Below are 288,358 nucleotides of genomic sequence, written 5' to 3'. Positions count from 1 at the left end.
GTTATATCTAACAACTGTGATAAGTGCGGTCCACATCGGTACATAACCTGATATAGTTGTCAGATAAACCAATCTGGGGACTTGACTTCTTGAGCTTCTAGAGGGCCCAATTCCTACCCGATTTGGCTGAAATTTTGTATGACGTATAATATTCTTACTTTCAACAACTGTGCCAAATAAGGTTCAAATCGGTTCATAACTTGATATAGCTGCCATATAAACCGATCTGGGATCTTGACTTCTTGAGCCTCTAGAGGTCGCAATTATTATCCGATTTGCCTGAAATTTACGGACGGATCCTCTTATGACCATCAATATACGTGTTTATTATGGTCTGAGTCGGTCTATAGCCCGATACAGCTCCCATATAAATCGATCTCTTTATTTTACTTCTTGAGCCCCCAAAGGGCGCAATTCTTTTTCGAATTGGCTGACATTTTACACAGGTCTCCAACATATAATTTAATTGTGGTCCGAACCGAACCATATCTTGACATCGCTCTAATAGCAGAGCAAATCTTTTCTTTTATCCTTTTTTGCCTAAGAAGAGATGCCGGGAAAAGAACTCGACAAATGCGATTCATGGTGGAGGGCACGGCCGAACTTTTACTTTTTTTATTTAATAAATCTCTTGATTTAATAAATCTCATATTGAAAGGCCATCTTCGTCCATGTCTTCCATAAGAATTTGCGATTTAGTTAGTGGGCGACTGAATAACAATAAAATTGTTTACAACTGTTATAAAATCAAAACTATAACATAAACTGAACACGAACGCGCAATTTCCTTAAATTTTATCCCTCTCGTTGGACCATTTGCCATTTTGCTAAATAAATAACCGCACAAATCTCTCATATCCTCAAATAAATTGTCATATTCATATTTATGGCTTTTATACTTCATTGGCCACTGGTACTTGTTCCTCATAGCTGAGGTCATATGATTGTGCTAGGACTTATGAATAAATTTGCCTCATTATATGGTGTCAAATGCAATTTATGCTTCAAGCTTTTTTTTATTCTCTTTCTTTATTTAGGATGTGTTGGATGTTCGTAGTATTAGGGAGTGGTAATAACTTCAACCCATTCCCCTAATAGAAAATCCCCCATTTGGCTTAATAAGGCATTATTTCCAATGTGCAGATGTTTTTCTTGGGGATTGTTCGGGGGGAAGATGCAAATGCCAAGATTGCACCGGCATAAGCCAAAACACCGTGTATACATTCGATTCCAAACATAAGATTTTAAAAATAGCTTTGTGTCTTTTTCCACTTTGAGTCTTACGCATCATGATGATGATGATGACGAAGTCATTAGGCAGCAATGCAGAGGTACTGTGCATTTTTGAAACAAATTTGGTTTGGCTGTTGCATTGCAATTGTTGCACCAGTAGAGCATAGCATGGACTGCCCTTATAAGCTGATATTCCGCTTTGAATTTTTTGAGCACATGGAGGGCACGATTCCTATCTCTGACATGGTATTCTGCTCCGACTTTCACTATCCTTTCTGGTAGGATTCCACCAAATCATCGGTCCCAAGTGTAGGATCTGTTTAACGAGCGGATTTTCGAATATGTGTGGAACTCTGTTGAGGTTCCACTCATACAAATGATGAGCTGCGAGTATAGAGGGGACATCTTCACGCTGCGTTTTGTGTCATCGAAATATAGTGATACCCTCAAGAAGCTCGTCGGAGGTATCCACGCTCCCTGGAAGGGCGCAAAGCTCGACATGGTGAGAACAATGGACATCCCCCAGCTCACAAAGGCGACAGTCTTTATCAAGAAATGGAGCATTTAATTTGCGAAGGAACGCATGTTGGGATTCTTGGGCAAGCAAAACCAAGGTTTGGTCGCAGAGAAGTGGGAGGTCTTCCACAGGAAGGAGAAAGAGGAAGGAACTCTCCTTGTGGTTGGCATTGAGCAAACCTCCGTGACAAATTTGGCTAAGACTAAAGGCATGGCGCACTACAGGAGCCAGACTGTCTTTTTCAAGATTGGGAAGACTAGGATAGGCAGAAATCCTAATATTGAGTCATCAGGCCGTGCAGTGACAGGTGACTCAATTCCGCCCAACAAACAAGAAGCTGACGACGAGACAATCCCCATCTCTCACAATATTGGCAAGACTAGGATAAGCAAAGATTCTAATACTAAAACAACAGGCAATGCAGGGGCGATAGATCTTACAAAGCCCAACAAACAGGGATCCGACGACACACCCATCACACACATCAGCGACACACCATCAGCGACTTCAAGATTCGGAAGACTAGGGCAGGTAAAGATCTTAATATTGAAACATCAGGCAGCGAAGGGGCGAGAGACTCAACACAGTCTAACAAACAGGGATCCGACGACTCACCCATCAGCGACTTCAAGATTCGGAAGACTAGGGCAGGTAAAGATCCTAATATTGAAACATCAGGCAGCGCAGCGACAGGAGTCTTAATGTAGCCTAACCAACAGGGAGCCCAGAAGCCCATTTACTTAAGATTTGGAAGTCTAGGATAGGCAAAGATCTTAGTAATGAAACATCATGCAGTACAGATACTGGAAACTCAATACAGCATAACGAACAGGGACCTGACGACTTATCCCATCGCCTGCTTTAAGATTCGGAAGACTAGGATAGGTGAAGATCCTAATATTGAAACATCAGGTAGCGCAGCAACAGGAGTCTTTATGCAGCCTAACAAAGAGGGAGCCCACGATGATATCATCACCTACTCCCAAGAAGCCGATTTACTTAAGATTTGGAAGATTAAGATAGACAAAGATCCTTGTATTGAAACATCAGCCAGTTCAAAGACTGAAAACTCAATACAGCCTAACGAACAGGGACCCGACGACTCATCCCATCACCGACTTCAAGATTCGGAAGACTAGAACAGGTATAGATCCTAATATTGAAACATCAGGTAGCGCAGCGGTTGGAGTCCCTATGCAGCCTTACGAATAGGGAGCCGACGATGGTACCATCACCTACTCCCAAGAAGCCCATTTACTTGAGATTTGGAAGTCTAAGATAGGCAAAGATCCTAGTATTGAAACATCAGGTAGTACAAAGACTGGAAACTCAATACAGCCTAACGGGCAGGGACCCGACAACTCATCCCATCACCGACTTCAAAATTCGGGAGACTAGGATAGGTGAAGATCCTAATATTGAAATAGCAGGCAGCGCAGCGACAGCAGTCTTAATGCAGACTAACGAACAGGGAGCCGATGATGGTACCATCACCTACTCCGAAGAAGCCGATTTACTTAAGATTTGGAAAACTAAGACAGTAAAAAAACCTAGTATTGAAACATCAGACAGTACAGGGAATGCAAACTCAATACAGCCTAACGAACAGGGACCCGACGACTCATCCCATCGCCTACTTCAAAATTCGGAAGACTAGGATAGGTGAAGATCCTAATATTGAAACAGCAGGCAGCGCAGCAACAAGAGTCTTTATGCAGCCTAACAAACAGGGAGCCGACGATGGTACCATCACCTACTCTCAAGAAACCTATTTACTCAAGATTTGGAAGACAAGGGTAGGAAAAGATCCTAGTATTGAAACATCAGGCAGTACAGAGACTGGAAACTCAATACAGCCTAACGAACAGGGACCCCACAATGGAACCATTACCGACTTTATAAAGATTCGGGAGACTAGGATAGGCAAAGGACATAATAGGATAACATAAGGCAGTGCAGTGAGAGGAAAGTCAATGCAGTCTATGAAAGACGATGAAATCATCACTTGCTCCCAAGAAGCCCACTGGAGGACCAATGATTAAGGTCATCCAAATAAACCTCCACCGGGGCGAAACTGCTACACACGCTCTAATGGAGAAAATCAGCAAGGGCAAGATTCATATTGCCTTTACTAAGGAGCCATGGACGACTCGGAACAAAGTTTCTGGACTGAGCCATATCAACTACCGATTATTCTAGTCTAACACTGGTTCTCGGCCAGGGGCCTGCGTTAATTGTCATAAAAATTTAAATAAAATATTTTTCCCAGAATTGTCAACGTCGGATGCAACAGTGGTGAGGCAGGAAGACGGTGGAGCATACCTGACATCGCCTTAACTACCTTTCGACTCTCCGACACCGCCAACCACGTCGGAGCTGCAACGGCTGGTGAGAAAAGCAAAACAGACAGGAAACGAGGCACTAATAGAGTGCGATGCAAAGTCTCACCACATTTCGTGGGGTAGTACCAACACTAATAAAAGAGGCCCAGGGCCGACAGAGTTCTTGAATACTAACGACCTAATAACACTTAATATTGGTAACACCCTTACCTTTGTTATAAGGATTTGGGAGGAGGTTTTAGATGTGACGATATGTTCGGAAAATCTAATCGATGAGGTTCAAGATTGTTGGGTCTCCATGGAACACTCTTTCTCTGACCATAGCTTTATTAGGTTTAGAATAGCACGGCCAGCGCCGCATCTCATAAGTTTCCCTAATAAGTTAAAAACCAACTGACCAATATTCGGAAGACTTCTCAGAAGAAGACTTGGGCAAAATAATTTAGATTGTCCAAGTATATATGACTGGCATATGGACATACAGATTAAGTGTGAGGCAGCCACTTCGGCTGTGAGGCTTCAGCTGATGGGAGAATGCATTGACGATTGGAGCAGATCATAACAACGAGTTATAATCAAGTCGACTATTGGAAACCTGGAAGGAATGGAAGAGGTTTGCGATCAAATACCTGAGATGAACCTTAATGTCGAGAGCGAGGCACTGCTTTCAGCGGCGAAGTCTTGGATTGACGGAACCCTAGCATTGCCATCTGGAAGATCATGTTACACGGAAGGATCAAAGCTAGAGAACGGAGTGGGCCGGGGGGTCTTCATTAAGAACCCAGCGACTGAGATCTGTTTTAGACTGCCTGACCATAATACGGTCCTGCAGGAGGAGATCCGGGCGATCACGGAATGCGTGAGGTAGTATGATGGTAATGAGAGGACGTACGAAAATCTTTACGAACAGTAAAATTGCCATAAGGGCAATAACAAGAAGGAGATTTAAGACTTCTCTGAGGATGGCACAATCCGCATCGTTTGGGTGCCGGGCCATAGCGGAGGAACTGGGAATGAGAAGGCAGACGGTTTGGCTGTGAAGGCCAGAGAAATGCTGTCAATGAACTTGGCTAACCCGAAGCCTTTCGGGTCGACGCAATGCGAATTAAGGGAGTGGGCTACGAATGCGCATGCAACCCTGGGGAACAGCGAAACGGTTGGTAGGACGGTGAAAATCCAGATCATGAGAAGACCAGGCTATTAGTGAAAGGAAGTAAAATTGCATGTGTAGGGCATGCGGAGATAATGATGAGACATTGGAGCATTTCCTTTATCATTGCCCCGCGTTCGTGTCTAACAGATACCGGCACTTAGGTGGGGACACAATACCAGACATGAACTAACTTAGGGGTGTGGCATGGAAAACGATTAAGGATTTTTGTAAGTAGCACGGAATTCCTAACTAAGATTTTTTTTCGAGGTTACTTTTTTATACCCACCACCATAGGATGAGGGTGATTAGCATTCTAGGCATTCCGTTTGTAACATCGCGAAATATTGATCTAGGACCCCATAAAGTATATATTCTTGATCGTCTCGACATTCTGAGTCGAACTAGCCATGTCCGTCCGTCCGTCTGTAGAAATCTCGATTGCGGTCGATCGCGTAGAGCTAGCCGCTTGAATATTTGCACAGATACTTTGTATTGATGTAGGTCGTTGGGGATTACAAATGGGCCATATCGGTTCAGATTTGGATATAGCTCCCGATTTGACTTCTTGAGCTCCTGGAAGCCGCAATTTTCATCCGATTTGGCTGAAATTTTGCACAAAGTGTTCCGTTATAACTTCAAACATTGAATATTTGCACAGATACTTTGTATTGATGTAGGTCGTTGGGGATTACAAATGGACCATATCGGTTCAGATTTGAATGCAGCTCCCGATTTGACTTCTTGAGCTCCTGGAAGCCGCAATTTTCATCCGATTTGGCTGAAATTTTGCAAAAAGTGTTCCGTTATAACTTCAAACATTTGTATCAAGTACGGTCTAAATTGCTCTATAACCTGATACAGCTCCCATATAAACGGATCTACCGATTTGACTTCTTGAGCCCCTGGCAACCGCAATTTTTGCCCGATTTAGCTGAAATTTTGCACAAAGTGTTCTGTTATGACTTCCAACAACTGGGAAAAGTACGGCTTAAATCGGTCCATAACCTGATATAGCTCCCATATAAACCGATCCCCCGATTTGACTTCTTGAGTCCCTGGAAGCCACAATTTTTGTACGATTTAGCTGAAATTGTGCACATAGTGTTCTGTTATTACTTCCAATAACTCTGCTTAGTGCGATCTAAATCGGTCAATAACCTGATATAGCTCCCATATAAACGGATCTACCGATTTGACTTCTTGAGCCCCTGGCAACCGCAATTTTTGCCCGATTTAGCTGAAATTTTGCACAAAGTGTTCTGTTATGACTTCCAACAACTGGGAAAAGTACGGTTTAAATCGGTCTATAACCTGATATAGCTCCCATATAAACCGATCCCCCGATTTGACTTCTTGAGTCCCTGGAAGCCACAATTTTTGTCCTATTAAGCTGAAATTGTGCACATAGTGTTCTGTTATGACTCCCAACAACTGTGCTAAGTACGGTCCAAATCGGTCAAGAGCATGATATAGGTCCCATATAAATCGATCTCCCGATTTGACTTCTTGGGTCCGTGGAAGACACAATTTTTATCCGATTTGGCTGAAATTTTGCATAAAGTGTTCCGTTATGATTTCCAACGACTGTGCTTAGTGCGGTCTAAATTGGTCAATAACCTGATATAGCTCCCATATAAACGGATCTACCGATTTGACTTCTTGAGCCGCTGGAAGACACAATTTTCATCCGATTTGGCTGAAATTTTGCATAAAGTGTTCCGTTGTGACTTTCAACGACTGTGCCCAGTACGGCTCAAATCGGTATATAACCTGATATAGCTCCCATATAAACTCATAATCCGATTTGACTTCTTGAGCCCCTAAAAGCCTCAATTTTTATCCGATTTGACTGAAATTTTGCACGCGGTCTTCTGCTATCACTCCCAGCAACTGTGCTAAGTATGGAGCAAATCGGTCAAGAACATGATATAGCTCCCATATAAACTGATCTCCCGATCTGATTTCTTGATCTCTTACAAGATTTTTATCCGATTTGGCTGAAATCCCTGTTCCTTAATAGATTGTTCTGGGAAATTTTGTTAGTAACTTGGCAGCCACAACTGGTTGTGAATTAGAATAAAAAATGAAAAACCGGTCACGTCTGTGATTTATTTTCATCTCATCGTCCTTATAAATATGAATATTTCACATCTTTCTGCTTTGTCTATTCTTACAGCTTACCTCTAAATTGTCTTACTTAAACACTTGAAAGGGACAATTCTGAGTTGTTTGAAAATAATGTTTACAAGCCCAAGAAGTTGTTGAACCACTGTGCCTTCTCTTCCAATTTAAAACTTTAATGCATTACTAATTCAGTTTAATGCTGGTTATTTGCCTGGTGGATCGGTGCTGGGTATTGGCTGAGTGTTTGTGTTTTAAGATATTTTACAAAAAAGAAAAAAATGCCTAAGATTTGTCATTTATGTGTTTTTATTTAGATTGTCGAATTAAGATTTTGGTGGCATGTTATTATGGTTAAGCATTACTCAGACTGGCTTTGGCTAGACGCTTCACCAAAGCAATCTTCTGCTTGGGGGGAATTCAATTTGTCTAGGTAGGTGGATCAAGAGAACGACATCATCTGCTTTCCGAGTGCTAAACGAAATGAAGTGAATGTGATTTTTATTGGCCGCAACATTAATGGCTACATTTTGTTTTCATTTTTAGTTTTTTTATGCATCTTTCCCCCGCCTCTCAACTGAAAAGTAATGCTGCCAGCAAATGATCACTTCTCCTTAGGAGTTCCATAGGAAACAAAACTAAAAAACTTAGAAAAAATTTTATCATAATTGAAAGCCATAAAACTGAACTTTCGCCTTTTTACAAAAATTTCTCTACTTCAAGGCCCCTCTTTTGCAGAAGAGGAACATTCGAACTAATAATGCCATTGGATTAAAATCCATTTAAAGTTGGGAAATTTTTTGATAGAAGAAACATTGCTTTTCTTGTGGCATGATATGAGTATGGTATGTTTTTTTTTATAGGCTTACTTTGTGTTTTCATATTTGTTAATCGTGAATTAAAACATCATGAAAATAGCCCATAAAACTGCCCTCATTTCCACGATAGCCTGTGCATTTCTTTGAGTTATGGCCAATATCAAATAATAAATGACCATGTCATTGGTTTTATGGAAAAAGAAACAAACATTCCAACCGGTATCTGTTTTCTTGGCATATAAACTCCAAAACTTTTTTTAAGATCTGGGAATTTATGCCGGCTTCAAAATGCCATTTCGGCATCAAACGCGCATGTGGTCACTTGAATTCAAAAAAAAAAATTTGCTGTAACCATAACTTTACTCGCTGTGAAACTGATAATATTTATGCAAATCCAATAAAACTAATTAATAATTATTAGCCATAAAAATGATTTTTATACCCAACTAGCTGAACCGGGCCCGCCCCGCTGCGTCGTTGTGATCTCCCTAATGTCATTTTAGGGTGGGAACACTTCGCCCTGAATGTGGATTTCGAATTCGTGCCACTGTAGCCCATATCCGCCCTGGACCCTGAACGCAGGTAGCCTGGCGAGAACATCAAAACAAAATTTAAAGCGGTGGCTACCCCCTCTTAATGCTAGCGAAATTTACGAGGTACCATGTAAAAAATTATCCCCAAAGAGATGTCGCACTGCGGCACCCCGTTCGGACTTGGCTATAAAAAAGAGGCCCTTATCATTGAGTTTAGACTTGATTCGGAAAGCACTCATTGATGTGTGAGAAGTTTGCCCCTGCTCGGCAAAATTTTACTCTACTCCCAAATGTCTTTGTTTTGAGACGTTGCCCAAAAAGTAATTGCGGATTTTTTAAAAGAAATTAAATGTATTTTTAATAAAACTTAGAATGAACTTTAATCAAATATACTTTTTTTTACACTTTTTTACTAAAGCAAGCTAAAAGTAACAGCTGATAACTGACAGAAGAAAGAATGCAATTACAGAGTCACAAGCTGTGAAATAATTTGTCAACGCCGACTATATAAAAAATCCGCAATTACTTTTTGGGCAACCCAATATATTACCACTTTGGGTAGTATTTCCTTTTTACGGGGTATTTCGGGGGTGGGGTGGCCACTCACACACTTGGCCCTTAAAGTTAATATAAGCTTCGTGCTCCACTTTCAATGTCATTTTATGTGAGCCTCATATTGGTATGATCGATAAATAAGTTCTGTTTGAGGGTGGCTTGGACCCCAGGTTCTTTGTCCCAAAAATAAGTATCAATTTTTTACTTTATTGCCAAATAAAGGGTGATTTTTTTGAGGTTAGGATTTTCATGCATTAGTATTTGACAGATCACGTGGGATTTCAGACATGGTGTCAAAGAGAAAGATGCTCAGTATGCTTTGACATTTCATCATGAATAGACTTACTAACGAGCAACGCTTGCAAATCATTGAATTTTATTACCAAAATCAGTGTTCGGTTCGAAATGTGTTCATTCACCGTAACGTTGCGTCCAACAGCATCTTTGAAAAAATACGGTCCAATGATTCCACCAGCGTACAAACCACACCAAACAGTGCATTTTTCGGGATGCATGGGCAGTTCTTGAACGGCTTCTGGTTGCTCTTCACTCCAAATGCGGCAATTTTGCTTATTTACGTAGCCATTCAACCAGAAATGAGCCTCATCGCTGAACGGTGAATGAACACATTTCGAACCGAACACTGATTTTGGTAATAAAATTCAATGATTTGCAAGCGTTGCTCGTTAGTAAGTCTATTCATGATGAAATGTCAAAGCATACTGAGCATCTTTCTCTTTGACACCATGTCTGAAATCCCACGTGATCTGTCAAATACTAATGCATGAAAATCCTAACCTCAAAAAAATCACCCTTTACCTTGCCAATATAAGTCCCATATTGCAATGGTCGGTAAATACGTCCGTTTGGGAAGGTATTTTGGGGTGGGGCGCACCCCCAACACACGGCTCTTCAATTGGATATCAATTTCGTTTTTATACCCACCACCATAGGATAAAGGTATACTAATCTAGTCATTCCATTTGTAACACCTCGAAATATTGATCTAGGACCCCGTAAATTGTATTGGGTTGCCCAAAAAGTAATTGCGGATTTTTCATATAGTCGGCGTTGACAAATTTTTTCACAGCTTATGACTCTGTAATTGCATTATTTCTTCTGTCAGTTATCAGCTGCTACTTTTAGCTTGCTTTAGAAAAAAAGTGTAAAAAAAGTATATTTGATTAAAGTTCATTCTAAGTTTTATTAAAAATGCATTTACTTTCTTTCAAAAAATCCGCAATTACTAATTGGGCAACCCAATATATATTCTTGATCGTCTCGACATTCTGAGTCGAACTAGCCATGTCCGTCCGTCTGTCGAAATCACGATAGCGGTCGAAAGCGTAAAGCTAGCCGTTCCCATATAAACCGATCTCCCGGTTTGACTTCTTGAGCCCCTGGAAGCCACAATTTTTGTTCGATTTGGCTGAAATTTTCCAATAACTGTGCAAAGTACGCTCCGAATCGGTTACTGACCTGATATAGCTCCCATATAAACCGATCACCCGATTTGACTTCTTGCGCCCCTGGAAGCCAAAATTTTGCACATGGTGTTCTGTTATGACTTTCAAGAACTGTGCCAAGTACGGTCCTAATCGGTCTATAGCAAGATAAAGCTCCCATATTTAAGCAGAATCCATGGTGGTGGGTTCCCAAGATTAGGGCCGGCCGAACTTAAGTCGATCTAGCCATGTCCTTGCGTCTGTCCATCTGTCTGTGGAAAGCTCGATAACTTTGGAAGGATTAAAGCTAGGTGCTTGAAATCGTGCACAACTACTTCTTACTTAGGTTAGTTGGTAATGTGATTGAGCAATATCGGTCTATATTTAATATAGCCCCCATATAAACCGATATCCCTATATAACTTCTTGAGTCTCTAGGGAGAACAAATTTTATCTACTTTGGCTTAAATTTAATATTATGACGTTTTCTATAACATTAAGTAGATGTGCTAAGAAGTATGGTCCAAAACGGTCCAAAACTTGATATATTAGCTCCCGTGTATACCGATCACCCGATTTTACTTTGTGAGCCTCTGTAGCTCGTAATTCTTACCCGATTTGGCTGAAATTTTGAACAGTCACTATTTCTATGACCTCTAACATTCGCGTCAAATATGGTCTGAATCAATCCATAATCTGATATATGTAGCTCTCATAAAAACCGATCTCCCGATGAGCCTCCATAGGGCTAAATCTTATCCGATTCGGCTAAAATTTCGCAAAATGACTTTTTTTATGACCTTAAACATACGTGATAAATAGGATATGAATTGGTCTAGAACCTAATATAGCTCCCATATAAACCGATCTCCCGATTTTATTTCTTGAGCCTCTAGAGGGCTAACTCTGTCCGATTTGGCTGAAACTTTGTACAGTCACTGTTCATAACTTCCATAACTTGATATAACCCCCATATTAACCAATCTCCCGATTATACCTCTTAAACCGCTAGAGGGCGCAATTCTTATTCGATTTGGTTGGAATTTTGCTCAATGGCATCTTCTATGGTCTCCAACACCCAAGCTAAGTATAGCGGCTTCGCCATGCTCCACCAGCTCAGGCAGTGTAGATTAGACATTGCTTGAGCCGTTTTTGAACAAAAAATCGTACTGTACCACTATTCCTGATAGAACCGATTGGAACTACATATTGTAGTTGGTAATAAAAGTTACATAGAGTTCTATACAGAAGGTTCCAAACTAGACGACCAGTTTGGCTTTGGGATATACTCTGGAGAATTTGGACTGGAGGAGGTTACCAGACCACTGTAATGTGTATAAAGCAGAAATCCTTGCAATTAAAGAACTGGTGGAATGGCTAAGGTGTAATGTCATAACGACGATTGACATAAATAGCTTTTCAGACCAAAATATGTACATAGCGCCAGAAACTCTTATTTCCATGACATGTACCCTGCAGTGCAATACGACATTGGTCCATACTTTAGCGATAATTACTCGGCAAATTTTGTACGCTTTGTTATGAAGGCCAAGGGTGGCCTACTTTATATGAACAACCACCATTTTTCCGGAAATATGGATAATAGATGTATCAACTATAATGAAATTGAAGTACTTATCATTTACCTGCCAGATATCCTCAAATTCAAATATTCTAGGTTTCGGACCATGAATATATAGCAGAGCAGAAGAGCTAGCGAGACTAGGAACATTCCAGAGGAACTGCAATCTGTGGATATGTCTCTAGTGACATGTAAGCTAAGTCTTCAGGAGCAGGCCCGACGGGCAACGAATGTCAGATATTCAAGAGGGAGGTTATGAACACTCTTATCGAGACTTGAAGAGGCCTACCGCTATGCTATCGATGGCTGGAAAAGACGTTTCTGTCATTGTGTCTATCATGACAGGTCACTGTCTGATTAGAGAGGCGGCGTAAAATAAGGCCCCAATGCACAAAGGCCCAAACGGAAAATGAATTAAGGCCCCAAATTTTTTGAATGAAACGAAAACAACGACAATTGGGGATTTATTTCGTGTTTTGGGTCTTTATTTCATTTCAAAAATTGGGATTTAATTTCACATGAAATAAGACCCCAAATTTGGATATGAAACATAACCTTATTTTTGGGGCATTAATTCGTTTTATTTACTTGCTTTCTTTAATTGGCTATGACAAAACATTTGTTCCACTAGCCGAACGTAGAAAAGCGTTCCAAGCGCCTAGATCTTCTGCGCTCATTATAAACTCTCTGGCACTAAGTTTCGAGGTGTATCCCATCTTTCCATCAGGCTTTTGTGTACCACCGTGTTTGCATTCAAAAGACTTCTTTGCTAGAGCTTCTTCATCCATTCTGACAACATGACCTAGCCAACGCTGCCGTTGTATTTTGATACGTGTAACTATGCTGTCGTCATCATACAGCTGATACAGCTCGTGGTTCATACAACGCCTAAATTCTCCATTAACGCAAACTGGACCATATATTCCACGAAGAATCTCTCTCTCTCTCTTTCACAAGTACCCATGCTTCAGAACCATATAACAGCACGGTTAGTATCAGTGTCTTGTATAGTGTAATCTTCGTCTGTCGAGAGGTGGCCTTGTTTCTAAACTGCTTACTTAGTCCAATGTAGCATCTTTTTGCCAGTATTATTCTTCGCTTAATCTCAAAACTGGTGTCATTCGTTTCGGTTACGGTGGTGCCGAGGTAGATAAAGTTACTGACTATCTCAAAGTTATGATTCCCAACTTTCTCCATTTTCTTTATCTGCTCGGTTGTACAAGGCGTTTTGGGAGTTGAAACCATCCATTTCGTCTTATCTCCATTTACTGCCAGACCCATTTTCATTGACTCTCTTTCGATTCTTTCAAAGGCTGCAGTTACTTCTTCCGGTGACCGACCTATGATGTCATAGGCGAGTAGCATGTGTTCTCTTGTGATAAGTGTGCCATATCTATTCACATCTGCATCTTGTATAATCTTCTCCAGCAGGATAATACGGAGATCACACAATAGGCTGTCTCCTTGTCTGAAACCTCGTTTGGTATTAAATGATTCTGAGAGATTCTTTCCTATACTTACTGAGGAACGCGTATCAGCAAGTGTCATCCTGTAGAGTCGTATAAATTTTACAGGGAATCCAAAGTCAGACATGGCTTGAAATACCTTTGAACGTAAAGGGGTATCGAAAGCGGCTTTGTAGTCAAAAAAGTGATGGTAGTTGTTGATTTGTCCGGTCTTTTCCAGGATTTGGCGTGGTGTGAATATCTGGTCCAGCATGGATTTACTAAGCCGTATTGAGAGGACCCAATTATCTCATTGACTTGTGGTTTTAATCTTGCACACAGTACGCTTGAGAGTATCTTGTATGCGATGGGGAGGAGACTTATTCCTCTGTAGTTGGCACATTCCGTCTTGCCTCCTTTCTTGTGTACGAGACATAGTATGATGAGGTTCCAATCATCGGATATGCGTTCTTCTAGTCAGATAGCGCAGACAAGCCGATGCATACGCCTTATCAGCGTGTCGCCTCCGGTCTTAAATAGTTCAGCGGGTAACCCGTCGGCTCCTGCTGCCTTGGCCCTAACCCCCAAGACAAAATCGAGCTCTTATAAAGTTCTTTAACCCTTCGAGCGAATTCATACGCCAATAAAGATCATTTGGGATTCACATAAAGATATTTATGTTGTTATACTTTAAGTCAAGCGACATACATATAACACTTTCGTAGCATGGTATTTCACTAAAAGCTCTTTTATTGTCGAAAATAAATATTCAATATTGTAAGAGAAGGCGCAGCGGAGCGGGCCCTGTCCAGCTAGTATTGTATATAACACACAATTTCTTGGAGTTAAGGAACAGGTAGTTGGTTTACCCCTTATGCTACTCATGCATTTAACGTTCACCTTTGTTTAAAGTGCGCCTATAGATAGAATATGGACATACCAAAGAAAAAGGTCCATGACCTTTAGTAGATCTGAAAACTATTAAGTGTGAATCCTTATGTCTTTCCCTAGCCCTAAATTACGACAATTTCTTTAGATCTCTACCAATTTATTTGAGACATTTCATGCATGATTTCACTTTTTTTTTTTAAATTATCTAAGTTCATAACTTTAAGCGATCATTTATTTGAACATTCGAAAAACGAAAGCTAACTCAAATGTCTTAGGTGAAACGCCCAAGTCATTTTGAAACCCTAAAGTTGTAATAAATTTTTCTAAAAATATTTCTCTTATTCTCTTCGTTATCATTTCAGCATGTGGGGGAAGTTCTGAAAATAAAATAAACAAATTTTAAAAATAGTCACCCCCTTTATGTGAAAAGGAAGGAGTAGCATGCAAAGCGGAAATTAAATGTCTTTTCATGAGCAGCAACGAAAATTCAAACGAAGGAAATGTGAAATCAGTTTAAGAAAACAAAACAAAAATATTAAAGAGCATAACATAATTAAAAAGGAAAAAATATGATATAAGAAAATTTTCTAAATTATTTAGAAAAATATGAAAATTCTTTGTGAAGTGCCTTATCGACTCAAGAATGCTTGGACGAGTTTTTGTGTCACAAGATGTTGATGTTACACAGCTGTTCCTTGCTGGAGTTGAATGTAATAGAAAGAGTAACGCCAGAGTTCAAAGTGATATATTCAACAGTTTTACGAAGTGATTTAAAGAATTTAAAAAGAAAAAACTAAACCAGTTAAGGTTTTTATGTGGAAAAGTTTTTATCTGCAAAAGATTTTATGTGCATAATTTTGAGCTGCTCTATTAAGTGTCCCCCAATTTGTGATAGCTGACGCCATAATACAACTTTACACAATGGCTACTTCAAATGGATATATGAGTATATTTCTTTATTCTATACTGCTGCTGGCCACATGCAGTCTACCGGCAGCCAGTGCAATGAAAGGTAAGTAAGAGATATATTTTTCAGTTTATACCAGTGATAGGTACATGAACACTCTTGAAAAGACCAAACTGCGTTTGTGTGAGTATCATCAAACATCAACTAAATGACAAAGTATTGAAATAGAGGCAGCCGAACGAAGGCACACGAAGTTTTTTACACTGTCCGTGTGCTTCTATTCGGGTATTCTACGCTCGCGGGTAGAGGAATTAATGGGCGTATGAGTATGGTGCCCATCTATGAGTTATAGAGTAGGTAAAATGGATAAGCCAAAATTGTAATCTTTTTCTTCTATTATAAAACAAGTAAAAAGGAGGTAAGTTCGGCCGGACCGAACTTCGGATACCCACCACCTCGGAAATATATGTAAACCACTCTTCATCATAATCCGGTACAAAATGCATCATGTATTCCCCCATAGCAGCTACATCGAAATATGGTCCGATTTGTACCAAATTCGGCACGGACATTGAGTGGTCTCATAAGTACATTGTTCAATTTTTTAGAACAAAATATTGATCTTTTTGGTAGCTATATCCAAATATAGGCTGATCTGAACCATAGAAGACACGGATGTCAAATTTCACTGTGTCAAATTTCAGCAAAATCGAATTTAAAATACACCTTTTTTGGGCCCAAAATCTTAAATCGAGAGATCGGTCTATATGGCAGAACCTAACACAACTCTCTGTCCCAAGTTTCGGTGAAATCGGCCTTTTATGAGCCCAATACCTTAAATCGAGAGATCGGTCTAGATGGCAGCAATATTCAAATCTGGACCGATGTGGGCCAAATTGGAAAAGGATGTCGAAGGCCCTAACACAACCCACTGTCCGTAATTTCTGCGACATCGGACAATAAATGCGCACAAACAATGGGCCCAAAATCTTAAATCGATAGATCGGTCTATGTGGCAGAGCCTAACACAACTCATTGTCCCAAATTTAGGCGAAATCGGACAATAAATGCGCCTTTTATGGACCCAAAACCTTTAATCCAAAAATCGGTTTAAATGAACCTATCTGAGTCAATTTGAAGAAAAATGTTAAAGGGCCTAACTCAACTCACTGTCCCAAATTTAGGCCAAATCGGACAATAAATGCTCCTTTTATAGGCCCAAGACCATAAATCGAGATATCGGCCTATATGGCAGCTATATCCAAATCTGGGGCGATCTTGGCCAAATTGAAGAAGAATGTCGAAGGCTTTAATACAACTCACTGTGCCAAATTTCAGCGATTTTAGGCAATAAATGGGTCTAACACCTTAAATCGAGTAATCGGTCTATATAGCAGCTATATCAATGTCTCGACCGATGGGAGCCAAATTGAAGAAGGATGTCGACTGGACTAACATCGGTCTATATAGCAGAGCCTAACACAACTCATTGTCCCAAATTTAGGCGAAATCGGACAATAAATGCGCCTTTTATGGACCCTAAACCTTAAATCGAGAAATCGGTCTATATGACAGCTAAATTTAAATCTGAACCGATCTGAGTCAATTTGAAAAAGAATGTTAAAGGGGCCTAACTCAACTCACTGTCCCAAATTTAGGCGAAATCGGACAATAACTACTCCTTTTATCGGCCCAAGACCATAAATCGAGAGATCGGTCTATATGGCAGCTATATCCAAATCTGGACCGGTCTTGGCCAAATTAATGAGGAGTGTCAAATGTTTTAACTCAACTCACTATCCCAAAATTTCGGCGACATTAGACCATAAATGCGCCTTTTATGGGCCCAAGACCTTAAATGGATATGGCAGCTATATCCAAATCTGGGGCGATCTTGGCCAAATTGAAGAAGGCTGTCGAAGGCTTTAACACAACTCACTGTGCCAAATTTCGGCGACTTCAGGCAATAAATGGGTCCAACACCTTAAATGGAGAGATCGTTCTTTATGGCAGCTATATCCAAATCTCGACCGATGGGAGCCAAATTGAAGAAGGATGTCGACTGGACTAACATAAGTCAAGTAAATGTGGCTTTTATGGGCCTTAGACCCTAAATCGGCAGATCGGTCTATATGGGGGGCTATGTCAAGATATAGTCCGATATAGGCCATCTTCGAACTTAAGCCGCTTATGGACAAAAAAAGAATCTGTGCAAAGTTTCGGCTCAATATCTCTATTTTTAAAGACTGTAGCGTGATTTCAACAGACAGACGGACATGGCTAAATCATCTTAGATTGATACGACGATCAGGAATATATTGGGTTGCCCAAAAAGTAATTGCGGATTTTTTAAAAGAAAGTAAATGCATTTTTAATAAAACTTGGAATGAACTTTAATCAAATATAATTTTTTTACACTTTTTTTTCTAAAGCAAGCTAAAAACAACAGCTGATAACTCACAGAAGAAAGAATGCAATTACAGAGTCACAAGCTGTGAAAAAATTTGTCAACGCCGACTATATGAAAAATCCGCAATTACCTTTTGGGCAACCCAATATATATACTTCATAGGGTCGGTAATGGATATTTCGATGTGGTAGATGGTAGATGGTGAACACCCGGTGAAAATAGGGTACTACATTTTTTGATATCCGAAGCAGAAACTTTGAGCAAGGAGGAGGGGGCGGACCCTCCCCCTTGCTCTAAGTTTCAAAAACGCCAGTTCTCTTAAATGGGTGCCCTGATTTAAGCGAAATTTTGTGTGCCACCTTATGGTTCCCCAAAACACGATATTGGTATAAAACTATGGGGTCAAATACAAATAACCAAGGGGGACGCACCATCCCCATCCGAACGGACATGTTTACCGACTTGGACAACATGGGTATCAAATAAAAGGTTTTTAAGAGTCGAGTACGAACATGGTATACAAATTTCACCCAAAGTGTTCGGGGATCCCCCAACCCGCACAAAACCCCCCAACAGGATACTTTCACTGCTTTGGACAATATGGGTATCAAATGAAAGGTATTTGAAAGAAGTGTACAAATCTGACATGCAAAATGCATTCCATAGTATCTGAGGAGCCTGCCCACCCCCAAAAGCACCCCGCAGCTGGGCATATTTACCAATTGGGGCAATTTGGATATCAAATGAAAGCTATTGGGTTGCCCAAAAAGTAATTGCGGATTTTTCATATAGTCGGCGTTGACAAATTTTTTCACAGCTTGTGACTCTGTAATTGCATTCTTTCTTCTGTCTGTTATCAGCTGTTACTTTTAGCTTGCTTTAGAAAAAAAGTGTAAAAAGAGTATATTTGATTAAAGTTCATTCTAAGTTTTATTAAAAAGGCATTTACTTTCCTTTAAAAAATCCGCAATTACTTTTTGGGCAATCCAATATTTAAAAGTAGAGTAAGAATCTGACATACAAATTTATTCCTTGGTGTCTGAGGGGTTTCCTCACCCCACAAAATGCATTTGGGAATATAATTCGAATCTAAAATGTGGGACAAAGTGTTTGGGGGATGCTTCTTCCCATAAACCAATGGCAATATGGGGTTTAAATAATGGTATTTGAGAATGGACCACGATGCTGATAATTTTACAGGGTTAGTATCTGGGGGACCATCCCACCCCCCAAAACACCCTTAAATCAGACATACATATTTACCCAATTGCAATATGGGGTTCAAATAAAAGTTTTTTTGGGAGAAGAGCACGAAATTGTTACCCACTTTTGGGACCAAGTTTCTGGGGGTCAATACCACCCCCTATCCCACAAACCACCATCATGGGGGCCTTCCTACTTCCAAAAACCCCATGCGATTATCTGGATCAAATAAAGTATTTTTTTTAAAAGCAGAGTACATCTCATGTCCAAACTTCGATGACCCTTAACCCTCCAACCGAATTCATAGACCAACGAAGATCATATGGAATGCAAATAAAGATATTTATGTTGATACTGCGATATACCATTTTCGTAGCATGGTATTTCACTAAAAGCTCTTTTATTGTCCAAAATAAATATTCAAAGGATAATTTTGTTCCATTTAATGTAAAAGAAGGCTCAGCGGGGTTGGCCTGGTTCGTCTAGTTCTCTACGCAAAAATCTAGAAATTTGACTTATAAAACTACAGGCCTTAAATCCAAGTCGACCAATCTTCCAAGTTGGTCGTTAAATATCGAAAACTCAATATTGATTGTGGAATCTTGGTTTCTGGGGGCAACATTTCTTTGAATTTGTAATACATTACGATTTTGACAACCACAAAAATTAATTCACTTCAAAGGACATGGCTATATGGCCTTGGAATTTCAAGACCTTTCGTTCAGTTACTTATCCTATTGATCTAACATAACTTTGTTAACTAAATACTCCCCAGCCTTATTAAGAAAACCGCAAGACAGTCATGTGAACAGACTCCTAACGTAAGGCATAGATTTTCCTTCTCAACAAATGATGAATCATTATGGGTATTTTTTCACAAAACGAGATCATCTGTTTTCCAATATTTTTTTTTTTGGTTTTTGGCTTTCGTTTTTCTTGGCTAATGTTAACCAACAAATAATAATGTGTCGCCACACGTCCAATAGATGAATGTGTTGCTGAAAATTTACAAACCCACACATAGGCGGATCACCACATTCGAGGTAATCTTTCTTCCTAGAAATTGTATATGAGGAAGCATGTCGTCACTCATTGAAACACACAAATATTTATTAGAATGTTTGGACCGAATTTTATATACCCTCCAGATAGAATTTACAACAAATCGGAAATTTATAGAAGAAAATTCTTTGAAAACTGAATATTTCAAGGAAAAAATTCTATAAAACTTTAGAATTTTGACAATAAAATTTTTTGAAATGTTTGTGTATGAAAATTTTATAGAAAATTAGCATGAAAATCGCTTTTTTGGTTCACACAAATTTTGAATATTATTTCGCAAAATACTTGACAATGTTTTCTGAGAAATAAAATTTAGACAAAAATGTTTACCAAAATGAAATTATGGAGGAGATGTTCTAAGCAATCAAACTGTTAATACTTCTAATGGCAAGAGATCCATATGTTCTATGTAGGAGGAATGAAAGGGCCTTGGGAGTAGCATATCACTAGGCCAGACTACGGGGTCTCAACGATATACCAGAGAAAACAGAGATCTGATTTTTCACAAGGATGAAGAAGATGAGGCACTATTCCTAGATCTCAGTTATAAAAAAATGGTAGAAAGAAACGTTGCAAAATCATGAATCAATATTATCATTGTTGGAAATGCTGTTAACAAACGTGGATGATTTTAGGAACACCGACCGCTATGAACATCATCCCTACAAAATATTTGTGAATACCAATGCCCATGAACATTCCACTTGGCAACAGGGGCAAACTTCTCACATATCAATGAGTGAAGTCCGATTCAAGTTTAAGCTTAATGATATAGGGGCCTCCTTTTTATAGCCGAGTCCGAACGGCGTGCCACAGTGCGCCACATAGTACCTCACAAATGTTGCCAAAATTAAGAGTGGAAAACCTACCTCAGGTTACGTTGGGCTTAATTGTCATCCTGCCATCAGACTCACTTAAATGTTTTCGTCCATTGTGATACCAAAAGAACATAATAAGGAAGAACCATTCTAGTTCCTACCGTTGAACTTTCCAGATCACTTTAAAAAGCCCAAGAACTTGCGAATGTTCACATCCGCCAAATCAGATAAATCCTCAAAGATATAAATACCCAAAGAGGAACTCATTCTGACTGCCAGTAGGGGCAACACATACAGCAGATTTTCTTTACTCTCTTTTTCGTCGATGTCCTCACAGCTTCTACAAAAGTCGTTGCTTGCAACCTTCAGTCACAACCCCCCCTCTATGACCATTTATCATTCGTTGGCCTTTAGGCCTGGTCCGGAAGACTTAGCTTACATGTCGCTAGAGGCAAACTCACAGCTCACAGCTTCCATTTCTCCTGGTATGTGTAAGGCAGTTCCTAGTCTCGCAAGATCTACATCTCCCTGGGATATCTCTGTGGCCCGGCACCCAGAATAGGTTCAGCCATCACATTGAGAGATCTGCGACAGTAAGGGTCGGTTTTATAATGCATTAATATGTTCTCCAGAGATTGGCGGCCACCATAGCGCTGAAGTTAGCAGTTCCGCCTATGACGCTGAACACCTGGGTTCAAATTCTGGCAGGACCATCAGAAAATTCTTCAGTGGTGGTTATCCCCTCCTAATGCTGGCGACATTTGAGAGGTACTTTGCCATGTAAAACTTGTCTCCAAAGAGGTGTCGCTCTGCGGCACGCCGTTCGCACACGGCTATAAAAAGGAGGTCACTTACCATTGAACTTAAAATTGAATCGGATAGCACTCAATGATTTGTGAGAACTTTGCCCCAGTTCCCTAATGGAATGTTCATGGACAAATTTGCATTTACCTTATATATTATGTAAGTCGATGGGGATTGCAAATGGGCCATATCTGTTCAGATTTGGATATAACTCTCCCGATTTGACTTCTTGAGCCCCTAGAAGCCGCATTTTTTGTCCGATTCGACTCAAATTTTGCACGCGGTGTTTTGTTATAACTTCCAACAACAGTTTTTAGTACGATTCAAATCTTTCTATAACTTGATATAGGTCCCATATAAACCGATCTCCCTAATTGACTTCTTGAGCCCCTGGAAGCCGCACTTTTCATCAGATTTAGCTGAAATTTTGTATGCGGTGTTCTGTTACGGCTTCCAACTACTGTGCCAAGTACGGTTCAAATCGGTCTATAACCAGATATAACTGCCATATTTTAGCGGAATCCATGGTGGTGGGTTCCCAAGATTCGGGCCAGCCGAACTTGGCACGTTTTTACCACTTTAAATATATTATGCCCATTTAGCGAAAAAAAATTGATATTAATGTCTTAGACATTAAACCGCACCTGTTGTCAATAGTAGTAGGCTTTTCGCCATCAATTAATTATACCCTCCGCCATAGGATAGGGATATACAAACTTCGTCATTCCGTTTGTAGCACCTCGAAATATTCGTCTAAGACCCCATAAAGTATATATATTATTGATCCTCATGACATTTTAAGTCGATCTAGCCATGTCCGTCCGTCCGTATGTCGAAAGCACGCCAACTTTCGAAGGAGTAACGCTAGGCGCTTGAAATTTTGCACAACTAGTTTTTATTAGTGTGGGATTGTAAATGGGCCATATCGGTCCATGTTTTGATATAGTTGCCATATAAACCGATCTTGGGTCTTGACATCGTGAGCCACCGGAGGGCGCAATTCTTATCTGAATTTGGCTGAAACTTTGAATGAGGTGTTTTGTTATGACTTTCAACAACTGTGCTAAGTATGGTCCAAATTGGTCCGTAACCTGATATAGCTCCCATATAAGCCGATCTCGGATCTTGCCTTCTTGAGCCGCTAGAGGTCGCATTGTCATCCGATTGGCTGAAATTCAGCATGACGTGGTTTGTTATGACTTTCAACAACTGTGCTAAATATGGTCCAAAAAGGTCTATAACCTGTTATAGCTCCCATATAAACCGATCTCCCGATTTGACTTCCTGAGCCTTTACAAGCCGCAATTTTTGTCCGATTTGGCTGGCAATCGAATGATTTCCAACAACTATGCCAAGTAAAGTTCAAATCGGTCGATAACCTGATATAGGTCCCATTTCAACCGATCTCGGATTTTGACTTCTTAATCCGTTAAAGGGCGCAATTATTACCCGGTTAAGCTGAAATTTTGCATGTCGTGTTTTGTTAGGAATTTCAACAAATCCGAGGCGTAAATCCGAGGATAGGTTTCTGGCTCTTCAGGAGTGTGATTAGGCCAGTATTTATTTACGCTCAGTAGTTTGGTTGACTGCGATCGAGGAAAAGTGCAACATAAGGATAATACAACAGGTTTGGAGAACATGTTGTCCTGACTGTTGAAGATATCCAACCCATTGTAGACATCAACCCATTGAGGCTGCTAGACTTAAGTTGATGGAAGGACGGAGCAAAGGTGAATGATAGGTCAGACGATTCGGCAATGAAGGCCAGAGAACTGCCGTCGATAAACTTGGTTAACCCGAAGCCTTTCGGGTCGACGCAGCCTGATTTAAGAGCGTGGGCGACAAACGTGGGCATGTAACACTGTAGAACAGCGAAACAGTCGGTAGGATGGCGAAAATCTTATGGGGTGATCCGGATCGCGAGAGGACGAGGCTATTACTGAAAGGAAGTAAGAAGAAAGTCAGTATAGCTTTTGGTGTCAAAACGGGATACGTAGGACTACGAGCTCACTTATGCAGAATAGGTGCGGCAAGTTATAACATGTGTAGGGCATGTGGAGAAGGTGATGGGGCGTTGGAGCATTTCCTATGTCGTTGTCTGGCTTTCGCGGCTAACAGACACCGGTACTTCCGTAGGGACACGATACCAGGCATGAACCAACTTGGGGGAGTCGTATGGAAAGCAATTAAGGATTTTGTAAGTAGCGCGGAAAACCTGACCTCGATTTTCTTTTTCTAGGTTACTTTTTATACCCTCCACCATAGGATGGGGGTATACCAAATTCGTCATTCTGTTTGTAACTCCTCGAAATGATCGTCTAAGACCCCATAAAGTATTGGGTTGCCCAAAAAGTAATTGTCAGTAATATAGTAGTAATATAGTCGGCGTTGACAATTTTTTCAACGGCATGTGACTCTGTAATTGCTTTCTTTCTTTTGTCAGTTATCAGCTGTTACTTTTAGCTTGCTTTTGAAAAAAAGTGCGCGAAATTTTGTTTACATTTGTGTGTTTGGCGTCAATTTTAATACGGGTACCACATGTATTGGAAGAAATTCATTTAACAAACCGAATCAACGCTTGTGATATGCACCTGGAGATGAAAAATGGATTGTTTACAACAACGTTAGTCGAAAACGATCATGGTCCAAGCATGGTGAACCAGCTCAAACCACTGATATCCAAAGGCTGATATCCACCAAAAGAAGGTTATGTTGTCTGTTTGGTGGGATTGGAAGGGTGTGGTATATTTTGAGCTGCTTCCAAGGAACCAAACGATTAATTCCAATGTTTACTGTCAACAATTGGACAAATTGAATACAGCCATCTAGGAGAAGCGACCAGAATTGGTCAATCGTAAAGGTGTCATATTCCACCAGGACAACGCTAGACCGCACACACCTTTGGTCACTCGCAAAAAAACTGAGTGAGCTTGGCTGGGAACTTTTGATACATCCACCATATAGCCCTGACCTTGCACCATCAGACTACCATTTATTTCGATCTTTGCGGAACTCCTTAAATGGTAAAACTTTCGGCAATGATGAGGCTATAAAATCGCACTTGGTTCAGTTTTTTGCAGATAAAGGCCAGAAGTTCTATGAGCGTGGAATACTAAATTTGCCAGGAAATGGCAAAAGGTTATCGAACAAAATGGCAATTATATATTTGATTAAAGTTCATTCTAAGTTTTATTAAAAATGCATTTACTTTCTTTTAAAAAATCCGCAATTACTTTTTAGGCAACCCAATAATATAACCTAGGGGTTTAAAATAGGGATCTTATTTCTCCCTATACCCATGGTATCACAACTGCTCTAGAACCTAATCTAACCAACTGATATTTTAAAAATTAATACATATTTAAAGATCTATCATCCAGAAAAAAACAACAAAGAAATGTCCATATTTATAATAATTTTATCATTGATCGTTCCCCGAAGCAATTGGAACCCACTGTGCCAAGTAAATCATACATAGTCTTAGTTTATACCAAAAAAAAAATCTGATTTTTGTCAACAGTCTGTGGTCTTCGGTGAAGAAAAAAAAAACAAATTTAGGCGAAGAGCAAACATATCAACACTAGCCTAGCCGGCTAGAGTTTGACAATATTTTATTTAAAATATTGAACAATGGCCAAGAAAAATAAAAACAAGTAAGAGCGTGCTAAGTTCGGCCAGGCCGATTCTTATATACCCTCCACCATGGATCGCATTTGTCGAGTTCTATGCGCGGTATCTCTTTTTAGACAAACATAGAATATTGAATAAGAACTGTTGTGCTATTGAAGCTATATCAAGTTATAGTCCGATTCAGAACATAAATGAATGCTGAACATTGTAGAAGTCATTGTGTAGCACTTCAGTTCATTCAGATAAGAATTGCGCCTTGTAGGGGCTCAAGAAGCAAAATCGGGAAATAGGTTTATATGGGAGCTGTATCAAGCTATAGATCGATTCAGACTATATTACACACGTATGTTGAAGGTCATGAGAGAAGCTGTTGTACAAAATTTCAGCCAAATCGGATGAGAATTGCGCCCTCTAGAGGATCAAGAAGTCAAGATCCCAGATTGGTTTATATTGCAGCTAAATCAGATTCTATACCGATTTGAGCCATACTTAGCACAGTTATTAGAAGTCATAACAAAACACCTCATGCAAAATTTCAGCCAAATCGGATGAGAATTGCGTCCTCTAGAGGCTCAAGATCTAAGATCGGTTTATATGACAGCTATACCAGATTATGAACCGATTTGAATCATATTTAGCACAGTTGTTGGAAGTGCTACCAAAACACTACGTGCAAAATGTCAGTTAAATTGGATGATAATTGCGCCCTCTAGAGGCTAAAGAAGTCAAGACCCATGATGGGTTTATATGGCAGCTATATCAAAACATGAACCGATTAAACCCATACTTAGCGTAGTTGTTGGAAGTGCTACCAAAACACTACGTGCAAAATGTCAGTTAAATCGGACGAGAATTACGCCCTCTAGAGGCTCAAGAAGTCAAGACCCACGATCGGTTTATATGGCAGCTATATCAAAACATGAACCGATTAAAATCATACTTAGCGTAGATGTTGAAAGTGATACCAAAACACTACATACAAAATTTCAGTTAAATCGGATGAGAATTGCGCCCTCTAGAGGCTAAAGAAGTCAAGACCCATGATGGGTTTATATGGCAGCTATATCAAAACATGAACCGATTAAAACCATACTTAGCGTAGTTGTTGGAAGTGCTACCAAAACACTACCTTCAAAATTTCAATAAAATCGGACAAGAATTGGGCCCTCTAGAGGCTCAAGAAGTCAAGACCCAAGATCGGTTTATATGGCAGCTATATCAAAACATGGACCGATTAAAACCATACTTAGCGTAGTTGTTGGAAGTGCTACCAAAACACTACGTACAAAATTTCAATAAAATCGGACAAGAATTGCGCCCTCTAGAGGCTCAAGAAGTCAAGGCCCAAGATCGGTTTATAATACAGCCCAAGATCGGTTTATATACCAGATTATGAACCGATTTGAATCATATTTAGCACAGTTGTTGGAAGTGCTACCAAAACACTACGTACAAAATTTCAATAAAATCGGACAAGAATTGCGCCCTCTAGAGGCTCAAGAAGTCAAGGCCCAAGATCGGTTTATATGACAGCTATACCAGATTATGAACCGATTTGAATCATATTTAGCACAGTTGTTGAAAGTGATACAAAAACACTACGTGCAAAATTTCAGTTAAATCGGACCAGAACTGCGCCCTCTAGAGGCTCACGAAGTCAAGACCCAAGATCGGTTCATATTGCAGCTATATCAAAACATGGACCGATTTAAACTATACTTAACGTAGTTGTTGGAAGTGCTACCAAAATACAACGTGCAAAATTTCAATAAAATCAGACGAGAATTGCGCCCTCTAGAGGCTCACGAAGTCAAGACCCAAGATCGGTTTATATGGCAGCTATGTCAAAACATGGACCGATTTGGCCCATTTACAATACCAACCGACCTACACTAATAAAAAGTATTTATACTAAATTTCAAGCGGCTAGCTTTACTCCTTCGAAAGTTAGTGTGCTTTCGACAGACAGACGGACGGACGGACGGACAGACGGACGGACGGATGGGGTCTTAGACGCATATTTCGAGGTGTTACAAATAGAATGACGAAATTAGTATACCCCCATCCTATGGTGGAGGGTAAAAAAACCCATACACAAAATAACAATTGCAAGACATTTCACTTTTCGCTGAGTAAAAAAAAAATTCTATTTAAAATTAATGCAAATGTGGCAAAAAAGTGAAAATGCTACACGAGGTTCAACATCACATGTGTCTGAAAAAAAATTGTCTGAGCTTGTCGAAAAAAAAAAACAACCAAAGAAGACCGAAATGAATCATCTTTTGCCAAAAAAAAAAGAATAAAATTGTGCAAAAATCAGCGAAACACAAGGCGAACGCATATTTAGGCACAGCAAAAAAGTGACGTCACGCCACTATATACGCCAATAGCGAAAAATAGAATAAAGACGAGAAGTGTGAAAAATATCATGAAAATAAAACACTATGGCAATAGTTTAGCATACACAAACTATACTAAAATTAAAACAACAACATTACGTATTTGTACTAAATTAAATTGCAAAACAAGTGATTAAAATGAGACAGTGGCGGGGTAGATGAAAGGGAAATGGAAGATCAGTGGGATAAATGAGGAGAATTTCAGGAAAATTTCGCCTCTAGAGAAAATTTTATGAAAATTTTGTCTTAAGAGAACATTTCATGGAAGTTTAGTCTTTAGAGAAATTTGCATGAAAATTTTGTCTTTTGAGAAATTTTCCCGGAAATTTTTATTTTTAGAGCATATTTCTTGCTCCACCACTGCTGGCCTATCGTCACACACACACTCCACAGTCACAGCCAGCATTCAATTACATTTGACAGGGACAGACCTTTGGTGCGGCATGTGATCCACAGCAAATGCATTCCTGTTGCACGTTTGCGGGCATAACGACATAAAGGCAAATCGAGTATTGAACAAAAAACAAATCGCCTAGAAAAACTATTAGCGCAATAAAAGAAGGGACTATGAGCCGTATGCGCCTTTTTTTTCCCCAAGTCAAATGTCAAGCGTGAAAAATGCGTCGAGTGTTTAGTTGCGGTGATGCATTTCGCGCAACGTTTCTTTATCTCTTGTTATGTTATTGTCGATTATGGTTGTGGCTGCCACTGTCGCTGTTGTCGGTGTTGATGGTGCATTTGGCGAACTTTAGTTGAAGAAAGAGCAAATCCTAGCGTTTATGGCAGACAGTGATGGGTGTTGCGATCTTTCTCGGAGTGAAGGAGATATTTTAAGATATTCATATCTGCTTTTTAACACTTCTCTTTTTGCCTTTTATTGTACGCTGGCTGGCATTTTGTTGCTCATATTGATGAGTGAGAAAGAACAGAGGTGGGAAAGCAAAATAAATGAAGGCTATTGAAGTTAGGCCGTGCCGAATCTTATATACCCTCCACCATGGATCGCATTTGTCGAGTTCACTGACCCGCTTGATAAGGCTAATCTAATGGATGAAATGTTTGCAGGAAATTCTTCCTTGCCGTTTAGCAATCAACCACTCGCCTTGATTGATAGTGTACCCAGTTCGATGCCTCAGATATTCTTTCGAACACGTGGAGTTAAAAGGGTCCTTGCGCATCTCGACGTTAATAAATCTCCGGGACCGGACGGTATATCAACACTTGTCCTTTGTAAGTGTTTCTCGACGCTTGCTCGTCCACTACGCAACCATTTCAACCTTGCTTACCGTGTTTTCCCAGCGCGTTGTAAGGTTGCGAACGTTCAGCCCATCCCAAGAAAGGTGGGGCGAACAACCCTGCGAATTACCGGCCAATGGCGATATGCTCCGCGCTCTTCAAGGTTATGGAGAGTATGGTTAACCATCATCTTGTCAGATACTTAGAGTCCAATGGGCTTCTTAGTGACAGACAGTATGGGTTATGCAGAAATACGGGAGGCCTAATGGCATTTTTGTCGTAACAATAGAGTTGCTCTATTCACCAGTTTGGTGAGAGTAAGGTCATGACTCTGGATATCTCCAAGGCATTTGATAGGGTCTGGCACGGTGCACTTTTATCAAAGCTTGTCGCTTTTGGTGTCGGTAATAACTTCGTTCGATTTACATCGAGCTTTCTCAGCGATCACACTTTACGAGTTGTTGTATTGGTTGCCCAAAAAGTAATTGCGGATTTTTCATATAGTCGGCGTTGACAAATTTTTTCACAGCTTGTGACTCTGTAATTGCATTCTTTCTTCTGTCAGTTATCAGCTGTTACTTTTAGCTTGCTTTAGAAAAAAAGCGTAAAAAAAGTATATTTGATTAAAGTTTATTATTAAAATTTTATTAAAAATGCATTTACTTTCTTTTAAAAAATCCGCAATTACTTTTTGGGCAACCCAATAGATGGGTTCTCATCAGATGAGTATACATTGACCGCAGGTGTGCGACAAGGCTCTGTCCTTTCCCCTGTCCCTTTTTCTTATTTTCATTGACGATCTATTGGGTCAGACTTCGAATCCAGTCCACTTATTTGCCGATGACAGTAGTCGGTGTCATTCATATTCATTCGACCATAGGCCCAGTCCTCAAGCAATTGTGGACAGGAGGCGCATTATGGATGAGACGCTCTCCCAGGATTTGTTGGCCATTTCCGAGTGGGGTAGAATGAATAGAGTAGACTTTAACGCACAGAAGACGCAGTGTTGTTTCTTGTCTCACAAGCAATTCACTGACCCATTTCAATCGTCGATATCTATCGAGCAGTCAGATGTTATTGATGTTCTGGGCATGAAGATGCAATGTGGTCAAAAGTGAAAGAAGCATTCAAATGTTTGAGCTTTCTTAAGCGGTGCAAGAAATATTTCACCTGTTCTGATCTTCTCAATATCTATACTACCTACATCAGGCCGAGGATGGAATATAACTCTCATATATGGGCAGGAGCTCCCAAAACATCCTTGGAGCTACTTGACCGGGTTCAACGGTGAGCGATGGTGTTGATTGGGGACAGTAGGGTATCCAACTCTATTGCTTCCCTTGAACATCGTCGGAATGTGGGTAGCGTTGTATTGCTCTATCGTTATTTTCATGGCGTGTGTTCCAGGGATATTCGTCTTCTTATCCCTGACGTTAGGATGTTCACCAGGAATACAAGACTTGCCAGGAACTCACACCCGTTTGTAATTGATTGGTCAGTTGACCGAACCATGCATTACCGAGAAAAAATAATTTTTCGCCCGAACCATTCGTATGTGGAATCGACTTTCGGCTAATGTCTTTCCCACCGACATTGACGTTCAGAAATTTAAGACGAATGTCAATAAGCACTACTTCCTCTTTTCCCCCTCCAACCCTTAACTTTCCTAATTGCCAACGCAATGCACTGCATATATAGGGGACATCCACTGTTGGTTGCATTAAAAAAAAAGATCCCTGATCGGTTTATATGGCACCTATATCAGGTTATGTACCGATTTGAAACATACCTAGCACAGTTTTTGGAAGTCATAACACAACATCATTTCATGCATAATTTCAGCCAAATCGGATGAGAATTGCGCCCTCTAGTGGCTCAAGAAGACCCAAGATTGGTTTATATGGTAGCTATATTAGGTTATAGACCGATTTGGACCATATTTGGCGCAGTTGATGGAAGTCATAACAATATACTTAATGGGAAATTTCAGCCAAATCGGATAAGAATTGCGCCCTCTAGTGGCTCAAGAAGTCAAGGTCCAAGATCGGTTTATATGGCAGCTATATCAAACCATGGACCGATTTGGCCCATTTACAATCCCAACTGACCTACACTAATAAGATATATATGTGCGAAATTTTAAGCGTCTAGCTTTACTCCTGCGACGGACGGACGTCCATCTATCGAAACGTGTCTGAGCTGTTTAAACCAGTGTTGCCAAAAGGATAATAGCTAAAAAACCCATTACCTCCGGTGACCGACCTATTTTATCGATGCTGGCGGCATAGGCGAGTAGCATGTGTTCTCTTGTGATAAGTGTGCAATATGTATTAACATCTACATCTCGTTGTAATCTTCTCCAGCAAGATATTCACACGATAAGCTGTTTCCTTGTTTGAAACCTTGTTTAGCATTAAATGTATCAGCCAGTGCCATCCTGCAGAGTCTTATTAATTTTGCAAGGATACCAAACTCAGACGTGCCTTGAAATACCTTTGAACATATACGGGTATCGAAAGCCGCTTTGTAGTCAACAAAGAGAGAGTAGGTCTAACGCCGCATTGATAGGGTCCAATTATCTCATCGACTATAGGTTTTAATCTTTCACACAGTACGCTTGAGAGTACGTATCTTGTATGCTTTGGGAAGGAGACTTTTTCCTCTGTAATTGGCACATACCGTCTTGTCACCTTTCTTGTGTACGGGACATATTGTAGTATGCTGGAGCTCCAATCATCGGGTATACGTTCTTCTAGCCAGATTGCGCAGACAAGCTGAGGCATACGCCTTATCAGCGTGTCGCCTACGATCTTAAATAGTTCAGCGGGCAACCCGTCGGCCCCTGCTGCCTTGTTGTTCTTCAGTCGGATCACTGCTACTTGGACCTCATTCTGACTAGGAGGAAAACATTCTATATCATCATCAGGGATTAGTTCTGCAGTATCCTTTTCGTCGCCATCATCGGACACTAGCAGTTGGGTAAAATGTTCCTTCCATATCCCCAGCACGCTATCTGTGTCACTTACCAGATTTCCTTCTTTGTCACTGATAGAGGATGTGCCTGGACCAAAACCATCTGTCTGATGGTAGAATTTCCAGACTTCATTCTGACTCCTCATCTCAATTCGCTCAAACCACGTCTTTCCCTTTACTTTTCTTTCTGCGGAATAGACGTTTCTCCTATCTTCTTTTCTGCCAATACCTCTCCTTCCTCTGGCGTGTTTCTACTGATTGCAGGGGTGCTCTGTATGCCGCATTCTTGGCTTCAGTTGCATCTCGACACTCTTGGTAATACCATGAGATTCTTGGGGGAGACTTCCGTTACCTAAGTATGAATTTCGCGGTATTTTCCATGGAGTAGGCAATGGTTTGCCATTGCGCTGCTATCTAATGGGACAGAGAGTGTTTTCTTCATGCAATTGGTTCAGCCGAGTGGTGTATGTCACCTGTTGCGTTTGCAGCTTTCCGATGTCCAGCTTCAGTGCAGTGTCAGAACGTACTCGTCTCGCCATTCTTAGACGGGTGTGAACTTTTACTGCAAAAAAGTCATGATCCGAATCTATGTTTGCTCCTCGACAAAGAGGTTAAGTTGTGCGCTTACACGTATGACGTTGTTATTCTTACAACGGACAAATTTGTATTTACTGAAGTGCTGGACAGAGCTCCTGGATGTACGTTTAATAGGCTGGGGAGTGTGGATTTAGCATGAACACCATGACGACGTACATTCAAGAGCTCTGTCTAGCACTTCCGACACAGTAAATACAAATTTGCCATATATAAGAATATCTACGTCATACGTGTAAGCGCACAACTTAACCTCTTTGCCCCAAGCTCTATAAGAATCCGGTCTACCACCATGATACATAAGAGCGGTAATATAATACCACCTTGAGGTGTCCCCCTGGTGTCAGCCATACCCACCGACGTGTCTCCTATGCTCGCGGTGATCGTTCTATTCAGAAGCATGTTCACTATCCAATTTAACACTCCCTCCTCTATTGCTGCATTCCTCAAGCCGCATCTATGGCAAACGAATGAATATTATGGAAGTCCCCCTCAATGTCTAAGACAGCGGCCAAGATAAAAATTCTTGTACTCGAGAGACCTCTCCAGGTGATGAATAACGCTATATAAACCAGAGTCGACTGATCTTCTCTTGATGTAAGCAAGCTGACATCCGGATGAGTATGACACACCCAGCTTGTTCCTAATATGCAAATCCAAAATCCTCCAGTGTCTCAACGAAAAAGGAAGAAATACTTAGCGGGCTGAAATCCTGGCCTCACTATATTGCAGCCTCCTACCTTTTTGATGATAAATAATTGCATTTCTATAACTAGGGGAGAAACTTATATAGTAGCCCCCGTACATATTAATCGATCGTTGGACAATGTCATACATGAAACTCAACCTTCATTTTATCTCACATTACTAGTTCGTTCATTTAGTTCAGTGAACTAGTTAATGCAGCTGGTACAGTGAACTAGTTCATTCAGCTAAATCAGCAAGTTGTTTTAGTTTCTTTTTCAGTGACACCGATTATGTTCCCTCACAATCTATAAGTGTACCTCTTCTTCTCTTTGGCAGTCTATATCACTGCAATCTGCAATAAGGTCTAAAGCACTTGAGACATGTAAACCCAATGAACCTTATAATAATCTATTGTGGGAGAAAGTTATTCATTAATGGGACTGTTCACTTAAGCTCAATGAACTAGTTCGTTTAGTAAACTAGTTCGTTTAGCTTGTTCCGTGAGCTGATTTTGCTTCTTTTTGGTGACCCCGAAACACTGTAAACTACATCAAAAGTGATTCTTGGACAATATCCGCTCACTGAACTAGTTGTACATAGAACTAGTTCTTTCAGCTAGTACATTGAGCTATTATTATCTCTTTTCGATGACACCAGTGATTCTTTTTTTACCATTTCACCTGACAATTTTATAAGTGAACCCCTAAGGCCTCTTCTCTTCGTTTTCCTTTATCACTCTTCAAGTCGTAGGGTGCCATTACTAGAAAGTGGTATCGCTATTCGGCATGCCTCCTTATATCGGACAACGCACATTTATACACTGAAGTGTCAAACACTATTCCTTAATGGAGTTTTTATTTGCCAATTTGCAATGTTGCAAACAGATCACTGGCAATCCGAGCACGCCACCAGATCTAATATCCACGGTGAGTTGACAAAGGTTGCCCACACCGGCACCTCTATCCCCATTGCACTTAAAGACCTATCTGTGTGTGCCTATACCTCTGAGTAAGTGTGCATTTATTTGTCTGTCTCTGCTGCGAACATCGGACAGTCATTTCTTGGAGTCAGTTTGTAATTAATTTATTTTTTGGCATAAATGTTCACTTTGTCTGTGTTGCTCATGTCTTCGATTGTTTTTTGTTTTTTTGTTCTTCTGCCTTCAGTACAAATTGAGGACATGAACATGCTTCATTTTAGCTGCTGTTTTATTTATTTTTTGCTCCTTTTCTTCTCAAGAAAAAAAAAATTGCCGACAAACACCAGAAAAAAAAAAACGACTAAAATAACATTTACATTTGCGGCAACAGAAGCTTTAAATAATAAACACCACCAATACTGACGTTGAAGGAAAAACCATAGATTTTACGCTGTGGAAAACTTTTGGAGACCCCCAAAAGTAGAATGAAAGAGTAGCGACGTTTGATGGCGATTTTATGTCGTGTTGCAACCATTTTTGGCATTTTCATATGAAAACCCCTAACCAAATGTAGCGAATGCACAAAATGCAAATCGTGCTTCGATCTTTGTCAAGAGATAAGAGATGGATTTGTTTTGAATACTCGCTAGCAGCTCACAATATCGCTAATAGAGATTTTAAGTTTGGCTATGGGGGTCTTGGGCAAAGACTAACCAATGCATATTTGCAGCAGATACTTATCAAAATCTGTAGGCGAGACTCTGACAAGGATATTTTTTGTTTCTTTAATTGAAATTGTGTTGAGACATATTTGGAAAATTCAAGGCAAAACATATATTGACGGAAAAACCGTTGCCAAAATTTTATTCAAAAAAAAATTCAGCAAAATTTTTTATAAAATTAAATTGCAACAATATTTTTTTATAATAATAAAATCTTAAAAAAAAACTTCTTCATCTTCTTATAAGAAGTAAAAAAGGTTTATGATCGGCCGGATACACTTATACTCTGTACCAAATTCATCGGTTAAAAAATCCAATTATAGACCGATCTGAAACAACGAAGAGCCGAACACAGCCCACTGTTTCAAATTTCAGGGAAATCGTGTTATAAACGTGCTTTTCTTGTTCCAAGAAACTAAATCCGGAGATTGGTATATATTGGGTTGCCCAAAAAGTAATTGCGGGTTTTTCCTATAGTCGGCGTTGACAAATTTTTTCACAGCTTGTGACTCTGTAATTGCATTCTTTCTTCTGTCAGTTATCAGCTGTTACTTTTAGCTTGCTTTAGAAAAAAAGTGTAAAAAAGTACATTTGATTAAAGTTCATTCTAAGTTTTATTAAAAATGCATTTTCTTTCTTTTAAAAAATCCGCAATTACTTTTTGGGCAACCCAATATATGACAGATAAACCAATCGGGGTCATATTGAACAGGGAAATTGAGGAGCCTAACATTACTCGCCATACAAAATTTCATTAAAATCTGACATGGCAGTTATATCGAAATATAGACCATCTTAACCATACTCAGTACGAATGTTGCGGTACTCGGTACAAATGTTCCGATTACATTCGTACCGAGTACCGAGTACAGTCCGATTACAGTTTTAAGTTTAACAATGAGCGGCCTCCTTTGGCCTTCTTAACTCTTAGCAAGTGAACAGTGTTGTACATTAGGGTGTGCCTTCTTCCCACTCTCCTGCCACCGCGCCCGCAACCCCACTTTTATAAACGGAGTACCCTCTTTCACATCTTTGTGCCGTCAGCTAGTGAACTCGAAGAGTGTCATGTACTTAGGAGTGCCTCTCAGCCACCAACCCGCGTATTGTACCGTATAATAGGGTGGGCCTCCTTGCCATCGCGACTGAAACCCCATTTTTTTCAACGAAGTTCCCTCTCGCCTCCTCTTGCCGTCAGCTAGTGAACCCGAACAGTGCCGTGTACTAGGATATGCCTCATAGCAACCAAGCCACGAAGGTGCCTCCTTGCCACTCTCTTGCCACCGCAACCGAAACCCTATATTTATCAACGAAGTGTCCATTCTCTCCTATCCGTTTCGTTCCCCTGTGAACCCGAACAGTGCCGTATATTAAGGTGTGCCCCTGACACCAAAACCCGCATATTAGGGTGCGACTTCCTTCGCCTACCGTGCACGAATATCTCACAACGGTGTGACATTCCTCATCTTTGTGCCGTGAACGCCGATTAACCCGAGTGGTGACGTGTATTAGAGTGTGCCTCCTACCCACCCATTAGTGCCCAACCGAGTATTTGGGTGTGCCTCGTGTCACATACCGGCTACCGAAACCCCTCACCTTTTAGCTTGAAGACTCCTTCCAACATATAAAACCAAATTTACAAGCGTTTCACTCTCTCAATCACAGATCAAATAAATTTCTGTGATGAACCTTGCCCCCGGTGAGATGAACCCCTGCACCCAGAGATAACTTGTCGTTTCAATTCCAAGGGGCCTTAAGCAACTCATTGAGCCTTATTTCAGAAAAAAGGGCATAATGAATTCACCATTTATGAGCCTAAAACCTTAAATCAGGAGATCGGTATATATGGCAGCTATATTCAAATCTTGCGTCTATTATGGACCCAAGACTTTAAATCAAGAGATCGGTCTATATGACCGATCCCAATCTGGGCCAAATTAAACAAGGATGTCGAGGGACCTCACATAACGTACTTTCTCAAATTTTAACAAAATCTGACAATAAATTCGCTTTTTATGGCCCCAAGACCTTTAATCGAAGGATCGGTCTATGTGGCAGATATATCCAACTCTGGAACGATCTGGGCCAAATTGAAGAAGGATGTCGAAATGCCTAACACAACTCACGGTCCCAAATTTCGACAAAATCAGACAATAAATGCGCCTTACATGAGCACAAGACCTTACATCGAGAGATCGGTCTATGAGGCAGCTATATCCAAATCTAGACCGATCTGATCCAAATGGAAAAAGAATATCGAGTGGCCTGAAAAAATCGGCAGTAAGATCGTATAGTAAATGTGGCTTTAATGGACCTAAGACTCAAAAACAATTAAACTGATTTTCTTGAAATTTTCGTATATGGTGCAGAATACCTCCGTGGTGAAAAAAGGGTACTTTATTGTTTGATATATGAAAGGGGGCGGACCCTGCCCCGTGCCCTAATTTTCAGAAACTCCAGATCTCGGAGATGGGTGGTGTGAGTTAAGCGAAATTTGATTGTTAATTGGTATCCAAATTTTGGGTATGGTGTCTAGGGCGGCCGCCCAACCCCAAAACCCACCAATTGTTTGGAGGGCTGCCCCTCCACCAAACCACCTCCCAAAAAGGAAAAATTTTCCAGCCATAGCAATATGGGGTTCAAATGAAAGGTATTTAGTAGTAGGGCACTAATTTGATATTAATATTCGGGAAAAGATGTCTATGGAGCATGATGTTGGACATATTGCTGACTGATTTGTGCTTAGAAAACGAATTCGATATCCAATTTTGGGGCCAAGTGTTTGGCCCCCATAAACCAATGGCAAAACGGTGTTTAAATAATATTTGAAAGTAGAATTCGATGATGATCAGGGATAAGTGTTTGGGGGACCACCTCACTCCCAAAAAATCGCCTAAATTGGACATATTTACCGACCACGGCAATGTGGAGGTCAAATGAAAGTTATTGGCGAGTAGAGAAATTGCTAACCAATTTCAAGACCAAGCTTCAGCGGGTCCACCCCTTCTGCAAAACATCACCCAAAACCGGACTTATTTACTGGCCAAGGCAATATGGGTCTCATATAAAATGTATTTGGAAGAAGAATACGAATCTGATACCAGGGTTGTGTTTGGTTGAAATGAAAAATTAATACCTACTTTCGGGACCACGTTTCTGGGGGTCCACTCCAACCCCTAAACCGCACCAACCCCCACCCTATGGGTCCTCCCATTCCCAAAATCCCCTTGAGAATATCGGGCTTAAATCCTCCGCACTGCACTCATTGCACGGAGAGACCCCTCAATGACGAGCTCGAGGCAGTGTACACCATATCCAGTGCTGTTCTCCATCTTCTATTCATCTGTAAATCAATTATTGTCCAAGTCCTTCCTTTCTGCCACTCCTCTATAGTAGGCACCTGAACTACCAAGTCTTCCATCGACAATAATCTTCTTCACCTAGAAATCTGTCCGACGGTCCATCATATCACTTTCTAGTATACGAGTATGTCTCGACGGTAGCCCCCTTAGTAGGCTTAGCAGCGGTAGACTGGACGATGTCAATTTTAACTTATTGGGTTGCCCAAAAAGTAATTGCGGTAATTTTTCATAAAGTCGGTGTTGACAAATTTTTTCACAGCTTGTGACTCTGTAATTGCATTCTTTCTTCTGTCAGTTATCAGCTGCTACTTTTAGCTTGCTTTAGAAAAAAAGTGTAAAAAAAGTATATTTGATTAAAGTTCATTCTAAGTTTTATTAAAAATTCTTTTAAAAAAATCCGCAATTACTTTTTGGGCAACCTAATAGTAAATAGTCATATGACCATCAGCCATCCCCACCGACTGAAAAATAAAACTAAGAAAAAAAGTCAAAATTTTTTCCTTAACCAAATAGGCATTAGAATATCACTTTAAACTAATCTCTTAAGACTTTCCATAGATTGTTGTTCCATGATTTGTTGTCTATGTTTTTGGTTTCCTGCAGCAGAGAAACAAAAAGAAAACAATGTCAGTGGTCTCGCATATCGTAAATATGGGTCATCAGCATATGCGGTACCATGGAAGACGGAAGTGTCTGTTTTTCATCGAACCCCGAAATAGCTATGCCCTTCGCTGAGGACTGCACCCTGCACAGACAATACAAATCAATGTTGAATATGTTTCATAATAATGTTTATTTTGTTGCCTTCTGTTCCAAAATGAGCATATGTTTGTTGGTACTCATATGTATTTGCTGAGGATTTGATTTATTGGCCTAGCTGGAAAAAGTCCACTTGATGGACAACACGTTTGTTATGTTGCTTGGATTAGGACACTCCTTGAAGCACGCATGGAAGTCTTGTGTGAAATGTTTTGTACAGACATACAGACATACAGACAGTCTTGATGACATGCTACAAATAATATTTCCACCTGGCACGTGCTGCTCCTAAAAAAGGATTAGTTATGGGTATAGGGCAAAATGGGAGTGTCGTTATAAATTAGTTTTATTAAAACACATTTATAGGATCATATATATTTGTCATTTGTTTTATAAAAAAGTCACAAAACTTATGTCTAAGTAAAAAATAAGGTAAACCAAGGAAAAACTGTCAAAACCAACCAAGGAATTAAGATATGATGTATATTAGACTGCCCCATACTATGTTTAAAATATTCTTTTCGCAAATATAGAAACGCATACCCTCAATTTTTTCGTTTAGATTCCAATGACCAAAATACGAAATATTATGGCGATCAGTTAACATAAACCTGTGCCGATATTATGTCCAGAGTTGGATGTTGTACTTTATATGAAATCCAGTTAAGGATTCTAGGTCCCAGCATAAAATTTGTCAACAAAGTACACATTGAACTGCATCATGCGCCACTACTGTGGATGTGATAAAATGTACGGTTCGAGGTAGAAACTCTTTCTAATTTGGCTAAGCCATGTTCGGCTGCCCACGTTTGTCCGTCCGTCGTTTTTATACCCACCACCGTTTTGTCATTCCGTTTGCAACACATCGAAATATCCATTTCCGACCCTATAAAGTATAAATATTCCTGATCGTCCTAAAAATCTAAGACGATCTAATCTGTCTGTTGAAATCACATTACAGTCTTCAAAAATAGAGATATTGAGCCCAAACTTTATACAGATTATTTATTTTGTCCATAGGCAGGTTAAGTTTGAAGATGGACTATATCTGGATATAGCCCCCATATAGACCGATCGGCTGATTTTAGGTCTTAGGCCCATTTAAGCCACTATTATTAAACGATTTTGTTGAAATTTAGGAAATTGTGTTTTGTTAGGACTATCGACAACCTTTTTCAAGATCGGTTCAGGTTAAGATATAGCCGCCATATAGAACGATGCATTTTTCGTCCGACTTCGCTAAAATTTGGGACAACAAGTTCTCAATCCCATGGCAGACGGTTGTACGCACCGTATTGCACGATGGAATCCTCATTGGCAAGGGCTGCCACCTCAGTGTACGTGTTAGTCCTTTTTTTTGTCATGGGAGAGGCACATCCCGGAGTGCTTTCTCCGCAAGCTTCTGATCCGTGCCGGAATTGAAAAAAACCCGCACCCTGGTTCTGTTCGGTTTGCCAGAACCGCCTGCATTATCGGTCGGTGTCGGTGAGGTGGGAGTGCATGGAGTGGGTACATTTCCGATCTTGTTCTTGCCTTACACCACTACGGGAGTATAGTCATACTGAATATGTTGCAAGGAGCTGTGCGAACATAGACAGCATTGGGTCACAAGTGTTGTCGTCGTCGCCTTCTGCGTTCTCGTCATCGGACTATACGAAACAGCAGCATCCCAGCCCCAATATTACCAGTTCTGGGAAGTGTATCATTTGTGCAATTGAATTGCAACGGTTTCCATGGCAAGATCGTCTAGGTTGTGGATTTGAGAACATATTGGTTGCAGCGATCCAGAAGACAAAGCTGACCAATGCCTGCAGCCTATACAGTTGTCACGGATTCAATGTATGTTGCATCGTTTCACAGGGCATTTTAAGATCTTTGGCTATTTGATTGCACTAGTGTGGATTTCGTTAAATTCGAACCTTCACTCGTCGAATCATTTCAGGTTTTGTAGTAGAATTTTCTTTGGACCACCACAATGGCGTTTGGCAACGCTACCAATATCATTATAACGATTCATAGTGAGATACACAAACATTTTGTTCACTTTGAGGTGCTTGAGTTCGCCAACAATAGCCGTTACGCTGAAAGTCTATTACGAATAACTTTCTCCTAAAATAAAACCAGAAGCAATTGCTTTTGATGGATACGCAGACGATGTTCAAATACTTCTAAGGGTAAGGATCCGAACCACCGATACAGAAGGGCCGAAGGGTCTTGCAGATGGCATACGATTGGGCTAGACCCAGGGGTACCAATGTTAACACAGAAAAGACCGAAATCTACTTTGTCACGAGGAAGACAAAGGTTGGCCAATTTAATCCACCACGTTTCCTCAATAAGACGATTTCGTTATATGACAAGGCCAAGTACTTTGTGATCTTGGACAGTAAACGGAATTGGAAGTGTCATATTCAGGTGCGTATCGAGAAGGCTCACAGATGTTGGGCACTATGTAGACGGTCCGAAGATAGTCCACTGGCCCTACAGAAGCGTGATTAGACCAATACTTACTTACGCCTCAGTAGTTTGGTGGACTGCGATGGAGAAAAGGTGCAACGTTAGGATAATACAACAGGTTCAGAGAATATGTTTTCTTGGCATAGGCAGAGCGATGAGGACCACTCCTGCTAGGGCACTGGAGACTATTCTAGATGTCCGACCCATAGACATACAGAATAAGGGTAAGGCAGCCATTGCGGCTATGAGACTTAAGGCGATGGGAAGAATGGATAGAGAATAGGAGCAGGTCATACCATCGCGGTATAATCGAGGCGGAATGCGTGAGGTAGTGTGGTGCTTACGCAAGGATCTCGAGAGTGAACATCTTCACGGACAGCAAACTGTTTATAAAGGCAATAACAACAAGGACGGTAAAGTCACGAACAGACTTGGTGTGTAAGAAGAAGATAAATGCCTTTTCTGAGAATGGCACGATCCGCATCGTTTGAGTGCCGCCCCATAGAGGAGTAAGAGGGAACATTCAACATTCATCACACCCATACCACAACCCTTTTAAAACCACACACTTCGAAAACACTTGCCAAGAACAAAATCCAGAAACACACACGAAGTTTTACAAGGGTCGATGAAACAGCCGGCTAAATGCCAAAATTAAGAAATCAAGTATGTTTTTTTTTTCTAGCATACAGTAGTTTTTATACCCTCCACAATAGGATGGGGGTATACTAATTTCGTCATTCTGTTTGTAACTACTCGAAATATTCGTCTAAGACTCCATGTATATATATTCTTGATCGTTGTAACATTTTATGTCGATCTAGCCATGTCCGTCCGTCTGTCCGTCCGACTGTCTGTCGAAAGCACGCTAACTTTCGAAGGAGTAAAGCTAGCCGCTTGAAATTTTGCACAAATACTTCTTATTGGTGTAGGTCAGTTGGGATTGTAAATGGGCCATATCGGTCCTTATTTTGATATAGCTGCCATATTAACCGATCTTGGGTCCTGACTTCTAGAGCCTTTAGAGGGCGCAATTCATGGCAAGATCGTCTTATCCGATTGGAATGAAATTTTGCACGACGTGTTTTGTTATGATATGCAACAACTGTACTAAGAAAGGTTCAAATCGGTCCATAACCAGATAGAGCTGTCATAAAAACCGATCTTGGGTTTTGACTTCTTGAGCCTCTAGAGGGCGCAATTCTTATCCGATTGGAATGAAATTTGGCACGACTTGTTTCACTATGACTTCCAACAACTTTGCTGCGAATGGTTCAAATCGGTCAATAACCTGATATAACTGCCATATAAACCGATCTTGAATCTTGACTTCTTGGTCGGTTGGGATTTTAAATGGGCCATATCGGTCCATGTTTCGATATAGCTGACATATAAACTGATCTTGATTTCTTGACCCTCTAGAGGGCGAAATTCTTATCCGATTTGGCTGAAATTTTGCACGACGTGTTTTGTTATGATATCCAACAACTATACCAAGTATGGTCCATAACCTAATATAGCTGTCATATAAACCGATCTTGGGTCTTGACTTCTTGAGCCTCTAGAGTGCGCAATTCTTATCCGATTGGAATGAAATTTTGCACGACGTGTTTTGTTATGATATGCAACAACTATGCAAAGTATGGCTTAAATCGGTCCATAACCTGATAGAGCTTTCATATAAACCGATCTTGGGTTTTGACTACTTGAGCCTCTAGAGGGCGCAATTCCTATCCGATTTGGATGAAATTTTGCATGACGTATTTTATTATGACTTTCAACAACTTTGCCAAATAAATTTCAAAACGGTTCATAACCTGATATAGCTGTCATATAAACCGATCTGGAATCTTGACTTCTTGAGCCTCTAGGGATCGCAATTATAATCCGATTTGCCTGAAATTTTGTACGACGAATCCTCTCATGACCATAAACATACGTGTTTATTATGGTCTGAATCGGTCTATAGCCTGATACAGCTCCCATATAAATAGATATCTCTATTTTACTTCTTGAGCCCCCAAAGGGCGCAATTCTTATTCCAATTGGCTGAAATTTTACACAGGTCTCCAACATATAATTTAATTGTGTTCCGAACCGGACCTTATCTTGATATCGTTCTAATAGCAGAGCAAATCTTTTCATTTATCCTTTTTTTGCCTAAGCAGAGATGCCGGGAAAAGAACTCGACAAATGCGATCCATGGTGGAGGGTATATAAGATTCGGCCCTGCCGAACATAGCACGCTTTTACTTGTTATGTTCTCAAAGGGAAATCCAGAAGAAAGAACAGCCATAAAAATTATTGCAGCATCTTGTGGTCTAAAGTTGTTCTTCTAGATGAGAGATAATTGCAAACAAGTTTGAAAAAAATTCCAAATATTTCTATTCCAAACATGTTTGTTAGGAATTTACCATTAAAACCTTTCAAAACATTTGCACAAACAAATACTCAATGGACCAATTTTATGGTTGCCCTGGATGTGTTTGTTTTCTTTAGGTGTTTTGATGGTTTTCTTTCTTCATTTCCAATCAAATTCAAATCAACTACTCAATCTTTTAAAATTTTGCATTTAAGGTAATGATGGCTATCTGAGATCTTTAGGATTACTATGTTGATTTGAAATGTTTAGAAAATCCATATGCTCAAATTTTTCTATATTCTCCATATTCTAGTGGTTCTAGTCATTGCCTACATAGTAGCCAAATTTCAGCGGTAGCAGGGAAATCTTTTGTCTGTCTCTATGATTGCGGTGGCACACAGTGCTGCAACCACATTTCATTTTGTTTTTTATTTATGGCGCCTGTTAGAAACAACATGGGAGCGAGCGCGTGGACAGACGAACATCTTGTGTTTTTCGGAGGTTTTTTTTAATTAATCCGTTTGTTTGTCATTTTTTTCTTGGACTATGATTTTCGTGTTCCTTGTTTTTCCACCGTTTTTTTTTGAGAAGATTTTAATTGGGTGATACAATCTTTTGGCTACAAGTTTGTTTACAAGCCTCTGGTCTTTGTCTGTGGTACATGATATTGTATCGAAATAGAATTATGAAATATTATGTGGGAGCAATAAACTTTAACATTATCCCTTAGGGGTGGTTATGGGGATAATAAATTTCAAAGATATGGTATCAGAAAGTTTCGAAAGAAGAGACAACAAGGAAACCCGGCTTCGCTTTTATGAACTTAAGTCAAGAGGTCGGTCAACCTGTAAGAAATATAAACTGATGTAAATCATACCAGGCAAGGGACTCATACAATCTATTGTCAAAATTTCGCTACAAGACCTTAACTCGGAAAATTGGTGTATTGGTCTATATGGCCAAGCTTGATCATTGTCGATACGTATGTCAAAGGGTTAAATGGTCTTATTTCGGTCCATAAGAAAACTAAGAACTTAACAAGTAAAAGCGTGCTAAGTTCGGCCGGGCCGAATCTTATATACCCTCCACCATGGATCGCATTTGTCGAGATTTGCTCTGCTATTAGAGCGATATCAAGATATGGTCCGGTTTGGATCACAATTAAATTATATGTTGAAGACCTCTGCACAATGTCAGCCAATTCGAAAATGAATTGCGCTCTTTGGGGGCTCAAGAAGTAAAATAGAGAGATGGATTTATTGGGTTGCCCAAAAAGTAATTGCGGATTTTTAAAAGAAAGTAAATGCATTTTTAATAAAACTTAGAATTAACTTTAATCAAATATACTTTTTTTACACTTTTTTTCTAAAGCAAGCTAAAAGTAACAGCTGATATCTGACAGAAGAAAGAATGCAATTACAGAGTCACAAGCTGTGAAAAAATTTGTCAACGCCGACTATATGAAAAATCCGCAATTACTTTTTGGGCAACCCAATATATGGGAGCTGTATCAGGCTATAGACCGATTAAGACTATAATAAACTCGTATGTTGATGGTCATGAGAGGATCCGTCGTACAAAATTTCATGCAAATCGTATAATAATGCGACCTCCAGAGGCTCAAGAAGTCAAGATCCGAGATCGGTTTATATGGCAGCAATATCAGGTTATGAACTAATTTAAACCTGATTTGGTACAGTTGTTGAAAGTTATAATAAAATACCTCTTGCAAAATTTCATCCAAATCGGATAAGAATTGCGCCCTCTAGAAGCTCAAGAAATCAAGTCCCCAGATCTGTTTATATGACAGCTATATCAGGTTATGGCCCGATTTTATCCATACTTGGCACAGTTGTTGGATTTGCAAAATTTCATTCCAATCGGATAAGAATTGCGCCCTCTAGAGGCTCAAGAAGTTAAGATCCCAGATCGGTTCATATGGCAGCTATATCAGGCTATGAACCGTTTTGAACCTTATTTGACACAGTTGTTGAAAGTAAGAATAAAATACGTTATGCAAAATTTCAGCCAAATCGGATAGAAATTGAGCCCTCTAGAAGCTCAAGAAGTCAAGTCCCCAGATCTGTTTATATGGCAGCTCTATCAGGTTATGGGCCGATTTGAGCCATACTTGGCACAGTTGTTGGATATCATAACAAAATACTTCGTGCAAAAATTCATTCCAATCGGATAAGAATTTTGCACTCTAGAGGCTCAAGAAGTCAAGACCCAAGATCGGTTTATGTGGCAGCTATATCAGGTTATTGACCGATTTGAATCATGCTTACCACAGTTGTTGGAAGTCATAGCGAAAAACGTCGTGCAAAATTTCATTCCAATCGGACAGGAATTGCGCCTTCTAGAGGCTGAAGAAGTAAAGACCCAAAATCGGTTTATATGGCAGCTATATCAAAACATGGACCGATATGGCCCATTTACAATCCCAACTGACCTACACTAATAAGAAGTATTTGTTCAAAATTCCAAGCGGTTAGCCTTACTCCTTCGAAAGTTAGCGTGCTTTCGACAGACAAACGGACGGATGGACGGAAGGACAGACAGACGGACATGGCTAGATCGACATAAAATGTCACGACGGATGGACGGACGGACATACAGACGTACATAGCTAGATGGACATAAAATGTCACGACGGATGGACGGACGGACAGACAGACGGACATGGCTAGATCGACATAAAATGTCACGACGATCAAGAATATATATACTTTATGGGGTCTCAGACGAATATTTCGAGTAGTTACAAACAGAATGACGAAATTAGTATACCCCCAACCTACTCAAACTCCATTCCTAGTGAAAGGTCCAAATATGTAAATAAAACGGCCAAGCCGACCCTAACTTACATAACGTACTTTTTTTGTTACTAGCTGGACCGGGCCCGCTCCGCTGCGCCTTCTTCTACTTTATATGGAACAAAATTTTCCTTGGAATATTTATTTTCGACAATTAAGGAGCTTTTAGTGAAATACCATTCTACGAAAATAATATATCGCTTGACAAACAGTTTAACAATATAAGTGACTTTATCTGAATCCCATATGACTTCTATTGATCAACGAATTTAAGTTTGGATGTAAGGTGTACTCCATTCTTAAAATACTTTATTTCAGCCCGATATTCTCATGATGTCCGATTTAGGGGTGTTTTCGGGGGTGAGACGGTCCCCCAGTATCAGCATCGTGCTCTTCTCTCAATTACCTTTTATTTAAACCCCATATTGCCATTGGGTTTGAGGGGGAGTTTACGGAATGAGGCGTCCCCCAAACACTTGGTCGAAAAATGGGTTATCAAATTGGTTTTCTAATCTCAAATACCTTTCATTTGAGCCACATATTGGGAAGGTCGAAAAATTGTTACCCTTTGGGGGGTGTTTTGGGGATGGGGTGATACCTTAAATACATGGTCCTACATTTGAATGTCAAATTAGTATTCTACTCCCAAATGCCTTTATTTGAGCCCCATATTGCGATGGTCGCCTCCTAATACTGGCAACGTTTGTGAGGTAAAATGCCATGTAAAACTTCTCTCCAAAGAGGTGTCGCACTGCGGCACACCGTTCGGACTCGGCTATAAAAAGGAGGCCCCTTCTCATTGGGCTTAAACTTGAATCGGACTGCACTCATTGATAGGTGAGAAGTTTGCCCTGTTCCTTAGTGGAATGTTCATGGATAAAATTTGCATTTTGCCTTGCGATGGTCAGTAAAAAATTGCTCTTTGTGTGGTATTTTGGGAAAGGGGTAGACCCCCAGAAACTTGGTCCCGGAAGTGGGTATCAATTCTTGTTCTACTCCCCCAATTCCTTTCATTTTAGCCCCACATTGCCATGGTCAGTAAATATGCCCGATTTAGCGGTGTTCTGGGCAGTGGGGTGGTCCCCCAACCACTAAGCCCTGATAATAAAGGGTGATTTTTTTGAGGTTAGGATTTTCATGCATTAGTATTTGACAGATCACGTGGGATTTCAGACATGGTGTCAAAGAGAAAGATGCTCAGTATGCTTTGACATTTCATCATGAATAGACTTACTAACGAGCAACGCTTGCAAATCATTGAATTTTATTACCAAAATCAGTGTTCGGTTCCTCTAGTGCCGCCAAAGTGGCCTTACAATGGTGGAGATTTGTCTGTAGAAACCGGATAATAGTCAGGATTCAGAACTTCCACCACTGTTGTGTTAGCATCGTCTTTTGATTCCACCAGGAGTTCATCCTCACTAGATTCGCCGGGTTTTTATTAGGCCAATCACTATGCCAAATTTCCGCAAAATATAAATGCGCCAGTTATAGGCTTAAGACCCTAAATCGCCAGATTGGTCTATATGGCAGCTATGTCGAAATACTGTTCGATTTGACCCATTTAAGAACTTAACCTGTGAATAGAATAAATACGAGACTGTGCAAAATTTCAACTCAATATCGAAATTTTTAAAGACTGTAGCGTGATTTCAACTGACGAACACACGGACATCGTCAAATGGTCTAAGAATTTTACAACCATCCAAATTATATATACTTTGTAGGGTCGGAAATGAATATTTCCATGTGCTACAAACGGAATGACTAAATAAATATACTCCCTATCCCATGGTGGGGGATATAAAAACATCTTAAAATTTAACATTTCAATTAGACCCCCTAGCTCTATTACTACTAGACACTGGTCATCCAAAACATTCTGCATCACTGTGACTCTACGTTTACGGTTTAAGTCATTTTACACCTCATTAAGCCGTAATGACTATGACCAATGTTGTAGTCTGCAGAACAACATAACCTCACTAAGACATCAATTATACTCGTATTCTGTATCATCAGTGACTCTGCAACCAAGGTTGAAGTTAGCAAGACTTTTTATGTTTCAGCTGGTGGGAGAAACCACAATTGAATCACAATGACCAGATTTTTTAGAGCTATATACAACTTTTGGTTCTGTTTTAGGACAACATAGTATTCTTCTCTTTGAGGGAGTTTTAATTCATGTATACCCCCCTTAAGTCTACACTCAAAAAGCGCAGTGACAAAGTTGCTGCCGTAAACTCTTACGTATAGTGGAGGTCATTAAAATGATTAACATCTCTTTTTGACCTCGTTAATAAAACTACAGCTCATATAAATTGAATAAACATCTCTTGACTAGTGCTGTTTCAAATACAATATAAGAATTATTCTTTTCTTTTGTTTCTTAACATTTCCGCCATAAATTATTTCAAGATTTATATGAGCGCATGTTTAAATGTTTGTTTAGAAAAAGAACCCATAAAACTTCAAATAAATAGAACAGAGAACTATAAAGTCGTATATATTGCCTTGTAAAATGATTTCGAAAACAATTTCAATGTTGTTCAATAAATTTCAAATGCTTTGAAAGATAAAAAAAAAATCTCATAAATAGGAGGTAGTACGTCAAGGGTAAAAATTCCAAGGTGTAGAATTTAGAAGAGTAAGAGTTTAGTCAATTAATCTTAGTGTAGGTAGGAATAGGTATATGCTAGTGACAGTCTTAAATGTTTAGTCCATTGTGACACCACAGTTAGCGGTAGAACAAATCGTGTTGTGAAATGGAATCCACGAAACATTGAGTTGATAGCCAGCTCGGTTTATCCGCACTGTAAAACGGAGCTCGCTGCCAAACCAGCATCCATATTGTTCTGTTAGTCATATGAACAGGTGAGTTGTCTTTAATCATCCCTAGTTACACACGGAACACACATTTAGCAATTAGCCATCAATCCTTGCCCGGCAGGGATTAAGGCGACTGTTGGAATGTAATTGAGCCGGAACTACATTGGTTTGCCCGGAAAGGCTTAGTTTTCCAGATGCCATGGGCGGCGGATGGTCTCCAGTTATAGCATTCACTCAGTACACCCTTTCGTCTCCTTATCCTCATATGCGAGTATGCTATTTAGACCCACCGATGCATACAATGCTTAATACATACGCACCCTTTTCATGACAATCCAACCTGATGCCCCTGAGCTGAGTGTTTGTCTATTCACGTGACAATGATTTGGTTGGCTGCTGTAATAACACCCTAGTAGATATTGCTTAGACATCATATGATGTTGTCTTCGCATAGAAAGGAATTTTGTCTCCTGGTGGAAGTGATTCACATGAGAACTGAAAAGACAGTCTGTCGCATATCTAGCTGGTCTGTAGCTTTTTTCATTGAGTGTCGCTCAGCTAGCGACTCCACAGTAGCGCCGCATAGTTCACCACTGACAGGCGATTAGTCTTATATGTGATCAACAAGGCTTTCTTCTTCTTCAGGTGCTACCGGAAAGTAAGTTGAGGTCCTTGGGATAGTTAGTGGGGCCGCATAGTTAGTCTTATATGTGGTCAACAAGGTCAACAACATGTCCGCCTATGACGCTGAACGCCTGGGTTCGAATCCCGACGAGACCATCAGAAAAAAAATTTCAGCGGTGGGTTTCCCCTCCTAATGTTGGCAACATTTGTGATGTACTATGCCATGTAAAACTTCTCTCCAAAGAGGTGTCCCACTGCGGCACGCCGTTCGGACTCGGCTATAAAAGGGAGGCCCCTTATCATTGAGCTTAACCGTGAATCGGACTGCACTCATTGATGTGTGAGAAGTTTGCCCCTGTTCCTTAGTGGAAGGTTCATGGGCAAGATTTGCATTTGCAACAAGGCTTCCTTCTTCTCCAGTACTCCAAGTGCTACCGGAAACTGAGTTGAGGTCCTTGTTGGTCCATAGTTGGTGGTCGGATTAGGCTTTTATTTTCATACCCTCCACCATAGGATAGGGGTAGACTAACATCGTCATTCCGTTTGTAACATATTGGTCTAAGACTCCTTAAAGTATATATAGTCTTGATCACCATGACATTTCGATGACACATCGATCTAGCCATGCCCGTCCGTCCGTACGTCTGTCCATCCTTCTGTCGAAAGTACGCAAACTTTCAAAGAAGTGAAATTTTGCACAAATACTTCTCATAAGTGTAGGTCGGTTGAGATTGTAAATGGGCCAAATCGGTCCATATTTTGATATAGCTGCCATATAAACCGATCTTGGGTCTTGACTTCTTGAGGCTCTTGGGCGCGTAATTCTTATCCGATATGTCTGGAATTTTGTACTACGACGTTTTCTACAACATTCAACATATGTGCCAAATTGGGTTCGAATCTGCGCAAGATCTGATTATCTCCCATATAAACCGATCTCCCGTATATACTTCGTGAGCATCTAGAGGCCGCATTTCTTATCCGATTTTGATGAAATGTTGTACTATGATGTCTTCTATGAGATTCAACATATGTGTCAAGTATGGTCCAAATCACTTCAAAACCTGATATAGCTCCCATATAAATCGATCTCCGGATTATACTTTTTGAGCCTCTACAGGCCGCAATTCTAATCCGATAGGCTGAAATTTTGAACTTCAAAGTTTTCTATGACATTCAACATATGTGCCAAGTATGGTTTGAAGCGGGCCAAAACCTGATATAGCTCCCACTCAAATCAATCTCCCGTTTATATTTTTGAGCATCTCGCGAGAGCAATCCGATTGACATATATGCCAAGTACATCGGACAAAAATTGTGGCTTTTAGGGGCTCAAGATGTCAAATCGGGAGATCGGTTTATATGAGAGCTATACCAGGTTATAGACCGATTTGAACAGTTGTTAGAAGTCGTAAAAGAACACCGCATGCAAAATTCCAGCCAAATCCGACAAAAATTGTGCCTTACAGGGGCTCAAGAAGTCTTGTTGGAAATTCGGTTCATATGGAAGCTATATCTAAATCTGACCATTTGCAATCCACAATGACCTACATCAATGGCAGCGGGTTGTACCCACCGGAATGATCCGATGAAATCCTTCATCGGCACGTGCTGCCTACTCAGTGTACGTGTTCGTCCCTTTTTCGTCATGGCAGAGGCACATCACGGAGTGCCTTCTCCGTACGATTCTGATCCGCGCCGGGCTTGAAAAGAACCCCGGACCCTGTTTTCTTCAGTTTACCAGAACCGCCTCCACCATCGATCGGTGTCGGTGAGTTGTAATCGGTGTATGAAGTGGGTACATTTCCGATCTTGCTCTGGCTTTACATCACTACGGGACTATAGTCATACTGAATATATTGCAAGGTGCTGTGTGCGAACATAGACGGCAGTGGGTCACAACCGTCGTCGTCTTCGCCTTCTGCGTCCTAGTCGTGGGACTATGTGACCCCCCGACCTCACCCGTGCGGCATTATACGCAACAGCAGCATCCCAGCCCCAATATTGCCAAGTCAATGCCAGGAAGTGTATCATTTTTGCAGCTGAATTACAACGTTCTCCGTGGGAAGATCGACGAGACAAAGCTGACCAACACCTGCAGCCTGTACAGTTGTACAATGTGCTACGTAAGGATCGTTCAAGGAATGGAGGTGGGTGATTGGCCTTCGTGATACACCATTCCGTGCAGTATAGACCCATCTCGCCTACGCCTGACGCTAGTGACCCCTACTTGGAGTGCATGGGGAAGTAGTCAAATCCGGTACGACCCCGACATAGGAGGGTTACCATCTAGCCATAATCGTCCGGTTCTAGGGGACTTTAATGAGCATCACATTTCATGGCATTCTTCCCTAGATAACGATTAACGTGGCATAGCGTCCATGTTTTGCACGGTGAATGAGAATACCCCCTACTATGATTACGAGGAGGTGTAGCAGCTCGCCATACATTTTCAATGCATTCCCTGATCTCCTAAGTGACGTATCCTAGCAAGCCGTCATCTCTTTGGGGTCAGACCTTCTCTCCATAATTCTCACCACCGACCGACCACCCGACTTCATAACCTCTGAGCGCCGGACGTTAATAAATCAGTAGAAGGCCGATTGAGCTGGCTTCAGAGAGTACACCAATCGCCGCTTCAGTTAACTGGTAACCCCCCTCAAATATGCTAGTTGCCGAGAGGAAATCCCAAGACATCATTAACGCAGCAGCCGCTCGCTTAATACCAGCCGGTCGAATACCTCAAGTGCGGCCCAAGTTCCCACTTGGAGCAATGTAACTTAGGCACCGGTTTAGGCAAGATGTGGTCTACTGTTAAGTCAATTTCGAATCCCGGTAGACGCGATGACAGGACCTCAGTAACTTTTGGCAACGTGACTGATCCGAAGAGATGCGCCAGGTTGTTCATCCATCAATTTATTGTGCATCCGGAAAGTGACAGGGCAAGGAGGAGCGCCATTCGCCGTATTTGTGGTCTCCGAGCCGATGGGCAGCCATCACAATTCACCGTGGGCGAAGTTAAAAATGTCATTCGTGCCGCCAAGTTATTCAAGGCGCTGGTCCCCGACGGAATCTCTACATTAATGTTGAAGAATCTGGATTTACCTTGAGTATAATACCTTACTACTGTTCTCAACCTGTCTTTGAACACTCCTATAGTTCTCGATGTCCGAGTGATCCCCTACTGAAGCCAGGAAAAGAACCGAGTTTGGGGAGTTGTACCGACCTATCTCCCTTCTCTCACCAGTAGCAAAGACGCTTGAAACATTACTCCTCCCGAGCCTTGTAAGAGAATATGGATTTCGAAGACTGCATAGCACAACAACTGTTTGGCATGCCATCACCGCACTTCAATCAGCTTCATGCCATGTGATAGGACGGTCCTCGTGGCACTGCACCTCGAAGTCATTCGACACTGCCAGCCATGCCAAACTATTTGAAGACATCGCCAACATGTCCCTCCAGCCAAGGCTGAAACGCTGGGTCACGAATTATCTGTGTAGTCGCCAGTCATTTGTGGAATTTAGGGATAAGAAGTCGAAGCACCTTAGAGTGAAATAAGGAGTTCCCCAAGGTGGGGTTATATCTCCGAAAATGTTCAACCTCTATCTAGCCTCGATTCCACCTCCTCCAGACGTCATAGAGCTCGTATCATATGCGGACGATTGTACGATCATGGCAACAGGCCCTCCACCCTTTGCTGACATCTGCGATAGGTTGAACGTCTACCTCAACGAACTTGCAACATATTTCGCAGCATGAAATTTAAAGATATCTGCCATCAAATCTTCAGCCACACTATTCACTACAAATACGCGTGGGATGAATCCCAAGCTGACTGTGATGGTCGATGGAGAAATGATTCCAACCATCAAGTGTCCCAAAATACTTGGCGTCACATTTGATTACACATTCTCCCACATGTCGCAGCAATTTGCGTAATGTCAAATGTAGAAACAAGGTCCTCAAGTCCCTTGCCGGCACCACTTCGGGGTGCTAACAAAGAAACCTTGTTGACCACGTACAAAGCAATTGGCCGGTCTGTGGTAAGTTATGCAGCGCCAGTGTGGTTTCGTCATCTCTGTGACACGCAGTGGAATAATATTCAGATCTGTCCATCAGGAAACAAAGATCCTACCAGTGCGAAGACATAACTACATGCTGTCTAAGCAATACCTTTTGGCCTGTTATCGCAGAGGCCATGCAAATCATCACCTTGTGGATAGGTATCCACGGCCCAGAAGCCTTAAGGTAAATCTACATGATTTAGAGCGAGAGGTTCAGCACTACAAGGGAAAACCTCTAGATCAAGCGGCTTATAAAACGGGTCTAGTAGTCCTTGTCTAGTATGGGTAGTAGTCCTTGGAGACCGACCATCTTCAGTCGCACCTGAAGAAATTGACCATCACCGGCAAACCAGAGTAGTTCTGGCTCAATTACTTTTCGGCAGATGCAGCCGCCTCCACTCCTACAGAGCAAGGATTGATGCCGACGTGCAAGATGTATGTCCCGATTGTGACCAGGGACCACACGATACACGTCACCTGTTTAACTGACTCAGGCCAGGATCCCTCTGGATGCACCACATCTTAGTCGCAGAGTTCCTGGATCTGGACACTCAACAGAATCAAGCAGACGAAAGATAGAACACAACAAACTGCAACAACAACAACAACAACAACCTACATCAATTGCAAGTATATGTTCGACCGCTATCGTGATGTCGACAGACGGACGGAAGGATATGGCTAGATCAATTCAGAATATCGAGACGATCAAGAAAATATATATACTTAATGGGGTCTTAGATCAATATTTCGAGGTGTTACAAACGGAATGACTAGATTAGTATACCTCCATCCTATGGTGGTAGGTATAAAAATCTGATGTTTATATTGGGGACAAAATAATTCGGGTACCGTCTAACTTCCATAAACCTCTCCAATAGCTTATGTAGGCCCATTGGGAGGCCCATTTAGAGTGTAACGAAGCACACCGAAGCAGTTTGTCTTCAATAAAACGACCATCAAGGATAGCCCCCCTTTGCTATTCGATGCTATTTCCTATAAATAATTTTTACCAAAGATTTCCGTCATGATCAAAGCATTTATTTTGATTCGTATTATGGTTGAATCCGCAGCAATTTTGTTAAATCTTTTCTTTCTCTTTGCATTTTCTAATTTTACCTCTTTAATCTTTCTCCCATTTCAGTCTCATTCTTTGGCGATGGTTACATATCTATGCCACTGCAGGAGGCAAAAATGTCTACAAATATTCGCGTTAAATTTCGCACGCACCAGGAAAATGCATTTCTCTTTATGGCTGCCGGTCGGACGGACTATTGTCTTATGCGTTTGGAAGCAGCAGCCATTAGTTTTACCTATAAAATTGAACGAAATGTTGTGCAGGTGAGTGAGTGTAAGGCAGAAGACAAATGGTTGGCAAGATTACAAGCTAAGAAAGGTTGCTGCCAAGCATGAGTGCAGTCATTGATATGTGGCTTGCTGGGGAAACATAAAAATTCCAAACTGCTTAAATTACTTAAAATATGTTTTTCTAGCACTATGAGGATTTTAAAATTGGACTTGCTTTTATGATGCTCATTTTTTCTACTTTTTCAGCTGCGGTCCCCCAAAAAACAGAAGCTCAACGATCTGGAATGGCATGATGTTGCTGTGCAACGCTATGAGAACAACATCACCTTACAAGTTGATGGCCATATCATAAGAAAGACTTTGCCCGCCGAAATGGGGGCTCTTAATGTGCATTTTGGCACCTCCTTAGGTGGCCCTGGAGAATATTCGCCGGATTTTTTAAATGACTTGGCTAGCTTTAGAGGTTGTATATCAGATGTAAGCATTCGATTACACTAACAGCCATTTTTTTTCTTTGATTTTAATTGGATTTTTTCCATTGCATTTGAAGGTGTTCTACAACAATATCAATATCATAAAAAGAGCCAAGGAAGGCACCGGTCATACAGACAGCAAACAGGTGTCATGGACCTGCAGCACGGAATTCGAAGGAACCACTAGAGATAGCATAAGTTTTCTTAATACAGACTCATATGCTTTGATGTCCAAGGAATCGCATGTGGCGGGAGAAACGTAAGTGATAGAGGAATCTAAAAAAATTAAAAAAAAAATCGGAAAGTGGAATAAAGACAATTTGAAGGATGAAACTTGAACAGAAACTTGAAAATTAGTTACCAAAAATTAAAAAAAAAACTGCTTGAATATTTTTTAAAAATTTTTCCTTATAGGCGTTCTAAGCCCAATTTTGTCTTAAAAAAACTTTAAAATTTTTGCTAATTTTTATACCCACCACCAAAGGATGGGGGTATATTCATTTTGTCATTCGGTTTGCAACACATCGAAATATCCATTTCCGACCCTATATAGTATATATATTCTTGATCAGCGTAAAAATCTAAGACGATCTAGACATGTCCGTCCGTCTGTCTGTTGAAATCACGCTACAGCCTTAAAAATAGAGATATTGAGCTGAAACTTTGCACAGATTCATTTTTTGTTCATAAGCAGGCTAAGTTCGAAGATGGGCTATATCGGACTATATCTTGATATAGCCCCCATATAGACCGATCGGCCGATTTAGGGTCTTAGGCCCATAAAAGCCACATTTATTATCCGATTTTGCTGAAATTTGGGACAGTGAGTTGTCTTAAGCCCTTCGACATCCTCCGTCAATTTGGCTCAGATCGGTTCAGATTTAGATATAGCTGCCATATAGACCGATCTCTCGATTTAAGGTCTTAGGCTCATAAAAGCCACATTTATTATCCGATTTTGCTGAAATTTGGGACAATGAGTTGTCTTAGGCCCTTCGACATCCTCCGTTAATATGGCTCAGATCGGTTCAGATTTGGATATAGCTGCCATATAGACCGATCTTCAAATTTAGGGTCTCAGGCCCATAAAAACCACATTTATTATCCGATTTTGCTATAATTTGAGACAGTGAGTTGTGTTAGGCCCTACAACGTCCTTCTTCAATTTGGCTCAGATCGGTTTACATTTGGATATAGCTGCCATATAGACCGATCCTCCGATTTAGGGTTATAGGCCCATAAAAGCCACATTTATTATCCGATTTTGCTGAAATTTGAGACATTGCGTTGTCTTAGGCCCTCCGACTTCCTCCGTGAATTTGGCTCAGATCGGTTCAGATTTGGATATAGCTGCCATATAGACCGATCCTCCGATTTGGGGTCTTAGCCCATAAAACACGCATTTATAGTCCGATGTCGCCGAAATTTGGGACAGTGAGTTAAGTTAAGCCCCTTGACATACTTCTGCATTATCGCACTGATCGGTCTAGATTTGGATATAGCTGCCATATAGACCGATCTCTCGGTTTTAGGTTTTGGGGCCATAAAAAGCGCATTTATTGTCCGATGTTGCCGAAATTTGGGACAAAGAGTTAAGTTAAGCCCCTCCACATATTTCTGCTATGGGACATAAGGTATGAGTTTTGCACCGGATTTTGACGAAAGGTGGTTTACATATATACCCGAGGTGGTGGGTATCCAAAGTTCGGCCCGGCCGAACTTAACGGCTTTTTACTTGTTTTATAAAATTTTCCCTTTTATATTTCCAGTGTCTCCTTACAGTTTCGCACCATGGAGGAGTCCGGCGTTCTCTTCTACAATGGCGGCTTTGACTTTGCCTTGGCTGAAATCGAAAACAAGCTGCTCTCGTTCACCTTCAACAAGGAGGGCAGTCAAATTAAGTTAACCTCCAATGATTCTGTAGCCGATGGCAAGTGGCACAAGCTGATGTTGCGCTACAATGCCGAAATGGCTGAAATGACTCTGGATGAACTCACCTATAGAGGTCAACATGATAATGACACTAAGCTGGTAATAAATTTGGAGAAAAGCGTCTTTGTGGGTGGCGTTCAAGAGGATTTGAGGCGTCGCCTTTGGCACAAGGGCCTTAGGATCAATGATAACAGTTTCATGGGTTGCATTAAGGATATACGCATTAACAACATGGAATTGGGTTTACCGCAGGTGAATAAATCTCAGCATTTGGCTTTGAATTGTGTTTGGAAATATCCTTGTGTGGAGTACGAACCCTGCTTGAAGAGTGGCTATTGCAATCAATATGGTGTGGATGAATTTATATGCTATTGTGATCAGTCGTATTGCATAAAGGCGGATTTTGAGGGACCCTATAAGGTGAGTGTTGAAAATTTCATAGGAAATTCAAATGTTTACGCATGTCAGAGCGACTGGAGACGGTGCCTTGAGTACCGATTTGTCGGTGCTCCGTGCTGGACGAGAGACTGGTGGGTAGGTGAGTAGAAGGCCAGTGGAGTCGAAGGAGTTGCTGGCGAGTGGCAGTGGTGGTGAAGGTGGGTAGCGCCTTAATGCGGGTGTAACAAACGTGCCAGTGCGCTAGACGTGATCGGTGGTCGCGAAGGGGGAAGCAGTGTTGAATTCAGCGGAAGTCGTCAAAAAGGTGGTTAAGGAGGTGGGCCGCTCTTTCGGTGTAAGGATTCATGGTCATTCGCACTTCCTCTGTTGCGGAAGAGGGACCGCATTAAGGGGAATGGGGAGTTTGCTGAGGTCAGGTTGGAGGTGGGGGTCCACGACAAGTTGGTCCTAAAGTTGTTGTCCATGGGGTGTCGACTTACGCGGTAGTCATCAAAAAGGTGGTTAGTGGGGTGCGCCCCTCGCTCGGTGTGAGGGTTCATGGTCATTCGCACTCCCTCTGTTGCGGAGAGGGACCGCATTAAGGGGAATGGGTAGTTTGTTGAGGTCAGGTTGAAGGTGGAACTCCCTGACAAGTTGGTCCTAAAGTTGTTGTCCATGGGGTGTCGACTTCCGCGGAAGTCATCAAAAAGGTGGTTAAAGGGCTGGGCCCCTCGCTCGGTGTGAGGGTTTATGGTCATTCGCACTTCCTCTGTTGCGGAGAGGGACCGCATTAAGGCGAATGGGTAGTTTGTTGAGGTCAGGTTGGAGGTGGAACTCCGCGACAAAGTTGTTGTCCATGGGGTGTCGACTTCCGTGGTAGTCATCAAAAGGTGGTTAATGGGGTGGGCCCCTCGCTCGGTGTGAGGGTTCATGGTCATTCGCACTCCCTCCGTTGCGGAGAGGGACCGCATTAAGGGGAATGGGTAGTTGGTTGAGGTCAGGTTGGAGGTGGAACTCCGGGACAAGTTGGTCCTAAAGTTATTGGCCGTAGGGCACATGTCGTCAAAACTCCTGACGAGAAAGGAATTACCTGAAGCAGCTTATGAATGAGAAGGTCTTTCGTCGGTCCGTCCATATGGCTTTGAATGACGTCGGAGTGTTGAATATGTCGAGCGAGATGTATACCTTTGATGGGTCGGCAGGCGTTAGGGACATTGACGTTACGGTTGCAAATGGGGCAGCATTTACTGCTTACCAATTTAGGTGTAGGGTTAGTGACGATGACAAGTGACCATAATTCACTTGCAGGAATCGACGGACTCATGTTACGACTGAACCCTCTAGGTGCTTGAAAGATCGGGACGTAAACTGGTACATTTATGTGGAAAGTTTTAGGTAAACTGCATCATCAGGCTTCAGGGCCCGGCACGGTATAGCTGCGAGCACCACACAAGCTGGAACATTGAGGTCCGATTTGTATGGTGTTCATTGCTGTAACGAGAAACTTAGCTGCGAGCTACCAGGCACGTCCACAGGTTGCGGATATTAAAATGCTCCATACAGAGTAGCTGCAACGGCCGTCGCGGACAATCACCGGTATCGAGCGGAGAGTCCCAGTGAGAGGTCGGGTGGCAACGGCTCTTGCCCAAATACTGAGTGCTTATGATGCTCGATATGACAAGGCAAGTTATTGGAGCCTTTAAATAACCAACAGCCATCCGGCTCCAGCGGCGATCGGTCCTTTGGACCGAAACGAGCTTGCTCACCTACAGGAGCTCAACGAGGATTGCCACTTCCACATAAAAATGTGGTTACAACAACAACATAGCTTCAGGGTACTGACTATAGAAGAACAAATTGCTAAAATAGACTAATGGATGAGCACGGTAAATGTGATGGGCAGACCACGAAAGGCTAAACCTAGTAAGGTCAAGTGATGAAACCATGAGTTTGAAACGATTTGGTGGAACGTCAGGCATCTAAGGAACCGACGATTCCAAAGAACCAGAAGATCCAGTGCTGAGGATTTTGTCTCACGACGAAACGACTACCTTAGCAATTTGAGAACATACAAGCAACTATTGATCAGGAGCAAGGAAGATCACTTTAAAAGATTCGTACATGACAACAGTGATTATCCATGGGGCAAAGTATACCGCAGGGTGACCTGGGCGTTTTTAGGATCGGGGACAATGTATTGACTTCTTGGAACGAGTGTGCTAGGGTGTTCATGGGAACGTTCTTTCCTAATGAGGATGAGCACGAACAGGTTTTCAGTGTGAAGATGATCGTTCCTCCACCAAGTCGTGCCTTCACTGTCCGCCGGCTAAGAGGCGGGAGGTCATCTGGCGTTGATGGTATGACTGGACAGATGTGTAAAAGCATCTGGAAGGTCATACCTGATCATGTCGAGTTGATTCTCACACGATATGTCAAAGTAGGTTAATTTCCTCGTACGTGAAAATGTGTCCGAATCTAAATCCTTCTGAAATCGCTTGATCGATTGGGGAGCACACCAAGATTGTATCGGGGCATCAGTCTCCTCCCTGTGCTTGCAAAAGTATTGGGGAGGGTAATGGTGGCAAGATTTAGGGAGAGCTACAAGGAGGGTACTTCTCCGTACCAGTTCGGCTTTCGGTAGGAGAAGAGCACTGTGCATGCCTGAATCCATGTGCAGATCCGTGTGAGCGGATTGAACTTCAAATATGTTCTTGGCATATTTCTCGATTTTAAAGGCTCGTTTGATTGCCTTTCATGGCCTGGCAGAGTCCTTTCGAATCAGTACATATGCGGATGACCTGCTCATCCTGATTGAAGGAGATTCCAGACTTGCGCTGGAAACTCAGGGTGAGCTGGCCATGGGCATAGTGCGCAAATGGAGCGATTCTATTTGTGTTGACGTCGCGGAGGACAAAACCGTGACAATGTTGCTCAAGGGCATCTTGTCGCGGAATCGTCCACTCACGATTCGATCGGGTGCAGCTAGCATTAGGAACGTAGCGCTCGTAAAATATCTGGAAGTGACTGTTTCAGAGAGAATGGGTTTCCTGGTCGATTTGGATCGGGTGAAGGAGAAGATGACTGAAGTGGCCGGAATGGTTATGGGTATTCTGTGAAGTGGTTGTGGCCTTAGTCGGCACGCTGTTCGTTGCTTGCGCAACTTATGAAGCATCTGTGTGGCATGAAACTATCTGCAACTATCCTTGGACGAAAGAATACCCTCTTCTTTTTGTCCTGTGTGTAGGACTGTTTCGACAGATGTTCTATAGGAATTGCTTGGGCTGCCTCCGCTTGATTTACTCGTGAGTAACATTGCTGATCTGATGATGAGAATAGGTGGAGAACTAGATGGGCGAACAGTGATAAATGTCAGGTGAAGAATTTATTCGTGACGCGACGTTCGTACTGGACCGCCCAGGTTTTGGCATCGGCTTCAGTCTTAGTTTCATACTGACGGGACATGGATCTTTTAATCCTTTTCTTCAGCAGGGGAACTTGTCCACGGCTGATTTGTGCGACGGTGGGAGACCGGAGGACTTGAGGCATGTGCTGCCAGAATGCCCGTACTATACAGTCATTAGAGATTTTGGCGAGATGGGTATTAGCGAGGCGGTGTGGGATGTCAGTAGGGCGTGAATAAGAGACGACGGAGGCAATGTGGACCACCTTTTCTCGAGAAATATTTATAAGGAGACGAACGCGACTTAGTGGCGACAACGACTTGCTGTACTGGCGCGACCGAGTCATATTGAGCTGCGCATGACATGGCCTGGCACCTGCCTTGCCCATGTTGATGCTGCGACGTTTGCCCATTGTTGATGCACGATGCCATTGTGGTTGTGTTCGGTAATCTATGAGGAAAATTTTTGAAAAAAAATTTTGGTAAAAGATCTTAAAAAAAAATTGGTAAAAATTAAAAAAAAAAAATCATCTAAATGTTGTTCATAAAAAATGGTCATCAAAATTTCGTTTTTCAAATTTTTTTCCAAAATTTTGTTATTAAAAAATGTTCATCATAATTTTGATTTGAAAAAATTTGTATCAAAATTTTATTTTTAAAAACTTTTCATCAAAATTTTGTTTTTAAAAATTTATTACCAATTTTTTTTACATTTTTAAAAAAATTTTGCCTAAAATTTTGTTTTAAAAAATTTTTAATCAGAAATGACTTTTGTGACAAATTTGACTTACTTTAATGTTTTTTTTTGAAAATTTCCTGTTTTAATTTATTTTCATATATTTTGCAGATTTTCACCGAAACCAGTCCCACCACTGAACTACTTTATGTCTCGCCCATGGAGCTATTGGAAGGTGGTACCGTCTTTCTGTCACCCCATTTCCTCGATGTGCTGCTGGATATGCGAAAAACAGCCGGCATTACAGAGTCTTCGATAATTTTTCATGTGGTGCAACAACCACGCTATGGCCAGTTACTACATTTTTCACCTGAAAAAAATAATTTTGTCATTTGTCGCACCTTCAACATGGTGGATTTGTCCACGGATAAGGTGAAATATGTTCACAATGGCATGGAGAATTTCAATGACCATGCCATGTTGGATATACAAATCTATGGGGATATACACAAAGTACCGGAGAATATATTGGGCAAGCATCGTTTTATGTTGCATGCCAACATAACGCCCATTAATGATCCGCCTCAATTGCAAATACCTCCCAATAAGATTTTAAGGGTCATAGAGGGTATTGAAAAAATTCTAGATATGGATCTCTTCAACATTCAGGATCCCGATAGTCCTCCAAATGTTTTGGTCTACACCATATTGCCCACCACCAATCAACAGGAGACCTATGGCAGATTTATGGTTAATGGTCATGCCACTATGACCTTCTCCCAGGCTGATGTCAATTTGGGCAAGGTAACATTCCTCTACAATACCACCACTTCAGAGTCCTTCAGTTATCAGCTGTTAATGCATGTCTCCGATGGCATAGAGACTAGTGATACGGTATTCCTATCCGTGTCAGTACATCCTTTGGAGTTGCGTTTAGTCAACAACACTGGACTGATAATGATACACAAATCTTCTCTGTTGATAACACCTTCGAATCTATCGATTGGCACCAATGCGGCAGATGAAAACATCGACATACGTTATGAGATTGTAAAACCTCCCCAATATGGTTCCATACAACGTTTGCGCCAAGTCGATTCCACCTGGGTTAATGTGGATTGGTTTAGCGACAGTCAATTGCTGTTGGGTCACATACGTTATGTGCATAATCTGGATTTTCCTTGGCAAGATGAATTTAAGGTAAGCTCACTGGGGTTTTAAGGATTTTTTTTTTGAGATATTGAATTTTTTTAATTTTTGCTTTGCAGTTTATTGCCTCCTTTGGCTTTGTGACTACGCAGACATTTGACTTTCGGATTACCTTTACAAGGCTGCGCATCAATTCACGCAAACCTTCCATGATTGCCATTAATGGCACCAGAGAATTCATACTTACCAATGAGGTATTGTCCTATGAAACGGTGCCCATTGAGACCTTTCCCCGCAATATTATCTACAAAATTATGAGTCCCACCAAATATGGCAACATTTTTGTGGAGGGCTCAAGGAAATTTGCTAAGGTAAGTGAGAAAAGCGAAAATTAAATACCAAAAGGAATTTCAATACCACTTATGACGGATGAAATTTTTCCAAATTCCCGAAAATGAGTAGTTCCCAAGCTCAAGGGGATAGCGTCTAAAAAATCGCTATGTAATAAAATTAGGTTTAAAAAAAGTAGTCACACGTTTAAATTGTGCAAATTGAAAATGATGTCAAATTCAATTTGATGTTGTAACATAAGTCAAACTCAAATTTTTACGAATCATAAGCTGATCCCAGTTGGTAATTCAAACTAGTTCAGAATATATTTGGATTTATTTCGATGTTATGATACACAATTACATTAAAGGCCTTCCGTTTTCGCACAACCTATTATGGTTTTGTATTATGATATACTGTATTCGCTATGCTATAAATATTGGGTTGCCCAAAAAGTAATTGCGGATTTTTTAAAAGAAAGTAAATGCATTTTTAATAAAACTTAGAATGAACTTTAATCAAATATACTTTTTTTACACTATTTTTCTAAAGCAAGCTAAAAGTAACAGCTGAAAACTGACAGAAGAAAGAATGCAATTACAGAGTCACAAGCTGTGAAAAAATTTGTCAACGCCGACTATATGAAAAATCCGCAATTACTTTTTGGGCGACCTATAAAACAAAAAAATGTTGTTGTTTTCGCACCTTTAAATACCTGCCTTGTGTTGGATATTTTTTATCGCGTAATTGTTATCAAACAATGTATGTGCCTTAGAAATTCCTGTACCTGCCAGCCATTTGTGTGTTGCTCTAATGATTTTTGTCATACAAAGCTACTCAATACACTGACTGTTCTGTGTTGTATGTGAGAATTGCAATTATTTGCAAGCCTATGGATCTGCTTGGGATTATTTTCTTGTGTACGTACCAAGTAATGAACAATAGAGTGAGTATTTTTGCCAACCACGGGTCTGTACGCTCAAATATTCAGCCTTCCTCTCTGCTAGGAGAGACACACGAGAATAATTATTGCTCCGGTACACGAATAATCGTTTGTGGCTATCGAATCACTTTTGCAATTAAAGAGTTTTTGGTTTTACTACAACAGGAATGTCCTTTTACCATAGACGAACCTGCTAAAGGGTTTACAATAAACAAAGTTAGTTATGTTCAATAATACTACGTTTATGGCAAACGTTTTATTTGTTGAAGCAAAACGTTACACGGTTACAATAAAAGCAAAACTTCGTGACAAAAGAATTTTGTTTGTTGTAAAAATTTCCCAAACGTTTTATTTTTTTTGTGTGCACGAAATAAATCGCTTATGCGGACGGTATCATCCTATTTGCTCCGTGGATAATTATTTCAAAGATTAGCGAAAAATAAATTGACGAGATCGTTGACGAAGATTGTTCAGGACGAACTCATAAAAGTTGCTGATGATTTTCACTCGAAGGTACAGCCGAGTTCGCTTAATTGAAAACACCAAAACACTGAAAATTTCTTTCAGTTAACCGTAGTTTTCAATTAATTGAAATTCGAAATTGAAGCTGGTTAATTGAAATTCGTTTCTATTAACCGAAGTTTGTAAAATAAATATTTTTTCTATTAGCAGAAGTTCAGATTAGTTAATGTGTAATTATAACAAGTAAAAACAAATCGGATAAGAATTGCGCCCTAGAGGGACTTAGAATGAGGAGATCGGTTTGCATGGAAGCTATGTCATGTTATGGACCGATTCAGACCATATTAAGCACGTATATTAGAGGGTGTAAAAAAATTGTGCATTGAAGAAGTCAAGGTTTCAGATAAATGGGGATAAGAATTACGCCCTCTAGAGGCTCAAGAAGTAAAATCGAGAGATCGGTTTATATGGGAGCTATATTAGGTTTTAGACCGATTCAAACCATACTTAGTACATCCATTAAATGTCATAGAAGACGTCATAGAACAAAATTTTAGCCCAATCGGATAAGAATTGCGACTTCTAGAGGCTCAAGAAGTAAAATCGAGAGATTGGTTAATGCGGGATATATATCAGGTTTTGGGCCGATACAGACCATATTGCAAATTGCAAATTTGCCCATGAACATTCCATTAAGGAACAGGGGCAAACTTCTCACATATCAATGAGTGCAGTCCGATTCAAGTTTTTAAGCTCAATGATAAGGGGCCTCATTTTTATAACCGAGTCCGAACGGCGTGCCGCAGTGCGACATCTCTTTTGAGGACAAGTTTTAACATGGCATAGTACCTCACAAATGTTGCCAGCATTAGGAGGGGATAACCACCGCTGAAAATTTTATGATGGTCTCGCCAGGATTCGAACCCAGGCGTTCAGCGTCATAGGCAGACATGCTAACCTCTCCGCTACAGTGGACCATAATAGGCATGTATATTAGAGGGCATGGAAGAAGTCACTGTGCAAAATTTTAGCTAAATCAGTGGAGAATTACGCCCTATAGAGGCTCAAGAAGTAAAATCGGGAGATCGCTTTATATGGGAGCTATATCAGGTTTTAGACCGATTCAAACCATGCTTAGTACATCCATTAAATGTCATAGAAGACGTCAACGACGTTAAGTGGACTGAAATGTGTGAAAAAGTCTTTAAAATCTGAAATTAGTCCGATTTTTTTACCCTCCACCATAGGATGGGGGTATGCTAATTTCATCATTCCATTTGTAACACATCCAAATATTGATCTGACACCCAACAACGTATATATCGTCATGACATTCTTAGTTGATTGAGCCATGTCCGTCCGTCCGTCTGTCTGTCGAAAGCACTCCAAATTTGGAAGGAGTAAAGCTAGTGAAAGTTAGTGCAGATGGGTTTTGATTGTAAATGGGCCGAATCGCTCCATGCTTTGATATAGCTGCTATATAAACCGATATCGCATTTTGACTTCTTGAGCCTCTAAAGGGAATTCTTATGCGATTTGGGTAAATTTTGCACCAACTGTTTTATTTTGACTTCCAACATCTGTGCCAAGTATGGTCCAAAATGGTTCATTACCTGATATATTGGGTTGCCCAAAAAGTAATTGCGGATTTTTCATATAGTCGGCGTTGACAAATTTTTTCACAGCTTGTGACTCTGTAATTGCATTCTTTCTTCTGTCAGTTATCAGCTGTTACTTTTAGCTTGCTTTAGAAAAAAAGTGTAAAAAAAGTATATTTGATTAAAATTCATTCTAAGTTTTATTAAAAATGCATTTACTTTCTTTTAAAAAATCCGCAATTACTTTTCGGGCAACCCAATAGTTCCCATATAAACCGAGTTCGGATCCTGACTTCTTGAGCCGCTAGAGTGCGCAATTATTGTTTTGGTATGACCATTAACAACTGAGCCAAGTATGGCTCAAATGGGTCTATAACCCGATATAGCTCCCATATAAACCGATTTCAGATCTTGACTTCTTGAGCCGATGAAGTGCGCAAATATTTTTCGATTTGGCTGAAATTTTTCATGAAGCATTTCAACCAACAATTGTGCCAAATCGTTTTCATAAACTGATTTTGGATTTTGAATCCTTGAGCCGATAGAGGGCGCTATTATTATCCGGTTTGGCTGACAATTTTCATCAAGTGTTTCAATTTGAACATGAAAAACAGTGCCAAGTTTGGTCCAAATCGGTTCATAGCTTGATATAGCTCCCATATCTACCGACTTCGGATCTTGACTTCGTGAGCCTCTAGAGGGCGCTATTATTATACGATTTGGCTGAAGTTTTGCATGAAATGTTTTGTTCAAACTGAAGGGTATACAAGATTCGGTGGAGGGTATATAAGCTTCGGTCCTGCTGAGCTTAGCACGATTTTACTTCTTTTGTCTACATATTATTGCTGATTTTAAATTTTTTCTTTTAAACGTTTTTTTTAGGAAATGGATTCTTTCACCCAACAGGACATAGATAAAAATCGCATTCGCTATAAAACCCATCATGCTTCATATTCCAGTTTCTTCGATAGCCTTGAATTTATTGTCTCAGTGGCTGAATGTGATGATGTAGTGGGGAAGGTGCAAATAATGTTTACCCCCTTGGATGAGCTGGTGCACAAATTGTCCTATCAAACGCGAGAAATACTCAAAGTGCAAGAGGGTGAAAGGGCTTTGATAACAAAAAATCATTTCGAAATACGCTTCAACATTTACGAAAGTCTACGCTTTGTGGTAACTCATAAACCTGAGTATGGCACTCTATGCCGCTATGATGATCATGATCGCAGGGTTACAGTGATCCAAGAGTTTACCTTAGAGCAATTGTTTCTCAATGAGATCTATTATTGCCATGATGATAGTGAATCCACTGAGGATTCCTTTGATCTTCTTATCCTGTCAAGTGATGAGACAGATTTGCAATTTGTTTCGAAAATTGATGTACGCATTACCCTGCACAATGACAATGCTCCTTATCGTACTTTGGATCGCATTTTCCATGTCATGCGTGGTGGCATACGCACCCTGAACACAGATGTTCTGCAGTATTTGGATGTTGATGTGGATACGAATACTTCCAATATTCATTATCTGCATATATCGTGTAATAATGGAGCCTTCTACAAGTCCGGACACTATGTGGATAGTTTTACCCAAGATGACATAGTCAATAGGCGTATAATGTTCCAGCACACAGGAACCGATGTGGGCACAGCCTCTTTTATAGTCAGCGATCAGTTGCACGATGTCAATGGCTTGTTGGAAATACATGCCTCTGATGCCTTTGTTTCGATATTACCCACCAATGCCACCATAGTGCAAGAGGGCAAGTTTGTCATACTACGCAACAAGGATTTTGTTTTGGAAACCAATTTGGATATGAAATTGGATGAGATCTACTATGAAGTTATAAAGCCGCCAGCCTATGGTATTTTGATGTATTTGGGTAGACCTAGAGCCAGTGAGGATGCCGCATCGTCGTCATCCTCCTCTTCAGTGCATTATAAATCCTCGAATCTAACCTCGTTGAATAATTTCACTCATTTGGACATAGAACGTGATCGCTTGGTTTACTGGAATACTGAGATAGCTTCTATGGATAAATTGAGGTAAGTCTTAACAAATATTGAGAATAATTTTAGTGAAATTTGGTTTCTCTTGGTTTTAGGTATCGTGTTCATATCAAGAATATTAGTGCCGAAGGTGAAGTCATATTCCGCATTTACCCCTCGGCCTATTGGGAACCGCTACAAGTGAAGAAAAATCAAACATTGTATGTTGAAGAATCAACGAGTGTGCTGATTTCGCGGGATATTCTAGAGGTAAGTTTTAAAGGTGACGCTGACATTCTTGCGATGGTTTGGAAACACTTTTTTTAGAATGTCACCCATTACGTTCAAAAAAGTTCATTAACATTGGATTCAAAAGAACTTTTGACAATCTATGGACCGGCATCCATTGTCTAATCTTTAGACCGGGCCCTAAGATACTAGGTAAGCCGTATGTGAGTCTCATGGCATAAAAATAAGAGATAGATGGACTCAATGTAGGCCGGGCGCATATTGCCTCTCCCATCGACATTGGTGCCCATAAATAGTACTAAGGAACTTAACGAAAGATGTATTTGAACCCAATATACAGAATGTGAGGTTATCTATCAGTTCTGCCAGTGCTGGGAATCTCTAGTATCTATGCGGCAGGAATTCGGATCAGCGGATCCTGAAATCCGGATCTTGGCGATAGCATATAACTGGGATAGACCTAAGTGTCTTAATGTTATTCCGGAGAGGATTAAAATCTGCCAGATTACGAGAAATAGAAGGACTGTCCAATATGAGGCGCCACAAGATCAAATTATCTTGGATAGAAAACTGAAGTGGAAGTGACACAGCTCCCATATACTCACAATGTAGGCGGGCTGTAGATCTGAATCTGAAGATAGTCCACTGGCCCTACAGGAACATGATTGGAATAACATTTAACGTACGCCTCAACAGCATGGTGGACAGACAGGCATTGGCAAAAGCATAGCTTCAGAGAATCTGCTGTCTTGGCGTAGGCGGGCGATGAGGTTCATGTCTATTAGCGAAAGGGAGACATTATTGTCCGACCTACATACATCTATTATATAAAAAAGAAATTGTTGCGCTTTGTTTGTTAGTAAAGTTTGAGCCTCCGGTGAAAATAGGGTAATTGGTTTTTTGATATCTGAAGGGGGGACGGACCCTCCCCCTTACCCCTATTTTCAAAAACGCCAGATCTCGGAGATGCATGCACCGATTTAAGCGATATTTTGGTATGCCACCATCATGGTCCCCAAAAACTTGAAATTGGTATAAAATTTTGGGGTCAACTAACCTGGGGGGACGCCCTATCTCAAAACCCACCCGAAAGGACATATTCACCGACTTGGACTATTTGGGTGTCAAATAAAAGGTTTTTAAAAGTAGATGGCGAACTTGGTTTAAAAATGTAACCTTTAGTGTCGAGGGTCCCCCACCCCCAAAAACACCACCCAACAGGACACTTTTATTGCTTTGGGCAATATGGGTACCAAATGAAAGGTATTTAAAAGTAGAGTACAAATCTGAAATAAAAATTTATTCCTTGGTGTCTGAGGGACTTCCCCACCCCCAAAACCCCCAAAAGCATGTATATACCGATTGGGACAATATGGGTATCAAATAAAAGGTATTTAAAAGTAGAGTACAAATCTGGTGTCTGAGGGGCCTCCCCACCCCCCCAAAAACCCTCAGCAGTACATATATACCGATTGGGACAATATGGGTATCAAACGAAAGGTATTTAAATCTAAAGTACAAATCTGGTGTCTGAGGGGCCTCCCCACCCCGCAAAACCCCCCAGCAGGACATATATACCGATTGGGACAATATGGACATCAAATGAAAGGTATTTAAAAGTGAAGTAAAAAGTTGATATAAAAATGTATTCATTGGTGTCTGAGGAGCCCCCTACCACACAAAAACCCCTCAGGACATATTTACCGATTGGGACAGTATGGGTATGAAATGAAAGGTGTTTTGGAAGTTGAGTACATATCTGCTATAAGATGTCTACTCATATCTTATAACAACGCCACAAATGAGTATAAAATTAAAGGTCTTTGAGAGTTGACTACGAATCTGATAAACACATATGGGACAGAGTCTGGGGCCGGCCCACCCACCTAATACGCTTCAATAAGACATTTAGTTCGATTGAGATAGTATTGGAATTAAACGAAAGGTCTATGACAGTTGAGTTCGAATCTAATGTTGATATAACGATTCAACTCACTGGGCCGCGCCCTGTTGTCCTCCCGTTCAGTCGGACATGTAGATCTCGATGTTAAGGGACTCAAATAAATTGTCTTTTGGGATTTGGGTCGCTCCCCCCGACGCTAAGTCTGATATGTGTTTTATGGCCAAGTTTTTCTGGGACGTCTTACCACATAAACTCCCCCTAAAACCACACAAATATACCGACTATAGCAATATTTAGCTCAAATGTGGATTTTGGGAGTAGAGTATGAACCTCACCCCAAAAAACACCACCGTACCGGACATATCTACTGACCAGAACAATATAAAGCTCAAATGAAAGAAATTTGGTAGTGGAACACCAATATGATATCCACATTGGGGCAAAATATTTGAAAGGCCGTACCAGCACCCCCAAACATGACTTTTTTCCAGACCGTGCCAGTATAGGGCTTAGATAAAATAAGAGAGTGAATAGAGGCGCAGCGGAGCGGGCCCTGTCCAGCTGGTACAGGATAAGTATGAGAAATGGCGGGCCGTTGAGTTTAAAATCCGACCTGACCAGAGTTCACAGTATGACTACTTTGAGCCACAGATCATAGCTGTCACCGAGATCTAACTGTTCAACTTACAAATTCCATAAATCTGTGTCCGTATATTTGAGCATTACTCATTAGCGAGAACTGCATAGAGAGCTACCACAGGTTGCGGATAGTGGAATTCTTCGTATGGGTAGCTTCAACTGCAGTCGCGGACAATCAACAACATTGAATAGAGTCTCAGCAAGAGATTGGCTCTTACTTAAATACTAAGTGTCCATAATACACGATAAGACAAGGCGAATTGGTGGTGCCTTTAAATAACCAATAGCCATAACGTTCCTGCGAAAATCGGTCCTATGCACCAACTCACTTATGGAGCTGGACGAGAATCGTTACCTCCACATACAAAGTGGGAAACAACAACAACTGCATAGTCATAGGAGACTTTAACGCTCGCCATTAACACTGGCACTCAAACCAAATGGATAACCAGGGATGCGTGTCACTGACCGAACAGATAGATGAGTGCCCGTTATGCAACATTAACGACAATACCCCGCCCAGGATTATGGGAACTTGTTCAAATTCGCTAGACATTACAATAGTGGGCGCAGCACTGATAAATTTCACGACAGGGAGAACGATTGTCACAATCGCCTCAGGTCGACTTGACGTCAAATGTACGGCAGACTTCAGGAACCATGTCGAAGATGATAAGGGGCCTCCTTTGTTATGCCAACTACGAAAGGTGTGCCGCATAGCTGCACCACTTAGTAGAGAAGTTTTAGCATGGCAGGATGCAGACACAATAATCAACCTACGGTATCTATATCTCGGCAGTACCGGACTTGACTGCTATCCCCATGCATTCCATTTAGGCGTCACTAGCGCCAGGCGCAATGGTCTACACTGCACGGAATGGTGTATCACGAAGGCCATTCCCCCACCTTCACTGCTTAAGCGATCCTTACGTAACTTTGTCTCTTGGATCGCTACAACCATCGGTTGATGTTTAGATATGGCTCCCTCATAAATCTATCTCCCGATTATACTTTTTGAGCCTCTATAGGACGGAATTGTTATCCGATGTGGTTGCAATGTGACATAAAGGTTTTTGTTTCAACTTCCAATATCCCTGCCAAGTATATTCCGAATAGGTGCATAACCAGTTACACCTCCCATACCATCCAATCTCCGAAGTTATTTTTTGAGCCTCTATAGGTAGCAAGTCTTGTCCGATTAGGCTGAAATTTTGGGCGATCAATTCTCTCATGCTTTCCAAAAGATGTGCACAACCTGATATAGCTCCAACATAAACCGATATCCTTATTTTACTTCTTGAGCTTTTAGAGGTCGCATTTCTTGTCCAAATTGGCTAAAATTTTGCACGAAGACTTTTGCTATAGTCCCCAACATCTATACTACGTATGATCCGACAGAGTGTATTCCAAAGGGAGCTATAGGAAAGTTTTTTTAAAAATATAGTACGGTCCATATAATTTAATTTTTGAAGATATTATAGGCAAATGTTGACCCTGACTGTGCCTCAAATAGTCCATCCGCTTAGTCCAATTTTGGCATACTCTTTCCAACATTTCGGCCGGTATCTCACCAATAAATGTTTCAATGGTCTTCCTATGCGTCAATTGAAGGGGCATAGACATGAGCTTTAACATAGCTCCACAAAAATAGCCTAAAGGCGTTAAATCGCACGATCTAGACGGCCATTTGACCGGTTCCGAACGTTAAATAAAATGTTCACCGAACTCCCCTCTCAATAACTCCATTGTTACGCGTGCTGTGTGGCACCATCTTGCATTTTGGACGAAAAAAGTTGGATATCATCTCACGAGAGCGCTCACCATTCACAGTTACGATACGATTCGCATCATCTTTGAAGAAGTACAGTCCAATGACGCCACCACCCCATAAACCGTACCAAACTGTGACCTTTTTAATTAAATTATTGACCAAACTGAAGATGTTTGACAGTGAAACTGGACACGAAACATGCATGAGCTGTTTAAACCCGTGTTGCCAAAAAGATAATAATAAAAAGATATCATCCCACGAGAGCGCTCACCATTCACAGTTACGTTACGATTCGCATCATCTTTGAAGAAGTACGGTCCAATGATGCCACCAGCCCATAAATCGCACCATACTGTGACTTTTTAAATTAAATTATAGACCAAACTAAACATGTTTGACAGTGAAACCGGACACGAAACATGCGTGAGCTGTTTAAACCAGTGTTGCCAAAAAGATAATAGCTAAAAATCACCCTATGTAACCAGATATCACTCGTTTACAGGCAGATCTCTTGATTTTACTTGAGAATCTACTAGAAACAATTCTTACCCAAAATATACAACAACAAATTATCCATTGGCAGCAAAATGACTTTAATACTACAGACATTAGTATTGTATACCTTGCACATCACCCTCTCTTTTTCCTCTCTTATTGCAGGTTGTCCACCCTAATATATCCCCCGGTGATATAACATTCCTTGTTACTGCTTCACCTTTACATGGATATCTAGAAATGCAGTCTATGTCCTTCGATGATGAGTACAATTGCAAAGTTTTCGATCAATCAGCCATTAATACAGAGAAAATGTTCTACATTCAGGCCGGTGTCAATCAGTCTAGTGATTATTTTGTATTCGATGTCACCAATGGCATAACATGGCTGAAGAACCTAATGCTGCGCATTATCATTATACCCGAGAAGCTGTACATGCACACCAACACCATATCGGTGGTGGAGGGAAAGACGGTGCAACTTACCTCGGCCGATATACAACCATTCTCGGAATATTATCGTGGCAAAATTTTGGAGTATATCATCACCACCAGTCCCAGTGGGGGCTATATAATGGCCTCCAATTCCAAGGTGAAGAGATTTACCCAAAAACAATTGGATCTGGGAGCCATACAATACATACACAATGGCAGTGAAAATTCCACCGACAGCATGACCATGATAGCCACAGCCCGGAATAAGGAAAGTGTGCCATTCGAATTGGAGTTCTCAATAGTACCAGTGAATGATGAGCAGCCGGTGGTGGTGACCAACACAGGATTGCAGGTGTGGAATGGAGGACGTTATGTTATACGCTACACTGATTTAAGTAAGTGAATCCTTTTTTTTAATGGAAAGCAATTAAAGTTTTATTGCCATGTTTTTTCTTGTAGTGGCTCGTGATTATGATACCCCTGCTGAGAATCTTACCTTCCTGGTCAATCACATCAATGGCGGCTATTTGGCTTTTAGAACGGATTTGGATATGAAAATCGATAGCTTCACCCAGAATGATATCAACAATGAGCAAGTCCTCTTCATACATGATCCCAAATCGCGTCATAACGACATGTCCTTCATGGTAACCGATGGCCTATTCAATACCAGCGAGCAAGTGCTAAATATTGCCATTAAGCCCACAGAGATTATTGAAGAACGCAATGAAAATCTTCATGTCTTCCCCCTCACGAAGAAACAGATACTTAGAGATCATTTGTATTTCAAGTGTTCCGATGAGGAGCGAGAAATTCGCTACAACATAACAGTTCCTCCCAATTTGGGCCGTATTGTTAATGAATATCTGGAAACTGGTGGCGGCCAAGCCCGAGAAGTAACCGAATTTACCCAAGATGATGTGGATAATGGTCGTATCTTCTATGAGCATACCGCAGTGATTATAGAATTTCGCATTAATGACTCCTTTTATTTTGATGTCATTGCCCAGCGTAGCGATAAATTGAGGGATCAAAGATTTAACATTGAAATTTCTGTTTCCTCTGGAGGACTTTTGAGATTTTTACCCGTCTCCAAGCTTAATGTGGAAGAAGGTGGTTCTGTGCCCATCAATTTGGATTTCTCCAAAATGTTGGAATATCTTAAGACCAGAGCTGGTATCAACAATCCTGAGCTGTATATAGAAGCTTTAAAAAAGCCCAGTCATGGTACAATTGGATTGGGTCATGAATTCCGACCCATGCAAAAATTCCATCCCAGTGATTTCTTTACCAAGAAGGTGTATTATATACATGATCATAGTGATACGCTGGAGGATACGATATTGATGTCGGCTTATTTGGAGCAAGGGTGAGTATTTAGTTTCGGTTTTCTTTATTTGACTTCCTCACTTCCTATTTGACTTCCTGAGCTCTTCAAGGGAACTCTACAATTTATCTGAATTTTCATATCCTCCACCATAGGAGTATACCATCAACTTACTTCATCAACACATCGAAATATTGATCTTAGGCCCCATAAAGTATTTAAATTCTTGATCGCGATTACATTTTAAATCAAAATAGCCGTCCGTCTGTCTGTATGTCGAAAGAATGCTAACTTTAGATGTGGTAAAGCTATGTCCTTGAAATTATCAGTTTAAGTCGGTTGGGATTGTAAATGGGCCGATCGGTCCAGGTTTTTATATAGCTGTCATATAAACCGATCCTGGATCTTGACATGACTGTCAAGTCTCCATGATAGTTAAGAATCCAAGATTACGCCCAAATATTGGGTTGCCCAAAAAGTAATTGCGGATTTTTTAAAAGAAAGTAAATGCATTTTTAATAGAACTTAGAATGAACTTTAATCAAATATACTTTTTTTACACTTTTTTTCTAAAGCAAGCTAAAAGTAACAGCTGATAACTGACAGAAGAAAGAATGCAATTACAGAGTCACAAGCTGTGAAAAAATTTGTCAACGCCGACTGTATGAAAAATCCGCAGTTATTTTTTGGGCAACCCAATACTTCGCGTAATCTGATAAGAATATCTCTTGACCCCGTAGGCATAGTAAACAAAGATGATACGTGGCGTACGACGATGTTGGCTTGCATATGCGCAACAACAACAAATCTTACACAGAGTCGATCTAGGCATGTCCGTCCGTTAGTCTGTAGAAAGCACGCTAACTTTCGTAGGAGTAAAGCTGGGCGCTTGAAATTTTGCACAAATACTTCTCATTAGTCTAGTTCGGTTTGCAATATAAATGGGCCAAATCCGTCCATGTTTTGATATATCTGCCATGTAAACCGATCTTGGCTCTTGACTTTTTGAGCTTCTAGAGGGCGCAATTCTTATCCGAGTTGTCTGAAACTTGAGGGCGGAATTATTATCTGATTTGGCATGAAATGTTTTTGTTTTAACTTCTAACAACTATGCCAAGTATGATCCAAACCGGTTCATAATCTGATATATTGGGTTACCCAAAAAGTAATTGCGGATTTTTTAAAAGGAAGTAAATGCATTTTTAATAAAGCTTAGAATGAACTATAATCAAATATACTTTTTTTACACTTTTTTTCTAAAGCAAGCTAAAAGTAACAGCTGATAACTGACAGACGAAAGAATGCAATTACAGAGTCACAAGCTGTGAAAAAATTTGTCAACGCCGACTATATGAAAAATCCGCAACTACTTTTGGGCAACCCTATAGCTCCCATATATACCGATCTCCGATCTTGACTGGTTGTCTGAAATTTGAGGGCGCAATTATTATCCGATTTGGCATGAAATGTTTTTGTTTTAACTTCTAACAACTATGCCAAGTATGATCCAAACCGGTTCATAATCTGATATAGCTCCCATATAAACCGATCTCCGATCTTGACTTCTTGAGCCTCTAGAGGGAGCAAATCTTAACCGATTTGGCTGAAATTTTGCATGACATGTTTTAGTTTGATCATCAACAACTGTGCCAGGTATGGTTGGTACAAATCGGTTCATAACCTGATATAGCTTCCAAATAAACCGATTTCGGATCTTGACTTCTTGAGCCGATAGAGGGCGCAATTACTATCCAATTTGGTTGAAATTTTGCATGAAATGTTTGGGTTTGACCATCAACAACTATTCCAAGTATGGCTGAAATCGGTTCATAACCTGATATAAGCCGATTTCGTATCTTGACTTCTGGAGCCGATAAAGGGCGTAATTATCACCCAATTTGGCTGAAACTTAACATGACGAGTTTTGGTTTGACCACCAACAACTGCGCCAAGTATGGCACCGAAATCAGTTCACAACCTGATATAGTTTCAATATAAACCGATTTCGGATCTTGACTTTTTTATCCGATAGAGGGCGCAAATATTATCCGATTTGGCTGAAATTTTGCATGAAGCTCTAACTTCTAAAAACTGCACCAAGTATGGTCTAAATCGGTTCATAATCTGATATAGCTCCCATACAATCCGATCTCAGATCTTGACTTCTTGAGCCTCTAGAGGGAGTAATTCTTATCCGATTTGGCTGACATTTTACGAAATGAACTCCGCTTTAGTCTTCAACAACCAAACCAAGTATGCCCCCAATCGGTTCACAACTTGGTATAGCTGAAACAGCATAGGTTAGGTTAGGTTGAAAAGAGGGTCAGATATTAATCCGGCCCATGTCCCGGCCCTAAGCCAGTAATCGGCTTGTTGTGCGCTCTAAATAGCAAAAAAAAAGGAACTTCGAAAAAGAATTCCGTGCTGCTTACAAAAGCCTTAATTGTTTTCCATACCACTCCCCTAAGTTGGATCATGTCTGATATTGTGTCCCCCCTCCCTTAGTGCCGGTGTCTGTTAGACGCAAAAGCCGGGTAATGACAAAGGAATGCTTCAACTTCTCATCATCTTCCCCTCATGCCCTACACATGCTATCACTTGCCTCACCGATTTTACATAAGTGAGCTCGTAGTCCTATGTCTCCCGTTATGATACCAATAGCTATACTGACCTCATTCTTACTTCCTTTCAGTAATAGCCTCGTCTTCTCACGATCTGGATCCTATAGACCGTTTCGCTGTTCCACAGCGAATATGTCGCCCACTCCCTCAACTCGGACTGCGTCGACCCGAAAGGCTTCGGGTTAATGGCCCTTATGGCCCGGCACCCAGAGAAGGCGTTAATCTCCTTCTTACACTGCAAGACTGTTCGCGACCTAACCATCCTGGTTGTTATTGCCCTTATGGCAATTTTACTGTCGGTAAAGATGTTCATACTTGACGTCCTCCTCACCGATTTTACATAAGTGAGCTCGTAGTCCTATGTCTCCCATTATGATACCAATAGCTCCTCCTTCTCACATCCTTTCAGTAATAGCCTCGTCTTCTCACGATCTGGATAGGATTTTCGCTGTCCTATGGACCGTTTCGCTGTTCCACAGCGCATTCGTCGCCCATGCAATTAACTCAGACTGCGTTTACCCGAAAGGCTTCGGGTTAACCAAGTTTATTGCCGGCATTCCTCTGGCCTTCACCGCCAAATCGTCTGCCCTTTCATTCCCCCTTACTCCGTTACGGACCGGCATCCAGAGAAGGCGTTAATCTCCTTCTTACACTGCAAGACTGTTCGTGACCTAACCATTCTGGTTGTTATTGCACTTATGGCAATTTTGCTGTCAGTAAAGATGTTCACACTCGATGTCCTCGCGTTAGCACCACACCACTTCACGAATTCCGCGATCGCCCGGGTCTCCACCTGCAAGACCGCATTATGGTCAGGCAGTCTAAAACAGATCTCAGTAACTGGGTTCTCAATGTAGACCCCCAGGCCCACTCTGTCCTCTAGCTTTGATCCATCAGTGTAACATGATCTTCCTGTCAATCCAAGACTGTGACGATGGCCGCAGTGCCTCGCACGCGACTTCAAGGTTCATCTGAGGTATCCGATTGGAAACCTCTTCCCTTCCTCCTAGGTTTCCTATCGTCGCCTCGATTATACCGCGATAGTATGAGCTGCTCCCATCCTCAATCCATTCTCCCATCGCCTTAAGTCTGATAGCCTCAGACTTAATCTGTATGTCAATGGGTCGAATATCTAGAATAGTCTCCAGTGCCCTAGTGGGCGTGTTCCTCATCGCTCCGCCTATGCCAAGACAACATGTTCTCTGAACCTGTTGTATGGTCCGTATGTTACACTTTTTCTCCATACCAGTCCACCAAACTACTAAAGCGTACGTAAATATGGGTCTAATCACCCTCCTGTAGAGCCAGTGGACTATCCTCGGATGCAGGCCCCATTTCGAGCCTACGGCCCGTCTACATAGTGCCCAACATCCGTGAGCCTTCTCAGTACGCCCCTGAATGCCACACTTCAGCACGATAATGCTTATATACATACTTTAAACTGTCCTACAGCAATATTTAGAGGCATCACAAAAGGAATGACGACTTACCGTACCCTTTATCGTATGATGGAGGGTATTATTAAAAATTAGAATTTTTATATTTCCAAAATATTAATTTTACCTGTGACTTTTTCCAACTTACAGCCACATTTTCCTCTGCAATCTCACCATACCGGTTTCCATAAATCCCATCAACGACCAACCTTTCAAACTGATAACCCATCAACCGCAAATGACTGTGGTGGAGGGGGAGAATCGAACCATTACCCGCAATATACTGGTGACCGAAGATAAGGATACACCTCCAGAGGAAATCATCTATGACATCATGAGTGGTCCCACTTTGGGAGTGCTTAAGAAAATCTCCAAAGATGGGGTGGCTGAAGAGCTGCTGGCCTATTCGAATCAATTTACCCAGGCCGATATAAATAACGATCGCATAGTTTATGTGCACTTTGGAACACCACAATCGACGACTTTTTGTTTTACCGTCTCCGATGGCAAATTCAATCCAGCCTACGAAGTGTTTACCATCAAAATAGCACCCATATCCATGGTGCCATCGGCCTCTCAATATCCTGTGGAGGTACAACAAGGGGCCACCACGGCGGTAATGAAATTGGAGAATATTGGCATTAAAACCAATGTGCAGCCGCAGAGGTTGTCCTATAACATCACCAATTCGCCTTTGTTTGGCATAATTGTGCTGAAGCATCAACCGACTTTGAGGTTCAATCACTATCTGCTGGAAATGGGGCAAATTAATTACATGCAGACTGATTTAAATCGCTCCAATGATACCTTTCAGGTGAGTGCCTATGTGCCAGGCACCAACTATGCAACCACTGTGGATGTTTTGGTGCAAGTGGAGCCAGTTATAAAGATTACCGATCTGGCCATGAAGGGAGTGCCGGCGGGAGAGAAGGTAAGACTTATGTCCCTGCTGGTGCCCGATAATCCCTTATCGTTGAAGCTGAACAAATTCAATCCCAAGTTCTTGATAACACGCACACCTTCCACCGGGCAGATAAGGAAAATTATACGCAGCTCTGGTTTATCCAATGATGCACAAAATGAAAGAACCACCACTTCGTTTTCGTTCAAGGAGTTGAGAAGTGGAGTGGTCTACTTTATACCCCATGAGTCGGCTGATAATACCGCCCTCGACATGGATAGCTTTGATTATCAGCTGCACATCAAAACAGTACAACCGGCACAGGCCACAGTGCATATTATCTATAGAGCGGCAGTGGATGAAACCACCACCATTACCAGAGCCTCACCTGGCTTCTCTTTGAATTATGTGGCCATTATATGTGCGGTCATAATCTTACTAATGCTGGTCTTGATTATAATGCTGATATTGAAATTCCGCCATTTGAAACGCCACAAGGCCAACATATCCAAAGATCAGCCTCCCGCATTGCCTTGTCCTCCTGACCTAACCTCGGTGAGTCCGCAACATCATCTCAATCATCATCATCATCACTATGCAAACTCTGAGGCCGACTCCATGCCGGTGACAGGCAATTCCACACCACTACCCGGTTTTAGCAACATACCCCATTGCAAAATCATACCAGTGGAATCGTACAAACACGATTTCCCCGACTACGATCCCGATGAGGATGAAACAGATGATCAATGTGATCCCCAGCAAATGATGTTGCCACAGCGCTACAATCCCTATCAGCTGGAGAATGATACGTGGAGTTCTTCTTGCGATATGGCCAATGATTTTGGAGGCTATTCAAGTGTGCCACAGAGTAGTGGGCAACCCAACTCGAACTCACCGCCTTCAGCGCCACCTAGCAATCCTTTGCTAAGGCGTAATCAGTATTGGGTATAAAATCCAGGGGGACCCACACAAGGGAGGGTAGCTATTAACACACACACAAACAGAACACAAGTGCTTTAAAAGTGCCTTTATAACTTAAACCATTAATTTATTACACTCTTGCCATAAGTTTTTTTTAGATATAAAAAATTTTACTATTAGTTCCATACCTTGACGGTATGGAACCATACCATTTAAGCCAAATTGTTCTTAGCCATAAGAGACGACTTGTATACTTAAGTAATGAGGCGAAATCGAAACGTTTTATGTTTAGCCATAGATTAACTCTGTAGTGGTAATTGTGCAAACTCACTCTTATTGTTGTCTCTCTTATCCATGTATGTACTTGCAGCAGTAGTTTAAGTTGAGAAAAAAGTACCGCCGAATTTTGTTTTGCCACCATACGAATTTTAACTCCGTAGCCATTTCTTGTCGTTGCCATCATCGTTTTTAATATATGTACTGACTTAGTTCTAAGATTGTCATTTATTTGTCGTTAGAATTTTGTGGCCATTTTTATACCCACCACCGTAGGATAGGGGGTATATCCAGTTAGTCATTCCGTTTGCAACAAATCGAAATATCAATTTCCGACCCTACAAAATATATATATTTTCGGTTGTGGTAAAATTCTAAGACGATTTAATGATGTCCGTGTTTTTGTCCGTCTATCCGTCTGTCCGTCCGTCTGTTGTAATCACTCTACAGGCTTTAAAAATTGAGATATTGAGCTGAAACTTGGCATAGATACGTCTTTTTGATGCACTCTGGTTAAGTTCTTGAACTGACCAAATCGGACCATATTTGGATATAGCTGCTATATGGACCGATTTTGCGATAAAGGGTCTAATGCCCATAAATGCTTTATTTTTCATCCGATTTTGCTGAAATTTTAAACAGTGAATGGTTCTGATTGCACTATATTTAGATATAGCTGTCATATAGACTGATCTCCCGATAAAGGGTCTGAAGACCCTAATAGCTTTATTTATTACCCGATTTCACTGATATTTGAAACAGTGGGTTATTTTAAACCTCCCGACATCTGACCCAAATATGGATTAGATCGGTCTATATTTCGATATAGCTGCCTTATAGACCGATCTGCCGATAAAAGGTCTGAAGCCCATAATTAGTACTCAATTTTGGCTGAAATTTAAAACAGTGGGTTATTTTAGGCCTCCCAACATATGACCGAAATATGGTTCAGATCGGACTATATTTAGATATAGCTGTCATATAGACCGATCTGCCGATAAAGGGTCTGAAGCCGATAAACGTTTTATTTATTACCCGATTTCACTGAAATTTAAAACGGTGTAATATTTTAATCCTCCAGACATCTTACCTAAGTATGGAGTAGATCGGACAATATTTAGATATAGCTGCCATATTGACCTATCTGCCGATAAAGGGTCTAAAGCCCATAAAAGTTTTATTTTTTATCCGATATCGCTGAAATTTAAAACAGTGAGTAGTTTTAGGCCGCCCTACATCTGATCCAAATATGGTAAAGATCGGATTATATTTAGATATAGTTGCCATATAGACCGATCTGCCGATAAAGGGTGTGCAGCCGATAAAAGCTTTATTTATTACCCGATTTCGCTGAAATTTAAAACGGTGTGATATTTTAATCCTCCAGACATCTTACCTAAGTATGGAGTAGATCGGACAACATTTAGATATAGCTGCCATATAGACCTATCTGCCGATAAAGGGTCTAGAGCCCATAAAAGTTTTATTTTTTATCCGATATCGCTGAAATTTAAAACAGTGAGTAGTTTTAGGCCGCCCTACATCTGATCCAAATATGGTAAAGATGGGATTATATTTAGATATAGTTGCCATATAGACCGATCTGCCGATAAAGGGTGTGCAGCCGATAAAAGCTTTATTTATTATCCGATTTCGCTGAAATTTAAAACGGTGTGATATTTTAATCCTTCAGACATCTTAGCTAAGTATGGAGTAGATCGGACAACATTTAGATATAGTTGCCATATAGACCTATCTGCCGATAAAGGGTCTAAAGCCCATAAAAGTTTTATTTTTTTAGCCGATATCGCTGAAATTTAAAACAGTGAGTAGTTTTAGGCCTCCCTACATCTGATCCAAATATGGTTAAGATCGGATTATACTTAGATATAGCTGCCATATAGACCGATCTGCCGATAAAGGATTTGCAGCCGATAAAAGCTTTATTTATTACCCGATTTCGCTGAAATTTAAAAAGGTGTAATATTTTAATCCTTCAGACATCTTACCTAAGTATGGAGTAGATCGGACAATATTTAGATATAGCCGCCATATAGACCTATCTGCCGATAAAGGGTCTGAAGCCGATAAACGCTTTATTTATTACCCGATTTCGCTGAAATTTAAAACGGTGGGATATTTTAATCCTCCAGACATCTTACCTAAGTATGGAGTAGATCGGACAATATTTAGATATAGCTGCCATATTGACCTATCTGCCGATAAAGGGTTGGAAGCCCATTAAGGTTTTTTTTATCCGATATCGCTGAAATTTTAAACAGTGAGTAGTTTTAGGCCGCCCTACATCTGATCCAAATATGGTTAAGATGGGATTATATTTAGATATAGCTGCCATATAGACCGATCTGTCGATAAAGGGTCTGAAGCCGATAAAAGCTTTATTTATTACCCGATTTCGCTGAAATTTAAAACGGTGGGATATTTTAATCCTTCAGACATCTTACCTAAGTATGGAGTAGATCGGACAATATTTAGATATAGCCGCCATATACACCTATCTGCCGATAAAGGGTCTGAAGCCCATAAAAATTTTATTTTTTATTCGATATCGCTGAAATTTAAAACAGTGAGTAGTTTTAGGCCTCCCTACATCTGATCCAAATATGGTTAAGATCGGATTATACTTAGATATAGCTGCCATATAGACCGATCTGCCGATAAAGGGTGTGCAGCCGATAAAAGCTTTATTTATTATCCGATTTCGCTGAAATTTAAAACGGTGGGATATTTTAATCCTTCAGACATCTTACCTAAGTATGGAGTAGATCGGACAATATTTAGATATAGCCGCCATATACACCTATCTGCCGATAAAGGGTCTGAAGCCCATAAAAGTTTTATTTTTTATCCGATATCGCTGAAATTTAAAACAGTGAGTAGTTTTAGGCCGCCCTACATCTGATCCAAATATGGTTAAGATGGGATTATATTTAGATATAGCTGTCATATAGACCGATCTGCCGATAAAGGGTCTGAAGCCGATAAACGTTTTATTTATTACCCGATTTCACTGAAATTTAAAACGGTGTAATATTTTAATCCTCCAGACATCTTACCTAAGTATGGAGTAGATCGGACAATATTTAGATATAGCTGCCATATTGACCTATCTGCCGATAAAGGGTCTAAAGCCCATAAAAGTTTTATTTTTTATCCGATATCGCTGAAATTTTAAACAGTGAGTAGTTTTAGGCCTCCCTACATCTGATCCAAATATGGTTAAGATCGGATTATATTTAGATATAGCTGTCATATAGACCGATCTGCCGATAAAGGGTCTGAAGCCGATAAACGCTTTATTTATTACCCGATTTCGCTGAAATTTAAAACGGTGTAATATTTTAATCCTCCAGACATCTTACCTAAGTATGGTGTAGATCGGACAATATTTCGATATAGCCGCCATATAGACCTTTCTGCCGATAAAGGGTCTAAAGCCCATAAAAGTTTTATTTTTTATTCGATATCGCTGATATTTGAAACAGTGGGTTATTTGAAACCTTCCGACATCTGACCCAAATATGGTTCAGATCGGACTATATTTAGATATAGCTGCCATATAGACCGATCTGCCGATAAAGGGTGTGCAGCCGATAAAAGCTTTATTTATTACCCGATTTCGCTGAAATTTAAAACGGTGGGATATTTTAATCTTCCAGACATCTTACCTAAGAATGGAGTAGATCGGAAAATATTTAGATATAGCTGCCATATAGACCTATCTGCCGAAAAAGGGTCGGAAGCCCATAAAAGTTTTATTTTTTATCCGATATCGCTGAAATTTAAAACAGTGAGTAGTTTTAGACCTCTTAACATCCGCCCAAATATGGTTTGGATTGGACTATATTTACATATAGCTGCCATATAGACCAATCTCCCGATAAAGGGCCTGAAGCCCACAAAAGCTTTATTTAGCACTGAAATTTAAAGCAGTGAGTAGTTTTGGGCCACCCGCCATCCGACCCAAATATGGTAAAAAAGGACTGTATTTAGATAAAGCTGCCATATAGACCGATATGCCGGTTAAGGGTCTGAAACTTTATTAACCGATTTCATTGAAATTTGAAATACAAAATTCAACAATGACTTATATTTATTAGACCACTCAATGTCCGTGCCGAATTTGGACACATAAATTGTCCAATTTACACCGGATTGCGACGAAAGGGGGTTTACATATATATCCGAGGTGGTGGGTATCCAAAGTTCGGGCCGGCCGAACTTAATGCCTTTTTACTTGTTTTTATTATCGTTCAGAACTCATTTCTTCACATACACACACACACACACATATATATATTTCTACTTATCGTACTTATAGAGTTTAGTTTACATGTTCATAGTTGTAATTGTGGATTTATATGTTGACTCGAATAACATATTAATAAATGACAATAACGATTTTGATTAAACCCAATGTTTTTCTTTCAGTGAAACAAGTGTGCCGCTGAGCGCCACCTCTTTGTAGAGAAGAAAATAAGCTACTAAAGCTACGAAAAAATAGCGGAAAACTTACAACGCAAGTTGCCAAAGCGGATTCTGATAGCTATACGAAGGTAAGCTTAATAAGTATAAGAAAATCGCTACGCAATGTGCAAGCCTCTACGAATTTATTGGGTCGGCTTCAGAGAGTACACCAATCGCAGTGTACTGACACCCCCCTCAATCTGCTAGTTGCCGAGAGAAAATAGCAGCCGCTCGCTTCACACCAGCCCATCGAATAGCCCAAGTGCCGCCCAATTTCCCGGCGCAGGCAGTGGTACTTCCAGACGTGCATGATGGGATTCGTTGCATGGACCCCACTAACCTCAGAATCAGCGAGCTGGAAATCAACAGGGTAGTCAACGAAAATAAGCGGAATTTGTGCCTGGAACACTTGGAGCAATGTAACTTAGGTAACGGTTTAGGCAAATTGTGGTCTACTCTTAAGTCACTCTCGAACCGCGGTAAACGGGACGACAGGACCTAAGTCACGACTGTACGATCATGGCATCAGGCCCTCCACCCATTAAAGACACCTGCGATAGGTAAAACGTCTACCTCAAATATCTTTCCGCTTATTTTTCTTCAAAAGATTTTAATATCTTTCACCAACTCTTGAGCCACATGGTTCACTACAAATTAGAGCTGGAAAAATATCGATGGCACTATCGATATTATCGATATTTATTTTTTGGCTGAATATCGTTTGAAATTTTTCCGATGGATACTATCGCAAAAGTTAAATTTATTTGCAAAACTAAACAAAAATAATCAATCCGACACTGAATGTACCTTTAAGATACATTGCGTCTATAGACGGCGCAATTTTCATCCTTTTAGACTAACATTTTGTGCAATGATTTCTCTCATGACTTCCAATTGACCTATTAACTTTGATTTTATTTGGTCTGTGCATTGATATTGCTTCTATATTAAATCGATTTCGGATTTTTACGTCTCCTTTTTGTTTGAAATATAGGTGATGGGAAATTAACCATAGTATCGATACTATCTATATTTATTATTAAAACTATCGAAAATATCGATATTGCTATTATCGATAGTTTGCCAGCTCTACTACAAACACGCGTGAGGTGAATAATAAGCTGCATGTGAAAGTCGAAGGAGTAACGATTCCGACCATCAAGTGCCCCAAAATACTTAGTGTCACAGTTGACAGCTCTTATACATTCTGCTAACATGGCATAGCAAGTGCAAATTTTTCCCATGAACATTCCATTAAGGCCTAAACCACACCCATACAACACTCATTGTATTATCCGATTCAAGTTGAAGCTCAATGAGGAGCCTTTTTTTATAGCCAAGTCTGAGCGGCGTGCCGCAGTGCAACACCTACTTGCGGAGAAGTTTTCACATAACAAAGTACCTCACAAATATCGCCAGTATTAATTTTTTTCTGATGTTCTTGACAGATTTCGAACCCAAGCATTCAACGTCATAGTCGGAAATGCTAACCTCTGCGCTACGGTGGCCTCCATGCCACAGCAATTTGCCCAAAAATCAAAGATCCTCAAGGAACTTGGAGTGCTGACAACGTACAAAGCAATTGCAGTGCCAGTGTGCATAACAGCTATGCGACGTGCTGTCACGTCGACCACCTCCGTCGGGAGATGGAGGCATGTTTTCTTGTCTTTCTAAACCACTCCAAGGCCTTTGATACTGTCGATCACTGCAATCTTGGCATTAATCTTCGCCGTGTTCGCCCTCTCCCTTACCCTAATTTTATCCGATTCAAGTCGATTTAAGCGAACTTTTGTGTGCTCTCTTAAAATAACCTAAAAACAAAAATTTGATATCCAAATTTCGTATGGGGTACCTAGGGGGCCGCCCCACCCCCAAAACCTACCGAATATATATATATAGTCCAATCACGACAATATGGGACTCAAATGAAAGGTATTTAAGAGTAGAAAACGTAGCTGATATCCAATTGTCGCATCAAGTGTTTGGGGGACCACCCCCACACCCAAAAAAACCCCAAATCGGGCATATTTACGGGGTCCAACCCTTCCCCAAAACTCCCCAAATAGGACTTATTTACTGATCATGGCCATATGAGACTCTCATAAAAGGCATTTGAGTGTAGAATACGAATCTGACATCTAAATGTTGCACCAAGTCGGGGAGGGGGCTGCCCCTCCGCAAAAACACTCCCCAAAGGGGACAAATTTACGACCATGGTAATATGGGGCTCAAATGAAAAGTCTTTGGGAGTAAAGCACGAATCTGATATCAATGTTCGGAAGAAAGTGTTTAGAGGCCACCCCACCCCCATAAAACCACCCAAATATGACCAATTTGTTGACCATTCCACTATGGGGCACAAATAATGGGTATTTTTGAGTAGAACAAGAATCCGATATATATTTTCAGCGCCAAGTCACTGAGTGGCAGCCCCATACCTCAAAAAACATCCCCAAAACGGTCATGCTTGTAGACTTTAGAAATATGGGGCTCAAATGAAAGGAATTTTGGAGTAGACTATGAATGTGATATCAACATTCGGCACCAACTGTCTAAGCGACGTCCCACCCGTAATAGGACGTATCTGCTCTACATGACAATTCGGGTCTTAAAGAGAGTGGAGCTCGATATTGACAGTTTTAAGGGCCCATAACCCAAACCGGACATATTTGCTGACTTTTCCAATAGGGGGTTTTAATGAAAGGTATTTGAGATTAGCAAACGTATTTGATATCCAATTTTGAGGCCTATGGCAATATGGGGTTCAAATATATGATATTTGAGAGTAGAGCAAGATGCTGATATATTTTCAGGGCTTAGAGTTTGGGCGACCTCCTCACTCCTCAAAACACCCCTAAATCGGACATATTTACCAACCATGTCAATGTGGGGCTCAAATGAAAGGTATTGGGGAGTAGAGCACGAAATTGGTATCCACTTTCGGGGCCAATTTGTCTTTCCCCAAAACACCCCTCAAACAGCAATTATTTACTGAGCATCGCAATGTGGGGCTTAAATAAAGGTATTTGGGAGTATAATACGAATCTGATATCCAAATGTGGGACCTCCCAAATAGCAAAAATATTCCGACCATGGTAATATGTGGCTCAAATGAAAGGTATTTGAGATTAGAAAACAAATTTGATAAACAATTTTGAGTTTTTGGGGGACGCCTCATCCCATACGCTAATATTTTTTCAGGGCCAAGTGTCTGGGGGACCACCTCACTCCAGAAAACTTTCCTAATTTGGACATACATATTTACCGATCTTGGCAATGTAGGGCTCAAATGAAAGGTATTTGGAAGTAGGGCACGGAATTCTGGACCATCTTTCTGGGGGTCCACACCACACCCTTAACCCACTAACCACTAACTCATGGGCTAAAAACCTAGGTGCAGTATTCAACTCATCACTTAGTTGGTCAAACCACATTAATCAGGTAGTTGGACAAACTTATACAAAGTTGTGTGCTTTATGGTTTACACACTCCTTTACCCTCCATAATATACAACAACTCTTGGCTAAAACTTATCTGGTAGCGGGCTTGATCTATGGCTCTGAACTTCACGCAAATTATGATTCCCTGAGTAGACGAAAATTAAATGTGGCATATAACAGCATCATACGTTACGTCTTTGGACTGAGTAAAACCCGCATACCTCTCAATATACAAGCTCCTTTTGTGGCATTGGTATTAATTCGGTTCTCCATACGAAGGCCTTATTATATCACCATAAGGTTATCTATTCAATAGAGTGAAATTCGCTAGGTCTAATAGAGGTAAGAGGATTATTCCTTTAAGACGAATAAGTAGGCTATCGGACTGGCATTTCTTTATTGGGTCCATTCGTGCCGAGGATACCCTACCAACTGATCTACAAAGCATCAGCAGAGTGTATACTTTTTAGAAAAGGCATAAAATATTGTTTTGAAAATTTGGTCCCCTGGGACCACAGGACACACTTCACCTGTTTAACTGTCCAGCCAGATCCACTCGACTTAGATCCAGACCCTGGATCTGTATGTTCCAATGAACCCAGCAGATGAAAGATAGTACATAATACACTGCTACAACAACAGCAACGATAAATAGCCCATAAAAAAATATTTAAATTCTTGTTCTATATATTTTTACAATATAATATACATGTATATTTGAGTCTCTAACATAATATAAAATAATATCATAAGAACTTAATTAAATTACACAAAAATAAACTTACAGTACTAAAGCGTACAAACTATCACTAGTTGATGCGGATGGTGATGAATGGATGGAGTATGTTTTGACAATACTTTTAATATCATTACAATTCTATATTTAATACTAAATCTAAAAGTCCATTACGGGACTTCCCTCCCATTCAAATTTGCCATAAATATTGCATTCACTAGAATTACAGGAAGACTATATAAAGTTTAGAGGTCGAAAAATCAAACTCCTCAACATTGCGAGCCGACTGACCATTAAGTATTAAATGCCGCAGGCATGGATGATCATCATCGACCAACAATCGTTCATTATGCAACAGTATGTTTTCAACATTTGTTGTTAAATGAAAGTTGATGGTGATGACATTGAATATCTTCTGCAGTGCTGTAACACACTTAGAATACTGCCGAACCTCCGGGTTTCTCAGAAACAGGCGTCACTGCCAGTGCTTGATTATCATACGAATACTCATTGGGCTGTGGCGAGGGAGTTGAATTTTCCGCCGGATGTCTTGAGCTAATTGGTGTAGTCACCGTCATCACCGAACCCTCAGCACCTGTGAATGAGGAAAATACACAAATTAAATTAGTCTGGACTATTATCACTTGCTGCACAAACACTCAGCTCAAGGTTAAAAGTCATAAATCTTCTTGAACACTGAGATAAATATCTTAGACTATTTAAAAAGTCAAATGCCTTTTCGCAGCATCCTTGTGCCTACCTGTCATACTGTAGATTTGTGATGGTGCCCTCTCAATGTCATTTATCACACACATATTCTGTATGGTGGTGCCGCCCAGATCCTTGCCATTCACATGAGTTGTCGGTGGCAGAGGATCTTTTCTTCTCAGTTTCAACTTCTTAATCGCCTGTTGCACACAGCGTTTGTGTCGCAACCATTTGAGACATTTCCAGGTATAATGAAGGCAAGTGATAATAAGCAGCAAGATCAAGAGGTAGAGTATGACACTCTGTTGCATTTGAATTTGATGGATTTCATTTTTTAGCGGTTGCAGCTTAAGATAATCTGAAAGAGAGAATTGAGAAAGTGATTAACATGGGAAGGAGATGAGAGAAGAAGAATTTATTATACCCTCCACCATAGGATGGGGGTGTACTAATTTCGTCATTCTGTTTGTAACTCCTCGAAATATGCGTCGAAGACCCCATATGGTATATATATTCTTGATCTTCGTAACATTTCAAGTCGAATCAGACATGTCCGTCCGTCTGTCCAAGTAAAGCTAGCCGCTTGAAGTTTTGCACAAATATTTCTTATTAGTGTAGGTTGGTTGGGATTGTAAATGGGCCATATCGGTCCATGTTTTGATATAGCTGCCATATAAAGCGATCTTGGGTCTTGACTTCTTGAGTCTGTAGAGGGCGCAATTCTTGTCCGATTTTTGCACGTGGTGTTTTGGTATCACTTCCAACATTTGTGCGAAGTATGGTCCAAATCGGTTCGTAACCTGGTATAGGTGCCATATGAACCGATCTTGGGTCTTGACTTCTTGAGCTTTTATAAGGCGCAATTCTTATCCGATTTGGCTAAAATTTTGCATGAGGTGTTTTGATATGACTTCCAAAAACTGTGATAAGTATGGCGCACATCGGTACATAACCTAATTTAGCTGCCATATAAACTGATCTGGGATCTTGTCTTCTTAAGCCTCTAGAGAGCACAATTCTCATACGATTTGGCACAAATTTCGTACAACGGCTTCTCCCATGGCCTTCAACATACGTGTGCAATATGGTCGGAATCGATCTATAGCTTGGTACAGCTCCCATATAAACCGATCTCCCGATTTTGCTTCTTGATCCCTGAATCGGACTATAACTTGTTTTGCCTAAGAAGAGATGCCGGGAAAAGAACTCGACAATTGCGATCCATGGTGGAGGGTATATAAGATTCGGCCCGGCCGAACTTAGCACTCTTTTACTAGTTTATATATACCACCACTGAGGTACAGTGTATTAACATTTTGTGCATTTTTTGCAACTCTAAGAACGAGAAGAGCTAGACACATTGATAAGTATACCGATCGGCTTAGAATCACTTCCTGATTCGATTTATCTATGTCCGTCTGTCTGTTCATGTATTCTTGAGATGAAGCTGCAAGTCGCTTGACTAAAACCAATGTAGAAGAATTATTAATGGTGATTTCGATTTTAAAAAATTTTGCAAAAGTGCAAATGTCTCCCCAACCCTCTCATAGTGTTACACTTTTTGCATTTTCAATCGAACATGTTAATCTTTATATATAAAAGAGTTGCGTGGCTGATTGCTTATTGACTGACTGACTCACTGACTGACTCACTGACTGACTGTTCATCGCCGAGCCGAAATGGTCTTGGGTCATAGTCACGAGATAAGGCTGGATTTGATGATATTTATGTTTAGGTACTAAGAAGTACCAAAAAGTACGTAATGGTACATATTTTCCCAGCGCGAACGATAGATGTTCTTGGGCTCAAATTAAAGCACGTCTCGAATAAATGAGGTTTGGTAATAAAATATTGGTAAATTGTACCGGAAGTGGGAGAAATAGAACGTTTAGTACCGCAATTGGTACTATTTGGTACTTTCTTTGTAAATTGACATAGAACTAGAATTTTGGAACTTAAGTACACTACGACAACCTTAATTGGGTGACTAAAGAGTATTTAGAAATTGGTACATTTAGGTACTAAAAATAAGTACCAAAAAGGAACGTAATGGGTGAACTTTGTACAGGGCAGATGTATAGAGATAGATTTTGAAATTTGACTTAAAAGACATCTGGTGCATGAGGTGAAAAGAGAAAATGGGAAAACAGAACTGGTAATGGGAGTAAACGTACGTTTAGTATCGCAATCGGTACCTTTTGGTACTTTCTATGATGGGTAACTATGATCTTTTTATAGTTCGTACATTTAGGTACCAATATTGGTACGTTCTGTGCAGATGAATCTAGAGGGCTGAAATTTGGCACGTAGGTAAAACTTAGAAATATATGATGGTCGATTTGGTACCAAATTTGGTACTTTTTGGTACTTTCTTTATAAATGGGGCAAGAAGTCCGAAATTGGGCTACAAAGAAAGTACCAAAAAGTAACAATTGTGGCACTAAAGTAACAAATTTGGCACGTAGGTAAAACTTAGAAATATATGATGGGCGATTTGGTACCAAAATTGGTGCTATTTGGTACTTTCTTTATAAATGGAACAAGAGTTCCGAAATTTGGCTACAAATAAAGTACCAAAAAGTAACAATTGTGGCACTAAAGAAACTATTTCTCCCACTTCCGGTACGATTTTTTTTACCAAACCGTATTTTTTCGGGACGTTCTTTAATTTGAGTCCTCGAATATAATTCTTGCAATTTCCGTTAGCGGAGGGCAAATATATACCATAACGTACTTTTTAGTACTTTAAGGTACGAATAGCACCAAATCCAGCTTTATCCGGTGTCTATGACCCCAAGACCAACAAACGTGCAAAATATCACAATTCTAGCTTCAGACGTTTGGGCTGGGCGATGATTATTCATCATTATTATTCGGTCAGTCAGCAATCAGTCACTTAACCCTTTTAAATATATAGATAGGCATACAAAATGAAAGTCTTACTAGATTTCGACGTTCGACGATCTTTTACTAGGTCCTCGTGAGCTTAAACATAAAATCCTTCAGGTGGACTCAATGTCTTCTGGTGGAATTTCGCAACACGGCCTTTTCTCACATATGATTCAACATGTCTCTTCTGAGCTTTCTAGCTACTCGATATAAAAAAGTGACTTCTGTCATCTTTTTCGAGAGGGTAGCATGTCCGCCTTTGAAGCTGAACGCCTGGGTTCAAATCCCGGCGAGATCATTAGGACAAATTTTCAGCGGTGGTTTCCCCCCCTGCAACATTTGTGAGGTACTATACCATGTAAAAACTTCTCTCCAAAGAGGTGTCGCACAGCGGCACGCCGTTCGGACTCGGCTATAAAAAGGAGGCCCCTTATCATTGAGCTTAAACTTGAATCGGACTGCACTCATTTATATGTGAGAAGTTTGCCCCTGTTCCTTAGTGGAATGTTCATGGGCAAAATTTACATTTGTATACGGTCAAGCTTTCTCTAATCAATGCAACTCCAATGTAAGAAATTTGTTTTCAGCCCTGCTAACAGCGGGAGAACCCTTTCTTGTTTGACTGTATCGCAATACCCCGCCTATGGCAGATCTAATCCGAGCATTTTCTCTTATCTAAACCGCCCCACGATTGAGGCCACCAGCACTGCAGCATTTACATACTTTCCATTTTGCAGTTGCTTGTCAATGTAAGACCGCGGGAATTACAATAATGGGTTTTTTTTAGTTTTCTAAAACATGAACTCTACCTCTTAAATCGACTTCTTATACTAACAAAGTTTTGTATCCATGCTCAATGTTTGCATGTGACCTTTGCAGCCATAATTCTCTGAGGTTTATGGTATTCCCAATATAGTGGTTTCAAGATTGTATACGAAGCCTAGACATTGGGGTTTCCTTGCTCTTTTTATAGATCATTGAAAGTGTGCCTACGAAAATGGTGAGATAATTATATGTACATGGAGAAATGCTCTTTAACCACAAAGGGATTGAATACATGTTAGTATGTGTATTTTATTCTTGTTTTTAGGCCCTTTCACTTCAGACATTTTTAAACAGCCTCAATATTTAACCGCAATTTTTCTTTTCTTCTTATTGGGATAAAAATTATAGCTAAAAATTGCTTTTGTTCGGCAACAAGTGCTGCACAATCTTATCGTGCTAAGTGCTGATTGTCATCCTAGAAAATGTTTTGTTTAAAATTAGTCACTTTATTATGGTAGATTTTTTGTTGATACTGATAATTAAATCACCCGCTGAAGGTATCTTTAGGTAAATATTTTTGTTGATTGATGCTTATTTTCATATGAGATAATAATAAATCATATTGAATCATCATTTGATATTCTAAGAAAAAGTTATAAAAGGTAATAGCAGATCGGCATGCATGATAAGAGCCCTAAAAATAAGAAACTAGTTTCACAATGGTTTTCTTATTTATTGGGAAAAAAAATCTTTGGTCATTATGCTCAACTCGTATGAGAAATGAAAGCATCATGTAATGTTTATCTTTTCATTAATTAGGCGTCTTGTAATTATTTTCTTTATTTTCTCCCTAGCCAGCGAAACCTCTCATTACCAAATAACCAGAAAGGTAAACTCATTCAAAAACTACAATAATAACCAATAACTACTTATGTCCTAGGAGGAAAGTCCTTCCGCACAAGCATACCAATAGTTCAAAAATAAGTACTTATGCCTAAGCATACAAGTTGTCAAAAAATAATGACATATTATCTTAGTGGAACGTTGCTAAAAATAACTACTTAGACTCAAACATGTTCGCGCCTTTCCCCACCACCACGTTCTCAATGCTCAGTTTCTTTATATGGCAGTCTAAATAACATGTTTTCGCCCATTGTGATACCACTGGAACAGGAGAAGGAAGATGCCTTCTAGTTTTTACCGTTGATTCATCCAGATCGCTTTAAAAAGCCCAACAAATTGCGAATGTTCACATCCCCTAAATTAGATAAGTTATCAAAGAAATGAAAACCTGAAGTTTAACTCCGTCTGACTGCCAGTGCGGAAAAGACACACATCAGATGTTCTATGGTATCTTCTTCTTCGTTGTCCTCACAGCTTCTGTAAAAGTCGTTACTGACAACTTTCAGTTTGTCAGCATGTTTTCCGATCAGACAGTGACCTTTCATGACGGACACAATGACTGAGACGTCTGTTCTAGCCAATGATAGCAAAGTAGTAGGCCTCTTCAAGTCTAGATTAGGCCACAAAGTTTTGGAATGCTCACAGCCCCCTCTTCGTGACCATTAATCATTCGTTGCCCTTTGGGCCTTATACTGAAAACTTAGTTTAAATGTCGCTAGAGGCATACCCACAGATTCCCGTTTCTCTGGAATGTGTAAGGTCTCGCAAGCTCGAGATATCTCTGTGGCCCTACAACCAGAACAGGTGAATTTAGAACTGTTCTGCCAACTCGTCGAGAGATCTGCGACAGTCGAGGGCAGTTTTTGAGTTCAGAAATACGTTATTGAGGGATTTAAGGTCTGCCTGGCTGTCTGAGAAGATATTTATGCCAATCGTCGTTGTGACATTATACCTAAGCCATTCCAACACTTCCTTAATTGCAAGGATCTCCGCTTGATACACACTGCAGTAGTCCGGTAACCTTTTCGATATGGTTAGTTCTATATCTTTAGAGTACACCCCAAAGCCCACCTGGTCGTCTAGTTTGGATCCATTCGTATAGAAGTCCATGTAACTTGTATTACCAGGAATATCGTAGTTCCAATCGGTTCCATCAGGAATAGTGGTACAGTACTTTTTGTAAAAAAGCGGCTCAAGCAGGGTGTAATCTACACTGCCTCGAACATCGGACATTGTATGAAGGATAATACAGTGTCCGTAGCCGCCTCGGCAGTAGTCGCAGCAACTTGTCTAGTCACAATGCCCAGAGGCATTAGATTTAGCTTTAAATTCAGTGCATCAGATGGTGTCATCCCCAGTGTGGCTGTGATGCACTAACAAGTCATCCTTTGGATCCGGTTGACTATTGAACAGTATGTGGACTTTTGATGCGCCGTCCACCAGACCAAAACACCATATAGCATCGCAGCACGGAATATTTGTGAGCACCACACTAGCTGGAATATTGAGGTCCGATCTGTATGGTGTTCATTGCTGTTACGAGAAGATTAGCCGTGCGCTACCCGGCGTGTCTAAAGGTTGTGGATAGTGAAATGCTCTATACGGTGTACTTGCAACGGCAGTCGCAGCTAATCAGCGGTATTGAGCGAAGAGTCTCAGTTAGAGGTCGCATGGCACCGACTCTTGCACAAATACTGAGTGCCTGTAAAGCTCGATACGACAAGGCGGGTTATTGGAGCCTTTAAATAACCAATGGCCACCCTGTTCCCATGGTCATCGGTCCTTTGGACCGGAACGAGCTTACTCACCTACAAGAGCTCGACGATGATCACCACTTCCACATGAAAATGTGGTTACAACAACAACCATATACAATAGCATTATAGGTCTGACATCTGACGCATGGTCTAAACCCCCAAATTTGGCAATAGCTCTCTTGCAGGTGTATAGGACTAGAGTGGCCTTTCTTGCCCTTTCCAAATTGTTGGATTCGAAGATCAATTTCCTGTCCAGCAGAACACCCAGGTATTTTGCGTTTTCTGTAAATGGAACATTCTCTCCTCCCAAGGAGACAGGTGCCGCCGTAGGTAACTTGTATCTTCTGCTAAAAAGAACTAATTTTGTCTTGCACGGATTTACGCCTAGACCTGTTTCGGTAGCCCACTAAGCTATTGCACATAGAGCTTCCTGTAGTATATCTCTTAGAGTGCTGGGAAACTTTCCTCTAACCTCGTCTTCAGCATACGCGACCACTTTTACATATTTTTCTTCCAGAGACAATAATTTATTATTAATGGCTATATTCCAAAGTAGAGGAGACAGTACACCACCTTGAAGTGTTCCTCTGCTCACCCATCTTTTTAGATCTACAGATCCCAAGCCTGCCATGATGTATCTTTTAGTAAGTAAGTTATTAATAAAATTTCTTACAGTAGAGTTGATGCCTAGAAACTCCAACTTCTTCATGATTTGACGTAGGTTATACATTATTGAAAGCAACTTTAACGTCAAGAAATGCTACCATTGTATATTCTTTGACAGCGAGAGAATCCTCTATATAGGCGACTAGGTCGAGAAGGGCTGATTCAGTGGACTTGCCTTTACTACAATATATGCATTTTGCTTCCGCGACAGGCGATCTCCAGGGATCTTTGCCCTAAGATATGTTTCTATAAACCTTTCAAGAGTCTTCAGCATAAAGGATGACAGACTAATAGGAGGAAAATCTTTCGCCTTCGTGTGGTAAGATGTTCCTGCATTTGGAATGAAAATGACCTTCGTGTCCCACCATTCCACAGTATATATGACATGCTGATGCAAGCAGAGTATGTCTCCCTAAGTCAGGGCCGAATTTTTGCATGAAGTGTTTTATTTTGATCTCCAACAACAAATATAATCTAAATAGCCGCAATATAAAACGATATCCCGATTAGACTTCTTGGGCGCAATTCTTATCCAATATGATTGAAATTTTACATATGTCGTTTTGGTATGACTTCCAACAGCTGTTTCAAGTATGGTCTAAATCGGTAAATAACCTAATATAGCTGCCATATAAACAGATCTCCTAGTTTGACTTTTTGAGCCTCTAGAGGGGGCAATGATTACTCGATTTGCCTGAAATTTTGGAGATGGTGTTTTTCTATTTGAAAAAGTCATTCAAAGAACTTGTCATATGCGATCTATGGTATAGGGTATATAGAATTCCACCCGGCCGAATTTAGCACACTTTTACTTGTTCGTAATAAGTACGGTCCTTGAAGCCTTCACATCTGAAATTATTTAAATACTTCTGCCAACGATTGAAACGCCTGATACAATGTGGTATATTCTGGCTTTCCTTTTCCATTACAAAAAAAAATCCTCAACCATTAAACTCAATTTGAAAGAAAACAAGTAAAAGCGTGCTAAGTTCGGCCGGGCCGAATCTTATATACCCTCCACCATAGATCGCATTTGTCGAGTTCTTTTCCCGGCATCTCTTCTTAGGCAAAAAAATGGATATAAGAAAAGATTTGCTCTGCTATTAGAGCGATATCAAGATATGGTCCGGTTTGTACCACAATTAAATTATATGTTGGAGACCTGTGTAAAATTGCACCCCCTGGGAGCTCAATTGCACCCTTTGGAGGCTCAAGAAGTAAAATAGAGAAATCGATTTATATGGGAGCTGTATCGGGCTATAGACCGATTCAGACCATAATAAACACGTATGTTGATGGTCATGAGAGGATCAGTCGTACAAAATTTCAGGCAAATCGGATAATAATTGCGACCTCTAGAGGCTCAAGAAGTCAAGATCCCAGATCGGTTTATATGGCAGCTTTATCAAAACATGAACCGATTTGAACTATACTTAGTGCAGTTATTGGAAGTGATACCAAAACACCACGTGCAAAATTTGTGTCAAATCTGATACAAATTGGGACCTCTAGAGCCTCCAGAAGTCAAGACCCAAGATCGGTTTATATGGCAGCTATATCAGGTTAAAGACCGATTTGAGCTATACTTAGCACAGTTGTTGGAAGTGATATCAAAACACTATGTGCGAAATTTCAGTTAAATCGGACGAGAATTGCGCCCTCTAGAGGCTCAAGAATTCAAGACCCAACATCGGTTTATATGGCAGCTATATCAAAATATGGACCGATTTGGCCCATTTACAATCCCAACCGACCTACACTAATAAGAAGTATTTGTGCAAAATTTCAAGTGGCTAGCTCTACTCTACTTCAAAAGTTAGCGTGCTTTCGACGGACTTAAAATGTCACAAAAATCAAGAATATATTGTATATGGTTGCCCAAAAAGTAATTGCGGATTTTTTAAAAGAAAGTAAATGCATTTTTAATAAAACTTAGAATGAACTTTAATCAAATATACTTTTTTACACTTTTTTTCTAAAGCAAGCTAAAAGTTACAGCTGATAACTGACAGAAGAAAGAATGCAATTACAGAGTCACAAGCTGTGAAAAAATTTGTCAACGCCGACTTTATGAAAAATCCGCAATTACTTTTTGGGCAACCCAATATATACTTTATGGGGTCTTAGACGCATGTTTCGAGGTGTTACAAACAGAATAATGAAATTAGTATACCCCCTACCTATGGTGGAGGGTATATCAAAACAAAACATTCTTGTTTATCCTGCTCGGTTTAAAAATAAAAAAACTGCAACTCTTCCATTGCATCACCTATACTTTTTCAATCAACAAAATCCAAAGGTAGCAAACAGTGCATGAAACTGAATTTTAGAAAATTACAACTCATTGGAATAACTTGAATACTCAAGTTGATGACGTAATTATTTAAATATTTGTAGCTGCATAAATAGAAAAAATAATTTTTTCCTTGATTAACTATTCATTGGTGAAGTGTTAGGTAAAAACCTAACCGTTTGAGACGAGATGAATAAGAACCTATGTGCAATGGGATATTAACTTTAATTACCAGCCTCAAGAAGGCCGACAGGTTTAGCTTTAGTCAATTTAGCAGCAATTTGAAATGCATTTTAGTTGCTTATAAAATCTCCTTTTTTGTTTGTTGAACTTTTATATGCATGATTTATGGTAATTGTGAGTTAGCTCATATAATCCTTAGCTCTATTCAATAATAGAAATTCTATTTGTATGGAAATTATTTCCAAAATTTTGTCACTTCGGAACTAATAATAATTTAAACAAACTAGAGAACTACAAGGTCATCATACATTTGGCTTTGGATTCTTAGTCAACGAGAGCCTCGAAACCATTGCCCATAATTTTTCTTCGCCGAATAAGAGACTGGCTACACCACATCAAAAGGCAAGAAACCAAGTCGGTCTTCCTGTTGTTTATGGTATTATAAGGAAAGCGCTACAAAATCTATATTTTATACCAATGATAATCTCACGATATTGACCAGAAGTCTGATACAATCCCTAAAATGAGGTCAACGTAGCAAAGCAATAAGCCGGCACCGTAGAATAACAAGGCAGTAGAAGCCGATGGACATACACCTAAGCCAATAATCGACATGTTGTGTGCTCTAACTACTAAAAATAACCTAAAAAAAAAACTAGACGTCAGAAATTCTATGCTATCACAACCGTTGCTGGGTTTAAACATGGCAAAATCCAGTCTTATCTTAGTATTCCCTCATCTCAAATTTGGATACAAACCTCCCCGCGGTGTCACTTCGGTAGTTATTTGTAACATCTGTTAAAGGTAGTGGGTCAAAATTTGCCACGAGTATAAATGGGGGCTTCGGGTTATTAGCACATCACCCGGAAAACTTGGAGAGATTACTTAAAAAAAAAAACGAAGAAATTTAAAAACGCATCCCCTCTATGTTAAAGGCCCCCGCAAAAGTTTTAAGGTCCATGATTTGTGTATCTGCATCTGCTATGTCCGAACTCTTTATAGAGAGAGTACAGTATACGCACTGGCGGATGTATTAGAGAAATACAGGGCGGACATTACCCCCATACAGAAAGTGCGATGGCTCGGGAAGGGCTCCACAAAAACACCGAAAGATGAAACATTATATTGGGTTGCCCAAAAAGTAATTGCGGATTTTTTGCTTTAAAAAAAAAGAGTAAAAAAGTATATTTGATTAAAGTTCATTCTAAGTTTTATTAAAAATGCATTTACTTTCTTTTAAAAAATCCGCAATTACTTTTTGGGAAACCCAATTGTATAGCTTCCAAGAAAAGAGGCATGAATTTGGCTGCGGATTTGTGGATATTCAAAGAATGAAGTACCTTGTCCCAAGGTTTACTCCGGTGAATGAGAGACTAGTCATAATCCGCCTTAAAGACCAAATTCTTGCAACATCAGCCTCATTTGCGCCCATGCCCCGAATGAAGATAAAGACAAACAGGCCAAGGATATTTTCTACGAGCGCCTAGAAAGAGAATATAACCGATGTCCCCCCCCATGAAATTAAAATTGTTCTGGGAGATTTCAGTGCGAAAGTAGGGAGGGCAAATATGTTTGGTCCAACAGTGGGAAACAAACAGACCAAGGATATTTTCTACGAGCGCCTAGAAAGAGAATATAACCGATGTCCCCCCCCCCCCATGATATTAAAATTGTTCTGGGAGATTTCAGTGCGAAAGTAGGGAGGGCAAATATGTTTGGTCCAACAGTGGGAAAATTTTGCCACCACTAGATAATGGCCAATAAGGGATTGAGGCTTATAGACTTCGCCGCGGCAAAGAATATAGTAGTTAGCAGCACCAGATTCCAATATCGAAGGATTCACAAGGCCACATGGCTGTCACCCAATCAAAAAACGAGGATAGGATATAGTAGATGGAAGACATTCAACCGGGGCGTGTTAGATGTACGATCGAACCGAGGGGCAATCATTGATTTGGTTCATTAACTTGTTGCAGCAAAGATTCTCAACCGTCTTAGTATGGCGAGAAACGTATGATCTGACTATGAACGGAAGCTGTATGTCGCAAAGCTGCAAACACAACAGGTGGCAACGACATACTCCACCTGGCTGATTCAAATGCTTAATGAAATCACTTCCTGTCCAGATAGTATAGAAACGCAATGGCAAACCAATGTCCACTCCATGGAAAGAGCCGCAACATCCATACTTGGGTACCAAAAACATCTCCAAAGGAATCCATGATATGGCCAGTAGTTTTAAAGAGCTACTCAGGCCAAGAATGCGGCACACAAGACAATTTTACTATCAGTAGCAACGCGACAGACAAAGGAGAGGTATCGGGAAAAAAGGAGAGAGGAGAAACGCCTGTTCAGCATAAAGAAGGGAATGAAAAGACGTGAGCGTAAGCGAATATCAATTCGCTCGCACTCACGTCTTTCAAAGCCAGAAAGAAAACCGAAAATTCTACAAAAAAAAAAAATAAACATCAAATTGATGGTTTTGGTAGAGGCACATTCCTCTGCAGAGACAAAGAAGGAAATCTGGTAACCGATACAGACTGTGTGCTAAGAATATGGAAGTAACATATTTCCCCGATGCTGGTATCTGATTATGATGGCGAACCTAGATGATAGTATAGAATGTGTGCCATCTGGTCAGAACGAGGTCCACTTAGCAGTTACCCGGCTGAAAAACAATAAAGCAGCAGGAGCCGATGGGTTACAGGCTGGACTGTTTAAGCCCGAAGGCTACACGCTGATAAGGCGTATGCATCAGCTCATCTGTGCAATCTGGAAGAATGCATATCCGATGTCTGGAACCTCACCATAACATGCATTCTGAACGCATCAACCGCTTCTTTAGGTGTCGAAAATCGTTGACCTCTCATTTTACGTTGCGTATGGGAACAAACAGAAGTCATTCGGTGCCAAGTCAGGACTATACGGCGGATGACTCTTCAAGTCGATGTTTTGAGTGCTCAAAAATACATCGGCTGAAACCGATGTGTGAGAGCTCGTATTGTCGTGGTGAAGAGTGAACCGTCTTCGATGGTTGGTTTTCCTGATTTCTTGAAAGAGAACTGGCAAACAAATGGTTGTGTACCACTAACAATTGACCATTCTGCGTTGTTCTATTGTTACGATTGCAACATGTCCAGGTATTCCGAAAAGAACAGGAGATAATTTGCTTGGAAGTTCTTCGTGCGACAGAAACTTTTGTTGGATTTGACTCATCTTGAAACACCCCTACAGTCGACTGCTGTTTACTTTCGGTCTCATAAGCGTAAATCCACGTTTTATAACCTGTCACGTTGTCATAGACGTGTTTCGAAGCACCGCGATCGTATTTTTGGAGCATTTCTTTCGAATCCAACGCGAACAAATTTTCATGACCGTCAAATGTTCATGCTATATTGAATGTATGCCTAAGGTTGTCTCATTCTCACGATAGGTCACATGACAATCTTGTAATATCAGTTGGCGAAAAGCATCAATGGTTTGTGGACCAACAACTGATTTTGGACGACCTTCACGAAATTCGTCTTGGAGTGAACTACGACCTCGGTTGAATTCCCCATACCATCGATAAACACTGGTCCTTGAGGGAGCTTCATCACCAAAAATTGATGTAAGTTTATGCATTGTTGATGAGTTAATCCACGTCGAAAGTTTAATTTCGATTTAATTCCATTTTTTTTTTGGGGGGGGGGGTGATTTTTTAATGACCGTTAACAATACAAATAGCGCACGTATGTCAAAATGTTCTAAGTACGTATAACCTCAAAAATGTCAAGCTTTACGATAGAGCTATCAGTTGGCAGATTGCAACACAAGGGTTGGCCAATCCCGAAATATAAAGGATAGAGCTGTCAGTTGGCAGATTGCAACACAAGTTTTGGCCAATCCCGAAATATAAAAAGCAACCCTCGTATATAGATCTACCTCTCGATAGAACTTCTTGGGCTAATATTGGGGCTTAATTTTTTACAATTTTCCCCGAAATTTGGATAATTGGGGCAGTATTGACTTGTCTACATCCTTTGCTAATACGGTCCACACCGAATCTTAGTTGAATATAGCTTTTATGTCTACCGATCTCCAGATGAGAAATATATCTATGGCTGTGGGTATATAATTTTTGGCTCGGGCGAGCTTAAGATTTTTATACGCACCACCATAGGATGAGAGTATACTAATCTAGTTATTCAGTTTGTAACACCACGAAATATTCGTCTAAAACCCCATAAAGTATTGGGTTGCCCAAAAAGTAATTGCGGATTTTTTAAAAGAAAGTAAATGCATTTTTAATAAAACTTAGAATCAAATATACTTTTTTTACACTTTTTTTCTAAAGCAAGCTAAAAGTAACAGCTGATAACTGACAGAAGAAAGAATGCAATTACAGAGTCACAAGCTGTGAAAAAATTTGTCAACGCCGACTATATGAAAAATCCGCAATTACTTTTTGGGCAACCCAACATATCGAATTATAGTCTGATCTAGGCCAAACCCAGCTCGAATGTCGAGGGTCTAATGCAGCTCACTGTTCCAAAATTCAGCGAAATTGAATAACGACGTTCTGAGTCGATCTAGCCATGTCCATCCGTCTGTCGAAATCAAGATAGCGGTGGAACGCGTAAAACTAGCCGCTTGAAATTTTGCACAGATACTAGGTATGGATGTGGGTCGTTGGGGATTGCAAATGGGTCATATCGGTTCAGATTTAGATTTAGATCCCATATAAACCGATCTCCCTATTAGACTTCTTGAGCCCCTGGAAGCCGCAATTTTTCTCCGATTTGGCTGAAATTTGGCACATGGTGTTATGTTTCCAACAACTGTGCCAAGTACGGTTCAAATCGGTCTATAACCTGAAATAGTTCCCATGTAAACCGATCTCCGGATTTTACTTCTTGAGTCCATACAAGCCGCAATTTTTGTCCGATTTGGCTGAAATTTAGCATATGGTGTTCTGTTATGACTTCCAATAACAGTGCCAAGTATGGTCCAATTCGGTCTTTAACCTGATATAGCTCCCATATAAACCGATCTCCCTATTAGACTTCTTGAGTCCCTAGAAGCCACAATATTCATCCAATTTGGCTGAAATTTGGCACATAGTGTTCTGTTATGACTTCCAAGAACTGTGCTAAGTACGGTTCAAATCGGTCTATAACCTGATATAGCTCCCATATAAACCGATCTCCCGATTTGACTTCTTGAGCTCTTACAAGCCGCATTTTTTGTCCGATTTGGCTGAAATTCTGCGCGTAGTGTTCTGTTATGACTTTCAACAACTGTGCCAAGTACGGTCAAAATCGGTCAAGAACCTTATATAGCTCCCATATAAACCGATCTCCCGATTTGACTTCTTGAGCCCCTACAAGCCGCAATTTTTGTCCGAATTGGCTGAAATTTCCCACGTGGTGTTCTTTTATGACTTTTAACAAGTGTGCCAAGTAAGGTCTAAATTGGTCTTTATCCTGATATAGCTCCCATGTAAACCGATTCTTCGATCAACCTTGTTCGGTTCCTAGAAGCTTTAATTTTTGGTATGTAGTATTAAAGTATGCCCTACAATTTATTTATTTTGTATAAATTTTTAGCAGAATCCATGGTGGCGGGTTCCCAAGATTCGGTCTGGCCGAACTTAGCACGCTTTTACTTGTTTTTATATAACAAATAAAATCGTGCTAAGCGGATAGCTTTTCGCTTTCGACCGTTATCGTGATTTCAACAGACGGACGGACGGACTGGCTAGATCGACTCAGAATGTCGAGCTGATGAAGATTATGTATACTTTATGGGGTCTTAGACGAATATTTCGAGATGTTCAAACGGAATGACTAGATTAGTATACCCCCATCCTATGCTGGTGGGTATAAAAATATGCTACGGGTTTTTTAAAATAGTTCATTTTACTAATAATTCGAAACTGGGTTTCATTTTCAAAATAATTCAAAGATGAGTTTCAGGATACTACAAATCATATGTCATGCGTGTGTGTATAGGGTTGCCCCAAAAGTAATTGCGGATTTTTCATATAGTCGGCATTGGCAAATTTTTTCACAGCTTGCGACTCTGTAATTGCATTCTTTCTTCTGTCAGTTATCAGCTGTTACTTTTAGCTTGCTTTAGAAAAAAGTGTAAAAAAAGTATATTTGATTAAAGTTCATTCTAAGTTTTATTAAAAATGCATTTACTTTCTTTTAGAAAATCCGCAATTACTTTTTGGGCAACCCAATATTATGTCAATTTGTATGCTACTTACCACCACATTCTCGAGTACATTCATTCGGCTCATATTTGGCATCTTTGGAGTTGCAGACGTTGGAACAATTTGCACAGGCTGCTTCAAATTGATAGCAAAATTGTTCCACAGGATGACAAATGTGGCCATGGCAATCTGTCCCTCGCGACATCTCCGAGGCAGCATTTAAGGCGCCAACTGAGGTACGAAGAGCCGCAGCAGGTATTGCCAATAGAGTGGCGGTGGATTTCAAGGCATTGATGTCAAGCATGTTGGTGGGGGGTTTGCTGCTACAAAATTATATCCCACAAATATTTCCGTTATAGCTAGTTTTGTTTTGATATTTACTTTTCTAATCACCAATTGTTGCAAATAACTTTTGTTGTTGTTATTATAGCAATGCCAAGCTTGATCAGGTTTCAGTTAGGGTTTACTTTGCACGTAGCTATTTTTATTATAGAAATGTATGTACAAATAGATGTACATGTGTGTGTGCGATAATAGGTGTTGTTTATTGTTTATTTTTGTGTATTGTTGTGATTTTTTTTATTTGGGTTTGTTATTAACAATTGTTGTTGTTTTATTTCTCATAGAGAAAATGATCAACTGTCATTGCAGTTTCCTCTGGAATTTCGACCTCTCTCTCTCTCTCTCTCACTCCCTGTTTGCTCATAAATTGCAATATTATTTGTTTAGTGTTGTTGTATATTAATTGTTAACTTGTTTTTTGTTACTTTTTAACTCTTTCTTATTGTTATACATATGTAAGTCAACAACAATAACCAAAAGGTAGGTAATGACGTTGGTCGCTGCTTTACAATGATGTATGATGACTCATTACCGCATCAGCAGTTGTGTTTGTCTGTCTGTTGGGTTAACTCTTCTTTAAAGTGTGACTGTTTATGGCTTGCTGGCGAAGACGTTGTTGTTGGCCAAGTCCAAAGAGTGTGTCTTTTGTGTGTGGTATGATCTTAACTGGTAGCCGTGGATGTCGCCATCATATCCCCTTTCGTGTGTGTGTGTGTCGAAAGTTGGCTGTGTGTATTTGTGAACTGCCCAGAAACTGGTTTTTCGATATGGGTTTTACGCATTTAAGCCACAGAAAAATTACTTTGCAACACTGTTACCAAACTATTTGACTTTTCTTACAACAAGATGTGTATGTAAGTATTTTTTTTTTTCTTTTTAATTTATTTATTTTTAAATTTAAACAACACTTTTCTTAATGCTCCATCATGGCCTAACCACAATTTGTGTTGGTTATTTGAAACAACATTTCACTTAACATTTCTATTTTAGACAAAAGAAAAAAATCTGGAGAGCACAATTAACCAACACCACCGCCGCCACAAAGAACCGCTATTCCAAGCAAACCAAACTCAACCGCTTAACGTTCGTTTTAATAATGAATTTTGGCCGCAACTCACATCTCTCACTCTGCCAAGATTAGGCCACCTTATACATGTTGTGCTGCGAACTGCGAGCTGCGATCAACAACCGAACAAATGCTTAACTTAAAAAAATACACTTTTGAGTTAAATAGAAGTTGGTTCGTTTGTATCTTTTTTTTTTGTTATTCGTTAGGTTTGCTGTTGAGATACATCTTCTCTTTATCTTCTTCCTCCTTCGTTAGGGTTTGTATGGAGAGTAACACTCAGTTATAAATGAGTTGCCTAAAGTTTAAACTTCTCTCTCTCTCTCTCTCTCTGGTTTAGTCATCTTGTTACCTGTATGCGTCAAGATATTCTCGAATGCTCAGATAGGTTTATCAGGCTGTATTACAATGGAAGGCGTTTCTTTGTCGTATCCGCTCATTGGCGTAAATATTTATATGCGTAACAAGTAAAAGCGTGCTAAGTTCGACCGGGCCAAATCTTATGTACCCTCCACCATGGATCGCATTTGTCGAGTTCTTTTCCCGGTTTCTCTTTTAAGGCAAGCAAAGGATAAAAAAATAAGAATTGCTATGCTATTTGAAGCTGTATCAAAATATGGTCCGACTCGGAATATTAAACATTGGAGACCATAGTGAATTGAATATTGGAGACCATAGTAGAAGTCATTGTGTAACATTTCAGCCAATTGGAATAAGAATTGCACCCTTTATGGCTCAAGAAGTAAAATAGGGAGATCGGTTTATATGGATGCTGTTTTAGGCCGCAGACCGATTCAGACCATATTTGGCACGTATATTGAAGGGCATGGGAGAAACCGTTGAATAATAAATGCGCCCTCTAGAGGTCCAAAAAGTCAATATCCCAAATCGGTTTATATGACAGCTATATCAGGATATGGACCAATTTGAACCACACTCAGTACAGTTGTTGGAAGTCATAACGAAACACGTCATGCCAAATTTCATCCAAATCGGATAGGAATTGCGCCCTCCAGAGGCTCAAGAAGTAAAATAGGGAGATCGGTTTATATGGGAGCTGTATCAGGATATAGACTGATTCGGAACATATTTGACACGCAAGTTGAAGGTGATGAAAAAAGCCGTTGCTCAAAAATTGGATAAAAATTATGCCCTCTAGAGACACAAAAATCAAGATCCCAGATAGGTTTATATGACAGCTATATCAGGTTATGAACCGATTTCCACCATACTTAGCACAGTTGTTGGAAGTCATAACGAAACACGTCGTCCAAAATTTCAGCCAAATCGGATAAGAATTGTGCCCTTTAGTAGCTCAAGAAGTCAAGATCCAAGTTCGGTTTATATGGTAGCTATATCAAAACATGGACCAATTTGAACCATACTTGGCACAGTTGTTGGCAGCCATAACGAAACATATATTGCAAAATTCCAGCAAAGTCGGACAACAATTGCACCCTCTAGAGGCTCAAGTTTTTATGGCAGCTATATCAGCCGGTTGTATATAACGGATTGACCCGATGTAGTTCTTCATCGGCAAGGGCTGCCACCTCAGTGTATAACACACTGCTATAACAACAACAACAACTATCTGCTTTTCTTCCTCAGACGAACATAATGATCCTTAGGTCTCCAGAGGAAGAAACTTGCAACTATGACATGATTACCACGAAGTGTACCGTAAAGAACTGAGTACAATTTTGTCTCGCGAAGTGCACTATCTGTCAACGAGTTTTGGTTTTGTGTGTGTGTGTGTTATAGTTAAGAACCGTAACACACATAAAGGAAAAATTACGCGAACCAGTAAAATAAACAAAATCAGAGTTGCACTAATCACTGATTTTGACAGATAGTGCCCTCAAAATTTTGTTGTTGAGCTGCCACTGCCACTACCTGTAAATGAATATATCTTGCTTGCAACTGAGCTTGCTAGTCACATAGTCTCCAACGTAACATATCTATGGAAAGACATTTGCCTCCTTCAGTTTTCCTCTGTTTAATTCTTTCATGACCGACGAGAAGTTACTACAATTATGCCCTCAATCGTTATGTCCTTTAAAAGTGCTTTAAAAAAAGTCCTTTTAAGAAGTCCCCGGTTCTTAATATATATACGCCACAATATATTCTGCTTGTACTTTCCCAGCAAACTTATGTCGACACCTATCGGTAGCCGGTAAATGATGTGCACATTTTCTGGGGTTTATGTCTATGATTTAACAGCTACAAATGTGATTGAGCATCACTTTATTCCCAATATATGGGCATCACTGACAACGTTGTTTGTTTTAAAGCCACTGCGTTTGGCCCATAATTTTGGAATTTCAGTGCTTCTTAAGTCAGTTTTTTCTAAAGAGAGACCTAGATAAATTATACCATATATTATAATTATATAAATTATCATAATATGAATTGTATTCCTTGTCTCTGGTTTTGTTAAAAGCCAATGTGTTTGATCCATAATTTTGGAATTCCATTGCTCTTAAGTCATTCTTTTTCTAAAGAAAACTAGGATTGCCACCATAGCATAACTATCAGGTAGTGTACCGTAAACAGCTGAGTACAATTTTTTCAGTCCCGGTTGATTTTTCGATAGTTGTTAGCAACTGATTTACCGCGTAAATATAATCATTTTTTTTTTAATAACAGCTATAACAATATCTGAAATATAGTAAAAAAGAAGAAAAAAAAAAAAAAAAACAAAAAACAACACGTCACATGATGATGTAATGATGTACCATGTAAATTTGTAAATGTTCATGTGAATGTCCGCACAAAATGTAAAATGCAGTACCATTTTGATGAGTATTTGACATTGTCAACCACAAGGAATTGGTAGCTCTACTGGTGTAGGGTATTAATAGTCATCTCCGCTTGATTTTTACCTTTCCTTACTGGTTTCATTTTGTTTTGATTTTGCAATAACTCTAATTGTAAAATGCGTGTTAACGCTATTACAAACGAACACTATACCCGGTGGCGAGGTTAAATTTTTTGGACAAACGAACACAAAATTTCGATTTCAGTGCAACATGTCGAACAAATGCTACACTTTATTGCACAATTGAAATCACTTTTAATTGTATCATGAGTAATATACAATGCCGAAGTGGGGAAGAGCAACCATCCCTCGCCCGCCATACTATTGCAGCTATAGCTAAAAAGTCGAAGCAGTCGGTAGCAAAAATCGACATTTTTGACTTTTCGATTTTTTTTTACTTCAAAGTCGATTATTCGATTTTTTTATTCATTGAAAGTCGACTTCGACTTTTTTACACAAGAAGTCGACTAATCGATTAGTCGAATGTCGGCTTTGGGACCCCTAGGAGAAACCAGCAAAGAGTAAACAAGCAAAAGTAGAAACAATTGTTTCGTCTCGTTCATCGGTTCACCGCTAAACTCGCGCGTGTCTGAAAGCAAAGCCTTCCATTGTAACGTAACGTAAGCCAAGTAATGAAATTAAATTTAAAAATTTATTAACTAAATTGGCCCAGTCTTGTCTGAAGGCATCAAATTTTCATGCGCTAGTGAAATAAAAGAAAGAAATATTTGAATCAAACCAAAAGAAAGCGAGTATATTTTTCATAATACGAAATAGTGTGAAAAGTGCTTTTTACAGTTGAATTACACGAGAAAAAAGTGAGAGGTGATAGGGTGTTTCAGTTATGTGCAGCAATTTTCGTTATTCTCTATTTCTATTTTAACTTAAAACACGGACTTAAAGTTCCCAAATTTTATAACATAGGAGGGGGAAATGTTGTAAAATCGTTTTTAACATTTTTTTACTACGCTTGATAAATGAAGCATGAAAGTGCAGGCGGCGGCGACAGCATACATCCATCTACACAACCCATGCATATGTTTGGAGGAATGAGTGAGTGAATACATCAACGAAAAGGACCGACCATCAAACGGCTATTTTTCTTCTACGGATCTGGACAATATTTTTTTAATGGTCTTTTGAAACTAGAACAAATATTGAGTGTGTGCGTGTGTGTGTATGGTTGTTTGTTTAAATGGCCGTAAAATTGTGAAAACAATTCAGTGAAGTTCATCTCGTGTATTTGATAGGCTTTTAATTGTTTGGCGTGCCACAACCGAGAAACATTAATTGTGAATATTTATTAACCACCCATCGCTACAAGACTACGCTTGCACGAACACCAGAAAAATAAGCAAAATTGTTGAAATTGTTGCGGGCAGCAGAAGAATGTTGATGTGAAATACCTTTGTCCACATCAAAAGGGGGCATGAGAACGAACACAACACCAACAAACTAAATAGTGGAGTTGATGTGTATACATTTTTTCATTTCTCCCCCTTGTGGAATTTATAAAGAAACCAGACCTTAGTAAATGAAAAAAGTCTGTTTTATACTACTTACCTATACAGAAAACTTGTCTAATCTTGAGTCTGGCTGATTGCATTAAATAAAGTCCTCAGCTCCCCCCGCAACCATAAATAATAACCATTGAGAAGTTTACAATAACTCGCCAAGCATACATATCTACCCTACCAACCAACAAAAAAAAATAATCACCAGTTTACGGTACATTTTCAACAAGTTGAAATAGGTATCCGTCAAAGGCAGCCACACCAATGAAACAAAATACCAAAATAAAAAAAAAACAATAACAAACAAATAAAAGTGTCGATATTATTGGATATTTTACTCTCTCTTTCTCTCTCCCTCTGCTTAACTGCCTTTTTTCTTTCCACCCAAAAGACCTCAAAGGGGCTAAACAGCCAGCAAAAATCAAAACAAACTTAAAAATACAGGTTTGGCAAGTACAAGAACAAGTACTCGCAAAAACAGCAAGAACAACCACAGCATCGATTAACCGCATAGCGTTGGCAAATATTTGGGAATAACAAAAACAAGAACAATATATTCAGACAACTACACACATACATCATAATCGTTATCAACACAACTCCAGTTTTCATTCTTAAGTTGTCGTCTCGTATAACATCGTCAAAACATTGTGTTCGTCGGCATCCATCTACAAAAACAAAGACAAACATCTGAAAGACGACAGCTGCATTTTGCATCGTCCTTGAGCCGCACACCTCATCACCCTCTAGCCCCATAAAAAGAGTTCGCTGACTGTTCGCGTTTCTAACTCTTTGGCATTGTTATTGTTCATTTGTCGGCAGCAGCATAAATAAACTACAATCAAAAAGCCGTATGTACTATTTTTTTTGTTGGATTGGTCGGTCTTTTGAGAAACCTGGCTTTTGCTGCCTCAGCGCTGCTGCGTTTGCTGTCACTTGGGCGCTTAACCTGTTTTAATCTCATTGTGCCTGGTGCATATTTTGAGAATTGCATTGTTTCCGTCGCTTTGTTTTGTTGTTGTTATTTTTATTTCTTTATACGGTGCGACAACGGATTTTCATGAGTGCAAAAATGAATAATTTTTCATCAGCAGCAACAACAACTGAAACATTGCCCAAGAGTGGCCATGTTAATGAAGGTAAGTCGTACATATTTGTAAATTACACTAAATACACAAAGTTAGGCATGTCGTTCGTTTGCAATCGTTTAATACAGTGGGTAGGTAAACAGTAAAAGTCAATATACAAAAGAAAAAGCGTTGCTGTATAGAAGAAAAAATTAAAAAAAATCTATAAAGGAAACTCTTCTAAGATTTTTTTTTTTCAAAAGAAAAAAAAAACTCAAGGAATTTTTTACAAAAATCCTCTAAAGACAAAATTTCTAAAAATTTTTCTGAAGAATAAATTTCTAAGAAATTTTCTGCAAAGACAAAATTTATAATTTTTTTCACTAACGACAGAATGTCTAATTAGTTTCAAAATTTGTAAGAAATTATTTTTGGAGGAAAGAAATTTTATGTAAGGGTAAAATCTAAAAAAGGATCTATGAAAAACCAGGATTTCAGGGTAATTTTTTTAAAAGGAAAAATTCTAAAAACTTTATTGGGAAATTTTTAGGAAATTTTCTGTAAAACAAATATTTAAGAAATTTTCTATAAAAATAGAATATTTCTTCAGACAAAATTGCTATGAAATTTTCTATGAATACAAAATTTTCAAATTTTCCGAATTTCTGAGAAATTTACTCTATGGAAAAAATTTAATGATTTTTTGAATTTTTTATTGAAAATTTCTGTAAAAACTTAATTTCTAAGAAAAATTCGGTTGAATTGGTGGCCCTCTATAGTGTTGAGATTATTCGGAGATCAGTTTTGGTCTGTTGTGATACCCCAATGTAGATGAATAGAGGAGGGTGAATCCATAGATCACATCTAGAGAGTAGAGGTTAGGGAGCAAACGTATAGGCAATTACGACTTCGGATGATCAATGGACAACATGCAACTCTGTATCTTCGCCATGTGTGTGCCACCTGCGCGGCTGCGAACATGTTCCTCGTGGAGGATCGAATCGGGCATCAAGTTGTTTAATCGATGCATTGAAGGGAAGATTCGTTTGCAAGATCGTCTTGATCGAAGGAAAACTGCTTCCCCAAGGTCCAGAGCCTGGGTCTTCCGTCAAGAAGGATGCTTAAACAAGGTTCTCATGCGAACTTGCATAAGTTCTATTGCACCTTGCCAAATTATGATCCCTGTCAGTGTACTCAGTGCCCTACTGATGAAAGTGAGTTATTCGTAAGTTCGTTTCCGGTCGTTGTTAGGTCCGAGTGTCCTGGTAAACCGAATCAATCCTAGATTTCACTTATTTTACATTGGTTATTCATCATTTAAAAGGCCTACTGTAATCACCCATATTTGTACAAAATTTTCTGCAAGGACAAAAATCTTATGAAACTTATTTTAGATTTGCAAAATTTCCAAATTGGTCCATGAACGTTCCATTAAGGAACAGCGGGGATACTTTTTTCGTATCGATGAATGCTGTCCGATACAAGTTTAGGCTCAACAATTAACCAGTAAGGAAGGGCAATCCGTATCAAATTTCGAGCAAATATGTTAAAACTGTAATAACTACGGTTGACAAATTACTAAATTATTACAAATTACCCAACATCTGATGAATATATATATGGGAGCTATATCTAATTCTGAGTCGATTTCGAGCAAACTTTTCAGATAATGTGGTAGACGCCGAGGAAAGCTTGGCAATTGGCAATAAATGCGCAATCAGTGATCCTAGAAGTGAAAAGCGGGCGATATACATTTATGACAGCAATATCTAAATCTGGGCCGAATTCTATGAAATTCGCCAGTAATGTTGAGAGTCATAAGAAAATTCTTCCTGCTAATGTTCGAGAGAATCGTTTAGAAAATGAGCACTTTAGTGCAATATTTCTTAAAATCGGACGAACGTATACATGGGAATTATACCAATCTGAACCGATGACGAGCAAACTTCTCAGATACTGTGACAGGCGTCGAGGAAAGCGCTAGCAAATTTGTTGGTCATATAGATCAATAAATGCGCTTGGTGGGAATCTAGAAGTTAAAATCGGGGGATATATATAAATGAGAGCTATATCAAAATCTAAACCAATTTCTATGAAATTCACAAGTAGTCATGAGAAAATCCTTCTTGACAAATTTCGAAAGAATCTGTTAACAAATGACCATTTTATTGCAATATTACTGCAAATCGGACGAACATATGTATATATGGGAGCAAGATCTAAATCTGAACCGACTTCGAGCAAAATTTCAGACATTGAGGAAGTTACCAAGGAATGCGTTGTACGAAGTTTTGGGAGGATTGGCCAATAAATGCGCTTGCAGTGGCTCAAGGAGTGAAAATCAGACGATATATATAAATGAGAGCTATATCTAAATCTGCACCGATTTCTATAAAACTCACTAGAAATATCGAGAGTCATAAGAAAATCCTTCTTGCCAAATTTCGGGAGAATCGGTTAACAAATGACCATTTTATTGCAATATTACTGCAAATCGGAAGAACATATATATGGGAGCTATTTCTAAACCTGAACCATTTTTTTCCAATTTCAGTAATCTTCGTCTCTAGGCCGAAAAACATGCCTGTACAAAATTTTAAGACGATCGGATGAAAATAAGCTAATTAGAATTAGAAAGTGATTCAGAGTCGATAGGTATACTTATCAATGGGTCTATCTCCTTCTGGGTGTTACAAACTAATTTTTAAGTTATAATACCCTGTACCATAGTAGTGGTGTAAGGTATAATGAGCGATCTCACACTGAATGTATTCCATGGGATAATATTGCGCCTATAGAGGTCGCAATTTTCATTCGAATAGGCTAAAATGTTGTACAATGATGCCATGGGCGTAGTGAAGTTGTGTAGACAAAAAAGGTATCACATACCAACTAACGGCCCTTGAAGCCTTCAAACCTAATATGGCCGATGAGTTATTCTAACCAAATGACGAAACGCGTCCTATAGTGGTTGGTATGTGTTGCAATCTCTGGCTTTCCTTTTCCATTTCGAAAGAGAATCTTCGATCATTGTGCTTGTCTCGAAAGAGAAAGAGACAAAAATTGTAAAATTAAATGATGGGAGGAGCCTGGCCGGGATTCGAACCTATTTATATCATACAGGCGTTTTCGCAATAAATTCGGTACAAGTATCACATGCCGACGAACGGCGCTTGAAGCCTTCAAACCTAATATGGCCAATGAATTATACCAACCAAATGATGAAACTCGTCCCATAGTGGTTAGTATGTGTTGCAATCTTGGGCTTTCCTTTTCCATTTGGAAAGAAAATCTCCGATCATTGAGCTCGTCTCGAAAGAGAAACAAGCAAAAATTGTAAAATTAAATGATCTTCGCCCTAACAGGCAAAAAAATTGAAGATGAAAAAATTCGGAGCATCCCGGTAGGGATTCAATCCTGGGCACAGGGAGCAACAGCTAGAGCCGTTGACGTTGTCTGGCGTTCGTTGTCTGGCGTTACACAAAAACACATGCAATGGCAAAAATACAGCGAACAGACAGAGTTATAGAGCGTGGTCAAAGTAGTATTTATATCATAGAGGCGTTTTGTGCAATGATTTCTCTCATAGCTCCCAACTGTATGCCAAGGGAGTAGTGTAATTGTGTAGGCAAAAAATCTGCCATTACACAAAAACACATGCATTGGGAAAAGTACAGCTAACAGACAGGGTTGTCGAGGGTGGTTAATGTGGTATTTACATCATAGAGGCGTTTTCGCGAAATTATAGATACTGAAAAATAATTTCTGATTACAGCATTTGAATGTAATGGCGTCAACAGATGAAACCAAAGATTGATAAGTGTCTATCAACGTTTATGACGTACTATAATTTCCATTTCAAATTTCTCAAATATTTTGAACGAAGACATTTCATATGGATCTTCTTGGAATTTTTGATCCAATATTTCATTCTCGGCGTGAACAGATAAAACAAATCATTATAACCATATCATTGAGGTTTGACTTCCCGTTTCTAATGGATCTACATTGACTTTGGCTCAAAACCTTCATTTTTGCCTAATAGAAGCACAAATTTGATTCAGAACAATTTTTTCATATTTTATTTTTTGTAAACTCTGTGGTTTAACTTAGTTTTAGATTGCCCTCAATAAAGTCAAAGCAATCTTCTACTTCTTCATTTCATTTTGTAAGAGTGAAAATTCAATTTGCACAAACTACCAACCCCCTTAAAATAATCTAATGCTTCATTTCTACTCAACTGCTGTTGAGTGTGAGTGTGTCCCAAAAGGGGTCATCCTTAGAAGGATGCTTGCTCCTTGACAAAAAGAAGGAAGAAGACAACAATTTATGCACGACTGGTTCAAGCATTGTTGTCTGTTCAACATCAGCAGCAGCAGCATACATACTTGCACATCTTTCTGCATCTTTGTTGCTATGTCTTGCAGAGGGAGAATAAAAAGATAGCAAAACAAAGGCGTCTAAGTTCCTGTGGTCCATTTTAAACGTAGTCCTCCCCTAGTAGTTTGTGTGCGTTTTATTTTGCTGCAATTTTCGAAATGAATCATCATCGCCTCCCATCATCAGCAACTTAATAATGAAAATGTAGTCCCTGTATTTTTCTCCTTGCTGCTGCAGCAAAATGAACTCAAACTGTCAGTCAAACATCAGTGTATTTCTGGCTTCATCAATTCTTCGCTTCCTTTTTTCTGGCCTCACAAACTTGTTTCGTTGCAAATGTGTACAAGTTGGGTCCTGGTCCTGCTTCCAATGTGTTTTCGTTGCTGCTGCAGTATTTTCTGGCATGTCCGCAGTCCGTCCAGCCTTGTATGCTGCATACATCCAACCATCCATCTGTGGAGCTGTGACAAAAATAAAAAAAGGGCACGGGATATGCTTCAAGTACTGAATAGAGGTGAACTCTTACAAATCGTGGCAACAACGCGCCTTCTTTTGTGATGAATGAATTGTGCAAAAAACACCAGAGTACATACTTTAACCAAATGGTTTAGGGGGGTTTCTGGCAACGGAAGAGGAATTATGGAACAGCAAATGCTGCCACAGCCCAATTCTGCAATTCTGTGGCAAAATGGTGGTTCGTTCAACCAGCAGAAACAGTAGCAAATTTTTTGCACTTTGTTGCTGCTGTATGTTTTATTATTGTTGTTGTTGTTTTTATATTGCTTTGCTGGCACAAAAGGTATAAAATGTGATCAAGATGAGTACGCTGCCAATTGTGCACTGAGAAAAAAAATAGTTATGCAGCAAAAAATTAAAAAACAATTGTTTGAGAATAATGTAGTTGGCAAGGATGTAAGTGGACTAAGACAATCAGACAGAGAAAGGGCAAAAGAGCAGAAAATAATACCTACACATAGAACTTCAGTCGACTGCATAGGGAAACGCTTACAAATTTACTTCCGGGTAAGCTTGTGTGTAAGTGCTTTCTGCAAATGGACTAGCTCTGGCCTAAGCAAATGCCATATTGATTAGAAAGTTGATACGATGGTATCTATAGGTAACTAACTAATAGGAGTTGAAAGCCTGGCACAAAAGGTGTGAGTGCTGCCCGTTTCAATCTCCTGCACTTACTAACATCCCCTTACAGAAGTAGAAAGCCCACATTGCAAATTTGCCCATGAAAGTTCCATTAAGGATCAGGGGCTAACTTCTCATATAAGAATGAGTGCTGTCCGTTTCAATGTCCTGTTTGCTGTAAGCGTAAGTCATTTCCTTCCGTCCTCAAGGACAAGGTGTCTGACCTCTCCGTTCCCTTGCTATATATGGGAGCATGTCAGATTTGCCCGCCCGTCCTTCGAGGAATTCCTTGCTGCAATAGTATCGAGATGATTCATTCCAGTCCAGTCGATTCAATTGACTGAAAATTGGGAATAGTCGATGCTACTTTTCTTCGACGACAAAGTCACCAATGAAATCGTCCATAAAGCCAGCTTCAAAGGGTTATTGCAAAATTGTTCAGTTCCCACTTAAAATTTTAAATATAATGATATGGAACTTTTTTGATTGCCGAGTGCGAGCGGTGAGCAGCAGAGCAACACCGCTTAGTTGAGAAGTTTTTCGCTGCTGAGGAGATAACTTTCACCGAAAATTTGGTGGAAATTTTGGTGGCTGACGTTCTCGCAAAGATTCGAATCCAGGCGTTCGAATCCTATCGCCTATCCCTCACGCAAGTACGTATGTATGTACCTTCGCCTGAACTTATCGCACCCTCCATCGGAACCATCCAAGAGACCAGAGGCATGTTTACAAGATCGCCTGCGTTCCCGCAGACCCAGACATGAACAGGGCAAGTGCTCGATAGTCTCCCCCTTGTCCTCATTAAGACATCTCCTGCAGAAGTCTTTGTGTGGTATCTCTATGCGTGCCGGCATGCGACCTATGGCACAGTGTTCGGTTATAACCCTTGTAAATGGGCTCATCGACCGCCAGTTAAACCTTTGTCTTCCTCTTGTCGACGACAGGCCAGAGCGCCTTAGCGGTCCGTCAATCATCCGCTGAGTACCATCTCCCCACCGTTCTATTGGTTCGCCCGGCGCAGACGAAACCCTTCTGGGGCATTCGTCCGCCCCTTCATTCCCCGCAATCCCTTCATGTCTCTGGCCATCTCCTCCACAATTTTAAGTTGTATTGGTTCGCACGGCGTATACGAAACCCTTCTGGCGCATTCGTCCGCCCTTTCATTTCCCGGAATCCCTTCTTGTCCGCAAACTTATATCGGCATCACATCGTGGCCCGGAAGTCTATTCAGGGACTCTATACAATCCGCCACACACCTCGACCTCAACACCTGAGTTTTGAGGACAGTAGATCCCTTATCAGAAATTTTCTTGCGGCTACTGCAAATGCACAGACCTCTGCCTGAAAGACCGTACAATGGTCCGGTAGTATCAGAGACATATCATTGTGAGTGTGTCGGAGTAGATTCCCAATCCAGTCCCTGACTTCATCTTGGAGCCTTCAGTGAAGATCGAGTTCTCATCCTCCTCAAACACAGCATTCGCCCTCCATTCATTCCTCCATGGAAAATGAATTCTGAATGTGCTAATCAGTCTACCCTCCGCATCAATAGCATTCTGGATTGAACTGTGGCCGCACATGTCCCACTTCAAATTGCCGAGCTCCCTCAGCCTAAGCGCTACCTTGGCTGCCCCAATGGGCAGCATCGCTTCCAGACCTGACTGCGGTGCTGATCTCAGTGGCCCTGTCACCCCGACGCAGACCAGTCTCTGGGCCTTCTCCAATTCCCTCGTACGAGTCCTCTTATCCACGGATGACCACAATATCAGTGTCCCAAAATTCAGTACTGATCTCAGAATGGCTGTATATATCCGATAAATCATCCCCCACATCCTACCCAATATCTTCCTGCAGGAGTAAGAAGCGCACAATGTCTTACTGTCTCTGTCTTCGGTATTCCTCTTCCAGGACAGCTTAGTATTGAAGACTATGCCTATGTACTTCGCCTCCTTCGACAGCTGCAGAGTAATTTCGTACAAGGACGGAGGCCTGAATTCCTGAATCTTGTATCTGCGAGTGAAGAGCACCAGCTTCGTCTTCCTTGGGTTGGTCCCCAACCCATTTCTGGTAGGTCATCGCGACAACTTCCTCAGAGACCATTCCATGATCTCGCTAATCGTTGACAGAAACCTGCCTCGGACCAGCAACATGACGTCGTCCGCTTAAGCGATTATCTTCGTGCCATCTCCGACGAGATCCAACAGGATTTCATTCATCAGGAGTCTCCACATAATCGGCGAGAACGGGCGTTCCTCTTGGCACCGCCTTTTGATCTCCCAGGTTCGCATTAATAATCCTGCCACAAAGTATATTGTTAGTCCACTGGGAGATAATAGGGTGGATTCCCGTGCGGTCCAGTGTGGTGACTATTGATGCTATATGCACGTTATTGAAGGCTCCCTCAATATCCAAAAAGATCGCCATAGCATATTTCTTCTTGCGGAAGAACGTCTTGGCCTCTTGTACCACTTCGCGAAAGGCTATCTCTGATCATGAAATTGTTCCACAAAGTATCCTTGCATAACCGGTTCTCGAATATGCTTCTGTCCAGAAAAACCAATTGCAGTTTGGGCGCTAAAGTCTAACTGGTGGATTTAGGAACCCATTTGTACACAGCCGCCTAAGTTAAGATCACTTCGACGTTTTTGTTTATTGTGATGCCATAGAACAGAATAAGGAAGACGCCTTCTAGTTCCTACTATTGAACGATCCAGATAGCTTTAATAAGCCCAACAACTTGCGAATGTTCATATCCGCTAAATCAGACAGGTTCTCAAAGAAATGAGAACCTAAAGTGGAACTTCTTTTGACTGCTAGTGCGGGACACACATAAAGAAGGTGTTTTATAGTCTCTTCTTCTTCGATATCCTCACAGCTCTGCAAAAGACGTTGCTGGCAACCTTTAGTCTGTCAGCATGTTTTCCGATTAGACAGTGACCTGTCAAAACAAACACAATGACTGAGACGATTGTTCTAGCCGGTGACAGCAAAGCAGTAGATCTCTTCAAGTCTAAATTAGGCCATATAGTTTTGGAATGTTCACAGCCCCCTTTTTGTTACAATCTATGGTTCGTTGTCCATCTGGCCTGGTTCGGAAAACTTAGCTTACATGTCGCTAGAGGCATGGCCACAGATTCCAGTTTCCCTGGAATATATAAGGTAGCCCCTAGTCTCGCACAGCCGCCTAATCATCGCTTGATCGCAGCCGCTTATACTTAGGATTGATCTTGTCATTGGAGAGGGGTACCCTTTCCGCGGGTACATTCTTGGGAGTTGAAAACTCGACGTTCTGAGTCAATCTAGCCAAGTCCGTCCGACCGTCTGTCGATATCACGATAGCGGTCGAACGAGTAATGCTAGCCGCTTGAAATTTTGCACAGATACTTAATATTAATGTAGGTTGCAAATGGCCCATATCGGTTCAGATTTAGATATAGCTCCCATATAAACCGATCCTCCGATTTGACTTCTTCATCCACTGGAAGCCGCAATTTTTATCTGATTTGGCTGAATTTTCGCACGTAATGTTCTGTTAAGATTTTCAACAGCTATGCTTAATACAGTCCAAATCGGTCTATAACCCATCTCCCGATTTGACTTCCTGAGCTCATACAAGCCGCAAATTTCGTCCGATTTGGCTGAAATATTGCATGTAGTTTTCTGTAACGACTTTCAATAACTGTGTCAAATACGGTCAAAATCAGACTATAACCTGATAATGCTCCCATGTAAACTGGTCTCTCGATCATCCTTGTTCGGTTCCTAGAAGCGTTAATGTTTGCTGGTTTGATAGAAGTTTGGTGTGTAGAATATTATAATGACCTTCAACTAAATTTATTTTGTATACAGGCATGCTTTTCCTTGTTTTATGTTGGTCTCGCCAGGATTTAAACCCAGGCGTTCAGCGTCATAGGCGGACATGCTCACCTCTGCGCTAGGTTGCCTCCCCCCATCCTAAGGTAGTGGGTATAAAATGTTCAGGGTTGATTATTTCATTACTTACCCTGCCTACATTTCTGAGTAATTATGTTAGTTTCTCTTTTATGTCTGTCTCTCTCTCCTTCTCTTGCATATGTTGTCTACTCGGCGGCACATCTCACACTACCAATCATCTCTCACTTTCACACAAGAATTTTGCTCACCGCTACATCGCAAGCCCAAGAATTTAAATCCATCGGTAGATTAGGTTGAAAAGAGTGATATTAATCCGCCCCATGCCACTATGGATATACACCTAAGCCAGTAATAGGCTTGTTGTGCGCTCTAAAAACTTTAACCTCTAAAAAGAAAATTTTAAGTTAGGAATTCCGTGCTACTTATAAAATCATTAATTGTTTTCAATACCTCTCCCCTAAGTAGGTTCATGTCTGGTATTGTGTCTCCACTTAAGTGACGGTATCTGTTAAACGCAAAAGCTGGGCAATGACAAAGGAAATGCTCCAACATCTCATCATCTTCCCGGCATGTCCTACACATGCTATCACTTGCCGCATCGATTTTACATACATAAGTGAGCTTGTAGTCCTATGTGTCCCGTTATGATACCAATAGCTATACTGACCTCCTTCTTACTTCCTTCCAGTAATAGCCTCGTCTTCTCACGATCTGGTTCCCCCCTATAGGATTTTCGTTGTCCTACCGACCTTTCCACAATGTTGCTTGCGCATTCGTCGCCCACTCCGTTAACTCGGACTGCGTCGATCCATCCTTAGGTAAAAGTCTAAAAAAAAAGTATTTACAGTTAGTTATTTCCTTACTTATGCTGACTTCAGTTGTGAGTAATTATTCATCTCTCTCACAAGAGTTTTTCTCGAAAGCATGTCGCAAATCCAATATGAAAATACAATGGCCAACGGTTTGTTTGTTTGTTTCCTTAATAATTTTGACTATATTTGTAAGTAATTCGGCATTGTTAAACTCCTCTCTAGTTCTAGCTCTCTCTTTCTCTCTCTCTCTCTCTCAAGAGTTTTGCTCAACGGCACATCAGAGTACCAAAACCTGTCGGCCAAAAGACCATAACCCCAGTTGCAGTAGAAATATTGTAGAGTAATAACTGGAATGTAAATAGGGATCAAAACTTTTATTGCCTGACAACTTTCTCTTTAAACCCAAATTGTATGTATTAAACCCGAAAACCTATCCTCACTACGTTTGCTTTGTTGAATTTGCAATCGTTTTAATTTGTTCAAGTGTATGCACTGTTTTGAGCTCGAATGTTTTGGCATGCCTGCCAAATCGAGCGGCTGATGGACTGAATGCCAAACAAACAGCCAACCAGGCATCCCACAATTCCAGGCAGGCAAGAAGAATGTATACCCAGAGGATAGCAAACAAAAAAAAAAAAAAAGAAAAAGGCAGCATCATCGTTATTCCCTGCTTGAATTTTTTGCTGTGCTCTAAACCAACACCGGGCATCTTCATCATGATCACAGTCATCATCATCATCATTATCATCACTATTATCGCATGCACATTTTGCAACAAATCAAGCATCTGTTGTATGTTAAAACCAAAGTTTAGCTGTTGGTCTTGCGTTTCATTGCTTAAACAAAATAAATGAAACGATGTAGTATGCAAAAGAAAAAAAAAATGGTTTAAGAAACTTTTTGCCAAAGAGTATCCAGAAACAATGAGGGAAGTATGGAAAGATATGCCCTCAAAAGCAAAAACTGTTTTTGAAAGATGAGCGAAATAAAAAGAAAATCTTAAGAATTTTGTCGTGACCCAAATGACTCAATTCTAAGAAAGTGAATGGTTTGGGCACTCTGGTGTCCCTTTGCAAGACTTGAACGAAAAACAAACAAAAGATTCAAAAATCTGGGACACTTTCCTTTCTCCCAAGCTGCGAAGCAGGGAAACCAAATGATTCATTTAACTTAAATGCGTCAGATAATTACTTGGTGTTGGTGGTGTTCAGTCTTTAAGGGGGCCTAAACAATTACAAAGGAATTGATTGATGTGTGATACCCACAGATATTACATGGAAAATGTTTTATAGTTTCCCCACTTTTATTATATGACCATCGTAATATGTTTTACATATTTTTTTTTTCTATTCCGTTTGAGCTTTTTTTGCGTCTTTCTGTTTTAATGTAATGAGCACGTACCATATGCACAATTGTTGTTCGAGCAATGCAAATGGAGGTTTGGACTTGAGTACCTTACTAAAAGGTATTGAAAATAAGGAGTACCAAACTTAATGGCAGAAATAGTACAATGTTGAGACTGATCGAATTGCTGTAAGTTCAAGCATGAAATTGTGAATTACACCTTTGACAGTGAAGTGGATTTTCTAATATTGGGAAAAGGTTTTCAATGCGGTCAAAGAAAAAAAAAAAACAAGGCTGCTCGTAACAGCTCATACTGTCTGCTACAGTTTAAGCAATATTTCTGTTGTTATAGCAAAATGTTTGCATTATTAGAAGAGCAATTTGGCTGCTGAAATATCTCTTGTTTGCTTATAATATCTTCTGCTTCAATTATTATGGGATTGTTGTGAGTCATTTTTAAATTTTATGTCGACAATTTATTGCGAATCATAACCTAACCATAGGTGAAAAGAGGGCGCGGCCGGGCCGAACTTTGGATACACACCACCTCGGGTATATATGTAAACCACCTTTCATCAAAATTCGCTGAAAATTTCGTACCTTATGTCCCATATCAGTTATATCCAAATATGTTCCGATTTGGACCAAATACTAATAAGTACACTATCTATATCTAAAAATAAACCGATCTGAACTATATACGACACTGATGTCCAAAAGCCCAACATAAGTCAATGTGTCAAATTTCAGTGAAATCGGATTATAAATGCGCCTTTTATGGGGCCAAGACTTTAAATCGAGATATCGGTCTACATGGCAGCTATATCCAAATCTGGACTGATTTGGGCCAAGTTGCATAAAAATTTCGAAGAGCTTGGCACAAAGCACTGTCCCAAATTTCGGTGAAATCGGACAATAAATGCCTCTTTTATGGGCCCAAAACCTTAAATCGAGAGATCGGTCTATATGGCAGCTATATTCAAATCTTGACCGATCTGGGCAAAATTGAAGAAGGACGTCGAAGAGCCTAACCAAACTCACTGTCTCAAATTTCAGCGACATCGGACAATAAATGCGTCTTTTATGGCCCCACAACCTAAAACCTAGATATCGGTCTAAATGGCAGCTATATCCAAATCTATACCGATCTGTGCGATATTGCAGAAGTATGTCAAGGGGCTTAACTTAACTCACTGTCCCAAATTTCGGCGACATCGGACAATAAATTAGCATTTTATGGGCCCAAAACCATAAATCAAGAAATCGGTCTATATGGCAGCTATATCTAAATCTGAGCCAAAGAAAGATGTCGAGGGGCCTAACACAACTCACTGTCCCAAATTTCAGCAAAATCGGACAATAAATGTGGCTTTTATGGGCCTAACACCATAAATCGGAGGATCGGTCTATTTGGCAGCTATATCCAAATCTGGACCTATCTGAGCTAAATTAACGAAGGATTTCGATGGGCCTAGCACAACTCACTGTCCCAAGTTTCAGCGAAATCGGATAATAAATGTCGCTTTTTGGGCCTAAGACCCTAAATCGAAGGATCGGTCTATATGGCAGCTATATCCAAATCTGGACCGATCTGAGCCAAATTAACGAAGGATGTCTAAGGGCCTAACAGAACTCACTGCCCCAAATTTCAGCAAAATCGGATAATAAATGTGGGTTTTATGGGCCTAAGACCCTAAATCGGCGGATCGGTCTATATGGGGGCTATATCAAGATATAGTCCGATATAGCCCATCTTCGAACTTAACCTGCTTATGGACAAAAAAAGAATCTGTGCAAAATTTCAGCTCAATATCTCTAAAGACTGTAGCGTGATTTCAACAGACAGACGGACAGACGGACGGACATGTCTAGATCGTCTTAGATTTTTACGCTGATCAAGAATGTATATACTTTATAGGGTCGGAAATGGATATATCGATGTGTTGCAAACGGAATGACAAAATGAATACACCCCCATCCTTCGGTGGTGGGTATAAAAAGAGAATCTAAGTTAAAAATTCCGCGCCACTTACAAATCCACAATTTTTTTTCCATACCACTCCCCTAAGATGGTTTATGTCTGGTATTGTGTCCCCACCTAAGTACCGGTGTCTGTTAGCCGCAAAATCCGGGCAAAGACATAGGAAGTGCTCTAACGTCTCATCATCTTCCCCACATGCCCTGCACATGCTATCACCGATCTTGCATAAGTGAGCTCGTAGTCCCTTGTGTGCCGTTACGATTGCAAAAGCTATACTGATCTTCTTAAAGTTATACTGATCTCCTTCTTACATCCTTTCAGTAATAGCCGCTTCTTCTCACAATCCGGATCTCCCCATAGGATTTTCGTCGACCTACCAACCGTTTCGCTGTTCCACAGTGTTACTTGCACATTCGTCGATCACACGCGCTTAACTCGGACTTCTTCGACCCGAAAGGCTTCAGGTGAACCAAGTTTGTCGAAGGCAGCCATCTGGCCTTTACTGCCAAATCGTCTGCTCTTTTATTCCCCCTTACCCCGCTACGGCCCGGCTCCCAAGCGATGTGGATCGTGCCTTCCTCAGAGAAGGTGTTAATCTCCTTCTCAAACTCTAAGACTGCTCGTGACCTTACAGTTCTGGGTGTTATTACTCTGATGGCCAGTTTACTTTCCGTAAAGATGTTCACCATCGACATTCGCGAGTTAACACCATACCACTTTACGCATTCCGTGATCGCAAGGATTTCCGCTTGCAGGACCATATTATGGTCAGGCAGTCAAAAACAGATCTCAGTTCCTGGGTTCTTAATGTAGATCCCCAGGCCCACTCTGTCCACTAGCTTTGATCCATCCGTGTAGCATGACCCATCCAGATGGCAATACCAGAGTTCCGTCAATCCAAGACTGTGCCTATGGTAGCAGTGTCTCAAACTCGACCTCAAGGTTCATCTCAGGTATTGGATCGGAAACCTCTTCCCTTTCTTCCAGGTATGAGCTGCTCCCATCTTCAATCCATTCTCCTATCGCCTTAAGTCTCATAGCCGCAGTGACTGCCTAACATTTAAACTGTATGTCATTGAGGGGAGATATCTAGAATAGTCTCCAGTTACCTATTGGGCGTGGTCCTCATCGCTCCGCATATGCCAAGACAACATGTTTTCTGAACCTTTTGTATGGTCCTAACGTTGCACTTTTTCTCCATAGCAGTCCATCAACCTACTAAGGCGTAAGTAAGTATTAGTCTAATAACCCTCGGATTCAGGGCCCATTTCGAGCCTACTGCCCGTCTATATAGTGCGCAATATCTGTGAGCCATCTCAGTATGCTCCTGAATCTACCATCTCCAATTAAGTTTCCTGTCCAAGATCACTTCTATGTATTTGACCTTGTCAGATATCGAAATTGTCTTATTGAGAAAGCGTGATGCGTTAAATTGGCCCACCTTCGTCTTCCTCGAGAACAGGCAGATTTCCGTCTTCTCTGGGTTAACATTGAGACCCTTGGATCTAGACCAGTCGTATGCCATCTGTAAGACCCTTCCGGCCCTTCTGCATAGCTGATTCGGATCATTACCTCTTAGAAGTGTTACATAACATCGTCAAAATCCCTCCTGAGTCAGAATCCGTAATAGGTCATTTATAGTAGTCACCCAAAGGAGTGACGATAAAATGCCCCCTGTGGCGTGCCCTGTGCCACTTTCTCCCTTATATTTATGTCATGGGTTCAACAATTTATCCATCTGTTTCTTAGCATATTGTTTATCCAGTCCCTAAGGACTCGGTCAACCCGGTACTGCTCTAAGGATTGGATCAGTGTGTCGGTCCGCACATTGCTTAAAGCCCCTCGTTTCCAATGCATACGAAAATTGGCAACGAAGATTTCTTCTATTTTATGCACATCCTCGGGCAGGGATGTCTCCATCGTCCTTCGCTTGAAATGGGCAAACTGTTTTTTTTCTGAGCAGTTCGCTGGATGTCCTACTCTTTATCATGGCATCCATAATACGTTCCATGGTTTTGAGAAGAAAGAATGTAAGGCTTATGGGTATGTAGGCCTTTGGTGTCGCATAGCTTGGGCATAAATGCCACCCTTGCCTCCTGCCAAGCTTTCGAAGTATAAGCAATTGCTAGGCACGCTGTCAAAATAGTGGCCAAATGGGTCACAAGATAGTCCGGCTCCTTCAGTAGTAACGTCGGAAATATTCCCTCAGATCCGGGTGACTTAAATGGTTTGAAGCCCCTCAAGGCTTCCTTGACCATAAATTCAGCAATGGTAATAAGCCTTCGGTCAACCTCATTATTTCAAGATTCCGGTGTCTCCGTGAGTCCCGTCGTATCCTGTGGGAAAGCGTTTTCATCAAAGGCCTCAAAATGTCCTCCGTTGTCTCTGCTCCCACTCCCATGTCGTCTACTAACGTTTCAGTTTAGACATGGGGTTTGAGAGAAACTTTTTCATCTTGGCGGCGTCATTTACGCTATCGACCTGTTCGCGGATAAGCTTTCAGGAGGCACGTTTTGCCGCTCTGATAATCTTATTGTATTCCTTGAGCAACATGGCCTCCGTTGTCTCTGCTCTCACTCCCATGTCGTCTACTAATATTTCAGTATGGACATGGGGTTTGAGAGAAACTTTTTCATCTTGGCGGTGTCATTAACACTATCGACCTGTTCGCGGATAAGATTTCAGGAGGCACGTTTTGCCGCTCTGATAATCTTATTGTATTCCTTGAGCCCTGTGTAATACACATCCCAATAAACTTCCGCTTTTTAACGATGTGCCCTGTTATAAAGTCTGCGGACTTCTTTCCCAATATCTCCGGTCATTCAAGGTATTTCTTAGGCTGATTTCCGATCTCGCAGAGGACAACTATCTTTGTAAGACCCCACTAGTATAGTCATAATCCTGTTGACATTGTCGGCAATGTCTTCTACCCTTGGCCAATCTAAATTATCTTGTCCAAGCCTTCTTCTGAGCAGTCTTCCGTACTTTGTCCAGTTGATTTTCAACTTATCATATGACGATCTTAATTGAAATTTGCGCACATTTTTCCGGTTTGAGAACATATGTGATCTATTATTTTGATTTGAGCACCCATTTTTATGCGTTATGTACCGAATTTAAGTTAAAAGACAAACAATTTATTTGTTGAATCTATGTATGCCATAAAAACAAAACAATTTGTTTGCTATTGCAGCAAGTTTGATGTTTCGACTCACCAACGCTAAGAGCAGATTTTGTTAGTCAAAATAGCATAGCGAAAAGTTTGGTAAAACAACAGTCATATGTTTGCTAATACACCATTCGGCAAGCACTCAGAACATTTTTTTGGTATTCAACTTTCCCAACGTCACCCTCTTATAGTTGCGCATAAAATATTCCATTTTTACCATAATGTGTGAACTTCCTCTATTTTTTACCCCTTTTTGTGGTCAACTCAGCCCAACCCAAGTGAACATAGCTCAACCTGAGTGCTTGAATGGCATGCAACGTGTGCACACAGCCTATTATTATCATCATCATGGCTTGTTGTAATAATTTGATGGTGTTTTCGCATTGGACTACGTTATTTAAAACCAATTTGCTCTCCAATGCGAGTAGTAAAAAAAAAAAATGAGCACCACAAATTGCATTTGCAAATTATACTTGCCGCTGAGCCAGAAAATGACTTAAATTCATATACAATACACATATGACAAGAGGGAAGTAAGTAAAACTCAATCGAACCAATAAAAAACTCGTAAATGGGGTTAAATTTTGCTTTTCCAAATAAAAGAATTATGTATTCGAAAAGTTAAGGACAAAATACATGTCCAAATTGCAAATTTGTCCATGAAGAGCAGGAGTAATCTTCTTGCATATCAATGAATGCTGCCCGATTCAAATTTAAGTTGAATGATAAAGGACCTCCTTTCCATAGACAAGTCCGAACGACGTGCCGCAGTGCGACACCTGTTTGGGGAGATGTTTTTTCATGGCATAGTACCTCATAATTGTCGCCAGCATTAAGAGGAGATAACGATTCCTGAAAATTTTTCTGACGTTCTCGCCAGGATTCGAACCACTGCGTTCCGGGCCATAGGCGGATATAGGGTTGCCTAAAAAGTGATTGCGGATTTTTCAAAAGAAAGTAAATGCATTTTTAAAAAAACTTAGAATGAACTTTAATCAAATATATAATTGCCATTTTGTTCGATAACCTTTTGCCATCTTCCTGGCAAATTTAGTATTCCAAGCTCATAGAACTTCTGGCCTTTATCTGCAAAAAACTGAACCAAGTGCGATTTTATAGCCTCATCATTGCCGAAAGTTTTACCATTTAAGGAGTTCTGCAAAGATCGAAAAAAATGGTAGCCTGATGGTGCAAGGTCAGGGCTATATGGTGGATGCATCAAAAATTCCCAGCCAAGCTCACTCAGTTTTTGGCGAGTGACCAAAGATGTGTGCGGTCTAGCGTTGTCCTGGTGGAATATGACACCTTTACGATTGACCAATTCTGGTCGCTTCTCCTTGATGGCTGTATTCAATTTGTCCAATTGTTGACAGTAAACATCCGAATTAATCGTTTGGTTCCTTGGAAGCAGCTCAAAATATATCACACCCTTCCAATCCCACCAAACAGACAGCATAACCTTCTTTTGGTGGATATCAGCCTTTGAAGTGGTTTGAGCTGGTTCACCATGCTTGGACCATGATCGTTTTCGACTAACGTTGTTGTAAACAATCCATTTTCCATCTCCAGTTATGATTCGTTTTAAAAACGGATCGAATTCATTGCGTTTAAGGTGCATATCACAAGCGTTGATTCGGTTTGTTAAATGAATTTCTTTCAATACATGTGGTACCCATATTAAAATTGACGCCAAACAAACAAATGTAAACAAAATTTCGCGCATTTTTTTTCTAAAGCAAGCTAAAAGTAACAGCTGATAACTGACAGAAGAAAGAATGCAATTACAGAGTCACAAGCCGTTGAAAAAATTTGTCAACGCCGACTATATTACTACTATATTACCGACAATTACTTTTTGGGCAACCCAATACTAACCTACGGTGGCCTCCGGAAGAGCCTGGTTCACCTAGTATGTTATATTTTTTTATGGGGTCTTAGACCACTATTTCGAGGTGTTACAGACGGAATAACGAAGTTAATATACCCCATCCTATGGTGGAGGGTTCACATATCTTGAGTATTTTCGATTGCATGGCAAGCGCATAGGCCTATATTTTTTTCACAAATTCTATTTTAAATATTTTTAGCTTTAATTTATCTCAAAAAATTCAGCTGTTCTCCAGCTGTTTGAAATGTTGCATGCGTTTTGTTGTCATCTCTTTGTTATTGTTTTTTTTTTTTTTTGTTTTTCTTCTCGTTTGTTTATATATTTTGTAATGCTTTCTTTTATTGCATTTAGTGATGATGGTTGGTGTTGATGTCTGGCACCAAGTCTTAAAAGCAGCAGCTTTTGTGAAATACAGTCTGCAGTCTAAAAGCAGCTGCTACTGATCTTATGTCTGTTTAAATAGAATTGGCCTTTTTGAATTTATGAATAATTCGAACGCTCCATTCACATTATATTGATTTTTGCCATGCAAAGTGATGTACATGCATATATTGGGTTGCCCAAAAAGTAATTGCGGATTTTTTAAAAGAAAGTAAATGCATTTTTGATTAAACTTAGAATGAACTTTAATCAAATATACTTTTTTTACACTTTTTTTTCTAAAGCAAGCTAAAAGTAACAGCTGATAACTGACAGAAGAAAGAATGCAATTACAGAGTCACAAGCTGTGAAAAAATTTGTCAACGCCGACTATATGAAAAATCCGCAATTACTTTTTGGGCAACCCAATACATATATTATGCCCACAACCATAGGTACACAACCATGGAATGGGGGGTATAATACATTTGTCATTCCGTTTGTAACACCTCTATATATTGATATTTGAGCCAAGATAGTAAAGGGTTTTCTAATGGGGACTCGGCATATTCTAATCATCGACTGTTAATTTATTCCCGAAACTCAACATTTTTATCATGGTAAAATATACGAGGCCTTACAAGCTGCAATTTTTGTCCGATTTGGCTGAAATTTTTCATGTAGTGTTTTGTTATGACTTCCAACATCCGTGCCAAGTATGGTTCAAATCGGTCTATAACCTGATATAGCTCCCATATAAACCGATCACCCGCTTTGACTTCTTGAGCCCCTGGAAGCCGACATTTTGTTCGATTTGGCAGAAATTTTGCCTGTAGTCTTAAGTTATGACTTCCATCAACTGTGTCAAATACGGCCACTAGAAAATGAACATTTTTTCCGATTTGGCTGAAATTGAGCATGTAGTGTTTTGTTATGATTTCCAACAACTGTGCCAAGTAGGGTCCAAATCGGTACTTAACCTAATTTAGCTCCAATATAAACCGATCCCCCGATTTGACTACGATTTTGCTGAAATTCTGCACAATCACTTCTCCAATGACCTCCAACTTACGTGTGGTTAAAAAAAGTAAGTGTGGTTCAAATCGGCCCAAAACATTATATAGCTCCCATATAAACGGCCCTACCGTTTTGAATTTGTAAGCCTCTAGAGGGTGTAATTCTTATCGGATTTGCAAGAAACCTTGTACTATGACATCTTGTATGACATTTAATAGTTGTATTAAGTATGGTTCGAATCGGTCTAAAGTCTAATATAGCTCTCATATAAACCGATCTCTCGATTTCACTTCTTGAGCCTCTAGAGGGCGCAATTCTCATCGGCTTTTGGTCAAATTTGGCACAGTCATTGTAATTTTAGCACTATGACGTCTTATCTATGACTTTAAATAGATGTACCAAGTACGGTTTGAATCGGTCTATAACGTGATATAGCTCCCATATAAACCGATCTCTCGATGTTACTTCTTGAGCCTCTAGAGGGTGTAATTCTCATCTGATTTACATGAAACTTTGCACAATGACTGCTTCTATGCCCTCTTTTTTTTAAGCCTCTAGAGGGTGTAATTCTTATCGGATTTGCAAGAAATTTTGTACTATGACGTCTTGTATGACATTTAATAGCTGTATTAAGTATGGTTCGAATCGGTCTAAAACCTGATATAGCTCCCATATAAACCGATCTCTCGATGTTACTTCTTGAACCTCTAGAGGGTGTAATTCTCATCCGATTTACGTGAAACTTTGCACATTGACTTCTTCTATTCCCTCTTTTATACGTGCCAAATAGGGTCTGAATCTCCCCATTTAACTTTGATTGAAATTTTTGAACAATGGGATCTACTATTGTCATTAACATCCAAGCCAAGTATGGCCCGAACCGGTTTAAAACCTGAAATATTGGGTTGCCCAAAAAGTAATTGCGGATTTTTTAAAAGAAAGTAAATACATTTTTAATAAAACTTAGAATGAACTTTAATCAAATATACTTTTTTTACACTTTTTTCTAAAGCAAGCTAAAAGTAACAGCTGATATCTGACAAAAGAAAGAATGCAATTACAGAGTCACAAGCTGTGAAAAAATTTGTCAACGCCGACTATATGAAAAATCCGCAATTACTTTTTGGGCAACCTGATTTCCATTCATAAATGTTTTGATTGTACTTCAAGCCGATAAAAAAGTTTCTGAAATGTTTCATATCGTTTGCGTTTTATTAAAAGCAAAGTTGTTAAGCCCTTATTGGAAAACCCAATAAATATATTTTTATACCCACCACCATAGGATGGGGGTATACTAATTTCGTCATTCTGTTTGTAACACCTCGAAATATGCGTCTAAGACCCCATAAAGAATATATATTCTTGATCGTCGTGACATTTTAAGTCGAACTAGCCATTTCCGTCCTCTGTCCGACTGTCCGTCCGTCCGTCTGTCCGTCTGTCGGTCCGTCCGTCTATCTGTCGAAAGCACGCAAACTTTTGAACGTGTAGAGCTAGCCGCTTGAAATTTTGCACGAATACTTCTTATTAGTGTAGGTCGGTTGGGATCGGTCCATAACCTGATATAGCTGCCATACAAACCGATCTAGGGTCTTGACTTCTTGAGCCTCTAGAGGGCTCAATTCTCATCCGTTTTTGTTTGATATCACTTCCAACAACTGTGCTAAGTATGGTTCAAATCGGTTCAAACCGATCTTGGGTCTTGGCTTCTTGAGCCTCTAGAGTGCGCAATTCTTATCCGATTGGAATGAAATTTCGCAAGATGTTTTTTATTGTTACTTTCAACAACTATGTTAAATAAAGTACAAGTCGGTTCATAAGCTGATATAGCTGCCATACAAACCGATCTTGGGTCTTGACTTCTTGATTCTCTAGAGAGCGCAATTCTTATCCGATTTGGCACAAATTTTGTACAACGGCTCCTCCCATGGCCTTCAACATACGTGTGCAATATGGTCAGAATCGATCTATAGCTTGATACAGCTTCCATATAAACCGATCTCCCGATTTCGCTTCTTGAGCCCCGAATCGGACTATAACTTGATATAGCTGCTCCTCCGTCCTTATGCATTATATTGGGTTGCGCAAAAAGTAATTGCGGATTTTTTAAAAGAAAGTAAATGCATTTTTAATAAAACTTAGAATGAACTTTAATCAAATATACTTTTTTTACACTTTTTTTCTAAAGCAAGCTAAAAGTAACAGCTGATAACTGACAGAAGAAAGAATGCAATTACAGAGTCACAAGCCGTTGAAAAAAATTGTCAACGCCGACTATATGAAAAATCCGCAATTACTTTTTGGGCAACCTACTTTGTTTGCCTTAAAACAGATACTGCGATTCGGCCCGGCCGAACTTAGCACGCTCTTACTTGTTGATTCTCTACTTGACATTTAAAGTCCATCTAGCCATGTCTGTCTGTCCGTCCGCCTGGGAAAATCACCAAATTTCGAAACTGAAATTTTGTACAAATTCCTCTAATTGATGTAGAACCTTCGGGATTGCAATTAAGCATAACGGCCAAGATTTGTATTGGGTTGCCCAAAAAGTAATTGCGGATTTTTCATATAGTCGGCGTTGACAAATTTTTTCACAGCTTGTGACTCTGTAATTGCATTCTTTCTTCTGTCAGTTATCAGCTGTTACTTTTAGCTTGCTTTAGAAAAAAAGTGTAAAAAAGTATATTTGATTCAAGTTCATTCTAAGCTTTATTAAAAATGCATTTACTTTCTTTTAAAATATCTGCAATTACTTTTTGGGCTACCCAATATATAGCTTCCATATAAATTGGTCCCTCGATTTGACTTCTTGAGCCTCAAGAAGATTGAAATTCAAAGCGATTGTTTTGAAATGTTTAGTGTGAACTTCCACACAAAGCTCCGCTTCATAAATGGATTTAACCCCCATATAACCTGATTCCAGAAATCGAAGTTGATGATTTCAAATAACAACACATAATAACCCAGAGATTGGTTTAAAAATAGCTAAAGCCCCAGTATATATCGATTCCCCGATTTGAGTTATTAAGGCCCTAGAAGGGTTGTTTATTACCCAAATTGCTTTCTTCAAGTTAATCTAGATAAGACTAAATAAATATCTGTACGTTTCCAGCAAAATCCATTGTGCTGGGTAGCGAACATTCGGCCCGGCCAACGTTAGCATATTTTTACTTGAAGCTTTTTTTCGCTATTAATTTTAAGCCTTCAAATTTCTTCATTATACACATGCACCCCTAATAATGCCTTTCGAACAAAAAAAGTTTCATTAACATTTTCTATTAAATCGAGGTGTGAAAAATGTGTGAAAGTTTCATATTGTCTGTTGGTGGTGTTAGTCTTTTAATCTGACTTCGACACTTCCTCTACGATTTTTTGTAGAAAAAAATGTTTTTTGTTTTTTGATATTTTTAGATTTCCCAAAGCTCCGCCATTTATTGCCTACTTCAGATGCCACCCATAAAGCCAAAGGCAAGAAGGCGCATGGTACAAACATGTACCAAGTGCCAGTATTTGCTAAAACATATCACCTTGTCTATGGATAGGATTATGAACGACATCAATAAATAACACCAAAGGCAGTTGTGTTGTTCAGTTTTCGTTTTTGTTGTAAAAGATGTATGGAATGCCATGGATTTATTTGTGTTTCATGTTTTCGGTGGTGTTTGGGATTTCCGGCTGGACTTCCTTTTGTCAAAGTCATTGTACTGTGAATGTTGTGTGAAAGCCAAAGCTAAAAGCACTAGAAATGCTTTGACAAAAATAGCAAATAAAACCAAATGGTAGTTGGCACATTTTAGATTGTAGTGAACACAAAAAAAAAGGTTATGATAATAATGCCACTGACAAAAAAACAAAACGTGTTGTAGTTGGCGGGTTGTTGTTTAAACATTTTTTTAATTTTGATGGATTCATGTTGGATGTTGTAGTATGACATCAAATGTCTACGATGTAATATCAGGGGAGAAGATAGTTTTTGTTTATTAGGAAATCTGTTGAGATTTAAGAAAATTAATCATAAGCTACTTGTTTTTAGGTGTATTCAACTCCACAAAAGTGCATGCAAAGAAATAAAACGTTTGAAATATCTTTGGGACAAAAAAATGTGTTTTATTGGGGAAGCACTATTTGTATAGAAAACTAGTTGAACCCGGTCCGCTCCGCTGCGCCTTCTTTAACTCTCTAATATCTTTTTAGGGCGGGGACACTTTGGCCTGAATCTGGATATAGAATTCGTGCTAATGAAGCCTATGTCCGCCTATGACGCTGAACGCCTGCATTCGAATACTGGCGGAACTTTGGACAAAATTTAAAGCGGTGGTTATCCCCTCTTAATGCTGGCAACATTTGCGAGGTACCATGCCATGCATGGTCATGTAATAAATTCTCCCCAAAGAGGTGCCGCTCTGCGGGACGCCGTTCGGACTCGGCGTTAAGGTCCCTTATCATTGAGTTTAAACTTGAATCGGAAAACATTCACTGATGTTTTTTTTTTTTATTTTACTTCCAAATGCCTTTCTTTTGAATCCTATATTACCGCATTGGTAAATATTTCCGGTTTAGGGGGCATATTGGGGGTGGTCACTTGGCCATTAGAGTAAATAAAAGATTCGTGCTCTACTTTCAAAAACATTTAATATGAGCTCCATAATGGCATGATCGATAAATAAGTTGTGCTTGAGGGTGGGGTGGACCAAGGGTCTTTGTCCCAAAAATGAATATCAAATTCCCGAAAATCAATCAATTTCCACCCCAAATAGTTTTTATATAACAGGGATGTATTTTGGGGTGGGGCGGCTCGGCTTGGGTTGCCCAAAAAGTAATTGCGGATTTTTCATATAGTCGGCGTTGACAAATTTTTTCACAGCTTGTGACTCTGTAATTGCATTCTTTCTTCTGTCAGTTATCAGCTGTTACTTTTAGCTTGCTTTAGAAAGAAAGTGTAAAAAAAGTATATTAAAAATGCATTTACTTTCTTTTAAAAAATCCGCAATTACTTTTTGGGCAACCCAATACTAGGGATGTATTTTGGGCTGGGGCGGCTCCCCAAACACATGGCTCTATACTGTCGCGATTGGTCTCTATATCCATTTGTCGGGTTTTGGGCGGCCCCCGCGGCACTCGACCCCAACAATAGAAACCATGTTTTGTTTTCGGTAACTGTGAGAAACCCCTTTAATTTGAGCCCTATATTGTCATGGTCAGTAACTATGAACCGTTTGGAGGGTGTTTTGGGGCTGGGGCGGCTACCGGCACTTTGCCCTGAAAATAGATATCAAATTCGTTCTTTACTCTAAAATACCTCTTAATTTCAGTTCCATATTGCTACAGTCGGAAATGAATTTCACTTAAGGGGGTGATTTAAGCCGTACCCCCAAACACTTGTCTCCAAAATTGGATATCAAATTCGTTTTTTCCTCTCAAATTCCTTTCATTGGAGTATTTTTAGAAGCAAAAGCGCCACCTCGACTTGAATGCAAATTTTAATGTCATATTCGTAATCAACTCCCAAATATCTTTTATTTGAATCCCATATAGCCATAGTCAACTGATATGCCCATTTGGGGGTATTTGCGGGTGGGGCAATCTCCCATTACTTGGACCTAATTTGTTATGCCATATTTGTACTATATCTTCTACCGAATACTTTTCATTCGAGTCCCATATTGATAGAAACGTCGAATATATCTGCTTAGAGGAGTTTTGGGGTTGGGCTGGTCTGTTGGGTAGTTGGTCCCAAAATTTAATATGATATTCGTTTTCTAGTCTCCAATACCTTTCATTTGATACCCATATTGTGCCTATCAGTCCACTTTTGGTATTGGGTGGCCTTTTTGGGGTATGGGGAAGGGTACGCCACCATCCGATATCGAAAAATTCTATAAACTATGTTTCCTTCCACAAGAACCTACTTAATCTGTGAAAATTTTAAGAAAATCGGTTCAGCCGTTTTTGATTCTACGGAACAAACAAACAAACCGAGTCTCATGCACATTTGGGGCGTTTTTGGGGGGTGGGGTGACCCCCTATACTTCAATCTGATATTGTATGCCAGATGCGTAATCTTCTCCCGAATACCTTTCATTTGAGCACCATCTTGATATGGACATTCAATTTGCCTGGTATTAGAAGTTTTGGGATTGGGGCGACTTTCTGGGTACTTGGACCCAATTTTTAATTCCATATTCGTATTCTACTCGTCAATACCTTTCATTTGATATCCATATTGTCCTTATCGGTATCCATATTGTCCATATCGGATTTAGGGTAACGGGGGAAGGTCCGTCCCCTTCCGATATTAACAAATTATAAAGCCTACTCTCCATTCCTGACCATATTTGTAATTTACTCCCGAACACCTTTCATTTGAGTCCCATATTGTCATGCTCGTCCACTAAACCTATTTTAGGGTGAATTAGGGTTGGGGCGGCCCCCAGTTCCTTGGACCCAAGTTTTAAAATGAAATTCGTACTTTTCTCCTGAATACCTTTCATTTGAGCGCCATATAGTCCTGATCGGTACACTTTTATTTTTGGGTAGTACTTTTGGGGTAAGGGGGAAGGTCCACCCCCCTTCCGAAATCAAAAAATTATATAGCCTACGTTTCCTTCCAGATCAACCTACACAATCTGTGAAAATTTCAAGGCAATCTGTTCAGACGGTTTTGAGTCTATACGGAACAAACAAACAAACCGGCAAACAAACAAACAAGTGCAGGAACTGTTCAAGTGATTGAAGTCACTTCAGTTATGGTAAAACTATTATGAACTACGTCTGTGGTAAAGGATGACGCTTTTATGCAAAAATTCCAAACTTCTTTTAAGCCAAAGTTTCTTTGTTTACAGCAGAAGTCGAGTTGTTACATGAAATGATAATTCTTGTGGTTTGTTTATAAGTGGTGATATATTGAATGCGTGACAGCGTCTCAATGGCTTAATCCAATTTTGGCAAACTCTTTCCAACATTTCGCCCGGTATCCCACGAATAAATGCTTCAATGTTGACTTCCACTGCGTTTATTGAAGCGGGCTTGTCCGTATAGACATGAGCTTCAACACAGCCCCACAAAAAATAGTCTAAAGGCGTTAAATTGCACGATCTATGCGACCAATTGACCGGTCCCGAACGTGAAATAAAATGTTCGAGGAACTCGACTCTCAATTCATTGTTCATTGTAACGCGTGCTGTGTGGCATGTGACACCATCTTTTTGACTGTCACCGTCAGGCTCTTGTATTTTGGGCAAACAAAAGTTGGATATCATCTCACGGTAGCGCTCACCATTCACAGTTATGTTACGATGCGCATCATCATTGAAGAAGTACGGTCCAATGATGCCACCAGCCCATAAACTGCACCAAATTATGTCTTTTTCTGGATGCATTGGTAGCTTTTCCAATGGTTCTGGCTGATCGTCACTCCAAAATCGACAATTCTGCTTATTTACGTAACCATTGAGCCAAAAATGAGCTTCATCGCTGAACACAATGAAGAGTGCGATGAACTTTGTTAACAGAGCACGCATTTTGATAATAAAATTCAATAATTTGCAAGCATTGTTCGTTTGTAAGATGGTTCATGGTTAAATTATAGACCAAACTGAAGATGTTTGACAGTGAAACAAAACACGAAACGTGCGTGAGCTGTTTAAACCAGCGTTTGCCAAAAAGATAATAGCTTAAAAATCACCCTTTAATTTCTGTACTAAGCGGAAAACAGTCTAGGCCGTCGTTCAGACGGTCTGATGTATACACCTTATCAACATGTTAACTTTGATCAAAAGTTGTTTAGTTGGTAAGCCATCGGTTTCTGATGCCTTGTTCTTCTTCAGCCTGGTTACTGCTATGCTGACCTCCTTCTAACAAGGCAGTATATATTTCATACCGTATTCAGGGAATGTTTAAGCAGCGCAGAGATTAGCATTTCCGCCTATGACACCGACAGCCTGGGTTCGAATCCTGGCGATACCATCGTTTTTCCCTCGTAATGATGGCAACATTTGTGAGGTACTATGTCATGTAAAAACTTCTCTCCAAAGAGGTGTCGCTCTGCGGCACGCCGTACGGACTCAGCTATAAAAAAGAGGCCCCTTATCATGGAGCTTTAACTCATTGATATGTGGCAAGATTGTCCCCTGTTCCTCAATGGAATGTTCATGGGCAAATTTGCATCGCATTCGCATCGGATATTAGCATCTCGAGTTCTTATTTCGTCTGGGCGAGGGTGTGCCTGTGTCAAAACCATCAGTTTAATGTGTAATTCTTTGGTAGAATTTTCGGACTTCATTTGAACAGCACTGGCACATACTCAACATTTTAGTAAGAGTCGGTGCCAGGTCGTCCCGGTTGCCGAGTTAAGTCGTGCTCGGATCACCTGTGCGGGGGTCGTGGGTTCGATTCCCACTCAGGGCCTGGTCTTTTGATGCTGTGCCACCAAAATGGGCTGAAATTGCCTCAATGAATCTGCTTAGAAAATCCACTGCCACCCCTAACCTAATCTTATCCCAAGAGCAGTTGCCGCCAAGTCTCTTAATGAGACTCTCCACTCGAAACTGCAGATGGTTCGCGGGTACTCCGTATACTTACATAGCAATCCACTATCCGCAACCTATGATCGAACGCCACCGGTTGTTTTCAGCTAAGCTTTCCATTAAAGGGATGAACACACCACAAATCGGAGTTCAAAATTCCAACCTGTAGGGATTTGTAGCTTCAACGGCATTTCGGCACTCCTCGCCGTACCATAAGTGTCTTGCGGAATGAGTTCGGTATCTTAATACGGATTTTACGGCTGTGCAGGATTAAGCTAATGATTCGATTCGTTGCTCACTCCTCAGATCTATCGCACGTCTAACAAGTAGCATGAAAACTTTTCAAAAGTATATGGAGGCCGTCCCAGCTCTAGTAGCCCCGTAAACGAACACCAATAAAGACTATATGAGACTAAAATGAATAGTCTATGGATGTAGAGTACGAATCTGATATTTATATAAGGGTCTGCCACCTCCACCACCAAAGAAAGTTTATAGAAAGTAGAATAAGACTCTGGTATCCAAATTTTTGGAAAAATTAGCCCAACATTGTAGCATTATGACACGATTTTGAAACAGATGATTTAATTTTTCCAGAAATTATCGATGAAAATTTGAATTTTGTTCCACATTGTTATTGAAAAAAGTATCCCTTTTCCAATCACTGACTTGTTGCTTCTGGAATGTTAATGGCAAACTTAATTCAATTTGCGGAACATAAATTTAAAACTGACCCCTTCTCAATATCGAATTTCACAAAGAACCGTTCTGGACTAAATAAGGGTCATATGACACAATACTCGGGAATTACATATACAACAAATTATTACAGTTACCACATACGTAAAACAAAAAAACCAGAAAAGAATCACGTTTATGGAACATACGAAGTGAGTAAAATCAAAACTAAAACATATGCAAGTCAGCTTTCCGACAGACAACATAACGCAAAACCAGGAAATGCCCATCGTTGGTAAAAGCCAGAAAATAAACAATAAAATAAAAAAAAAACAGAAGACGCATAAGGTAATTCTAGACAACAATATAAACCAGAAATTTAAAGCAAATATGGTCAACGAAAGTCATTTAAAATCAATGACTATGTTGATATTGGGCCAGTAAAGGGCTTAGAAAAAGGTCAGCAAAAATGTTTGAAAATAAAGAAAAAAAAAAAGGAAAGAATTGGAAAAAATAAGAAAACAGAAAAGAACAGTGTGGCCAAAAGCAGAATATTTTGGCTAAGAACATTTTTTTTTGAAAAATGCAGCAAGGCCTAAACTTTCATAATATGAACAAGAAGCATAGCAAGAGAAACGAAGCACAAAAAATTATTGTAAATGAGGTTTGATTTTTTGATATTGCTGTCTTGGATTTAAATTCTACTACCTTACACTAAAATCCTTCACTCTTTAATCATAATCCTCCTCTCTTTAATAACAAGTAGATGTGGTCTAATGTTATATACCCTCCACTATGGATCGCATTTGCCAAGTTCTGTGAATGTGACTTTTTAAAATAGAACAAGTAAAAAGGCGTTAAGTTCGGCCGGGTTGGATACCCACCACCTCGGGAATATACGTAAACCAAGTTTCATCAAAATCCGGTGAAAATTGTATACCTTTTGTCCCATAGCAGTTATATCAAAATATGTTCCGATTTGAACTAAATACTTATAAGTACGAGTCATTGTTCAATTGTGTATAACAAAATATTGGTCTTTTAAGTAGCTTTATCTAAAAATAAACCGATCTGAGCTACATACGACACGGATTTCGAAAAGCCTAACATAAGTCTTTGTGTCAAATTTCAGTGAAATCGGATTATAAATGCGCCTTTTATGGGGCCCAAACTTTAAATCGAGATATCGGTCTATATGACAGCTATATCCAAATCTGAACCGATTTGGCCCAAGTTTCAGAAAAATGTCGAAGGGCCTGACTCAATTCACTGTCCCAAATTTCGGCGAAATCGGACAATAATTGCGCCTTTTATGGACCCAAGACCTTATATTGAGAGACCGGTCTATATGGGAGCTATATTCAAATCTGGACTGATCTGGGCCATATTTCAGAAGGAAGTCGAAGGGCTTAAACTAACTCACTGTCCTGAATTTCGGCGATATCGGACAATAAATGCACCTTTTATGGGCCCAAAACCTTAAATAGAGAGATCGGTCTATATATCAAAATCTTAACCGATATGTGCCATATTGCAGGATTATGTCGAGGGGCTTAACATAACTCACTGTTCCAAATTTCGGCGACATCGGACAATAAATGAGCATTTTATGGGCCCAAAACCTGAAATCGAGAGATCGGTCTATATGGCAGCTTTATCCAAAATTGGTCCGATCTGCACCAAATTGATGAGGGATATAAAATAGCCTAACAGAACTCAATGTCCCGAATTTCAGCAAAATCAGATAATAAATGTGGCTTTTATGGGCATAAGACCCTAAATCGGAGGATCGGTCTATATGGCAGCTATATCCAAATCTGAACCAATCTGGAACAAAGAATGTCGAGGGGCCTAACACAACTCACTGTCACAAATTTCAACAAAATCGGATAATAAATGTGGCTTTTATGGGCCTAAGACCATAAATCGGTGGATCGGTCTATATGGGGGCTATATGAAGATATAGTCCGATATTGCCCATCTTCGAACTTAACCTGCTTATGGACAAAAGAAAACCTGTGCAAAATTTTAGCTCAATATCTCCATTTTTAAAGACTGTAGCGTGATTTCAACAGACAGACGGACAGACGGACGGACATGTCTAGATCGTCTTAGATTTTTACGCTGATCAAGAATATATATACTTTATAGGGTCGGAAATGGATATTTCGATGTGTTGCAAACGGAATGACAAAATGAATATACCCCCATCCTTCGGTGGTGGGTATAAAAACACCAGTCTTAGAAAATCACCACCTCCAAAATTCAAGGCAAATCGAGTAATAATTGCGTCCTTTATATGGGAGCTATATCAGGTTACATACCGATTTAGACCATACTTGGAACAATTTCAATCATATCGAATAAAAATTGCGCCCTCTAGAAGCTCAAGAAGTCAAGACCCAAGAAGTCATAACAAAACACGTCATGCAAAATTTCATCCAAATCGGATAGGAATTGCGCCCTCTAGCGGCTCAAGAAGTCAAGTTACCAAAACACCACGTGCGAAATTTCAACCAAATCGCATAAGAATTGCGCCCTCTAGAAGCTCAAGAAGTGTAATCGGAAGATCGGTTTATATGGCGGCCTTTAACAGGTTATGAACTGATTTTGACTATACTTGGCAAGGTTGTCGCTTTTCATACTAGAACACTTCATGCAAAATTTCATCCAAATCGGATAAGAATTGCGCCCTCTAGAAGCCAAAGAAGTCAGGACCCAAGATCGGTTTATATGGCAACTATATTAGGTTAAGGACTGATTTGAACCATAGTTTGGCACAGTTGTTAGAAGTCATAACGAAACACGTCATGCAAAATTTCAGCTAAATCGTATAGGAAATTCGCCCTCTAGAGGCTCAAGAAGTCATGATCAGTTTATATGACAACTATATCAAGTTATGAACCGATTTAAACCATACCATTGCACAGTTATTGGAAGTGATACCAAAACACTACGTGCGAAATTTCAGTCAAATCGTATAAGAATAGCGCCCTCTAGAAGCTCAAGAAGTGTAATCGGGAGATCTGTTTATATGGCGGCTATATCAGGTTATGAACTGATTTAGACTATACTTGGCAAGATTGTTGGGAGTTATACCAGAACACTTCATGCTAAACTTCAGCCAAATCAGATAAGAATTGCGCCCCTAGAAGCTATAGAAGTCAAGAGCCAATATTGTTTTATGTTCCAGATTTATCAAAACATGGAACAATTTGGCCCATTTACAATCCCAACCGACCTACACTAATAGGAAGTATTTGAGCAAAATTTCAAGCGTCTAGCTTTACTCCTTCGAAAGCAAGCGTGCTTTTGACAGGCGAACGGACATGGCTAGATCGACTTGAAAAGTCGAGACGATCAAGAATTTATATACGTTATGGGGTCTTAGACGCCTATTTCGAGGTGTTAGAAACGGAATAACGAAATCAGAATACCCCCCATCCTATGGTGGGGGGTATCATAATCCTCCAAATATGATTTATTTGGCCATTACACCAAAATCCAGACTCGCATAGCACATTCCCTCAAATCTTCTTGTTTCAAATCATATTGGCATCACTGTACCCAACGAGCAAAGAAATGGTAGAAATGAAAGCATAGAGGCTTGCCTCAAGTCAGGTGGCTGCTATTTGAGATTAATAAACACTCATAAGAGGCCACATTCTATACATAGAAACAGAGTAAGAAAGCCTGTCTTTCCCAAAAACAAAATATGAAGAAATTTTGAAATTCAATACACGATTGCCTTAAGATATAAATCAAAATTTATGCCAACACCAAACGCCATCAGAAATGGTGGCACAGTAAAAGGCCATAGCAGTCACAAAACATTTGTTTGATGGTGCTAAGACGAACGAACGAACGAACGCATGAATGGATGGCTAGTTGGACAGGCGACACTATGTTTTTGAAAGGTTTCCAATCAATAGACAATGCAAGACATTAGCCATGGTCATCCATTGACGCCGCCTTGAATGTTTGAGAAGAAAAACAATTTGCCTTCATGTTCCAACAAACCTACACTTCTACCTACCCAGCTCTTTTGCGTTTTTGTTGGATTTGGGATATAAACCTTTTTTCAATGGCCCACCAATTCAATTTTGGTTTAATCATCCGTTGTAAATCCAATTTGGTTGCTGTCGATAATGATTTAATGAATTGCATATAAGAAATTTAATCAACAGTGATGATGATGATGATAAAAAGAGGTTTTGGTGCTACTGGCGGCGGCGTTGTTAAGCGTTGCAAGTAAAGCCTAATGGAAATTTTTGTGTACCATAGTGAGACTCGAAGAAATAAAATATAACGTTCAGAGCCAGAGCGTTCAGAGAGAAGGTAATCTGATAAAAGATACAGATAATATGCCTAGGACCAAACCCAATCCCTGATGATAACATACAAATTATACCACCTATTCAGAATCTACATAGCAGTAAACCTGCTGAATAACAACAATGCAACAGGAGCCGATGGGTTGCCAGCTGAACTTTTGAAGACCTGAGACAACAGGTGTTTAAGGCGTATGCATCATTTCGTATTTGCGATCTTACTCTTCTTCCTTTCCGTTTCTTTCTTCTTTATGCAAAATCCTCAATTGTTTTCCATACCATGCCCCTAAATTGGTTCATGTCCCTTAGCCCCGAAAGCCGGGCAATGACATAGAAAATGCTCCAACGTCTTATCATCTTCCCCACATACCCTACACATGCTATCACATACCGCACCGATTTTGCATAAGTGAGCTTGTAAACTATACCGAAAGCTATACTGACCACCTGCTTATTTCGTTTCAGCAATACCTTTGTCTTCTCATAATCTGGATATCCCCATAGGATTCATAGCCCACACACTTAACTCGGAATGCGTCGACCCGAAATATTTCGGGTTGACGGTATTCATCTGTCGTTCAATGCCAGTGCGTCTGCTTTTGCATTCCTCCTTACTGCGGATCGTGTCATCCGCAGAGAAGGCGTTAATCTCCTTCTTACACTTTAAGACTGTTCGTGACCTTACTTTAAGGATAACAAAAAAATTTCACTGTAATCGGTGTAATCGCGTTTTCAAACAAGTAAAAACGCATTAAGTAACTTTGGCTATCCACCACCATGGGGGTCAATCTGGACATATTATGTACTGAATCCGCAGATCGGTCTATATGGCAGCTTTATCCAAATATTGTCCGATCTCAACCACCTACGTTTAATTATCGGATGTTTTACCGCAACTCACTGTTTCAAATTTCAGCAACATCGGGCACTAAATGCGGCTTTTATAGGCTTAAGACCCTAAATAGGAACATCGGTGTATATGACAGCTATATCTAAATATGGTTCGATATGGACCATATTCGTTTCGGATATCGGAAGTCATAGTACAATACAACTCACTGTTCCAAATTTCATCGAAATCGATAAAAAAGCAGTTTTTAAGGGCTTAAGACCCTGAATCCGCCAATCGGTCTATATGGCAGCTTTATGTGAATATGGCTCAATATGGACCATATTCAGTTTGGATATCGGGAGCCGTGGTACAACTCACTGTTCCAAATTTCAGCCAAATCGAATAATAAATGCTCCTTTTATGAGCTCAAAACCCTTATCAGAACTTTTGTCTATATGGCAGCTATATCAAAATATGATCCGAGAAATACGGATCTGTGCAAAATTTCAGTTCAATATCTAAATTTTTGATGGCTGTAGAGTGATTAAAACAGACACACGTAAATCGTTAAATCGTCCTAGAATTTTACGACGATCCCAAATATACCTACTGTGTAGGTATGGAATAGATGTTCCAATATATTGGAAGCGGAATGACTAAATGAATATACCCCCTATACTATGGTGGTGGGTACAAAAAATGCTATGGGTAAGGGTCCGTCCGCTTCAAATATTGATATAAAGAAACAAATCGAAATAATAAGGGAAGGGGAAACCAAAATACACCACAAAAGCAAAGGGAATCAGTCAGACCAGAGGAGCTCTTACAAGCAGAGCTTTGCCTAATCAGCCACTTCTCGCTTCTACAATAGTCCAGAATGACGATAGAGCTAAGAAAGAAGGTGGAAAGAGGTGTTATGATGTATAATCCTATTTCTGGACAATGGCGCAAATATGTGTTCGGTTTCCAACTTCTTGTCACCATATAGCTTGCAGTATTCAACCCCTCCATATATATGACGCGACCTAAAACCTGAAGTTAGTATGACCATTCAGGACTCCCATAAGACGTCCGAGGTCGCAGTATTCAACCCCTCCATATATCTGACGCGACCTAAAATCTGAAGTTGCTATGACCATTCAGGACTCCTATAAGCCGTCCGAGGTCCTGCATCCTCAGCCTCAGTATAATTTATGTCCCATTCCGCGAAAGACCCAGACCATATGTGCCTATCAAGAAAAACTATGCTCCGCCCGTCTACATAGAAGGACTCCCATGGATCATAATCTGGCGTGCCGCATAAGGTCTAAAATCACGCCGCTTCCCCATTCCCTATCAGAACTAAAGATTGACCATAGTTGAGGAACGCCAAGTTCTCGACTCCTTCAGTCCATGGGCGATCTTTTTCATTATCTCGATATGGGTGCCTTTGAAACAGATCTTCAGATTTGAGTTCCTGAGCCTCTAAAAGCTCAAATCTTTTTCAATATTTAAGATCGGGATATATTTGGATATAGCCGCCATATATACCGATTTAAGGAGTTGCAATCATAAAAGGTGCATGTATTATCCGATCCGAGCTATGTTAGGCTCTTCAACATTCGTGTTTTATTCTGCTCAGATCGGTCTAGATTTGGAAAAAAGCTGCTTTATATATGGAGGGGAGATCCCCTTGTCCCTTAAACCCCATTTTTATATCTTACTCATGTTTTAGACTTTTTACCGATATGTACTCTGAACTACATTTTAGTCCCATCTTGCCATGAACGTGGTACATGCATGCCAGCTCGGTTGGCTTTTAGTGGGAGAAGGTCTCCTTGTTCCTTGCCGCCCATCTGGGAGGGGATCAGATTCGTTTTTTAAGATAGAAGCCAATATTCGCTCTCAAATGTATTTCAGTCCCATATTATCATGGTCTTAATACTAGCATGCTCATATAATTTCGCAAATTTCCCTACCGCAAGCCCGCTCGGTCCTCAGAGATCCTCTTGACTCCAATATAGGCAAGCATTTGTGTTTTTAAACTACTATTTAAATCTACACTCATATATATTTCAGTCCCATATTGTCACAGCCATAATATCTATATGGAAGCAAGGATTTTTTTTAGATATGAGAGGTCCCCTTGTCTTTTAAACCTAATTCTGATATCCTATTCATGTTCTTTGTGTTTAACCATTATGTACTATCGAATATATTGCAGTCACATCTGACCATAACCGTGATGTATTCATGCCCACTTGGTTGGCTTTTAGTTGGTGTCGTTTGATAGGCGGGCATCATATCAAATATATTTTAGTCCCATATTGTCATAGTCGTGATACTCACCTGCCCTCTCGGTTGATTTTTAGGTCGCAGAGGTACCCTTGTCCCTTTAACCCATAGTATGCCCGCTCGGTTGGCTTTTAATTGGGGGAGGTCCCCTTGTCCTTTGATCCCGATCTGAGCAGGCAACGGAGTCGTGCTTTTTTAGCTACCAACCATTATCTGATCTCACATATATTTTAGTCTCATATTGTCATAGTCGTGATACTGTCATGTACTCTCGGTTGATTTTTAGCCCAAAGAGGTACCCTTGTACCTTAACTCCATTGTATGCCCCCTTGGTTGGTTTTTAGTTGGGGGAGATGTTTTTGTCGCATGATCTCAATCTGAGCGGGCATCAGGTTCGTGTTTTTAGGCTACTAGCCAATATCTACCTTCAAATATATTTCAGTTCCATATTTTCCCAACCCAACCCAATTACATGCCCGCCCGGTTGATTTTTAGTTGATGCGGCTCCCTTGACCCCAAATATAGGCGGGCAATAGATTGTTGGCGATGTCTGCCCCTTCATTTGTCGTCTGTAAGATCTACAAAACTCCAAGGCACATTTAATTTCTAGCATGGTGGACATTGATCGTAGAGAAGTTTTACTTGACTGAATGCCTCACAAATGCCAGCTGAATTAGTGAAGGGATAACCACTTCCTTCGAATTTTGTGATATTCTCTCCAGGATTATAACCCAGGCGTTTAACGTTAAAGGTGACCGTGCTTATCTCTGCCCCGGGTGTCTTTCAAAATCTCGCTTTTTTGCAGTATGAGTTAGGGTCAGCTATAAGAAAGAGTTCAATGAGTTGAACTTTAACTTGAATCGGACTGCACACATTGATATAGAATGTTCATGGGCAAAATTTGAAATTTTCATAAGAGTCAATTTACCATCTTTGATACCCAGTAGTATCGATCGGATGTATAAACTTTTTACTTAATATATCGGTTTGTGTTCTTTTATTTTGATTTTTCGAACACATTCCAGCTTGAGATCATGTTCAATGCTTCTTTCTCATCAAGAAGAATAGAAAAAATAGCATAGCAAAGAGCTTGTAAAAGTTAGTCAAGTGTGTGCTGTTTTCAAAACACTTTGAATGGCATGGTGGATCGCGTTTTCTGAACCGCGCTGTGTCTTCATCAACAACTTTGCCAAATTGATTAAGGTGCTCTACATACCCAACGACTATGGAGTACGGTGTGGAGCACGCCTTTGTTTCGAAACAGGGTTCATTAAGTCCTCTAACTCTCCTTAGCGCAGTAAGAGAGATACATGGTGTATCAGAAAAGCGATCCACCATGCCAATCAAAGTGTTTTGGAAACAGCAGACACTTGCCTTACTTTTATAAGTTCTTTGATATGCTATTCTTTGAATAGAAAGAAGCATAGAATATGATTTTGAGCTGGAATATGTTTGAAAAATTACCAAACATTTTTATTTTATATATAGAAATTTAAGCGATATGAAACAAATGAATTAATTTTTCTAATGTGCTCTCTGTTTTATCTTTTCAGGTATGTATTTGAAAATTAAACCGTTTATCGCGTGAGTATTTCGTAGATGTTTTAGAATACATTTTGTACGGGGCTGACCTTGGTTAGCCTCTGTGCGGAATTCGCTCTTTTACTTCCAACAAACTTCGTCTCCAAATATTTTATTTTTACTATTGTAATAAATCAATGAACTCTTTAATTGCATCGCATTATTTTTCGAGTGTAATGCCAATAACAAACTCTCAGACCTGGCTGGCGATGGTGTTGATGGCTGGCAATATTTTTAAAACACCAGCTATGAGTTCATTGTCAAATTGCTATGCATGTGAAAGATGTGAAAAAAATTATACAATATGTATTAGCAGGTTTGTTATTGTTGTTGTAGTTGTTATTTTCTATGTGGTTGTTGTAATTAATAATCATTTTGATTGTCATGGAAATTAGAAAGTGTTTTCTTGCGTTGTTCAACGTCAAAATTGACTTTGTGGTAGTTGCTGTTGTTGGCTATGGGGTATTGTTTCTCTGATGTTATCTCTGCAACAAAGATGTGATGAGTTTCAAACAAGGTAACAACCCCAAGTGTCTAGCTATCTATCTATCTGTCCATCTATCTATCTTTCTGTCTTTCTACCTTCTTACCTCTCCAACTGTCAGTGTTGTGCTATCAATGCCTCCAATGGCGGAAGACACTACCAACATTAATTTCAGTTTTTCTGGCGGTTGCAAGAAACAAAACTTGAAAAACAACAAATGCTCAAAATACTATCGGTGCGCATTATGCGCACCATCAGACAGACGCGATTTTAGAGCGACGACCATCAAAAGGCCTGAAAATCATTTGTAATGAAAGTGGAAAAACTTGACTCAAGGCTGAGATTGTTGTCGTTGGCGTGCTCTTTGGGAACCTAAGAAAATGCACTACCACCTCACAATGACGTTGTAATAGTGATGACGACTTAGCTGTTGATGCTAATGATCATGAGACTAATCATCTTCATCATCATAATTATGACACACTATAATCATGGAAAAATTTTGTTTTTCAAAAAGCATTGAACTTTTTTGTTTGGTTGGTTATTTAGTGGAAATTTATTGCACGTTAGTTTCAAAACACCTCCAGTTGGGGTTAATAGCAAAAACTAGACAAAATAAAATTTTATACAGACATATTTTGTAAAAAAATAAAGAAAAACAAGTAAGAGCGTGCTAAGTTCGGCCGGGCCGAATCTTATATATACCCTCCACCATAGATTGCATTTGTCGAGTTCTATGCGCAGTATCTCTTCTTAGGCAAACAAAGAATATTGAATACGAACTGTTGTGCTATGGGAGCTATATCAAGTTATAGTCCGATACGGACCATAAATGAATGCTGAACATTACAGAAGTCATTGTGTAATATTTCAGATGATTAGGATAAGAATTGCGCCTTGTAGGGGCTCAAGAAGCAAAATCGGAAGATAGGTTTATATGGGAGCTGTATCAAGCTATTGATCGATTCAGATCATATTAGACACGTATGTTGAAGGTCATGAGAGAAGCCGTTGTACAAAATTTCTTCTAAATCGGATAAGAATTGCGCCCTCTAGAGGCCCAAGAAGTCAAGATCCCAGATGTACCGATTTGCGAAATACTTAGCACAGTTATTGGAAGTCATAATATAACACCTCATTGGTGGTGGGTTCCCAAGATTCGGCCCGGCCGAACTTAGCACATTTTTACTTGTTTTTGTTTTGTTTTATCCCCATTAACCTCATGTTGAGTTTGTACCAACAAGCGTAGTAATTGCTTCACAAATCTTATGGATTCTTCAACAATGGTCGTGGAGACACTGATGTTACACAACGTATTGAATATGTAAACAAGATGATAATACCAGAAATAGTTTGAAAAACTATCTTAAGTAGTAAATAGTCTTCAGAAATCGAAAAATGCGGCCTTAGCTCTTAAATGGTCGACAATGGTCGTGGAGACACTGATGTTACACAACGTATTGAATATGTAAACAAGATGATAATACCAGAAATAGTTTGAAAAACTATCTTAAGTAGTAAATAGTCTTCAGAAATCGAAAAATGCGGCCTTAACTCTTAAATATGGTTTAGACAATCTCTTTTTATACGAGAATTTTAAAAAATTGTTGTAATTATTATTTCTTATCCTTCTCTTTTATCCTTGCATTTGTTCCAAAAAACTTCAATATACGTCTTAAGAAAGGAGAAAAAAAAACTTGAATTTTTCAAACATTATTGTTGAGCATTCATTTTCCCCAAGCTTATTGTTAACCTTCTTATTTTTTCTCATCATTAAGCTGATAATCAACCACCACTTACTTCTGGCTACTATTTGGCCACAAGAAAAACAATTCACTTTACCCTTCATCCCATAATTTTCCAAAGTATTCCAGTCGAAAAGAATGATGGCATATAATTATGAAAACTCCAACGAGGCAATGCAGGAAATTGTTCACATTTCATTTGGTTTGATAAACGTTTTGTTAATAATTTCTTTTTTGCGGTTAACCAGACTGAGAATCTACTGATATACGAGCAGTTGTTTTTTTTTGTGTTATTTGTATGTATGCCTTTATCATCAATTAACTATTCTGGTTCTGATTTCCTTTCAGCCAGTTGTAGTGTAGTGGATCTCAAAGTGGCATTGTACGAGTATATGAACATGAAAATTTCAAATTCCCATCAGACATTTTGAATTAACACTCAAGCGGGTATTTTGATGATTGTGTTCAGCACAGGATATTTCAATGGGAAAACAAATGTCTACAATTCCATTCGTAATCCCTGAAGTTGTGGTTGCCTACAATGCCAACTAATCGGGTAGATAAAGGCGCAGGAAAATGTGGTGAAAATATTTGTGTCACAATTTTTTTCTATGTAGAAGAATCAGAGAAACTCTTATCAAACTAAATTTTTAGAAATTGTATTTTCCCACCAAAAATATAGAGTGGCTCCTTGACATTCTTATCAGCAGTTAATCCTTAAATACGTGGCGCAACATCAGTGTCTCTACGACCACTGTTGAAGTTTCCATAACAATTTTAATGCAATCACTTTGTTATTTGGATACGAACTCAGTATGGTGATAGTTTTTCAAAATTGGATCTACGACCACTGTCCAATTAATTTAAAATTAAGAAGGATCACAATATCGGACTTTACCGCCTAAGTGGTTAATCCATGGAAGCTAGATTTTCATAGACAAAATGGGTCAGTTTATATAAGGGACTTCTTCTAATTATTTGGCCTGGAATTTGTGCAATTTTTTCAATGATTTATTTTATTAAAATTTCATTTACAAATTCAATGCTTTGTGTAACATCAATGTCTCTACGACCATTTGTGAAGTTTCCATAACATTTATCAAGTCATCACTCTGCTTGCTGGTACAAATTCAACATTAGGTGAATTAAGAAGACAAAAGCAAGCGCTATTCCTTAAATTAGGTTAAAAAGAGGGTGCATATATTATTTATATTACAATATAATTTTTATAGAAAGTTTAGGTAACTTTCGATCTCTCTTCGATTTCTTTACGCTTCATGTTTGCAATCCAATTTCAACCACAGCCCATAAGCGTGGGTTTTCTGGGAAGCGACTGAATGATATCTGATCGCCTTCGACACTCTATCTTTTGTTCTTGATTAATGAAAACATCATTGGGAAATGCTTTCGCTTAAGTTAGACTTAAGATGGTCCAATGCTTTCATAGAACATATAACCGTAGCTATCCCTTTGAGTCATCAAGAACCATTTATTACTGAGTGCTACAGCAGGGAGACCTGGTTTCGAATCCTGGCGAAAACAACAGAAAAACATTTTCAGCGGTGGTTATCCCCTCCTAATGCTGTCGAAATTTGTGAGGTACTATGCCATGTTGAAACTTCTGCCCCTAAAGAGGTGTCTCATTGCGGCACGCCGTTCGGACTCGGCTATATAAAGAAGATCCCTTATCATTAAGCTTCAAATTCGAATCGGACAGCACTGAGTGATATGTGAGAAGTTTGCCTCAGGTCCTTAGTGGAATGTTCATGCAAATTTTCCTTTGTGTTTGCTATATCATTATTACTTGTTAAGTTTCTATTGTTAAGCCTTTCCAAGCAATCATTTCGCTGTTGAAATCAACTTAACATGAGTCGAATTAGGAAGGCAAATTTAGGCGCCATTAACGTCTTAGATTAGATTTTCATAAACAGGTCAGGTATGGTTTTGGAAAGACATTTTGCTCTTTTGAGCAAAAGTAACACACAAACTCTACTCCTGTTTTTCCCCCTTCGGTAGTTCTTCTCGGTTTTAGCTGTAGTCTTGAAAATTACATCAGGTAAATGGCGACCCCCTTTGCGCATACACAGATTAAGTCAATTTTTGAATTTCGTGTCCACTCTTAGCAGCATATCATTCGGTATGTTGGCGATGGCGTCGCGAAATGTTTTGTTTGGTATCACAATTATGCTAAGTACGGTTCAAACCGGTTCATAGCCTGACATAGCTGCCATATAAACCTATCTCCCGATTAGACTTCTTGAGCTTCTTGAAGAAGCTTCGTTTTGGCATGATTTCCTACAACTGTGCCAAGCATGGTATACATCAGACCATAACATGATTTAGATACCATATAAGCCGATAACCCGATTGGACTTCTAGAGGGTGCAATTCTTACCCGATTTGGTTGAAATTTTGCATATGACGTTTTTGTGTGGTCCAAATCGGTTGATAAACTGATACAGCTGCCATATTAACCGATCTCACAATTTGACCTTCGGAGCCTCTAGAGGGCCCAATTATTACTCGATGTTTCTAAAATTTTGGAGGCCGTGTTTTTCTATGATTTCTAACAGCTATGACAAGTACGGTCCATATAGATCAATTACTATATGGACCGTACTTGTCATAGCTGTTAGAAATCATATAAAAACACGGTCTCCAAAATTTTAGAAAAATCAAGTAAGTCATTCAAAGAACTTGATAAATGCGATCCATGGTCAAGGGAATATAAGATTCGACCCGGCCGGACTTAGCACGCTATTACTTGTTAAAACATCACTTTAACAAAAGGTGTACAAAGGAAACAAAAATAAGAGACATTTAAGTTGAAGATCCTGAATTTCTTTGGTCATGTGCTATATCATTGTTATAATGGGGAAACTCCTTCCCGTGTTGAGTCAAATAAAGCTTCACGCTTCGCTCCATGCGTTCTTCTTCCATCAATTTCTTTAAGTTTCAACTTTGCAGCCTTACTTCAAACTCAGCCCAAATGTTTCCCTAGAGTTAGAGAGAGCCATAAAAGTAGCAGCGCCCAATTTCCAGCTGGCATCTATTATGCCTATTATGCTATATGGTGTTGTAGTCTAGTGGACAGCACTCCAAAAATCCACCCACTTTTCAGTACGATAGTGACAACACTTCCCCTTTACTCGCCCAAGAGGGCTATAAGCATTCGCTACAAGTTAAAACAACGTCTCATATAAACACCCACATACAGTTGTCAGACCTATAATGCTGTATGGTATTGTGGTCTGGTGGACAGCACTTTAAAAATGCACCCACTATACAGTACAATAGGGACAACTCTTCATCTGTACACCAGCAAAGGGGCCATTGGAAATCTTTGGGGGTTTAAATGCACTGGCTGCATACAACCGCTTACAGTTATAAGGCCTACAAGGATGTATGGTTTTGTGGTTTGATGAACAGCACATCAAAAATCCACCCCACTGTTCAGTACAATAAGGAAAACTCTTTCCCTATACTCCTGCAAAAAGGGTCATTGGCGATCGCTGGAGGATGAAACCGCGTGTCATCCAATGGCTGTATACACCCATCTACAGATATCAGACCTATAATATGCTATGATGTTGTGGTCTGGTTGACAGTACTTCAAATATCCACCCATTGTTTAGTTCGGTAGAGACAACGCTTCCCATAAATTCCTGTCTAAGGGCTTTTGCCAATGGCGTGTCATGCTCTGGCTGTATATAGTTCCGTTTGATATAATGACTGTATACAATGACTTACAGTTATCAGAGCTATTATGCTGTATGGCGTTGTGGTTTGGTGGACAGTACTTCAAAAATCCACCCACTGTTTAGCATAAAAGGAATAACTCTTCCCCTATACACCTACCAGAAAGCTATTGCAAATAGTTGGAAGTTTAATCCGCGTGTCATACATTGGCTTTTTGTAGGCATTTTCAGTTATCAGGCCTAAAATGCTGTGTTTAGTTTGATATCATTTCAAAATCGTCCACCCAATCGTCGGTAGGATAGAGCCAACGCTTAGCCTACACTCCTATCAAAAATCCATTGATAATCGTTGGTGGCGTAAACTGTGTGTGATGCACTGTCTTACCGTGATCAGACCTATGATGCTGTAACGTGTTGCGGTTTGGTGGGCAGTACTTTAAAAATCCACCCATTGTTCAGTATGAAAGGGACAACTCTTTCCCTATACACCTGGCAGAAAGCTAATGAAAATCGTTGGAGGTTTTAATGGCTGTTTGCAACCATTTAGAGTTGTCAGATCTAAAATGCTGTATGGTGTTGAGTTCTGGTGGACATCACTCCAAAAATCATGCACTCACTGCTCAGTACGATGGGAAAAATGGTTCCCCAATATTCCTGCAAGAGGGTTTTTAGCAATCGCAAGGTGTTTGATCCGCGTGCCATGCACCGGATGTTACAGTTATCAGAACTACAATGCTGTATGGCGTTATGGTCTGGTGGACAATACTTCAAAAATCCACCTGCTGTTCTCAGCCGGATGCAAAGTATTGTTTGGTGACTTCATCTGTTGCAATGAATTTTATTCCACATTTAGAGCTTCTGGAAATTGTGACTAACCTAACAGATTTTAAGATGTTGGCTAACCCCAAGGTGGTTTTTATCCTTTTTTTAATAATTGTCACTCTCTTTCACAATACCCTTTCTATATTGCAAACTTTGCCATAGTCAAAACACGATTCGCGTTCGAAATTGTTAAGTTGTTAATATTCAACGAAAAACACGGACAACAAAAAAAAATTAGAAAAAAAACCCAGACATCCATGAGAAAAAGAAGCATTAAAATGCAAACGTAAACATATAATTGTTGATATATGGACATAGACCATCAAGAATGAAAGACTGAGTCGCAGTAGATATGGGGATGTGGGGAATCAACAACACTGCTCTTCTCTTTGTATGACGCAGCCTATTTGTTTAGCATAAACTTTGTCAGCCCAGCTAGCTAGCAAGCTACCAGCCAAGTCCAACCCATTTATTCCACCCAAAGCCCTCATTTCTCACTGACGCTTCATCTACATTTGGCCCCTTGTCTATTTGACTATACATTCTCTACACCACCTCTGTCATGATTTGAAGCCGTAATTGAGGAAGCCCTCACATCACACTAAAACTAGCAACAAAATCCAACGTCAGCCATAAACTGACCAAAGCCATAGCGCTTTTAATGTCCAAAATGATGAAATAGAAATGGAAATGTAATTTTTTACTCTTTTTGTATTTGGATGATACGACGACCCATACCTACGTACCTAAGAAGATCGATGGACAAGAGAAATGTAAAAAAGTGGCTTTAATTTGTACATTTTGTATGAACAAAACCCCCAGAAGCAAAGGAATGAGTCACGACCAGCGACAGGTAGCTGTGGTTGAAACCCTAATGGACTGAATATGGAAATGGATGGACATAAAAATCAATTCATGGCAATTGCCTACCATTTGCATCAGACTCATGTTATTGAGGAATCATTTTCAATTACAATACAATGTTGATAAAGACCTAGGAATAGTGGTAAAGCTTGAAGAGTATGATGCAATTATAAAAACAGTTTATAATAACAACACCCCTGAGGGGTTTTTACTCAAAGTAAGACTGATAAATAGATTGACCAGGGGGAGAAGAGATTCGAAATCGAATAACTCACTGCTCTTTATCTTTAAGGGATTCTGGGAGAGATCGGTCTTTATGACAGCTATATCCAAATCTGGACCGATGTGGGCCAAATTGAAGCAGGATGTCGAGAGGCCTAACACAACTCACTTCAAATTTTAACAAAATCGGATAATAAATGAGGCTTTTATGGGCTTAAGACCTTAAAATGGCAGATTGGTCTATATGGGGACAATATCAAGATATAGTCCGATATAGCCAATCTTTGAACTTCACCTGCCTATGAACAAAAAAAATCTGTGCAAAGTTTCAGTTCAATATCTCTATTTTTAAAGATCCTTTCGGCGAATAGAGATAGAAATGTTATCTGAGTTTTGCAGATAAAAGTGTCCTTAAAAAGCCAAAAATACATATTGCCCGAAATTTGTTCACAAAAATACCCAAAATAACATTTAGAGACAAAGAACACTCCAAAATTATGTGGCCTAATCTTGACTTTTAAAGGTCTAAGGCTCTGCTGTCGCTGGTTAGAACGAACGTCTCAGTTATTGTCTCCGTCATAAAAGCTCACTGTCTGATCAGAAAATATGCTGACAGACTGAAGGTTGCAAATAACGATTTCTGCGGAAGCTGTGAGGACGTTGAGGAAGAAGAGACTATAGAACATCTTCAGTGTGTTACCGCTCTGGCATTCAGAAAGAGTTCCATCTTAGGTTTTCATTCCTTTGAGAACTTGTCTTATTAACCGGATGTAAACATTCAATAGTTCTTGGACTTTTAAAAGCGATCTGGATGGTTCAAAGGTAGGATCTAGAAGGCATCATCTTTCTCCTGTCCCTTTTGGTATCACAATAGACGAAAACGTCTAAGTGAGTAATAGCAGTTAGCCATTTCAACTTCAACACTTAAACTGGCAGACTGCCACTCGACTCAGACAGAATTTTCAATCCCATGGCATCCGGTTGTACGTACTGGGTTTACCCGATGAAGTTATTCAATGGCAAGGGCTGCCGCCTCAGTGTACAACACAGTGCTATAACAACAACCACAATTTTGCCAATAACCTCCGGTGAAAGCATACCAGTGACAACCTCTTCTGGTGCCACGTTGTCCGTTGGAGAGTTTCCCGGGAAATGTGCTCCAGCGAGTAGTTCTAGTGTTTCCTCACTAGACATTGACCATACATTCTATGACATCTGAATCACCACCGTAATTGGTCTCGAGAATAGGATCGGATCTTCTTGGCTTAGAGGCCTCAGATGTATCATACATGGAGCTGCAGAATTTCATCCAGGATTTGTTTAGAATTTCATCCAGGATTTGTTTAGAATTTCATCCAGGATTTGTTTAGATCAACCAGTTCTGGGGTCCACCTTGGTGGTCACTGTTTGCCCCTTGGCTCGTTTCTAGGACATGCTGATATGAGCGAATCATTCAGGGCCTCCATGATCCGCTTGACCATTAGGTCTATGTCCTCCGCAGTTTCCACTTCCTTTTCAGGTCTAGAGGGGGTAGTCGTGCACAATGCGTGCCGAAGTTTATCCCAATCCGCCTTTTTTCAGTTTATTCGAGGGACCACTTTTGCAGTATTTTCGCCAAGGCTGACATTAATGTAACGATGATCGGAGAAGTTTTGATAAATCTTCCAATGAAAAGGTCACTTCTAGTACCTCCTGTCTGTTACCGGCAATAAAGGTAGGTTTATTCCCTTTATTACAAGTTGCCAGATTGCAACTCCATTTCGTTGATATCCGAACTCCCCCACATCTGGTGATGTGCATTAGTATCACTTCCCACAATGAAGCTCTTTTTCCCTGCAGAAGCGGCTTCAAACAGCAACTTAAGGCTTGAAAAAGGCGGTATCTCTGAATCGTGTGGTATATGTAGGGAAACCAGCCAGTAAAGAGACTTTTTAATTTCTAGGTTGGCTACCACTTAGTGCTTAGCGATGGAAAAAGATAAACATTAAGACTACTCTTTGCAAGAATACAGGCTGTGCGTCTTTCATTCCCTGTACCGTTAAGTAGCTGAAATCCAGGAATTCTTTGTCCACGAACCATTCCTAAACACATCGTTAAATCCTTCTGCCATCAGAAGAACCTTTACTGCCGCCGAAGGACGCTTGTTCACAATGATGGAGATTTAACCATGGAAACCGGATCATAATCAGGATTCAGAATTTCTGCCTCTGCTACGTTAGCCTCGTCTTCTGATTCAGGGGTTTATCATCGCAAAATTCGTTCGATCTGCCCATAATGAGTTTCCTTACGCATCCAGGGGTAGTTGAGAAAGCAGTGGAACGACTCCACCCTAGGACACTGGACACTTTCGGTGTGGACGATTTCTCCTTAGTTGCTTCACTAGCTGCTGCTGTCGAAGTACCTTTTGAGTTCCGTCCTTATCCGCTGGTGTACACCTTGAGCTCGATCCAACCGGATGACCGACATAAGTAACTGTGTCAAAATTCAGCGAAATTGAATAATAAAAGGATCGGATAATAAGGGGCCAAGACCTTAAATCGACTTTAATCTGGACTGATCTGAGCCATCTTCAAGAAGACCGATCTGGGCCTAATTAAAGAGGTCTGACGAAGAGCCTAACACAACTCAATTTCCCAAATTTCGGCGAAATCGGACAATAAATGTGCCTTTTATGGGCCTAAATCCTTAAATCGAGAAATCGGTTTATATGGCAGCTATATCAAAATCTGAACCGATCTGGGCCTAATTAAAGAGGTCTGGTGAAGGGCCTAACACAACTCACTGTCCCAAATTTCGGCGAAATCAGATAATAAATGTGCCTTTTATGGGCCTAAAACCTTAAATCGAGAGATCGGTCTATATGGTAGCTATATCCAAATCTGGACCGATCTAAGCCAAATTGCAGAATGTTGTCGAAGAACCTAACACAACTCACTGTCCCAAGTTTTGGCGAAATCGGAAAATAAATGCACCTTTTATGGGTCCAAACCCTTATATCGAGAGATCGGTCTATATGACAGCTATATCCAAATCTGGACCGATCTGGGCCAAATTGAAGAGATATGTTGAAGGGCCTAACACAACTCACTGTCCCAAGTTTTGGCGAAATCGTACAATAAATAGACCTGTTATGGACCCAAAACCTTATATCGAGAGATCGGTCTATATGACAGCTATATCCAAATCTGGACCGATCTGGGCCGAATTAAAGAAGGTTGTCGACTGGCCTAACACAACTCTCTGTCCCAAATTTCAGCAAAATCGGATAATAAATGTGGCTTTTATGGGCCTAAGACCCTAAATCGGCTGATCGATCTATATGGGGGCTATATCAAGATATAGTCCGATATAGCCCATCTTCGAACTAAACCTGCTTATGGACAAAAAAAGAATCTTTGCTAAGCTTCAGCTCAGTATCTCTATTTTAAAAGACTGTAGCGTGATTTCAACAGACAAATGGACAGACGGACGGAAATGGCTAGATCATCTTAGATTTTTACGCCGATCAAGAATATATATAATTTATAGGGTCGGAAATGGATATTTCGATATGTTGCAAACGGAATGATAAAATGAATATACCCCCATGCTTCGGTGGTGGGTATAATAAACCTTTTATGGACCCTTGTCTGGTCTGGTATTTTGACCGTTGAAGGATATTTTTTCAGACTCCTGCAACCCGCCAGTCTTTAGAGATGTGGTCGATAGTTCCTCAGACAAGTGTTCAGCAGCTACTGCTGATTCATCTCCTGATTCCCCAACCCCACGGCTTCTATACACCTTCAGTTCCAATTTGTTCAATCCGTTTTATACAACTCCTTCTGATTTTTTGAGGTCTGCAAGACAGCCGGAATTTAGTACGAATACTGCATGTCTCCGGTCGCCATCAGTCATATCCAATCTTCCAGTCGGTGGCTGAAAGATACGGATTGCATTCGCTTAGTCTCCAAGGTATGGATTCGGGACATGTGGGAATACTTGGTATCCAAGAAGGTGCCATTGGTTGAGAAAAAAATATCTTCCTTCTTGACTAAATCCAGTACTTCAAAAGCAATTAGTTTGTATCGGTCCCGATTCCAGCCTGCATCGTCACAAATTGCCTTGTCCATTCCGTAAGGATATTGGAATATACATATGACAGTTGGAGGCCACCGTATCGCAGAGGTTAGCATGTCCGCCTATGACGCTGAAAGCTTGGGTTCAAATCCTAGCGAGACCATCAGAACATTTTCAGCGATGGTTGTCCCCTCCTAATGCTGGCGACATTTGTGAGTTTATATGCCATGTAAAACTTCTCCTCAAAAGAGGTGCGGCACGCCTCCGAACTCGGCTATAGAATGGAGGCCCCTTATTGAGCTTAAAACTTGAATCGGACTTATTAAGACAATTAAGACAACTCCTGCAGAAGTCATAGTCCATACGCACCGCCATGTAGTACAGTGTCCGGTTAGAACCCCTGTTAATGTGTTCAGCGACCCCTTATCGAACGCCAGTAGCTCCTTCGCTTTATTGATCCAGCAACCATCCGCTGGGTCTCTTTGCTCAACCGACTCTGATCTGGCCATCTCGTCTACAATTTTCATTTCTACTGGTTCGCCCGGAGTAAACGAAACCCTTCTGGTGCATTCGTCCGCCCCTTCATTCCCCGGAATCCTTTCATGTCCGAGAACCCATATCAGCGTCACCTCGTGTACCCGGAACCTATACAGGGACTCCCAACAATTTTGTCTGTGCATTGATATTGCTTCTATATAAATGGATCTCCTGATTTTTACTTCTCATTTTCTTTTGGAAATATAGGTGATGGGAAGTAAACGGCCACTGCAGCGCAGAGGTTAGCAAGTCCGCCTATGACGCTGAACGCCTGGGTTCGAATCCTGGCGAGATCATCAGAAAAAATTTTCAGCGGTGGTTTTCCTCTCCTCATGCTGGCAACATTTATGAGGTACTATCCCATGTAAAACTTCTCTCCAAAAAGGTGTCGCACTGCGGCACGCAGTTCGGACTTGACTATAAAAAGGGGGTCCCTTTTCAACGAGCTTAAACTTGAATCGTACTGCACTCATTGGTAGGTGAGAAGTTTGCCCCTGTTCCTTAATGTTCATGTTCATGAGCAAATTTGCATTTACATATGACAGTCCATTCGCACTCAAATTGTTCCTAGGTATGTAGCCCTGTTCTTCTCTCTTGTCGAAAACTACCATCCCCAAGCTGTCCTTAGTGACATTGGCAAAGGTGCTTGGACCCATATTACTATTGTGCGCCTTGGGTCTTTTGGGCATGGAGTGCCTTCCAGATGACACTTTCACATCATTTTGAAACTTCTAAATTACGACGACGACAGATGAAACATTATGACACTTGCAAATAAAAGTGGCAAAAGGTAAAAAAAAAGATTTAAAACAGATTATTAGCTACCAATTATAACTTTTTTCGAACCCCAAAAGAAGTATAAGCGTCTCAACACCAATTTTTTTTTTTCTAAAATTACGGCGTCGACAGATGAAACATTATGACACTTGGAAACAACAGTGGAAACAAAGGAATCTTGAGAATTATCAAACCATTATAAGAAACAATGGGTCGGTCACCGGAAGTAGTAACTGCAGCCTTTTTCAGCCTGTAAATGGATATAAGACGAAATGGATGGTTTCAGCTCCCAAAATGCCTTGCACAACCGAGCAGATAAAGAAAATGGAGAAAGTTGGGAACCACAACTTTAAGACAGTCAGTAACGTTATCTACCTCGGCACCGCCGTAAGCGAAACGAATGACACCAGTTTTGAGATAAAGCGAAGAATAATACTGGCAAACAGATGCTACTTTGGACTAACTAAGCAGTTTAGAAACAAGGCCAACTCTCGACAGACGAAGATTACACTATACAAGACACTGATACCACCCGTGCTGTTATATGGTTCTGAAGCATGGGTACTTGTGAAAGCAGATGAGGCAGTGCTTGGAGTATTTGAGAGAAAGATTCTTCGTAAAATATATGGACCAGTTTGCGTTAACGGAGAATATAGGCGACGTATGAACCACGAGCTGTATGACGACGATAGCATAGTTACATGCATCAAAATACAACGGCTGCGTTGGCTAGGTCATGTTGTCAGAATGGATGAAGAAGCTCTAGCAAAGAAGTCTTTTGAACGCAAACATGGTGGTACAGCAAACAGGGAAGACCAAAAGCCCGATGGAAAGATCAAGTTGGGGGAGACACCTCGAAACTTGGTGCCAGAGATTTTAGAATGAGCGCAGAAGATCGAGGCGCTTGGAACGCTATTCTAGGTTGGGCTAGTGGAACAAATATTCTGTCGTATCCAATTAAAGTAAAGCAAGTATTATAAGAAACAAAAGTTAACCTTTTTTTCGGAGCGCAGAGATAGTATATGCACCTCAGCACTATTTTGATTCTCCAAACTTAAGGCGTCAACAGATGAAACATGATAAACTAGTAGCATATTATCACGACCACTTGAAAATATTTTTACTTTAATTTTCGCTCCCTTGGTTTCCAGTAGTTTGTTACAAAATGTGTCGTTTTATAGTCTGCCTCATAAAATAGTGTGTTCCGGTTTGAAGCTTTCGCAAAGATGATCAACCTTCGAATCTAAAATGCGTGGTTAGGCTTATCAAAATATTCTCACGACTCTTATTTTGGTACCCATAAATTGGCCCACATGAGCTTGATTTTATCATTTACCAATACAACATAATTATACAAAGCCAGATAAAAATTAAAACAAAAAACCGCACATTCATGCTAAATAAAACGAATTCAAACGTTAATCTGTTTACATATGACAAATAACATTTATGTGTATATAATAGAATTTCCATATTTTTGTAATTGTTGCTGCTATTTTAAACGCCAAATCCCTTGGCAATGATTTGTTATACCCGGTTTTATGATAAAAGCGAAAAAAAAAAACAAAACAATTAAAATGCATTAGTTATAATTTTTTTTTTTTAATGCTTCAGTTTGTTTTTTGTCTTGCTACTTAAAAAAATCAGCTTGGCGATAAGTTAATAACCTCCTCGTCAAATGTAATTGTTGCTGCATAGCAAAAACAAACAAAAAACGCTTTATCCACAAGTTGCTAATTATATAAAACTTGAGCCATAGTAACAATTTGACTCCCACTCATAAACTCAAAACTATTTAAAATTCACAACGCGCTACGAATTCGAATTTTGTTTTTCCTTCTTGCATATGAAATTTTTGTGATAAGATGCAAGTGTGTGGATTTGGATTTCTGCGTGCTAATGGAATTGTGCATTGCGCTAAGCACTTCATCTGTTTTAAAACGACCACAGAAAACAAAGTGAAATTACCATTATTTACACCGAACTACAGTTTCCATGATATTTTGTGTTTAGAGAAAATTTTAAAGAAAAGTTCGACTTTGGAGAATATTTTGTTATTTGGCTCCGCAAGAATATTTTGCAACTCGTTATAGGTAGTTATTTTTTTGAAAAGAAATTTTAAATCACTGAAGGAAAGCTACGCTAGTGTTATCTACTAGGCGGTTGATGATGGAACAGCAGATCTAGAGCCCGGGAATAGGCTTGGAATGGACTCGAAAGAGTCAACAGCTACGGTGGTGGTATCAGGCTGTAGAATGTTGTCTGCATTTCAGACTGATAGAGTGGCTGCGTCGGGCTCCTCAAAGCGACATACGACCTCTTGCCGACAGATATCAGGTTCGAATCTTGAGATCATAGCCGTACCTACTTTTTCTTTGCATGCCTATAGCTGGCCTGGGCCAACGACCTTCTCTGTCAAACTAAAACGCTCTTTGAAGTATTGGAATAATAAAAGGCGCATTGCTCTCAAGTTTATTGAAAGGTTTGGTAAGAATAATCCTAAAACTCTCAACGATAAGGAGAGAGGCTACCTTAATTGAAAATGGAAACCGGACATCAATCAGTCAAAAGGCAGCAGTTTCCTGGAGAATCCCCCATCCCCAAAGAACTAAGGCGACCAATAGTAGGTTTGTCTAGATTAGGTTTAAGTTCCAGTCTGCCATTAGACTCACTTAGACGTTTTCGTCCATTGTGATACCACAGAAATAGAAGAAGGAAGATGCCTTCTAGTTCCTACCGTTGAACCATTCAGATCGCTTTAAAAAGCCCAACAATTTGCGAATATTCACATCCGCTAAATCAGACAGGTTCTCAAAGAATTGAGAACCTAAAGTGGAACTCCTTCTGACTGGACACACACACAGCAGATGTTCTATAGTCTTTGCCTCTTCGATGTCTTCACAGCTTCTGCAAGAGTCGTTGTTGGAAACCTTCAGTCTGTCAGCATGTTTTCCGATTAGACAATGACCTGTTATGACGGACACCATTACTGAGACGTCTGTTCTAGCCAGTGACAGCAAAGCAGTAGACCTCTTCGAGTATAGATTAGCCCACATAGTTTTGGAATGCTCACAGACCTCTTTGTGACCATCTATCATTCGTTGCTCTTCGGGCCTGGTCCTGAAAACTTAGCTTAAATGTCGCTAGAAGCATACCCACAGTTTCCAGTTTCTCTGGAATGTGTGAAAACAGGTGTATTTTGAATTATTCAGCCATCTCGTTGAGAGGTTTGAAACCGTCGAAGGCGATTTTTGTGTTCAGAAATACATACTCCAGGGATTTAATGGCGGCCTGGTTGTCCGAGAAGATATTTATGCCTATCGTTCTTCTGACATCATATCTAAGCCATTCAACCACTTCCTAAATAGCAAGGATCTCCCCTTGATACACACTGCAGTGGTCGATATGGCCAGTTCTAGATCTTTAGAGTATACCCTAAAGTCCAACTAATCTTCTAGTTTTGATCTTCCCGTATAGAAATCTATATAACTGCTACTACCAGGGATATCGGTTCTATCAGGAATAGTGGTACAGTACTTTTTATCAAAAAGCGGCTCAGGTAGGTTGTAATCCACAATGCCTGGAACATCGGATATTGTATCAAGAATAACACAGTATCCGTAACCGCCACATAAATAGCTCCCTTAGCCTCGGAGCAGTGGTCGCAGCAATTTGTCTAGTCACAATGTTCAAAGGCATTGTGTGGCTGTGATGCTCAACTAAATCATCCTTTTGTACCGGTTGACTATTGAACAGTCCACCTTTGAAGCGCTATCCACCAACCATAACACCATATAGCATTTAATGTCTGACAACTGCAGTATATACGGTAGGTGGACTTTTGAAGCGCCGTCCACCAGACCACATCACCATATAGCATTATAAGTCGACAACTGCAGTATATACGGTAGGCGGACTTTTGAAGCGCTGTCCACCAGACCACAACACCATATATCATTAAAGGTCTGACAACTGCGGTATATATGGTCTGTCCACCAGACAACAATACCATATAGCATTAAAGGTCTGACAACTGCAGTATATACGGTAGGTGGACTTTTGAAGCCCCGTCCACCAGACCACAACACCATATAGCATTAAAGGCCTCACAACTGCAGTATATACGGTAGGTGGAATTTTGAAGAGCCGTCCACCAAACCACATTTGGAACAGTGAGTTTTGTTAGGCTCTTGGCCACAATGTCCAAAGGCATTGTGTGGCTGTGATGCTCAAACAAATCATCCTTTTGTTCCGGTTGACTATTGAACAGTCCACCTTTGAAGCGCTATCCACCAACCATAACACCATATAGCATTTAATGTCTGACAACTGCAGTATATACGGTAGGTGGATTTTTGAAGCGCCGTCCACCAGACCACATCATCATATAGCATTATAAGTCGACAACTGCGCTATATATACGGTAGGTGGACTTTTGAAGCGCTGTCCACCAGACCACAACACCATATATCATTAAAGGTCTGACAACTGCGGTATATACGGTCTGTCCACCAGACAACAATACCATATAGCATTAAAGGTCTGACAACTGCAGTATATACGGTAGGTGGACTTTTGAAGCCCCGTCCACCAGACCACAATACCATATGGCATTTAAGGTCTCACAACTGCAGTATATATGGTAGGTGGAATTTTGAAGAGTCGTCCATTAGACCACATTTGGAACAGTGAGTTTTGTTAGGCTCTTGGACATGTTTTTTCAATTTGGTTCAGATCGTTCTAGATTTGGATATAGCTGCGATATATACCGATCTGCCGATTTAAGGTCTTTGGCCCATAAATGGCGCATTTATTGTCCGATTTGGCTGAAATTTTGGAGAGTGAGTTGTGTTCGGCCTCTCGACATCGTTATTGAAAGCGACCCAGATCGGCCAAGATTTGGATATAATTGTCCTATAGACCGATCTCCCAATTTAAGGTCTGATTTCGCTGAAGTTTGGGGCAGTGAGTAGTGCAAGGCCCTTCGACATCTTTTTTCAATGTGGTTCAGATCGTTCTAGATTGGAATATAGCTGCGATATATACCGATCTGCTGATTTAAGGTCTTTGGTCCGTTGTCCGTTGCCCAACACGGTCCAGATCGGTCGAGATTCAGATATAGATGTCTAATAGACCGATCTCTCGATTTAAGGTTTTTGTCCCATTAAAGCCACATTTATTATCCCATTACGCTGAAATTTATGACAGCGAGTTTTGATAGAACTGTCGACGTCATTGTGGAATATGGCCCAGATCGGTTCAGATTTGGATATTGCTGCCATATAGAGCGACCTCTCGATTGAAAGGCGCATTTATGATACGATGTCGCTGAAATTTGCGACAGTGAGTTGTGTTAGGCCTTTCGACATCTTTTTTCAATTTGGTTCACATCGTTCCAGATTTGGATATAGGTGCGATATTTACCGATCTGCCGATTTAAGGTCTGTGACCCATAAATGGCGCATTTATTGTCTGATTTGACAGAAATTTGGGACTGGCCTAGATGTAGCTGCCATATATACCGATCTCCTGGTTTCAGGTTTTAGGCCCACAAAAGGTGAATTAATTAAGCAGTTTTGCTGAAATTTAGCAAGGGACGGCAAAACAGACCAACGGCACCCTAGACAAAAATGGATTTCAATTGTCCATTGTCTTTAAATATGTCCGGTTAGGGGGGTTTTTTGTGGGTGTATGGCCTCCCAGACACTTGGCCCTGAAAATAGATATCAATTCCTAGCTCCACTCTTTGATAACTTTCATTTGATCCCCATATTACTGAAATCGTTTAATAATCGAGTTTGAGAGAAGTTGTGGGAGTGGGGCTTACCCCAAGCACTAGCCCCAAATTTGGATATCATATTCTTTATCTACTCTCAAATACCTTTAATTTGAGTATCACATTGTCATGATTGGTTTATGTAACCCTTTGGCAGGTTTTGGGATTCGATGTGATACTCTTGTGGTAACAAATTTATCATGAACTGCCTTTAAAAGATTTTTTGGAAAAATTTATAGGTTTCTTTATTTTTCTTTTTATTTCTTTTTAAGATTTTTTTGATTTTTTGAAATTCCATCCTTGTCATCCCCGTTATCATTTTGTCACATGGTGTAATGTGCTGTGAACGTGACTATTGGATTTAAGTGATTTATCGCCCAAAGTCAACAAACATGCAGACAACCCAACAGACGGACGATAGTTGGTGGCTTTCTGGCTGGCTGGTTGTTTTCCCTGCATTGAAGTGCAATGCCATTTTTAAATTGTAAGCATATGGTCATTGAAAGAATCAAAAAAAACCATGCCTTTTTAGGACGTTATGAAAATAAACAAACCGGCAAATATGGCGATAAACCCCCCTCGGTGCTGGCAGAGAACATTTTTCACAGTTTTCGAACTAAGGAAAAATAAATATTGGATATGTGTAGTTTTCTCTTTTGGGGTGAATTTTTGCCCAATGGCAAACAAAACTCCGAAAACGTTTTTTCGAAGTCTCTGTGAAAATATTTCACAAATATGAAGTCCAAATCCATTAATTTAATATTCAAGACAATGACGATCACATGCCAATAAGTTGAGTAAATAGAAGAAAATTTTTATCGTCCTCATTCAAGTTTTCGTCTGCCAGATATTCGAGTGCTCCACTCCATCAACGTTTTATTTGGTTTACTGATTTGAAATTTGCCTACTTGGCTGAGTACCACCCAAAGAAGGGGAACACTACAAACCATCACATTTGCCCAACATCACATTTAGGGAACAATAAAAATTAATATTGCCAGTTGATGGCTGTTTTGTTTATTTGTGCCTCAGCCAGAATTTGGGTCAACCCAAATGGCGGTTGCAGAATTTCATTCATTTCATTGGCATTTATACCTACCAACGGTATAACAAAGTGAGAAACGAAATGCATACAGGCATGCATAACATATTTGGCAAAATAGAAACAACAAGGAATAATTTCCAACAGTTATGCTTGGGTTTTCTTTGGTATACCAAAAATTAAGGAATTTTTGTTAAAGGCCTTAGAAGACTATCACATGTTGATGGTGCATTCAATGTACCTCTTGCGAGCAACTACCATATGAAGGGATAACTATGACGAAATTCCTTATTTATGATATCATATTGCGACAGATGGTTTGGCTTTGCCTTGGCTATAGATCCTTGACAAATATCATAAATTTGTCCTTTTAATTGTCACTAAGCATGTTAGTTTGGGTGTTAAGTAGGGTCATCAGCAAGGCAAATAATCTTGCTGTGGAAATATGAAGCCCGGCGTTATTTGAGCAAGGAAAGAAAAAAAGGAATCAGAAAAAACTTAAGAAAACATATATAATAAGTAAGAGCGTGCTAAGTTCGACCGGGCCGAATCTTATATACCCTCCACCATCGATCGCATTTGTCGAATTTTATGCGCGGTATGTCTTTTAAACAAAGAATATTGAATAAGAACTGTTATACTATTGGAGCTCTATCAAGTTATACTCCGATTCAGACCATAAATGAATGCTGAACATTGTAAAAGTCATTGTGTAATATTTCAGTTCATTCGGATAAGAATTGCGCATTGTAGGGGCTCAAGATGCAAAATCAGAAGATAGGTTTATATGGGAGCTGTATGAAGCTATTGATCGATTCAGACCATATTGAACACGCGTGTTGAATGTCATAAGAAAGGCCGTTGGACAAAATTTCTGTCAAATCGGATGAGAATTGTGCCCTCTAGAGGCTCAAGAAGTCAAGATCCCAGATCGGTTTATGTGGCAGCTATATCAGGTTATATACTGATTTGCGCCATACCTAGCGCAGTTATTGAAAGTCTTAAACAAAATACCTCATGCAAAATGTCAGCCAAATCGAATGAGAATTACGCGCTCTATTGGCTCAAGAAGTCAAGATCCAAGATCGGTTTATATGATAGCTATACCAGATTATGAACCGATTTGAATCATACTTGAAACAGTTATTGGAAGTGATACCAAAACACCACGTGCAAAAGTCGGTCAAATCGGATAAGAATTGCGCCCTCTAGAGGTTTTAAAGTCAAAACCCAATATCAGTTTATAGGGCAGCATATCAAAGCATTGACTGATTTGCAGTTGTTGGAAGTGATACCAAAACACCACGTGCAAATTTCAGCCAAATCGGACGAGAATTGGGCCTTCTAGAGGATCAAGAAGTCAAGACCCAAGATTGGTTTATATGGCAGCTATATCAAAACATGGACCGATTTGGCCTATTTACAACCCCAACCAACCTACACTAATAAAAAGTATTTGTGCAAAATTTCAAGCGGCTAGCTTTACTCCTTCGTAAGTAAGCGTGCTTTTCACAACAGACGGACTGATATGGCTAGATGGACTGATCATTTAAGCCCCATATTGACATATTATATTGGGTTGCCCAAAAAGTAATTGCGGATTTTTCATATAGTCGGCGTTGACAAATTTTTTCAACGGCTTGTGACTCTGTAATTGCAGTCTTTCTTCTGTCAGTTATCAGCTGTTATTTTTAGCTTGCTTTAGAAATAAGTGTAAAAAAAGTATATTTGATTAAAGTTCATTCTAAGTTTTATTAAAAATGCATTTACTTTCTTTTAAAAAATCCGCAATTACTTTTTGGGCAACCCAATATATACTTTATGGGGTCTCAGACGCATATTTCGAGGTGTTACAAACAGAATGAACGAAATAAGTATACCCCCATTCTATGGTGGAGGGTATAAAAAGACATTAAGTTCGTCCCAGCCGATACATATATTAACCACCTTTCATTTGAACCCAGAGCAGCTATATCGAAATATGGTCTCATCTGAACCAAACTCGGCGCGGACATCGAGGGATCTAATACAATTCACTATTCAAGACGGTAAAACAGAATATTGGTCTATATGGCAGCTATATTGAAATAAAAACCGGTCTCCGCCGAGGAAGATATGTAAGGGTCTTATAAAGGGTGATTTTTGAAGTTTTCCAAAACAAAAAGAAAAAACATAAAATTCAGAAAAATGCTTGAAATCTTTTTTTGAATCGATAGTACGGTAAATATAATTTAATATTTGAAAGTTATTTCATGCAAATGTTGACCACGACTGTGCCTCAAATGGTCCATCAGATTAGTCAAATTTTGGCATACTCTTTCCAACATTTCGACCGGTATTTCATGAACAAATTCTTCAATATTGTTTTCCAATGCATCAATTGAAGCAGGCTTGTCCGTAGACATGAGCTTTAACATAGCTCCACAAAAATAGTCTAAAGGCTTTAAGTCGCACGATATAAGCGGCCAATTGACCGATCCCGAACGTGAAATCGAATGTTCACCGAACTTGCCTTTTAATAAGTCCATTGTTACGCGTGCTGTGTGGCATGTGTCACCGTCTTGTTGAAACCACATGGCATGCAAGTCAAGCTCTTCCATTTTGGGCAAATAAAAGTTGGATATCATCTCACGGTAGTGCTCACCATTCACAGTTATGTTACGATTCGCATCAACTTTGAAGAAGTACGGTCCAATGATGCCACGAACCCATAAACCGCACCAAACTGTGACTTTTTCTGGATGCATTGGTAGCTCTTGCTATGCTTCTGGCTGATATTCACTCCAAAATTGACAATTCTGCTTATTTACGTACCCATTGAGCCAAAAATGAGCTTCGTCGCTGAACAAAATTTGAACACGATTAACTTTCTTGACAGAGCACGCATTTTGATAATAAAATTCAATAATTTGCAAGCGTTGTTCGTTTGTTAGACAATTCATGGTTAAATTATAGACCAAACTGAAGATGTTTGACAGTAAAACAAAACACGTTTTAACCAGTGTTGCCAAAGAGATAACAGCTAAAAACTCAACCTTTACATTATATAGATCGAGGCGCTTGGAACTCTATTCCCTGTTCGGCTAATGGGACAAACGTTCTGTCATAGCCAATTAAAATAAAGTAGGGCTAATGCTTACAATGGTGTGTACACGAAATCGACAACGCACGTTCACAAAACCGACGCTGCATGCTGTCAACACCTGTTTGCAATAATGACACCATTGTTTAAAGATGTAAAGTCGTCTCAAACAAAGTAAACTGAACTGACAACTTTTTCTTGTTGCCAGAAGAGCTGGTCACTGATATTTGCTCAGTGTAAAATTGTGTGTCAATCTTTGGGCGATCAAAAGTTTCGATTCCTTTAAATCGCTATATAGACCAAACTTCCGTTTTAAGATCAAGACCAATAGAAGCCGCATTTATTGCACAGTTTGCAGAAACTTATCACAGGGAGTGGTTGTTGATGTTATTGATGGGACTTTATTTCGTTTTAGCTGCTACGGATGCCTAAACGATGGATTTTAAACCTCCCATCGTTGAATGTGGGTATACTAATTTCGTCATTCCGTTTGTAAAACCTCGAAACATTCGTCTAAGGCCCGACAAGGTATATACATACATATTTTCTTGATCGTCATGATTTAAAGTCGATCTAGCAATTCTTTACAGATTTGTCTGAACCTTAGCACTATGACTTCTATTATGACCTCCAAATTCCAATTCAATCTCATTCGCTTCATAAACTGATATAGTTTTAATAGTACAGCAATTCGTATTCACTATCCTTTTTTTGCCCATGAAGTGATGCCGGGCAAAGAACTTGACAAATGCGATCCATGGTGGAGAGTATAAAAGTCACGGCCCGTTCGAATTTAGCACGTTTTTTTTCTTTTTAATTATTTAATATTTCGCGTGTTACATATTTTCGATTGTTTTGTTGCCATTGGAAGCTCTGAACGTTTCAAGATTATGTGACCTAATCTAAACTTAAAAATATCTGCCGCTTTGTTATCGTCAACTAGATCAGAAGTCTCACTCATCGTGTACGTTACGACAGGTTCCAATCACTGTCTGATTGGAAAACATGCTAATGTTGCAAGTAACGATTTCTGCAGAAGCTGTGTGTAAGAAAGAAGACTATAAAACATCTCCTATAAGCATGCCCCGCACTGGTTAGCTAAAGCAGTTTCACTTGAAATTCTTATTTGAAGACTTGTCTAAATATGCAGATGTTATTTGGGTTTTTAAACCGATCTGGCTGGTTCAACGGCAGCAATTAGAAGGCATTTTTCTTATTTTGACTAAACGCCCATAAACCTAGAAACAAGATTTTTTATTATTTATTTCGAATGTGGTTACGAACAAGTTAGATGTAAACTACTAAATGAAATATGTTGCCATAGAATTGTTGATGTTTAAGCCCCAATAAAGCCTCGATGTTTGCTAGCGGATATATTCATACACTAAATTTGACCAGGCTAAACCTGACTCCATTTGTATCAGCTCTCCAATCATACAAACTGGCAGGCCATTAACCTATAATAAGGTCATTGCATAGATATTTCACACTCCATATATGGCTATGTGTGTAATATAACTAACTAATTACCATAGTAATAACAACAATAACAAAAACAACAACAACAATAAACAGAAGCAATAATAATGAAAGCATAAAATACGGTCACATAACAGAGTCATCGCTACAATCATCACCTTCATCCTCATTATCATCCTAAAATAAGCCACAAAATGTTGTTTGGTGTAACGCTTAGACAAAAAAAAAAGAAATCAGAATATAAGAGAAAACTACAAAAGCAAAAACACCGGCATAACACTAAACCAAATACTACATAGTTATAGAGCGCATGCGTCACCTTATTTACTTAGTGACTAGTGGCTGAACTAGATATTCGTGCTAAGCAGCTACTTAGGGGGAAAATACACTCAGATTTATAGGGGGTGTAGTATGATAATGATTGTTTTTGAATAGAATAAAAAATGTGAAAAGGAATTTCTAAAATTTTTTAGCATTGCGGAAAGTTTTAGTTTTATAACAAGTAAAAGTTCGTACCCTCCACCACCTTGGATCGCATTTGTCGAATTCTTTTCCCGGTAACTCTTTTTAGGCAAACAAAGGACAAAAGAAAAGAATTGCTATGGTATTGGAGCTATATCAAGTTATGGTCCGAATTATTGGGTTGCCCAAAAAGTAATTGCGGATTTTTCATATAGTCGACGTTGACAAATTTTTTCACAGCTTGTGACTCTGTAATTGCTTGCTTTAGAAAAAAAGTGTAAAAAAGTATATTTGATTAAAGTTCATTCTAAGTTCTATTAAAAATGCATTTACTTTCTTTTAAAAAATCCGCAATTACTTTTTGGGCAACCCAATATACTGAATTGTATGTTGGGGACCAAAGTAGAAGTCATTGAGTAAAATGTCAGCCAATTCGAAGAAGATTTGGGCCTTTTAGGGGCTCAAGAAGTAAAAGGAGATAGGTTTATATGGGAGCTGTATCAGGCTATAGATCGATTTAAACCATATTTGACACATATGTTGAAGGTCATTGGAGAAGCTGTTGTACAAAATTTTAGCCAAATCGGCTAATTATTATGTCCTCAAGAGGCTCAAGAAGTCAAGATCCCAGATCGGTTTATATTGCAGCTGTATCAGGTTATGGACCGATTTGAATCGTACTTAAAACAGTTATTGGAAGTGATACCAAAACACCTCATGCAAAATTTCAGCCAAATCGGATAAGAATTGCGCCCTCTAGAGGCTCAAGAAGTCAAGACCTAAGATCGGTTTATATGGCAGCTATATCAAAACATATACCGATTTGGCCCATTTACAATCCCAACTGACCTATATTAATAAGAAGTATTTGTGCAAAATTTCAAGCGGCTAGCTTTCGACAGACAGATGGACGGACGGGCAGGGCTAGTTCGACTTAAGATGCAACGACGATCATGAATATATATACTTTATGGGGTCTTAGACGCATATTTCGAGGTGTTACAAACAGAATGACGAAATTAGTATACCCCCATCCTATGATGAAGGGTATAAAAAAGCTTCTAGTCGCCTGGTACATACTGCGATCTACCTGTATCCCAAATTTCATAACTGTAGCTTAGTCTGTAAAGAAGTACCTTTTTATACCCTCCACCATAAGATGGGGGGTATACTAATTTCGTCATTCTGTTTGTAACTACTCGAAATATTCGTCTGAGACCCCATAAAGTATATATATTCTTGATCGTCGTGACATTTTATGTCGATCTAGCCAAGTCCGTCCGTCCGTCCGTCCGTCTGTCTGTCTGTCGAAAGCACGCTAACTTCCGAAGGAGTTAAGCTAGCCGCTTGAAATTTTGCACAAATACTTCTTATTAGTGTAGGTCGGTTGGTATTGTAAACGGGCCATATCGGTCCATGTTTTGATATAGCTGCCATATAAACCGATCTTGGGTCTTGATTTCTTGACCCTCTAGCGTGCGTAATTCTTATCCGATCACAATGAAATTTTGCACGACGTGTTTTGTGATGATATCCAACAACTGTGCCAAGTATGGTTCAAATCGGTCCATAATCTGATATAGCTGCCATATAAACCGATCTTGGGTCTTGACTTCTTGAGCCTCTAGAGTGCGCAATTCTTATCCGATTGGAATGGAATTTCGCACGACGTGTTTTGTTATGATACCCAACAACTGTGCCAAGTATGGTTGAAATCGGTTCATAACCTGATATAGCTGTCATATAAACAGATCTGGGGATTTGACTTCTTGAGCTTCTAGAGGGCGCAATTCCTATCCGACTGAAATGAATTTTTGCACAAAGTATTTCGTTATGATATCCAACAACTGTGCCAAGTATGGTTGAAATCTGTTCTTAACCTGATATAGCTGTCATATAAACAGATCTGGGGATTTGACTTCTTGAGCTTCTAGAGGGCGCAATTCCTATCCGATTAGGCTGAAATTTTGCATGACGTATTTTATTTTTACTTTCAATAACTGTGTCAAATAAGGTTCAAATCGGTTCATAACCTCATATAGCTGTCATATAAACCGATTTGGGGTCTTGACTTCTTGACCCCTAGAGGTCGCAATTATTATCCGATATGCCTGAAATTTTGTACGATGGATCCTCTCATGACCATCAACAAACGTGTTTATTATGGTCTGAATCAGTCTATAGCCCGATAAAGCTCCCATATAAATCAAACTCTTTAGTTTACTTCTTGAGCCCCCAAAGGGCGCAATTCTTATTCGAATTGGCTGACATTTTACACAGGTCTCCAACAGGTCGATCTCTTTATTTTACTTCTTGAGCCCCCAAAGGGCGCAATTCTCATTCGAATTGGCTGAAATTTTACACAGGTCTCCAACATATAATTTAATTGTGGTCCGAACCGGACCATACCTTGATATCGTTTTAATAGCAGAGCAACTCTTTTCTTATATCCTTTTTTGCCTAAGAAGAGATGCCGGGAAAAGAACTCGACAAATGCGATCCATGGTGGAGGGTATATAAGATTCGGCCCGGCCGAACTTAGCACGCTTTTACTTGTTGTACCTAAATGTATGCATTTCAAAAATCTTTTAGTTGCCCAATATATACTGTTGAAGTGTACCTGTATCTCAAATTTCGGAGCTCTTGCTTAATCTGTAAAGAAGGTACCAAATACAATTTACAATTACTTAAGTACGCTTTTTCCACTTCTGGTACGATTGCAGTATTTTGTATTTGGTACAACTTATCGTATTTATGTCAAGACTACGATTATTTTTGCCAAATTATTCAATTTTACCTGTGTCCATTCAATGTTAAAGTAGATAAGCTATTTCGTACTTTTTGGTACCAAAATGTAAGATTTATGAAAAAATCTTTCAGTCAACCTAAATATATTTGATAGTTGTGCCTACATGACAAATTTCAGAGCTCTAGCTAAAAGCGCGAAGAAAGTACTAAAAGGTACCAATTTCGGTACTAAATGTACGTTTTTTAAAAATTTTTTCTCTTTTTTCTCATTTTTACGCAATAGAATCCTTAAGGCCGTTCACCCTATGCAAAGTTTACCTATTTCGTACCTTTTTGGTACTTTTTAGTACCTAAATGGCCAAGTGTCCGAAAGTCTATAAACTCATTTATCCTCCCAATTTCGGTTACCACAGAGTATCAATGTACCAAAATTCAAACCTCTAGCTGAATTAACAAAAAAAGTATTAAATATTATCAATTGCGGTACTAAATGTACTATTCCCGACTCCCACTTCCAGTGCTATTTTGGAAAATTTGTTAGCCCAAACCCTATTTTTTTGAGATGCTCTTTAATTTAAGCCCAAAAACATTATCGTAGCCGTTTCCGTTCGCGCGGGCAAACATTCACGATTTCGTACTTTTTGGTACCTTTTAACACCTAAACGTACGAACATCACAAAACCCCATCTTATCACACGGCTACAACTCAAGTTCCACTTTCGTGCCAAGTTTCATGGTTCTAGCTTTTGCCGTTTGGGCTGAGCGTTGATCAGTCAATCAGTCAGTCATGGCCAGACTAGCTGGCCCGGTGTGCTTCGCTAATTTGTGCTGGTATATAATTTGTAATCGTATTTTACACTCAAATACCTTTCATTAGAGTCCCATATTGTCGCTTTTGGTATACTTGTCAATTTAGGGCATAATTTTGGGGTGGGGCTACCCACCAGGAATTGACCCAAATTTTTATGAAAGTTTCGTATTATACTCTTAAATACTTTTCAATTGATACCCATTTGGGGCCAATCGGTAGGGTGGGTTTTGGGGTAGGGCTTTCCCCACGGTTATTTGACCCCAAAGTTTTAAAGCAATGTCCGTCCGCCCGTCTGTCCGTTAAAATCACGCTACTGTCTTTAAAAAATAGAGATATTGAGCTGAAACTTTTTACAGATTCTTTTTTTTTTGTCCATAGGTAGGTTAAGTTCGAAGATGGGCTATAAAGGACTATATCTTGATATTGCCCCCATTTGGCCTAATCTGCCGATTTAAGGTCTTAACCCCATAAAAGCCACATTTTTTGTCCAATTTTGATGAAATTTGGGACAGTGAGTTGTGTTAGGCCACTCGATCTAAAGTTGTTTGAATTTGGCCCAGATCGATCTAGATTTGGATATAGCTGCCATACAGGAGGCCACCGTAGCGCAGAGGTTAGCATGTCCGCCTATGACGCTGAACGCCCGGGTTCGAATCCTGGCGAGACCATCAGAAAAAATTTTCAGCGGTGGTTTTCCCCTCTTAATGTTGGCAAAATTTGTGAGGTACTATGCCATGTAAAACTTCTCTCCAAAGAGGTGTCGCACTGCGTCACGCCGTTCGGACTCGGCTATAAAAAGGAGGCCCCTTATCATTGAGCTTAAACTTGAATCAGACTGCACTCATTGATATGTGAGAAGTTTGCCCCTGTTCCTTAGTGGAATGTTCATGGGCAAAATTTGCAAATTTTGCCATACAGACCAATCTTTCGATTTAAGGTTTTGGGCCCATAAAAAGCACATTTATTGCACGATTTCGCCGAAATTTGGGACAGGAAGTTTAATTTTATGGAAAAACATCTTGTCGACGAAATCGTTTTTTTTTTTTTGTTTTCAAACAATTTTTGCATTTCCTCTCTCCTATTCCCATAATTTTCATACCATCCCCATATTGCCATAAAAAAAGACTCGAAAATAATTTCACATAAACCAGAATATCCACCATACCCTCAAAAAAATCACAACTACTCTTCTGGAAATGAGAGCAGCTGTGTTTGCATTTTCTTTCAGCGATTTAAAGCATTTTCGCTTTTGAAGAATTCCCTGGTGTTGTTTTTGCTATTGCTGATGGCAATCAATTTCACTAAACAAAGAGGAGCCAAACATTTCACCAAGGTAAGGTAAGGTGGCTATGGTGGTGCAGCTCATGGTGTGATTTTGTTGTATAGTTATTGTCTTTGTTAAAGAGCGAATAATATTCCTAAATCTCTACAAAAAGTAAAGATTACCTTGACAATGGAGTTCTGTTGAGCTGAGATTTTTTTTTTTTGCCATTACTTTTAGTTTCTTTAAAACACCTCAGGTAAATACAATTTCCGGTTATCTTTCTTTTTTGCTAGCAAAACAATAGTAATTGTGGTGATTTATGAGAATTGCAGAATTTTTTTTTTTATGGCAGATAAAAACCAAAAGCCCAACAAATTCCAAATAATTGATAAATTAAATACATGTTTACTTTCGTCTCTAATGACCAGGGAAATAAGCTTTTTGTGGTGTTTAACGTAGCATAATTACAGTTGAGCTACTCCACTAAATACCATCTCAGAGATATGCCATCATTTGCCAAATTATGGGCCTTTGAAAATCACTTAATAATAAACAACATCTGTTATTCAAAAAGGTCTTAAATTTGGCAGTTTTCTTTGGTCTCTCATAAACATTTTTAGTTTTACAAACACAAAATTTTGTTTTCATTTCTTACATCAATGTTTCAAAGATCAGTTTTGGAGATTATTTTGTTAAATGGTTGAGTAATTATGGTGGCTTCATGCACAACTGGTGCTTCTGGTTTTTGGTTCAAGGTTTCTCTTTATCAGGACTGAGTAAACAAGCTTGAGAAATACATTGTGACAGCTAGTGCTATTGTCTTAGATTGGGGTTTTGGAATGAATTTTTTGTTTCAAAGACAACTTTAATCAAATTTTGGCTTTAGAGAAAATTTCATGGAATTTTTGTTTTTAGAGAAAATTTTATGAAAACTTTGACTTTAGAGAAAATTTTATGGAAAATTTGTTTTAATTTCATGGAAATTTTGTCTTTAGAAAAAATATCATGGAAATTTTGTCTTTAGAGAAAATTTCATGGAAATTTGTCTTTAGAGAAAATTTCATGGAAATTTTGTCTTTAGAGAAAATTTCATGGAAATTTTGTCTTTAGAGAAAATTTCATGGAAACCTGGTTTTTGGTTCAAGGTTTCTCTTTATCAGGACTGAGTAAACAAGCTTGAAAAATACGTTGTGCCAGCAAGTGCTATTGTCTTAGATTGGGGTTTTGGAATGATTTTTTTCGTTTCAAAGATAATTTTAATCAAATTTTGTTTTTAGAGAAATTTGTATGGAATTTTTGTTTTTAGAGAAAATTTTATGAAAACTTTGACTTTAGAGAAAATTTTATGGAAAATTTGTTTTAATTTCATGGAAATTTTGTCTTTAGAAAAAATATCATGGAAATTTTGTCTTTGGAGAAAACTTCATGGAAATTTTGTCTTTAGAGAAAATTTCATGGAAATTTTGTTTTTAGAGAAAATTTCATGGAAATTTTGTCTTTAGAGAAAATTTCATGGAAATTTTGTCTTTAGAGAAAATTTTATGGAAATTTTGTCTGTAGATAAAATTTCATGGGAATTTTGTCTTTAAAGAAAATTTCATGGAAATTTTGTCTTTAGAGAAAATTTCATGGAAATTTTGTCTTTAGAGAAAATTTCTTTGAAATTTTGTCTTCAGAGAAAATTTCATAGAAATTTTGTCTTTAGAGAAAATTTCATGGAAATTTTGTCTTAAGAGAAAATTTCATAGATTTTTCATTTCATTTCCATGAAATTTTCTCTTAAGAGAAAATTTCATTTCATGGGTGTCATGATAAGGAAGAAAGTGACACAGAGCACTCAACAGCGAGGAATTTTATCGTTTAATGTGGAGGGATTTGAACCTCTCTGCTTCGTAGACGAGGTCATATTTCTAATGAATAGGGATCCGAATCAGCTATACTGAAAGGCCGAAAGTGTGTTGTAGATGGCATGATTAGGTTAGGTTAAAATGGCAGTCTGCCTTCAGATTCACTTTGACGTTTTTGTCCATTGTGATACCACAAGAATAGGAGAAGGAAGATGCCTTCTAGTCCCTATTGTTTAACTCTCCTTACTTTACTTTAATTGGCCATTATAGAAAATTTATTCCTCTAGCCGGTCGCATAATACATGTCCTCTTAATTTGGTCACCTCATTATTTCGAAAATTTGTTGGGGCTGCCAAATTTTCATTTGTGGTCCGATTTCCAATTTTTTTGGTAGAAGACTTGGCAGCCTCAACAATTTTTCGAAATATCGAGGTGACCAAATTTAGGGGCCTTCCAAAAGGCGCCCGGGTAACCTAGGGCCTTAAAATTGTGTACACGATCTCGCTAGCACCTCAGTTTTAACCATTCCAAATTTCAGAGAGATATCTCTACCCTTTCTCACACGGTATATTTTTTACTACTTTTTTCGATTTTCTTCCAATGTGCGTTATGAGAGTTGATATCAGGCATTTTGTTATATCTCCATTAACTGCTAGACCCGCTTTCACTATTTCGTTTTCCATTCTTTCAAAGGTTGCAGTTACTACAATACTTCTGGTGACCGACCTGGCCCTTGATATCAATGTCGTAGTTAGAGGCGAGTAGCATGTGTTTTCTAGTGAGTAGTGTGCAATATCGCATCTGCCTCTCGTGTAATCTCCTTCAGAAAGATATTAAAAAGATCACGAGTCTCCTTATCTAAAACCTCGTTTGGTATTGCATGTTTCGGAGAAATTCTTTTCTATTCTTACTGAGGAACGTCTCTATGGGAAATGTGTTGTCAATTGCGCAAATATACCGGTCCTAAATTGGAGAATTAGTTACCTGTGACAGGACAGGGAATGAAAAGTTTCAATTGTCATAATTTCTGATTCGCTTAATTATTGTTAAAAATCGTTTATCAGTTAAATCTATTTGCGGACTAATGTTATCTCCCTTAAAAATGCTTGCATAGTATACTCATCCCTTTCGAACTGTCCCCGGACCTATCCTACGTTGTTAGAATGGTGGTAATTCGTCACCTCGAGCGACAAACTCTTATAAAAGTAATAGTTTTTTTCCCTGTAAGGGGGCGACGGCTGAGTCCGGTTCCTATGACCAGAGGACCTATCCCGTGACAGGTTTGGTACCTGTCCCATTTGCCGTAGGGGTATTTTAGCAAGTGTCATCCTGAAGAGTCTTATTAATATTGCAGGGATACCAAACTCTGAAATGGCTTGAAATAACTTGGAACGTATAGGGCTGTCGAAAGCGGCCTTGTTGTCAACAAAGAGATGGTAAGATTTGATCTGTCCTTCTCGGGCCTTTTCCAGAATTTATAGCAGTGGGAATATCTGGTCCATGGTCGCAATGGCCAGATCTAAAGTCGCATTGATGCAAATTTGCCCATAAACATTCCATTAAGGAACAGAGCCAAATTTCCCACATATCAATGAGTGCTGTCCAATTCAATGTCAAGCTCAATGATAAGGGGCCTTCTTTTTATAGCCGAGTCCGAACGGCGTGCCTTAGGGCGACACCTCTTAGGGGAGAAGTTTTTACATGGTAAAGTACCTCACAAATGTCTCCAGCATAAGGAGGGGATAACTACTCCTGCACTTTTTTTTTGAGATTTTCTCGCCTGGATTCCAACCCAGCCGTTCAGCGTCATAGGCGGACATGCTAACCTCTGCGCTAGAGTGGCCTCTTTAGGTTTTAATCTTTCACACAGCACGCTCAAGAGTATCTTTTTTGCAATAGTGAGGAGACTTATTCCTCTGTAGTTGACACATTCTACCTTGTATGCTTTCTTGTGTACGGCACATAGTATGCTGAGTTTCCAATCATGTGGTATGTGCTCTTCTAGCCCAGATCGTGCAGAAGAGCTGATGCATACACCTTATCAGCTTGTCACCTCCAATAATAAATAGTTGAGCGGGCAACCCATCGGTTCCTGCTAGCTTGTTCTTTTTCAGTCGGGTCAATCCTACTTGGACCTCAATCTGATAGAGAGATAAACATTGTATACCATCATCAGCTATTGGTTATGCGGCATCCTCTTCGCCGCCATCGTCGGACACTAGCAGGTGGGAAAATTTTTATTTACATATCCCAAGCACACTATCTGTATCTGTAATGATGTGCCTGCACCAAAGCCATCGGTTTGATGTTTGATTCTTTGGTAGAATTTCCGGACTTCATTCTGACTTTTGTACATTTCGATTCGCTCAAATTCACGTCTTTACATTTCATTTTTATACCCTACACCACCACTGTGGTACTGAGTATTATAAGTTTGTGCATTTGTTTGCAACGCTGTGAATGAGAAGAGCTAGGTCCATTGATAAGTACACCGATCGACTAAGAATCATTTTCTGATTCAATTCAGCCATGTCCGTCTGTCCATCTGTGAGTCCATGCATACTTGTAATCAAGGTGCCGCTCATATTTGTTGTCCAATTGTCACGAAATTTTGTACGCGTCACTTTTTTGGCCCAATCATTAACGGTATTGATTTTGGTAAAAATCGGTTCAGATTTAGATATAGCCCCCATGTATATATATCGCCCGATTTGCACTTAAATGGCAGTAGTAACTACAATTTTCAACCGATCTCCACAAAATTTGGCACGGATTGCTTTGTTACTAATCTTAACAGATCTGAGAGATTTCATCAAAATCGGTTTAGATTTAGATATAGCTCCCATGTATATGTATCGCCCGATTTGCACTTAAATGGCCGTAGTAACTACAATTTTCACCTGATCTTCACAAAATTTGGCACGGATTGTTTTGTTACTAATCTTAACAGATCTGCCAGATTTCATCATTATCATTTGAGATTAAGATATAGCTCCCATGTATATGTATCGCCCGATTTGCACTTAAATGGCCGTAGTAACTACAATTTTCAACCGATCTTCACAAAATTTGGCACGGCTTGTTTTGTTACTGATCTTAAGAGATCTGAGAGATTTCATCAAAATCGGTTCAGATTTGTTTATAGCTCCCATATATATGTATCGCCAGATTTGCACTTAAATGGCCATAGTAACTACAAATTTCACCTGATCTCCACAACATTTGGAACGGATTGTTTTGTTACTGATCTTAATATATCTGCTAGATTTCATCAACATCGGTTCAGATTTAGTTATAGCTCCAGTATATATGTATCGCCCGATTTGCACTTAAATGGCCGTAGTAATTAATGTTTTCAACCGGTCGGTTCGAAAAAAGTCGGTTCAGATTTGGATATAACTTTTATATACAAATATCTATTGCCTGAATTTATAATTGTAGGATAGGTTTAGGGTATTATATAGTCGGCTTTGCCCGACTTAGCCTTTCCTTACTGGTTCTTTGTGCGGAATAGACACTTCTCCTCTTTCCTTTTCTCCCGATACCTTTCCTTCATCTGGCGCGTTGCTTTGTATGGCGCATCCATGGCTTCAGTATCATTTTGACACTCTTGGTCGTATAATGGGTTTCTTGGGGAAGGCTTCTGGTACCCAAGTACCCCAATATATTGCCACTGTGCTGTTATATCATAGGGACACGGAGTGCTTTCATCAAGAGTCAATCTAGTGGAGAGTGCCATTGCCATCTGTTGTGCTTGCAGCTTTTCAATGTCTAGACTTTCGGCGCAGTGTTAGATCGTACATTTCACGCCGTGCTCAAACGGGTGCCAAACTTTGCTGGTACTGATCCGAATTTATGTTCGCTCCTCGGTTAGATGTCTTCCATCTACTGCAACGTGACTAATTTGGTTCCTTACTTCTTGATCTGGGAACAACCATGTGACTTTGTGAACTTTTTTTGTGAACTTTTTTTGTTCAAACCTGGTGATGTTAACTACCATGTTTTGCCGCTGCGTAATCTATTAGCCTTAATGCATTATCGTATCTTATCTCGTGGTGGCTAAATTTTCCGACTGTTGGACCAATGATATTTTCTTTCTCTATCTTCGCATTTAAATTTCACAGAATGATTTTAATTTCATGAACGGGGCAGCGTTTAGATTCTCTCTCAAGGCCTTCTTAGAAAATATCCTTGGTCTGCTTGTCCTTGTCTTCCGTCTTGTCTCCCTCACTAGACATAGTCTACACATTCTCTCACTTCCGAATGTACCTTATCGTAAATGGTGTGGAATATTCCATTCCCACATTAATAGGAGTGGTACCCTTGTGGCTTATGCTGTATAGAAATGTCTTCTGCTACCCTTCCTTAACCATTATGATAGAAACCTATGACATTTCTTCTCTGACATTGTTTCCTACAAAAAATTTGGTTAAATTACTTTAATTATCTTGAAAATAATCACCAGACTTCAATAGCGCAAAAAAAAAAACATTTCATGAAACATTTTTATGGGCCAATACAAATTGTTGCATATAAGAAAACAGATCTACTGCGGTAGGTATTAAAATATCTTGCCAGAAGATTGATGGGACCTTTCTTTTTCACAAAAAATATTTGAAATTCTTTCGATGTAAATGACCGTTGTTTTGACAATCCGATTATAGAGTGGGTTCGATTTGTTATCGCTGTGGCTAGAAGAAGAAGAAGTCGTACAAGAAACAAAACTCTTCTTTTAGGCTGCTTAACACACTCTTCTGGTCATGGTTGAGAAGATTTTAACGTGCATAGGTATGTCTGTCCATCCATAGGCTCTTACTCATTGTCCCTGAAAGCAGCAACATGAAAGGGGATACTTGAACTTGTTCCAACATCACATAATTATGTACACTGAAATCTTCTTAGAGTTCGTCTGCTGCAGCTGCCTGCCACTTCTCTATTTTGTAGATCTTGATCATCATCCTCATCAAATATTGGTGGGGATGCAGTTTGTGGCAAGACAAAAGAAGGCATAGTTAGATGGATGGACAGACAGACGGACATTGCCATGGTTAGACACATCAAAGTGGTGTAAAATGCCAACAAAGAAACACAAAATAAACATTTTACCCCAAAAAGTTGTCTATGAACTGATCAGTGAGCGCGCGTTTATGCCATGGCATACCTCAAATTATAGATAGCGCTTTAATAACAAAATACTCACTCGGGCGAAGTAAAAGCCAAATAGAAGGCCCAACCATAAACATCACCATCCTCCATCTAAATGAAAACATAAATATTTCCTGTGAACTCGTCATTCATCACCACCACCATCATCGGCAACATCATGTCGCCAGTGAAAGACTGTGTTGTTTTTGGTATTAGCATTTGCAATGGCGTAGATATAGGCGGTGAAGATTTTTTAAGAAATTCATTCAAATTTTTCATAAAAACAAAGATATGAGAAAAACGTTTGTGAAATGAAATTTGAAAAAAAAATCCCGTTTTTATCAAATTTTTCCAATTTCCTTAAGCAAGATTTTTTATGAGGAAAAGGGGTGCACCCCTGAAATCTGGGATTCCTAATCTGGCTATAACACAAGAAAATAGTTTTGGGATTCACGCGACAATTTGTGTTGCTATAGTGACTAGCAGCTTTGCATCGCATCGCATCGTAGCATTAACTCAACGCGTCAGACACCGTCGTCCAACCGAGTATTAAACAGTAGTTGGATTCTTGAAGCGCCATCCACCAGACCACAGCACCATATATCATTAAAAGTCTGGCAACTGCCGTGTACAGTCAGCGCTTGATACGAAGTTTAAACTCAAATGATTTTCAATTGTCCTCTTGCAGGTGTAAAAGGCAGAGTCCTTCCGGGATTTGAACTTGGATACAAGTAGCAACTACGAGAGTCGTTGCCATTGCCTAAATTTCGAAGCCATCAATACAACTTCCAAAAGATGCACATAATCATGTGTATGCCATGGGAGTGGTGTAATTGTGTAGACAAAAAATCTGTCATTACACAAACACATGCATTGGGAAAGGAACAGCTAGAAGACAGGTTTGTCGAGCGTGGGAAATGTGCAATTTATATCATAGAGGCGTTCTCGCAATAAATACGATATAAGTACAACGTATAAACATACGGTCCTTAAAGCCTTCACACCTAATGTGGCCGATGAGTTATTCTAACCAAATGACGAAACGCGTGCCATAGTGGTTGGTGTGTGTGGTGACCTCTGTCTTTCCATTTTCATTAGAAAAAAATCTCCTATTATTGAGCTCGTCTCGAAACTTCGTCACCGATACCTACCTGCCTTTGGACATCAACACTCAATTGAATTGTATCATTGCGTCCTAAAAATGGATTGGCGAGATCTGACCAGGCGCAGCAATGGATTTAGTCAAGATGGAAGATATTCCGTCTCGACCAATGGCACACGCTTGGGTACCAAGGATTCCCTCAAATTCTGGACCCATGCTTGGGAGATTAGGGAACTGCAATCCCAATCTTTCAACTACAGACTTGAAGATTGGTAGGTTGAATGAGGCTGATGATGACTGGAGACATGCAGTATTCGCACTAAACTCCAGCTGTCTCGCAGACCTCAACAAGTCCAATGGAGTTGTGTCCTATGGATTCAACAAGTTGAAACTGAAGGTGGGGTTGAGGAATCAGGAGACGACACAGCAGCTGTTGCTGAACACTTGCCTGTGGAACTATTTACCACACCTCTAAAGTCTGGCGGATTGCGGGGGACTGAAAGTTCCCCTGCCACGATCGAAACCAAAAAGTAAGGCGTCGAAACTCAAACCGACAAGCACTTTGTGGGTGGGTCCTTCGGTTGGACTGGGCTCAAGATGTTCTCCAGCGGGTAAGGATGGAACACAAAAGATACTTCGACAGCAGCAGCTAGTGAAGCTTCTAAGGAGGAGTCGTCCACACAGCAAGTGTCCAGTGTCCTGAGGGAGAGTGGTTCCACCGCTTTCTCAACAGTCGCTGCACAGTGTTGCCAAATCGAAATATCTTGGAAATAATAGGAACGGATACAGATATGGACACGAAGCTTAGCACAGTCAATGTTGAAGTGTTATGTCAAAGGTGTTATGTATAAGTATGCAAAATTTGGGGTAGGTCCAGAGGGCTTGAAAGTTGGTCACCTCGAGCATGTCAAATTTGGAATTGCTTGCCAAACAGTCATTTAAAGACCGATGGGCTTGATTCTTCTTTTAATGTATCTCTATCTCTTCCTTACGCTAGATGCGTAAGAAAGTTTATCATGAAAAGATCGAACGAATCTTGTGAGGATGAACTCCTGACGGACTCAGAAGTCGCGGCTAAGTGGTAAGTAGTGGTGGAAATTCTGAATCCTGACTATGGTCCGGTGTCTGCAATCTCCACCATTGCACTGGTATGAGCTAAGAGAACTTTCTCTTTGGTCATGTGGCAGCTACGGACACTGTATGTGTTATTCTTGATACCATGTCCGATGTTTCAGGTATTGTGGATTACACATTGCCTGAGCCTCTTTTTGATAAAAAAAAGTACACAACTATTCCTGATAGAACCCATTGAACCTACAATATACCTGGTAATAGGAGTTACATAAACTTCTATACGGATGGGTCCAAACTAGTCTTTAGGTCTTTGGGGTGTACTCTGAAGAACTTGGACTGGTCATATCGAGTAGATTACCCGACCACTGTTGTGTTTATCTAGCGAAGATCCTTGCAATTAAAGAAGTCAAATACAGCCAAGCAGCCATTAAATTTATGGAGATCACATTTCTCAATCAAAAACCTCCCTCGTCTGTCACAGATCTCTCAGCAAAATGGCTAAACAGTTCAAAATTGAACTATTCTGGGCCACAGATATATCCCAGGGATTTATAGTGCAGATGAGCTTGCGAGACTGAGAATTTCTTTACACATTCCAGGGGAACTGGAACTGTGGGTAACCCCCTAGCGACATGTGAGCTAAGTTTTCAGAATCAGGCCCGAAGGACAAAGAATGATAGCTGGTCACAAAGAGGGGGCTGTGAGCATTCCAAAACTAGACTTAAAGAGATCTCCGCTTTGCTGCCACTGGCTAGAACAGACATCTCAGTCATTGTGTCCGTCATGACAGGCTACTATCTAACTGTCGGTCTGTCAGCATATTTAGATATTGCCATTAACGACTTTTACAGAAGCTGTGAGGACTTCGAGGAAGAAGAGACTATAGAACAACTGCTGTGTGTGTGTCAGAAGGAGTTCCACTTCAGGTTCTCATTTCTTTGCTAGTTGTTGGACTTTTTAAAGCGATCTGGATGGTTCAACGCTGGGAAGTAGAAGACATCTTCATTCTCCTGTTCCTGTGGTATCACAATGGACGATAACGTCTAAGTGAGTCTGATGGTAGATTGTTACTTTAACCTAACCTAACCTTCCTTTGTATGCTAGGACTCAAAATTCTGAAATGGATTACTTAAAAACATTAACCTATCGACATAATATTTCATATGTTGCTTATTGGTATCAAAGAGAAAAAAAATGGAGGGTATATGTTTCTCTATTTTCGGACTCAACTATAAAAAAAAGGTCCACTATCAATGAGCTAAGCTTGCATTGGACTGAAAAGAATATCAATGTAGTGTTAATGGGAAAAGTTCCATTACTACCGTAGTGGACCGCTTGTAAAACCTCACACACCTATCCTCGTTGTAAACCCTCGCCCCACCTTTAAAGTAATCATTCCTACGCCCATGCCCATCTTTGTTTGTTTATTATGAGTTTCTATATATCTTTCGTCTTACCATCTAACTTCCGAAGTTGCATTGTAAGAGTGCAGGGGTATGAAATGAATGTTTGCGTGTGCTTTGTATCTCCAAGAATTGGTTTTTGCGTTGAGGGTTAGGGGTCACTATTGAGGCCAATTAAATTCTACTCCAATTTCCTTGGAATACTCACCACAAACACTGATGTTACCGATGATGATCATTATCATCGTAATTATCTTCATCTTTGTTTTTACTGACACCATCTGCCTGGCCTATTAGTCATCTTATGCTGCAACACGTTAAAGATTTTTATGGCTTAGATCTCCGTGGAGTTTTCCCCCCATATTCTCTTAATTTCTAATAAACACTTAACTGATTGTTGTTGATTGGATTCATGCAGGAAGAGAATATATTGAAAATTTTATTTCTTAAATAACCATGTTGTACATACGATTCTTATTACATACCCATTTAACGCACGTTTTATGGATTTTATAGAGTTTTACATCAATAATTTTGAAGAAAAAAATTATAGAGAAAAAAATTACAGTGGTTTTGTTACAAAATGTTGTAAATCAAATGAATATCACTTCTATAAGGAGTTACGTTTCCTTTATCTATCTTATTTGCTCTGGATACCACCGACTCTCACATAGACTTTAAGCAGAGAAGTTTGGAACTGCCGAGATAGAGCTATACAGTGTTTACATTAGGATAGGGCGATTAGTATGGAAGGAAAAAATTCTTTATGTGGGTCTTTATCCCACAAATCAGAAACGAGAAGGGCCCTTAAGATGTTCAAATCGTCACACCCTAGAGTACATACAGCGAGTTGGTAGTTGTTCCTTAGATGGTAGGCGACTGATGTCAGCGTCACCTGAACAACTGAAAATGACAATTTATCAATATTTTCACGAAAAAAATTACACTTTCACAAAGCCAAAACTGCCAGAAGGAGCGTTCCTTCTTAACTATTGTCTTGGCTACAATTTTTGTTTTAGTATTGGATCGTAAATCTCAATGGTTTGGTTGTTATAGGCCAAAATATCCCAAACAACGTGACCAAAGTCTGAGAAAAAATTGCAAGTCAAAATCTGGAAGCTCGATTTTCGCCGTAAACATATGGTCTAGTGGACTTTTTTGCTCAGTACAATCCAATGAATCAAAAACGCGAAGGGCCCTTAAGATTTTCAAATCGCCCCACCCTAGTGTACATACAGCGAGTTGGTAGTTATGCCTCAGGTTATAGGCCTGACATCAGACACTTGCTTTCCGGCTATAAACTCGAGGTGCTAGAGACTTTAATAGATATCACGATTTATTGCATTCTGTACGTGTTGCTGACAATATGTTTGGAAACAGTATAACATTCTATGCCTTAACCTTCAGGGGGCTAACATCTTACATATCAATGAGTGCTGCCTGATTCGTGTTTTAAGCCCAATAATAAGGCACCTCATTTTTATAGCCGAGTCCGAAAGGCATGCCACATGGCGACACCTCTTTGAAAGAAGTTTTTACATGGCAAGGTATAGGTAAGGTTAGGTTAGTGTGGCGGTATTTTTTCTAAACAGACTCATTTTGACAATTTTAGTTCATTTTGATACCACAGTAGCGACAGACCACGCCTTCGGTGGGAATCTAACCGACAACTCCCGCACTGGTAAATCCGAGTACGCTTATCAACTCGGTTACTGTAGCGACCTTAAAAGGAGATAACCACCGCTCAAAATTTTGTCTGATGTTCCAGCCAGGATTCGTATCCATTGTCATAGGCGGATATACTAACCTCTGCGCCGCGGTGACCTCCTACTAACTCTAGAATCGGAAAACTGAATCTAAAGATCGGTAAGGTGGTCAACGCAGAACACTGCCGTGGTCTACTATCAATTCACTCTTGAACCTCCGCAGAAGAGATGTTGGGACTTCAATCAATTTTGACAACTTAACAGTGAGTGATTCCAAAAGATGTGCCTGGTTTTTCAACGCTCAATCAATGTCGAACCTGAAAGTGAGAGTATGAGAAAGAGCCACATAGCGACACCACTTGCTAGAGAAGACTTTCTATAAGTGTAGGGCGTTGTGGATTGTAAATGGGCCATATCGGTCCACTTTTTGATATAGCTGCCATATAAACCGATCTCGTATCATGAGATAACCACAGCCACATAGCGACACCACTTGCTAGAGAAGACTTTCTATAAGTGTAGGGCGTTGTGGATTGTAAATGGGCCATATCGGTCCACTTTTTGATATAGCTGCCATATAAACCTATCTCGGATCTTGACTTCTTGAGCCTCTAGACGGTGCAATTCTCTTTCGATTTGGCTGAAATTTTTCATGGGGTGGTTTGTTCTGACTTTCAATAACTGTGTCAACAATTGTCCAAATCGGTTCATAACCTGATGTTGCTGCCATATAAACCGATTTCGGATCTTGACTTCTTGAGCCTAGAGCCTAGAGCATAGAAGGCGCAATAACCCGTTTTGGCTGAAATTTTTTTACGTAAAGTTTTGCTACGGGTTCTAGCAGCCGTGCCAGGTATACTCCAAATAGGTTTATAAACTGGTATAGCTGCTATATAATCCGATCGCTCGGTTTGACTTCTTAAGCCTCTAGAGGGCGCAATTATTTGGCTAAACGTGCTATTTTTTAATGACTTGTAGTAGTCATGACGAGTAAGGTCCATCTGTATCTGCAGATAAATCTATTACTAAAAAATGGAAGTGTAGCGCTTTGTTTGTTTGCTCCGAATTAACTCAAAATTGGCCAAACCAATTTTCATGAAATTTTTACAAATGGTGCAGTTTGGTCCCCTCTGAAAATAGGGAACTTCATTTTGTCATATCCGCGATGGGGGGGGGGGGGGGGGCACTGCACCAATTTAAGAAACGCCTGATCTCCGCGATCACAAAAACACAAAATTGGTATACAACTTTGGAGTCAAATAACCATGGGGGACAGCCTACCCTTAAACACACTTAAACGGACATGTTTACCGATTGGGACAATATGGGTATCAAATGATGATGAGGTATTTAAGAGTAGAGTGTGATCTTCATATAATATTCGACCTCACGTGTCGGGGGCCCACCCCACCCCTAAAACCCACTCAAACGGACATGTTTACCGATGGAGCAATATTGATACGAAATGAAAGGTAATTGGAAGTCAAACACGAAACTTATATAACAATTTAGGGTCAAATCCAAGGGGCGGCCTCCCCACCCCAAAATTATGACCCAAATGGACATACAAACCGAACATGACAATATAGGACTCAATCGAAAGTTATTTAAGAGTAGAATACGTAACTAATACAAAAGTTTACAGTTTATCTTGCATTTAAGTCCCATATTGTACCATTCGGACTATACGCCCGTTTTTGGGGGTTTTGGGGTGGGGCGTCTCCCCTAGGTACTTCACCCCAAATGTAAATATCTGATTTATGTTTTTGGCAAACTATGAAGGTACGAACACAAATTCGCATACATCGGCCCACTCATCTATCATAGATCTCGGATAAGTCTGTGTGAAGGGCCCTAAAAAAAGTTTGACCTTAAAACTCGAAGCCCTTCTGGGATTTTTTCTTCTGTCCTTATGTTCATTTTTCAAATACGCAATCTTCAAATTTGGGCATTATTCGCCCCCTCCAACATTGAAACCTTTTCCATTCTTAATTCAATTTAACTACAGCATATGATCTCCACTGTTTCCTTCATCATCACATCACATTCTTTACACATAACCACTGGCATATCGCATTGTGGGGGTATGTTCCACAATCAATAGTGAATTTCCTCTTATACCAACGATTTATTGGAATTGTTTTCATTTTTATTTCGTTTTTCATGATTTTAATCAAGGAACAATCAACATCTGTATGTTCATCCCTCCCTCTCAGGGCCCTATCTCTCTCTCTCTCTGTCCGTGTGCCTAGTTCTTGTTTTGAGATCATTAAAATCGTTTTTATGATGTTCATAAATTGTTGTCGTTTCATTGCAGTTGCCAACAGCAGCAACAAAACAACAACCTTCGTTGAACTCTTTGTCTATCTGGTTTGGTGGTTGAATAAAGTATCGTATGTGGCAAAGCTAATGTGCCAAACATTGGACCACAGAGGCTCTGGGTTTCGGGCTGCATTTATAGCATAAAGACAATAATTGTCTTGTTGTTCAAGATATGCGTTTTTCCATTTTTTTTTGTGGGGTATCATCTAATGGTGTAATTAAATTTATTTTATTATTTACAGCTTTTAGATGTGTCACTACTGCCTATTTGAAAACAAAAATGGGTAATTCATAAACGGGGAGTTCTTAGTTTTGGGAATTTGGTCATTATTTATGTTTGAAGAGGAATTTGTGTTTAACGACCTTTAATTTTTGTGGCAGTGCCATTGATATGTGTGAAAATGCCTAAAGAGAAGCATTTACTTTTTATTGTCTATTCGTAGAAGGGCTTGTTCTGCCCAAGGAATGCAGTAATAATTTAAAGATTTTTCCTTTTCGAATCGTAATAACTTAAAAAAATATTTCTTATGATTTAAGCTTAGAAAAGCACGGATGCGTAAGGAGTGACAGCTTATCAGTATTGACATGCTGCATGTTTAAGGCACTTAAGTAAAGGGTGATTTTTTTGAGGTTAGGATTTTCATGCATTAGTATTTGACAGATCACGTGGGATTTCAGACATGGTGTCAAAGAGAAAGATGCTCAGTATGCTTTGACATTTCATCGTGAATAGACTTACTAACGAGCAACGCTTGCAAATCATTGAATTTTATTACCAAAATCAGTGTTTGGTTCGAAATGTGTTCATTCACCGTAACGTTGCGTCCAACAGCATCTTTGAAAAAATACGGTCCAATGATTCCACCAGCGTACAAACCACACCAAACAGTGCATTTTTCGAGTGCATGGGCAGTTCTTGAACGGCTTCTGGTTGCTCTTCACTCCAAATGCGGCAATTTTGCTTATTTACGTAGCCATTCAACCAGAAATGAGCCTCATCGCTGAACAAAATTTGTCAAAATTTCGAACCGAACACTGATTTTGGTAATAAAATTCAATGATTTGCAAGCGTTGCTCGTTAGTAAGTCTATTCATGATGAAATGTCAAAGCATACTGAGCATCTTTCTCTTTGACACCATGTCTGAAATCCCACGTGATCTGTCAAATACTAATGCATGAAAATCCTAACCTCAAAAAAATCACCCTTTATTATAAGCATAGTCAGCAACAAATAGGCTGTGGGGTTACAAGAAGTTAAATATAGGGATCAGATGGCCTTGTGCCCTCCTACACCCATACTATACATGTGATTTTTAGGAGCTTTATTTTGCTGAACTATGTGCTGGCTGGATAGCGGAGGAATAAGATGATTTCTGTGGCCTAGGCGGCAATATCGAGCCACTCAATCCCTGCCCAAAGACCATAAGTCAATTTATCTTTCGTCTTGAAGACTCTGGAGAGAGTATTGGATACTTGCTATATTAGAAACCTACAACCAGCATGCTTGCACTAAAAATCTGTCAATTGATAGTGGCTCGAGTAGGAAGAATTTGACACCTCAATTCATTTCTCAATTAATTTAGGAACGAATGTGTGAAGGTTTTATTTGAAGGTATTTTTTGAAGGTATTATCTACGGGGTTTCCACTAAAATATCTCTCCAGGTGGGCGATAGCCAATGGGCTTGGCAAAAACTCCTGAAAGAGTGATACAAAGGCGGAAGAATCGAGCCACCTTCTTCCCAAGGACTATATGCCAATTAGTCTCTCATCTTTCCCCTTGAAAACTGAATTGTTAAACAGCTTATACTAAATTTCGATCAGTTATCAATGCCTCTTATGATGTGGTAAGCTTCAATACGTAGGCCGGAACTAGGAGCTAGGTGGTTTTACTTGGTGACATAGATACACATACAACAGGTTTTTAGTCAACACTTTCTGCTAAACATAAGGACCCCATTGAATTGAGTGCTTCAGGACGAAAGGCAGGACCATCAACTCTTCGCTAGCAAGAAGCTCAATAAGGCAAAGTTACGCCGTAGGTAGAGTCTTACCACCTCTTTTGTGGCTCCTGGTAACTAATCACTAGCAGAAGGCTCAATCAGAAATATAATGGCTAGGAATTCCACAGGAATTGGGTTGGGGTATTATATGTACTTTTTCGCATCGCAGTAGCGCAGCTATTAAAATGTCCGCCTATGACGCTAAACGCCTGGGTTTGAATACTGATGAGAAAATCGGAAAAATAATTTTCCAGCGGTGGTTATCTCCTCCTAATGCTGGCGACACTTATAAGGTATTATGCCATGTAAAAACTTTTTCACAAGGAGGTGTCGCACAGCAACCTGCCGTTCGGACTCAGCTATAAAAAGGAGGGCTCTTATCTACTTAATTTACCCTTTCTCAGAGGAAATTGCATAAAATTTACCCATTCTCAGAGGTAAGGGTACTAAATCTATCTTTTCCTTAAGGAAAGGGTATCAAAACTTAGCCTTTTCCAGAGGCAAGGGTTCTAAAACTACCCATTTACAGAGACCAGACTTCTAAAGCTACCCATTTCCAGAGGCAAAGGTACTAAAACTACCATTTTCCACAATCTTGGGTACTAAAACAGGAAAAGGTAAATATTGGGTTGCCCAAAAGGTAATTGCGGATTTTTTAAAAGAAAGTAAATGCATTTTTAATAAAACTTAGAATGAACTTTAATCAAATATATAATTGCCATTTTGTTCGATAACCTTTTGCCATCATCCTGGCAAATTTAGTATTCCACGCTCATAGAACTTCTGGCCTTTATCTGCAAAAAACTGAACCAAGTGCGATTTTATAGCCTCATCATTGCCGAAAGTTTTACCATTTAAGGAGTTCTGCAAAGATCGAAATAAATGGTAGTCTGATGGTGCAAGGTCAGAGCTATATGGTGGATGCATCAACAATTCCCAGCGAAGCTCACTCAGTTTTTGGCGAGTGACCAAAGATGTGTGCGGTCTAGCGTTGTCCTGGTGGAATATGACACCTTTACGATTGACCAATTCTGGTCGCTTCTCCTTGATGGCTGTATTCAATTTGTCCAATTGTTGACAGTAAACATCGGAATTAATCGTTTTGTTCCTTAGAAGCAGCTCAAAATATACCACACCCTTCCAATCCCACCAAACAGACAGCATAACCTTCTTTTGGTGGATATCAGCCTTTGAAGTGGTTTGAGCTGGTTCACCATGCTTGGACCATGATCGTTTTCGACTAACGTTGTTGTAAACAATCCATTTTTCATCTCCAGTTATGATTCGTTTTAAAAACGGATCGAATTCATTGCGTTTAAGGTGCATATCACAAGCGTTGATTCGGTTTGTTAAATGAATTTCTTTCAATACATGTGGTACCCAAATATCAAGCTTTTTCACCAGTCCAAGACTTTTTATGTGATAATGAACGGTTGATTTTGGTATATTTAACTTAATACTTTTAATACGCTACCCTTTTCCCAGGGAAATGGTACTAAAACTACCATTTTTCTAAGATAACGGCACATAAACTACCCCTTTCCCAAGAAAATGGTCCTAAAACTACCCTTTCCCAAGAAAAGGCTACTGAATGTACCCTTTCCACAAGGAATGGGTACTAAAACTACCATTTCCCCAAGGAAAGCGTCTAAAACTGAACTTTCCCCAAAGAAAGGGTACTAAAACTACCCCTTACCACAAGAAAGGGTACTAAAGCTTCCCTTTCCTAAAGGAAAGGGTACTGAAACTACCCTTTCATACAGGAAAGGGTACAAAAAATACACTTTCCCACAGGAAAAAGTACTAAAACTACCCTTTCCCAAAGAAAAGGTTATTAAAACTATCCTTTACAAAGCAAAGGGTACTTTAACTACCATTTCCCCAAGAAAAGTGTACTAAAACCACCCTTTACCCAAGGAAGGGGTATTAAAACTACCATTTTCTCAAGGAAAGGTCACCAAAATAGCCTTTTTCCCATGAAAAGGGTACTTTGACTATCCTTTCTTGAAGGAAAGTTTACTAAAACTACCCTTACCCCAAGAAAGGGGTACAAAAACTTCCCTTTCCCCAAGGAAAGAAAGGGTATTAAAGCTACCCTTTCCCTAAGGAAATATTACTAAAATTACCCCTTCCCTAAGGAAAGCTTACTAAATTACCCTTTTCCCAAGTAAAGGGTACTAACACTACAATTTCCCCAAGGAAAGGGTACTAAAACTACCTCTTCCCCAAAGAAAGGTTACTTAAACTACCCTTTCTTCAAGAAAAGGGTACTAAAACTTCTCTTTCCCCAAGAAAAGGGCACTAAAGGTACCCGTTCCCAAAGGAAAGTTTACCAAAGCTACCCTTTCCCACAAGAAACGGTACAAAACAATTCCCTTTTCCCCAAGGTAAGGGTACTAAAACTACCCTTTCTTCGAGAAAAGGGTACAAAAACTACCCTGTCCTCGATGAAAGGGTTCTAAAACTACCCTTTCCCCAAGGAAAGGATGGCAAAACTACACTTTCCCCAAGGAAAGGTTACTAAAACTACCGTCTTTTACAGGTCGGGGTACTAAAGCTACACTTTCACACAGAAAAGAGTACTAAAAATACTCCCTCCCACAGGAAAGGGTACTACAGCTACATTTTCCCACATGAAAGGGTACTAAAACTTCCCTTTCAAACATGAGAGGGTAATAAAACTACTCTTTCTGACAAGGGTACAAAAACTACTCTTTCTCACAAGGGTACAAAAACTACACTCCCCCTTAAAAGGGTACTAAAACTTCTCCTTTTCAAGGACAGGGGTACTAAAACTACAATTTTTTAACGACAGTTTTACTTAAACTACCCACTTTCAAAGGCAGCAGTACTAAAAGTACCCTTTTTTAAAGATAAGGGCGCTAAAACAAGCCTTTTTCAAACGCAGGGGTACTACAACTACCCTTTTTCAAAGACAAGGGTACTAAAACTGCACTTTTTTTAAAGACAAGGGTACCAAAACTACCCTGTTTCAAAGACAAGGGTGCTAAGACTACATTTTTTTCATATAAATCGTAATTAAACTATCTCTTCTTTTTTGAAAAGTTACTAAAACTACCTTTTTCTTTATGGAAATGATACAAAAATTATGAGAAACAGAAATCTTATGCTATGAGAGAAAAACACAAATTAAAAAAGTAAGGCTGAATTTAAGCAAACCCCATAAGACATAGCATCTAAGACCTGAACTACAGTTAAACAATGAATTGTATATGAATGTTTACTGCATTGGTTTAAATGAATCTTGTTTACTTTACCATGACTTGTGAAGAGTAAAGGGAAATGACTCATCATCAGTGAAGTGTGATGGTCTCTGATCTTTAACTCAATTCATGTCCAAATGGACAAATGAAGATGATGACCACCAACATGATCTTGTTCTTCCCCTGTTACCATCATCACTAATGCATTTGTCATTATTGGTCATGCAAATCAAAAATGAAAAAAAAACGTGACCTCCTCCCAATCAAGCGTGAGCTGGTTTTCTTTCATTTCTCAAACTGCATCTATTGGATTATAGCTCAATCTTTCATGGATATTAAATTTCTTTTGTGTCAATATTTGTCATAAGTATTTCACATATCAATTGGTCTTTGGAAAAGAAGAAAAAAATCCATTCCCGCTTGAGAGGTGGTCGGTCGGTCTCTTATTACCGAAGCCATAAGTAAGTGTTTAAAGGGTCCGTACGTCGTTTTTACATACAGCTAAAACTAAGGCTTTACAATTCTGGTTCATCGACCATACGCTGGGTGCTAATCAATTGTTTCCACTGGAACACAGTTTGTGTTCTTGTGATAGATCGACAGCAACAACAATTTTTTTTAACAAACAAAACAATTGAGATTTCTTTTGTGTGTGGCATAAGACAATAGGGATGTTAAATATTGGAGTTGCCAGATGAGGGGATTATTTTTTCAAAGATATGAATTGAGTTGAGGTCTCCTCCGAGGGCTATATTTGTACTGAAAACTGGAGGTTTTTATAAAATTTGGTACACCGCCATAGTTTTAGAATAGAGAGAGAGATGATTTGAAAGTCCCAATTTGATGGTAAGTACTGTAGGGTCTTCAGTAGGCAATTGTGGTGAGAAAATTAGAACAAATGGTGTCTGCGGTTATCCTTTCACTAATTCTGGCCCAATTGGTAAGGTATTTAGCCGAACCGTGTAAAACTTAAATCCTAAGTGGTATCGCTCCGTTCGAAGTCGCTAATAAAAAGGAAGTTCCTTATCATTGAGCTTAAGAACATGAATCCGACAGCACTCATTCATATGAGAGAAGTAGGTTAGGTTAGGTTTAAGTGGCAGTCTGCCATCAGACTCACACGTTTTTGTCTATTGTGATACCACAGGAACAAAAGAAGGAAGATTCCTTCTAGTTCCTATCGTTGAACCATCCAGATCGCTTTAAAAAGCCCAACAACTTGCGAATGTTCACATCCACTAAATCAGACAGGTTCTCAATTCAATGTGGAACTCCTTCTGACTGCTAGTGCGGGACACACACACAGAAGGTGTTCTATAGTCTCTTCTTCTTCAATGTTCTCACAGTTTCTGCAAAATCGTTGCTGGCAACCTTCAGTCTGTCAGCATGTTTTCTGATTCGACAGTGACCTATCATGACGGACACAATGACTGAGACGTCTGTTCTAGTCAGTGACAAGAAAGCAGTAGACTTCTTCAAGTCTAGATTAGGCCATATTCCTTCTGACTGCTAGTGCGGAACACACACACAGAAGGTGTTCTATAGTCTCTTCTTTTTCGATGTCCTCACAGCTTCTGCAAAAGTCGTTGCTGGCACCTTCAGTCTATCAGCATATTTTCCGATTATGCAGCGACCAGTCGTGACGGACTCAATGACTGAGATCTCTGTTCTAGCCAGTGACAGCAAAGTGGTAGACATCTTCAAGTCTAGAGTAGGCCACATAGTTTTGGAATGCTCAAAGCCCCCTCTTTGTGACCATCTATATTCGTTGTTCTTCGTGCCTAGTCCTGAAAACATAGCTTACATTTTGCTAGAGGCATACCCACAGATTCCAGTATCACGGAAATGTGTAGAGTAGTTCCTAGTCTTGAAAGCTCGTCCGTTTTATAATTCCCAGGGATATCTCTGTGGCCGGTATCCAAAGGGCCGCCCTCGACTATCGAGGGGGGTTTTTGTTGCTTGACTGTCTGAGAAGATTTTTATGCCAATCGTCGTAATGACATTATAATTTAGCCTTTCCACCATTTCTTGAATTGCAATGATCTCTGCTTGATACAGACTGCAGTACGACCAGTTCTAGATCATAAGAGTACACCCCAAAGCCCACCTGGTTGTCTAGTTTGGAACCATCCATAAAGAAGTCTATGTAACTTTATTTACCAGGGATATCGTAGTTGCAATCGGTTCTATCAGGAATTTTGGTATAGTAATTTTTGTCTAAATGCGATTCAGGTAATCCATACTGCCTGGAACATCAGACATTGTATCAAGGATAACACAGTGTCCGTAGCCGCCACATGACCAAAGAGAAAGCTTCCTTAACCTCACAGCAGTGTTCGCAACAATTTGTCTAGCCACAATTTCCAGAGGCATTAGATGTAGCATTAAATTCAGTGCATTAGATGATGTCGTCCTCAATGCGGCTGTGATGCACAAACAAGCCATCCTTTGGATCCGTTTGAGTATTAAACAGTAGGTGGACTTTTGAAGCATCGTCCACCAGACCACAACACCATATAGCATTAAAGGTCTGAAAACTGCAGTATATACCCAATGCCAGACACGCGGTTTAAACCTCAAACTTTGGCCAATGGCTCTCTTGCAGGTGTATGAGAGAAATTTGGAACCATCCATATAGAGAGAAGTAACTTTGTATGAGAGAAGTAACTCTGCTGTTTCATGGGCAAATTTATCGATGTCCTAATTTTTTGGTATTTTCTTTGACATCTAAATGTTAATAGGATCTTTTTGGGAAAATAAAATCCTATATTGAAAATTTGATTTAAACTTTACCAATCTGGCAACTACACGTTATTCATGGTCTTAAGTACATTGTAACATTGCCTCTTACACATTGCTGGCTTAACTCATGATCTGCTTATAGCTCTTAAGTTCCATCAATTTTAGGTAAAAATTGGGCATTTTCCACATTTTTTTCGTTTTTGTTTTCCAGACATTTTGGGTGTTTTGTATTCAATTTCATTCGTCCCAATTCAAATTAATTTGCTGTAGTTGGTCCCTCTTCTCATTTCTTCACTAATCGAAATAAATTAGCATTTCTAATGAATATTAATGATCGCTTGACAATTGGACCGTCTGCTGCCACTGCTATGGTCATATTTCCAGAATTTATCCAGTCTCAAAACAAGTACCTCATTTATTGCCTATAAGCCTTGGCCTCTTCGGAAAGATTATTTTTGTTAGTGGCTTTATGGTTATGAAATATTCACAACTACCCTTGTCTTATTTAGGGTAAAGGGGGATTACTGTCATATTTAGATAAAAGGGAGATGAGAATTTCTATCTACTGAATGTCTTGGGAAATAAATAAAAGCCACATTTAATTGTGGTTTTTATCTAATTCTGATGGAGCATGTCATTCATTAGTAATTGTAATATGTTCTTATGATGATCAAGCGGCTGATAACTGTGTCATTGTCAATTTAACACACTTTGAAGTATGAGCGGTGCATTTCTATGAACGGTTGGATTGTTGATTGAAATATTTATTTTTATTGTTTTTAATATTTTTTAATTTTTTTTGTGTATTTTACAATTTGCCTAAGCAAAAACCAATTAAAAATGGGTTACCCACCACCATGGATTCTGCTTAAAATTAACAGCAATTAAATCAGTTTATAACTTTACGTCATTTCTCCAAGAGGAAAGAGAATTGAGCTCATTTGACCATAAAAATGAAAACACTAGAATGAAGGATCAGCTTATTGTCCAGATGGCCCAGTGTGCTTTTTTATACCCTACACCACTACTGCGGTACAGGGTATTAGAAGGATGAGCGATACACACATTGAGAAGTATACCGATCGACTCTGAATCACTGTCTCATTCGGCTATGTCCGCCTATCTGTCTGTCCGTCTGACCAGGTTAAATTTTGTACAAAGTACAGGTCGCAATTTTCATCCGATCGACTTAAAATCTGGTACAGGCATGTTTTTCGGTTTAGGTTCAGATTTGGATATAGCTCCCATATATATGGTTGCCCAAAAAGTAATTGCGGATTTTTTAAAAGAAAGTAAATGCATTTTTAATAAAACTTAGGATGAACTTTAATCAAATATACTTTTTTTACACGTTTTTTCTAAAGCAAGCTAAAAGTAACAGCTGATAACTGACAGAAGAAAGAATGCAATTACAGAGTCACAAGCTGTGAAAAAATTTGTCAACGCCGACTATATGAAAAATCCGCAATTACTTTTTGGGCAACCCAATATGTTCGTCCGATTTGTAGTAATAATGCAATAAATTGTTGGTCATTTGTTAACCGATTCTGTCGAAATTAGGTAGGAAGGATTTTCTCTGAATTCTCAACATTACTGGGGAATTTCATGGAAATCGGTTTACAACATACTGCGAAGACACACCTTCTCGAGAGCCCGGTGCCACACCATGACTCCATTGGTGAGGATCGGCTGAACCACAGCATTGTAAATCCAGTGTGCCATACTCGTCATATGTCCCTAACTCCTGCCCACCGAGCTGCGACATGAGTAAAGCGCATTTAGACAACCCACATACGACTCATATGTCCGTCCCTCTGTATGTCTGTCTGTGGAAAGCACGCTTGATTTCTTAGAAGAAGAGTTAGAGGTTGAAATTTTGCACAAATACTTCCCTTTAGTGTAGGTCAGTTGGGATTGTAAATAAGCCATTTCGGTTTATGTTTGGATATAGGCCTGGGTTCGAATCCTGGCGAGACCATCAGAAAAAATTTTCAGCGGTGGTTTTCCCCTCCAAATGCTGGCAACATTTGTGAGGTATTATGCCATGTAAAACTTCTCTTCAAAGAGGCGTCGCACTGCGGCACGCCGTTCGGACTCGGCTATAAAAAGGAGGTCCCCTATCATTGAGCTTTAACTTGAATCGGACTGCACTCATTGATATGTGAGAAGTTTGCCCCCGTTCTTAAGTGGAATGTTCATGGGCAAAATTAATTTTTTTTTTTGGTCAATTTCTTCAGAAGCAATGGGAGGCGGTCGTTCTCCAAGGACCGTATTCACACGGCAGCTGTTCTCCGCATCTGTTACCGTGTCAGCATGAATGTTGTCTAGTAGCGCTGAACCTCACGCTCTAAATCATGTAAATCTACCTTACGGCTTCTGGGCGGTGGATACCTATCCGCTAGATGATGATTTGGATTGTATCTGTAATAATAGCCCAGAAAATATTATTTAGACAGCATGTAGTTTTGTCTCGTGAACAACACCAGCTCCCCAGTAGAGAGAAGGCGACCGCCACTCAAAATGACGACATCATCAGCATGGCCAATCACTATCACTCTTTTCTTCTCGAAGTACCTGAGAACCTCATTGATAACCAAGAGCCACAAGAGTCCACCTGGTCACAATCTTTCTCACCGAACCCTCAGCCAGTGATACATTGCTAATGCTTACCTTGAGCATAACATCATTCCAGTTTCCCATATCAACCAGAGAATGGAACCCAACTCCACTTTATTAAGAGCACCTTCTATATTCAAGGAAGCCGGCAAAGTACAGTCGTCTGTCCCCACGTTACCCTGTATAAAATCCACGATGTCGTGGAGGGCACTTTCAGCTGACAGATTTTTGGTGAAGATCCCTTATGTACGCATCCAACAGTCTCTCAAGTATCTTCAGACTGATCGGCCTAAGGTCCCTGGACCGGGAGTGACCCGGTTTCGCCGCCTTGGCAATGAAAACTGCCCGAACCTCTGGCCACGCAGTCGGCACAAACCAAAAATCCCCTCAAGAAGACTTATGGTATACTGCCCCGTTCTTTGCGGCCTCTAGAAGGCGTAATTATTATCCGATCTGAAAATTTTGCCCATGGCCCATAACTTGATAGCTCCCATACAAACCAATCTATCGATTGAACTTCTTGAGCTTCTATTGAGAGCTCGATTGTTATTTGATTTGGCTAAAATTTTGCACGTTCGATTTAGCTCCTATATAAACCTCTCTCGCGATATATGCAATGGGTGGCGGTCGTTCTCCAAGGACTACATTCACCCGGTAGCCAATTACCGCGTCTGCTACCGTGTCTGCATGAATGTTGTCCAAACCCGCTTGATATGCCGCTTGATCTAGAGGTTCTCTCTTGTAGCGCTGAACCTCACGCTCTAGATCGTGTAGATCTAGCTTAAGGCTTCTGGGTGGTGGGTATCTATCCACAAGACGATGATTTGGATGGTTTCTGCGATAACAGCCCAAAAGGTATTGCTTAGACAGCATGTAGTTATGTCTTCGCACTGGTAGGATCTTTGTCTCCTGATGGAGGTGGTCCACATGAGAACTGAGGAGACAGCCCGTCGCAGTTCGGAGGGCGGCATTCTGACAGATCTGAATATTATTCCACTGCGTGTCACAAAGTTGACGAGACCACACTGGCGCTGCATAACTTACCACAGACCGGCCAATTGCTCTGTACGTGGTCAACAAGGTTTCTTTGTCTGCACCCCAAGTGCTGTCAGCGAGTGACTTGAGAACCTTGTTTCTACTTTTGACTTTATTGCAGATTGCTGTGGCATGTGGGGAGAAAGTGTAAGAGCTGTCAAATGTGACGCCAAGTATTTTGGGACACTTGATGGTCGGAATCATTTCTCCATCGACCATCACAGTCAGCTCAGTATTCACCTCACACGTATTTGTAGTGAACAGTGTGGCTGAAGATTTGGTGGCGAATATCTTCAGATTTCTTGCAGCGAAATATAAGGCAAGCTCGTAGAGGTAGACGTTCAACCTATCGCAGATGTCATCAATGGGTGGGGGGCCTGATGCCATGATCGTACAATCGTCCGCATATGATACGATCTCTATGCCGTCTGGAGGGGGTGGAATGGAGGATAGGTAGAGGTTAAACAGAGCCAGAGATATCACCCCACCTTGGGGAACTCCCTGTTTCACTCTACGGTGTTTCGATTTCTTATCCCTAAATTCCACAAATGACTGGCGACCACACAGATAATTCGCGACCCAGCGTTTCAGGCCTGGCTGGAGGGACGTGTTGGCGATGTCCTCAAATAATTTGGCATGGCTGACCGTGTCGAATGCCTTCGTCCTATCACATGGCCTGGGTTGATTGAAGCCAAGGCCAATGTGTGTGGTGATGGCATGCAAAGCTGTTGTTGTGCTGTGCAGTCTCCGAAATCCATGTTGATGCTCGGCGAATGGAAATTCTCCTACGAGGCTCGGGAGGAGTAATGCTTCAAGCGTCTTTGCCACTGGTGAGAGAAGGGAGATCGGTCTGTACGACTCCTCCAAACTCGGGTCTTTTCCAAGCTTCAGTAGCGGGATCACTCTGCCCATTTTCAGACATCGGGAACTATAAGAGTGTTCAATGACAGGTTGAGGACAGTAGTAAGGTACTCAACTCCAGGTGAATCCAGATTCTTTAACATCAATGTAGAGATTCCGTCGGGGCCCAACGCCTTGGAAGATTTGGCGCCACGGATGACATTCGTAACTTCGCCTACGGTAAATTGTGATGGCTGTTCATCGGCTCGGAGACCACGAATACGGCGAATGGCTCTCCTCCTTGCCCTGTCTCTCTTCGGATGCACAATAAATTGACGGTTGAACAACCTGGCGCATCTCTTCGGATCCGTCACGATTATCTCGCCAAAAGTGACTGAGGTCCTGTCGTCCCGTCTACCGGGGTTCGAGAGTGACTTAACAGTGGCCCACAGTTTGCCTGCACCGGTGCCTAAGTTACATTGCTCCAAGTGTTCTAGCCACAAATTCCGCTTATGTTCGTTGACTACCCTGTTTATTTCCAGATTCAGCTCGCTGATTCTGGAATCAGTGTGCTGAATCCTATCACGCTCGTCTGCGAGTACCACTGCTTGCGCCGGGAAATTGGGTCGCACTTGGGGTATTCGACCGGCTGGTATAAAGCGAGCGGCTGCTGCGTTGATGATGTCTCGGAATTTCCTCTCGGCCAGAAGCACATCAGAGGGGAGTGGCAGTTCACTGAAGCGCTAATTGGTATACTCTCTGAAGCCAGTCCAATCGGCCTTCTTATAATTGATAAACGTCCGGCGCTCAAAGGTTATGAAGTCGGGTGGTCGGTCGATGGTGAGAATTATGGGGAGGTGATCCGACCCCAAATAGATGACGGCTTGCCAGGAGACGTCACTCAGGAGATCAGGGGATGCAATTGAGATGTCCTCGTAATCCTAGTGGGGGCATCCTCATTCACCGTGCAAAACGTGGAGCTATCTATCTGCTCTGCCACGCTGGTCGTTACCTAGGGGAGAATGCCATGACGTGTGATGCGCATTAAAATCCCCCCGAACCAGACGATTATGGCCAGATAGCAACCCACTTATGTCGGGGTTGTAAGCCTGGCCGTTAATCGGGACACAGCTACCAACTGGCGGTATATATACGTTGTATATCTCTATCTCGGCAGTACCAGACCTGACTGCTACCCCCATACATTCCATGTATGGGTCACTAGCGTCAAGCGCAGGCGAGATAGGTCTATACTGCACGGAATGGTGTATAACGAAGGCCAATCCCTCACCTCCATTCCTTGAGCGATCCTTATGTAGCACATTGTAACCGTGACAAGGTTTTCTTCTAGCCTTAGTATTAAAGACTACGTTACTCCTGACAGTATCATGAGTTCCTATAAGAGCAAAACTATTTTCAGTAGTAGATACTTTAGCCACGAACAATTAGCATTATATTAAATTTTCCCAATTTATCTAATTTTTCTTCTTTTCATTCTTATTTCAGTTTGCAAGGAGTGGTTGGTGCGAGAAGATGGTGCTTTAGCCTATAAATTACAATCACAGGAGAGTGAGTAGCCAAAACATCTCCCCCAATAAGTTCTTCTAATGTCATTGCCTACTTTTCTTCTCTCTAGTCACAGACTTTTACAAAGGCAATCGCACCCGCAATGCTGTAGTAAGAGAGGATTTCCCCACAGCATTGCAAGAGCAGCTGAAAGAGAAAGAAACAGCAGAAAAACAAGCCGAAGCCTATAGGCGTAGGCTAAAGGAGCAGTAAGTGAAAGAAATCGGAGATAATTGAAAATTTTCTTAAAAATTTTAACATTATCTTCTCTTTTAGGGAGGAATATGATAAACGAGTGGCCAAAGAAATAACCGACAAATTGGAAAGAGATTTGCAGGAACAAAGATTAAGAGAGCTCGAAAGTGAAAAATTGGCTCAAGACATGCAGGTTAGTATGAGTTGTCGGTTTTTTGTTTAATCAAGCACTCAATGCACCATAGCACTGGAATTTTAAACAATATTTAATATTAAGGCATAACTATACGTGGGCGGTGCCTAACTTAGCCGATAGTATCAACTAAGTTTGGTTTCTGTGGCAGTCTGTTTCGGAAAATTACTTGGACAATTGGTAGTTCGTTGGGATACCACAGTAGCGACAGACCAAAGCCTCTCAATCCCATGGCAGCCGGTTGTATGTATCGAATTGACCCGATGGAGCCCTTTATGGTGTTGTTGTAGCAGTGTGTTGTACACTGAGGCGGCAGCCCTTGCCGATGGATAACTCCATCGGGTCAATCCGGTACGTACAACCGGCTGCCATGGGATTGAGCCCTTAATTGGCAAGGGCTGCGGCCTCAGTTTACAACATACCAAAGCTTCTGATGGGAATCAAACATGTCTTCCCCGCGCGGTCAATCTGAACTCGTTACCAACTCAACAACCGTGGCGATTTTTTACCAAGCCTATAAAGCTGTCAATGAGATAACATTGAGAAAAAGATCTAAATTCTCTTCAGTTTTTTGAGTTTTTTCTATCATATTGGCTAACTTCGGGACCGCCCTTGTAACCCTATCTCATAATCTTTCATACCTCAACTATCTTGAAGATTTTCAGCGACCTCTGCTCATGTCTAACTCTCTAGTTGTTTCTTTCTGTAAATAACTCTGTTTTTCGGTATACCCAAATGTATGTACATATCTCTTTGCAGGCTATTTATGTGAATCTACCACCGGCGTTGCCGCCACCATCGGCACGCGATAAAAATAAGGTACCACCACCTAGGCCAGCCAAAAGTTCCACATTGTTACAAAGCAATCAACAACCCATATCACCACCAAATGGCTATCGTAATCCCAACAGTCCACAGTTTCCCATACAATTGCAACAGCATCACTTTTCCAATGCGGATGGTGGTTATGTTGGTCTATCATTACATGCAACAACGGCTCAGCTGCAGCAACATCATAGATCGCCAACAAACAGCCACAATCATAACCTCAACCACAATAATCTAGTGGTAGGTGGCGATAGTCAGGGATCACCAACTCAGCTAATGCAACAACACCAACAACACCACCATCAACAACAACAATACCAACAACCGCCAGCTAATCAGTCACCATGTTCATCATCATCACCATCATTTTCATACCGCCAGGGTGGTGTGGTGGACTCATCATCGCCTTTGAATTCATTGTCCTCATCATCGTCCGCCTCCAGACGCCATGTACTTGAGTCACAGCTTAATATGAACACCAGTTATCAGCAACAATTGCCACCACCATTGACACCCACCAGTCCACATACACCACTCACTCCCACACATGCCTTTGCGCACACCCCACCACCCCCCTCAACAACCACAACAGCAATAGCCACGCCCCCCACCCATCAACATCCTGATGTCGAGGAACTTATTGAGTATTCCGATGTGGCAGACAGCATTAGACGTTACGATATGAACAAATCCTCTACGGATACCCTTGATTCACACAAATCACACAATAGCGCCTCATCATCATCACCAGCACACTCGCACTCGCACTCGCATCACCACCACAACCACCATATGCACAATGCTAGCAAAATTTCTATCAATCGTCTAATGTCACCCTCCCATGAAAATCTTCTAAAGAATGATCATAAATTTCAGAAACTCTCGCCAGAGAAATATGACTGTCTGGTGGGAAATGCCACCCCCAATCAAACACCACCCACAGGGGTTAAGGAGCGTCATTTGCAAGAGCACGCCGATGACATAGAACTGTATGTGGATCCATGCGATTATAAGGAAATCGGTTTGCCCATGGCCGAAATCAAAGAAATGAATGCCAAATTAAAGCAGGAGCAAAAGGATGAGGTAAGCATTGAAATTCAATTCAAATGTAAACCTTAATTTCTTAAAATATTTCCCTTATGTTACAGCTTTTGGCTCGCCGCTTGCAGGAGTTGGAGGTACAGGATGGCATGACCCTGGAGGAACGAGATCGTATGCTGGCCATCGAAGCTCAAGACAAAGAACTTGCTAAAATGCTCCAAGAAAGGGTAAGAGATCGTTGTTGAAAATAGTCTGTCATTTGGGCATGAAAATTCCATGGAGCTATCTGAATTTTTGAGCCGTAACTTTTCATTGCTTCTTAAGAGACTACCATTCAGCATTAAACGCTACTAAATTAGCACTCTAAGTAGATTTTTCTCATTTTCAAATCATTGGAAAATCATTCTAGTACTACGCCACTATAGTATGGGGGGTATACTTAGGACCGTATAAATTATGTGAAGTACTTGCTGTACGGCGTGCCTCGCTAGAACCTTAAATGGCCTTTTTATAATAAAGACTTCCTTGCACATTTTGTTAAGGGGGTTTCAAACTTGGGGTCTATACCAGATCTTTAGAATACATTTGGTTTACGTACCACATCGGTTGGAGGCCATCGTAGTGCAGAGGTCCCCCGATGACGCTGAACGTCTGGGTTCGAATCCTGACGATAACATCAGATAAATTTTTCAGCGGTAGTTATCTCTCTATCTGACGATAACATCAGACAAATTTTTCAGCGGTGGTTATCTCCTCCTAATGCGGGCGACATTTGTGAGGTACTGTGCCATGCAAAAACTTCTCCTCAAAGAGGATTTGTACTGCGGCACGCCGTTCGGACTCGGCTATAAAAAGGAGGTTCCTTATCATTGAGCTTAAACTTGAATCGGACAGCACTCAATGATATGGGAGAAGTTTGCCCCTGATCCTTAATGGAATGTTCAAGGGCAAATTTGTAATTTGCATTACCATATTGGTCCTTCCTGCATCAACTGTACCCCAAATTTAGATGTAAGATTTGGATTCTACTTTCATTTGTACAGACCTTTTATTTGATCCCTTATTGTCCCAATCGGTTGTTTTATGGGAGTGGGCGACCCACAGAAACTTGTACTCAGCCTTGAATATGAGATTGGAGCTCTACTACTAAAGATATTTTTATACCCTCCACCATAGGATGGGGGGTATACTAATTTCGTCATTCTGTTTGTAACTACTCGAAATATTCGTCTGAGACCCCATAAAGTATATATATTCTTGATCGTCGCGACATTTTATGTCGATCTAGCCATGTCCGTCCGTCCGTCTGTCGAAAGCACGCTAACTTCCGAAGGAATTTGAAATTTTGCACAAATACTTTTTATTAGTGTAGGTCGGTTGGTATTGTAAATGGGTCATATCGGTCCATGTTTTGATATAGCTGCCATATAAACCGATCTTGGGTCTTGACTTCTTGAGCCTCTAGAGGGCGCAATTCTCATCCGATTTGACTGAAATTTTGCACATAGTGTTTAAGTATCACTTCTAACAACTGTGCTCAGTATGGTTCAAATCGGTCCATAACCTGGTATGGCTGTCCTATAAACCGATCTTGGGTCTTGACTTCTTGAGCCTCTAGAGAGCGCAATTCTTACCCGATTAGAATGAAATTTTGCACGACGTGTTTTGTTATGATATCCAATAACTGTGCTAAGTTTGGTTCAATTCGGTTCATAACCTGATATAGTTGCCATATAAACCGATCTGGGATCTTGACTTCTTGGGCCTCTGGAGGTCGCAATTATTATCCGATTTGCCTGAAATTTTGTACAACGGATCCTCTCATGACCATCAACATACGTGTTTATTATGGTCTGAATCAGTTGATAGCCCGATACAGCTCCCATATAAATCGATCTCTCTATTTTACTTCTTGAGCCCCCAAAGGGCGCAATTCTTATTCGAATTGACTGACATTTTACACAGGTCTCCAACATATAATTTAATTGTGGTCTAAACCGGATCATATCTTGATATCGCTCCAATAGCAGAGCAAATCTTTTCTTCTATCATTTTTTGTCTAAGAAGAGATGTCGGGAAAAGAACTCGACAAATGCGCTCCATGGTGGAGGGTATATAAGATTCGGCCCGGCCGAACTTAGCACACTTTTACTTGTTTTTGAATGTAATATTGTCCCGAGTATCTATTGTTCTCACGCAGGCGTTCGGCGTCATAGCCAAACATGCTAACATCTGCGGTACTGTGACATCATTTTCATGATCGCACTTATTGTGCACAAAAAACGTTTAATATTGAGCTTTCTTCATTGAGACCTGTCAACAAAGACTCATGGGGCATGGACCTAGAGTATGGATTACTTTACTTTAGCGTCTTTATCGAACATGGAAGGGACATATTTATCTCATGCAAGTTGGAGTCCGTATATGATCTCTGTGGACTTAGAAATCACTCTTCTGTTTGACTGTCCACGGTTATCATTATAGTCCGATCGTGTAGCCGCTGCGGCATCGTTGTCGTCTCCAAGGCCTTTAGGACCTCCGCCTGAAAAACGCTACAGCTGTAAGAAAGCGCCTATGACTTCCCAACTTCTAAGGACTCAATGAAGATTCCTGCACCGATACACAAGGTTCAGGATAAGCCTGGAGCGCCATTTTGGGAAAACGACGTCCAATCCGTCAACATGAAAATACAGGCCATGCACATAGTCTGTCGCTGATAGTCAACACCCCTGCAGAATAGAATAGAGCCCAAACTTCAATTACAGTTAAATTATAATTACCTTTCGTCAAACATGACAAAAGGTTCTTTCTTGTTGACGCATTGTACATCTTTTTCCCAGAGAAAAATAGCCAATATGCACCATTCACAATGGTGAAGCACAAGAAAGATGTCAATTCCATGGCAGCCGGTTATACGTACCGGATTGACCCGATGGAGTCCTTCATCGGCAAGGGCTGCCGCCTAAGTGTACAACACACTGCTAGTCCAAGGAGGACGGTTCTCGTGGCACTGGACCAAAGGCATTCGACATGGTCAGTCATGCCAAAATATTTGAGGACATCGCCAATACATCCATCCAGGCCTGTAACGCTGGGTCGCGAATTATCTGTGTGGTCACTCGTCATTTGTGGAATTTAGGGATAAGAAATCGAAACATAGTAGAGTGAAACAGGGAGTTCCCCAATGCAGCGCGATACTGACACTGTTAAACCTCTACATATCCTCCATTTTAACCTCCCCAGACGGCATAGAGATCGTATCATAAGTGGACGATTGTAGGATCATGGCATCAGGCCCTCCTGCCATAGTTGACATTTGCGATAGGTTAAAGGTCTACCTTAACGAACTTGCCGCTTATTTCGCTGCAAGATATTTGAATATACTTGCCATCAAATATTCAGCCCCATTTATTACAGATACGTGTAAGGTGAATAATGAGCTGAATGTTATAGTCCATGGAGAAACGACATTGACCATAAAGCGGCCGGGCCGAATCTTATATACCCTCCACCATGGAGCGCATTTGTCAGTTATTTTCCCGGCATCTCTTCTTAGGCAAAAAATGATATAAGAAAAGATTTGCTCTGCTATTAGACCGATATCAACATATGATCCGGTTTAGACCACAATTAAATTATATGTTGGAGACCTGTGTAAAATGTCAGCCAATTCGAATAAGAATTGCGCCCTTTGGGTGCTCAAAAAGTAAAATAGAGAGATCGATTTATATAGGAGCTGTATCGGGCTATAGACCGATTCAGACCATAATAAACACGTATGTTGATGGTCATGAGAGTATCCATCGTACAAAATTTCAGGCAAATCGGATAAGAATTGCGCTCTCTAGAGGCCAAAGAAGTCAAGACCCAAGATCGGTTTATATGGCAGCTACATCAGATTATGGACCGATTTGAACCATACTTGGCACAGTTGTTGGATATCATAACAAAACACGTGGTGCAAAATTGCATTCTAATCGGATAAGATTTGCGCACTCTAGAGGCTCAAGAAGTCAAGACCCAAGATCGGTTTATATGACAGCTATACCAGGTAATGGACCGAATTGGACCATACTAAGCTAAGTTGTTAGAAGAAGTCAAAACCCAAGATCGGTTTATAAGACAGCTATATCAGGTTATGGGCCGATGTGAACCATACTTGGCACAGTTATGGGATATCATAGCAAAACACGTCGTGCAGAATTTCATTCCAATCGGATAAGAATTGCGCACACTAGAGGCTCAAGTAGTCAAGACCCAAGATCGGTTTATATGGCAGCTATATCAAAACATAGACCGATATGGCCCATTTACAATACCAACCGACCTACACTAATAACAAGTATTTGTGCAAAATTTCAAGCCGCTAGCTTTACTCCTTCGGAAGTTAGCGTGCTTTCGACAGACAGACGGACGGACAGACGGACAGACGGACGGACGGACAGACGGACGGACATGGCTAGATCGACATAAAATGTCGCGACGATCAAGAATATATATATTTTATGGGGTCTCAGACGAATATTTCGAGTAGTTACAAACAGAATGACGAAATTAGTGTACCCCCCATCCTATGGTGGAGGGTATAAAAACGGTCCTCAAGTCACTTGCCGGCAGCACTTTGGATGCTGACAAAGGAACCTTGTTGACCACACACAAATCAAATGGCTGGTCTGTGGTATATTATGCAGCGCCAGTGTGGTCTCGTCAGCTATGAGACACACTGTGCAATAATATTAAGATCTCTCAGAATGCCTCTCTTCGAACTGCGAGGGGCTGTCTCCTCAGTTCTCATGTGGACCACCTCCAACGGGAGACAAAGATACTACCCGTGCAAATACATAACTACATGCTGTCTAAGCAATACCTTCTGGATTGTTATCGCAGGGTCCATCTAAATCATAAACTTGTTGATAGGTATCCAACGCCCAGAAGCCCTAAGGTCGATCTACATGATCTAGAGTAAAAGGTTCAGCGTTACAAGAGAGAACCTCTAGATGAAGCGATATATCAAGCGGATCTAGACAACATTCATGCAGACACAGCAGCAGATGCCGTTAATATTGGGTTGCCCAAAAAGTAATTGCGGATTTTTCATATAGTCGGCGTTGGCAAATTTTTTCACAGCTTGTGACTCTGTTATTGCATTCTTTCTTCTGTCAGTTATCAGCTGTTACTTTTAGCTTGCTTTAGAAAAAAAGTGTAAAAAAGTATATTTGATTAAAGTTCATTCTAAGTTTTACAAAAAATGCATTTACTTTCTTTTAAAAATCCGCAATTACTTTTTGGGCAACCCTACATGATCTAGAGTAAAAGGTTCAGCGTTACAAGAGAGAACCTCTAGATGTAGCGACATATCAAGCGGATCTAGACAACATTCATGCAGACACAGTAGCAGATGCGGTTAATAGTTACCGGGTGTATGTGGTCTTTGGAGATCGCCTCCCATTGCACCTAAAGAAATTGGTCTCCTCCGGCAAACCAGAGTAGTTCTGGTTCAATTACGATCCTGCAGATGCGGCAGCCTCAACTCCTTCAGGGCAAAGATTGATGTCAACGTGCAGGATGTGTGTCCCGATTGTGACCGGGGACCACACGTCACCTGTTTAGCTGCCCAGCCACCCGTCTCAGACCCAGATCTCTCTAGATGCACCTCACCCTAGTTACAGTGTTCCTGGATGTGGATATTCGACAGAATCACACAGACGAAAGATAGACCACAACGCACTACTTCAACAACATAATCGGACTAAGTTTGGCAATAGTTGCCATACAGACCGAACTCCCGATTTACAGTCTTGAACCCATATAAAGTCTATTTATTGTTCAATTATTTCGCTGAACTGTGAGTTAAGTTAGACCTCTCGACGTCGGTATAGAGTTTGCTTCCATGTTCTATACTTCTTTAAAGCTGCTATAAGTTTATGAATTGTGAATTTTTCACCGGATTTTGATAAAATGTGGTTTATGTATATCCTAGACGGTGGGTATGCAAAGTTTGGTTCGGCCAAACTCCGATAAATCAGCATTGCTTTGGTTACACTATGCAACAAAATTCAACTTTTCGAAAATATTTCGGATTTATTAGAATTTTATTAGAATAAGCTTTGTGCGACTTATGGTGTACTAATCTTAACCAATCACCACATATTTTACACATATTTTTACATATTTTATACATACATATACATAAAGCCCCTCGTCAGGTGTCAATAGTTCTCTCACACCATCTCACTCTCTCTCTCTCTCTCTCTCTCTCTCTCTCTCTTAGTGAGCTATCGTTGTTGCTTGGTCATACACGTTATCATTTCTTTCATTATGTGCTAGAATTCTCTCACGTCTAAGTCACTATTCTCACTCTTTACTAAATCTATAATACTAACTTGTTAAACTCCTCTCTCAATTTTCCTCTCTCTCTTTATCTCTGCTCCTCTGCACTGCCTTAAAACAACTTTAACATAAGATGGATTTTACTACTTGGGATATATTAAGACCTGGCGTTGTAACCATACGCCATGGATGTAATTTTTCGCGTGCCTTTGCATGTTTACGAATTGAAGCTTTCAAGGGAATATTACCACGTATGACAACAACAAAAAGAATATGGGTTGGTTAATATTGAGTTGTTATCGAAAATTTCCAATAAAACGTTTCAAACTCAAAAAATCATACTTCCACCATTGCACTTCTCACTTTAGGTAGTGAGTAGGGGGGTAACAGCGCTGCGGAATCGACCATAATCGAGGTTTTGAGGCCAGGGTAAGAATATTGAACCGGAGTCGGAGTTTGGTTGGGATTTAAGCACGCTTGCCCGACTCCGGCTCAATACTCCGATTTCGACAACGACCCGAGAGTCAGATTTCGTAGCCATGGGTGGAAATATATGTGACCATACATTTACCTTACATTTTTCCTTTTCTCTGGAAACACAAAACTTTGAAAACTCGTTTATAGTCTGTTGACCTTGTTTTCAGGAAACTTTCATTTAGGAATGACTTTTTAACTTATCCATTCCCCTTTTTATGTTTTAGGAAAAAGCCAAAGCTAAACGTGCCAAAGAAAAAGCTAGACAACGTAAAAGCCAACAAGCCAAGGAACCAACCACAATGCCACACAGTCAACCTTTACCATCCGCTAATGGTCATTTGCCCCTTATGGCCCATGAGAATGGTATGCTCACTTCAAACAGCTCCTCGTCGCGACACAGCCAACTGTCAGCCATTGAGGGCCAACAATATCATGCAGACCATGAAGATCCCTTGGATTTGGATGCCTACTCTAATCCCATAGACGTTCTTAAACACAGCCAACAACGCACACAAAATGGATGCCTAACAAATGGCAGCCTGCAAAGAGATTTAGTCAGTCAACAGGCTAGACATGCTAGTCTAGCCAGAGAGGATGATATCTACACACTACCCGTCGATAGTTGCCGTCCTGGTCACAGCGTTGCCAACAATAGTAACGCGAATTTGAGGCCAGCTTCCATGAATGTGTGTGCGGAAAATGGATTGACAGTGGGTAGTGCGGGTGTTGGGGCATATTCACAAAATTCCATGACCAGGTGAGGGTTAAAAGTGCCTCAGAGTTAGAAGCCAAGAATTTTTTTTTTATATTTCTGTCTTTTTACAGATCGGAAAACTTTTCCATACACTCTCATGACTCCATGAATTCTCGTCATAGCTCCAATTCCAAAACTCAAGCCTTTGGTATATATGTATAGCATTTGTAGTCAGCGGATCAAGAAATTTTAAGTACTAATCATTGTTTTGCTTATTATTACAGATCAAAACTCTAGCCCCACACCTCCTTACATGCCAATTCAGGGTACACGAAGATCAAATTCAAGTGAAGATCGTAAAAAGAAATCCAAGGACAATAAATGTACCCATCAGTAAATTTAAGGAATAAAAAGTGATGATCACAATTATGGATGCAGCAAAACGTAAAGAGAGCAAAGTCCATGACAAATAAATTGTTATTGCAAAAACTGTTGCAGATTTATTAGATACGACAGAAAAATAAGGAGAAACACATAAACTAAGTCATGGTTTCCAATAAGAAAGGAAAGGAAAAGAAAGGAGAGGAGAGGCATACCAATTTGCACACCACCTTGCTAAACTACCAGAAGACTTTTTATCCTACCCAAAGACTTAGAGAGCACCCCTAACCACTATGGAAACCTTGTTCTCCCCCACTTTGGCTTATTCGTCTACCGTTGCCCTAGATAGCTGAAATTGCTGAAATATTTGAATATCAAAAGAATATATGAAAGAAACTGATTTTTAGTAGAACTGTTTTTTAATATTCCATTTTATAGTTTGGGTAATTCGCTCGCCCACATACACCATATACGCATAGATATACCATATATTAATTTATAGAATGAAATTTTCTAAATTATATCTAGATAACTATTATATATGTATGTATGTACCCATATGTATCGATTGCATTACTTACTTACTGCGTACATGTATGTATGTATCATAATTTACAATCAAAACTTAAGTATTAAATATTTAAGGGTATTTTCTATGATCTATTTCTATTTATGGTACTTGCATTCAAATACTTATACATTTTTTTCCTATGATATAAGCTTGGAAATAAATTAATATTGAAAAATAATCAAAAACAAGTAAAACAAGGGAATAAGTTCGGTCCGGCTGAACTGTGGATCCCCACCACCTCGAATGTATATATATATATTGGGTTGCCCAAAAAGTAATTGCGGATTTTTCATATAGTCGGCATTGACAAATTTTTTCACAGCTTGTAACTCTGTAATTGCATTCTTTCTTCTGTCAGTTATCAGCTGTTACTTTTAGCTTGCTTTAGAAAAAAAAGTGTAAAAAAAGTATATTTGATTAAAGTTCATTCTAAGTTTTATTAAAAATGCATTTACTTTCTTTTAAAAAATCCGCAATTACTTTTTAGGCAACCCAATATTAACCACATTTAGTCAAAATCCGATGATAAATGCACCATTTATGAACCCATAAGAGCTCTATTGAAATATGAAGGTTTTAAGCATATATGGTCCGATCTTAGCCATACTCAGCACAAACACAGATAGGCTTAAAACAAGCCTCTTTGTCAAGTTTCAGAGTAAAACATGCACCTTTGGAGGCTACCGTAGCGCAGAGGTTAGCATTTCCGCCTATGACGATGAACGCCTGGGTTCGAATCATGGCAAGACCATCAGAAAAAAATTTTCAACGATGGTTTTCCTCTCCTAATGCGGGCAACATTTGTGAGGTGCTATGCCATGTAATTCTATCCAAAGAGCGACTCCTCTTTGGATAGAAGTTTTACATGGCATAGTACCTCACAAATGTTGCCAGCATAAGGAGGGGAAAACCACCGTTGAAAAATTTTTTCTGATGGTCTCGCCAGGATTCGAGAGGTACACCGTTCGGACTCGGCTATAAAAAAGGAGGCCCCTTATTATTGAGCTTAAAACTTGAATCGGACTGTTACCTAAGTTGAATGTTAACGGGCAAAATTTGCATTTTTACACACGCCTTTAATGGGCCCATCAACTTCAATCGAAAGATTGGTGTATATAAAAGCTATATGGAAAAATAGACCAATCTGAAGCATATGCTGCGTGGATGTCGAGGGTGTTAACACAACTCACTGCGCCAAATTTCGGCACAGTGAGACAAATGCGACAATTACAGGCCCACAACGTTATAGGGTATTGGTGTAAATATAAAGCGATCTGAACCTAAGAAAATGATACTAAAACTACACTTTCCCTAAGGAAAGGATACTAAAACTACCCTTTCCTTAAAGAAAGTTTGCTAAAACTACCCTTTCCCTAGGAAAAGCTACCCTTTCTCTAAAGAAATGCTACTAAAAGTAGGCTTTCCCCAAGGAGAGGTAACAAAAAATACCCCTTCTTTAAGGAAAGTGTATAAAAACTAAACTTTCCCTAAGAAAAGGGTGTTAAAACTACCCTTTCACTAAAGAAAGGGTACTAATACTACTCTTTCCCTACAGTAAGGGCACGAAAACTACCCTTTTTTCTAAGGAAAGGGTACTACAACTACACTTTCTTTAGGAAACGGTACTAAAACAACCCTTTTCCCAAGAAAAGGTACTTTAACCGCTCTTTCCCTAAGGAAAGGGAACAAAACATACCCCTTCCCTAAGGAAAGGGTATTAAAACTACCCTTTTCCTAAGGAATGGGCCTTAAAACCACCCTTTCCTTAGGGAATGCTTTAGTACCCTTTCCTTAAAAATAGGGTATTTTTTGTAACCTTTCCTTAAAAACAGTAGTTTTGGTACACTTTCCTAAAAAAGGTTAGTTTTAGTACCCTTTCTTCAAATCAAGGTAGTTTTAGTTCCCTTTCCATAGGGAAAGGTTAGTTTAAGTACGCTTTCCTTAGAGAAAGGGTAGTTTTAGTACCCTATCCTAAGGGAAAGTTTAGGTTAAGTGCCCTTAGAGAAAGGGTAGTATTAGTACCGTTCCTTAGGAAAAGGGTGGATTTAGTATCCTTTCCTTAAGGAAAGGGCATTAAAACTACCCTTCCCAAAGGAAATTGTGCTAAAACTACCTTTCCCTAAGGAAAAGGTACTAAAACTACCCTTTCCCTAAGGAAAGGGTGCTAAAACTAACCTTTCCCCAAGGAAAGGGTACTAAAACTACCCTTCCCTGGAAAAGGGTACCAAAAATACCCTTCCCTGGGAAAGAGTACTAAAATTAAGGGTACTAATACTACCCTTGCCCTAAGGAAAGGGCACGAAAACTGCCCTTTTTCTAAGGAAAGGGTACTACAACTACACTTTCCTTAGGAAACGGTGCTAAAACTACCCTTTTCTTAAGGAAAGGGTACTTAAACCACCCTTTTCCTAAGGTAAGGGTACTAATACTACCCTTTCTCTAAGGAAAGCGTACTTAAACTAACATTTCCCTATGGAAAGTGTACTAAAACTACCTTTATTTAAAAAAAGGTTACTAAAACTGCCCTTTTTTAGGAAAGTGTACCAAAACTATTCTTTTTTTAAGGAAAGGTTACTAAAAATACCCTATTTTTAAGAAAGGGTACCAAACCAAAATTTTTTTTTTAAAGGAAAGGGCACTAACACCACTCTCGTTTTAAGGAAACCACTTTTTAGGTAAGAGTACTAGAGAGAAAAGTTTCTAAAATTTTTGAGAAAAATGGTGCTTACTATAATTTTTTATAGAAAAGGTACTAGAACTACTCTTTTTTAAGGAAAGGGTACTAAAACTCATTTTTTAAAGTACAGAGTACTTAAACTCAATTTTAAAGGAAGGGGTACTAAAACAATTCTTTCTCTAAATAAAGGGTACTAAAGCTACGCCGAGCCATTTTGTCTCAAGGGGGTTTTTCGAAATTTTCCATAGCCTATACCCTTTACACAAAAAATGCTAAAAAATCAGAACTCTAATTTCCAGAAAAGTTTGTTTCCAATTTCATTCCCTGTGGCATTCTGAATTTAGGGATGCCTTACAGAGGTTGAAACCCGAAGATTTGAGTGAGTTACAGCAATTTTGTCTCTAGCGGGTTTTTCGAAACTTTCAAAAAATGCTAAAAAATCAGAACTCTAATTTCCAGAAAAGTTTGTTTCCAATTTCATTCCCTGTGGTATTCTGAGTATAGGGATGCCTTATAGAGGTCGAAACTCAAAGATTTGAGTGAGTTACAGCAATTTTGTCTCTAGCGGGTTTTTCAAAATTTTCAATGGGCTATACCCTTTACACAAAAAATGCTAAAAAATCAAAAATTTAATTCCTTGAAAAGTGTGTTTCTAATTTTATTCCCTGTGGCATTCTGAAATTAGGGATGCCTTACAGAGGTCGAAACTCGAAGATTTGAGTGAGTTATGGCAATTTTGTCTCTAGCGGGTTTTTCGAAATTTTCAATGGGCTATACCCTTTACACAAAAAAATGCTATAAAATCAAAACTCTAATTTCTTGAAAACTTTGTTCCCAATTTGACTCCCTGTCGCATTCTGAGTTTAGGGATGCCTTACAGAGGTCGAAGCTCGAAGATTTGAGTGAGTTACTGCAATTTTGTGTCTAGCAGGTTTTTCGAAATTTTCAATGGGCTATACCCTTTACACAAAAAAATGCTAAAAAATCAAAACTCTAATTTCTTGAAAAGTTTGTTTCCAAATTGATTCCCTGTTGTATTCTGAATTTAGGGATGCCTTACAGAGGTCGAAACTCGAAGATTTGAGTGAGTTATAGCAATTTTGTTTCTAGCGGGTTTTTCGAAAATTTCAATGGGCTATACCCTTTACACAAAAAATGCTAGAAAATCAGAATTCTAATCTCCTGAAAGGTTTGTTGCCAATTTAATTCCCTGTGGCATTGTGAGTTTAGGGATTCCTTACAGAGGTCGAAACTCGAATATTTGAGTGAGTTACAGCAATTTTGTCTCTAGAGGGTTTTTCGAAATTTTCAATGGGCTATACCCTTTACACAAAAAATACTAGAAAATCAAAACTCTAATTTCTTGAAAAGTTTGTTTCCAAATTGATTCCCTGTTGTATTCTGAATTTAGGGATGCCTTACAGAGGTCGAAATTCGAAGATTTGGGTGAGTTACAGCAATTTTGTCTCTAGCGGGTTTTTTGCAATTTCGAATAAGCTTTTTTTTTGGTTTAAAAAGGGTTCTAAAAGTAGTCTTCCTCTTATGAAAGGTTACTAAAACTACCATTTCCCTATGGAAAGTGCACTAAAACTACCATTTTCCTGAGGAAAGGGTACTTTAACAGCCCTTTCCTACCGCTGTTTTATCACCGTTGCACACATTCTAATCGTGGCTTAACGTGGGTTCCTAGCGACATTTGATTGTTTGTCCATAAATTCCTCATAACAGGCTGGAGAAACGTGTTGCAGTCGTTTGATCTTCCTTTCTCCGTCCAATATATGTCTCTTCAATTACGGCACTGTCATTTCGATAGACAAGAAGTCCTTATCGTAAACTGAATGCAGAGCATGTTTCAGTTTTTTTCTATTCCCATTTAAGGCCAAAAAACGCGTCGTTTTCGAATCAAAGCAGTTTTTTAAGCCGAAGACAACATTCGAATCGCTGTCTCATCCTCATTTAAATTCGTCACTAATATTCATTTTTTTTTTAAATTTCCAAATTTGACTGATTTTCGAAAATTGTAAATAATTGAAAATACTTTTTTTCGAATTCGAAATGATTTTATCAACGATTCATAGGCGACATCTTTTGGTTTTACTACGTACGTAATGTTTTCGAAGCAAAGCAGATCAATTTTTTTAAGCCGAAGACAACATTCGAATTCATGACCCCATCAAAAATTTAAAATTTTCAAAAAAAATCCATTGGAAAACTTAAAATGGCTGTATCTTCTAAACTATGCGTGCTAGGGGAAAATGGGCCTTAATTCATGACCCCATCAAAAATTTCAAATTTTCAACAAAAAACCATTGGAAAACTTGAAATGGCTGTATCTCCTAAACTGTGCGTCCAAGAGGGAAATGGGGGTTAATTCATGACCCCATCAAAAATTTAAAATTTTCAACAAAAATCCATTGGAAAACTTAAAATGGCTGCATCTCCTAAACTATGCGTCCTAGAGGGAAATGGGCCTTAATTCATGACCCCATCAAAAATTTAAAATTTTCAACAAAAATCCATTGGAAAACTTAAAATGGCTGTATCTCCTAAACTGTGCGTCCTAGTGGGAAATGTGCCTTAATGCACGACCCCATCAAAAATTTGACTGATTTTCGACAATTGTAAAAACTCAAAAATAATTTTTTTGGATTTTCGCAAATGATTTTATCAACGATTCATAGGCGACATCTTTTGTTTTACTACATACGTAATAATAATATTTGACAAAGACTGGTAGTAATTGCTGAAATTCCAAGTGTAGATGGCGCCACCTTAAATTGATACTATGACTTGATTAGCAGCTTTAAAAATTCTATATCCCGATAGATGGAGTAGTTTTTTTTAGTTTTATAGTAAATATATTATATTGATTAATCGTTATTCGATTTATCGATTATTCGTGACTTTTCAAATAATCGAACAATTGAAAATGAAATATTATCAAATAGCGGTTAATCGATAAAATGTTTTGATATTAAAAAAGCTTACAAACTGTGTGATTTGTGTACGTTTGTTTTTCGATCATTTATGCCCTACCTGGGCAAAATTTCATTCGACTGAAATGAGAATTTTTTTACTTTTGTTCAAAGAGGAAAATCAAATAAACGGGATCCATTTGCCGTATTTGTAATTCAAATCGACATATAAAATATTTGAAGAATAAAATCTCAATTAGACATATAAATCGATGCATCAGTTAATAGATTGATCGATAATCATTGTCGGTCTTGTATGATTAATCTTGAGCATAAATTTTTAAAGGAACGATTAGTCGAATAATCCAATAAAAAAATTAATGTAAACAATAGTTATTTCCCTTCGTGTACTTTATTTGCCAGCAGAAGAGAGCTCCAAAGAGAGAGAGAGAGAGAGATAGCAAATTTTGACAGTTCGAAAATAAGGAGCATCCAAATTCTACTGTTTTTTTTTTGTTTTGCCAGCAGAAATTGGCAACTTTGAACAGATGTTTTAAAAAGGTCAGTTTCTTTAACACCAAAATGGATCAAAAAGGCAGAGGTAGTAAAAAATAAAAATATTGTTTATTGGTAATTATTAAATTTGCTTAATTTTTGTTTACTTTTAATGAAGATTCAAGGCAGCAGCCAGTGTTCAGAAAACTCGCCAAATGAAGTTGTAATTTTTCCTCAAGTTTGTTCTACATTAGAAGATATGTAAGTGCAAAATTTGCGGAATTATTTAGAATATCTTGAAAATTAAAACATTGTATCCTTCCAGACACAAAGAAAAGGGCAATTATCGGTTTCTTAAGTTTTTTTGATGGAATCATCCTCATGGGAGAGCTACAATGAAACCAACACCGTTCTGCTGCAATGGGATTGAGTGGGTTTGGCTAGGCAGTTAAATAAGTGACGGAAAATATTAGTGAAAATTAGTCTGCCAATTGTGAACGGAAACATACATATATCTTCAATTATAACATAGTGTCCGTAGCCACTCCATGCCCAAATAGAGAGCTCCCTTAGCCTTACATACTTACTTACAGTGCTCGCAACTTGGCGCCGCCGAAGACATTTGTAGCTTCGTGCACGATAAATTGTGGGGGCTGTCTAGCGGCAAGGAGATCACGGATATGACGAATGGGTCCCCTTTTAGCCTTGTCCCTCTCGCTCAATGATAAGGGGCCTCCTTACATATACATGCAAGCGCTCAAGAAACCGCTGGCCATTGACCATGTTTTATAATTTGGTGGACATTTCTGCATTTATATCAAACAACTAGATAAAGCCAATAAAAAGAAGTGAGAGACAACGGTCATTCCTACTGATGTTGACAAAACAATTGGCACTACCAAACATAAAGGAACGAGCGCTACCCGCATATCCAAGGATACGGAACGCAATGGAAGCATTTGATGTGAAGGTAAGAAAAAACAATTCTAATGTTCAAAAGCAGAATAACTATGTACATAATTTTGTTCTTTTTAGAAATTATCAAACCGGCAAAAGGAGCTACACCGTTGTTTGCACCTAGAAAGAATACACCGTCATGTGGCCTATGCCGTTCTGAGTAAGGACGGCAGCTGAAAAGAAGGGCCTATTGCCATTCCTGTTACAATCCAGTTTGTGCAGAGCGTTCAACACTTTGGCATCGATGCTACTCCTGTACATACAATATGTTGGACGAGGGACAATCTACACAACAATAGTTCTTAAGGCTATTTTCCTATAAAACTCATAAAAAATTTCCACATTCATTATGCATGTATAATTAGTAAATAATAATAAATCAAAAAAAAAAAAATGAAAAAATGTGTTTTCATTTAAAATTCCATACAAGAAGTACAACGGCCTTGTCTTTGAATAAGGGCAAGGGATGACTCAACCTTCGAAGGGTTAAATTTTAATCCTTCGAAGGATTTTAATCCTCGAAGATTTGAGTGAGTCACAGCAATTTTGTCTCTAGCGGGTTTTTTCGAAATTTTCAATGAGCTATACCCTTTCCACAAAAAATGCTAAAAAATCAAAACTTTAATTTCTTGAAAAGTTTGTTTCCAATTTCATTCCCTGTGGCATTCTGAGTTTAGGGATGCCTTACAGAGGTCGAAACTCGATGATTTTTTTTTTTTTTTTTTTTTTTTTGTTTTTTTATTTTTATTTTAATTGCAACTAGCTTTCAATAAGAAGCTAACAAGCAATTTTTTTCAAATTTAACATAATTATCATTGAAAATATGTAAATTTTATATAATCTATCTGAAAATTTATTTTACATTGGAAACAAAAAGAAAATAAATAAGTTTAAAGCTCATGATATTAAGAGATCATAGGGTTTAGTTCTATTCAGTCTACGTCTGGTACTTGGATCATTGAGATTAATGGCTTCTGGATTTACATGAAGGCGTAATCTGGCATCATGTTTCGTTGCTGCAATTGATATTTCCTCTGACACTGTGTTCATGCGGAGGTCTCTATGGAGATCACTGTTGCGAACATACCAAGGGGCGTTCACTATGCTCCTTAGTACTTTATTTTGAAAATTTTGAATCATGTAGATATATTTCTTATGCGTGCAACCCCATAGTTGGATGCCATATAGCCATATTGGTTTTAATTGTTGATTATATAAAAGTAATTTGTTTTGAATGGAAAGTTCAGATTTCCTGCCCATAAGATATTTGAGTTTTGACCATTTAATATTAAGTTCTTCGATTTTCTTCTTGACATGTGCTTTCCAGCGTAATTTCGAATCCAGGGTCATACCAAGATATTTCGCATTGTCCGAATAAGGGATACTGACTCCATTTATATGCACGGGGATGTTCCTGGTAGCTTTATTTGTAAAGTTTACATGAACCGACTTCGAATGGTTCAACTTTATTTGCCAAACAGAGGCCCAACGATTTATTTCATTAAGAGCTTGTTGCAATTTAGTGATTGCTTGCTCCTCTGTATCTGCCACAGCAAGTATAGCAGTATCATCCGCAAAAGTTGCAATGACTGAGTTTGGTGGTTCTGGCAAATCGCTAGTGTATAAAAGATATAGGACGGAACCTAGGATACTTCCTTGAGGCACACCTGTACCAATTTTCTTCATGTCTGAGTAGGAGTCATCCTGTTTAATTCTGAAGAATCTATCCGATAAGAATGATTTTAGAAATTCAACATATATTTCAGGCAACATCCTGCTTAATTTCCTTATAAGCCCGACATGGCATACTTTGTCAAAAGCCTGCGACACATCTAAGAATACAGCAGAACATATTTTTTTATCCTCAAAGCTTTGTTCAATAGTATTAGTTATGCGGTGTATCTGGTCAATAGTTGAATGGGAATTTCTAAAACCAAATTGATGGTCTGGTATGAGATTTTTTTCTGCAATAATGGGGTTTAAACGACTCAAAAACAGTTTTTCTAGCAGTTTGGATAACATTGGTAGTAGAGATATTGGTCTATATGAGGTTACCTCTGTTGTAGGTTTACCTGGTTTAGGTATCATACGGATTTCTGCAATTTTCCAAAAAGTTGGCATTCTTCTTAACTTGAAGCAGGAATTAAATAATTGGGTTATTTTAATGATGCAATTATATGTAAGATTTCTTAGTATTTCAGTATTTATTAAGTCGAAACCTGGACATTTCTTTAGCTGCATACGGCCTATTTCTGCATATACCTCACCAACTGTAACATTCTCGATGCTTTGTTCGAAATTTCCTATACCTTCATTACCATTAGTTGGAACTTCATTGTTATTGGAGAAAACGTTCTCCATGTGTTCTGAAAATATTTGCGCCTTTTCCATATTCGTTTTGGCCCATGATGAGTCATCTTTTCTTATTGGATAATTTCTTGGTACAGGCCTCTTAACTCCTTTTGTTGCTTTCCAAAGTGAATAGTCGGTACTTTTATCAGTTGTTAACGACAACAGATGTTGCCTAAGTTCCATATCTCTGAAAAGTTTGGTTTCTGCACTGAGTTCCTTAGTGATTTTATTTAAGAGTGTCTTGTATGACGGATGTCTAGTTTGCTGCCATTTCTTACGTATTTTGCGTTTCAGTTGAATTTTTTCTCTAATATATACCGGGTATGTTTGTTCAGAAGCAGTACTTCGATAATCAGGAGTACTTTGCCATGCGGCTTTCTGAATAGTTGCAGTTAGTATTTCAACTTCATTTTCCAAATCGTCTACAGAGATTGGTGCTTCGACTTTCAAATCTGCATTCCACAAGATTAAATTGAAATATTGCCAGTCGGTAAATTTATTTATCAAAAAGGGTGGAGGCTCTTTTGTTAGTATTTTTTCAAAAAGTGTAAGGAAGATTGGAGAGTGGTCTGAGCTTAGATCAAAACCATTTTCTATTTTTATTCGGGACGTCGATATTTTTTTGACCAGAAAAAAGTCTATTAAGTCGGGAATTTTGTTTGTATCAGTTGGCCAATAGGTTGGTGTACCTGATGAGATTATTGAGCAACCAGTATCATTCGACGCTTTGAGTAGTTCTCTGCCTTTTGTAGTTGTTAATCGGGATCCCCAGTGAGTATGTTTGGCGTTAAAGTCGCCTCCAATAATGTGCCTGTCGTTGTGTTTTTCTATCAGCTGTTTATATTGTTCGTATTTAATTTGATGTTTCGGTGGACTGTAGAGAGCTGTTATGAGTAAATTTTCATTTTTAGTGAATATTTTTATTGTGGTAGCCTGAAATTCATCCGTTTTTATTTCCTCATCTTCTATATGCTTTATCGACTTCCTAACTATAACTGCGCTACCTCCTCTAGCAGTATTCGTTGGGTGAGTGGTATGATACACCTCGTAATTTTTGAATCTTATATATGATTGAGTAGTGAAATGGGTTTCTGATATTAGACAAACATCTATTTTCTCGTTGTTGAGCACGACTTCAAGCTCCCTTTGGTGTTTGTGGAGGCCATTGGCGTTCCATAACATAATCTTAAGCGGGTTATACATGTTTAGATACGTTTGATGTTTTCTCGAGATTAGCTAGTCTGATTTCAATAGTTTTAAAAAAGTTTTCTTGAGTACTAAGCCTACTGAGTATTTGTGACAGTATATTGTTTGGAGCTTCTGAAACGATATTTCCGGTGACACTCGCATATGATTGCGGGTTTTCATTGCTATTTCGTGGAATATTGGTGTATGGTATAGTACGCTTACTGGTTGATTGTAATTTCTTGTTTCTTAGCTTCTGCAACTCTTTGGCGACTTGACATCCTCGGTATGATGCGGGATGTTGTTCACCACAATTACAGCATTTTGGACGGTCTATTTCTTTATCGCATTCGTACGAATTATGTTTACCCGCACATTTGACACACCGTGGAGGTTTATTACAGTAATTTTTGGTGTGACCAAAACTTTGGCATTGTTTACATTGAGGAAGCACTCTTTGTTGTTTTATTTCCTCGATTTGAACAATGGAGTGGCAAATACTTCTTATTTTGAATATTTTTTGGATGTCTTCTTTGGAATCAAAAGATAAAACGAACATATTAAGAGGTTGTTTAGTTTTGAATTTAAGTTTATTTTGGGCATCAAGAACATTAAAACCTTGAGATTTGAGGTCATCAATTATTGATTCTTTATCGGTTGCATAGTGGAGATTTTTTACCATCACTTTAATTGGTCTCGTATTTTTATTTTCATAGCTATGCCAAGACACCCCGATTGAAAAGAGATGTTTTGTCAACTTTCTATAATCATCAGAATTAAATGTGTTCACTTTGTATGTTTCATTACTTAGCATTTTAATTAAAAACGAGCTTGTAATATTTTGTTTTAAATCATGATGAAACTTTATGTAGTCAGTAATGCCTGATACCATTATTGGCGGTGGGCGATATTTCTCATCGTTTTTATTTTTATTATTTATATTATTTTTTGGCGAAATTTGATGTGCGTTGTCACTTTGCTGATTTTGGTGAGGAGAAACATCATTATTTAACTTTTTTCTTTTCTTTTTATTTTTTTGTAGAATCCACTCGGTTTCTCGAGCTAGTTCTTCCTCGTCAGTTTGGTAGTGTATGGTTTGATCTTCGCAAGGCTTGGAATTTGTACTTCCATTTGAATTATAACTTGAACTTGCACTCGTACATTGAACCATAGGCATTTGTTTTAATATTTTATTTTCTTCTTTTAACTGGGCACAGTATTGTTCCAAAGATTGGATACGCTGCATGAGCTCCGAATTGATTTTTTCTAATTCTTTCATTTTATTTACCCTAAATAGGGTTAAGCTGTTACGGGGAGAATCGAGAGAAGAAAACTCGTTGAAACTCATTTTTTGAAATTAACGACCGTAGCAGAGTCGATAACACCGTTTTGACTGGACTGACAATCAGCTGATTAGCAGATGCCGCCTTTTTTTTGATATGGTAACACTGTCGCTTCTATGCCAGTATTTGCTGAAGCAGAACAGATGTTTGTTGTTTGTATATAAATTTTTATTTGTATCTTCGTCTCTGTCGGTAGAGTTTCTCTTATATTAATTTTTGTGATTTGATAAGAATTAAAATGAATCTTTTTATTAATTAATTGTTCAATAATCCACGCGCACATTGCGAAACCTTCACTTGCACTAGCGCGGAGAATTCAGCGCCACCGAATAAAGGCAATATCAATATGCTGCGTATAGTTTAATGACTTCAAAAAGGGTTTGTTTACAAGCACTCGCACAGTATGTCCGTATGCGCCGAAGGTTAGTTATGAATGATTTGAGTGAGTTACAGCAATTTTGTCTCTAGCGGGTTTTTCGAAATTTTCAATGGGCTATACCCTTTACACAAAAAATGCTAAAAAATCAAAACTCTAATTTCCTGAAAAGTTTGTTTCCAATTTGATTCCCTGTGGCATTCTGAGTTTAGGGATGCCTTACAGAGGTCGCAACTCGAAGATTTGAGTGAGTTACAGCAATTTTGTCTCTAGCGGGTTTTTCGAAATTTTCAATGGGCTATACCCTTTACACAAAAAATGCTAAAAAATCAAAACTCTAATTTCTTAAAAACTTTGTTTCCAATTTCATTCCCTGTGGCACTCTGAGTTTAGGGATGCCTTACAGAGGTCGAAACTCGAAGATTTGAGTGAGTTACAGCAATTTTGTCTCTAGCGGGTTTTTCGAAATTTTCAATGGGCTATACCCTTTACAAAAAAAAAATGCTAAAAAATCAAAACTCTAATTTCTTGAAAAGTTTGTTTCCAATTTCATTCCCTATGGCATTCTGAGTTTAGGGATGCCTTACAGAGGTCGAAACTCGAAGATTTGAGTGAGTTACAGCAATTTTGTCTGCAGCAGGTTTTTCGAAATTTTCAATGGGCTATTCGAAACTCGAAGATTTGAGTGAGTTACAGCAATTTTGTCTGTAGCAGGTTTTTCGAAATTTTCAATGGGCTATACCCTTTACACAAAAAATGCTAAAAAATCAAAACTCTAATTTCTTGAAAAGTCTGTTTCCAATTTGATTCCCTGTGGCATTCTGAGTATAGGGATGCCTTACAGAGGTCGCAACTCGAAGATTTGAGTGAGTTACAGCAATTTTGTCTCTAGCGGGTTTTTCGAAATTTTCAATGGGCTATACCCTTTACACAAAAAATGCTAAAAAATCAAAACTCTAATTTCTTGAAAAGTTTGTTTCCAGTTTTATTCCCTGTGACATTCTGAGTGTAGGGATGCCTTACAGAGGTCGAAACTCGAATATTTGAGTGAGTTACAGCAATTTTGTCTCTAGCGGGTTTTGCGAAATTTTCAATGGGCTATACCCTTTACAAAAAAAATGCTAAAAAATCAAAACTCTAATTTCTTGAAAAGTTTGTTTCCAATTTCATTCCCTATGGCATTCTGAGTTTATGGATGCCTTACAGAGGTCGAAACTCGAAGATTTGAGTGAGTTACAGCAATTTTGTCTGTAGCAGGTTTTTCGAAATTTTCAATGGGCTATACCCTTTACACAAAAAATGCTAAAAAATCAAAACTCTAATTTCTTGAAAAGTCTGTTTCCAATTTGATTCCCTGTGGCATTCTGAGTATAGGGATGCCTTACAGAGGTCGCAACTCGAAGATTTGAGTGAGTTACAGCAATTTTGTCTCTAGCGGGTTTTTCGAAATTTTCAATGGGCTATACAAAAAATGCTAAAAAATCAAAACTCTAATTTCTTGAAATGTTTGTTTCCAGTTTTATTCCCTGTGACATTCTGAGTGTAGGGATGCCTTACAGAGGTCGAAACTCGAATATTTGAGTGAGTTACAGCAATTTTGTCTCTAGCGGGTTTTTCGAAATTTTCAATGGGCTATACCCTTTACACAAAAAATGCTAAAAAATCAAAACTCTAATTTCTTGAAATGTTTGTTTCCAGTTTTATTCCCTGTGACATTCTGAGTGTAGGGATGCCTTACAGAGGTCGAAACTCGAATATTTGAGTGAGTTACAGCAATTTTGTCTCTAGCGGGTTTTTCGAAATTTTCAATGGGCTATACCCTTTACAAAAAAAAAAATGCTAAAAAATCAAAACTCTAATTTCGTGAAAAGTTTGTTTCCAAATTGATTCCCTATGGCATTCTGAGTTTAGGGATGCCTTACAGAGGTCGAAACTCGAAGATTTGAGTGAGTTACAGCAATTTTGTCTGTAGCAGGTTTTTCGAAATTTTCAATGGGCTATACCCTTTCCACAAAAAATGCTAAAAAATCAAAACTCGAATTTCTTGAAAAGTCTGTTTCCAATTTGATTCCCTGTGACATTCTGAGTATAGGGATGCCTTACAGAGGTCGCAACTCGTAGATTTGAGTGAGTTACAGCAATTTTGTCTCTAGCGGGTTTTTCGAAATTTTCAATGGGCTATACCCTTTACAAAAAAAATGCTAAAAAATCAAAACTATAATTTCTTGAAAAGTTTGTTTCCAATTTCATTCCCTATGGCATTCTGAGTTTAGGGATGCCTTACAGAGGTCGAAACTCGAAGATTTGAGTGAGTTACAGCAATTTTGTCTCTAGCGGGTTTTTCGAAATTTTCAATGGGCTATACCCTTTACACAAAAAATGCTAAAAAATCAAAACTCGAATTTCTTGAAAAGTCTGTTTCCAATTTGATTCCCTGTGGCATTCTGAGTATAGGGATGCCTTACAGAGGTCGCAACTCGTAGATTTGAGTGAGTTACAGCAATTTTGTCTCTAGCGGGTTTTTCGAAATTTTCAATGGGCTATACCCTTTACACAAAAAATGCTAAAAAATCAAAACTCTAATTTCTTGAAAAGTCTGTTTCCAATTTGATTCCCTGTGGCATTCTGAGTATAGGGATGCCTTACAGAGGTCGCAACTCGAAGATTTGAGTGAGTTACAGCAATTTTGTCTCTAGCGGGTTTTTCGAAATTTTCAGTGGGCTATACAAAAAATGCTAAAAAATCAAAACTCTAATTTCTTGAAATGTTTGTTTCCAGTTTTATTCCCTGTGACATTCTGAGTGTAGGGATGCCTTACAGAGGTCGAAACTCGAATATTTGAGTGAGTTACAGCAATTTTGTCTCTAGCGGGTTTTTCGAAATTTTCAATGGGCTATACCCTTTACACAAAAAATGCTAAAAAATCAAAACTCTAATTTCTTCAAATGTTTGTTTCCAGTTTTATTCCCTGTGACATTCTGAGTGTAGGGATGCCTTACAGAGGTCGAAACTCGAATATTTGAATGAGTTACAGCAATTTTGTCTCTAGCGGGTTTTTCGAAATTTTCAATGGGCTATACCCTTTACAAAAAAAAAATGCTAAAAAATCAAAACTCTAATTTCGTGAAAAGTTTGTTTCCAAATTGATTCCCTATGGCATTCTGAGTTTAGGGATGCCTTACAGAGGTCGAAACTCGAAGATTTGAGTGAGTTACAGCAATTTTGTCTGTAGCAGGTTTTTCGAAATTTTCAATGGGCTATACCCTTTACACAAAAAATGCTAAAAAATCAAAACTCTAATTTCTTGAAAAGTCTGTTTCCAATTTGATTCCCTGTGGCATTCTGAGTTTAGGGATGCCTTACAGAGGTCGCAACTCGAAGATTTGAGTGAGTTACAGCAATTTTGTCTCTAGCGGGTTTTTCGAAATTTTCAATGGACTACACAAAAAATGCTAAAAAATCAAAACTCTAATTTCTTGAAATGTTTGTTTCCAGTTTTATTCCCTGTGACATTCTGAGTTTAGGGATGCCTTACAGAGGTCGAAACTCGAAGATTTGAGTGAGTTACAGCAATTTTATCTCTAGCGGGTTTTTCGAAATTTTCAATGGGCTATACCCTTTACGCAAAAAATGCTAAAAAATCAAAACTCTAATTTCTTGAAATGTTTGTTTCCAGTTTTATTCCCTGTGACATTCTGAGTATAGGGATGCCTTACAGAGGTCGCAACTCGAAGATTTGAGTGAGTTACAGCAATTTTGTCTCTAGCGGGTTTTTCGAAATTTTCAATGGACTACACAAAAAATGCTAAAAAATCAAAACTCTAATTTCTTGAAAACTTTGTTTCCAATTTCATTCCCTGTGACATTCTGAGTGTAGGGATGCCTTACAGAGGTCGAAACTCGAATATTTGAGTGAGTTACAGCAATTTTGTCTCTAGCGGGTTTCTCGAAATTTTCAATGGACTACACAAAAAATGCTAAAAAATCAAAACTCTAATTTCTTGAAAAGTTTGTTTCCAGTTTTATTCCCTGTGACATTCTGAGTATAGGGATGCCTTACAGAGGTCGAAACTCGAAGATTTGAGTGAGTTACAGCAATTTTGTCTGTAGCAGGTTTTCGAAATTTTCAATGGGCTATACCCAATACACAAAAAATTCTAAAAAATCAAAACTCTAATTTCTTGAAAAGTTTGTTTCCAATTTTATTACCTGTGACATTCTGAGTATAGGGATGCCTTACAGAGGTCGAAACTCGAAGATTTGAGTGAGTTATAGCAATTTTGTCTCTAGCGGGTTTTTCGAAATTTTCAATGGGCTATACCCTTTACACAAAAAATGCTAAAAAATCAAAACTCTAATTTCTTGAAAAGTCTGTTTCCAATTTGATTCCCTGTGGCATTCTGAGTTTAGGGATGCCTTACAGAGGTCGAAACTCGAAGATTTGAGTGAGTTACAGCAATTTTGTCTCTAGCGGGTTTTTCGAAATTTTCAATGGGCTATACCCTTTACACAAAAAATGCTAAAAAATCAAAACTCTAATTTCTTGAAAGGTCTGTTTCCAATTTGATTCCCTGTGGCATTCTGAGTTTAGGGATGCCTTACAGAGGTCGCAACTCGAAGATTTGAGTGAGTTACAGCAATTGTCTCTAGCGGGTTTTTCGAAATTTTCAATGGACTACACAAAAAATGCTAAAAAATCAAAACTCTAATTTCTTGAAATGTTTGTTTCCAGTTTTATTCCCTGTGACATTCTGAGTGTAGGGATGTCTTACAGAGGTCGAAACTCGAAGATTTGAGTGAGTTACAGCAATTTTGTCTCTAGCGGGTTTTTCGAAATTTTCAATGGGCTATACCCTTTACAAAAAAAATGCTAAAAAATCAAAACTCTAATTTCTTGAAAAGAATGTTTCCAATTTCATTCCCTGTGACATTCTGAGTATAGAGATGCCTTACAGAGGTCGAAACTCGAAGATTTGAGTGAGTTACAGCAATTTTATCTCTAGCGGGTTTTTCGAAATTTTCAATGGGCTATACCCTTTACGCAAAAAATGCTAAAAAATCAAAACTCTAATTTCTTGAAAAGTCTGTTTCCAATTTGATTCCCTGTGGTATTCTGAGTTTAGGGATGCCTTACAGAGGTCGAAACTCGAAGATATGAGTGAGTTACAGCAATTTTGTCTGTAGCAGGTTTTCGAAATTTTCAATGGGCTATACCCTTTACACAAAAAATACTAAAAAATCAAAACTCTAATTTCTTGAAATGTTTGTTTCCAATTTCATTCCCTGTGGCATTCTGAGTTTAGGGATGCCTTACAGAGATCGAAACTCGAAGATTTGAGTGAGTTACAGCAATTTTATCTCTAGCGGGTTTTTCGAAATTTTCAATGGGCTATACCCTTTACACAATAAATGCTAACAAATCAAAATTTTAATTTTTTGAAAAGACTGTTTCCAATTTCATTCCCTGTGGCGTTCTGAGTTTAGGGATGCCTTACAGAGGTCGAAAGTCGAAGATTTGAGTGAGTTACAGCAATTTTGTCTCTAGCGGGTTTTTCGAAATTTTCAATGGGCTATACCCTTTACACAAAAAATGCTAAAAAATCAAAACTCTAATTTCTTGAAAAGTCTGTTTCCAATTTGATTCCCTGTGACATTCTGAGTGTAGGGATGCCTTACAGAGGTCGAAACTCGAAGATTTGAGTGAGTTACAGCAATTTTGTCCCTAGCGGGTTTTTCGAAATTTTCAATGGGCTATACCCTTTACACAAAAAATGCTAACAAATCAAAATTTTAATTTCTTGAAAAGACTGTTTCCAATTTCATTCCCTGTGGCGTTCTGAGTTTAGGGATGCCTTACAGAGGTCGAAACTCGAATATTTGAGTGAGTTACAGCAATTTTGTCTCTAGCGGGTTTTTCGAAATTTTCAATGGGCTATACCCTTTACACAAAAAATGCTAAAAAATCAAAACTCTAATTTCTTGAAAACTTTGTTTCCAATTTCATTCCCTGTGGCATTCTGAGTTTAGGGATGCCTTACAGAGGTCGAAACTCGAAGATTTGAGTGAGTTACAGCAATTTTATCTCTAGCGGGTTTTTCGAAATTTTCAATGGGCTATACCCTTTACACAAAAAATGCTAAAAAATCAAAACTCTAATTTCTTGAAAAGTCTGTTTCCAATTTGATTCCCTGTGACATTCTGAGTGTAGGGATGCCTTACAGAGGTCGAAACTCGAAGATTTGAGTGAGTTACAGCAATTTTGTCCCTAGCGGGTTTTTCAAAATTTTCAATGGGCTATACCCTTTACAAAAAAAAATGCTAAAAAATCAAAACTCTAATTTCTTGAAAAGTCTGTTTCCAATTTCATTCCCTGTGCCATTCTGAGTTTAGGGATGCCTTACAGAGGTCGAAACTCGAAGATTTGAGTGAAATACAGCAATTTTGCCTGTAGCGGGTTTTTCGAAATTTTCAATGGACTATACCCTTTACACAAATAATGCAAAAAAATCAAAACTCTAATTTCTTGAAAACTTTGTTTCCAATTTCATTCCCTGTGGCATTCTGAGTTTAGGGATGCCTTACAGAGGTCGAAACTCGAAGATTTGAGTGAGTTACAGCAATTTTATCTCTAGCGGGTTTTTCGAAATTTTCAATGGGCTATACCCTTTACACAAAAAATGCTAAAAAATCAAAATTTTAATTTCTTCAAAAGACTGTTTCCAATTTCATTCCCTGTGACATTCGGATTTTGGGGATGCTTTACAGAGGTCGAAACTCGAAGATTTGAGTGAGTTACAGCAATTTTGTCTGTAGCGGGTTTTTCGAAATTTTCAATGGGCTATACCCTTTACACAAAAAATGCTAAAAAATCAAAACTCTAATTTCTTGAAAAGTCTGTTTCCAATTTCATTCCCTGTGGCATTCTGAGTTTAGGGATGCCTTACAGAGGTCGCAACTCGAAGATTTGAGTGAGTTACAGCAATTTTGTCTCTAGCGGGTTTTTCGAAATTTTCAATGGACTACACAAAAAATGCTAAAAAATCAAAACTCTAATTTCTTGAAATGTTTGTTTCCAGTTTTATTCCCTGTGACATTCTGAGTGTAGGGATGCCTTACAGAGGTCGAAACTCGAATATTTGAGTGAGTTACAGCAATTTTGTCTCTAGCGGGTTTTTCGAAATTTTCAATGGGCTATACCCTTTACAAAAAAAAATGCTAAAAAATCAAAACTCTAATTTCTTGAAAAGAATGTTTCCAATTTCATTCCCTATGGCATTCTGAGTTTAGGGATGCCTTACAGAGGTCGAAACTCGAAGATTTGAGTGAAATACAGCTATTTTGCCTGTAGCGGGTTTTTCGAAATTTTCAATGGACTATACCCTTTACACAAAAAATGCTAAAAAATCAAAACTCTAATTTCTTGAAAACTTTGTTTCCAATTTCATTCCCTGTGGCATTCTGAGTTTAGGGATGCCTTACAGAGGTCGAAACTCGAAGATTTGAGTGAGTTACAGCAATTTTATCTCTAGCGGGTTTTTCGAAATTTTCAATGGGCTATACCCTTTACACAAAAAATGCTAAAAAATCAAAATTTTAATTTCTTCAAAAGACTGTTTCCAATTTCATTCCCTGTGGCACTCTGAGTTTAGGGATGCCTTACAGAGGTCGAAACTCGAAGATTTGAGTGAGTTACAGCAATTTTGTCTCTAGCGGGTTTTTTGAAATTTTCAATGGGCTATACCCTTTACACAAAAAATGCTAAAAAATCAAAACTCTAATTTCTTGAAAAGTCTGTTTCCAATTTCATTCCCTGTGGCATTCTGAGATTAGGGATGCCTTATAGAGGTCGAAACTCGAAGATTTGAGTGAGTTACAGCAATTTTGTCTCTAGCGGGTTTTGCGAAATTTTCAATGGGCTATACCCTTTACACAAAAAATGCTAACAAATCAAAATTTTAATTTCTTGAAAAGACTGTTTCCAGTTTCATTCCCTGTGGCGTTCTGAGTTTAGGGTGCCTTACAGAGGTCGAAAGTCGAAGATTTGAGTGAGTTACAGCAATTTTGTCTCTAGCGGGTTTTTCGAAATTTTCAATGGGCTATACCCTTTACACAAAAAATGCTAAAAAATCAAAACTCTAATTTCTTGAAAAGTCTGTTTCCAATTTGATTCCCTGTGGCATTCTGAGTTTAGGGATGCCTTACAGAGGTCGCAACTCGAAGATTTGAGTGAGTTACAGCAATTTTGTCTCTAGCGGGTTTTTCTAAATTTTCAATGGGCTATACCCTTTACACAAAAAATGCTAAAAAATCAAAACTATAATTTCTTGAAAAGTTTGTTTCCAGTTTGATTCCCTGTGACATTCTGAGTGTAGGGATGCCTTACAGAGGTCGAAACTCGAATATTTGAGTGAGTTACAGCAATTTTGTCTCTAGCGGGTTTTTCGAAATTTTCAATGGGCTATACCCTTTACAAAAAAAATGCTAAAAAATCAAAACTCAAATTTCTTGAAAAGTTTGTTTCCAATTTCATTCCCTATGGCATTCTGAGTTTAGGGATGCCTTACAGAGGTCGCAACTCGAAGATTTGAGTGAGTTACAGCAATTTTGTCTCTAGCGGGTTTTTCGAAATTTTCAATGGGCTATACCCTTTACACAAAAAATACTAAAAAATCAAAACTCTAATTTCTTGAAAAGTTTGTTTCCAATTTTATTCTCTGTGACATTCTGAGTTTAGGGATGCCTTACAGAGGTCGAAACTCGAAGATTTGAGTGAGTTACAGCAATTTTGTCTCTAGCGGGTTTTTCGAAATTTTCAATGGGCTATACCCTTTACACAAAAAATGCTAAAAAATCAAAACTCTAATTTCTTGAAAACTTTGTTTCCAATTTCATTCCCTGTGGCATTCTGAGTTTAGGGATGCCTTACAGAGGTCGCAACTCGAAGATTTGAGTGAGTTACAGCAATTTTGTCTCTAGCGGGTTTTTCGAAATTTTCAGTGGGCTATACAAAAAATGCTAAAAAATCAAAACTCTAATTTCTTGAAATGTTTGTTTCCAGTTTTATTCCCTGTGACATTCTGAGTGTAGGGATGCCTTACAGAGGTCGAAACTCGAATATTTGAGTGAGTTACAGCAATTTTGTCTCTAGCGGGTTTTTCGAAATTTTCAATGGGCTATACCCTTTACACAAAAAATGCTAAAAAATCAAAACTCTAATTTCTTCAAATGTTTGTTTCCAATTTCATTCCCTGTGACATTCTGAGTGTAGGGATGCCTTACAGAGGTCGAAACTCGAATATTTGAATGAGTTACAGCAATTTTGTCTCTAGCGGGTTTTTCGAAATTTTCAATGGGCTATACCCTTTACACAAAAAATACTAAAAAATCAAAACTCTAATTTCTTGAAAAGTTTGTTTCCAATTTTATTCTCTGTGACATTCTGAGTTTAGGGATGCCTTACAGAGGTCGAAACTCGAAGATTTGAGTGAGTTACAGCAATTTTGTCTCTAGCGGGTTTTTCGAAATTTTCAATGGGCTATACCCTTTACACAAAAAATGCTAAAAAATTAAAACTCTAATTTCTTGAAAAGTTTGTTTCCAATTTGATTCCCTGTGGCATTCTGAGTTTAGGGATGCCTTACAGAGGTCGCAACTCGAAGATTTGAGTGAGTTACAGCAATTTTGTCTCTAGCGGGTTTTTCGAAATTTTCAATAGACTTTACCCTTTACACAAAAAATGCTAAAAAATCAAAACTCTAATTTCTTGAAATGTTTGTTTCCAGTTTTATTCCCTGTGACATTCTGAGTGTAGGGATGCCTTACAGAGGTCGAAACTCGAATATTTGAGTGAGTTACAGCAATTTTGTCTCTAGCGGGTTTTTCGAAATTTTCAATGGGCTATACCCTTTACAAAAAAAAAATGCTAAAAAATCAAAACTCAAATTTCTTGAAAAGTTTGTTTCCAATTTCATTCCCTATGGCACTCTGAGTTTAGGGATGCCTTACAGAGGTTGAAACTCGAAGATTTGAGTGAGTTACAGCAATTTTGTCTCTAGCGGGTTTTTCGAAATTTTCAATGGGCTATACCCTTTACAAAAAAAAATACTAAAAAATCAAAACTCTAATTTCTTGAAAAGTTTGTTTCCAATTTTATTCCCTGTGACATTCTGAGTTTAGGGATGCCTTACAGAGGTCGAAACTCGAAGATTTGAGTGAGTTACAGCAATTTTGTCTCTATCGGGTTTTTCGAAATTTTCAATGGGCTATACCCTTTACACAAAAAATGCTAAAAAATCAAAACTCTAATTTCTTGAAAAGTTTGTTTCCAATTTGATTCCCTGTGGCATTCTGAGTTTAGGGATGCCTTACAGAGGTCGCAACTCGAAGATTTGAGTGAGTTACAGCAATTTTGTCTCTAGCGGGTTTTTCGAAATTTTCAATGGACTTTACCCTTTACACAAAAAATGCTAAAAAATCAAAACTCTAATTTCTTGAAATGTTTGTTTCCAGGTTTATTCTCTGTGACATTCTGAGTGTAGGGATGCCTTACAGAGGTTGAAACTCGAAGATTTGAGTGAGTTACAGCAATTTTGTCTGTAGCGGGTTTTTCGAAATTTTCAATGGGCTATACCCTTTACACAAAAAATGCTAAAAAATCAAAACTGTAATTTCTTGAAAAGAATGTTTCCAATTTTATTCCCTGTGACATTCTAAGTATAGGGATGCCTTACAGAGGTCGCAACTCGAAGATTTGAGTGAGTTACAGCAATTTTGTCTCTAGCGGGTTTTTCGAAATTTTCAATGGGCTTTACCCTTTACACAAAAAATGCTAAAAAATCAAAACTCTAATTTCTTGAAAAGAATGTTTCCAATTTGATTCCCTGTGGCATTCTGAGTTTAGGGATGCCTTACAGGGGTCGCAACTCGAAGATTTGAGTGAGTTACAGCAATTTTGTCTCTAGCGGGTTTTTCGAAATTTTCAATGGGCTATACCCTTTACACAAAAAATGCTAAAAAATCAAAACTCTAATTTCTTGAAAACTTTGTTTCCAATTTCATTCCCTGTGGCATTCTGAGTTTAGGGATGCCTTACAGAGGTCGCAACTCGAAGATTTGAGTGAGTTACAGCAATTTTGTCTCTAGCGGGTTTTTCGAAATTTTCAATGGGCTATACCCTTTACACAAAAAATGCTAAAAAATCAAAATTTTAATTTCTTGAAAAGACTGTTTCCAATTTCATTCCCTGTGGCACTCTGAGTTTAGGGATGCCTTACAGAGGTCGAAACTCGAAGATTTGAGTGAGTTACAGCAATTTTGTCTCTAGCGGGTTTTTCGAAATTTTCAATGGGCTTTACCCTTTACACAAAAAATGCTAAAAAATCAAAACTCTAATTTCTTGAAAAGAATGTTTCCAATTTGATTCCCTGTGGCATTCTGAGTTTAGGGATGCCTTACAGGGGTCGCAACTCGAAGATTTGAGTGAGTTACAGCAATTTTGTCTCTAGCGGGTTTTTCGAAATTTTCAATGGGCTATACCCTTTACACAAAAAATGCTAAAAAATCAAAACTCTAATTTCTTGAAAACTTTGTTTCCAATTTCATTCCCTGTGGCATTCTGAGTTTAGGGATGCCTTACAGAGGTAGCAACTCGAAGATTTGAGTGAGTTACAGCAATTTTGGCAGTTAAAAAATCAAAACTCTAATTTCTTGAAAACTTTGTTTCCAATTTCATTCCCTGTGGCATTCTGAGTTTAGGGATGCCTTACAGAGGTCGCAACTCGAAGATTTGAGTGAGTGGCAGCAATTTTGTCTCTAGCGGGTTTTTCGAAATTTTCAATGGGCTATACCCTTTACACAAAAAATGCAAAAAAATCAAAACTCTAATTTCTTGAAAACTTTGTTTCCAATTTCATTCCCTGTGGCATTCTGAGTTTAGGGATGCCTTACAGAGGTCGAAACTCGAAGATTTGAGTGAGTTACAGCAATTTTGTCTGTAGCGGGTTTTTCGAAATTTTCAATGGGCTATACCCTTTACACAAAAAATGCTAAAAAATCAAAACTCTAATTTCTTGAAAAGAATGTTTCCAATTTGATTCCCTGTGGCATTCTGAGTTTAGGGATGCCTTACAGGGGTCGCAACTCGAAGATTTGAGTGAGTTACAGCAATTTTGTCTCTAGCGGGTTTTTCGAAATTTTCAATGGGCTATACCCTTTACACAAAAAATGCTAAAAAATCAAAACTCTAATTTCTTGAAAAGTTTGTTTCCAATTTCATTCCCTGTGGCATTCTGAGTTTAGGGATGCCTTACAGAGGTAGCAACTCGAAGATTTGAGTGAGTTACAGCAATTTTGGCAGTTAAAAAATCAAAACTCTAATTTCTTGAAAACTTTGTTTCCAATTTCATTCCCTGTGGCATTCTGAGTTTAGGGATGCCTTACAGAGGTCGCAACTCGAAGATTTGAGTGAGTGGCAGCAATTTTGTCTCTAGCGGGTTTTTCGAAATTTTCAATGGGCTATACCCTTTACACAAAAAATGCTAAAAAAATCAAAACTCTAATTTCTTGAAAACTTTGTTTCCAATTTCATTCCCTGTGGCATTCTGAGTTTAGGGATGCCTTACAGAGGTCGAAACTCGAAGATTTGAGTGAGTTACAGCAATTTTGTCTGTAGCGGGTTTTTCGAAATTTTCAATGGGCTATACCCTTTACACAAAAAATGCTAAAAAAAACAAAACTGTAATTTCTTGAAAACTTTGTTTCCAATTTCATTCCCTGTGACATTCTGAGTTTAGGGATGCCTTACAGAGGTCGAAACTCGAAGATTTGAGTGAGTTACAGCAATTGTGTCTGTAGCGGGTTTTTCGAAATTTTCAATGGGCTATACCCTTTACACAAAAAATGCTAAAAAAAACAAAACTGTAATTTCTTGAAAACTTTGTTTCCAATTTCATTCCCTGTGGCATTCTGAGTTTAGGGATGCCTTACAGAGGTCGAAACTCGAAGATTTGAGTGAGTTACAGCAATTTTGTCTGTAGCGGGTTTTTCGAAATTTTCAATGGGCTATACCCTTTACACAAAAAATGCTAAAAAATCAAAATTTTAATTTCTTGAAAAGACTGTTTCCAATTTCATTCCCTGTGGCACTCTGAGTTTAGGGATGCCTTACAGAGGTCGCAACTCGAAGATTTGAGTGAGTTACAGCAATTTTATCTCTAGCGGGTTTTTCGAAATTTTCAATGGGCTATAACCTTTACAAAAAAAAATGCTAAAAAATCAAAACTGTAATTTCTTGAAAAGTTTGTTTCCAATTTCATTCCCTGTGGCATTCTGAGTTTAGGGATGCCTTACAGAGGTCGAAACTCGAAGATTTGAGTGATATACAGCAATTTTGCCTGTAGCGGGTTTTTCGAAATTTTCAATGGGCTATACCCTTTACACAAAAAATACTAAAAAATCAAAACTCTAATATCTTGAAAAGTTTGTTTCCAATTTTATTCCCTGTGACATTCTGAGTTTAGGGATGCCTGACAGAGGTCGAAACTCGAAGATTTGAGTGAGTTACAGCAATTTTGTCTCTAGCGGGTTTTTCGAAATTTTCAATGGGCTATACCCTTTACACAAAAAATGCTAAAAAATCAAAACTCTAATTTCTTGAAAACTTTGTTTCCAATTTCATTCCCTGTGGCATTCTGAGTTTAGGGATGCCTTACAGAGGTCGCAACTCGAAGATTTGAGTGAGTGGCAGCAATTTTGTCTCTAGCGGGTTTTTCGAAATTTTCAATGGGCTATACCCTTTACACAACAAATGCTAAAAAATCAAAACTCTAATTTCTTGAAAAGTTTGTTTCCAATTTCATTCCCTGTGGCATTCTGATGCCTTACAGAGGTCGAAACTCGAAGATTTGAGTGAGTTACAGCAATTTTGTCTGTAGCGGGCTTTTCGAAATTTTCAATGGGCTATACCCTTTACACAAAAAATGCTAAAAAAAATCAAAACTCTAATTTCTTGAAAAGTTTGTTTCCAAATTTATTCCCTGTGGCATTCTGAGTTTAGGGATGCCTTACAGAGGTTGAAACTCGAAGATTTGAGTGAAATATAGCAATTTTGTCTCTTGCGGGTTTTTCGAAATTTTCAATGGGCTATACCCTTTACACAAAAAATTCTAGAAAATCAGAAATCTAATTTCATGAAAGGTTTGTTTCCAATTTCATTCCTTGCGGCATTTTGAGTTTAGGGATGCCTAACAGAGGTCGAAACTCGAAGATTTGAGTGAGTTACAGCAATTTTGTCTGTAGCGGGTTTTTCGAAATTTTCAATGGGCTATACCCTTTACACAAAAAATGCTAAAAAATCAAAACTCTAATTTCTTGAAAAGTCTGTTTCCAATTTGATTCCCTGTGGCATTCTGAGTATAGGGATGCCTTACAGAGGTCGCAACTCGAAGATTTGAGTGAGTTACAGCAATTTTGTCTCTAGCGGGTTTTTCGAAATTTTCAATGGGCTATACCCTTTACACAAAAAATGCTAAAAAATCAAAACTCTAATTTCTTGAAAGGTTTGTTTCCAATTTTATTCCCTGTGGCATTCTGAGTTTAAGGATGCCTTACGGAGGTCGAAACTCGAAGATTTGAATGAGTTACAGCAATTTTGTCTCTAGCGGGTTTTTCGAAATTTTCAATGGGCTATACCCTTTACACAAAAAATGCAAAAAAATCAAAACTCTAATTTCTTGAAAACTTTGTTTCCAATTTCATTCCCTGTGACATTCGGATTTTGGGGATGCTTTACAGAGGTCGAAACTCGAAGATTTGAGTGAGTTACAGCAATTTTGTCTCTGGCGGGTTTTTCGAAATTTTCAATGGGCTATACCCTTTACACAAAAAATGCTAAAAAATCAAAACTCTAATTTCTTGAAAACTTTGTTTCCAGTTTCATTCCCTGTGGCATTCTGAGTTTAGGGATGCCTTACAGAGGTCGAAACTCGAAGATTTGAGTGAGTTACAGCAATTTTGTCTCTAGCGGGTTTTTCGAAATTTTCAATGGGCTATACCCTTTACACAAAAAATGCTAAAAAATCAAAACTCTAATTTCTTGAAAACGTTGTTTCCAATTTCATTCCCTGTGGCATTCTGAGTTTAGGGATACCTTACAGAGGTCGCAACTCGAAGATTTGAGTGAGTTACAGCAATTTTGTCTCTAGCGGGTTTTTCGAAATTTTCAATGGGCTATACCCTTTACACAAAAAATGCTAAAAAATCAAAACTCTAATTTCTTGAAAAGTTTGTTTCCAATTTCATTCCCTGTGGCATTCTGAGTTTAGGGATGGCTTACAGAGGTCGCAACTTGAAGATTTGAGTGAGTTACATCAATTTTGTCTGTAGCGGGTTTTTCGAAATTTTCAATGGGCTATACCCTTTACACAAAAAATACTAAAAAATCAAAACTCTAATATCTTGAAAAGTTTGTTTCCAATTTTATTCCCTGTGACATTCTGAGTTTAGGGATGCCTGACAGAGGTCGAAACTCGAAGATTTGAGAGAGTTACAGCAATTTTGTCTCTAGCGGGTTTTTCGAAATTTTCAATGGGCTATACCTTTTACACAAGAAATGCTAAAAAATCAAAACTCTAATTTCTTGAAAACTTTGTTTCCAATTTCATTCCCTGTGGCATTCTGAGTTTAGGGATGCCTTACAGAGGTCGCAACTCGAAGATTTGAGTGAGTTACAGCAATTTTGCTCTAGCGGGTTTTTCGAAATTTTCAATGGACTACACAAAAAATGCTAAAAAATCAAAACTCTAATTTCTTGAAAACTTTGTTTCCAATTTCATTCCCTGTGGCATTCTGAGTTTAGGGATGCCTTACAGAGGTTGAAACTCGAAGATTTGAGTGAGTTACAGCAATTTTGTCTGTAGCGGGTTTTTCGAAATTTTCAATGGGCTATACCCTTTACACAAAAAATGCTAAAAAATCAAAATTTTAATTTCTTGAAAAGACTGTTTCCAATTTCATTCCCTGTGGCACTCTGAGTTTAGGGATGCCTTACAGAGGTCGAAACTCGAAGATTTGAGTGAGTTACAGCAATTTTGTCTCTAGCGGGTTTTTCGAAATTTTCAATGGACTACACAAAAAATGCTAAAAAATCAAAACTCTAATTTCTTGAAATGTTTGTTCCCAGTTTTATTCCCTGTGACATTCTGAGTATAGGGATGCCTTACACAGGTCGAAACTCGAAGATTTGAGTGAGTTACAGCAATTTTGTCTCTAGCGGGTTTTTCGAAATTTTCAATGGGCTAAATGCCACAAAAATGCTAAAAAATCAAAACTCTAATTTCTTGAAAAGTTTGTTTCCAATTTGATTCCCTGTGGCATTCTGAGTTTAGGGATGCCTTACAGAGGTCGCAACTCGAAGATTTGAGTGAGTTACAGCAATTTTGTCTCTAGCGGGTTTTTCGAAATTTTCAATGGACTTTACCCTTTACACAAAAAATGCTAAAAAATCAAAACTCTAATTTCTTGAAATGTTTGTTTCCAGTTTTATTCCCTGTGACATTCTGAGTGTAGGGATGCCTTACAGAGGTCAAAACTCAAATATTTGAGTGAGTTACAGCAATTTTGTCTCTAGCGGGTTTTTCGAAATTTTCAATGGGCTATACCCTTTACAAAAAAAATGCTAAAAAATCAAAACTCAAATTTCTTGAAAAGTTTGTTTCCAATTTCATTCCCTATGACATTCTGAGTTTAGGGATGCCTTACAGAGGTTGAAACTCGAAGATTTGAGTGAGTTACAGCAATTTTGTCTGTAGCGGGTTTTTCGAAATTTTCAATGGGCTATACCCTTTACACAAAAAATGCTAAAAAATCAAAACTCTAATTTCTTGAAATGTTTGTTTCCAGTTTTATTCCCTGTGACATTCTGAGTGTAGGGATGCCTTACAGAGGTCAAAACTCGAATATTTGAGTGAGTTACAGCAATTTTGTCTCTAGCGGGTTTTTCGAAATTTTCAATGGGCTATACCCTTTACACAAAAAATACTAAAAAATCAAAACTCTAATTTCTTGAAAAGTTTGTTTCCAATTTTATTCCCTGTGACATTATGAGTTTAGGGATGCCTTACAGAGGTCGAAACTCGAAGATTTGAGTGAGTTACAGCAATTTTGTCTGTAGCGGGTTTTTCGAAATTTTCAATGGGCTATACCCTTTACACAAAAAATACTAAAAAATCAAAACTCTAATTTCTTGAAAAGTTTGTTTCCAATTTTATTCCCTGTGACATTATGAGTTTAGGGATGCCTTACAGAGGTCGAAACTCGAAGATTTGAGTGAGTTACAGCAATTTTGTCTCTAGCGGGTTTTTCGAAATTTTCAATGGGCTAAATGCCACAAAAATGCTAAAAAATCAAAACTCTAATTTCTTGAAAAGTTTGTTTCCAATTTGATTCCCTGTGGCATTCTGAGTTTAGGGATGCCTTACAGAGGTCGCAACTCGAAGATTTGAGTGAGTTACAGCAATTTTGTCTCTAGCGGGTTTTTCGAAATTTTCAATGGACTTTACCCTTTACACAAAAAATGCTAAAAAATCAAAACTCTAATTTCTTGAAATGTTTGTTTCCAGTTTTATTCCCTGTGACATTCTGAGTGTAGGGATGCCTTACAGAGGTCGAAACTCGAAGATTTGAGTGAGTTACAGCAATTTTGTCTCTAGCGGGTTTTTCGAAATTTTCAATGGGCTATACCCTTTACACAAAAAATGCTAAAAAATCAAAACTCTAATTTCTTGAAAAGTTTGTTTCCAATTTGATTCCCTGTGGCATTCTGAGTTTAGGGATGCCTTACAGAGGTCGCAACTCGAAGATTTGAGTGAGTTACAGCAATTTTGTCTCTAGCGGGTTTTTCGAAATTTTCAATGGACTTTACCCTTTACACAAAAAATGCTAAAAAATCAAAACTCTAATTTCTTGAAATGTTTGTTTCCAGTTTTATTCCCTGTGACATTCTGAGTGTAGGGATGCCTTACAGAGGTTGAAACTCGAAGATTTGAGTGAGTTACAGCAATTTTGTCTGTAGCGGGTTTTTCGAAATTTTCAATGGGCTATACCCTTTACACAAAAAATGCTAAAAAATCAAAACTCTAATTTCTTGAAAAGACTGTTTCCAATTTCATTCCCTGTGGCACTCTGAGTTTAGGGATGCCTTACAGAGGTCGAAACTCGAAGATTTGAGTGAGTTACAGCAATTTTGTCTCTAGCGGGTTTTTCGAAATTTTCAATGGGCTTTACCCTTTACACAAAAAATGCTAAAAAATCAAAACTCTAATTTCTTGAAAACGTTGTTTCCAATTTCATTCCCTGTGGCATTCTGAGTATAGGGATGCCTTACAGAGGTCGCAACTCGAAGATTTGAGTGAGTTACAGCAATTTTGTCTCTAGCGGGTTTTTCGAAATTTTCAATGGGCTTCACCCTTTACACAAAAAATGCTAAAAAATCAAAACTCTAATTTCTTGAAAACTTTGTTTCCAATTTCATTCCCTGTGGCATTCTGAGTTTAGGGATGCCTTACAGAGGTAGCAACTCGAAGATTTGAGTGAGTTACAGCAATTTTGGCAGCTAAAAAATCAAAACTCTAATTTCTTGAAAACTTTGTTTCCAATTTCATTCCCTGTGGCATTCTGAGTTTAGGGATGCCTTACAGAGGTCGCAACTCGAAGATTTGAGTGAGTGGCAGCAATTTTGTCTCTAGCGGGTTTTTCGAAATTTTCAATGGGCTATACCCTTTACACAAAATATGCTAAAAAAATCAAAACTCTAATTTCTTGAAAACTTTGTTTCCAATTTCATTCCCTGTGGCATTCTGAGTTTAGGGATGCCTTACAGAGGTCGAAACTCGAAGATTTGAGTGAGTTACAGCAATTTTGTCTGTAGCGGGTTTTTCGAAATTTCCCTTTACACAAAAAATGCTAAAAAAATCAAAACTCTAATTACTTGAAAAGTTTGTTTCCAATTTTATTCCCTGTGGCATTCTGAGTTTAGGGATGCCTTACAGAGGTCGAAACTCGAAGATTTGAGTGAGTTACAGCAATTTTGTCTCTAGCGGGTTTTTCTAAATTTTCAATGGGCTATACCCTTTACACAAAAAATGCTAAAAAAACAAAACTGTAATTTCTTGAAAACTTTGTTTCCAATTTCATTCCCTGTGGCATTCTGAGTTTAGGGATGCCTTACAGAGGTCGAAACTCGAAGATTTGAGTGAGTTACAGCAATTTTGTCTGTAGCGGGTTTTTCGAAATTTTCAATGGGCTATACCCTTTACACAAAAAATGCTAAAAAATCAAAATTTTAGTTTCTTGAAAAGACTGTTTCCAATTTCATTCCCTGTGGCACTCTGAGTTTAGGGATGCCTTACAGAGGTCGAAACTCGAAGATTTGAGTGAGTTACAGCAATTTTGTCTGTAGCGGGTTTTTCGAAATTTTCAATGGGCTATACCCTTTACACAAAAAATGCTAAAAAATCAAAATTTTAATTTCTTGAAAAGACTGTTTCCAATTTCATTCCCTGTGGCACTCTGAGTTTAGGGATGCCTTACAGAGGTCGAAACTCGAAGATTTGAGTGAGTTACAGCAATTTTGTCTCTAGCGGGTTTTTCGAAATTTTCAATGGGCTATACCCTTTACACAAAAAATACTAAAAAATCAAAACTCTAATATCTTGAAAAGTTTGTTTCCAATTTTATTCCCTGTGACATTCTGAGTATAGGGATGCCTGACAGAGGTCGAAACTCGAAGATTTGAGTGAGTTACAGCAATTTTGTCTATAGCGGGTTTTTCGAAATTTTCAATGGGCTATACCCTTTACACAAAAAATGCTAAAAAATCAAAACTCTAATTTCTTGAAAACTTTGTTTCCAATTTCATTCCCTGTGCCATTCTGAGTTTAGGGATGCCTTACAGAGGTCGCAACTCGAAGATTTGAGTGAGTGGCAGCAATTTTGTCTCTAGCGGGTTTTTCGAAATTTTCAATGGGCTATACCCTTTTCACAAAAAATGCTAAAAAATCAAAACTCTAATTTCTTGAAAACTTTGTTTCCAATTTTATTCCCTGTGGCATTCTGAGTATAGGGATGCCTTACAGAGGTCGAAACTCGAAGATTTGAGTGAGTTACAGCAATTTTGTCTCTAGCGGGTTTTTCTAAATTTTCAATGGGCTATACCCTTTACACAAAAAATGCTAAAAAAATAAAAACTCTAATTTCTTGAAAACTTTGTTTCCAATTTCATTCCCTGTGGCATTCTGAGTTTAGGGATGCCTTACAGAGGTCGAAACTCGAAGATTTGAGTGAGTTACAGCAATTTTGTCTCTAGCGGGTTTTTCGAAATTTTCAATGGGCTATACCCTTTGCACAAAAAATGCTAAAAAATCAAAACTCTAATTTCTTGAAAAGTTTGTTTCCAATTTCATTCCCTGTGACATTCTGAGTATAGGGATGCCTTACAGAGGTCGAAACTCGAAGATTTGAGTGAGTTACAGCAATTTTGTCTGTAGCGGGCTTTTCGAAATTTTCAATGGGCTATACCCTTTACACAAAAAATGCTAAAAAAATCAAAACTCTAATTTCTTGAAAAGTTTGTTTCCAAATTTATTCCCTGTGGCATTCTGAGTTTAGGGATGCCTTACAGAGGTCGAAACTCGAAGATTTGAGTGAGTTACAGCAATTTTGTCTCTAGCGGGTTTTTCGAAATTTTCAATGGGCTATACCCTTTACACAAAAAATGCTAAAAAATCAAAACTCTAATTTCTTGAAAAGTTTGTTTCCAATTTTATTCCCTGTGGCATTCTGAGTTTAGGGATGCCTTACAGAGGTCGAAATTTGAAGATTTGAGTCAGTTACAGCAATTTTGTCTCTAGCGGGTTTTTCGAAATTTTCAATGGGCTATACCCTTTACACAAAAAATGCTAAAAAATCAAAACTCAAATTTCTTGAAAAGTTTGTTTCCAATTTCATTCCCTGTGACATTCTGAGTTTAGGGATGCCTTACAGAGGTCGAAACTCGAAGATTTGAGTGAGTTACAGCAATTTTGTCTGTAGCAGGTTTTTCGAAAAATCAAAACTCTAATTTCTTGAAAAGTTTGTTTCCAATTTTATTCCCTGTGGCATTCTGAGTTTAGGGATGCCTTACAGAGGTCGAAACTCGAAGATTTGAGTGAGTTACAGCAATTTTGTCTCTAGCGGGTTTTTCGAAATTTTCAATGGGCTATACCCTTTACACAAAAAATGCTAAAAAAATCAAAACTCTAATTTCTTGAAAAGTTTGTTTCCAATTTTATTCCCTGTGGCATTCTGAGATTAGGGATGCCTTACAGAGGTCGAAATTTGAAGATTTGAGTGAGTTACAGCAATTTTGTCTCTAGCGGGTTTTTCGAAATTTTCAATGGGCTATACCCTTTACACAAAAAATGCTAAAAAATCAAAACTCTAATTTCTTGAAAAGTTTGTTTCCAATTTCATTCCCTGTGACATTCTGAGTTTAGGGATGCCTTACAGAGGTCGAAACTCGAAGATTTGAGTGAGTTACAGCAATTTTGTCTCTAGCGGGTTTTTCGAAATTTTCAATGGGCTATACCCTTTACACAAAAAATGCTAAAAAATCAAAACTCTAATTTCTTGAAAACTTTGTTTCCAATTTTATTCCCTGTGGCATTCTGAGTTTAGGGATGCCTTACAGAGGTCGAAATTTGAAGATTTGAGTGAGTTACAGCAATTTTGTCTCTAGCGGGTTTTTCGAAATTTTCAATGGACTATACCCTTTGCACAAAAAATGCTAAAAAATCAAAACTCTAATTTCTTGAAAAGTTTGTTTCCAATTTCATTCCCTGTGACATTCTGAGTTTAGGGATGCCTTACAGAGGTCGAAACTCGAAGATTTGAGTGAGTTACAGCAATTTTGTCTGTAGCGGGCTTTTCGAAATTTTCAATGGGCTATACCCTTTACACAAAAAATGCTAAAAAAAAATCAAAACTCTAATTTCTTGAAAAGTTTGTTTCCAAATTTATTCCCTGTGGCATTCTGAGTTTAGGGATGCCCTACAGAGGTCGAAACTCGAAGATTTGAGTGAGTTACAGCAATTTTGTCTCTAGCGGGTTTTTCGAAATTTTCAATGGGCTATACCCTTTACACAAAAAATGCTAAAAAATCAAAACTCTAATTTCTTGAAAAGTTTGTTTCCAGTTTCATTCCCTGTGGCATTCTGAGTTTAGGGATGCCTTACAGAGGTCGAAACTCGAAGATTTGAGTGAGTTACAGCAATTTTGTCTCTAGCGGGTTTTTCGAAATTTTCAATGGGCTATACCCTTTACACAAAAAATGCTAAAAAAATCAAAACTCTAATTTCTTGAAAACTTTGTTTCCAATTTCATTCCCTGTGGCATTCTGAGTTTAGGGATGCCTTACAGAGGTCGCAACTCGAAGATTTGAGTGAGTTACAGCAATTTTGTCTCTAGCGGGTTTTTCGAAATTTTCAATGGGCTATACCCTTTACACAAAAAATGCTAAAAAAATCAAAACTCTAATTTCTTGAAAAGTTTGTTTCCAAATTTATTCCCTGTGGCATTCTGAGTTTAGGGATGCCTTACAGAGGTCGAAACTCGAAGATTTGAGTGAGTTACAGCAATTTTGTCTCTAGCGGGTTTTTCGAAATTTTCAATGGGCTATACCCTTTACACAAAAAATGCTAAAAAATCAAAACTCTAATTTCTTGAAAACTTTGTTTCCAATTTTATTCCCTGTGGCATTCTGAGTTTAGGGATGCCTTACAGAGGTCGAAATTTGAAGATTTGAGTGAGTTACAGCAATTTTGTCTCTAGCGGGTTTTTCGAAATTTTCAATGGGCTATACCCTTTACACAAAAAATGCTAAAAAATCAAAACTCTAATTTCTTGAAAAGTTTGTTTCCAATTTCATTCCCTGTGACATTCTGAGTTTAGGGATGCCTTACAGAGGTCGAAACTCGAAGATTTGTGTGAGTTACAGCAATTTTGTCTGTAGCAGGTTTTGCGAAATTTTCAATGGGCTATACCCTTTACACAAAAAATGCTAAAAAAATCAAAACTCTAATTTCTTGCAAACTTTGTTTCCAATTTCATTCCCTGTGGCATTCTGAGTTTAGGGATGCCTTACAGAGGTCGCAACTCGAAGATTTGAGTGAGTTACAGCAATTTTGTCTGTAGCAGGTTTTTCGAAATTTTCAATGGGCTATACCCTTTACACAAAAAATGCTAAAAAATCAAAACTCTAATTTCTTGAAAAGTTTGTTTCCAATTTCATTCCCTGTGGCATTCTGAGTTTAGGGATGCCTTACAGAGGTCGCAACTCGAAGATTTGAGTGAGTGGCAGCAATTTTGTCTCTAGCGGGTTTTTCGAAATTTTCAATGGGCTATACCCTTTACACAAAAAATGCTAAAAAAAATCAAAACTCTAATTTCTTGAAAACTTTGTTTCCAATTTCATTCCCTGTGGCATTCTGAGTTTAGGGATGCCTTACAGAGGTCGCAACTCGAAGATTTGAGTGAGTTACAGCAATTTTGTCTCTAGGGGGTTTTTCGAAATTTTCAATGGGCTATACCCTTTACACAAAAAATGCTAAAAAAATCAAAACTCTAATTTCTTGAAAAGTTTGTTTCCAATTTTATTCCCTGTGGCATTCTGAGTTTAGGGATGCCTTACAGAGGTCGAAACTCGAATATTTGAGTGAGTTACAGCAATTTTGTCTCTTGCGGGTTTTTCGAAATTTTCAATGGGCTATACCCTTTACACAAAAAATGCTAAAAAATCAAAACTCTAATTTCTTGAAAAGTTTGTTTCCAATTTCATTCCCTGTGACATTCTGAGTTTAGGGATGCCTTACAGAGGTCGAAACTCGAAGATTTGAGTGAGTTACAGCAATTTTGTCTGTAGCGGGTTTTTCGAAATTTTCAATGGGCTATGCCCTTTACACAAAAAATGCTAAAAAATCAAAACTCTAATTTCTTGAAAAGTCTGTTTCCAATTTCATTCCCTGTGACATTCTGAGTTTAGGGATGCCTTATAGAGGTCGAAACTCGAAGATTTGAGTGAGTTACAGCAATTTTATCTCTAGCGGGTTTTTCGAAATTTTCAATGGGCTATAACCTTTACAAAAAAATGCAAAAAAATCGAAACTCTAATTTCTTGAAAAGTTTGTTTCCAATTTCATTCCCTGTGGCACTCTGAGTTTAGGGATGCCTTACAGAGTTCGAAACTCGAAGATTTGAGTGAGTTACAGCAATTTTATCTCTAGCGGGTTTTTCGAAATTTTCAATGGGCTATACCCTTTACACAAAAAATGCTAAAAAAATCAAAACTCTAATTTCTTGAAAACTTTGTTTCCAATTTCATTCCCTGTGGCATTCTGAGTTTAGGGATGCCTTACAGAGGTCGCAACTCGAAGATTTGAGTGAGTTACAGCAATTTTGTCTGTAGCAGGTTTTCGAAATTTTCAATGGGCTATACCCTTTACACAAAAAATGCTAAAAAAATCAAAACTCTAATTTCTTGAAAACTTTGTTTCCAATTTCATTCCCTGTGGCATTCTGAGTTTAGGGATGCCTTACAGAGGTCGCAACTCGAAGATTTGAGTGAGTTACAGCAATTTTGTCTCTAGCAGGTTTTCGAAATTTTCAATGGGCTATACCCTTTACACAAAAAATGCAAAAAAATCAAAACTCTAATTTCTTGAAAAGTTTGTTTCCAATTTCATTCCCTGTGGCATTCTGAGTTTAGGGATGCCTTACAGAGGTCGAAACTCGAAGATTTGAGTGAGTGGCAGCAATTTTGTCTCTAGCGGGTTTTTCGAAATTTTCAATGGGCTATACCCTTTACACAAAAAATGCTAAAAAAATCAAAACTCTAATTTCTTGAAAAGTTTGTTTCCAATTTTATTCCCTGTGACATTCTGAGTATAGGGATGCCTTACAGAGGTCGTAACTCGAAGATTTGAGTGAGTTACAGCAATTTTGTCTGTAGCGGGTTTTTCGAAATTTTCAATGGGCTATACCCTTTACACAAAAAATGCTAAAAAATCAAAACTCTAATTTCTTGAAAAGTTTGTTTCCAGTTTTATTCCCTGTGACATTCTGAGTGTAGGGATGCCTTACATAGGTCGAAACTCGAGTATTTGAGTGAGTTACAGCAATTTTGTCTCTAGCGGGTTTTGCGAAATTTTCAATGGGCTATACCCTTTACAAAAAAAATGCTAAAAAATCAAAACTCTAATTTCTTGAAAAGTTTGTTTCCAATTTCATTCCCTATGGCATTCTGAGTTTAGGGATGCCTTACAGAGGTCGAAACTCGAAGATTTGAGTGAGTTACAGCAATTTTGTCTGTAGCAGGTTTTTCGAAATTTTCAATGGGCTGTACCCTTTACACAAAAAATGCTAAAAAATCAAAACTCTAATTTCTTGAAAAGTTTGTTTCCAATTTCATTCCCTGTGACATTCTGAGTTTAGGGATGCCTTACAGAGGTCGAAACTCGAAGATTTGAGTGAGTTACAGCAATTTTGTCTCTAGCGGGTTTTTCGAAATTTTCAATGGGCTATACCCTTTACACAAAAAATGCTAAAAAATCAAAACTCTAATTTCTTGAAAAGTTTGTTTCCAATTTCATTCCCTGTGGCATTCTGAGTTTAGGGATGTCTTACAGAGGTCGAAACTCGAAGATTTGAGTGAGTGGCAGCAATTTTGTCTCTGGCGGGTTTTTCGAAATTTTCAATGGGCTATACCCTTTACACAAAAAATGCTAAAAAAATCAAAACTCTAATTTCTTGAAAACTTTGTTTCCAATTTCATTCCCTGTGACATTCTGAGTTTAGGGATGCCTTACAGAGGTCGCAACTCGAAGATTTGAGTGAGTTACAGCAATTTTGTCTGTAGCAGGTTTTCGAAATTTTCAATGGGCTATACCCATTACACAAAAAATGCAAAAAAATCAAAACTCTAATTTCTTGAAAAGTTTGTTTCCAATTTCATTCCCTGTGGCATTCTGAGTTTAGGGATGCCTTACAGAGGTCGCAACTCGAAGATTTGAGTGAGTGGCAGCAATTTTGTCTCTAGCGGGTTTTTCGAAATTTTCAATGGGCTATACCCTTTACACAAAAAATGATAAAAAAATATCAAAACTCTAATTTCTTGAAAACTTTGTTTCCAATTTCATTCCCTGTGGCATTCTGAGTTTAGGGATGCCTTACAGAGGTCGCAACTCGAAGATTTGAGTGAGTTACAGCAATTTTGTCTCTAGCGGGTTTTTCGAAATTTTCAATGGGCTATACCCTTTACACAAAAAATGCTAAAAAAATCAAAACTCTAATTTCTTGGAAACTTTGTTTCCAATTTCATTCCCTGTGGCATTCTGAGTTTAGGGATGCCTTACAGAGGTCGCAACTCGAAGATTTGAGTGAGTTACAGCAATTTTGTCTGTAGCAGGTTTTCGAAATTTTCAATGGGCTATACCCTTTACACAAAAAATGCTAAAAAATCAAAACTCTAATTTCTTGAAAACTTTGTTGATAATTTCGTTCCCTGTGGCATTCTGAGTTTAGGGATGCCTTACAGAGGTCGAAACTCGAAGATTTGAGTGAAATACAGCAATTTTGTCTCCAGCGGGTTTTTCGAAATTTTCAATGGGCTATACCCTTTACACAAAAAATGCTAAAAAATCAAAACTCTAATTTCTTGAAAAGTTTGTTTCCAATTTCATTCCCTGTGGCATTCTGAGTTTAGGGATGCCTTACAGAGGTCGAAACTCGAAGATTTGAGTGAGTTACAGCAATTTTGTCTCTAGCGGGTTTTTCGAAATTTTCAATGGGCTATACCCTTTACACAAAAAATGCTAAAAAATCAAAACTCTAATTTCTTGAAAAGTTTGTTTCCAATTTCATTCCCTGTGGCATTCTGAGTTTAGGGATGCCTTACAGAGGTCGAAACTCGAAGATTTGAGTGAGTTACAGCAATTTTGTCTCTAGCGGGTTTTTCGAAATTTACACAAAAAATGCTAAAAAATCAAAACTCTAATTTCTTGAAAATTTTGTTTCCAATTTCGTTCCCTGTGGCATTCTGAGTTTAGGGATGCCTTACAGAGGTCGAAACTCGAAGATTTGAGTGAAATACAGCAATTTTGTCTCTAGCGGCTTTTTCGAAATTTTCAATGGGCTATACCCTTTACACAAAAAATTCCAAAAAATCAAAACTCTAATTTCTTGAAAACTTTGTTTCCAATTTGATTCATTGTGGCATTCTGAGTTTAGGGATGCCTGACAGAGGTCGAAACTCGAAGATTTCAGTGAGTTACAGCAATTTTGTCTCTAGCGGGTTTTTCGAAATTTTCAATGGGCTATACCCTTTACACAAAAAATGCAAAAAAATCAAAACTCTAATTTCTTGGAAACTTTGTTTCCAATTTCATTCCCTGTGACATTCGGATTTTGGGGATGCTTTACAGAGGTCGAAACTCGAAGATTTGAGTGAGTTACAGCAATTTTGTCTCTGGCGGGTTTTTCGAAATTTTCAATGGGCTATACCCTTTACACAAAAAATGCTAAAAAATCAAAACTCTAATTTCTTGAAAACTTTGTTTCCAATTTCATTCCCTGTGACATTCGGATTTTGGGGATGCTTTACAGAGGTCGAAACTCGAAGATTTGAGTGAGTTACAGCAATTTTGTCCCTGGCGGGTTTTTCGAAATTTTCAATGGGCTATACCCTTTACACAAAAAATGCTAAAAAATCAAAACTCTAATCTCTTGAAAACTTTGTTTCCAATTTCGTTCCCTGTGGCATTCTGAGATTAGGGATGCCTTACAGAGGTCGAAACTCGAAGATTTGAGTGAGTTACAGCAATTTTGTCTCTAGCGGGTTTTTCGAAATTTTCAATGGGCTATACCCTTTACACAAAAAATGCTAAAAAATCAAAACTCTAATTTCTTGGAAAGTCTGTTTCCAATTTGATTCCCTGTGACATTCTGAGTTTAGGGATGCCTTACATAGGTCGAAACTCGAAGATTTGAGTGAGTTACAGCAATTTTGTCTGTAGCGGGTTTTTCGAAATTTTCAATGGGCTATACCCTTTACACAAAAAATGCTAAAAAATCAAAACTCTAATTTCTTGAAAAGTCTGTTTCCAATTTGATTCCCTGTGACATTCTGAGTTTAGGGATGCCTTACAGAGGTCGAAACTCGAAGATTTGAGTGAGTTACAGCAATTTTGTCTCTAGCGGGTTTTTCGAAATTTTCAATGGGCTATACCCTTTACACAAAAAATTCCAAAAAATCAAAACTCTAATTTCTTGAAAACTTTGTTTGCAATTTGATTCATTGTGGCATTCTGAGTTTAGAGATGCCTTACAGAGGTCGAAACTCGAAGATTTGAGTGAGTTACAGCAATTTTGTCTGTAGCGGGTTTTTCGAAATTTTCAATGGGCTATACCCTTTACACAAAAAATGCAAAAAAATCAAAACTCTAATTTCTTGAAAACTTTGTTTCCAATTTCATTCCCTGTGACATTCGGATTTTGGGGATGCTTTACAGAGGTCGAAACTCGAAGATTTGAGTGAGTTACAGCAATTTTGTCTCTGGCGGGTTTTTCGAAATTTTCAATGGGCTATACCCTTTACACAAAAAATGCTAAAAAATCAAAACTCTAATTTCTTGAAAACTTTGTTTCCAATTTCATTCCCTGTGACATTCGGATTTTGGGGATGCTTTACAGAGGTCGAAACTCGAAGATTTGAGTGAGTTACAGCAATTTTGTCTCTGGCGGGTTTTTCGAAATTTTCAATGGGCTATACCCTTTACACAAAAAATGCTAAAAAATCAAAACTCTAATTTCTTGAAAAGTTTGTTTCCAATTTCATTCCCTGTGGCATTCTGAGTTTAGGGATGCCTTACAGAGGTCGCAACTCGAAGATTTGAGTGAGTGGCAGCAATTTTGTCTCTAGCGGGTTTTTCGAAATTTTCAATGGGCTATACCCTTTACACAAAAAATGCTACAAAAAATCAAAACTCTAATTTCTTGAAAACTTTGTTTCCAATTTCATTCCCTGTGGCATTCTGAGTTTAGGGATGCCTGACAGAGGTCGAAACTCGAAGATTTCAGTGAGTTACAGCAATTTTGTCTCTAGCGGGTTTTTCGAAATTTTCAATGGGCTATACCCTTTACACAAAAAATTCCAAAAAATCAAAACTCTAATTTCTTGAAAACTTTGTTTGCAATTTGATTCATTGTGGCATTCTGAGTTTAGAGATGCCTTACAGAGGTCGAAACTCGAAGATTTGAGTGAGTTACAGCAATTTTGTCTGTAGCGGGTTTTTCGAAATTTTCAATGTGCTATACCCTTTACACAAAAAATGCTAAAAAATCAAAACTCTAATTTCTTGAAAAGTCTGTTTCCAATTTGATTCCCTGTGGCATTCTGAGTTTAAGGATGCCTTACGGAGGTCGAAACTCGAAGATTTGAATGAGTTGCAGCAATTTTGTCTCTAGCGGGTTTTTCGAAATTTTCAATGGGCTATACCCTTTACACAAAAAATGCAAAAAAATCAAAACTCTAATTTCTTGAAAACTTTGTTTCCAATTTCATTCCCTGTGACATTCGGATTTTGGGGATGCTTTACAGAGGTCGAAACTCGAAGATTTGAGTGAGTTACAGCAATTTTGTCTCTGGCGGGTTTTTCGAAATTTTCAATGGGCTATACCCTTTACACAAAAAATGCTAAAAAATCAAAACTCTAATTTCTTGAAAAGTTTGTTTCCAATTTCATTCCCTGTGGCATTCTGAGTTTAGGGATGCCTTACAGAGGTCGCAACTCGAAGATTTGAGTGAGTGGCAGCAATTTTGTCTCTAGCGGGTTTTTCGAAATTTTCAATGGGCTATACCCTTTACACAAAAAATGCTACAAAAAATCAAAACTCTAATTTCTTGAAAACTTTGTTTCCAATTTCATTCCCTGTGGCATTCTGAGTTTAGGGATGCCTTACAGAGGTCGCAACTCGAAGATTTGAGTGAGTTACAGCAATTTTGTCTCTAGCGGGTTTTTCGAAATTTTCAATGGGCTATACCCTTTACACAAAAAATGCTAAAAAAATCAAAACTCTAATTTTTTGAAAAGTTTGTTTCCAATTTTATTCCCTGTGACATTCTGAGTATAGGGATGCCTTACAGAGGTCGCAACTCGAAGATTTGAGTGAGTTACAGCAATTTTGTCTCTAGCGGGTTTTTCGAAATTTTCAATGGGCTATACCCTTTACACAAAAAATGCTAAAAAATCAAAACTGTAATTTCTTGAAAACTTTGTTTCCAATTTCATTCCCTGTGGCATTCTGAGTTTAGGGATGCCTTACAGAGGTCGAAACTCGAAGATTTGAGTGAAATACAGCAATTTTGTCTCCAGCGGGTTTTTCGAAATTTTCAATGGGCTATACCCTTTACACAAAAAATGCAAAAAAATCAAAACTCTAATTTCTTGAAAAGTTTGTTTCCAATTTTATTCCCTGTGACATTCTGAGTATAGGGATGCCTGACAGAGGTCGAAACTCGAAGATTTCAGTGAGTTACGAAATTTTCAATGGGCTATACCCTTTACACAAAAAATTCTAGAAAATCAGAATTCTAATTTCATGAAAGGTTTGTTTCCAATTTCATTCCTTGCGGCATTTTGAGTTTAGGGATGCCTTACAGAGGTCGAAACTCGAAGATTTGAGTGAGTTACAGCAATTTTGTCTCTAGCAGGTTTTTCGAAATTTTCAATGGGCTATACCCTATACACAGAAATGCTAAAAAATCAAAACTGTAATTTCTTGAAAAGTTTGTTTCCAATTTTATTCCCTGTAGCATTCTGAGTTTAGGGATGCCTTACAGAGGTCGCAACTCGAAGATTTGAGTGAGTTACAGCAATTTTGTCTCTAGCGGGTTTTTCAAAATTTTCAATGGGCTATACCCTTTACACAAAAAATGCTAAAAAATCAAAACTCTAATTTCTTGAAAAGTCTGTTTCCAATTTGATTCCCTGTGGCATTCTGAGTATAGGGATGCCTTACAGAGGTCGAAACTCGAAGATTTGAGTGAGTTACAGCAATTTTGTCTCTAGCGGGTTTTTCGAAATTTTCAATGGGCTATACCCTTTACACAAAAAATGCTAAAAAAATCAAAACTCTAATTTCTTGAAAACTTTGTTTCCAATTTGATTCATTGTGGCATTCTGAGTTTAGGGATGCCTTACAGAGGTCGAAACTCGAAGATTTGAGTGAGTTACAGCAATTTTGTCCGTAGCGGGTTTTTCGAAATTTTCAATGGGCTATACCCTTTACACAAAAAATGCTAAAAAATCAAAACTCTAATTTCTTGAAAAGTCTGTTTCCAATTTGATTCCCTATGGCATTCTGAGTTTAAGGATGCCTTACGGAGGTCGAAACTCGAAGATTTGAATGAGTTGCAGCAATTTTGTCTCTAGCGGGTTTTTCGAAATTTTCAATGGGCTATACCCTTTACACAAAAAATGCAAAAAAATCAAAACTCTAATTTCTTGAAAACTTTGTTTCCAATTTCATTCCCTGTGACATTCGGATTTTGGGGATGCTTTACAGAGGTCGAAACTCGAAGATTTGAGTGAGTTACAGCAATTTTGTCTCTGGCGGGTTTTTCGAAATTTTCAATGGGCTATACCCTTTACACAAAAAATGCTAAAAAATCAAAACTCTAATTTCTTGAAAAGTTTGTTTCCAATTTTATTCCCTGTGGCATTCTAAGTTAAGGGATGCCTTACAGAGGTCGCAACTCGAAGATTTGAGTGAAATACAGCAATTTTGTCTCTTGCGGGTTTTTCGAAATTTTCAATGGGCTATACCCTTTACACAAAAAATTCTAGAAAATCAGAATTCTAATTTCATGAAAGGTCTTTTTCCAATTTCATTCCTTGCGGCATTTTGAGTTTAGGGATGCCTTACAGAGGTCGAAACTCGAAGATTTGAGTGAGTTACAGCAATTTTGTCTGTAGCGGGTTTTTCGAAATTTTTAATGGGCTATACCCTTTACACAAAAAATGCTAAAAAATCAAAACTCTAATTTCTTGAAAACTTTGTTTCCAATTTCGTTCCCTGTGGCATTCTGAGTTTAGGGATGCCTTACAGAGGTCGAAACTCGAAGATTTGAATGAAATACAGCAATTTTGTCTCTAGCGGGTTTTTCGAAATTTTCAATGGGCTATACCCTTTACACAAAAAATTCCAAAAAATCAAAACTCTAATTTCTTGAAAACTTTGTTTCCAATTTGATTCATTGTGGCATTCTGAGTTTAGGGATGCCTTACAGAGGTCGAAACTCGAAGATTTGAGTGAGTTACAGCAATTTTGTCTCTAGCGGGTTTTTCGAAATTTTCAATGGGCTATACCCTTTACACAAAAAATTCCAAAAAATCAAAACTCTAATCTCTTGAAAACTTTGTTTCCAATTTGATTCATTGTGGCATTCTGAGTTTAGGGATGCCTTACAGAGGTCGAAACTCGAAGATTTGAGTGAGTTACAGCAATTTTGTCTGTAGCGGGTTTTTCGAAATTTTCAATGGGCTATACCCTTTACACAAAAAATGCTAAAAAATCAAAACTCTAATTTCTTGAAAAGTCTGTTTCCAATTTGATTCCCTGTGGCATTCTGAGTTTAAGGATGCCTTACGGAGGTCGAAACTCGAAGATTTGAATGAGTTGCAGCAATTTTGTCTCTAGCGGGTTTTTCGAAATTTTCAATGGGCTATACCCTTTACACAAAAAATGCAAAAAATCAAAACTCTAATTTCTTGAAAACTTTGTTTCCAATTTCATTCCCTGTGACATTCGGATTTTGGGGATGCTTTACAGAGGTCGAAACTCGAAGATTTGAGTGAGTTACAGCAATTTTGTCTCTAGCGGGTTTTTCGAAATTTTCAATGGGCTATACCCTTTACACAAAAAATGCTAAAAAATCAAAACTCTAATTTCTTGAAAAGTCTGTTTCCAATTTGATTCCCTGTGGTATTCTGAGTTTAGGGATGCCTTACAGAGGTCGAAACTCGAAGATATGAGTGAGTTACAGCAATTTTGTCTGTAGCGGGTTTTTCGAAATTTTCAATGGGCTATACCCTTTACAAAAAAAATGCTACAAAATCAAAACTCTAATTTCTTGAAAAGTTTGTTTCCAATTTTATTCCCTGTGGCATTCTAAGTTAAGGGATGCCTTACAGAGGTCGCAACTCGAAGATTTGAGTGAGTTACAGCAATTTTGTCTCTTGCGGGTTTTTCGAAATTTTCAATGGGCTATACCCTTTACACAAAAAATTCTAGAAAATCAGAATTCTAATTTCATGAAAGGTTTGTTTCCAATTTCATTCCTTGCGGCATTTTGAGTTTAGGGATGCCTTACAGAGGTCGAAACTCGAAGATTTGAGTGAGTTACAGCAATTTTGTCTCTAGCAGGTTTTTCGAAATTTTCAATGGGCTATACCCTTTACACAGAAATGCTAAAAAATCAAAACTCTAATTTCTTGAAAAGTTTGTTTCCAATTTTATTCCCTGTGGCATTCTAAGTTAAGGGATGCCTTACAGAGGTCGCAACTCGAAGATTTGAGTGAAATACAGCAATTTTGTCTCTTGCGGGTTTTTCGAAATTTTCAATGGGCTATACCCTTTACACAAAAAATTCTAGAAAATCAGAATTCTAATTTCATGAAAGGTTTGTTTCCAATTTCATTCCTTGCGGCATTTTGAGTTTAGGGATGCCTTACAGAGGTCGAAACTCGAAGATTTGAGTGAGTTACAGCAATTTTGTCTCTAGCAGGTTTTTCGAAATTTTCAATGGGCTATACCCTTTACACAGAAATGCTAAAAAATCAAAACTGTAATTTCTTGAAAAGTTTGTTTCCAATTTTATTCCCTGTGGCATTCTGAGTTTAGGGATGCCTTACAGAGGTCGCAACTCGAAGATTTGAGTGAGTTACAGCAATTTTGTCTCTAGCGGGTTTTTCAAAATTTTCAATGGGCTATACCCTTCACACAAAAAATTCTAAAAAATCAAAACTCTAATTTCTTGAAAAGTCTGTTTCCAATTTGATTCCCTGTGTCATTCTGAGTATAGGGATGCCTTACAGAGGTCGCAACTCGAAGATATGAGTGAGTTACAGCAATTTTGTCTGTAGCGGGTTTTTCGAAATTTTCAATGGGCTATACCCTTTACACAAAAAATGCTAAAAAATCAAAACTGTAATTTCTTGAAAGGTTTGTTTCCAATTTTATTCCCTGTGGCATTCTGAGTTTAGGGATGCCTTACAGAGGTCGAAACTCGAAGATATGAGTGAGTTACAGCAATTTTGTCTGTAGCAGGTTTTTCGAAATTTTCAATGGGCTATACCCTTTACACAAAAAATGCTAAAAAAGCAAAACTCTAATTTCTTGAAAAGTTTGTTTCCAATTTTATTCCCTGTGACATTCTGAGTATAGGGATGCCTTACAGAGGTCGAAACTCGAAGATTTGAGTGAGTTACAGCAATTTTGTCTGTAGCGGGTTTTTCGAAATTTTCAATGGGCTATACCCTTTACACAAAAAATGCTAAAAAATCAAAACTCTAATTTCTTGAAAAGTCTGTTTCCAATTTTATTCCCTGTGGCATTCTGAGTTTAGGGATGCCTTACAGAGGTCGAAACTCGAAGATATGAGTGAGTTACAGCAATTTTGTCTGTAGCGGGTTTTTCGAAATTTTCAATGGGCTATACCCTTTATACAAAAAATTCCAAAAAATCAAAACTCTAATTTCTTGAAAACTTTGTTTCCAATTTTATTCCCTGTGGCATTCTAAGTTTAGGGATGCCTTACAGAGGTCGAAACTCGAAGATATGAGTGAGTTACAGCAATTTTGTCTGTAGCGGGTTTTTCGAAATTTTCAATGGGCTATACCCTTTACACAAAAAATTCCAAAAAATCAAAACTCTAATTTCTTGAAAAGTTTGTTTCCAATTTTATTCCCTGTGGCATTCTTAGTTTAGGGATGCCTTACAGAGGTCGCAACTCGAAGATATGAGTGAGTTACAGCAATTTTGTCTCTAGCGGGTTTTTCGAAATTTTCAATGGGCTATACCCTTTACACAAAAAATGCTAAAAAATCAAAACTCTAATTTCTTGAAAAGTCTGTTTCCAATTTGATTCCCTGTGGCATTCTGAGTATAGGGATGCCTTACAGAGGTCGCAACTCGAAGATTTGAGTGAGTTACAGCAATTTTGTCTCTAGCGGGTTTTTCGAAATTTTCAATGGGCTATACCCTTTACACAAAAAATGCAAAAAAATCAAAACTCTAATTTCTTGAAAACTTTGTTTCCAATTTCATTCCCTGTGACATTCGGATTTTGGGGATGCTTTACAGAGGTCGAAACTCGAAGATTTGAGTGAGTTACAGCAATTTTGTCTCTAGCGGGTTTTTCGAAATTTTCAATGGGCTATACCCTTTACACAAAAAATGCTAAAAAATCAAAACTCTAATTTCTTGAAAAGTGTGTTTCCAATTTTATTCCCTGTGGCATTCTGAGTTTAGGGATGCCTTACAGAGGTCGAAACTCGAAGATATGAGTGAGTTACAGCAATTTTGTCTGTAGCGGGTTTTTCGAAATTTTCAATGGGCTATACCCTTTACAAAAAAAATGCTACAAAATCAAAACTCTAATTTCTTGAAAAGTTTGTTTCCAATTTTATTCCCTGTGGCATTCTAAGTTAAGGGATGCCTTACAGAGGTCGCAACTCGAAGATTTGAGTGAAATACAGCAATTTTGTCTCTTGCGGGTTTTTCGAAATTTTCAATGGGCTATACCCTTTACACAAAAAATTCTAGAAAATCAGAATTCTAATTTCATGAAAGGTTTGTTTCCAATTCCATTCCTTGCGGCATTTTGAGTTTAGGGATGCCTTACAGAGGTCGAAACTCGAAGATTTGAGTGAGTTACAGCAATTTTGTCTCTAGCAGGTTTTTCGAAATTTTCAATGGGCTATACCCTTTACACAGAAATGCTAAAAAAGCAAAACTCTAATTTCTTGAAAAGTGTGTTTGCAATTTCATTCCTTGCGGCATTTTGAGTTTAGGGATGCCTTACAGAGGTCGAAATTCGAAGATTTGAGTGAGTTACAGCAATTTTGTCTGTAGCGGGTTTTTCGAAATTTTCAATGGGCTATACCCTTTACACAAAAAATGCTAAAAAATCAAAACTCTAATTTCTTGAAAAGTCTGTTTCCAATTTTATTCCCTGTGGCATTCTGAGTTTAGGGATGCCTTACAGAGGTCGAAACTCGAAGATTTGAGTGAGTTACAGCAATTTTGTCTCTAGCGGGTTTTTCGAAATTTTCAATGGGCTATACCCTTTACACAAAAAATTCCAAAAAATCAAAACTCTAATTTCTTGAAAACTTTGTTTCCAATTTTATTCCCTGTGGCATTCTAAGTTTAGGGATGCCTTACAGAGGTCGCAACTCGAAGATTTGAGTGAAATACAGCAATTTTGTCTGTAGCGGGTCTTTCGAAATTTTCAATGGGCTATACCCTTTACACAAAAAATTCTAGAAAATCAGAATTCTAATTTCATGAAAGGTTTGTTTCCAATTTCATTCCTTGCGGCATTTTGAGTTTAGGGATGCCTTACAGAGGTCGAAACTCGAAGATTTGAGTGAGTTACAGCAGTTTTGTCTCTAGCGGGTTTTTCGAAATTTTCAATGGGCTATACCCTTTACACAAAAAATGCTAAAAAATCAAAACTCTAATTTCTTGAAAAGTTTGTTTCCAATTTTATTCCCTGTGGCATTCTAAGTTTAGGGATCCCTTACAGAGGTCGCAACTCGAAGATTTGAGTGAAATACAGCAATTTTGTCTCTTGCGGGTTTTTCGAAATTTTCAATGGGCTATACCCTTTACACAAAAAATTCTAGAAAATCAGAATTCTAATTTCATGAAAGGTTTGTTTCCAATTTCATTCCTTGCGGCATTTTGAGTTTAGGGATGCCTTACAGAGGTCGAAACTCGAAGATTTGAGTGAGTTACAGCAATTTTGTCTCTAGCAGGTTTTTCGAAATTTTCAATGAGCTATACCCTTTACACAAAAAATGCTAAAAAATCAAAACTGTAATTTCTTGAAAGGTTTGTTTCCAATTTTATTCCCTGTGGCATTCTGAGTTTAGGGATGCCTTACAGAGGTCGAAACTCGAAGATATGAGTGAGTTACAGCAATTTTGTCTGTAGCAGGTTTTTCGAAATTTTCAATGGGCTATACCCTTTACACAAAAAATGCTAAAAAATCAAAACTGTAATTTCTTGAAAGGTTTGTTTCCAATTTTATTCCCTGTGGCATTCTGAGTTTAGGGATGCCTTACAGAGGTCGAAACTCGAAGATATGAGTGAGTTACAGCAATTTTGTCTGTAGCAGGTTTTTCGAAATTTTCAATGGGCTATACCCTTTACACAAAAAATGCTAAAAAAGCAAAACTCTAATTTCTTGAAAAGTTTGTTTCCAATTTTATTCCCTGTGACATTCTGAGTATAGGGATGCCTTACAGAGGTCGAAACTCGAAGATTTGAGTGAGTTACAGCAATTTTGTCTGTAGCGGGTTTTTCGAAATTTTCAATGGGCTATACCCTTTACACAAAAAATGCTAAAAAATCAAAACTCTAATTTCTTGAAAAGTCTGTTTCCAATTTTATTCCCTGTGGCATTCTGAGTTTAGGGATGCCTTACAGAGGTCGAAACTCGAAGATATGAGTGAGTTACAGCAATTTTGTCTGTAGCGGGTTTTTCGAAATTTTCAATGGGCTATACCCTTTACACAAAAAATGCTAAAAAATCAAAACTCTAATTTCTTGAAAAGTCTGTTTCCAATTTTATTCCCTGTGGCATTCTGAGTTTAGGGATGCCTTACAGAGGTCGAAACTCGAAGATTTGAGTGAGTTACAGCAATTTTGTCTCTAGCGGGTTTTTCGAAATTTTCAATGGGCTATACCCTTTACACAAAAAATTCCAAAAAATCAAAACTCTAATTTCTTGAAAACTTTGTTTCCAATTTTATTCCCTGTGGCATTCTAAGTTTAGGGATGCCTTACAGAGGTCGCAACTCGAAGATTTGAGTGAAATACAGCAATTTTGTCTGTAGCGGGTCTTTCGAAATTTTCAATGGGCTATACCCTTTACACAAAAAATTCTAGAAAATCAGAATTCTAATTTCATGAAAGGTTTGTTTCCAATTTCATTCCTTGCGGCATTTTGAGTTTAGGGATGCCTTACAGAGGTCGAAACTCGAAGATTTGAGTGAGTTACAGCAGTTTTGTCTCTAGCGGGTTTTTCGAAATTTTCAATGGGCTATACCCTTTACACAAAAAATGCTAAAAAATCAAAACTCTAATTTCTTGAAAAGTTTGTTTCCAATTTTATTCCCTGTGGCATTCTAAGTTTAGGGATCCCTTACAGAGGTCGCAACTCGAAGATTTGAGTGAAATACAGCAATTTTGTCTCTTGCGGGTTTTTCGAAATTTTCAATGGGCTATACCCTTTACACAAAAAATTCTAGAAAATCAGAATTCTAATTTCATGAAAGGTTTGTTTCCAATTTCATTCCTTGCGGCATTTTGAGTTTAGGGATGCCTTACAGAGGTCGAAACTCGAAGATTTGAGTGAGTTACAGCAATTTTGTCTCTAGCAGGTTTTTCGAAATTTTCAATGGGCTATACCCTTTACACAGAAATGCTAAAAAATCAAAACTCTAATTTCTTGAAAAGTTTGTTTCCAATTTTATTCCCTGTGGCATTCTAAGTTAAGGGATGCCTTACAGAGGTCGCAACTCGAAGATTTGAGTGAAATACAGCAATTTTGTCTCTTGCGGGTTTTTCGAAATTTTCAATGGGCTATACCCTTTACACAAAAAATTCTAGAAAATCAGAATTCTAATTTCATGAAAGGTTTGTTTCCAATTCCATTCCTTGCGGCATTTTGAGTTTAGGGATGCCTTACAGAGGTCGAAACTCGAAGATTTGAGTGAGTTACAGCAATTTTGTCTCTAGCAGGTTTTTCGAAATTTTCAATGGGCTATACCCTTTACACAGAAATGCTAAAAAAGCAAAACTCTAATTTCTTGAAAAGTGTGTTTGCAATTTCATTCCTTGCGGCATTTTGAGTTTAGGGATGCCTTACAGAGGTCGAAATTCGAAGATTTGAGTGAGTTACAGCAATTTTGTCTGTAGCGGGTTTTTCGAAATTTTCAATGGGCTATACCCTTTACACAAAAAATGCTAAAAAATCAAAACTCTAATTTCTTGAAAAGTCTGTTTCCAATTTTATTCCCTGTGGCATTCTGAGTTTAGGGATGCCTTACAGAGGTCGAAACTCGAAGATTTGAGTGAGTTACAGCAATTTTGTCTCTAGCGGGTTTTTCGAAATTTTCAATGGGCTATACCCTTTACACAAAAAATTCCAAAAAATCAAAACTCTAATTTCTTGAAAACTTTGTTTCCAATTTTATTCCCTGTGGCATTCTAAGTTTAGGGATGCCTTACAGAGGTCGCAACTCGAAGATTTGAGTGAAATACAGCAATTTTGTCTGTAGCGGGTCTTTCGAAATTTTCAATGGGCTATACCCTTTACACAAAAAATTCTAGAAAATCAGAATTCTAATTTCATGAAAGGTTTGTTTCCAATTTCATTCCTTGCGGCATTTTGAGTTTAGGGATGCCTTACAGAGGTCGAAACTCGAAGATTTGAGTGAGTTACAGCAGTTTTGTCTCTAGCGGGTTTTTCGAAATTTTCAATGGGCTATACCCTTTACACAAAAAATGCTAAAAAATCAAAACTCTAATTTCTTGAAAAGTTTGTTTCCAATTTTATTCCCTGTGGCATTCTAAGTTTAGGGATCCCTTACAGAGGTCGCAACTCGAAGATTTGAGTGAAATACAGCAATTTTGTCTCTTGCGGGTTTTTCGAAATTTTCAATGGGCTATACCCTTTACACAAAAAATTCTAGAAAATCAGAATTCTAATTTCATGAAAGGTTTGTTTCCAATTTCATTCCTTGCGGCATTTTGAGTTTAGGGATGCCTTACAGAGGTCGAAACTCGAAGATTTGAGTGAGTTACAGCAATTTTGTCTCTAGCAGGTTTTTCGAAATTTTCAATGAGCTATACCCTTTACACAAAAAATGCTAAAAAATCAAAACTCTAATTTCTTGAAAAGTCTGTTTCCAATTGTATTCCCTGTGGCATTCTGAGTTTAGGGATGCCTTACAGAGGTCGAAACTCGAAGATTTGAGTGAAATACAGCAATTTTGTCTCTTGCGGGTTTTTCGAAATTTTACACAAAAAATTCTAGAAAATCAGAATTCTAATTTCATGAAAGGTTTGTTTCCAATTTCATTCCTTGCGGCATTTTGAGTTTAGGGATGCCTAACAGAGGTCGAAACTCGAAGATTTGAGTGAGTTACAGCAATTTTGTCTCTAGCAGGTTTTTCGAAATTTTCAATGGGCTATACCCTTTACACAAAAAATTCTAGAAAATCAGAATTCTAATTTCATGAAAGGTTTGTTTCCAATTTCATTCCTTGCGGCATTTTGAGTTTAGGGATGCCTTACAGAGGTCGAAACTCGAAAATTTGAGTGAGTTACAGCAATTTTGTCTCTAGCGAGCTTTTTGAATTTTTCAATGGACTATACCCTTTACACAAAAAATACTAAAAAATCAAAACTCTAATTTCTTGAAAAGTTTGTTTTCAATTTTATTCCCCGTGGCATTCTGAGTTTAGGGATGCCTTACAGAGGTCGAAACTCGAAGATTTGAGTGAAATACAGCAATTTTATCTCTAGCGGGTTTTTCGAAATTTTCAATGGGCTATAACCTTTACAAAAAAAAATGCTAAAAAATCAAAACTCTAATTTCTTGAAAAGTTTGTTTTCAATTTTATTCCCTGTGGCATTCTGAGTTTAGGGATGCCTTACAGAGGTCGAAACTCGAAGATTTGAGTGAAATACAGCAATTTTGTCTGTAGCGGGTTTTTCGAAATTTTCAATGGGCTTTTTTACCCTTTACACAAAAAATGCTAAAAAATCAAAACTCTAATTTCTTGAAAACTTTGTTTCCAATTTCATTCCCTGTGGCATTCTGAGTTTAGGGATGCCTTACAAAGGTCGCAACTTGAAGATTTGAGTGAGTTACAGCAATTTTGTCTCTAGCGGGCTTTTCGAAATTTTCAAAAAATGCTAAAAAATCAAAACTCTAATTTCTTGAAAAGTTTGTTTTCAATTTCATTCCCTGTGGCATTCTGAGTTTAGGGATGCCTTGCAGAGGTCGTAACTCGAAGATTTGAGTGAGTTCCAGCAATTTTGTCTCTAGCGGGTTTTTCGAAATTTTCAATGAGCTATACCCTTTACACAAAAAATGCTAAAAAATCAAAACTCTAATTTCTTGAAAACTTTGTTTCCAATTTCATTCCCTGTGGCATTCTGAGTTTAGGGATGCCCTTCAGAGGTCGAAACTCGAAGATTTGAGTGAGTTACAGCAATTTTGTCTCTAGCGGGTTTTTCGAAATTTTCAATGGGCTATACCCTTTACACAAAAATGCTAAAAAATCAAAACTTTAATTTTTTGTAAAGTTTGTCTCCAATTTGGCGTACTGACATTCCTGTAACAATCCAGTTTGTGCAGAGCATTCGACACTTATGCATCGATGCTATTCCAGTAGAGACAATATGTTGGACGAGGGACAATCTACACAACAACAGTTCTTTAGGTTTTTTTCATGTAAAACTCATAAAAAATTAATGATTAATGATATAAATAATATAATAAATAAATAATATAATAATATAATAAATTAATGATTAATGATAAAATTAATGATTAATGATATACATTTTTTTTTTCAACATTCATTAAGCATGTATAATTAGAAAATAATAATAAATCAAAATAAAAAAATTAAAAAAATGTGTTTTCATTTAAAATTCCATACAAGAAGTACAAGGACCTTGTACTTCGTATAAGGGCAACGGATGACTCAACCTTCGAAGAGTCACTCAACCTTCAAAGAGTTAAATTTTAATCCTTCGAAGGATCAAAATTTAATTTACCGATTACCCAGCTAACAATATGATCCGACTTTCTCTGACGTCCGACATGTCTGCATGTATTTGGATTCATCCAATTGTCGGACCGAAATCGGAAAATTTTGTTAGCTGGGTATAAGCAGATCTGAGTTGGTAATTCAAACTCTTTCAGAGTTTATTTGGATTTTTTTTCGATTTTATGATACACAATTATATTAAAGCCTTCCTATTCGCCCTCCAGATTTAGATCATACTTGGGACAGGTTATATACCGATTTGGATCATACATAACAGTTGTTGGAAGTCATACCAAAACGACATATGCAAAATTTCAGCCAAATCGGCGTCCTCTAGAAAGCCAAGAATTCTAATCGGGAGATCGATTTACATGGCAGCTATATCAGGTTATGCACTGATTTAGACCCTACTTGACAAAGTAGTTGGAAGTCACAATAAAACACTTCATGCAAAATTTCGACCAAATCGGATAAGAAATGCGCCCTCTATAAGCTCAAGAAGTCAAGACCCAAGATCGGTTTAAATGGCAGATATATCAGATTATCATCCGATTTTTTACCATACTTGGCACATTTGTTGGAAGTGATATCAAAATACCACGTGAAATATCAAAATACCACCCTCTATAAACTCAAGAAGTCAAGACCCAAGATCGGTTTATATGGCAGCTGTACTAAAACATGAACCGATTTGGCCCATTTACAATCCCAACCGACCTACACTAATAAGAAGTATTAGTGCAAAATTTCAAGCGCCCAGCCCGAAAGTTAACATTTAAAACCTACTTTGGTATGAATCTTTCTTTATCCCTTAAATTTTAGGAAACAACATTTTTGCCTTAGAAATTCTTTTTGTGTTTTCTTGTACCTGGCAGCGATTTGTCTGTTGCTCTAATGATTTGTTAAATGTGGTGCAGATCGGATCATATTTGGATTTAGCTGCCCTATAGACCGATCTGCCGATATAGAGTATTGAGTCTATAAAAGGAGCATTTTTCATCTGATTTCGATGAAATTTAAGACAGTGAGCAAGAAAAGTGTTAGCTCCTTCAAGAATTTTTGTTTCATTGTTTTTCAAGTTGAGCTTAATGATCGAATGCAACATCCAAAGGAGAGAGAATTAAATGAGTCTTGAAGAAAATAAATTGCCAGTTTCTCAGACAAGGCAGGACACCTGTCACCCCACTGGTGGACGCGTTTCGATAATTGGATTTCTTTATGTCCTCGGCACCATCGTGAACTATGTTATTCCGTCTGGCCGGCCTACAGTTCACAGCCTGTTGTTCGTAGTACTAATAGTTGAGATCATAAGCACAAATCCTATGTGAAATCTCAACTACTACTACCAGCGAACAGTCAGCTTTTTCACTGAGCAATATCTCTTCAAACAAACTCCAACTCCTCTCTATGGCCTTTGCATTCATTTTAATCCTTTGTCAACATGGCTAGATCCGTCCGCCGACGGAACCACCCCACATATGGTGGATTTTGTTTTGGAGACAAGCTTTTCGTCTTCCATTTAGAAACAACAACATTGAAAGCTGATTTTCTAAGTTCCCCGTGCTCAGGGTAACAAGAATTTTAGAAATTTTATTATTTTCATAAAAATAATGAAAGCAAGGAGCAAGAATTGATTCCGACGTGCAGGATGTCCCCATTGCGACCAAGGACCATATGACACATGTCGGCAGTTTAACTGGACGGCCAGACCCACTCGACTCACAGCCAGATCACTCTGGACGCACCCCATCTTGGTCGCAGAGTTCCTGGATCAGGATACTTAACCGAATCAAGCAGACGAAAGATAGAACACAACAAACTGCTACAACAACAACACCAACATGTTTTAAATTTCCGAAACTGTTACACATTAGAATTTTTCCCCATATTCAAGATATACTTACCGTATTCTTAAAGTCTTCATACAGCCTTTAAATAGAGGGAATTGAAATTTTGTAAAAAAAAATGAGCAAACGAGCATTTTAAGAACAATTTCATAAAAATTCTTAACACATATAAATTTCTTTCTGTGTTTAACTTATTATTATTGCTAGGGGTATATTAAAAAGTATAATATTGCTTACTAATATATTTACAAACATTTTTCGTTTTTTTTTTGTGTGTGTTTTTTTTAACCCAAACTCATTAACGAACAGTAAAATTAATTCAAACAGTAAGCTTGCGGCCAATACCGGAGATCAAAACTTGTGAAACTGTGATAATAAGTCACAAGTTAGGGTCTCAGGGAATCAGCCATACAAACATTCCAAACTCTAGTCTATGAATAAGCAAAGATTTCTAAACTGCAACTTTTTTTTATATAATTTTTTTTTCTTCAAATTTAACTCACAAAAACCACAGACATACACACACAGAAATTTGCAACATAAATATAAAACTAGTATCCTTTTTTTCATATAAATAAATGCAACACCAATGTAATGTAACTAGAAGAACATCAAGTATAAACACAACTTTTAAAAAACCCTTTTCAGTAGATTGACCACTTATAGCCGGGACATTCACCGCCATTGAGATAGACCACACATTAGGGGTATTCACTTCAATTGTATGGAATTTGCTGCTTTTAGTCAAGCAAAGAAAGCTAGCACGTTGTATAGTATGTTAATTTTATAGGACTACTATACAACCTACTACCTCAATTTGCCAGAGAGAGTGAGAGAGAGAGAGTGTGTAAGAGATAGACAGAGAGTGAAGAGATTAGTTTTTGGCTGGTTGAGAGCTTTTTATCTTCATCCTCTTTTCTTGCAGGAAGGAGGGGTGGGATTTTTGGACATTTCGAATAGTGGGAGAATTGCTAGCATTTGAGACTTCTTGCATTGGTTGGTAGGGGGGGAAGCGTAGGGACCTGTCCTAGGGGAAACGTATTTATGTTGTTTACATTGACAGACTCCCATAATGCCGGTCTTGTAACCTTAATGGAATAGCACAAGTTCGGATTTACGGGTTTCTGTTAATGGTCCATAGTCAAATATGCACCATTTTTTTCTAATTGCCTGCTGCCATACGTTTTGGATTTTAAAAGGAAGTTGTTTTTTTTTTACACGCATTTGTCTTTACCACACTTTTACCCACTTTTTCTTATTTTCAGTAAAAAATATTTAAACCATTCATATGTACCTTTCGTATCTGGAAATACAAAGAAAAAAATAATTAATAAAAAATAATGAAAGTTATGTCTGGATACCTACCCATGATGGTAAGAAAAATTCATTATTGAGGGTAACAATAGGATGAGATCCCTCTCTTGCTTGAAAATGCTACACGCAGATGATAGACTCATAATTAAATATGCTCCAATGAGGTCGAAGGACGAAGGAACTCTTTTTATGGTGGTCCTTGACCAAGTCTCCATGACAAGTTTGAAATTTAAAATTCTCAACGAATTTTAGCATTGAATCGAAGACATGATTTGTTGAAGTACGTAAGTAAGTCTCTTCAAGAGACTTGAGAGACAAAATTATTGAAAATTTTCTTTAGTTGAGGTTGTTGTTAAAATAGGCGTACTACCATATAGCGCACAAAACTCCCATGCCATTCATGACTTGCAAACACAGGACCAAGTCCCCCGGTCGGTCAAAAAAATTTCTTTTTTCATATTCAAGTATTTTGCCTGTTAGGGCGAAGACCATTAAATTTTATAATGTTTTGTTTTTTTTCTGTTTTTCGCGACGAGCTCAATGATCGGAGATTTTCTTTGCAAATGAAAAAGGAAAGTCAGATATCACAACACACACCAACCACTATGGGATGCGTTTCGTAAATTAGTTACAATTACTCATCAGGCATATTAAGTGTGAAGGCTTCAAGGGGCGTACGTTAGTATGTTGTACTTATACAGTTTTTGTTGCGAAAACGCCTCTATGATATACCTACCACATTAACCACGCTCGACAACATTGTCTATTAGCTGTGCTTTTTCCAATGCATGTGTTTTTGTGTAATGGCAGATTTATTGTCTACACAAATTACACTACTCCCATGGTATGCATACGATTCTGTTCATTTGTTGGAAGTTGTATTGATGGCTTCGAACGCTACACAACGGCAATGGCAACGGTTCTCGCTAATGCTTTGTATGCCCAGGTTCGAATACCGGCCAAAGTCTGCCGATTTTTTTTTTCATTTTCAAGTGTTTTGCCTGATAGGGCGAATATTATTAGAAATGTTATTTTTTTTTATCAAACTTATTTTAGAAAAATTCTTACAGTGCAGCAGCACCTATTGAGTTATTTCTTTATAAAGAAGATGATGTCGGTAGGCTAGAGGATGTATGCAAGACTACCTAACATGAGATGATAAATTCAATCCTCTGCGGCACCAAAATTATTACAATTTGTTTTTAAGGGTAATAGTAGAGAGAGAAAGAGAGAGAGAGAGAGTGACAGAGGAAAACCCCAGAAGAACAATAAAACGAATGAGGCAAGCAGCACGAGCCGAAGCAAAACACATGTGGTGGCTGGCTTTTTGTCTTGGTTACAGATATATTGTTGTTATATATTGCAAAGGAAGATCGGTCTATATGGCAGCTATATCCAAATAGGGTCCGATCTGTACGATATTCAACAAAAAGATGTAGGGGTCTATCAAAACTCACTGTTTCAAATTTCATTAAAACAGGATGAAAAATTCTTCTTTTATGGGGAGATCGGTCTATATGGTAGCTATATATAAATGTAGTTCGATCTGGACCACATTTACCGGGAATGGTTAGGTGTCTACTAGAATTTACTGAGCCCAATTTCATTGAAATCGGATAAATGCGTCTTTTATGGGCCTAAGACCTTACATCGGAAAATCGGTCTATATGGGGGCTTATCAAGATATAGTCCGATATAGCCCATCTTCCCATATTTCAAACAAAAATGAGACAGACCGAATAAAACCAAATTTAACAAATTGTCCGGGCCAAACTTTGGATACCCACCACCTTGGGTATATATGTGAAGCACCTTTCGTCATAATCCGTTGAAAAATTTATTTTTTATGCACCAATAGCAGCTAGATCCAAATATAGTCCGATTTGAACCAAATTCGGCATGGAAATTTAATGGTCTAATAAATACAAGTCACATTTCAATGCTGATTGTGTATTGGTATATAGACCGATCCGAATCATATAGGACACGGATGTTGAAAAGCCTAACATAAGTTGCTGTGTCAAATTTCGGCAAAACCGGATAATAAATGCGCCTTTTATGGGGCCTAGACCTTAAATCGATAGATCGGTCTATATGGCAGCTATATCCAAATCTAAACCGATTTAGGCCATCTTCAAAAAGGATATCGAGTGGCCTAACACATCTCACTGTTCTAAATGTCAGCGAAATAGTACAATAAATTCGCCTTTTATGGGACCAAGACATTAAATCGAGAAATCGCACTATATGGGGCCTATATCCAAACCTGGACCGATCTGCGCCAAATTGAAAACAATATTTCGAAGGACTTTTCACAACTCACTGTCCCCTATTTCAGCGAAATCGGACAATAAATACGCCTTATGGGCCCAAGACCTTAAATCGAGAGATCGGTCTATATGCCAGTTATATCCAAATCAGGACCGATCTGGGCCAAAATAGATAAGGATGCCGAGTGGCCTGACACAACTCACTGTCTTAAATTTCAGCAAAATCGGATAATAAAGGTGGATTTTATAGGCCTAAGACCATAAATCGGCATATGGGGGCTATATCAAGATATAGTCCGATACAGCTCATCTTCGAACTTAACCTGCCTTTGGACAAAAAAAGAATCCGTGCTAAGTTTTCGCTCAATAGCTCTATTTTTAAAGACTGTAACGTGATTTCAACAGATGACGGACGGACGGACATGGCTAGATCATCTTAGATTTTTACGACTATCAAGAATATATATACTTTATTGGGTCGGACATGAATATTTCGATGTGTTGCAAACGGAATCATAAAAAGAATATACCCCCTTCCTTCGGTGGTGGGTATAAAAATGAGAAGTAATAAGTAAAAACTTACTAAGTTCGGCCAGGCCGAATCTTGGGAACCACACCACCATGGATTCTGCTAAAATATATCTGGTTATAGGACGATTTGGATCGTATTTGGCACAGTTGTAGAAAGTCATAACAGAACATTACACGCTAAATTTCAGCCAAATCGGATTAAACATCGCGGCTTGTAAGGGCAAAAGAGATCAAATCGGTATATCGGTTTTTAATGGGAGCTATAACATGTTCTTGACCGATTTGGACCGTAATTGGTACTTGAGAGTCATAACTGAATACTATGTGCAAAATTTCTACCAAAATGGATGAAAATAACGGTTTCCAGGGGATTAAGAAGTCAAATCGGGAGACCGGTTTATATGGAAGCTATATCAGGTTATAGACTTATTTAAACCTTACTTGGAAAAGTTGTTGGAAGTCATAACAAAACACTATGTGCAAAAAATCGGATGAAAATAGCACGTTAAAGGGGTTCAAGAAGCCAAATCGGTTTATATGGGAGCTATATCCAAATCTGAATCCGTATAGACCATTTTCAATCCCCAACGACCACGACCAACATCAATAAGAAGTATTTGTGCAAATTTTTAAGCGGCTAGCTTTACGCGTTCGACCGCTGTCGTGATTTCGACAGACGGGTGGACGGACGTGACTAGATCGATTCAGAAATTTGAGACGATCAAGAATATTTAAACTTTATGGGGTCCTAGATAAATATTTCGAAGTGTTACAAACAGAATGACTAGATTAGTATACCCCCATCCAATTGTGGTGGGTATAAAAATCAGGAAATCGATTTATATAGCAACAATATGACCGTACATCAGTACATCTCTGCCCTTCGGTGATCTAACCTGACACGACCACCAATTTTAAAGCTGTAAGAACCGGTGAAGAAAGCGTAGCAAACAGGTTGTGCTTGTCGTTGTAGCAGTGTCTTGAACACTGAGGTTGCAGGCCTTGCCGATGAAGGACTCTATTGGTTTAATCCAGTACATTCAACCGGCTGCCATGGGATTGAACAGGTAATAGTGTACTAAAGAGCAAAATGCAACTCCTCGAAGAATTTCGCGATAAGTTAAGACACACGGGGAAACCGTAATCTTGGAACAATGATGTTGAACGAGGGCTCTTCATTATGCCAAAAGTAGCTTTGAAGAGTGGGACAATCGGCGAATTGCTTCAAGTCGCATGCCTACGTCAAAAGGCGATTGGTGGAAACCGCCTCACTCGAAGTTGTGCATAAAATGGAAAAATCCTTCGAAGCAAAGATTAATACCCTGGCTGTATGTATTGATATCAAGGGAGATTTTAACAATGAGCGTACCCACAAACATAAAACAGTACCGATGGAAACTGGATAAGCTACATCTTAAGGAACAAGTGGATAAACTGTGTGTCCCATGACATAAGTATAAGGAAAAGACTAGCACTAGGCAAGCCATACCTCTGGGTGTTCTTGGGTATAGGATACTCGGCTAGACCTAGATGTGTGAACGATAATTCAGAGAAGACAGATATCTGACGGAGGCGACACATTTCCTCAGCGGAATGATTCCGATATCTGGCAAGGTCTAAAACTCGGGAATTAAGTTTGAAAGGAAACTAAACTAGAAGTTTCATTTTCAGCAGCGTACTGAGATGGCTGACAAATTTTGAAGACGTAGACTTAAAATGGGACCTGACACCAAAAACTGCCCACTAGCTCAACAGCAATGGATCAAGACTAAAGGCGAGAGCAAATCGGGGCGTCTACATTGAAGACCCAGAGAGAGAGAGTGAGTTTTGCTTCCGGCCATCTGTCCATAACATGGCGGAAATCCGGGAGATCACATAATGCATTAGATGGTACAATGTTATCGTGAGGATGGCAATTTTGAAAAGTTTTACGAACAGTAAGTTAGCCACTAGGTCAACAACCAAGTCGGTAAAGTCGCAAACAGTCTTGAAATGTAACGAAGAGATGAACTCTTACTTCAGGCCAAAGCGGAGTGAGGAAGATTGGGAATGAAGATGACTTTAACTTCTTGAAGTCTAAATGTTATTGTTCATGAATAAAGCCAAATTTAGGGTACTTGATAGAACTGGTGAGAGGATAGAAGCAGGTCATACCATAGCGGTGTACTCGAGGCGATGATAGGAAACCTGGAAAATATGAAAGAAGTTTTCGATCGGATACGAGTGTGATTAAGAACTTGATTAGGTTTAGATTTTCGGCTGCCAGCGGCACAGAACTCTGGGGTACAGCCATCTGGAAGGTAATGCTACACAGATGGATGCAATGTAGAGGACAGAGTGGGGCAGGAGGTCTACATTGAGAACCCAGAGACTGAGATCTGTTTTGGACTACCTGACCACAATAGGGTCCTGCAGACGAAGATCCGGGCGATCATGGAATGCGTGAGGTGATATGGTTTAAACGCGAGAACGTCGAGTGTGAACATCTTTGCGTTCAGTAAATTGGCCATCGAGGGCAATAACAACTAGAATGGTAAAGTCACGAACAGTCTTGGAGTGTAAGAAGGAGATTAACACCTTCTCTGAGAATGGCACGATCTGCATCGTTTGGGCGCTGGGCCATAGCTGCGAAAGGGGGAATGAAAGAGCAGACGATTTGACAGTGAAGGCCAGAGGATTGCAGTCAATTAATTCGTTTAAGCCGAAGCCTTTCGGGTCGACGCAATCCGAATTAAGGGCGTGGACGACGAAAGCATGTAACATTGTGGAACAGCGACAGTCGGTAGGACGGCGAAAATCCTATGAGGTGACCCGGATCGTGAGAAGGCGAGGCTAATACTGAATGGATGTTAGAAGGAGGTCAGTATAGGTTTCGGCATCATCATGGGACACATAGGACTACAAGCTCACTTATGCAAAATCGGAGTGGCAAATGATAGCATGTGGGGAACATGATGAACGTTTGAGTATTTCCTATGTAATTCTCCGGCTTTCGCAGCTCACAGACACCGGAACTTGGGTGGGGACACAATACTAGAAACTTGGGAAACAATTATGGACTTTATAAGTATTTTTTTTTTTTTAAATATTTACTCTGTATGGAAATTTTAGCAATGTTGGTCTAATAACAAAAAGATATATTGATAAAATGAAAGTAAACTAAAAGTTTCTTACCAGTATCAATCAAGCTATGATGCAATATTAGCAACTAACATTTACTGCCATTTCAAGAAATTAGTTTATCGACCTATAAAAAAACAAGGTGTCAGAAAATTTCTCGAATTCAATAATGTATTGGGTTGCCCAAAAAGTAATTGCGGATTTTTCATATAGTCGGCGTTGACAAATTTTTTCACAGCTTGTGACTCTGTAATTGCATTCTTTCTTCTGTCAGTTGTCAGCTGTTACTTTTAGCTTGCTTTAGAAAAAAGTGTAAAAAGGTATATTTGATTAAAGTTCATTCTAAATTTTATTAAAAATGCATTAACTTTCTTTTAAAAAATCCGCAATTACTTTTTGGGCAACCCAATATTGTAGTCATACTTTATGCGAAATCAACTATTTGTTCAGGTTAGCACGTGAGATATCCACACCCATAATAGAGTTGTTTGATGGATAATAGCCTATGAGAATACTGGAAAGTATAAACTTTGTTTAAACTCTTCCGATTCTCTTATTAGCGATTCTGAAATAAAGACATAAAAAGCAAATTAATTTTCTTTATGGTAGACGGGTAATTAACTATAAATTCTGAACTATAAAAAAATTTATTATATTAGCTATTTAAAAATTCGGCCAGGATTAGGGTGATTAGTGTTTTTGAAAACCGGGTTTTCAGGTTTTTTGTCCTCAATCGAGTATTCGGTTTTGTAAAAACGGATTACTTTCGGATTTTCATTAAATCGTTTTCTTGCCAAAAATAACTTTAAGGTCTTCATTTTGTCTTTTGAAGATATTTTCTCGAGGTTTGGTCTTTAGAGGTCACAGGTATTCACAAAAGTTTGTCACATAGATTTCAAATAAATTTATTTGATAGTTTTTTTTTATGGAAATGTCAAATAAACCTATTTTAAGGCTTCATTAAGTTTTGTGAATACGGCCGTATGTCTTTAATTTTTTTTTAATTTCTGTCTTAAGAAAAATTTCATCGAGTTTTTTTAAATTCATAGATATTTTGTCTAGTGAGAAAATTTATTTCACGAAAAATTTTGTCAGAGTTTTGCTATTATTTTTTTTTTTAATTACTATTTTAAAAAACATTTTGTATTAAGAAAAAATTTCATCGTCTTGAGAGTACATTTAATTTAAAATTTCGTATTTCAATTTTTTTTTCCAAAATTTTATACATACTTTTTTCAACTTCAGTTCAAGGTTTTAAATAAAAAACTTACAGAAGTAACCGGTTTAACCGATTGTTTTTAACCCAGTAACGCCGAATGTGTAGAAACATGGCCAAGAAAAGTGCTGCCCTAGAAAGACTGTAGCTCAAGTTAGGAAAGATGTATCGCATATGTTGAATAGACGTAAATCAGGCGAATCAAACTGGTTAAATTCTCTATGACAAAAATTTATAGAAAACATTTTGTTTGGAGATTGTTATATTGCTGACTTTTGACAAGTTAATTTGCTCCGAAAACATGATCTTATGTGAACAGAAAAATTTAACACGTTTTGCGCTAAATTTATTCGGTCTTGAAATGATGCATAAAATCGGAAATTGTCCGGCTGCAGACCATAGGGTGTTCTGTTTCTATTACAAATAGAAGTACAAACCGGATTCACTAACATAAGGTAAGGTCACTTGCGCACACATAAAGTGGATAGGCCCCATGAACATCATTAAGGATGTCAAAACTGCCAAATGAAAATGTTATCAAATGGGAGAAAACGTAAACAAAGAATGAATGTAAAAAGAGAACAAGTTGACATCCTCAATGCCAAGTACTGCTAAAAATTAAACAACAAATGTATGTCGGCTGATCGCTTGGCTTCACCTTATTCAGTGAATCCTGAAGTACAAATAAACGTATTTTTAAAGTTAGGGAGACTGGTATCGTAGATCGCGATTTCGTTTAATACCAACTAATTCCTCAGTAGAATTTGTCCATTCGTTTGGTACCACCCAAACTCGTCAGTAGGATTTGTAAAAAAGTTCGGTCTGCCCTCTACCATAAATCGCATTGGTCAAGTTCTTTGCCCGGTATTTCTTTATTGGACAAAAAGTATGAAAGATTAGAACAGCCGTGCTATTGGAGCTATATCAGGTTAGGAACCGATACGGACCCTACTTGGTTGGATGTTGCAGATCATAGTAGAACTCATTGCGCAATATTTCAGCCAAATCGGATAAGAATTGAGCCTTACAAGAGATCAAGAAATAAATCGGGAGATCGGTTTATTTCGGAGCTATATCAGGTAATGGACCAATTCAGACCCTATTTGGCATGTAAGTTTAAGGTCAAGAATCATAGTGCAGAATTTCAGCCAAAACGGATAAGAATAGCGCCTACTAGGGGCTTAAGGAGTAAAATCGGGAGATCAGTTTGTATGGGAGTTGCATCTGGTTATGAACCGATTTCGACCATACTTGACACAGTTGTTGAAAGTTTCAGCCAAATCATCAATCAAGAAGTCAAGATCAGGTTATATGGCAGCTATATCAGGTTATGAATCGATTTTAACCATACTTAGCATAGTTGTTGAAAGTCATAGAGAAACACATTGTACAAAATTTCAGCCATATCTGATAATAATTGTGCCCCCTATACACTCAAGAAGTCAAGATCCGAGACCGGTTTATATGGGAGCTATATCAGGTAATGAACCAATTTTTACCATACAAAGCACAGTTCTTGGAAGTCATAACGAAAGACTTCTTGAAAAATTTCAGCCAAATCGGATAATAATTGCGCCCTCTAGAGGCTAAAGAACTATAATCGGGAGATCGGTTTATATGGAAGCTATATCAGGTTATTAACCGATTTATAGGAAATCAAAACAAAACACTTCATGAAAAATTCCAACCAAATCGAATATTAATTGCGCCCTCTAGGAGCTCAAGAAGTCAACATCCAGGATTGGTTTATATTACATGTTCGTCCCTCCGTCCCATAGCTCCCGATTTGACATCTTGAGCCCCTGTAAAACGCGATTGTTATCCGATTTGGCCAAAATTTTTTACGCAGTGCTCTGTTACGACTTTCAACAACTGTGCCAAGTACTGTCCAAATCGATCTACAATCTGATATAGCTCCCATATAAGCCGATCTCTCGAATAGCTTTGTAGGGCTCCTCAGTAGAAGCTTTAATTTTTACCTGGTTTGGCAAAATATGGTACGAAGATTAAAATTACGTCCTAAGTTTATATTGTGTAAATTGTTTGCTAAATCCATAGTGGTGGGTTGCTAAGATTTGGCTTGGCCGAACTTAGCACTTTTTAACTTGTTTTTTCTATCCTGCATAATCGTATGGGATTTGAAGCGAAGGTAGAGTTTTTTCGCCCAAAATTTTCAATCATAGATGTATACCCAGCAAAAGTTTTGAGTAAATACATTTAAAAAAAAATTTTAATTTTTATACACCAGTAATGTGGTATGAGAAATTTTTGCATAGTGCATTTGTTTTCATTGATAAGTATACCGATCGACTCAGAGTGACTTTCTGCTCCAATCTAGTCATGTTTTCGACGGCTTTGCTCGAAATTTGGTACATATTTATTCTAATGCTCATCTGAATCCCTCTGCCAAAGACCATCAAAATCATTTAAGGTTAGATAAAGCGCCCAATTTACGCTTCTACTATAGGGGAAAG

General features: G+C 39.0%; 3 protein-coding genes across 11 annotated transcripts; 2 read left to right on the top strand and 1 right to left on the bottom strand.

The window, feature by feature from the left end:
* The first annotated feature begins 15,006 nt into the window (after positions 1–15,006).
* Positions 15,007–82,219, top strand: LOC106082460 (chondroitin sulfate proteoglycan 4). Its single transcript, XM_059365164.1, has 12 exons — positions 15,007–15,647; positions 55,417–55,613; positions 55,827–56,057; positions 56,131–56,312; positions 57,823–58,405; positions 62,611–63,639; positions 63,708–63,959; positions 67,804–68,969; positions 69,029–69,182; positions 74,135–74,798; positions 74,863–75,772; positions 79,938–82,219. Exons 1-12 carry the CDS (start codon positions 15,557–15,559, stop codon positions 81,640–81,642), a joined length of 7,164 nt encoding a protein of 2,387 aa, XP_059221147.1. The 5' UTR covers positions 15,007–15,556; the 3' UTR covers positions 81,643–82,219.
* Positions 82,220–90,485: 8,266 nt separating this feature from the next.
* LOC106082463 (protein grindelwald) lies at positions 90,486–108,391 on the bottom strand. Its single transcript, XM_013244978.2, has 3 exons — positions 106,970–108,391; positions 91,313–91,618; positions 90,486–91,147 (listed from the first exon to the last, which is right to left on the bottom strand). The coding sequence occupies exons 1-3, from the start codon at positions 107,217–107,219 to the stop codon at positions 90,987–90,989; spliced, it is 717 nt and encodes a 238-aa protein (XP_013100432.1). The 5' UTR covers positions 107,220–108,391; the 3' UTR covers positions 90,486–90,986.
* A 3,284-nt stretch (positions 108,392–111,675) lies between these two features.
* Positions 111,676–221,372, top strand: LOC106082456 (uncharacterized). Of its 9 annotated transcripts, none has more exons than XM_059364913.1 (12): positions 111,676–111,761; positions 113,047–113,794; positions 210,359–210,421; positions 210,489–210,627; positions 210,695–210,806; positions 211,566–211,874; positions 212,511–212,717; positions 212,783–212,902; positions 219,139–219,282; positions 219,707–220,239; positions 220,308–220,384; positions 220,461–221,372. In XM_059364913.1, exons 2-12 carry the CDS (start codon positions 113,716–113,718, stop codon positions 220,571–220,573), a joined length of 1,896 nt encoding a protein of 631 aa, XP_059220896.1. In that variant the 5' UTR covers positions 111,676–111,761; positions 113,047–113,715; the 3' UTR covers positions 220,574–221,372. The 9 variants fall into 9 exon arrangements, with proteins under 9 accessions (XP_059220896.1, XP_059220895.1, XP_059220894.1 ...); XM_059364912.1 differs by having other exon boundaries at positions 111,685–111,959; XM_059364911.1 differs by having other exon boundaries at positions 111,685–111,966.
* Positions 221,373–288,358: the final 66,986 nt, after the last annotated feature.

The sequence above is a fragment of the Stomoxys calcitrans genome, chromosome 3, assembly GCF_963082655.1.
Source record: "Stomoxys calcitrans chromosome 3, idStoCalc2.1, whole genome shotgun sequence".
In the NCBI taxonomy this organism is placed as follows: domain Eukaryota; kingdom Metazoa; phylum Arthropoda; class Insecta; order Diptera; family Muscidae; genus Stomoxys; species Stomoxys calcitrans.
Note: the sequence above shows the minus strand (reverse complement) of the source record. Positions and strands in the feature narration are given on the sequence as shown.

Coding starts and splice junctions, on each gene's coding strand:
- LOC106082456 (XM_059364913.1), top strand. CDS start 113,716: ATGAGTGCAAAAATGAATAATTTTTCATCAGCAGCAACAACAACTGAA. Junction 212,718..212,782: donor AGCAGGAGCAAAAGGATGAG/GTAAGCATTGAA, acceptor CTTATGTTACAG/CTTTTGGCTCGCCGCTTGCA. Junction 212,903..219,138: donor CTAAAATGCTCCAAGAAAGG/GTAAGAGATCGT, acceptor CTTTAACATAAG/ATGGATTTTACTACTTGGGA.
- LOC106082463 (XM_013244978.2), bottom strand. CDS start 107,219: ATGCTTGACATCAATGCCTTGAAATCCACCGCCACTCTATTGGCAATA. Junction 91,619..106,969: donor ATGTACTCGAGAATGTGGTG/GTAAGTAGCATA, acceptor TCTCTCTTTCAG/ATTATCTTAAGCTGCAACCG. Junction 91,148..91,312: donor ACAAATCTACAGTATGACAG/GTAGGCACAAGG, acceptor CCTCATTCACAG/GTGCTGAGGGTTCGGTGATG.
- LOC106082460 (XM_059365164.1), top strand. CDS start 15,557: ATGGCTACTTCAAATGGATATATGAGTATATTTCTTTATTCTATACTG. Junction 56,058..56,130: donor TTAGAGGTTGTATATCAGAT/GTAAGCATTCGA, acceptor TTGCATTTGAAG/GTGTTCTACAACAATATCAA. Junction 63,960..67,803: donor GCTCAAGGAAATTTGCTAAG/GTAAGTGAGAAA, acceptor CGTTTTTTTTAG/GAAATGGATTCTTTCACCCA.